This window comes from Rhinolophus sinicus, linkage group LG10, assembly GCF_036562045.2.
Source record: "Rhinolophus sinicus isolate RSC01 linkage group LG10, ASM3656204v1, whole genome shotgun sequence".
NCBI lineage: Eukaryota > Metazoa > Chordata > Mammalia > Chiroptera > Rhinolophidae > Rhinolophus > Rhinolophus sinicus.
Window position 1 is genome coordinate 35,704,793 of NC_133759.1, and position 288,358 is coordinate 35,993,150.

At 39.1% G+C, this 288,358-nt stretch overlaps 2 protein-coding genes, 1 non-coding gene and 1 pseudogene across 5 annotated transcripts; all 4 read left to right on the forward strand.

Annotated features, from left to right (window-relative positions):
- Nucleotides 1-731: 731 nt before the first annotated feature.
- NCK1 (NCK adaptor protein 1) lies at nt 732-80,979 on the forward strand. 2 transcript variants are annotated; one of them, XM_019747922.2, is made up of 4 exons: nt 732-877; nt 58,607-58,850; nt 77,325-78,037; nt 80,103-80,979. In XM_019747922.2, the coding sequence occupies exons 2-4, from the start codon at nt 58,625-58,627 to the stop codon at nt 80,295-80,297; spliced, it is 1,134 nt and encodes a 377-aa protein (XP_019603481.1). In that variant the 5' UTR covers nt 732-877; nt 58,607-58,624; the 3' UTR covers nt 80,298-80,979. The 2 variants fall into 2 exon arrangements, with proteins under 2 accessions (XP_019603481.1, XP_019603497.1); XM_019747938.2 differs by lacking the exons at nt 732-877; nt 58,607-58,850 and adding an exon at nt 61,635-61,753.
- On the forward strand, nt 54,664-57,223 carry LOC141567340 (ribosome production factor 1-like; annotated as a pseudogene).
- Nucleotides 80,980-91,117: 10,138 nt separating the features above from the next.
- Nucleotides 91,118-127,658, forward strand: IL20RB (interleukin 20 receptor subunit beta). Of its 2 annotated transcripts, none has more exons than XM_019747909.2 (7): nt 91,118-91,384; nt 110,491-110,617; nt 112,207-112,397; nt 116,230-116,354; nt 118,698-118,848; nt 122,149-122,291; nt 124,836-127,658. In XM_019747909.2, the coding sequence occupies exons 1-7, from the start codon at nt 91,312-91,314 to the stop codon at nt 124,965-124,967; spliced, it is 942 nt and encodes a 313-aa protein (XP_019603468.1). In that variant the 5' UTR covers nt 91,118-91,311; the 3' UTR covers nt 124,968-127,658. The 2 variants fall into 2 exon arrangements, with proteins under 2 accessions (XP_019603468.1, XP_074168993.1); XM_074312892.1 differs by lacking the exon at nt 91,118-91,384 and adding an exon at nt 112,023-112,118.
- An 84,022-nt stretch (nt 127,659-211,680) lies between these two features.
- TRNAN-GUU (transfer RNA asparagine (anticodon GUU)) lies at nt 211,681-211,754 on the forward strand. Its single transcript has one exon. It is a non-coding gene; the product is annotated as a tRNA-Asn (tRNA).
- Nucleotides 211,755-288,358: the final 76,604 nt, after the last annotated feature.

Genomic DNA, 288,358 nt, shown 5'->3' on the forward strand with positions numbered 1-288,358 from the left:
TTCCCTGAGGAGGCTGGCCTAAGCCGAGCCACAAAGATGGTTAGGAAGGAATGAGGCACGTTGTGGGGGGACTGGAGCCCCGGCGTCGGAGAACTAGTTTAACTGCTGTTACCTGGCTGATGGCTGGGGCTGACTGAGTTCCTAGGAGTGGGCAGACCTAGCACCGACCGTCACTGTCCTTTCTCCTCAGAGCATGACCACCATAAACGAGACTAGAAGCCAACTAGGCACTAGGGCACTTCGAAGGCCCTCAGACTCAGTTTATTTCAGTTTGTGGCTCAATTTAAGTATACGTCTTACATTTTTCTCAGGTCCCCATTTGCAGACCTTTTGGTTTTTCTTCTTTGCTCCCCGCCCCTAAGATCTTTCTCAGGCAGGACCCTCTTCTGGAGCAGAAACCAGGAGGAAGATCCCAGAGCAGTTGGAGCTGACCTCAGGAAGCAGTCATTTGCGCTGTAGGTCTCTCCGGCGGCGCTGAGGAGGAAGGCCCAAAGCAGTCAGCCAGGGAGGAAGATGCGACGCGAACAGGGTGAGGTCTGGCGACCCTCTCACCCTCTACCTCTCTCTCTGGGCTCAGCCTCCGCTTACTCCAGCACTTGATTGACAGGCTTGCCCGCCCAATCCCAGCGCTTCGCAGACCACTCTCGCGTCAGGGATAGGAGGGAAGGGGGCGGTTGAGCCTATCAAATTAGGTCAGGTGGGGACTTCCTGCCCGCGCGGATCCGACCGCGGCCTCGCGACCAGTCGGCGCTGCAGCCCCGCCCGCCTGCCTCGCGCGCTCCGCCCCTCTGCCGAGAGCTACGCGGCGGCGGAGCGGAGGCCTCGTGCCGTAACGGCCATCGCGGCGGGCGCGGCGGCGTCCGGGTGCCCTCCTCAGGTGAGCTGGGGCCGCCGGGGCTCGGCAGAGGGAAGGAGAGACGGCTCTGCCGAGAGGCAGACGCACAGAGACCTTTTCCTTGCCCCTTGCGTTCATATAACCTGTTATTAGCTGCGTCGCTTCCTCTTCCCCGGCGAAGTTGGCCCGGGGGGCGCCGTCTGCGGGCCAGGAGCTGAGCCTGAGGGGGCGGGGAGGCTGCTCGGCCCGACCTGGGCGTTTGCACTGTGGCTTGGCGCACCCTCCGGCCACTGCCCTGGGGGGCGCGGCCCCACGTCTTCCCTGTCCGTCCCCCGAGCGCCAGGTCTGGGTGAGCCCCCTAGCTGGCGGCCCCTGCGAGGTTGGGAGGTGGAGTGTACAGCGTGCGCGCTTCTCTGTTTCTTTTCCTCCCCAAAAGTCATCTTGCCTGTTAGGGCGTAATGCAAGGGCAGGAAGGTATGAACGTGGTAGGGGAAGGAAGGGGCGCGCTCACCTCCAGCCCTAGAGGAGGGGAGGGAGGGACCCGTGCCCTGTGCGGAGGGTGGACATCCACAGGATGAGCCCTCTGCCCCTCCCCCACCCCAGCCGTTTCCCTGGTTCTTGGGAAATCTGGATTATTTTAATAGTTTCGTACGTGAGTTGCTTAGGTTGTGAGCTTTTGACTTGAGTTGTAATATATCCGGTAAAAAAAATATATCTCGATAGGTTGGTTTTTAACCTTTCTTACGTGTTTCCATGAAGTTAAATTTGCCAATAGGAGCTCGAGAAGCTGAATTTTGTTCAGGGTTGAGAACTATAACATTATAGACGCTCAGTTATTGTCGAACTGATGAACTGGTCATCTGAAAATAATTCTGCCCGTTAGATTTGGTAAGAAACCTTACGAATTAGGAAAGGATGAAGTTAAGGAGAGTTTTTTAACTCCGTCTTGGGTGATGAGCAAAGAAGTTCAATGTTCGGTTAAAAAGGCTAAGTGTTGGCCGAGGTATTCATTTTTAAAATCTTACTTTGGTAGATATGTGAAAACCAACCATGCAGTTTATTAAGCACCTGGAAAGCACTGTACCTACAGTCTCAATTTTCAGCGAGGTCACAAAGTAAATGGGGAAATAATTTAAGAAGGTTTGGTTTGTTTGGTAATTATACTATTCAGTTTTTAAAATAGGTATCCCATTCAGTTTGACAGTAACTGAAGAAATATGCGTTGGTTGACTAGTAGTTTCATTCCATCTTGATCACAAATTCTGGAATTTTCTTCTTTGGGAAAATTGTGATCTATAGGAATTAGCTATAATATCTGTAAACACTATTTGCAGAGTTCAAGACTCCTCAGCGGTGCTTATTTGCGTATTACATTTTAAATTGTTTGCTTTATTTTTCTAAGCGTTATCTTTTAGTCCAGGTTTTACCACTGCTTTCAGGTCCATGTAAATAAAACTTGAAGCATACAGAGAATGTTTTATTAGATACTGAGTGATACTTTATGCTGCTGGATTTATTTCTTTTGGACCTTTGAGAACTTTCCTCCCAAAGCTCAAGGTAGATTTGATTGTTATAAATCACTTGTCAGGAAGACTTGATTTAATAAATACAGATGTACTCCATTTTTTAAATCATAGTTTAATAACTTTTACAATTTACTCACCTTTATAATACAGAAAATTATCAAATGTTTTCTACCTACACATGAAGACTAAATGACTATTTAGTTGATACATAAGATTGGAGGAAACTCTTGAAATCACTAAGCATTTAACAAATTCTTCATAAATACTTTGCTATGCTTGTTTTAGGAAGACAACTGACAGGGCCAAAAGTGACATCTGAAGATTATTTAATTAAGGCAACAATTCTATCTGGATGATCCTCATTTTAAACTATTTCAAAGATAGAATTTATAGTCCTTTGTTCAAAACTGATTCCATATGCTGTTTTGATGATCCAAACCTTGGTTTTATCTTTGACTCCCTCAATCCACATAATGTTGGCCAGTTTTTGTCAAGCTGTTTTAAAAAATTTCTTTCAGGTATCTGTTCATTTCCACTAGCTTTTAACTAGGTTTTCAATCTGCCTTTTCTTCCTACTCAGTAAATCCAGCCTTCTGCCTAATCTGAAAATAATGCGTTGAACATATCACTCACTGTTAAACCAGCAATAGCTCCCTGTTACCTATATAGTTCAGAATTCCTAGCCTTCTAACAATATGCTCAAACCCTTGTTTTTCTAATGACATCTCTGTTTCTCTATAGGAGCTGTCCACCCTAACCAAACCAATCTCGTTCTCATTTAGACTTTGTGTTTTTCTACCTTTATATCTGTTGGAATGTCTATGCGTAGTCTACCTATTTTTTAAAAGAGATTTATCTCGCTAAAGAACCCAAGTAGCAAATGAAGTCAGATTTTGTTGAAGTTTCATTTTTCATCCTTCATTGCAGCCTTCCAGATCTTTCTGTTCTCTGTTTTCCTTTGAACCCATAGCCCTTATTTTATCATTGGGTTTTAATCTGATATGGGCATGTATCGTAATATGGAACAATATTGTGGGAAAGTTGGAATCTAACCTTCCGTTTTATAGATAAGGAAAATGCAATTCATACAGAATAACTGCACTGAAATTCATACATCTTATAATGGTGGCAGAGTTAAGACTCAACCCTTGATTTCCTATATTATTTCCTAACTGAAGTTCTGTGTTTTTAGAAGTTTCCTGTGTGTCTTTTATGAAACTGTATTATTCCTCTCTTGCAATATTGTTTTGTGTTGTTTGCTTCACATTACTTTTCATTTTGTATACTTGCGCCTTCTCATAAATTCAGAATGTTTTTATGGGGACAGGGCTACCTTCATGACCTGCATTATTTAAATTATTGAAACAGTGATTTAAAAGTCTACGTACAGCTTTTTGTATCAACAGCATTAACAAAAATGTCTCTAGTTGCTTCCTATGACCCACTAAAAAGTAAACGAATCTCTTACAAATTTTACTGCTGGAGTTTAGTTTGTTTCAGTTTCTTGATAAAGAGACTGAATCTTTGGGGGCCTTGAAAGTAAATGGAAACAATATAATAGTTTGGAGGAAACCCCGGAGGGCTTATCAGGTAACTAAATTGAATGATCTAGCTAAATGTTCTTTTTCTCTTTTTAAAGTTAGAACAGTAACACTTTTACATTTTGCTACTTTGTCATTTTGTTCATCTGTCAAGAACCAGATTATTGAGCAATCTGTTTATTAAGCAAAACATTCTGAAAAATCATTTGTTCTATTTGGGGAGTTAGAGAACTTTTTTTTTTATATATTTGTTCTTCACATTTTTTTACCTCTTAAATCTAAAGTTCTGTTAATAGCAGCAGCGTAGGATTGCCTTGGTATTTTCCTTACATTTATATAGCAAGAGTTAAATGGTGTAAGACAGGTAGCACAGAAAACTATTAGGTAAAATATCTCTGGAAGAAATGCTGTACTCTTTTGGTCTGAAGCAGGCTATTTTTCTTTTAATTTTTGGTTGTTTACAATGGCGTGTTTTTATTCGTTTAAATAACTTATCTGCTAAAATAAATTGTTGAAACACTGAATCTCTTGTTCTTTATTCCTAAAATTGTACGTAAGGATTACTGAATTGGATGTAAGTATGGTATGAATGATTTTCTGCTTTTGTTCAAACACAGCAATTGAACAAAAACAGTAGAATATGGCTTGGGAAATCTTTAAAAAAAAATGAATGTATCTAGAAAGGGTGGTTTTTTTGTTTGTTTCTTTTCAAAGAATCAGCCTCCCGAAAATTTCAGTACATCCAAATCATGTTGCATTTAGATCAACTCAAATAATAGATACAGCAAAGAACTTAATGTGCCTGCACTTTTTAAGTATTCCAGCTATATTACAAAAATGTGTTATTAAAACAAGACATTGGAAATTTTTCCTTGGAAATGCTTGATCACGTCCAGGCACTAACATTTTTCATTTTTAGAAACATCTAGAATACTTTGTGTACAATCCCTTTCCTTCCACTTCCACCCTCCATAACTCTGCTGCTCTGGGAAATTTTTATTTTTATTTTTTATTTCCATTTCTTTATGTTCTTTAAAAGGCCTAGAAGGCCTTCCATGATTTATCTTTTGCCTACTTCTAGTTTCATGTCTTGCTATTTTCCCTTTCTTTTAGGCTGCTCTTTGGGCCATGAATAGTAAAGCTCTTTTTTGCTTTGGAACCAGTGAACATGCTCTTCCTAAGGCAGATGGCTTCCTTAGGGTAATTAGTATTAAATTTGACTGCTAGTAATGAAAGATGCCAAATAATAATTTCTCTCACACCAGAGAAGTCCAGAGTTTGCAAGGCACTCGTTTATTGTTATTTCCAGGTGTTTTTTCCCCCCATTATGAATAACTGAAAGAACTTTGTGTGTAAGGCCTTAAAATTTTTCTCCTTTTTGTTAATTCCTCTCGTGGAAGCTAACTGAAAATCTCATTAATTTCTTTAAAAAGTTGCTAGAGAAAGTATTGTTAAATTTTTTTCAATTGCAAAGTGTGCAAATTTCAATGTATGTACCTCAATAAATTTTTACATTTGTAGACATCATATGCCCATCACCCAGATCAAAGTATAGAATATTACTCATGTTCTGGAAGGCTCTCTCATGCTTCCTCTCAATCAGTATCTTCTATCCCCAAAAGTAATCACTGTTCTGACTTACATCACCAAGGTTGTTTTTGCCTGTTCTTGAACTTCATGTAAAGGGAACCATACAGTATATAACTTTTGTGGATGGCTAGTTTTAACATTGTGTTTGTGAGATTCACCCATGATGTTGGGTGCAAAAATAGTTTTTTTCACTGATGGTAGTACTCCATTGGGTGAATATACAATTTAAAAAAAATTCATTAATGGATATTTGATTTGTTTCCAGTTTTTGTGTTTTTTTTTTAGTTTTTTTTTTTTTAAGCTATTATGAACAAAGCTGATATAAACATTTACTTGGAATTCTTTTAATAGATATAGACACTCATTTCTTTTGGGTATATATACCTGGGAGTAGAATTGCTGTGTCCTTATTTACCAGTTTTTAAACCGGCTCAAACCAGCTTTCTGGCTGGTCCATAGTAGTTTTTTGGGATTTCTCCTTTTACCATAAAATTGGTGACTCCCTTTGCCTTTTTCCTCTGTTAAATCTACTCCCTGTAAATCGTGTGGTTCTTTTTTTGGTTTGACTCCTCCATTTGATGGAGTATATCCTACAGTAAATTCCTGTGAAAGGTTGAGATCTTGCATTAATGAAAACCTTTTTTTTGTCTTCCTACTTCCTGATTTGGTTAGGCAATGAATTGTCGGTTGGAAATCATTTCCCTTCAGAATTCTGAAGGCGTCTCTCCATTGTTTTCTAGCTTCTGATCTTTTGAGAATTCTGAAGACATTCTGATTCCTGGTTCTAATGTTTTTTGCCTTTCTGGAATTTTGTATCTCTTAGGTTCTGAAATTTCATGAAGGTGTTACTTGGATACATCTGTTTTTGTGTGTTTTCCTGGATATCATCGTGCTCTCCAAATCTGTAAAATTATGTTCATTAGTTCTGGGATCCACTGATTTATTTCATTCATGGTTATATTATTAATAGTTTTCTAGGCTGCCATAACAAAATATCACAGATTGGGTGGTTTAAACAACAGAATTTATTTTCTCACAGTTCTCAAGGCTAGATTCAAGATCAAGGTGGCCTCAGGGTTGGTTTCTGTTGAGATCTTTTTCTGGTTTATAGACAGCCACCTTTCCACTGTCCTTACAAGGCCCTTCTGTCCTCCTCTTACGAGGACATCAGTCCTTGTGGATTAGGGCCTTACCTTATGACTTCATTTAACCTTAATTACCTCCTAAAGCTCTTTCTCCAAATACAGGTACATTGGGGTTTAGGACTTCAACATGAATTTGGGGGGCAACACCATTCAGTCCATAACAATGGTTTCCTCTTCCCCCTTCTCTTTCTATATCTCTGAAACCTGTTATTTGTTTGGATCTCTTAGACTAGTCCTCTATTCTTTCTGCTGTTTTTCATCTGCTGATCATTTTGCTCTATTTCCTAAGCCTTCTGTTGAAAATTTCATTATTGCTGTCAAGATTTTGATTTCCCAAGAGCTCTTTTTTTTCCTTAAAAAAATGTTTTTATAGAGAATATCCTGTGCTTGTTTTATGGAAGCACTATCTCCTCTAATTTCTGAGTCTATAAATTACTTTTTTGAAAACTTTTTTTTCTTTTTGCAGACTCTTCTGTATTGGCCTCTAACTTTCACGTTGGAGGCTTACTTCAGGTGTCAGGAATCCTTGGGTGTTATCTTGTGACAGAAGGCCTGAATTGATGGGGACCTAAAGACTTTGAACTTCATTGCATGGTGGTCCAAGTGAGCCCCTTTTGAGAAAACGCTGATGTCTGGGAGGTGTTTCCTCTTGTGTGAGGTTCATGAGGGGAACACTCAATCTGCTTGAGGGCTGAAGGTTTGGCCACCAGTTTTTTGTTTGTTTGTTTGTTTGTTTGTTTTTGGTGTAAGGGGCTGGATTTCTCATTTCCCCACTTTTGGTAGGGTATGCAGATCTTTAATTACATCTGGTGACTCCTAGTCAGAGTGGAGTAGCCACCATCAGGTAGATTTGGGAAGGAAATTTCTAAGGATGTAAGGACTTCTCAGACAACTCAGCCAGTCTTCCTCACTTAACCCTTTCTTCTCTCAGATTAAGCAATAGCAGGGGCTGCCGGTTCCTGAATCTTTTGAGGATTCCAAGGTATAAGTCGGGTTTTTCAACTCCTGTTAGGAGTTAGGGTTAGACTTCACCTTTCCGGAATTCACTAATTGAGTTAGTTACCAGTTGTCCATCTGTCTTTTAGCTTCCAAAATTCTGTTGCTGTTTGCTTTCCAGTAAAAACAACAACAACTGCCAGAAAACTTTTATGTATGTAATCCACTATTTTAATTGGAACCCCTCAAAAAGTACTGCCCTTAGTTAAGAATGATTTGATTTTACATTTTTAAAGTGTTATAAACACACACACACACACACACACACACACACACGAGGTTAGACAGTTAAGTTCACAAACTCATCCTAGAAAAAGTGCTACATACCTCATTGCTGAATATCACTATGGTCACCTTCGAAGTACTCCCCTTGGGAAGCTATGCACCGAAGCCAGTGCCTAGTCCAACCTTCAAAGCAATTTTTGAACTCTTTTTCTGGAATGGCCGTCAGAGCTGTCGTCATATTACCCTTGATGTCCTGAATGTCATCAAAATGTCTTCCTTTCAGTATTTCCTTTATCTTTGGGTAAAGAAAGAAGTCATTGGGGGCCAGATCATGTGAGTAGGGAGGGTGTTCCAATACAGTTATTTGTTTACTGGCTAAAAACTCCCTCACAGACAGTGCCAGGTGAGTTGGTGCGTTGTCGTGATGCAAGAACCACGAATTGTTGGTGAAAAGTTCAGGTCGTCTAACTTTTTCATGCAGCCTTTTCAGCACTTCCAAATAGTAAACTTGGTCAACTGTCCAGTTGGTACAACTTCATAATGAATAATCCCTGTGATATCAAAAAAGATTAGCAACATCGTTGCAACAAGTTTGTGAACTTAATTGTCTGTATGATATGTATATATACACACACACATATATATGTATGTTTTATATATATATATATATATATATATACACATATATATGTAATGTGTGTATATATATATATATATACATATATATATATATATATATATATGTATATGTATATATGAAAGAGACCATGTGTGGCCCGCAAAGCCTAAAATATTTACTATCTGGCCCTTTACAGAAAAAGTTTCCCTATGCTGTCTTTGTTATAAAGTTTCTGATTTCCTTTAATATAGCTCTTTCTAGCCTACTACTATTTTTACCTACACTTAAACTTTACAGTCTTGGTACTTCCTGAAGCTATTTGTTTTAATTTAGTCTAGTGCATATCATGGAAGTTATGACTAAGAATTGGTAGGATATACTCGATTATCAGGGATGTGAGATATTTTTAATGTAAAATGTAACAGGAAAAGCAAAGTGTTGATGAAAGAAATCACAGAACACCTAATATGTGTATGTGTACATTGTTCTTTGTCTTGTCATCTAAGTATGGAACATAGGTGCATGTTCTTTGAAAAATGGGGAAAGGGGCAATTGTCATATTGAGAATGGGCCCAAGTCATATTTTAAATGAGTCATTTTCATCACCCCTTTGTGTAGTTGGTAAATCATAACTGGCAAAATAAACTGGCTCTAAGCAAGAAGCTGTTCTAGGCAGTGATATACATATATGTGTGTGTATACACACACACACACACATACACATACATATGTGTGTGGTTGTGTTTTTCTACCTGATAGCAGTCAGAAATAAAATAAGAGGGAGTATTAATGTGAACCACATATCAGAGTGGAAGAAACAGGAATTACATTCTTACAGGAAAATGTCTTAAAGTCCTGGCTGTGGACAAACTCAGTTATGTTTTATCTTAATTATGTGAGTGTTTTCATCAGTTTTCTTGAATAATTAATTCTTCTAAATTGTATCTTGTCTTTAGTATTTATCCACTTTTAATATGTATATTCCAGATTTGTTTCTATGAATATACAAATTCATGCTCACTTTTTAAAAAATACGATCACATACTATATTGTATTGTTTTCTGACTTGGCTTTTATAAACATCCTTGCATGTTAATATGTATAAATTTAAGTATTCTGGAGACAACTTAAATTTCAGTATAGGCTTCATAACTTTAGGCTTAGGCCTCTGTAAACCTCATTTTTCTCATGTAATATGGGGCTGATACCTTTTCATCGATTATTATAAAGTTTAAATGAGAATTAGTGAATCCATTTAACTTCTAAGCAGTATTTGGTGCACATAAAGAGCTGTAGAATAAATTTTTAGATATAAAATAACTGGATTCAAAGATATAGATGTTTTAAATGTTGCTGTTGCCAAACTGCTATTCAGAACAAAACATATCAATATTACATTTATCAACAAATAGTATTCCTTAACTGTGTGTTACCATTCTAATTTTTACCAACTTGGTAGGCAAAAACTGGCAGAACTAAAAAGAGAATTAGACAAATCCATAAGCAAAATATAGTATATTTTATCATACTTCTTTGATTAGTAGAACAATAAGACAAAAAAGTCAAAAGAAAAGATTTGAACAACACAATTAGCAAGTGAGTCTAATTGATGTAATAGAACATTTCACCCAGCACCTGCAGAATACAGATTTTTTTTCAAGTGCCTATGGAAATTTTCCCCATATGCTGGATCATAAAAAAGATGGAAATAATTCTAAAGTTTGTCCTCTGACATGTTGGAATTAAGCCAGAAGTTAATTATACAAAGATAACTAGAAAATTGTCAGCTATTTGAAAAATAAACAGCAATACTCCTAAGTAACCCAGTGATTAAAGAAGAAATAACATTAAACTATTTTGAACTGAATGATGAAAATGTAACTTAAGGGATACAGGTCAGCCATGCTTAAAGGGAAGTATGTATGTATGTGTGTGTGTGTGTGTATATATATATATATATATATATATATATATATATATATAGTCTTAAAAGGTATACGTTAGAAAGAATAAGGGCTAAAAATAATTCAAAGGACTTCTGGATAAAGATGGATGAGTGAAAAGATGCATTTACTTTCACTCCCCTACAAAGCCTATAAAGGTAATAGTAAAGGATATTTTTTAGAGATTTTGAACTACATGGTAAAGAGAATGGAAGAAACAATAAATTTTGGGATCTGGAAAGCAAACAGACTGATAGAAACTTCTTAGTAGACTTAAAAGTATTCAATCCTAAACTGGCAGTGGGAAAATGGAAAAGAATCCTCTGGCTCAGGAATTGGTAGCACAGGCATTTTTGTCAAAGAGCTGGTGAGAGTGGTGCTAAAAATAGGATTGCTTAAAACTGTTTAAGAAGCAGCTCAACCAATCGTAGTAGCCAAAAAGAAGAAACAACCCAAATGTCCACCAACCAAATCATGGATAAATAAAATGCATATCCACACAATGGAATATTATTTGGCAATAAAAAGGAATGAAGAACTGGTATATGTTATAACATGAGTGAACCTTGAAAATACTATGCTGAGCAAAATAGCCAATAAAAAAGACCACATATGTGAATCTTTTTGTATGAAATGTCCAGAAAATGCAAATCTGTAGAGACAGAATAAATTAGTTGCCTAGGGCTGGAGGTGGGGGAGATTAGAGGGCAATGGGAAATGACTGATCAAGGGTATGGTGTTTCTTTTTGGTACGATGAAAATGTTCTAAAATTGTGGTGATGGTTGCACAACTCTGTGAATGTACTAAGAACCATTGAATTGTATGCTTTAAATGAGTCAGTTGTATAGTATGTGAATTGTGTCTTTGTAAGCTATTACAAAAAAATAAAAAGCGGCTTGAACCTCAATCTCTGTCAATTTATGTAGCCAAGTGACTGCCCTCTTTACTGCACTAGCAGAAGACTGAAGATTTATCCTCTGCAGGAGAGAGTATCTCTGAGAGGGGTGGGCACTAGACATAACTGAAGGCCAGGTGTCCTACAGGAAAACACTTGGATTAAGTAAATGTGCTCAGTGTTGGGACCCTTATTGAGGCCTCTTCTCCTCTTTCGGTCCCAGAATTCTGGTAATCAAGTAGGACCATAAAGGATGCTTCTCTTACTATCCCAAGAAGAAAAACTAAGTTATTCATAATTAGCTTTTAGGGCCCTACTTTTAAATATGAACAGACAATTAAGGATCACCTGGTGCATGAGGAAATCTTTTAATATAAGCAAGCAAAACAAATAGAAAAAAGGAATTTGGAATAATCAGAATTAAAGAAAGCTCTTGAAAATTAGAGCATAATAGCAAGAAGAAAATACTCAATAGAAGAATGGAAGTTAAAGTAGAGGAGACCTTTCATAAAGTATAGGAAAAGTTGGAAAATATTTGAAAAAAGATAAAAGTTTAGGAGATTAACTTCCAAATAACAGAAGTCCCAGTGAGAGAGAACAGAGAAAAGAACAGAGAAGAAATATCAGTGAAATAGTTTTAAAAATCCCCAGAGTTGAGGAACATCATTTTGCAGATTGAGGGCATTCTGCTTACTCAGGAAAATGGTTGAAAATAGATATGCATTTTCAATCAGGGTCTAGTCAGGAGAATGGAGACCACATCACTTATTGTAACAGAACTTCATATAAAGGATTGTTTAACCAGATATTATGGATTGAATTATCCCCACCCCCAAAAAACAATACATTGAAGCCCTAACTCCCTACTACCTTGGTATGTGACCTTATCTGGAAATAGAACCTTTATAGAGGTAATCAAGTTAAAGCGAGGTCATTAGCATGGGCCTTAATCTAATGTGACTGGTATTCTTTAAAAATGGGGAAATTTGGATGCTGACACACAGGGAAGACGGCCACCTGCAAGCCAAGAAATGCCTGAGGCTACCGGATGCTAGGAGAGAGGCCTGGAACATCCTTCCCTGGAGCCATCAGATGCGGGTTTCTGTTCTAAGCCAACCCGCTGTGTGTGACTTCGTCCAGCAGCCCTCAGAAACCAATACAGTAGGTAGTTGGAGAACGGACAAGGCAATCAGGGAACTCTCAGGTATCATAGAGACTGTAAGTGTGGGAAGTACAGCAGGTCCTCAAAGTAATGAAGTAATTTTGTTTAACCTTGTTTTCTTATTACTATAAGGTGCCATAGGAACATAATTCTTGTTTGTATGAATTAGCTTAGGGTAAAATTGGTTTATTCATTCCACTTACAGTCACATAACCTGTAAACTATATTAAGTATTTAATTACTAGCTTCTAGGGCTGGGAGAACAAAGAGAAGAGGTGGAGATTAGAATTTAGAAGCTTGAAACGTGGCCCTGAGGAGCTGAAACTCAGACTTCTGAGGAGTTACTGCCTGTTCAGGAAGTATTTTAGAAGACTTGATGAGGCTGGTCTGGGAATGGTAGGAAAAACAAAAGCAAAAAAATTGGTGACTTAGAACCAACAACTCCTACTGGAACCATTGCTATTGCCAGAGTGAAGGTTGTTGGTTGATGGTTGTTTGATGTGGACCTGAAAAGGAGTATTATCTCCTTTATTCTTCCAGTGTCTTTCTAGTGCCCCTTATAGGCAGTCAAATAGGGAGCCAGCTATTAAAGGAGAAGTGTGATTTGCAGGGTTCCAGTCCCCCAGCAGACAAAGCAGAGTAGAAAAGAGTAGGTTTGAAGTCAGGGACAATAATAACCAGTACACACAGACACTGAGGTGTGTCATTGGGAAATTTTGGGATACGTGGGGCAAAGAAGATCCTGCAAACTTCCTGACGGGGCAGATGGGCCACATTACAAAGATTCAGTATTCTCAACTGCAACCTCACAAGCTAGAAGACTGAACAATGCTCTCAAAATTTGAGGGAAAATGATTTCCAAGCTAAAATGTTTACCCAGCCAAATTATTAAGCATTGTTATATAGAATGTATTTTAAGACTTGTAAGGTCTCCAAACATTTCTCTTGCTTCTTCCTTTCCCAGGAAGCTATTGTGTGATTTGCTCCACCCACCAAAAGGAAGGAGTAAACCCCAATGAAAGAAGAAGAGTTACAGGAAACAGGAAATCAAATTCTAAAGAGAACAAAGGAGATCCCTAAAGTGATGATAAAGAGGATTGCCTGACTGCTAACTGATGATCATGTAAAAGAATATTAAGTCCAGGTCTGAGCAGGAGAGAAGGCGCTGAAATTAATTTTGTCAATGAAATTAATAGAATACTTGATAGTTATATATCTTAATTTAGGAATTGGTCAAAGAGTTTGGAGTTGAATTAGTGATGTCTTTTCTTTGCTTAGTTTTTTATATTGGAGTTTTACAGCTTCGTTACTCTCCCTTAGGAGATCTCATTCAATCCTGTGATTTTTATATAGTATTGATAGGTGGGTGGTTCACAAATTTGTGTATTAGGCAAGATCTCTGCCCAGAACTCCAGAGACATATATTGTATCCATTATCTTTTGCTGTGTAAAAATCACTCCCAAACTGAGTGGTTTAAAACAATAACCTTGGCCAGGGGTGTGGGTTGTTTTGTTTCGGTTTTGCTCATGGATCTACGATTTGCATTTGGGCAGTACTTGGGTGGAGATGGCATGTTTCTGTTCCATGTGGTATCATCTAGGCTGGCTGGAGGGGTACATTTTTAAAATGGCTTACTTACGTTTTTGACAAGTTGCTGTTAACAGATGGCTGGCACTTCCTTGGCTGGCTGTGGGTTGGGGGCCTGCCCTGGTTCCTCTCCATGTATCTCTCCCTCGGTTGCATGGTCTTCATCATAGCATTATGGCGAGGTGCCAAGAACAAGCATCTCTAGGTGTCTCACAGAAGCTGTACCACCTTTTGTGACAGCCTTGGAAGTTGCATAGCTTCAGTTCTAAATAGTAATAAGCCTACTCAGATTCATTCACTGTCCTTCCACTAAAAGGTGGGATCTAAATCACACAGGAAGCAGCATGTAGAATGGGAGATACTGTTTCAGCCATCTTTGGAAAATACAATAGGCCATACATATCAAGCTAGTTACTTAATGTTGCCTCTTGATATTTTGAACTTAAGACAATAAAAATAAAGCCTTGATTCCCTAGCTCTTAAACTGCACACTCCACCCCCATTTGTCCATTCCTCAATCTTTCCCATTTCATTAAATTGATATTACCATCCACTCAGTAACTAAAAGCCAGGTGTCATATTTGATTCTTTTTCACCCCCTGCCCCCACTTCCAATCCATCATCAAGTCTTGTCTCTTCTGTCTCCAAATACAGCTTGAATTCTTTTATTCTGTATCTACATGGTCACTATACCATCAAGTCTAAGCTACCATCGTATCTTTACTTGGACTGTTTGTCTCTTAGCTGTTTTTTTGTTTTGTTTTGTTTTGCTTTTTTCCTTTTTGACTAGTGATTTGTAGTGTCATTTTTATTTATTGAGATATAATTGACATATAACATAGTAGTTTCAGGTGTACAACATAATGATTATATTAACTGGTGTTTTTTTTCTCCACCACTCCCCCCTCTCTATTTTTTAATTGTGGTAAAGTACACATAACATAAAATTTATCATCCTAACCATTTTTAAGTGTACAGTTAAGTATTAAGTGTATTCACATTGTTGTGCAACCAATCTCCAGAACTTTTTTATCTGGCAAGACTGAAACGTTGTACCAATTAAACAACTCCCCACTCTCCCATCTCCCTAACCCCTGGCAACCACCATTCTTTGTTTCTATGAAGTTGGTTGCTCAAGGTACCTCATGTAAGTGGAATCATATGGTGTTTGTCTTTTTTGTGACAGCTTGATTTCACTTAGCATAATGTCTTCAAGGTCCATTCATGTTGTCTCAAGTGTCAAAATTTCCTTTCTTTTTAAGGCTGGTAGTATTGCATTGATTATATACTTGTATACCGCATTTTATTTATCCATTCATCTATTGATGGACACTTGGGTTGCTTCCACCTTGTAGCTATTATGAATAATGCTGCTGTGAACATGGATGTACAAATATCTGTTCGAGTCTCTACTTTCAGGAATAGCTGGGTCATATGATAATTCTCTGTTTAATATTTTTGAGGAGCCGCCATACTGTTTTTCATAGCGGTGGCACCATTTTACATTCCTGCCAGTAGTGCACAGAAGTTCCAGTTTCTCCACATCCTCACCAAACCAATTCTTGTTATTTCCTCCCTCCCTCCCTCCCTCCCTCCCTCCCTTCCTTTCTCTCTCTCTCTCTCTCTCTCTCTCTCTCTCTCTCTCTCTCTCTGTCTCTCTCTCTGTCTCTCTGTCTCTCTTTCTCTTTTATGGTAGCCATCATAATGGGTATGAGTGATGTCACTTTGTGGTTTTGATTTGGTTTTTCCTGATGAATTGTAATGTTGAGCATCCTTTCATATGCTTGTTGGCCATTTGTATGTCTTTGGAGAAATATCTATTTAAGTCCTATGTTTTTTAATTCGTTTTTTATTGTTGAGACTTAAGTGGTCTTTTTATTTTACTGTTTCCTTTCTTTGTAACTTGTTCTTCACACAGCAATCAGAGCAATACTTTTTGAGATTTCTGTATTAGACATGATATGCTAGCAGCTCTAATAAGCAACAAATCTTAGTGGCTTAATACAATGGAAGTTTATATTTTTCACATCACGATCCAGTGTATATGTGATGGAGTAGGAGTGGGGACACCTCTACTCTATGCAGACACTCAGGGACACAGCCTCCTCTATTTTTTTTGTATCATCACCATGTTGACATTGTGTTGAAAAGGGAAGAGAATATGGAGGAAAATTTTTAGGGCCCAGGCTGGAATTGGCACATACCACTTTGCCCACATTCCATTGGTCAGAACTTGAGTCACATGATCCCACCTAACTACAGGGGTGGCTGGGAAATGTAGTAAAACAGTGCTAATGAAGGAGAGGAGAAGTAGATGTTAATGAGCACTAGCAGTCTCTGTCATAGTGAATATTTAATTAGAACTCCCCTGCTTTAAAAAAAAACCAAAATCCTTTACTGACTTATTATGCATAGAGTAAAATCCACCTCGGTCTGTTCCAACCTTACTTTGTACCACTTTCCCCATTACTGTTCTCAAGCTGCATTGGTCTAGATCATATCCCATAACATGCCAAGCTTTTCCCCTCCTACTGTGTGTTTTGTAGTTTCCTTTGCTTGGAGCACTCTACTTTAAATTTTTACATGACTTCCTCCTTTCATCTTCAAGTTTCAGCTTAAAATCCATCTCTAACTAAAATCCCTAACTAAAGTAGCCCTCCTGTTCTCTGTTCGTTGTGATAGCATTGTGTTTATAATTATCACAGTCTATAATTATTTTATTTGAGAAAATTTTTGTTTGCGTTACCTGTGTCCACTGCTGGATATCTTTCTCACTGATTATCCCTGCAGCAACCAGCCAATGCTTAGTACCCACAAGTCTTTCAGTAAATGTGTTGTACAAATGAATGACTACTATGCAAAACAGACTAAAGTAGAGAGACTGGAATGAATGATAACCAAGAGCCCTTATCATAATTTAGGTGAATTGCTGAGGGCTTGGATTTTAGTGGTGACAGTATTAATGGAACAGAAAAAGATGAACGAGACTCATTTCAAAGGAAAACCAACACAAATTGCTGTGTGATTTAGGGAGTCGGGGTGAATGGGATGATAGTGATTTATAATTAACAGAAGTAAAGAGGTTGGATGGAAGAGTTGGCTTTCTGGAGATAATGATAAACGGATTTATACATGTTGAGTTTGGGGCGATAGCAAGACATTCAGGTAGAAATGTTGAGGAATGGTAGGTGGGATTAGAGGACACAATTGGAATTACAGAATTGATATTCAACCAGGCAGAGGTGATAAGATGAAGCCTTAAAAAATGGATAATCTATTGAGAGGGTATATACTGAGGTGAGCAGATGACTTAAGGAGAGAAAAAAGAGGAGCCAGAAGTGGAAACCAGGAGTCGGTGGAGAAGGGGGAGGAGAAACAATTTTAATACAGCGTTAAGGAAACCAGCATAGAGTTTAAAGAAAGTGATGGTTAGATTGGCTGCCACTGGTGTAGCTAGCTATTCCTTGTGACATGCATTTGAAGGTTCTAAAATGTTACCTTCCATGAAGGTTATAAAATGGTGATATTAATATCTGCTTCATAAGGTTGCTATGGGGATTATTAAAATGTTGTACTAAAAGTACTTAACATACTTGCTCTGTGCACTAAGTGTCCAGTAAACATTTCTGAAGTGAAATACAATGAGATAATACAGTTAGACATCAAGGAGTCATTAAGTTAGGCATTAAGGAGTTTGTGGAGGGAGAAAAGGTTTCTGGGCTTATAGCAATTTTTCTTCAAATGTTACAGTGAGTAAGAGTTGTACTAAAAGCCTATATAGAGATAACATGTATTAATTTATTTTGTAATGTGTTTAGTAGGAATTTGCTGTTCTGAACGTGTACAAAATCGTAGCAGTACAATGGCAGTTCATCTGTTTATGCTTCTTAACCACATCCTTTCACTGAATCTTATTCCGGAAGCATTTATAATGCAGGTGTCCCTTTGAGAGGCATTGTCCTTTAAAATAGTTTGAGAATAGATTCTTATTTAACATTGAAATGAAATGAGCGTGTATTTGAAATGGAAGTATAGTTTAATATGTCAAATTGTACTAATACCAACTTCTTAGACCATCTCCCTTTTTTTGGTAGTGGAACTTGGTTATGTATAGTATGGAACAATTCCAGTTCCTTCCTGTAGATGACACAGGAGACTGTCTCCAGATAAACAAGTAAGAGGCCATCAACACAAGGGAAAGCAGGAACTTTCTTGCATTCCTTCTGATTCTCATCTTTTTAAAGTTGGTTCATCTTTTTGTTTAGGGCACTTTGAGGGGTTAGCTGGGTAGAGTTTGATAACTGCCCCGTAGCTTGCATGATCAGTCATTTTTAATCTTAACTTGTATTGTAATGGAAAAAAGTAAGTTATTGTTGCCCTTCTCATGATCAATAGCAGTCTAAGTAAGTATACTTTGGACTAAAGGGTAAGGTAAAAGGCAGGTAATTAAGGAAAGAAGTGTTTAAAAATGAAGGAGGAAGGAGAAAAAGTTCTTGAGAAATAACTGGTAAAAAGAGTCACCTAAAGCTTGTTTCCTTTGCCTCGGATTTCAACTTGCAGTAAATTAGCAGTTGAAAATTGCTTTGTCATTTGTATATAATTGGTGACTTTAGGTTATTTGCTAACTGGAATAAACATAACTTCCTTATCATGAAATTCAGATATAATTATCATTGAATTTATATTTCCATACTATTGGTGGTGGAATTTTTAGCGTTAGTTAAATGGATAGGGCAGGGAAGGACAATTATATAGCAGGCACAATACTAAGTATTTTACGTATTATTTTGTTTAATCTTCACAACAACCCTGTACATAGGTGTTACTGAAGCACAGAGAGGTTAAGTAACTTGCTCAATGTCATACACATAATAAATGACAGAACAAGAATTCAGCTGTAGTGTTTCTATTCTAATAGTTATCTTTTGTTCATCCCTTTGCTTTATTTTACAATTCCATTCAGTCACTGAGTCTTGTTGGCTTAAAAAAAAAACACCCAAAAAACCTTTATTGAGATATAATTCACATAACATAATTCTCTCATTAAAGTGCTGCACTTAAAGTTCAGTGGCTTTTAGTATTTTCACAGTTTTGCATCCATCACCACAATTTAGAACATTTACATGACACGAAAAAGAAACCCCACTCGTTTTGGTATTCACCTTCTAATATCCCCTTCCCTCTACCCTAGGCATCTATTAATCTACTTTCTGTCAATATAGATTTGTTCATTCTGGACATTTCATGTAAATAGAATCATATAATATGTGGTCCTTTGTGACTGGCTTCTTTCACAACATAATGTTTTAAGATTCATATTATAGCATGTATCAGTACTTCATTTCTTTTTATTATTGAATAATGTTCCATTGATATACCACACTGTATTTATTCATTAGTTGATGCACATTTGGATTGTTTTTCCCTTTGACTATTATGAGTAATACTGCTATGAACATTCATATACCACTTTTATTGTAAAATACATATAAAATTTACCATTTTAACCATTTTAAGCATATGGTTTTTTGGCTTTAAGTACCTACATACTGTTGTGTAACCATCACCACCATCTATTTCCAGAACTTCTTCATCTTCCTTAACTGAAACTCTGTGTCCATTAAACACTAACTTCTTATTCTGCCATCCAGCCCCCTAATCCCTGGCAACCACCGTTCTACTTTCAGTCTGTGTATTTGACTACTTAGGAACCTTGTGTAAGTGGAATCATACAATATTTGTCCTTTTGTGATTAGCTTATTTCACTTAGCATACTCTTTTCACGGTTTATCTATGTAGTAACGTGTCAAAATTTCCTTTCTAGGGCTGGTAATATTCCATTGATTGTATATTTCACATTTTATTTACCCATTCATCTTTTGATGGACACTTTGGTTGCTTCTGCTTTCTGGCTGTTGTGAATAATACTTTTATGAATTTGTCCATTCAAGATATCCTTTCAAGACCCTGTTTTCATTTCTTTTGGGTATGTACCTAGAAATAGAATTACTGAATCATATGGTAATTTTGTTTTTAATTTTTTGAGGAACGACTAACTGCTTTCCACAGTGGCTGAACCGTTTTACATTTATCTCTACCAGCAGTGCACAAGGGTTCTACTTTCCCTGTGTCTTCACTAATACTTGTTATTTTCTGGTTTTTGATAATAGCAGTCCTAATTGAGTGTGAGGTGGCATCTCACTGTGGTATTGATTTGCATTTTTCTAATGATAGTAATGTTGAGCATCTTGTGGTTCATGGCTATTTGTGTATATTTGGAGAAATGTCTATTCAGGTCCTTTGCCCATTTTTTAACTGGGTTGTTTATTTTTTGTTGTAAGGATTTTTTTTTTTTTTGATTTTTTTTTTTAATTTATTGGGGTGACAATTTTTAGTAAAATTACATAGATTTCAGGTGTACAATTCTGTATTGTAAGGATTTCTTAAAAATAATCATATTCTGGCTATGAATCTCCTTTTAGATATGTGACTTGCAAATATTATCTTCCGTTTCATGATCGTGTCCTTTGATGCACTAAAGAGTTTAATTTTGATGAAGTATAATCTGTTTTTTCCAATCTGTTGCCTTGCTTTTGGTGTCAGATCTAAAAAATTATTGCCAAATCCAATGTCATGAAACTTTTGCTCTTCTTCAAAGAATTTTATAGTTTCAGCTCTTACACTTAGGTCTTTAGTCCATTTTGAGTTATTTTTGTATATGGTGTAATGTAAGTGTTCAACTTCATTCTATGTTTTTATGTCTATATATGTTTTCATTTCTCTTGGTGTATAACTAGGAATGGAATTCCTGGGTTATATGGTAACTATGTTTAACCTGTTGAGGAATAGCTGGGCTGTTTTTCAAAGTGGCTGCAGCATTTTACATTCCCACCAGCAGTGTATAAGGGTTCTAATTTTTCCATGGCTTTTTCAATCCAGGCCACATTACCTTTCTGACTGCCTTCGTCCAGCAATTTCCTTGGTGGGCCTCTGTTGATAATCCCACTACTCTGCCTTGCTGCTGTCCCCTGTCACCAATCTATAACACTGTTGATTGTGTCATAAAGGTTTACAGGTGAAAGGAACTGTAGATAATAATGGAAGTTAAGCCATTCATTTTACAATTGATAAAACTTAAGAGAAGTTAAGAAATTTGACTTAATGTTATAAAGTAATGGTGTCAAGACTAGATACCCTACTACGCATATAGCTTTCATTTTATTAAATCATCATGTTTCCCTTTTCTGTGTCTAAAACTTTTTGTATTAACCAGATGTCCTCCCTATTCTCTAAAGTACAATCTAAAAGCAAAGAGTTGTATGCAGATAACTTACTTGGCAGATGATCCTGGGGAACAAGAGCAAGGAAGGTATCAAGGTGAATGAAAGAAGAAAAGCCAAGGGGGGTGGGAGATGAGGGTCAGGGGGATCGAATATATATATGGTGATGGAAGGAGAACTGACTCTGGGTGATGAACACACAATGGGATTTATAGATGATGTAATACAGAATTGTACACCTGAAATCTATGTAATTTTACTAACAATTGTCACCCCAATAAATTTAATTAAAAAAAAAAAAAAAGAAGAATGTGTTACCGAGTTCTTCACTGCTTCTGCAACTAGGGCTCAATCCCAGTGAGAACTTCTAAGGACCAAGCTACTTCTCAAATTGTCCACTCGTGGATGGGCAGAAATAAACCGTATCATCTCCTCTTGTTCTCCCATCAGTTGACAGTTGCCCTAGGAGGTATAAATTCTTTCTCCTTCCTCCTCCACTTTAGGGCTGCACACAAGAGCAGTCCCAGGGCAGAAAGCAAATGAATTACAGTCAAAAGCTATCTGGAACCATGAGCCTAAGCTTATGATTAGTGTGGTAGGCTAAATGATGGTCTCCCAAAGATGTCCGCATCCTCTAAACCTGTGGATATGTTACCTTGCATGGCAGAGGGACTTGACAAATTTTCCTGGATTACTCCTGGGCCCAGTGTAATCACAAGAGCCTTGTAGGAGGGAGGCAGAACGTAAGTCCAAGAAAGAAGTGGCAATGGAAGCAGCGATCATGATGTGGCCAGTAGCTAAGGAAATAAACCAGGAATGGCTTTTCCTCCCAGAGCCTGCTGAACGAATGTAGACTTTGATTTTAGTTCTATAAAACCTGTTTGGACCTTCTTATCTCCAGAACTTAAAGGTAACAAATTTGTGTTTTTTAAAATTTATTGATTTTCCAATTACAGTTAAATTAGTGTTGTTTTAAGCCCCTAAATTCCTGGCAATTTGTCACACAGCAGTATGAAACCTACAGCTAGAATCAGAGGAGAGGCCAAGAGTATGAAGTATAAGAGATTTCTGATAGAGTCTACCTCTTTCTATTGGCCTCTCCTTTGATTCTTTCTAGCTGTACTGGTTTTCTACTGCTGTGTAACAAATTACCACAAACCTGCTTCTGGCTCTGCTTAGATCTGCTTGGACCCTGCATTGTTTCTGATCCATTATTGAATCACTGTAATCTCTTCCACAGAAATTTAAGGATTTGTGGTGTAAGCTAGTGCTACCTGCTGCTGCAGCTGGTGTTGAGACAGGAATTAATATTCATCAGCTCCTTCTTTCACGAATACCCATTCTAGATTTTCTTTATGCTGGGTCAGCAGCTCAGCTCCTCTAGGTTGCTTGTGACCTCTAGACTTTCATCTTTGAGGGATTTGAGCCCTTAGTCACCTTGCCTTTTTTGGACCATGGTTGCTGCAATTTCTTGCTTATTGTAGTACCAAACATAGAAACACCCTGAGTTCCACACAGACTGCTCCCTACCCTCACTGGGAACAGCAAGTCCTAATGATAATCAGAGGCAGTTATCGCTGTTAGTATAGTTATTCATTTCTTTGCTTGCTAGTCTGTCAGTTTGAGGAGCCCTAAGGTGGTTGTAGCTTTTAGGTTCAGTGGAACCCTTATTTACTGTGTCCCCTGGTGGAAGCATTACCCTCAGGATCTCTAATACAGGTGAGGTTTTGATTTGTGGGGATGGGAAACCCACATTCCACAAGTGAGTTACTGGGATTGATGGTGAAAAGAATCAATCCAACTTTTACCCCTTGGTTTCTGTATTTATGCGTTCTAGATATTAGGGGTATATCACCATAGCCATGGGTTCCGTGCATATACATCTGGAAGACCTACAGGGTGACTTTTTAGTTGAGCCTTTAATATGCAATTCCACCATTCTGTGAGTCTGGCAGTTTCCTGGTGATGTGACCTGTGGAGGGCCTAGTGAATGCCATGGTCAAACGCTTATTATCACATGCATACTTCGTTTTATTGAACTTCTTGTTTTTTGTTTTTGTTTTGCTTTTTTATAAATCGAAGCCGTGACCCTCCACCAGCAAAAACATCATGACTTACTTTATTGCTATATTTGCTTTATTGCAGTGGTCGGAACCCGAACCCACATTGTCTCTGAGATATGCCTGTATTTCTCTTTTACCGTTAAATGGGTCCTTTGCTTATAGTGATGTTATGAAGGATCCCGTTTTGATAAAGCAAACATTTTGAAGCCACTGGATGGCGGTGCGAGGCAGAGGTACTGTAAATGTTGAGGGAAACTTGGGGTAGGAGAAGGCAGTCTCGTTTCTAGAGTAAGTGTGAATTCTGCTTCCTCTTAGAATGCAAGATTCCCAACCCCATCTTGCCACATGTTTAGCTCTATGTCTGAGAAGCTGCTATTTGTATTCTGCAGTGATCCTGATGTTGCTAGAGTTTTGTCTTTTTTAGTAAGGTTTTTTTTTTAAATTATATTTTTCAAAAGTAAGTTAATGATGTTTTTGATAAGAGGATCTGATGAACAGAAGTTTCAAATTTTAATATGGTCAACTATGTGATCCCGTTTATAAGGAATTCAAGAAAAGACAAACTATAGTGACAAGAGATGGTTGCCATGGGGTAGAGGATTGACTGTAAAGGGGCACAAGGGAACTTTTTAGGGTGATGAAATGTTTTAGATCATGATTGTGGTGCAGGTTATGCAATTTTATATAGTTGTCAAGATTCATTAAACTCTACACTTAAAATCAGTGAATTTTGTATGTGAATTATTTCACAACTGATTTTAAGGAAAGAAGAGGATTTAATGTACTCATTTGTCAATCTTTTTTATATTTATTTTTTCCTTTATAGTTTATGCTTTTTGATTCTTAAGTTTGAGAAACTCTTCCCTTCTCTGGGATATTTTTCCCCCCAATTTTTCATTTTATTAATTTCTACTCTTTATTTCCCATGTCTTAAAACGTACCTAGGATTTGTTTTAATCAGGTAGAGTAAGACACACAGAGACGGAATGACTAGATTGAAGGAAGAAGTTTTTACTCACAGTTCCCCAGAAACAGGAGGCCTAGCATATGCCATGCCATGCCACGCAGAGACACATGTGGAAGCACCAGCATTGGTCAGGAGGTAGAAGAAGCAAGGGGAAAGCATGGGCTAGAGCTTTTATTGTGGTTTCTGTGGAAAGGAATGAGTGAAGAGGGCCTACCCTTCATCAGTTTTGAGCAAGTGGAGGATTGGATAGTTTGAATAATTTATAGCTCTGAGTGATATGGGTGGTCTCTAATTGTGTAGTACCTGGCCCTGGGGTGATGTAGGGTAGGGGGAATATGGGCTCTGGATTGGTTGGTTGTATATCAAAGATATGCTCTCAGGTAAATTGTTTGCTATCTCTAGGAATTAGGTAACCCTGGGAGTGACAGTCTCTCCCTGGGTGCAAAGGGCTCTGCCATGTAAGAGCATCATAAATTCTAGGGAAAAAAATTATTAATACATTTTGCTTTCTTTGGGCTTATTCTGTTGTCTCTTTTCAGTTTCTTGATTGAAAATGTATTAGTTAAGCATATTCAGTTTTACTGTTTTGTTACAAATGCATTAAGGCTGTAATTTGAGCTGGACTCCACATTTTGATAGTATAATACTTTTATTGTCATTTTGTTCTTATTTTTAATTACTAGTGTAATTCTCTTTTTAATTTTTTTGTTTAGGAGTCCATTTTTAAGTTTCCAAACATTTGAAAAATGCTTTATTGGTGATTTCAACATTATGTTATGGTCAGAGTATGGTCTTAGATATGTAAGTTCTTTGTAATTTTTTCATGTCTTCCTTTGTGACTCTACATGATCAATTTTTGAAAATGTTCCATGTGTACTTAAAAGTAATTATATCCTCATTTTTTTGCTTGGTAAAGCATTCTCTATATAACTATTAGATTAAATTTAGTAATTTTGTGGATCAAGTATTCTATATCCTTACTTAGTTTTGGCTTTCTGATGTACCAGTTTCTAAGTAAATTAGAGGCTCATGCAGTGGTTGAAGATTGATTATTGTTTTTCTTGTCGTTTATTACTTTTTGCCTTAATTTAAGAGTGAGGTATACCGGGGCTGCCAAAAAAATGTATACAAGTAGACGCTTTGGTCAGTGTTGCTCGAGCAATAGTTTGCCGTAATCAAAAGTGTCTGGATGCTGATGGTAACCACTTTGAGTACCTCTTGTAATTGCAGAAGTCAAACGTGACTTTTACTCGTCTTTTGTTATCAGTATATATTGAGTATTACAATTTTAATATAATTTTCATGTGTATACATGTTTTTGGTACCCTCTGTATAAGGTTTTGGTATTTTTTAAGTTAATATTTTTTTACTGTATATTGTACATCTCCTATTAATGTTGCAGTATTATTGTTTTGTCTGATTAAAATTGCTGCATTGCCTTTTTTTGTGCGTTGGTGTTTGCCAAGATATTTTTTCCTTTATTTTTATCCTTTCTGTCATATTAGCAGCATTAGTTGAATTTTGTATTTATTTTTATATCTGAACTCATAACTTTTTAAAACTGAGCTAAACTCATTTATATCTAATTTATGGTATAGCTGACTCTTGAACTTCATGGAGGTTAGGGGCTCCAACTCCTGTCACAGTTGAAAATCCGCATATAACTTTTGATCCCTCAGAAACTTAGTTTTCTCTTGGTATTGCGGGGGGTTGGTTCCAGGACCCCCATGGATACCAAAATCTGTGGATTTTTAAGTCCTGTATATAAAATGGCATACATCAGTGCATACAGTTGGCCCTTTGCGTCCGCGGACTCCAAACTGTGCATTGAGAACAGTACAGGTATTTATTGAAAAACATCTGTGTACAAGTGGGCCCACACGGTTCAAACCCATGTTGTTCAAGGGGTCAGTTGTATAAATAGACTTGTTTCTTTCTTGTTTTGTTCACCACACTTTCTTCTCTCTTTTCTTGTCTTTTGATAAATTGATAATTGAATACTGCCCATAACTCAGGCTGTAACAAAGTGGAAACGTAGAATCTTAACCATTGCCGTCATTGGCACAGGTATCATATACTTATCAGCCTCAGTCCCCAGGTCCTTGTGTGCATAATATGCTAGGAACTGGCGATACAGTGATAAACAAGAGTGCTATCCTTGATCAAACATCTTGTAATTTAATTTCTTCTGGAATATTGTTTCTATCTTAATGATGGTATTCCTAAAAGAACTTGAAAGTAGAATTGGAAGTTTTTACCTTTCAAAAGTACTAAAAATAAATTATAATAAAATAGTTCGATGATAAGATTTTCAGGGAAAAAAGTATGTTTCTTTATAATAGCAAAATTGATTGTTAATTTATTTTAGTAATGTTTTGAAGTTCTTACGTTGCAAGTCTTTTGCATCTTTGGTTACATTTTTTCCTAAGTATTTTATTCTTTTTGATGCTATTGTAAATGGAATAATTTTCTTCATATTCTTTTCAGATTGTTCATTGTTAGTTTTAGAATGCAACTCATTTTTGCGTATTGATTTTATATCCTGCTATTTTTGCTGCGCATTTACACCAGTTTAACTTTGATAACAAAAATTCTCCTATACAGCTGGATTCCCACTTCCTTTCAGTTATTGATGTCACAGAAATACATCTTTAAACAATGTGTGTCCAAAAACATAAACTAATAAATTTTTTTAATGCGTTAGTCCCTTATGGTAGAAAACAAATGTGGAGTTAGAAACCAAAGTTAAAATGATACTAGCTTTTAGACTAATACTTGCTTTTTAAAAATTGTTTGTTAGTCCCTCAAATCATGTAGGACACAGAAAGTGGAGTTACAAACTGAAGTTTCAGTAATATCTTTTATAATTGCTCATGTATTTACCTTTATTGAAATCTGCATTTCTTCATATCGGCTTTGAATTACTGTCTAGTATCCTTTCATTTCAACCTGTAGGAAGTACCCTTTATATATATATTTTTTTAATTAAAGTTTATTGGGGTGATGATTGTTAGTAAAATTACATAGATTTCAGGTGCACACTTCTGTATTACATCATCTATAAACCGCATTGTGTCCACCACCCAGAGTCAGTTCTCCTTCCATCACCATATATTTGATCCCCTTTACCCTCATCTACCACCCCCCTCCCCCCTTACCCTTTGGTAACCACTAAACTATTGTCTGTGTCTATGAGTTTTTATTTCTCATTTGTTTGTCTTGTTCTTTTGTTGTTTGGTTTATATACCACATATCAGTGAAATCATATGGTTCTCTGCTTTTTCTGTCTGACTTATTTCGCTTAGCACCCTTTATGTTTCTTATTGGGCAGGTCTAGTGGTAATGAACTTCAGCTTTTGTTTATCTGGGAATGTCTTAATTTCTTCCTCACTTTTGAAGGACAGTTTTACTGATTATTGGATTTTAATTGACAGGTTTTTTTTCTTTCAGTATTTTTAATATATCACCCTAGTCTCTTCTAGCTTCCAAAGTTTCTGATGAGAAATCTGATGATATTATTGAGGATCACTTGTATGTGATGAATTGCTTCTGTCTTGCTGCTTTTAGGATGCTGTCTTTCAATGTTTTCATTATAATGTATCTCAGTATAGGTCTCTTTGAGTTTATCCTACATGGAGTTTGTTGAACTTCTTGGATGTTTATATTCACATCCTTCATCAAGTTTGGTCTGTTTTTAGCCATTGTTTCTTTAAATAAGCTGTTTCCCTCTTCTGGCACTCCCACAATACATATGTTAGTCCTTTTGCTGGTATCCTATAGGTCTCTTATTCTGTGTTTACTTTTCTTCAGCCTTTTTTCTTTGTATTTTTCAGGCTTGATCATTTCAATTACCCTATCTTCATGTTTACTGATTCTTTCTTCTGTCTGCTCAGATCTACCATTTGAATCCCTATAGTGAATTTTTAATTCTTGTTATGTGTGTTTCATCTCCAGAATTTCTTTTTAGTTTCTTTTTTAGGTTTTTCATTTCTATAGCTAGTCCTTTTTTGTTGTTGTTGTTTAAATACATTGTTTACTTTCTCCACATCTTCCTTTAGTTATTTGAACATCTTTAATGTGTTTCTTTAAAGTCTTTGTGTTGTAGGTTTGTCATCTGGTCTTTCTCTGGGATGGTTACTGTTGGTTTATTTTGCCCTTTGAATGGGCCATGTTTTCCTGTTTCTTTGTAGTCCTTGTGATTTTTTTTGTTGTTAAAAACTGAATGCTTAAATCTCATAATATGGTAAATCTGGAAATCAGATTCTCCTCTTTCCCCAGGGCTTACTGAGGGGTTTTGTTTGTTTTGTTTTTGATTGTTGCCGGCTAGCTCTGTGCCAGGAATCACTCTGAGGTACAACCTTAAACTCTCCTCAGGTCTTTGCTGAGTTTGTGCCTTCTTCTGGGTATGTGTGGTGACTTTCTAAATTCCCCTGCTCCTACTTCTTTAATGTCTGGCTCCCAAAAGGGGAAACAGACAAAAATGAAGGAAGAAAGGGAAAAAAAAGGTGCCAGCCTGATAGATCCCCTTCAGCCTGAGGGAGAAGGGTTTATACAATTGTGTGTGTGTGTGTGCACGCGCGCGCGCGCGCACTCAACAATGGCTGCCTTCCTCTGTGTCAGCACCTCAGTGATCAGAAGCAGCAATCAGCTGTCAGAACACAGATCCCTGAATACAAGATCCTTATTGCCCACCTTCGCTCCCATAGCTACTCCTGGAACTAATGTACAGCCGCATGGCACAGTGCTGGGGTGGGTGGAGGATGGGTAGTCATTGCCAGAATAAGAGCTGAAATTAACCAAAATTTACAGACCCATCCTTCCCCTGGAAATTTCAAGTCTTAGAGTCCAGAGTTCTAAAATACTTATATCAGACATATTCTGCTAGTACAATTGTTGTCTAGGTGATGAGACAGATTCTTGGTGCTTCCTACTCCACCGTCTTCCCAGAATCTTCTATAACTTTACAAAAAAATGTTTTGTTATAGTTTGAAAGAATTCTTATCTTTTTCTCCTGATTTTCAGGAACCCCAGAACAGTAAGTTCATTGTGACTCAAAGCAAATACATTTGACACTTTCCATTTAGCTTTCAAGTCTAGATAGCAAGCATTTAAAGGAGACTCAAACATGATACTTTCTTTTCCTCTTAAGAATAAACTAAATGCTTCAAACTAGAAGAGGGTGAGATTGGAAACAGACTACTTAAGGAGGCGAATACCTTCATTACTACTAAGGTAGCGGTAATGAGAATGGAGATACTGGATTCGTTTCAGTCCTCTGAAGGAGGTAAAAAGGACATGATTGAGATGTGGGGACTGACTGAATAGGGTTGATTAATGCAGATAACTGGATTAATGGTGGTACTATTTATCGAATTATAGAACACAGAAGCAGAAACTGTAGAGAAAGTTAGCGTGAGGTGCCTGTGTCGTAGACAAGCACAATGCTTTACAATTTAGAAAGCATTTTTAGACCTAGGAATTTAAGTTATTGAATAAAAATTACGTAAGCACATGGAGGGAATGAGGGGGAATTAGAATTAAGTGCAGCAATTAGGGTGAAAATACTCAAACGTTATGATTAATTGCATGTTAAATGTGTGTGGGATTTCAGGTGACCGCAAGTTTGGTGGGTGTCAGGAGAATATGATAGCTAAAAGTGATGACATAATCTAAACCTTATTTATACTGAACAGCATGGGGAAATGGTAGTTCTACCATAATGGTAGTACCCTGTGCTGTGTGTATTCTTTTGAAAATACAACTTGGAGTTACACTTTCAAAAGAGAGTAATTAGAATATAAAAGAGTAAGGGTTGGAATAGTGAAGGGTTAATATAATGAAAAAATTAGAAAACAACAATACAGTCTGGGTTTGTTTAGTCCAGAAAATTTAAGGGGGTCTTAAATCATACTTTTGGCACTCAAAAGAGACTTTGATATTATCTGATTTAGTTCCCTTATTTTGCAGATACAAGAAAATAGAGTTTCAGGGAGGTTGTCATGGCTAATAGCAGAGCAGTGTCTGGAACCCAAGTGTGTGGTTCAAAAGGAAATTGAATGTGTCATAAACATATTTTACTTACAGGGGCATTGAAGCCGGGCTGGGACTAGGGTGAGGTTAGCAAGTTGCCTAGGGTACAAAATTGAAGGAGGCAGTTACTCCTAGGTGCAGGCTCTATACTTGCATGATCCTTATTTATTAAAGTAATATATGAACATGTTTTAAAATGTCAGATAATGGTAAGAGCACCTCTCAGCCCTCCAGATTAGAGATAGCTGGATGGTAATGGTAAAAGGGAATTATACTTTTTAGACCTAGCTCTCTGCAGTAATCTAACAGTTTGCGAGAATTTATGGAGCATTGCTTCACTTCATGTAAGAACAATGTGGGGTGTTCTGTTCTCAGTCCTGACTGATTCCTACTCTCCTCTTTTCCTGGAATCAGATCTCCGAGACTAGATTTTCTTCCTTTGTGCTTTTAAAGCTGTTTAAAAAAAAAAAAAAAAAAAAGCTTTTTTTCACCTACACAGCCCCTTGGGGGTTCTCAGTCTTGGCTGAAGAGTTAAGAGAATCTAGACAATCCTCTCATTTCCTCTACCTTGCAGCTCACATAGCCAAATATGGAAGCGATTTAGAGATAACAGTAAACAGAAATGAGAGATAGCCCTAATCTTTTACTGACTTTTACTTTTACTGACATGGCTTCTGGACTTTAGTTACTGACTCCCATTTGTTTTTGAGGGTGGAGTCACCTAGTTCAGTTCCATTCCTCTTAGGTACAGGACATGTTTATTTATGAGGGTTCTTTTCCCCAGCGCTTAGGGTTAGAGGCAGTGTAGGCCCAAAAAAATCCCACTTCCATGTCTCAGAAGATAATTTGTATTTTCCAGATGGATGACACGTGGAGTAGACAAGCTCTCCTCCAAATATTAGTGATTTCCTTTTTGGCATTATCCTATGTGAGGAGAATAAATCCAGAATGCACAGCCTTTGTCTTAGAACTAATGGGTATAAACTTGTTTTGCTGCTTCTCTGGATCTGCCCTGTTTTATATCTGATATCTCGCTTGCCTCCTTAGGACCATTATGTATTTTTTGTTCTTTAGGCCTTTGAGTTCAAAACAGGCCATTTGTTTTTATATTGCATTTTAAAATAGGTGGATTCTGGGAGCTAAGATTTTATAAAGTGAAAAAATAGGTAGGTGGTTTTATTGATCCAGTCAGAGATAGTTAAATGTATAAAGAATAGCAGCACATTAAACCTAATTTGCAGATGCAGTTGGCATAGTTTGTGATGCTAATGGGAGCAGAAGAAATTTAAAATAAATCAGTATTACACTAGCCTATAAGCTCTTCCATGACAGCTTTGTGAGCTGGGTAGCTCACTGTGCCTGGACATAGTAGGACCTCAAAAAAACTAGTAAACATGTTTATAAGTGAAAGCCTGATAAAAATCAGTGATTTGGGGCAGCCTGTTGGCTCAGTTGGTTAGAGCACAAGCTCTGAACAACAGGGTTGCCGGTTCAATTCCCACATGGGCCAGTGAGCTGCGCCCTCCACAACTAGAATGAAACCAGTGACCTGACCTGGAGCTGTTGGGTCCTGGAAAAACACACTGTTCCCCAATAAAAAATCAAAAAAATCAAAAAAAAATCAGTGATTTGGTTGTTTATAAGCCCCACATAGTGTTCAGTGTTACCTTTCTTTAAATCCATCCCAAAGTGTTTATACACACACACACGCGCACGCACGCACGCACACACACACGTCAAATTGGAGAATATCTATACTTGCTAGTGTTAGAATTTCCTTAATCTCCATCTAGCTTTTTTCAATCTTTGTTTTTGTTCATTTTTTCTTCCACTTGAAGTCTTCTTTCTTATAGTGTGTTCTTTTCTCCTTTAAATTTGACAGTCTTTTTTTCAATCAGTTCAGGTGCCTATTATCTTATATATTGGCCCTATTTTTGTTTTAACAGAAAGGTAATTTTTGGTTTATGAAATGAAAAATCCAGGGATTTTTCAGCAGTTCTGTTAAATTCTAATAGTTCTGTAAACTTCATATTTGTATAAATTTTCACATGGTTATCTCTCTCAGATAATCTATCAGGTTTTTTCTTTTTTTCCTGGAATCTTGCTCTAATTTGGACTATTTATTCTACACCTACGTCAAAGCTAAATTTACTTTTGCTAGCATCTTGGAAATTTCTTTTGCCTTTCTTACTGGTTTCCCTGCTTCCTAGATCCTATGTCTTCCTTTCTCTTGCTCTACTCTATTTGGAACTAAATTTTTTGAGCATGCATGTCTCTGAAAATGACTTTATTCTTCTCTTATATTTAATTGATAGTTTGGCTCTATTTAGGGGAGTTATTGTTTAGTAGATAAGAGTTTCAGCTTTGCAAGATGAAAATTGTTCTGGAGATGGATGGTGGTAATCGTTCCTCAATTGAACTGTACACTTAAAAATGGTTTGGATGATAAATTGTATGTGTACTGTATTAGTTAGCTAGGGCTGCCAAATTAGTATCAGACTGGGTGGCTTAAACAACAGAAATTTATTGTCTCAAAATTTTGGAGGCCAAAGTCTAAGAAATCAAGTTGTCATCAGGGTTGGTTTCTCCTGAGGCCTTTCTTGTTGGCTTATAGGTGGTTGTCTTCTCTCAGTGTCTTCATAGGGTCTTCGCACTGAGTGTATCTGTGTCCTAATTGGCTCCTCCTATAATGACACCAGTCATACTGAATTAGGGCCCATCCTAGTGACCTCATTTTTACCTTAATTACCTCTTTAAAGACACTATTTCCAATACAGCCCCAGTCTGCGGTACTGGAGGTTGGGACTTCAGTGTCTGAATTTTGGGGGTAGGGCTGGAATTCAGCCCATAACAGATGTTTTTACCACAATATAAAAAAATACATATAAGGAAATTTAGTCAGTAATATTGTAATAACTATGTATGGTGTCAGATGGGTACTTAGACTTATCAGAGTGATCACTTTGTAAGGTATATAAATGTCTAAGCACTATGTTTTATACCTGAAACTAATATAATACAGTGTGTCAACTGTAATTGAAAAATATGTTAAAAAAAATTTTTTTTGGTAAAGAATGAGTAGTAGTATGAAGAACACGTATGCATCATCCAGAAACTGCAGTTAAGGATACTGTCCATTATATTGTAAATAATATATATACATATATGCATAACACACAAAGAAAATGAAAATGAAAAATAAATACCATTGCACTCTTCTCATAAGCAACCTGAGGTGACTTCTGAAAATGGTTCACTATTCACTTGACCCAGAGAATCCCACAAAATCATGCAAATTGAGAGGTTCAAATCTTCATGTTCACTTTAAGAACACTCGTGAAACGGCCCAGGCCATCAGAAGTATGCATATCCAAACAGCCACGAAGTATGTATAGGATGTCCTGTTACAGAAGCAATCTGTGCCATTCCGTCGTTATCATGGTGGAGTTGGGAGGTGTACCCAGGCCAAACAGTGGGGCGGGACGTAGGGTTGGTGGCCCAAAAAGAGTGCAGAATTTTTACTGCACTTGCTTACAAATGCAGAGAGGAATGCTGCACTGAAGGGTTTAGATGTAGACTCTCTGGTCACTGAGCACATCCAGGTGAACAAAGCTCCCAAGATGCTGAGCGGAGTTTACAGAGCTCAGGGCGGATTAACCCACACACGAGCTCTCCCTGCCACACTGACCTGGTCCTCATGAAAAGGAGCAGATTGTTGCTAAACCAGAAGAGGAGGTTGCACAGAAGAAAAAGATACCCTAGAAGAAACGGAAGAAACAAAACCTTAGGGTCTGGGAGTAAATACAGCATCAAATAAATCCTAATAAAAGTAAAAAAAAAAAAAATTACAGTCAATTATCAACCCATTTATGTTTAAGTTCCATGTAGTACAATAAAGATTAGATGAGTTAATGTGTTTACATTTGTTGTATTAATTATGACATTGAATTCATTGTTACATTTTTTTCATAGTTAGTGGTTCATACCATAATTATTTGTTCATAATTTAGCAAGATTATTATATTGCTTTTACTTTAGCTATAACACATAATGGCTTCGTCTTTAGATTATATAAAAATGTAGTAATTTTAAGATTATAGAATGGTGATATGTTCTTCATATGTTCTTGGTATATAGTTTGTTGTAATTCAGAGAGGGATAAGAAAACTTTTGTGATGCCTGACAAAGTAATCATATAGGGAGTAAAGCCTTGTATATATAAGGCATAATTAAATTAGTTGTTGAAGAAATAGATTTATAGTTGATATTTTTTCAGGGAAGTTTTGCTTGATGTGCCTTTCTTTACTCTCAGGCCTTTGCGCAGTGTACTCCTACTCTGTAATAACTACTCAGTCAATTTGTTGAAAGTGAATGAATTTTGGTATATACAGGACTTTTGTCTTTGTTGTTATTTTCTGCTTTCTCATATGGGGGGTGTTTTCAAAGTAGTATTTACAAAAGTGAATAGTATAAAGTGGCATTTTATTTGATATATATATATATATATATATATATATATATATATATTTATTTATTTATTTTTAAGGCCTTGATTTTAAGTAGACTATTTCAGATTACTCTGTAATTTTAAATTTTCCCTATGTTGGGATTTTTATCCATGTTGTTTCACTAGTAAGACTGTTTAACAATTAAAATTACTTGACAAAATAGTAAGTTTAAAATATTGAATAGAATATAATCATCTTATAAATTGCCTTGTCTTTTTGCATTACTTATAGCATATTGAAGTTAGTTATTTGGGGATTTTTTTTTCCCCCCTTAATTGTTTACTGAGAGATCTGTAGCCCAACCAAACTTCCGGAGTTAGTCACTTGGGTATTGTCACTCTGCTGATTTTCATCAGAAACAGGAAATTGTCAAGTTATGTGTTAAAGTACAGCAGATTCTAAAATTGCATTTGTACTAGCGCGAGAGATTTCCCTTTAGAATTTTTTCTATTACTAGTTGATTCCTTACTTTTTCCTCAGACTATAACAACTGGCTTGCCAAAAATGGTGATATTTATCATGACCTATATACATAGTAAACAGTGCCCTTCCTCATGGGTTACATTTCATACACAATATGATTGATAAAGTGATTTGACAAACTTAGTGTCATTAATATATAGATACACCTAATGAATTTGTAAAGGTAAGTTGGGGAAGAACATGGTTTTAGGTGTTTGGCCTGATATTAATTATTCCCATATTTTGGTTAATAGGACCTTTTAGGGAGTCCACAAGGCCAAAACTATTTTCATATACTAGGATGTTCATTTCCATTTTTACTTGGAGTTTCTAGAGACTGCATAAAATGCAATGACATTTTATAAGATGTCAACATTTGGGAGATCTGCAAAACTCAGTGAATGTATATTGCGTGATGATACAGAATCATACATGAGTAAAAAAGGTCCATTTAAAGTATAAGTCAGACCAATGAATGTTTTCTGCTATATATTTATTTTAGTTTACATGTAGTAAGAATCACACTTTTTGGAGTGTGAATGAGATTTGAGATATGCTTAGAGGTTATGTCATCACTCCCACAGTCTAAATAAAGAGTAGTTTTTTCACCCCCTCTCAAGAAAATAAAATTCCCTCATGCTTTGTAGTCAGACTCTTCCCCCTTACCATTAACCTGTGAAAACCACTGACCTCTTCCCTGTCCCTATAGATTTGCCTTTTCCAGAATGTCATACATAGCCTTTTCAGTCTGGATCAAAAAGAAGCTGCCAAACTGTTACCCATACTGACTGTACTATATTTGCATTCCCACAAGCAATGCATGAGTTCCAGTTGTTCTGCGTCCTCATCGGCATCTGGTAGTATAAGGTTTTTGTTTGTTTGTTTCCCTTTCCCTTCCCTTCCCATCCCCATCTCTCACCCTCTCTGCCTCTCTCCCTCTCTCCAACTCTCCCTCTTCGTTTCCCTCCCTCCCTGTCCCCCCTCTCTCTTCCCGTCCCCTGTCTCCCTCTCTCCCCATCTCCCCTCTCCTTCTTCCCCCCTTTCCTTTTTTCTCCACCTCCTTTTGTAAGCCATTTAATAGCTATGTAGTGATACCATTTTGTATTTATATATAATTTGCATTCTTGTAATAACTAATGATGTTGAGTATCTTTTCATGTTCTTATATGACATTCAAATATCTTGTTTGGTGAAATACCTGTTCAAATATTTTGTCCATTTAAAAATGTTAAATGTTTAAATATTTTTCCCCCGTGGCTTTGCTGAGTACAGCCAGCTTTCCCCAGGCTGGAATCACATGCCAGTAGTTTTACAGGCCTGGTTCCCCACAGCTTTGGGTTGAAACCCAGGTGATGGCCTACTCTTTTGAAACAGAAGAGGCAGCCTTAGTCATCTCTGAATTGCCTTTGGGATTCTTCTTTTCTTGTCCTGAAGAATATCTGTGGTCCCATCCTGTAAAATCTAAGAAGGCCAGCCAAAAGTCTCCTTCATTCCTTCCAGTCTCCTTCCAGTTCACATTGGCTGTTTCCTGTTAGGGTGGCTGATTGAGTCTGTGGCTCACCCCCGTACTAGTCTCTCTCTATGTGGTCCCTCAGCCACATCCTTAGTATTCTTTTCTGAACATGTTTTCTCAGTTTTTGCAATATGGATAGGTTGAGAATTTTTCAACTTTAAAAATTTAAATTTCTGCTTCCTTTTTGATTAACAATTTCATTTTTATTTCTCTTCTCACAGTTTACTATAAGCATTCAAGAGAAGCCAAGCTGCACCTTCAACACTGCTTGAAATAGCTTCAGCTAGATAATCCAATTTTATCCTTATAAGTTCTACTTTCCACAGAACACTAGGACATTAACACAATTTAGCCAAGCTCTTTGTCATTTTATAACAAGTCCCTGATAATGTGTTTCTCATTTCCTTCCATCTGAGACTTTATCAGAATGGCCTTTACTGTCCATATTTCAACCAACATTCTGTTCACGACCACTTAGGTATTCTGTAGGAAGACTGAGGCTTTCCCTACAGCTCTCTTCTTCTGAACCCTCAGGAGAAATTGCCCTTTATAGTCCTGTGGATGAAAAAGGGGTTCTGTGGAAAGTAACGTCAGAGGGTGATCTGATCATAAATTCCTAACTGGGAAGGTCATGGTGGATAGTCAGCTCTAGGCATATAACTTTCTTTAGTAAGAGATTGATTTTTGCCTTAAGCAAGCCCTCCCTGTGAATTGTTCTTGGGCATCTAAGTTAGCATACCTTTCAAATACCTGAGTAATCTTTTTCAGACCCTTCAAGGGAACACATAATCTTGTTAACAATCCTTGCTTTCTTAAATGAGTAAGTAAGGAAGTAAAGAGATTTTACTTCAAATGCATAAAAGAAACTGTCATTCAAGGAAGCATTTTTCTCAGTCTGTTGAGATCTTGCTTCCAGACATATCCTCTGGTTGGCTCAAAATTTTTTTTTTTTTAATTTAATTTTAAAAAAATACATAAAATAAGGGTCTCCCAAGCAGAGCTGGATGGGCAGTGGTGAGGGGAGTCCTGGGCACACAGTAGGGCTCCGAGAGTGCTGGGCATTCTGGTTATTAGAGCTCAGACTGTCACTGTCAGTGTCATTTTTCCCATCCTGGCTTGAGGGGGGTGGGTGGTGGTGCCTGCCAGCGTCCCAGGCACAGGATGCCTAGTCTGGTCCAGCGGGACCACAGGGCTCGGTGTTACACTGGCAGGAGGGAGCAGCTGCTGGAGCCTTCATCTGAAGGAGCTTCCAGGCTCAGGGGGAGTGCCCAGAGCGGTTGCCAGGTGTGGGTGAGGCTGGCGTGGTGCTCCCACCTGCAGCTCCCTGGGCCTGGGCAGAGAGAAGATGGGTGGGGAGGAACCTGATGGCAGACGGCCCCGGCTCTGTGGGTGATGCTCACCAAGCCACCGTCAAGTCAGTTAAACACAGAGCTTCTCAAACTGACCCTCACAGGAATCACCTCTGTACTCAGTGGCCTCTTATCCTCTCTGTTGGCGTGGGCAGATGTTGACTTCCTTTGGAGAGAGTCTCAAAAATTTTTTTATAAACATTCCTACAGGTTCGGACATTCTTATGTTGATAATTCATTCACTGTTGGAGAGGAAAAGTTTTCCTCTACCCATTTAGGTTTTTCTGGCTGGCTAATCAAAATGGCACAAGACAGATTAGCAGGAGGAAATTGAAGTTTAATAACACGTATATCTCCTGTAGACATGGTAGAGACCTAGAAAAACTGAGTAACTCTTCAATGAAAGTGGTGGAAGCCATCACCTTAAATACCGCCTTCAGCTAAAGACATATGTGGGCCATGGAGAGTCAGTTGTGGGACCTTACCAGGAAGAGCACTGTAAGCAAGAGTAAGATTGTTATGGAGATTTTAGTCCATGCCTTCTCCATTGATACCAGTTTCTGGAGTTTTAGATGTTCTCTTCCTGGAAGTCTGATTTCAGGGTACCAGCATGGTTTGGTGAAGTCCCTCCTTCATGTTGTATCCTCACATAATGGAAGGGGCTAGGGAACTCTGGGATCTCATTTATAAGAGCACTGATCCCCTTTATGAGAGCTCCACTCTTATGACTTAATCACTTCCCAAAGGCCCTACCTACTAATACCATCATCATCTTATGGAGGGTTGGGTTTCAACAGGAATTTTGGGGGGACACAAACATTCAGACCATACCAATAGTATTCTCATTTTTAATGTCTTTGGATCTTTGGTCATTCTTGCTAGAGAGTTATGTTTTCTTGATCTATTCAAAGAAACATCTTTATGTTTTGTTGGGGAGAAAGAAATTTTCCTCTGCCCTTCTGTGTTCTTCCAACTAGTCTAATTAAATCAATACGAGGCATTAACAGAAAATAACCAAATTTAATTACGTATGTCCATATGGGAAACCCACTTACATGAGAGTCATGAGACCCTACATACATCAGAGGTTCCAAGACAGAAAGTAAACTGAGGTATATATGGCATTCTGAGCTACTGATGAGGTAGCGTATCTTGGTGCTTCGGAGGTCATTTGCAGGACAATGAGAAGAGCAGATGTTCAGTAAATAGGAGTTTGTCCACCCTATAGGTGGGTCATAAAAAATTATTTCTGATAATGACTCTTTTTGCGGGCAAGGTCGCAAATTGAAATTCTTCTAGAGAGAGGTAAAAGTTTCTCGTGAGCCTGTAGGGTCTCAGTTGCCTTCAGCTCAAAATAATTCACATGCCAAAGTGGCACATCTGGGGGAGACCTATTCTGAACCCTTTCAGTTTCAATGATTTTTCTCTCATGTTCTGTTTCAGTTTCATTGATTTCTGGTCTTATCTTTCTGCCCTTCTGTTTCATTTGTGTTTAATGTGCTCCTCTTTTTCTAGTTTCTTAAGGCAGAAGCTTACATTACTGATTCGGGACCTTCTTTTCTAACATTTTTATTAGTAGTATAAACTTACAATGCTATAAATTTCCTTCTAAGCACACTCCTTTAGCTGAGTCCAACAAATTTTTATATGTTGTTTTCATTTTAATTCAGTTCAAAATATTTTCTCATTTTCCTTGAGAAAACTGACACGTGAATCATTTAGAAGTGTGTTGTTCAATTTCCAAATACTTATATTGCTGACTTCTAGTTTAACTTCATCATGGTCAGAGATCATATGCTATGTATTACGTTGGTGCAAAAGTAATTGCAGTTTAAAAGATTAAAAATGATTGCAAAAACCACAATTACTTTTGTACCAATCTAATAATATTAACCCTTTTACATTTATTAAGGTTTGTTTTAGGGTCCAGAGTATGATCTGTCTTGGTGAATATACCATGTGTACTTTAAAGGATGTGTATGTTGCTGTTGTTGAGTATAGTGTTGTCTAAAAGTCTGTTAGCTTCAGTTGGTCGATGGTGATGTTTAGATCTTCTGTAGCTTTGCTGCTTTTTGTGTTTACTTGTTCTATAGATTACTGCGAGTAGTGTTTCAGTTTCCAAGAATAATTGTGGATTTGTTTACTTCCTTCAGTTCTAGTAGTTTTTACTTTATGTACTTGAGAACTCTGTTGTTAGGTACATATATATACATTTAGGATTGTTTTGTCTTGATGAATTGACCTTTTTCTCATTATCTCATGTTTTTATAACTAGTAATTTTCCTTATTCTGAAGTCTACTTTGTCAGGTATTAATATAGAAACGCCAGCTTTCTTTTGATTAGTGTTTGCATAAGCCTTTTACTCTATAATCTATATACCATTAAATTTAAAATGGGTTTCTGATAACAGATGGGTCTTGTTTGTTAATTTAATCTGGCAATCTGCCTTTCAATTACTGTGTTTAGACCATTTATTTAATGTAATTATTGGTATGTTTGAATTTTATTATTTGTTATCTGTTTGTTTCTTGTATTTTTTGTTCCTCTGTTTTCCTTTGCCTGTCTTCTTTTTGATGATTTGAGTATTATTTTACTATCCATTTTAACGTATTTATTGTTTTTGGCTCTATCTCGTTCTATTCTTTTTAGTGATTGCTTTAAAGATTATACTATACATACTTTTCACAGTACGTTTCGAGTTTGTAATTCATCATTTCAAATAGAACATAAAGCCTTGGTCCCATTGCCCTCCCCACTTTATATGATAATTGTCAGATGAATTATACATATATATGTTGAAACCCCTATGACAATATTATAACATTCCTTTCAGGGGCTATGCATGTTTTAAAGAACTTAAAAAAATCTTTCTATATTCACCCAAATATTTACGATTTTTGTTGCTCTTTCTTCATTCATGAAGTTTTAAGTTTCCCTCCGATATCATTTTTCTTTTAGCCTTAAGACTTTCCTTTAAATATCTTTTAGAGCCAGTCTTCTAGCAACAAAGTGGCTTAATTTTTCTTCATTTGAGAATGTCTTTATTTCATTTCATTCCTGAAGGATATTTTCATAAATAAAGAATTCTGGATTGCCGGTTGTTTTCTTTCAGCATTTTTAAGATGTGGTTTATGGTTTCTGATGAGAAATCCTTAGTCGTGCAAATTGCCCCCACAGTAGGGTTTCTCAACCTTAGCACATTGGACTAGATAATACTATATTGTGGAGGGTTGTCCTGTTCATGGTGCGGTTTTTAGCAATATCCCTGGCCTCTATCCAGTAGTACCACCTTTTCCTTCGCTCCCCAGTTGTAACAATAAAAAATGCCTCCAGATAATTGTCAAATACTGCCTTGGATGCTTGTCTACTCCATAGGCACCTCACAACTAACTTTCTTCTACAGTTTCTGATTCTGTTCTATAATTCGGTAAATAGTACCACCCCATATTCTTTGTACCATCTGGTCCCTTTTTCTTCTTCCTTTATCCAGAGGTTCTTAATGTATATGCCACCTCCACTGTTGTGGGAGCAGTGCAGATACACAACTAAGGCTGGCCTTGTGACAGGGCTGGGAGAGGAATAAAAAAAAGAGAAAAAACAACTCAGGGATTTAACCCACGCGCTCTGGCTTTCAAGATCCCTGTCTTTAGGCCAAATGAGCTCCTCTTGAGTTTTTTCTTGACTGTACTTCCTATACAATTCCCTGTCTGCCTGCCTTTTGGTCAAAGCCAGGAAATAAAGCAGGGGGGAAAAACTAATAAGAAATTTATCGTCGCTGTATTGGTCTCTCTTTTTTTTTTTTTTTTTTTTTTTTAAAGATTTTATTGGGGAAGGGAACAGGACTTTATTGGGGAACAGTGTGTACTTCTAGGCCTTTTTTCCAAGTCAAGTTGTCCTTTCAATCTCAGTTGTGGAGGGTGCTGTTCAGCTTCAAGTTGTTGTTCTTTCAGTCTTAGTTGTGGAGGGCACAGCTCAGCGCCAGGTCCAGTTGCCGTTGCTAGTTGCAGGGGGCACAGCCCACCATCCCTTGAGGGAGTCGAACTGGCAACCTTGTGGTTGAGAGGATGCGCTCCAACCAACTGAGCCATCTGGGAGCTCAGCAGCAGTTCAGCTCAAGGTGCTATGTTCAACTTTAGTTGCAGGGGGCGCTGCCGCAGGGGGCGCTGCCCACCATCCCTTGTGGGAGTCGAGGAATTGAACTGGCAACCTTGAGGTTGAGAGCCCGTGCTCCAACCAACTGAGCCATCTGGGAGGCAGCTCAGCTCAAGGTGCCGTGTTCAACTTTAGTTGCAGGGGTTGGAGCCCACCATCCCTTGCGGGATTCCAGGAGTTGAACTGGCAACCTTGTGGTTGAGAGCCCACTGGCCCATGCGGGAATCGAACCGGCAGCCTTCGGAGTTAGGAGCATGGAGCTCTAACCGCCTGAACCATCGGGCCGACCCTATTGGTCTCTTTTAACATTGATTTCTCTCCCTAATCAGCTTGCTGTTTTGTACTTTTCAGATTCCTCAGGTAGCTGATTTTTTTTTCCCCCCTGGAGATTTTAGTTGTAATCTGTTAGAGAAAGTGGTTGCAATGGGCTTACACCCATCTTCCTTGGAATTAAAAATACTTAAGGCAATGAATTTTAATATAATGGTATGGAAAAGTTAATTGATAACGTTTTACATTCCACATTAGAAACTAATGTTTAAGATACTGTCACTTGTCAAGTTTTTGTGTAGTATTGAAAAAGAATATGCACAATTATCTGAAAAGACCTATTGTAAAATACTCAAACCACACATTGGAGGTGTCTTCAGATAATACAGTGAATGTTTAAATAAAATTATTACAGTAAAAGACACATTGCCATTAACCCCTTCCCCCCCCCCCCCAAATACTTCCCCTCACTTCTAACACTCTTATCCCATTGTACTTGCCACTTTCTGAAGCCACTGTTGTGGCTGCCTTGATGTCCTGAATCAACCCAAAACGTTTACCTTTCATGGTCATTTTGACTTTGAGGAAGAACCAGAAGTCACACGGTGCCAGATCCGGTGACTAAGGTGGATGAGGACACACCATAATGCTTTTATTTGACAGAAATTGCCGTACCAGAAGCGACGTGTGACATGGAGCCTTTCCGCTGTGATCACAAAATATGGTGAATTCTGCTGCTGAGTGCCATCCAAGGGAATGGCAGGGATCTTCAATACAGGAAGTGGTGCATCGAACCTTAGTATCAGTGTGTGACAAGTTTCAACTTGTTCAGTGCAGTCAGTTGGGTGTGAGCTGCGGTTGAGAGAAGGTGTGTTTTAATGTGTGCTGTAAATCTTCCTCCATCATGACTGCTCCCTGTCACACATTGCTTCTGGTATATGGCAATTTCTGTCAAATAAAATATTACGGTATGTCCTCATCAACCTTATTCACCGAATCTGGCACCATGCAACTTCTGGCTCTTCCCCAAAGTCAAAAAGATTCATGAAAAGTACATGTTTTGAATTGATTCAGGACATCGAGGCAGCCACAACAGCACAACTAAAGACACTCATGAAAGAGGACTTCCAGAACTGCTTCAGAAAATCGCAAGAACAATGGGATAAATGTGTTCGAAATGAGAGGGAGAGTATTTTGAGGGGGATTAATGGCAATGTGTCTTTTACTATAATAAATTTTTTAAATTTAAACATTCACTGTATTGTTTGATCACACCTTGTATCTGTGGAATAGGGAGTCAGTCTTACCAATCTTACTATTTGCTGAGGCTACCACTGTTTACAGTTTGTTTTCTAGTCTTCCAGAACTTTTTAATATATATACAAACATATATAATAGGATTTTTTCAAAATAGAATCATAATAAACACATTGTTCTGGAATTTTGCATTTTCACTTAAAATTTCTTAGACATTTTACCATACTAGTACTTATAATTTAGATACTCTTGGTGTAGATTTCATTCCTAATTTTTTACAATTATTAGCAGTGCTACAGTAAATATTCTTATATGTATGACTTTGGGTATTTGCAGCATTTTTTCCTCTAGTGTGTTGATTGCTGATTAAAAGAAATGTGCATTGAAAGTTTTGACGGCTATTGCTAAGTTCTTCAAAAATTTTGTGTCTAAAAAATACAATAACCAAGGTAAAAAGACAATCTGTAATATTTTGCAATTTATATCAAAGACAAAGGGCAAATTATTCCTACTACATAAAGAGCTTCTAAAAAATGAAAAAGTGAAGCCACACCTTAGGAAAATGGACAAAAGATGTGAACAAGTAGTCCACACTTGAAAACAAATGCAAATGCCCCTTAAGTTTGGGAAAAGGTGCTCAATCTCACTGTAATAGGTAAATACAAATAAAAACTCTTAAATACCATTTCTTACCATCCAACTGACAAATCCAAATGGTTTGACAACATAGTTTGTTGCCAAGGCTGTGAGGAAATAACTCATTCTCATACGTATATTGTTGAGAATAAAAAAGGATAAAGAGCCTTTGCATAGGGAATTTGGCATTATCTCACAAAATTATATAAGCTTCAATTCAGTGTTCCTACTTTTGTCACTCTAACCCAAAGGTACACTAACACAAAAACACCATGACACGTATGTGAGACTATTAAAGCACTATTTAATACCAAAAGACAGGAAACAACCCGTTGTTCATCAGTAAGGTCTAGTTGAGGAAACTGTGATACTTCTATAACGATGAAGTACTGTGCAGTAGTTAGAAATAGTAGTTATGTTAGAAAAGAACTCTCAGACACTGCTATGGAATGATCTTCAGGATATACTATTAAACTAAAAGAGCAAGGTTCCGACAGTGTACATAGTGCCCTCCCCTTTGTGTGTGTGTGTATATGTGTTTCGTTGTGAGAGGGGACATGGAAATTAAAATTCCCGACTTACCTATGTTTTATTATATTAAAAAAGAAACAATAGAAGGTAAACCAAAACAAATAAAAATGGCTATCCTATGGAGGAGAAGGAGAGGAAAGAGAATGTTAGAATGGAAACAGAATGGATATACTTTGACAATTTTACTTTTAGAAATATCTAAATGTTTTATGTAATTATGAAATCAAATTAAATTTTGAAAAGGAAAAATAAATTTGACCTCCAAAAAATGAAAACAAATGAACTTAGTGATATATTCAGTTGATGTCATAACCACACAGAAGCATATATTCTGTCCTTCCTGTAGGATCTGTTTATTAGGCTAATCAAATAGTTAATGAGACAGTGTTCTTTCTAGAACAGTTAGTTTCTAAAAGCAGGTAGAACTAGCAAGTCATCATTTTGCAAATAGTAGATCCAGGCAGTGATTATGAGTGGCTGATAAAACCGTCAGATGAAGGTTTGATGGAGAACTTAATGATGGGTGACTCATTTTGATACTACTAAATCCACCATTCAATTTTGGCATCACTGCCTCCTGTTTTGTGATAATGAAGCACACAAAAATTACCTGTGAAGTATCCTTGCAATAACAACAACAAAAGGACATGGAGAGGGGGAGAAGTAAAGCCTCTAGGTGTAATTACCAGTTTACAGGTGATGGGGAGATAAAGGGACACCACTGAGATGATGCACATCAAGTCCGCTGTGTGAAAAGTGCCGCAGGACAGGTGAAGCCAGGTTCTTCAACAGGTAAGGCGCAGGGAAAGAGTGCTAGAGAGTAAGAGCACTTAGAAACATGGTAACCCAAGTGCAACACACCTGCTTCGATCCCTGGTTCAAACAAATCAATTGTAAAATACTTGTTAAAAAATACATATACTCAGCAAAAATTGAATATTACTATCAGATAAAAGAACTACGCAGGCACACTTAACCTTAATAAAGAAGCACTTACATTTTTAGCAGCACAAGATTTTAAAAAAACATTTTGATAATTGAATTTCAATATAATTGATTTTATTTGCAATCTTATGCATTTTTTATGCACTTAAAGCCTTATATTGAGTACAGGTTATAGGTTTTACTAGCCTGCCAAAAGTGGGAGAGGGCCCATGGTATAAAGAAGGTAAAGAGCTCTTGATTTGTTAATTTTGGGGAGATACGGTTTCTTATCTGTTAGTACTTGTAGGGGAAATCATAGGATTCCATCTACCCCACCAAAAGTGGGGGGATAGATGAACCACAAAGTCATAATACTGGGCATTGAAGTTGGGTGATAGGTATGGGATTTGTTGCACTGTTCTCTACTTTTGTATGTGTTGAAATTCCCATAATTAAAAAAAATTTAAAGCTTTGTGTCAGTTTTTAGTTATAATGCCAGTAATATAGTAGATTGCCTATTTTTGTACATAGTAGAGCACGAGATTATATTGGTTTTTTTTAAAATCTTTTTTCACCTTTTGATTGTATAAAGGACATTAATACTTGAACATATGTAACAAATATTTCTCCCAGCTTATTAGTCTCTTAACTTTGTTTTTTGGTGGTGGTAGGTACAGCAATGGCTCCCCAAATCTCCAAAACCTATGAGTATTTTACCTGACATAGTTTAAGAGACTTTGCATATGTAATTAAGGATTTTGAGATGGGGAGATTATTTTGGATTATCTTTATGGCCCAATGTAAATTTTAAGTGTCCTTATGAGAGAGAGGCAGAAGGTTAAAATGAGAAAAGGAGATGTGATCATCAAACTAAAGTACAGAGTGATGCAGTCGTGAGCCAGAGATGTGGGCAGCTTCTAGAAGTTGGAAGTGTCAAGGAATGGATTTTTCCCTACAGACGTCAACAGAAAGAACACAACTCTGCCAACACTTTGATTTTAGCCCTTGACTCATTTCACACTTCTGATCTCCAGAACTGTAATTTAGTAAATTTGTGTTGCTTAAAGACACTAAGCTTGTGGTAATTTGTTATAGCATTAGTAGGCACTGATGTAATTTGCTGTACAGAAATTTAATTTTTTTTTTGTTTTATCGTTTCTAACACTGGAATCATGGCTTAAGAAAACAAACAAACAAAAAAGACTTCCTTGCATCAAGAATCTGAAAATACTATTTATATATTTTATTTTCTGTTTTGCTTTATCTTTAAACCGTCTATGTTAATTAAACTTAATTTTGAGATAAATTATAGATTTATATGCAGTTAGTTATAAGAAATCTTACAACTTACTGAGAGATCCAGTGTATCCATTACCTGGTTTCCCCCAATGGTAACATCTGGCAAAAGTATAGTACAGTGTAACAACCAGGATATTAATACTGATACAGTCAAGATACAGAATATTTTCATTACCACAAGAATCCCTCATGTTGCCCTTTTATAACCACACTCACTTCCCTCCCATCCACTCCTTAACCCCAGGCAACCATTAATCTCACCATTTCTATAATTTTGTCATTTCAAGAATGTCATATAAAGGAATTACCGTGTTTCCCCAAAAATAAGACTGGGTCTTATATAATTTTTGCTCCAAAAGACGCATTAGGGCTTATGTTCAGGGGATGTCATCCTGAAAAATCATGCTAGGGCTTATTTTCCAGTTAGGTCTTATTTTTTGGGAAACACAGTATATAGTGTGTAACCTTTGGGATTAGCATTTTTGTTTTTAACTCAGCACAATTCCCTGGAAATACATCCAGGTCATTGATCCATTGCATGGATCAATCATTTTTTTCCTTTTTATTGCTGAATAGTATTCCATAATGTGGATGTACCACAGTTTGCTTAATCATTCACCTGTTGAAGGACATCTGGGTGGTTTACAGTTTTTGGCTATTACAAATAAAGTTGCTATAAACATTCATGTAAAAGTTTGTGAGTGAACATAAATCTTCATTTCTCTGGTATTAATGCCCAAGAGTACAATTGCTGGGTTGTATGATAGCTACATGTTTAGTTTTATAAGAAACTGTCAAACTGTTTTCCAGAGTATCTGTACCATATTACATTCTCATCAGCAAATATAAGTGATCCAGTTTTAACATATCCTTATCAGCATTTGATATTGTTACTCTTTTATTTTACCCATTCCAATAGATGTGTATGACATCGCAATGTGGTTTTAATTTGCATCTTCTTAATAGTTAATGATGATGAACATCTTTTCGTGTGCTTGTTTGCTATCTGTATATATTCTTTAGTGAATGTTTCTTCATGTCTTTTGCTTGTTTTCTAATTGCATTTGTTTTTCTGCTGTTGAGATTTTCCTTTTATGGATCTTGCTTTTGGTGTCATGTTTAAGAACTTTGCCTAGCTCTGTATCCTGAAGATTTTCTCCTATATATTTTTCTAAGTTTCATAGTTTTACATTTAAGGTTGTCACCCATTTTGAGTTCGCATTTGTATAGTTTGAGATTAAAGCAATGTACCTTTTTTTTTGCCTGTTGTTGTCCACTTACTCTATCAACATTCATTGAGAAATCAGTTTTTCCTCCATTGAATTACATTTTGCACCTTTATCAAAATTCAGTTGGGCATATTTATTTGTGTGGGTCTATTTCTGGGTTCTCTTCTGTTCCTTTGATACATGTGTCAATCCCTTTGCCAATACCATACATTCTTGACTACTGTAGCTAGATAATATTTTTCCTCACTTTATTTTAACTTTAAAAAATTGTTTTAGCTATTCTAGTTATTTTGCTTTGCCATATAAATTACAGAATAATATTGTCTAAGTATACAAAATAATTTGCTGGAATTTTCATAAGAATTACATAAACCTGTATGTCAATTTGAGGAAAATTGGCATCTTTACTGTGTTCCATCTACCATTCCATAAACACTTTTATTTAGATCTTTGATTTCTTTCATCTGCATTTTATAGTTTTCAACATATAATCCCTGTTCATGTTTTGTTGGATTTTCACGTCTTTGATTTTTTTCCTTTTTTGAGTGATTACACGTTGTATTGCATTTTAAATTTTGATGTCCATGTGTTTATTGCTAGTATACAGTAAGCCAGTTGATTTTTGCAGGTTGATCTTGTGTGCCTTGTGACCTTACTGAATTCATTTAATAGTACTAGGGGAGGGGTTTTTTGGTTGTTGTTTGTTTGTTTGTAGCTTCCTTGGAATTTTCTATGTAGTCAGTCACGTCATTTACAAATTAGAGTTTTATTTCTTTCTTTCCGATCTATACACCGTTTATCCTTTTCTTGCCTTACTGAATTGGCTAAAACTTGCAACACTTTGCTGAATAAGAGTGGTGAGGGTGGACATCTTTGCCTTGTCCTTGCTTTTAGGAGGAAAGCAACTGTTTCCTTAAGTATTAAGTATGATGTTAGCTGTAGGTTTTTTTGTAGATCTTATAAGTTGAAGTTCCCCTCTGTTCTTATTTTTTTGAGAGCTTTTATAATGGTGTTTTATCATGGGTGTTGAATTTTGTCGAATGCTTTTTCTGCATCGAGTAATATGCTCTTAATGATTTTTCTTAGCTTGCGAATGTGGTGTATTATACTGATGGATTTTTAAAAAATATTAAACCAGCTTTGTATCCCTGGAAAAATCCCTAGTTGGTCAGAGTATTAATTCTTTTTACATACTGCTAAATTCTGTTTGCTAATATTTTGTTAAGGATTTCAGCATCTATATGCATGAGAGATATTGGTTGTTTTCTTTTTTTGTACAGTCTTTATCTAGTTTTGACATCAGGGTAATACAAACTTCAAAGATAAATTGGGAAGTTGTTTCCCCTTCTATTTTCTAGAACAGCTTATGTAGAATTGGTATTAATTATTTAAATAATTGGTGGGAAGACATCAGGATCTGGAGATTTCTTTTTTGGGGTGAAGTTTTTTTAACTACTAATTTAATTTTGTGAGTAGTTACAGGGTTATTCAAATGATCTATTTCATATTGGGTATATTGTGGTAATTTGCGTTTTTTGAATAAGTGGTCCATTTCTTCTAACTTGTTAAATTTATGTATATAGAGTTGTTTGTAGCGTTCTCTTATCCTTTTGATGTCCGCACAGTCTGTATATCTCCTACTTCATTTTTAAAATTGTTAATTTGTGTCTTCTCTTTTTCTTCCTAAAGGTTTGTCAGTTTTATTGATCTTTTCAAAGAACCAACTGTTTCTACAGTGATTTTTTTCCTCTGTTTTCAATTTCATTTACTTCTACTCTTTTTCAAGGTTCTTGAGGTAGGAGCTGAGGTGACTGATTTGAGACTTTTCTTCTTTTCTAATTGTATTCCTTTACTACTATAACATTCCCTCTCAGCACTACTTAGCTATGTGCCACAGATTTTGATAGGTTATATTTTCATTTTCATTTCGTGTAATATTTGATTTTCCTTGAGACTTCCTCATGGATTATTTAGATGTATGTTCCAAATATTTGGAGATTTATGTTCCTGTTAGTTTTCTATTATTGATGTCTAATTTGATTCTTTTGTAGTCAGAGAACACATTGTGTGACTTCAGTTCTTTTAAATTTGTTGAGGTTTGTTTTATGACCCAGGATATGGTCTATCTTGGTACTTGTTCCATGGGAACTTGAAAAGCATGTGTTTTCTGCTGTTGTTCAGTGCAGTGTTCTATAAATGTTGGTTAGATCCTGGTGGTTGAATGTATTATTGGTTTCTTTTATATTCTTTCTGATTTTCTATCTGGCTGATGGGTGGAAGTCCTGGCTCCTTAGTTGGCTTTTACTTGCACCACCAGGAAGAGATGTTGGATTGCCTCGTCATAGCCTAGAGGGTACTAAGTCTAGATTTCCTACTTGGCCTTTGCTATATGGGTGGGGCTGGTTTTTTCTGTAGTGTTTGAGAAGAGTAGAGTGTTTTCAGGCATCTCGTTTTATTGTGCTTCACGTTATTGTGCTTCATCATCAGATGATGCAGTTTTTATAAAATTGAAGGCAAGACCTTCCCCCAGTAAAAAGATTACGACTCACTTTATTGTGATACTTGCTCTATTGCTGTGGTCTGGAACCAAACATGCAATATGTCTGAGGTATGCCTGTATCATCTAAAAGTTTTATGTTTTGCTAGGCTATCCCTTTGCTCCATTGTTTGGAAGGCATTGGGTTTTGTTGTTTGGGGTGTTTGTTTGTGCTCATGGTGTATCTAGGTTGCCAACCTTTAGTTCTAAGTCTGGGATATAGTAGACAAAAATAAAACTTAGGGAATTTGCCATTGTGTCGTTTCTTGGGATCAAAGGTCCCTAGCTGATCTGCCTTCTTCCCTTCACCTTTCAGAGTTTTCTAATGTTTGTTATATATATATAATGTCCAGGGTTTTTAGTTGTAGGGAAAAGTATAACTACTTTGTCTTCCTGGAAATGAAAGTCCTCTGTCTACTTTACTTTTGTATGTAGTGTGAGGACACAAGTGTTTCCCCAAATAGATAGCCAATAGTCCTAGAATTACTTATTGCATAACTCATTCTTCTCCACTGATATGAAATGCCACTCCTGTTGTACATAAAATTCTCATATATTTGCATGTTTATACACACAGAATAGAAGTTAACTGACTTGTCTGATTAACTAAACCCCTCCATTTCTGTTACAAAGCATACAACCTGATACCCTTGACATATTTCTAGTCATACAACCTGATATCCTTGACATATTTCTACTCTTACAAATTGAATTGAATCTACTTACCAAGAGTTAGATGTACTGTTCCTTTAAAGTGTGCTTCTTACTATAATTTTATGTAAACAAACAAAAATAGTGCTAACAGAAAGTTGTTTTTAAGAAAACCAAGTTGATTGCTTTGGAAAAACTTTCAAAAAACATCACTTTAAAAAATTACTTGCTTTTGCATTAGGTCTGGATGAGACCACTGTAAATATTTGGGGGAAAAGGCATAAAAACCTGTTTTGTATTAAGTGCTTCAAAGTATTCTATACCTTAAAAAGACCTAAACTAGAATGCATAGCTAGTATATTAGAGAGGAGGGCTTCTAAGCCACCTGTATGTGGGTGTGTTTCTGTTTCTGAACCTCAGTCTCTATTTACTGGTCTATTTGATCTGTACCAGTATCATATTATTTTAAATTGCCTTAACATGTTAGTTCATTTGCATATATGATAGGGTATGTTTGTCTATAGTGGGAACTGTCAGCTGAAAAATAACAGAAAACCCAATTAAAACTGTCTTAACATAATAAAGAAATTTATTAGCTCAAAGAAATGGAGGTTTGAAAGGACAGTTTTTAGTGCTTATTTTAGCAGCACTCCGTTCACTTGTCATCTTCATTCTCCAGCTGGTGACAAGATGGCTGCAGTAGTTCTAGGCTTCACATCTGTCCATGACAAAATATGTCGTCTTCCCTTTTCCATGGTTTCAGTTACCCATGGTCAACTGCAGTTTGAAGAAGTTAAAAGGAAAATTCCAGAAATAATAAGTTTAAAATTGTGTGCCATTCTGAGTAATGTGATGAAATCTTGTGCCTTCCTGCACTGTCACTCCGGGTCATGAATCATTCATTCCCTTGTCCCCATATGCACTACCCTGCCTGTTAGTCACTTAGTAGCATCTCGGTAGATCAACTGTTACAGTATCATAGTGATTGTGTTCAAGTAACCTTTATTTTCTTAGTAATAGCCCCAAAGCACAAGAGTAGTTTAAACTTTATCATAAATATGTATGTATTTATGTATGTATGTGTAGGAAAAAACATAGTATATATAGGGTGCAGTACTAACCATGGTGTTCAGGCATCCTCTGGGGGTCTTGGAATGTATTCCCTGCAGATAAGAGGAGACTGTTGTGCAGAGACAGTCTTTTACTGTGTTTCTCAAGAGTCAGTCAACTTTTCCCTAAAGTTCCTCGCAGAGTTTCCCTTGCATCCAATTGGCCTTAAGTGAGTTAATGTAAATAAACCTGGCAAGGGAGAGATTGTCATTATTGGCTTAAATGGGTTCTTTATCCTGGATGTACATTAGAACACTTGGGTAGCTTTTAAAAATATAGTACCTCGGTTTTTGAACGTCTCCGTTTACGAATATTTCGGTTTACAAATGCCGTAAACCCGGAAGTAAATGCTTTGATTTTCGAACACGCCTCAGAAGTCGAACATGTCACGCGGCTTCTGTAGAGTGCAAGATCCTGAGGCCTAGCTGTCGGCTGTTTTCGAACGTTTCAGAACTCGAACGATCTTCTGGAACAGATTATGTTAGAAAACCAAGGTACCACTGTACTAATGCCTGAGTGACATTCCAGACAGATTAGAGTCTCTGAGGTAGGAATTCAAGCTCCTGTATTTTTTTAAAAGCTCCGTACCTGATTCTAATCTGCAGGGTGGGCTTTGATGAACCAAAATATACGTTTAAAGCTAGAGTCAGTCCTCCAAGTCGCATGGCTAAAATAATAATATGTGGCAACTAGAAGGATAATATTGATATTGTTAGGAAAAGAGAAAAATGAATGCTGGTATACAACTTAGTGTCATTATACCAACTCTTATTTTTTCTAAAATATTTTTTGCTAGTTTTATGTTTTCTAGGTAAATTTTAAAATTAGTTTGTCAAGTTTCAAAATAAATTCCATTGGGACCTAGGATTAAATCTCATTAAATTTATAGATTAATTATGGAGGGAGGTATCCCCATAGGAAAGAAATCAGTGTCCATATAGTCCTAAAAAAAAATCTTTGTTTACTAATGTCTCAAAAAGTCTATTACTCATTGTAATTTTTTATATCCTATACCAGTAATTGTTTAGACTTAGTTATAACTTTTTATTTGGAATTAATTTTTCTGATTTCTTTCTGTTTAGTATTGTTTCTTGATTACCACATCTTTTTGTAGCATTATGGGTTATTTTGCTATTGTACGTACTTGAGCCATTCTTTCAGAAGAATGGGAGATAATTTTTTTTAAATAGTAGTTCTTATTATTTTATTGAGCAATTACTTCTTTTTTTTTTTTTTTAAAGATTTTATTGGGGAAGGGGAACAGGACTTTATTGGGGAACAATGTGTACTTCCAGGACTTTTTTTTTCCAAGTCAAGTTGCGGTCCCCTCAATCCTAGTTGTGGAGGGCGCCATTCAGCTTCAAGTTGTTGTCCTTTCAATCCTAGTTGTGGAGGGTGCCATTCAGCTTCAAGTTGTTGTCCTTTCAGTCTTAGTTGTGGAGGGCGCAGCTCAGCTCCAGGTCCAGTTGCCGTTGCTATTGCAGGGGGCGCAGCCCACCATCCCTTGAGGGAGTCCAACCAGCAACCTTATGGTTGATAGGACGCGCTCCAACGAACTGAGCCATCTGGGATGTTCAGCGGCAGCTCAGCTCAAGGTGCCGTGTTCAATCTTAGTTGCAGGGGGCGGAGCCTACCATCCCTTGCGGGATTTAAGGAATTGAACTGGCAACCTTGTGGTTGAGAGCCCACTGGCCCATGTGGGAATTGAACCGGCAGCCTTCGGAGCTAGGCACACGGAGCTCCAACCGCCTGAGCCACCAGGCTGGCCTGGGTGATAATTTTTGAATCCTTGCAATCCCTCCAAAAAATTATCTACCTTGTAGATACACATGTATCCACACTTGAAAGGAGCAAACACCCTGAAGAAGGCTGGCGTTAAGAGTGGCAGCAACGGAAAGAAAGGCCTGAAATGCAAAGATGCTACCAAAGAACTTCAGGAGGCTGCAGTCACTGAGGATGGTGCGATGGAAAGCAGAGTCCAACGCCCGAAAGTGGCTGCCTTTCCTCTGGGCTTCAGCATTTCGGGATTAAGAACAAACAGTGGTGACACTTGATGTTCAAGTGGTGAAAACAGCAGTGGAAGGACAAGTTGGCAGCTAAGAAAAAACTGAAAAAAGAAAGAGAGAGGCTCTTTGGTGATAAGGCTCCACCAAAGCCTATACTCAAGATCATTGACAACCAGCGAGTGTATGATAAAACCGTAATAGACCCTAATAATGAAGAGGTTGCTTATGATGAACCTACAGATGAATTTGCTTATTACTTCAACAGACAAACTTCTCCCAAGATTCTCATCACACCATCAGATGGACTTTATGGGAGAACAGTACGACTCTCTGAACCGCTCTCTACGTTTACACCAAACTCACATGCTTATAACAGAGGAGGACTGGCTCTGAAAAAATTCCACAGTGCAGCTCAAGAGATTTCACAGATCTGATCGTTATTAATGAAGATCATAAAACACCAGATGTGTTAATTTTGAGTCACTTGCCAAGTTGCCCAACTGCTCATTTTAAATTGAGCAGTGTTCGTCTGCATAAAGAAAGAGAAGAGGCAAAGACCCTACAGCACACATACCTGAAATAATTCTGAATAATTTTACAGCACAGTTAGGTCATTCTGTTGGACAGATGTTCGTTTCTCTCTTTCCCCATAATCCTCAGTTTATTGGAAGGCAGATTGCCACATTTCATAACCAGTGGAATCTTCTTCAGATTCTGCAGATACATACAAGGTATGATCGAACAATACAATAAATGTTTAAATAAAAAAAAATTCATTACAGTAAAAGACATATTGCACCCCCTCATTTCAAACACACTCATCTCATTGTTCTTGCCACTTTCTGAAGCAGTTCTGAAAGTTCTCTTTTGTAAGTGTCTTTAGTTGTGCTGTCGTGGCTGCCTTGATATCCTGAATCGATTTGAAAATGCTTTCCTTTCATGGTCATTTTGAGTTTCAAGAAGAGCCAGAAGTCACACAGTGCCAGATTCGGTGATAAAGGTGGATGAGGATACACCGTAATGTTTTTATTTGACAGAAATTGCTGTACCAGAAGCGAAGTGTGACACAGAGCGTTGTCATGATGGAGGATGAAACTGTTTGCCCATTTCATATTAATGCATTGTTCGTGATCCATGATTTATGGCACACGTTAAAACATACTTTCTCTCAACTGTAGCTCATACCCAACTGACTGCACTGAACAAGTTGAAACTTGTCACACATTGTTACTAAGGTTCGATGCGCTGCTTCCTATATTGAAAATCCCTGCCTTTTCCTTGGATGGCACTCGGCAGTAGGATTCACCATATTTTGTGATCATAGCGGAAAGGCTCCATGTCACAGATCGTTTCTGGTATGGCAGTTTCTGTCAAATAAAAACATGATGGTGTTTCCTCATACACCTTATTCTCCAGATCTGGCACCTTGCGACTTCTGGTTCTTTCTCAAAGTCAAAATGACCACGAAAAGTAAATGTTTTGAATCAATTCAGGACATCGAGGCAGCGATAACAGTGCAACTAAAGACACCCATGAGAGAGGACTTCCAGAACTGTTTCAGAAAGTGGAAAAAACAATGGGATAAATGTGTTCGAAATGAGGGGTGAGGGAGGGGGAATATTATAAGGGGGATTAATGGCAGTGTGTCTTTTACTGTAATAATTTTTTTAATGTAAATATTCACCATATTGTTTGATTATACCTCGTATTCAAAAGTGAAAAGAAAGTAGGAATTCAGGAACTTGGACCGCGTTTTACCTTAAAATTAAGATCTCTTTAGAAAGGAACCTTTGACTCTATATATGGAGAACATGAATAGGTCCATAAACCCCAGAAAATGGATACAAATAGAAAAAAATTCCGTTTATAAAGAAAGTACTGAGGGAATAGTATTAGATTTTGCTGAACTGGACTATCTTGAAATTGTGACAGAAGACCCTTTTTCAAAATGGCACTTACTGATTTCATAAACCTTCTTTCATGTCTGGACAAATTACCACATGCCATGAATTGCTACTCAGTATTTTGAGTGAGAGTATAGAAGTTGCAAGAAAAATAAAAATTAAAAAATAGCAAAATGTATCTACACTTGAATGCTAGTGGATGTTGAATTCTAGATTAAAATGTATTTCCCTGAGAACATTGAAGAATTTCCTTCATTGTTGAGAAAAGAGAATCCAATATGCAAAACCAAAAGCTGAACTATTTGCTTGCTAAGCCAGGGGTAGCTATTTATGTAAAATAATCTCTTTAAAGAAAACAGCTGATTTAGGTTCAGGAGTGAGTTAGGTTTGTAACTATTTCTTTGTTTTAAAAGAGTTTATATAAATTGGAATTATTTGTACTTGAATTTTAATAGAACTATGTGGCGCTGGTGTTTTCTTTATGGGAAGATTTCTTAATGACTGACTCAATTTTATTTTGTTTTTATTTTTCTATAAATTTGTACATTTTCAGATTTATTGATAAAGTTTATAATATTGCCATGTCTTTTGAATGTCTGCAGCGTCTATAATTATGACTTCTTTCCATTTTTAGCTTTGATTTTTCTGATTAATTATTTACAACTAAGAGCCTTCCTCCAAATACTCCTTTTGCTTCATCCCGCATGTTGGCTGTATAGTCTTTATTATTTTCTAAGTATTTTTAACTTTATTATTTTTTTGACTCATGAGTTTTTAGAAGTTTCCAGATGTATTAGGTTTTTAAAAAGCTGCTTATTGTTATGGTTGTCAGAGAATGTGGTTGTAGGATACCAAGTACATGAAAATGGTCGAGACTTTCTTATGGACTAGCATTTGATAGATTTTTTGTTTATGTTCCTTTTGTATTCCTCTGTTTGGACATGTTTTTATATGTTTATTAGAGCAAACTAAATAAATGGTTGTAACATCAGTTGTTTTGTAGCTTTACTAAGTTTTTTGTCTCTTTGATTTATTACTGAGATAAATATGTTAAAAATTGTCCTCTGTGTGACAATAGATTTGTCCATTTTTCCTTGTGGTCTGTCAATCCATTTTGGAGCTGTCATAAGGTGTTATAACGTATATATAAACTTAGCTGTTATATATATTGAATAAAACCTTTTTATCATTGTGGAGTTAACTTCTTTATTACTAATGATGTGCCTTAAAGTTCTTTTGTGTGTTATTAATACAGCTAGCTCTACCAGTGGTATTTTATTTTATTATTGGGAAAGAGGAACAGGACTTTATTGGGGAACAGTGTGTACTTCCAGGACTTTTTTCCAAGTCAAGTTGTTGTCCTTTCAATCTTAGTTGTGGAGGGCACAGCTCAGCTCTAGGTCTAGTTGCCGTTGCTAGTTGCAGGGGGCGCAGCTGACCACCCCTTGCGGGAGTCGAACCGGCAACCTTGTGGTTGAGAGGATGCGCTCCAACCAACTGAGCCATCTGGGAGCTCAGCGGCAGCTCAGCTCAAGGTGCCGTGTTCAATTTTAGTTGCAGGGGGCGCTGCCCACCATCCCTTGTGGGACTGGAGGAGTTGAACCGGCACCTTGTGGTTGAGAGCTCACTGGCCCATGTGGGAATCCAACCGGCAGCCTTCGGAGTAGGAGCGCGGAGGTCCAACCGCATGAGCCACCCGGCCGGCCCTGTGATTAGTATTTACTGGGTGTTTTTTTGTTTGTTTGTTTGTATTTTTACTTTTAACTTTTCAGTGCTCTTAGGTTTTTAGGTGTATCTCTTTTGAAAAGTACATGGACTACTACTATTTAAACCTTATAAAACTATTTTCTATGTGGTTACAGTGCTGAAGCTGCTGAAAGATGGCAGAAGAAGTGGTGGTAGTAGCTAAATTTGATTATGTGGCCCAACAAGAACAAGAACTGGACATCAAGAAGAATGAGAGATTATGGCTTCTGGATGATTCTAAGTCTTGGTGGCGAGTTCGAAATTCCATGAATAAAACGGGTTTTGTGCCTTCTAACTATGTGGAAAGGAAAAACAGTGCTCGGAAAGCATCTATTGTAAAAAACCTAAAGGATACCTTAGGTAAGTTATTTTTATATTAAAACAGCAACAATACTTTCTTTTAAGTAGATGATAGAGCTTGGTTCTTTGTACAGAATTTTGGCAGCAGTAGGCAGAATTGACTAGAAAAGACCAGGAATGGAATTAAAACTAAACAAGGTAAGTTTGGCTCATAGCACGTGTTTAATTCAGGAGACCAGTAAAGGTCTCATAAGTGTTAGTGGCCAATTTCTATAAATCTAGCTGGTGGATATGGCCGGAGTTCAAGGGTCAATCCAGAATGGTGTTAAGGAGCAGAACTGAACTCTGAGCAGGGACTCCTGGGGTGCCTGTTGGAGTTTAGGCAAATTCTGCATCTAACTGAGACAGGGATAAATGAATAAGGTACAGAATTGTCTCCTTGGCATTAATGCAACTTATTTTGCATGGCACCTTGCTTTAACATCTAATTGCTTACATTTTGAACTTCACTTTTAAAAACAAACCATTTTATTCTTATATTTGATAAAAGAATTTTAAATTGTGGATCGTTACTGTAGATTGGCATCTACAAGGCTGATCTCTTTGCTGTTTTGTTTCTCTTTTTTCCCCTTTCTTCCTCTAACTGTAAAATGTGTTTTTACTGGCCTTTGTTAGGGCCAGAGATAGTGGAACCTGCTTCATACTTGCCTTGGCTGAGCTGATAGGAAGGAAATAGCACAGATGAGGACTGGCCTCTTTTTTTTTTTTTTTTTTTTAATTAAATTCTCTTTGGCTGACAGGAAGGAATTGGGAGGGACAGAATTTCATTTTTTGTATTTAGGCAAGCATGCAAGCATTCTATTACTTAGTGGTTTTTTATATTTATGTAGATGAGACAAATTTCTTCTTGTGAGCATAGTTTAGGAGTAATGTGGCATGACTGACAAAACATTATTGACTTCTTTATATTATTATTTCTTATTCAACATTATTGTTATTCTAGACTATGATGTTTTTTCAATTATCAGCAATAGAAGACAAATCTTGTGTTTTTAACCATTGTAAAACAACAAAAATTAAAACATAGTACAATTCAAAGTAAGATGCAAAGTATGGGAATGTCAGTTTCTGAGCTAAAAACATTTCCAGTATTCTAGAGGTAATTTAATAAATGGAGTTATTAATCTGAATTTTCACTGTGACATTTAACTGTTATATGTGAGGTTACCTTTTTTTTTGAGATTTTAAGGTTTTACAAATAAGACCATTATTATTAGCTTTTAAATGGAAGACAAATCAGATAGAGATTTTCCTTGAATAGCTGAAGAGACCAGAGTTAGAACCAGCAATACTTATTTTTTTCGACAAAAAAACATCCAGCCTAAGAGAAAGTTCATAAGAGTTTATTTGAGCCAAACTGACGACAATTGCTGGAAAGCAAAATCTCAACGGATTGAGAAAATGCTCTGCAAAAGGGCGCTTTGCAGCTTATTTTATACATAGAATCAAAGGAGGAGGGTTTCATGAAATTCATTAATGGTAGATTAAGGGGGTGGGAGAAAGCAAAAAGGGGGGAATCTGGGATTGGATAAAAGTAAATTGCAGAGACAGGTACTTATTTTACATAGGTGAGTACAGGATAGTTAATAGTTCCCTTTTTAGATGATGTAGAGATGGTAAACGGGACAACAATAATAATGAGGGATTCTGTAGTTTCCTGTTCTGGTCAGAAAAAAGGATTACTGACATTCCAAGGGTATGTTAATCCTAGATGCAAAAAGACAATAGACAGGCTCACTTAAGGTGGAGCTTGACCTTTGTCATGGAAAACTACAGACTAAAGATGTGACTTGCTGCCATGGCCCACCTTAGTTATGGATTTTTATGTTCAAGCCATCCTATGTAGTTATCTTCAGTCTCCTGAGCTTGTCAGGTTTAACCTATGGCCACTTTTCTGTCCACATTTTGTAAATACTGGACATTTATTTAAAGCACGTGGATTAGCGGTATTGGGGATAATTGAGATAACTTCTATCAAGAAAGTGTGCCTCACAGTGATGAAGGCACAGAAAGGACTAGGACCATACCTAGATAGACTTTTTTGTTCCTTTTTAAAAGTATCCTGGGACTAGAGCAAATGTGATAGTAATTAACAAAAGATAGTGAAAAAACTAGTAACATGGAGCAAAGAGGAAAAATATCCTAGTTTAAGATACTTACTGAATATAAATTTTAAAAGCCCAATTAATTATAATTTTTATTAATTGTTAATACTCCTGAGAAATCTTCCATACTATTTTCTGATATTACTGAGATGATTTTAATAAGACTTTATATCTAAGTCCTAGGATATCTCTGTTAACTTTATTACTATGTTACAGTTATTGCTATCTACATTTCAGGGTACTTGGAAACTTAAGTTAGTGATCCGTAGATAGACTATATAATGTAAATCCAGCTTTTAAATCAGCCAGCCTTCTCTCCTTTCTCAGAATTTCTGAACCCCTTTTTGGTAGCTTAAATGTCCCATATAATTAATGGATTTGTTTCACAATGATTGTGCTGACATTTTGGAGACATTGTTTGAAAGTTAAGAAAGAAAAGGAGAAAGAAAACAAAGGAAAAAAATGTATTTTTAACTGTTGAAAATATATGTGCTTTAAAGCTTCTTACAAAATAAGTCTGAATAATAAGGTCAGATTTGTGGCCATTATGCTATACTCGTTTTACAGGTTTTGTTATATCGGGGGTAAAAAAATTGTAGAAAGAGCGAAGCCTCAGAAAAACTTTCTATTGCCTGGGTGTGAGCCAAGTCACATGGATTGGGTGTGGGGAGTTTTAGTGTTGCGAACAGACCAGGAAGCTCCCTGAGAATTATCCTGAGCTGTGTTAACAAACTGACAGAAAAAACACGGGATTTTTATTCAAAATGGATTTGTTAAACGCCTTTAAAGATTTTTTCAGTAAGTCAATCTGTTTATTAAATCCATTATTTTCTTACAATTTTTGAATTAGATTTTTCACTTTTGTAATTTAAAAGAAAACTGAATGGAGAGAACGTGGTAGGTTTTTATAGGCTGCTGCTTTATGTTATTTATGAAACATAAGTTAAATGATTTGTGATATAGCAAATAATATTAGTTTTGACTTGATGAGTACAATAGTTTTTAAATGTTTTAGTATCGATGTTTAAATAACAAATAAGAAAAGGACATAGATAAATGATTTGAGTTTGACGCAGTTAGTTCTAATTCAGTAACTTTGAACTTAGCCATAGACATTTTAAGTGAATTAAATAAATTGTAAACGTATTAAAAACATGAGGCTAAAAGGATTAGGTAAGCAAGTCCCTTTATCCATAACGTGATTTTAACATTATCTGCAACATTTGAATTAAAATCATATTGTTTTAATACTTTTTACTTAAATTTTAGAGGAACAGTGTAGAAGATACATTTAATAAAAGCACCCATAAAGAGAATGTTTGATTGAATCAATGTAGGATTGCTAGAAATTGCTGTTTGGTAACATGAGATTTGATAGTTTGAAATGAGTTCTGAAAGTAGCAGCGTGTAAAGAAAATGAAAACACTGAAAGAAAATAGTGAATTCTTTAGATTGTTTTTGAGTTCAGGTCGTAGAGGAATACTAATACTAACTTACAAGAGCCTAATTTTTCTATCTGCAGATGGCCTTTTTATGTTCTTTTGATAATGAAGTTGATTTAGTCTCTTTGAACATTTGCTTGGTGTTTCTAGAAAAATGAACAAAGGAATTATTGTAAAAGTTTTATGTGTAAGGAATCTGAGGAAACAATAAGTAACCTGTCAATTTCCAGGGAAAGGGCAAAATTGAAAATGGAAAAGGAGCATTTTGTTGAAAAAGCATGTTGTAATTGTAATATTAAAACTCCTTTGTTCCTTTAGTTAACTTTAGTGACCAAGTGAATCCTTCTGGAATATATATCTCTTTTGTTTACTTTTTGGGGAGTTGTAAAATTTTTATTACAAGTCCACTTTTTTGGTTAGTTTTCCTTTTAAAGAGGTTATTATTTTATTTATTTTGCAGCATATTTTTTATGTTTTATATCTTAGTCTTTTTTTTTTTTTTTAGTTATAGTTTATTGGGGTGACAATGGTCAGTAAAGTTACATAGGTTTCAAGTATAAAATTCTGTCATACATCATCTATATATCATATTGTGTGTTCACCACCCAGAGTCAGTTCTCCTTCCATCACCATATGTTTGATCCTGTTTACCCTCATTTATCACCTTCCTCCCCCCTTACTCTCTGGTAACCACTAAACAAAAACTCATAGGTAGCATATTTTTATTGAGAACCTACTGCAAACCAAGCAAAATATCGTAGAATGAACAACTAATACTAACTATCACAGAACTTACATTCTGGTGGGAAGGTAGATAGTGGTAGTTATTTATTATTAGTAATACAGTGGATTTCATATCTAAGTTTCGTCATAAGTGATGTTGTAAATCAACCAGAAATGGTATAAAAATGATTCCGTCTATACCATCAATACAATGATAAAATTATTCTCACTATTGAGCCTTGGAAAGTTGGTGATTAATCCTAAATACATTTGGGTCAGGATTTGAGATTTGTAGCCAGAATATATTTATTTTGCTTGCAGCTTGTCAGAGTAGACAGACCATCCACCCGTTCCCTGAATGGACTTAAAAAGTAGATGAAAAAGTGTATGTACTCTTTGTGTGATAGCCAGAATACAAAAAGTATTTTTGAAAACAAAAAGTGCACAATATTTTAGATAAAACAGAATAATCAAAGACAATAATTTCTTATTTCATGTAGATGAAGTGAACAGATGATATAAAAATTTAAATAAAAACCTGTAATGAAAAAAATACTATATATTTGTATTTAGAATTCCTTAGTTCTGCTTCCAGATAGACCACTTATTAGCCATGTGGCCAAGGGTATATAATATAACTAAACTTTCCTGATTTCTTATTCCTTATTTGTAAATGAGAGAGTTGGGTAAGACTAAAAGACACTAGAAAGTCCCTTTGAACTCTAAAAGTCTTATAGTCCTGATAAACAACTGATCAGTCTTACATGTGTCACAGAAATTAGGGGGAAATCCATGAGGGAGAAACTGGTTTTGAAGAAATATGAACATAAGAACAGAATTATAGTTCCCCAAAGAAAGAAGAATACTTTCTTTGGCCTAATTTTATTGAACATTTATTTACTCAGTGATTTAGATGGAGGGAAAATGACATGCTTAATGTAAAGAAGAACTAATGCTGGAAGAATAACAAGTACATTAGGTTCAGAAATATATTTGAAAGCTAAAACTGTGATACAAATAAACAAGATGAGTAGGGACAAACAATATAAAATTCTACATTGTGTTTTTTAAAGGAATTGAAAAGATTTCTGCGAATCTGGCCTGGCAGCAGTTTACATAAGTAAAAAACTTAGTAAGAGCTGCTGTGATAATTAATGTAGGTGCTAAAAAAATCTCAACACAGTTCAAAATGACATTGATTAAAATTTATGGGGGGCTCAGGTGAAGGGATGCAAAAGTTTCTTTGTGTGTGTGCTGGTCAAATAAAATATGGCATAGTTTATTAATTTGGATAGACATACTTTAACCATGGTATTGAGAAACTCAGAGGCTTCTATATACTGGCAACCAGTCTATCAAAGATTTGAAAATCAGGTTACATAAGGAATAGTTATGGCTACAAAGATTTACCTTAGGAAGAGGACAACTATCATGTGAAGATGAAATATTCTTAATTAGTGCTTAACCAAATTCTTAAAAGCTTTTAAGGAGTCAATAGTACATTGTTTTGGTCAAGAAACAGTGCTGTAGGAAGAGAGAAATAAGACCAGTGGTTAGGAGTGCGGGGAAGATTGGAAGCTATACTAAATAACATTTTTGGGTTGTTTGTTTTTTGTTTTGTTTTTTAAACAAAGCTAACAATAAAAATGACTGCCGCAGAGTTGTGCACGTCCTCAGTGTGAGCGTTTCTCTCTCACGCCTGGCCAGGTCCAGCTATATAACGCTATAGCAAAGTTTATATAATTAACTTTCGGTGTTTTTTTTTTTTTAATATATTTTTCAACAACATTATTCCTTTTTTTCTTCTTCAATTTTTGGGACATATTGGGGAACTGTGTTTTTCCAGGACCCATCATCTCCAAGTCAAGTCGTCGTTTTCAGTCTAGTTGTGGAGGGTGGAGCTCACTGGCCCATGTGGGTCTCGAACTGGAACCTGGGTGTTATGAGCACTATGCTCTAATCAGCTGAGCCAACTGGCTGCCCCACGGGTTTAGGTATTTTTGAAAAAGTAAATGCCAGAAGCACCAGCAGATTGGAAAGTAGTAACTACCACTGATTGAATGCTTACTGTGTGCTATGCACTGTGCTGAACGCTTTACATACAAACTTTTAAAAATTCTATGAGGTAGGTACTTAACTACACACCGTCATTTCAGAGGCAAGGAAACTGGAGTTTAAAGATTAAATATAAGTAGATCCAATTAGCCAGTAAGTAGCAGGACTAAAATTTAAATTGAGGATCTCTTTTGTTAGAGTGTTCTGGTGTACCCATTATGACTAAAGAGTAGCAAAAAGATTAGAGTCAGACAAGCAAAGAATTAGAGAGATTTGATACAAAAGGGACTAAACTGGGATTAGGAGAATTGTGGTAAACTGAAGTTGGGAAGAATTTAGAAAAAAATACACTGACTTGAAGGAGTCACCTTGTTGTAGAATGATCTAATTGCTGCTGATTATAACATAATTGAGAAATTAAGAGATACTAATACTGTCATTTGTATAATTTTGGAAAGTACTTTTGCATCTACTCTCTCACTGATAGGAGATTGAAAGGACCATTTTTTAGCAATAGAAACAAAGGGCAATAAACAGGCCCTTCCCAGGGAATTGTAAGCAGGGTGAAAAAGCAAGTTACCAATTTTTTATGCATGCATATGTCAGTCATGAACATGATAAACAGTAATAATATTTAATATGGTCACTGGGAATAGAGAGGTGGATAGATGATTAAAAACATGGTGTTTGATCTTAAGGAAGCAAATATTGGTATATAATGTTGGCATTACAGTAAAAATATTTACAAAGACTAGTAGTGGCATAAAGGAGGAATACATCAACTGTTTTGGGGAGAGATAGGGAAATCTCTAGTAAGAAGATACCATGACTGATTCTTGAAGAATGAGGATGGCGATATTTTTTAGGGCAGAAAACCATCACGTGCAAAGGCTTAGAGCCTTCAAAGAGCATAGATTTTTTTTGTAACCAAGGAGCTTGTATGGCTGTAGCATTAGTTGAACAGGTCAGGTATGAGGTTGAAGACATGCTCACAAGAGAAATCACAGAAGCCTTTGCTTTGCATAGAAAACAAATATTCTAAGCTTATGTTCTTTTACTAAAATATTTCTGCCCTCTAAGATTAAAATAGGTTTTTTGGTGTTTTCCCACCTGGGACTTTAATTATTGGGTCTGTCCAAAAATTCTTCATTCTTTTTTTGACAATGTATATATACATATATTTTTTTTAAAGATTGTATTGGGGAAGGGGAACAGGACTTTATTGGGGAACAGTGTGTACTTCCAGGCCTTTTTTTCCCAAGTCAAGTTGTTGTCCTTTCAATCTTAGTTGTGGAGGGTGCCATTCAGCTTCCAGTTGTTGTCCTTTCAGTCTTAGTTGTGGAGGGCGCAGCTCAGCTCCAGGTCCAGTTGCCATTGCTAGTTGCAGGGGACACAGCCCACCATCCCTTGCAGGACTTAAGGAATTGAACTGACAACCTTGTGGTTGAGAGCCCACTGGCCCATGTGGGAATTGAACCGGCAGCCTTCGGAGTTAGGAGCATGGAGTTCTAACTGCCTGACCCACCGGCCGGCCCTGACAATGTATAATTAGTCTTAGAGATTATCTTTTACAGAATTTAAAAAATATCATTTTGAAACTATCCTTTATTTTCAGGTTTAAATTTTTATTTGCTCTTATTAGTATTCAGTTTTACTCAATTTAACAGTTATTGAGCATCTGCTGTGTACACAGTTCTAAATTATAGGAAATGCAAAAGACCAGTGAGACAGAGTGCTCTTCTCCCGAAGCTTATGTTCTAGTAGAGGGTCTTAAAAGATAAAGAAAGGAAATGCTATGATACTAGGAGCTCAGAAGTACAAAGTGAGCTTAAAAACGGAGAGCATACATATATCATTGGGGTTGAGGGTGGGAAATGAAGGATGTTGAAAAACATGGAGCAGGAAGATGAATAAAATAATAAAGTTGTTATTTGAAATGGCACTTCTTGAATGGATAGATTTTTGAGAGGTAGAAGTTTTAATAAGGTTTTGGAGAAAAACTAGCGAACAAGGTAAATTAAGTCATGAAGGTGGAAGTATCTATTTAGGGGATTTAAGTGGCCCACTTTTATTAAAAATTTAGAATAGTTTCAGTGCAGGACATATAGAAAGATGCTTTTTGTTTAACATTTACTGTATTTACTGTGATATTACTTTACATTATTCAGTTTTCGCAACACTGCCATGGTGAGTGGTGTTTTCTCCATTTATAAGCTTAGAGAAGTGAAATAGCTCAAGATTCCAGTTAATTAAGTGTTATAGCTGGAATCTGAACCCAAAAGGTGATTCAAGGTCTGTACTGTTTTCAAGTCTATACCACAAGCCTGGAATGGAAGGCTAAAGACATTCTAGAGAGGGCTATAGATTCTAAGCAGAATATTTCTCTTGATTTAATAGGCAGTGAAGAGCCACTACTGGCTCTTGAGCAATAGCATCATTGATTGCAGCTGTATATGTAAGAATAGACTGGGTGATATGGAAGATGGGTTGAAATAGGACATTTTGGATTAGTCAGGAAACTAGTAGAGGGTAGTGAAGGCTCAAACACAATATAATAGACCTGAACTAGCATGTGAATAGTGGGAATGGAAAGTGAAGACACGATGATTCTTAAGGATTTGATGTGGGAATCTTTTAAGAAAAAAATTTTTATCAGGTAAAATTCATATAATATACAATTAACCATTTTAAAGTATATAATTCAGTGGCATTTGGTACATTAACAATGATATGCAACCATCACATCCAATTCCAATCCATTTTCAAAAGGAAACCCATTCCTGTTAAGCAGGCAATCCCTATCACCCGCTTCCTGCAGCCTGATCTTTCTGTCTATATAGATTTACCTATTCTGGCTATTTCATATAAATGGAATTATACAATATGTGATGTTTTGTGTCTGGTTTCTTTCACTTAGCATACTCTTTTTAATGTTCATCCACGTTGTAGCATGTATCATTACGTCATCGCTTGTATGGCTGAATAATGTTACATTATATATATCACTGTTTATCCATTCATCGATGGACATTTGGGTTGTTTCTACCTTTTGTTTGTTGTGAGTACTGAAGTCATGAACATTTGTGTAACAAGTATTTGTTTGAATACCTTTTTTAGTTCTTTTTGGGTATATAGGAGTAGAATTTGGGTAGATAGGAGTAGAATTTCTGAATCATAAAGTAATTCTGTGTTTAACATTTTGAGGAACCATCAGATTGTTTTCCACAGCAATTTCACCGTTTTACATTTTGACCAGCAATGTAGGAAGGGTTCCAGTTTCTCCATATCCTCACCAACACATTATTTTCCTTTTCTTTCTTTCTTTTTCTTTTTTTTGGTTGTCATTTGGTTTTATTGTAGCCATCGTACTGTGTTTCTCCGAAAATAAGACCTAGCCAGACCATCAGCTTTAATGTGTCTTTTGGAGCAAATTAATATAAGACCGGTATATAATATAATATGATATAATATGATACAATATGATAGAATATATAATATACTGGGTCTTATATTAATTTTTGCTCCAAAAGATGCATTAGAGCTGATGGTCCGGCTAGGTCTTATTTTCAGGGAAACATTGTGGTAGGTGTGAAGTAGTATAGTATTTCATTGTGGTTTTGATGTTGAGCAGCTTTCCCGTGCTTTGTGGGCATTTGTATATCTTCATTAGAGAAATGTTTATTCAGGTTCTTTGCTCATTTTTGAAAGAGGATTTTTTTTATATCTTCATCAGAGAAATGTTTATTCAAGTCCTTTGCCCATTTTTGAAATAGGATGTTTTTCTTTCTGTTGTGTTCTGAGAGTTCTTTGTATGTTCTGGATATGTACCCTTATCAGAATTACGATTTGCAAGTAATTCTTTTCTAGTTCTGTGGGTTATCCTAATTCTGTAGTTTGTCTTTTCACTTTCTTGATAGTGTCCTTTGCACAAACGTTTTTTATTTTAGTAAAGTATAATTTATCTTTTTTTTTCTTTCTTTTGCTGTCAAATCTTAAGAATTCTTTGCTATATATCCAAAGTCATGAAGACTTTACCCAATATTTTCTCTGAGAGTTTTAAAGTTTTAACTTTTTTTTTTTTTTTTTTTTTAAGTTTTAACTCTTATATTTGGGTCGTTGATCCATTTTGAGTTAATTTTTACACGTGTTGTGAAGTAGGAGTCCCAACTTCATTCTTCTGCATGTGGATATCCATTTGTCCCCACCCCATTTGTGCAGAAACTATTCTTTCTCCTATTAAACGGTCTTTGCATCCATGTTGAAAATCATTTGTCCATGGATATATGGGTGTATTTCAGGACTCTCAGTTCTATTCCACTGGTCTATGTCTGTCCTTTTATGCCAGTACCACACTGTTTTGATTACTGTGACTTTGTAGTAAGCTTTGAAGTTGGGAAGTGTGAGTCCATCAACTTCATTTTCCTTTTTCAAGATTGTTTTGGCCATTTGGGGTCCCTTGCAATTCCATATGAATTTTAGGATCACCTTTTCCATTTCTGCAAAAAAGAGGTATTGGAACTTTGCTAAAGATTGCATTCAATCTGTGGATCACTTTGGATAGCATTGCTATCTAAATTCTTGTCTTTAAATCTATAGACACAGAATGTCTTTCCACTTATTTAGGTCTTTAATTTCTTTCAGTAATAGTTTGTAGTGTGCAGTGTATAAGTCTTGTACCTCCTTGATTAAATTTCTTCCTGTGTATTCTTGTTATTTATAAATGGATTTGTTTTCTTAATTTCCTCTCAGATTGTTCATTGCTAGTGCATAGAAATACAGCTGATTTTTGTGTGTTGATTTTGTATCTTGCAACTTTGCTGAATTCATTTATTCTAACTTTTTGTGGATTCTTTAGGATTTTCTCTATATAAGATCGTGTCATCTGTGAATAAAAATTATTTTATTTCTTTCCAGTTTGAATTATTTCTTTTTCTTGCCTAATTACTCTGGCTGTTATTTCCAGTGTTGAATAGAAATGGTGAAGGAGGGCATCCATGTGTTGTTCCTGATTTTAGGGGGAAAACTTCCAGTCTTTTCACTATGGAGTGTGATGTTAACTGGGTTTTTCATAAATACCCTTTATTATGTTGAGGAAATTCCTTTCTGTTCCTACTTTGCTGACTCTTTTTGTCATGAAAAGGTGTTAGATTTTGTCCAGTGCTTTTTCTGCATCAGTTGCAATGATCATGTGTTTTTTCTTTCCCCTTTAGTCTATTAATATGGTGTATAACATTGATTTTCGTATGTTGAACCACCCTTACATTGCTGGGACAAACCTTACTTGGTCATGATGTACAATTTTGTTAATATGCTGCTGTATTTATTTAATTTGCTAGTATAGATGATCCTTATTTTCTGCAGACTCCATATTGTGAATTTGCCTACTTGCTAAAATTTATTTGTAAGCCCCAAATTGATACTTGCTGTGCTTTTGCAGACATGTGCAGAGTGGCAAAAAATTTGAGTTGCCTGATGCACATGTTGCCAGCTGAGTTTGAACAAGGTAATGCTCTGCCTCTTGTTTCAGCTCTCATACTGTAAATAGGTGTCCTTTTCACAGTCTGTTTATTTAGCACCATGGTTTTTGGGGGGGTTTTTATGTGTGTGATTTTGGGGATGATTTTGCTGTTTAAAGTGGTCCCAAGCATAGGACTAAAGTGTTCTCTAGTGTTACTAAGTTAAAAAAACACACTGTGATTTGCCTTACAGAAAAAATACACGTATTAGGTAAGCTTCACTCCAGGCATGAGTTATAGTGTTGGTGGTTGTGAATTCAATGATAATGAATCAACAGTTTATATTAAAGTGTCTTTAAAGAGAAACACACATAAAACAAGGTTATATATTGATTGGTTGACAAAAATATTGTAAACAGAAGCTTGGAAAATCTAGCACTGTATTTCCCCTAGGTGCAGTGGTTCAGTATTTGCTAATTCAGTTATTCATGGTGACTTTATAGAACATAACTACCATTAATAATGAGAATCTTCTATTTTGCTGAGGATTTTTGCATCTCTATTTATCAGGGACACTGGTCAGCAGTTTTCTTGTGATGTCTATATCTGGCTTTAGTTTCTGGCCTCACAGAATGAGTTAGGAAATATTCCCTCTTTTTTGTAGAAGTTTGAGAAGGAAATGTTTGGTAGAATTCACAAGTCGAGTTATCTGGTCCTGGGCTTTTCCTTGTTGAGAAGTTTTTTGCTTAGTGATTTAATCTTTTACTTGTTACAGGTCTGTCCAAATTTTCTATTTCTTCTGTCAGTTTTGGTAGTTTGTGTTTCTAGCAGTTTATCCTTTTCATCTAAGTGATCTAATTTCTTGACATACAGTTGTTCGTAGTGTTGTCTTATTTTTTTTATTTCTGTAAAGTTTCTAGTAATGTCCCCACTTCATTTCTGATTTTACTAATTTGAGTTTTTTCTCTGTTTTTTTCTTGGTCAGTCTAGCTAAAGATTTGTCAGTTTTGCTGATATTTTCAAGTACCAACTTTTGGATTCATTGATTCTTTGTTGTTTTTATAGTCTCTTTGTGTTTACCTCTGCTCTAATCTTTATTTTCTTCCTTCTGCTAGCTTCCTTTCTGTTAGCTTGATCTTTTTCTAGTTCCTTAAGGAGTAAAGTTAGGTTTTTGATTGAGATCAATATTCTTTTTTAATGTAAGCCTTTAGAGCTATAAATTTTGCTCTCAGCGCTGCTTTGCTGCAGCCTGTAGGTTTTGGTATGTTGTGTTTTCATTTTAATTTGTCTCAAAGTATTTTCCAATCTCATCTGTATTTCTTTTTGACCCATAAGTTTGAGAGTGTTAATTAATTTCTATATATTTGTGAATTTTTCATTTTTTCTTTTGTTATTGATTTCTAGTTTCATTCCATGTGGTTAGAGAAGATATTTTATGTGATTTCAATCTCTTGAGATTTATTGAGATTTGTCTTGTGGCCTAACATATGGTTTATCTTGAAAAGTGTTGCATGTGCAGCACTGAAGAAAAATACGTATTCTGCTGTTGTTTACCTGTGTTCTGTATATGCCTGTTAGCTCTAGTTGGCTTATAGTATTTTTCAAGTCCTCTATTTCTTTAATGATCTTTTGTCTAGTTCTACCCATTACTGAGAGTGAGCCATTGAAGTCTCTATGTTGTAGAACTGTCAGTTTCTCCCCTTAATTCTGTCAGTTTTGCTTTATATGTGTTTCGGCTCTGCTGTTGATGTGTCTGTATTTATAATTGTTACATATTCTTGGTGGACTGACTCTTTTAACAATAAATAATAAAGTTCTTCTTTGTCTCCTATAACAACTTTTGTCTTAAAGTCTATGTTGTCTGATATCAGTAGAGCCACCTGAGATCTCTTTTGGTTGCCATTTTCATGGAATATCTTTTTCCATCCTCTCACTTTCAAACCTGTTTGAATCTTTGGATCTAAAGTGAGTGTCTTGTGGATAGCATAGAGTTGAATCACATTTTTAAATCCATTCTGCCATTCTCTGCCTTTTAATCCAACATTTTAATCTATCTATGTATAAAGTAATTACTGTTAAGGAAGGCCTTCAGCTATTTTGCTACTTGTTTTCTTTGTGCCTTATACCATTTTCCCCTCAATTCCTCTATTACTCCCTTCTTTTGTAATTGATTTTTTTTTTTTCTGATTTAAAATTTTGTTTCCCTTCTCATTTTATTTTCTATATATTTTTTAGTTTTTCCTCAGTGATCACCTGGGGATTATAATTAACATCTTAACTTTTTAACAATCAAGTAATACAAACTTCGCTTCAGTAGTATATAAAACTCTGCTTCTTTACAGTTCCATCTTTATACATTGTGTACCCATTAATCTAGGTTTGAAATTATTGTTTCATACATTAGAATCTTAAATCATAAAGGAAAGAAAAGAAGACTTACAAGCCAAAAATGTAATAGTAGTGGCTTTTATATTTATGAATGTGGCTACCTTTACCATTGTGGGAGTGGGGAAAACAGGAGTACACACACACACACAAGTTTAAAAGGCTTTTATATATATAAATATATTACTGACCAATATTACTATTGACCACAAATCACTTGGCTAAATATACAAAGAAAGTTAATAAGGAATAACCAAAAGTAGTAATAAATTCTATAGGATAGCAACAATTACAGTGGGCGTGATACTGCAAGTTACAAGCTGTATACAAGTTCCCAATAAAGGCAGCTAAGACTACACTATACACATTAATAACAATGTTATGCTGAAGAAGCTCACCAAACTGTGGGGAAACAACACTGGAGAGGTCAGGAACCAGCCAGACCTCACAAGGTCCGCGGCTGGAAAACTGAGGAATCTCCCATTGTTGCATGCAAGTTCCCAAGAATGCTAGAATGATGAAGAATCACCAATGATGAATGACGAATGCACTGCCAACTGAGGTCTGTCTTATGTATCTCTTCAGATGTACTTTTGAGCCAAGTTTCTTGTTCCTGCCTCTGTCACCCCTGCCCCTCCCCCGCCAATGGTCAGTTCCGGGAGGGTTCGGCAGTTACTGTGATAAAAATATTGCTTATCCGGCTGAGGGCCAGTTTATTCGGACAAACAATACCTACTGTTCTCGCCTGGGACCATTGGCTCAAGGCCTTCCATAGCCTGGCAACGTTCCTGTCAGGTCATTCTGATATAACTTAGTTACTTCTTCACCTCATCTGCTGATGCGGGGTAAACAGAAAGCAACATCATCCCATATTTCTCCTGTTGGGGCTGAGATGAGGGAGAATTTTTCTTAACCCTAAGCTAACCATCACCTCACATGAGGGGAAAAACAACAGTACTTCCTGTGAGGGAACAAAAAGCTAACCATCACCTCACGTGAGGGAAAAACAACAGCACCTCATGTGAGGGAACAAAAAGCTAACAGACAGACTTAAGCATCACCTCATGAGGGAGAAACCTAACAAGCCTCATGAGGGAACTATCATCACCGCATAAGGGAGAAACAGACAGCATAAAACAATGATACAGCCCTGGAAGCTGTATCAGCCAATGAAGGCAAATTTTCCTAACATCTTCCCCACAGTTCTTTATTTCTTCATGTGACTTCAAGTTACTGTTTAGTGTCTTTTCATTTCAGCCTGGAAGACTCTTTAGCATTTCTTATAGTGCAGGTCTAGTGTGACAGACACTCCTTCAGTTTTTGTTTATCTGATAGTGTCTTAATTTCTTCTTCAGTTTTGAAGAACAGTTTTGATGGATATAGAATTTTTGATTGATAGTTTTTTCCCCTCCAGATTCTGCCCCCTCTCTAGGGTTTGTTGTTGCTTCTTATTGTAGGTTGTTATTTTGCTTCTTTAGTGACTTTTCCAAACTATTTTTGTAAAATCGGTATTCTTTGTCATGTGTGGCCACTGAAATCTGTTTGCTTATTGGTCAGCTAGTGTTTTGACAGTTTGCTTAAGTACCTGGAACCACAAAGAAAAATGATATTCTTTTCATCACTTAACCAGGCTATTTATAACTCTCCCTTAGATTTCACTTACTGCTTCTTCAGAATCCTAAGGTCAGCCATAGATGAAATCTTAGGGGCTTCTCGGGCCTTTCCTGAACATGTGTGTATGGCATTCTTGATTCTCTGGTATACACAGGAGTTTTTTTTAAAGCCCTTATTACCCCACATATATCCTATCCCAAACTCTTCCTTCCCAGGGTTTTCAGTATGTGTACTCCTTGTCCCAATTATTGTCCCTTGCCCCAAGCCATTGCATCAATTAAATGATTTTAGCAAAAGGCACTCTAGCCTGGGAATGCTCCGAGTTGGGCGAAACCAAGGCAAGCCATTGTGCTGGTCCTTTAGGTTGCTGCCAGATAGGTTGAAACCCACAGTCCAATTCTTTGTCAATAAGATTTGTGTTACTTCTTCTAGCATTAGGAGTACAGGTTGCCATCCTCACAGCCACTGCTGATTTGGGACGTAAGAGATGCTAGGCAGGTAACTTAAAATGCTACAATGTTCTCTTACTACAAAGTGGCAGCTTCTTCACTAAGTCTTGCCCTAGTTTTTATAAGTTTTTAAATAGATTCCAGAGTTCTGCAAAAAGTTAATTCTGACAATATTTGCCAGCTCATTAATTACTTTTTTGGAGAGATGGAGGCCTAGAGTTCTCTATTCTGCAGAAATCCTTAATGTGGGGATTTTTTTTAGGATGGTGATACCGTTAACCAGAATTAAGGAAATTAGGAGGGAGGGAGTTGATTTATGGAATTTTGATGTAGGTGTTTGTATTTGAGGTGCTGATGGTACATTATGTAGATTTCTAGTGACGATTGGAATTGTAGTGCTTGATTTCCAGAAAGAGCTTAGAGCTGCATAGGGACCTTAGAACCCTCTGTATGGAAGTTATAGAAAATTAAAGTGTATGATTTCTTTGAAATAGAGGGGAAATCCAAGTATGGCATCTTGGGAAACACTTTCAACTGAGGAATCATTCATTTATTCATTCAGCATTCATTCATTTTGTTCCTACTACTAGTGTATGTACTGCTAAGCATATACAAGGTAATAAGATCCAGTTTTTCCCCCCAAGGAAGCTCATTCTCTTATTAAGGAGATAGACAAGTAAACAGATACAATGCAATTTTACAACAAGGTTTAGAAGAGCCCAGACGAGACCCCAAGAATATTTAAACAGGTCAGTAGGGAAAACAAGAGACTCTCAGGGAAGGTAAAGGAGAAAATGATGGAGAAAGTAATCTGTGATCTTGGTTGCTGCATGGAGTTTAAAAAGACTGAGTACTCTAAAAGGTACTGATTTAGCAGTAAAGAGATGACAGTTTCATAAGAATGGTTTTAATTGAGTAGTTTTAGTACAATAGTAGACATAGGTGACCCGATTATATAAGGAGTTAGGAGTGAGTGAGTGAGTGGTGAACAGGTTGAAGGATAAAAGGAAGACAACTTTATAAATAATAGCATAGTTGAAAAGGAGTAGCAATGAACACACAATGGGATATATAGATGATGTAATACAGAATTGTACACCTGAAATCTATGTAATTTTACTAACAATTGTCACCCCAATAAATTTAATAAAAAAAAAAAAAAGAAAGAAAGAAAGAAAAGGAGTAGCAGAGTTGAAGTAACTGTATTTTGGAATAGAAGCAATCTGAGTATGTTTTTAAAAATAATAGAAGGGACTGAATAGGAAGGAAAAAAAGGATGGCCAAGAATCCTAAAAGAGGCAGGAAAGGTGGTATCTAGAACCCAGAAGGATCAGTGCTTAGAAACTTGGGTGAAGAAAAAGAGTGAAGGTAATGAGAAAGTTTTGAGAGAGTGAGAAGGTATTTGAGAAATTTTACCAAGGAATGCCTCAGTTTTCTCGGTAAAAGTAGAACACCGTCATGTGCTAAGAAATGAGCTGCAGTGAAAATGCCTGAGTGAAGTTGATGTAGCATACATTTGTGACAATAGTACCATTTGGTGACTTTCTCATTTCTTTCAATAAATATATATTAGGCATCTACTATGTGAGATCTTTGGGATTATATCCATGAACAAAGTAAACAAAATCTCTGCCCTTTTGGAGTTTACATGTGAATGGAGTGAGGGGAGGCAAACAAGTAAATAATATTTTAAAGTAAACATAAGAGGTAAATAGAGCAACCTGGGTCTTGGAACTAAGAAAGCAAATGGTAGACATAACTACAATTTATATTGCATATCAAGTTGTAATTTAAGTTAGTGTTTTATTTCTGCACAGCGAATTGTAGACTCTAGGTTAAAAAGTAAGACAAAAAGAATATGGGTTTAGTGGAGCCTTTATGTACTTATTGTAGACATGAGAAATAATCTACATTTACATTTAAGAGAAAATTTATTAATTCACAACAACTTTTTAATTACGTTATGCAGTTATTTCAGGGCCTTTGACAAAAAAAAGATGAGAAGGTAAACTTTCATATAATAACTACAGTTAAGTGTTTGGTTATGGAAAGAGAATTTGTGAAGGGGGTGGTCAAAAGTGCAAATTGTTAAAATAAGTCATAGAGATGTAAAAAAGAAAGACATTTATTATCTAAATTTAAAAGATTAAACGAGAGTTGAAGATCTTTTTTGAATAATGAATAGATTGATGGTTTTTTGGATATCATTGTTTTGTCTTCTCATTAACCCTTTTTATTTAAACAGGCATTGGAAAAGTGAAAAGAAAACATAGTGTGCCAGATTCTGCATCTCCTGCTGATGATAGCTTTGTTGACCCAGGAGAACGTCTCTATGACCTCAACATGCCTGCGCATGTGAAATTTAACTACATGGCAGAGAGAGAGGATGAATTATCGTTGATAAAAGGGACGAAGGTGATCGTCATGGAGAAATGCAGTGATGGGTGGTGGCGGGGTAGCTACAATGGACAAGTTGGATGGTTCCCATCAAACTATGTAACTGAGGAAGGTGACAGTCCTTTGGGTGACCATGTGGGTTCTCTGTCAGAGAAATTAGCAGCAGTCGTCAATAACCTAAATACTGGACAAGTGTTGCATGTGGTTCAGGCTCTTTACCCATTCAGCTCATCCAATGATGAAGAACTTAATTTTGAGAAAGGAGATGTAATGGATGTTATTGAAAAACCTGAAAATGACCCTGAGTGGTGGAAATGCAGGAAGATCAATGGAATGGTTGGTCTGGTGCCAAAAAACTATGTTACCATTATGCAGAATAATCCATTAACCTCAGGTTTGGAACCATCACCTCCACAGTGTGATTACATTAGGCCTTCACTCACTGGAAAGTTCGCTGGCAATCCTTGGTATTATGGGAAAGTCACCAGGCATCAAGCAGAAATGGCATTAAATGAAAGAGGGCACGAAGGTGATTTCCTCATTCGTGATAGTGAGTCTTCGGTAAGTTGGTTTTCAAAGGTAAATGAAAATAGTGCTCTGGGTATTAAAAAAAATAAAATAGAGGATTGGAAAGGTTAAGTAGCTTCCCTGAAATTAACCAGGTAGTAAGCTGGAACATAAGCATAAATGTTCTGAAGCTAAATTCAATGTTCATTCCAACTGTATTTATTTTGAATAAAATATAGTCCTAGCAGATATACTACACTGGATTGTTTGGCTTTGTCTAGTTCTGTTGGTTTTGCATTCCTGAAATATTTTTTACATTCAGCTGAAAAAATGGAGAACATTTAACACTGGCTTCTTCATTGAAAGTAGAACAATATAGTAGACAAAACTGGGAAAACATTTCTTAAATTGCATATTAGATGCACTGTGGTCCTTATGATAAAGAAAATCTCTAAATTTTAAAAAGTGGTATTTAAGTTTCTTCATAAATTTGTTGTTTGGAAGTTGGAATTCACTTTTACTATGTACCTCAAATTTAACAATCATGATATTTAAAATGCATTTGCAATAAAAAATTTTATTCTAATACTAGTAAAACAAAACTATAAAACCATAAAAATTGAATAAGAAAATAGTTATGTGGGCTTCTTTGGGGTATTGTCTAGGATATTAGAATTTGATACTCATTTCCCTTACAGATGGCCTTTATTTTTCCTTAATAAAGGAAAGATACCACTATGTTTCCACTTTCCGGATCATGATTAGTATTGCTTTGTGTGTATGTAGTTGTACGAAAGTGAATATGTGATTGTACAAAAGGTCAAAAGAGATAAAAACCTAAAGTGGTACACGTTGGGGTGTGTATTATGTGTAAAGGAAAGAGGAGAGACTGAGATTAATTGAACTGCCAATATGAATTTCAGGAAATGGAGCCTGTACCTAACCCTTCAGGAAGAGCAGATGGTTAGTGACAGGGAAGAGTGATTGGATTGGTTTTCTGTTAGATGCCTGACCTGGCCCTGCTTTCAAAGACAAGCAGTGAGCAGAGGGGTTAGGAAGGGAGTGACCTTGGAGTGGGTGGTGAAGTAACCGTAAGTATGGGATGTTTCCAAGAAGTCCACTGTTTGAAACTTTGGCAATAACTATATAAAAGGAAGCTTCTGATTGAAACAGATTGCTCAAAAAAAAATTAGGTTAGAAAAAGCCTAATTAATGAAGTAACTTAATTGCAGAACACTATGTATTTTCTTGTAGATATTGAGTGTATTAGCCAAATGTATTAATTTTAGCAGTAGAATTTTTAAAGTAAAAATCTCAGGCATATTTTGTTTGACCTGTACAATGTTTTTTAAACATGAATTTACTGTCAGTATTTAAATATTGGGAGATATATTATATAAAAATTCAGGAATCAGATTCCCTTTTAAAATAGAAAATCCTGTCATCATTGAGCCCTTATTCCTGCAATCACCGCTAAGTGGCCACCTCCTTTAGCCTGGCGCCTGTACATAATCCCTCAGGAAGAGTGGGTAGTTGATGATAGGGAAGAGTGACTGTAGTATCTTTTGTCCATCTACTCTGTCACTTGTTTCATTTTCATTTTGCCCCTTGTAGGCATTTGAGTTTATGACCTCTCCTAAATTTACGTTAATTCTCATTTTTGTGTCCTTCATCTTTGAGAATTCAGAATATTATCTCAGCTACTCTGTAAGACAGCTGCTGTTAGCTACTAATTGAAAAAGGATGGATGTCTTGGATTTTCTCATGTGTTTCTCCAGTAATCTGACTGGACAGAAGATAGCTCTTGTGCTTCAGATGTTAAACTAAAGGATTTGTTATGGGTATTAGGTAGAACATATTAGTTAAGTGACTTTGGAGTCTGACTGCTTGGGTTTGAATCCTGGATCTGTTAACTAGATGGATCTTGGACAACTTAGCTTCCTTCAGCCTCAATTTTCTTATCTGTAAAATGGGTTTTGAGGCGTAAAGGAGGTAATCTATGTAAATAGTTTAGCATAGTGCCTAGTACTTAGTGAGTGCTCATATTTTAGCTGTTTAATATTAAAATGCTAATAGATGTCTTTCAAAATGTTTACACTACATGTTTTTTCTCTTTTAGCCAAATGATTTCTCAGTGTCACTAAAAGCACAAGGGAAAAACAAGCATTTTAAAGTCCAACTAAAAGAGACTGTCTACTGCATTGGGCAGCGTAAATTCAGCACCATGGAAGAACTTGTAGAACATTACAAAAAGGCACCAATTTTTACAAGTGAACAAGGAGAAAAATTATATCTTATCAAGCATTTATCATGATACTGCTGACCAGAAATGACTGCTGCATAGCTCTTATTCATCATGTAATTGAAGACTGAGAAAATGTCAGTCCAGTCATGCTAGATTGGATATTGCTATTTCTAACTCTATATGAGAAGTGACTATAATAAGTATTTTTATTGTAACTCAGTCCATACATATATACTACATATGCAAAACATCTGCATAGAGCAATTCCTTATCCTTGGTCTTCTGTTTTATTGTTTCTTTTGTTGTTTTTCTCTTTGCTTCTAATATTAAGGTTTTATATTTTGGAAAAAATGATGCAGATCAAAAGTCTTTTTATGGAAGAATTTCTTTATTGCCTTTCCTTTGTTTCCTTGTAAGAACACCATATTAGTTACTTCCTCGGTGGTTTCTCTACATATAAAATTATTATATCAATATATGGCATATGCTAAAATAAATTTCTTGGAGACTGTTAATCTTTTCTGTGACTAAATAGCAATAATAAATGGAAAATTAGAAATTGTTTTCAGGTATTGTATTTGTTACAAGCTATTGTAAATATCAAGTATGTTGTGTCTGCCATTATTTTTAAAAATTCATTGTATTTACTGTAAAGCAAAACAAATGAGACACAGGCCAGAAAAACATCTTGTACAATTTTAATTTACAACTGTTGGAAACAAAAATCTCTAAATTTCTAAGAATTTTTTTAGTGCTTCTCATTTGTTTATTCAAGAGATCAAAGCAGCCTCAGATATTTAGCTTTTAAACTGTAAATGGATGCTCTATTGTTATTTTTTTCACCTAGTGTGATTTTACCAAAGCATCTTGTATTAGGATATATTATATTTGTGCCAATGTGAAAAGAGCTATGGCCCAATTGTGGGGAAATAGGAGGCAGTGAGAGATACTTGGTTTCCCCCTCACGCCATCCCTCAAAATCAATAATTATCAGGCATAGTATTTCTACTATTTTCATGTCTTCCTTTCAGCTTTCAGTTTTGTTGACTGGGACGCTAAAATTGATATATACCCAAGGAAAAGGTGGAATGTGCTCCTGGTTAGAAAAAAGTATTTTTTAAATCTTACTGTTACAGGTGCTTCTATTATGTTTTTATTTACCAAGCAGAAGTTTGAGTGTATGGATGAGAGGCTACTGTAGAGTATTGAATCTATTTCTGTAGGTCACAGAAGAAAACCAGTTGTATTTTATGGTAACAGCTTTCCCCTCCATTATTAATTCTGGAGATTTAAGTTTAAGCAAAGTAACCTTTAGTGTTTTAATTGAAAACACTAAAACTTACTCGATAGTAGGAAGTCATATATTTTCAAAAATTTCCACAATGCATCTTTTTTCCCCCCACAATGCATCTTAAGCAAATGAATGTTTCCATTCTTAATGTTATGAACAGATATTTAATATAGTAGAATTACTGATGTTAAAATTTAATTCATCTAATTCATGAGGTTTTTGTTTTATTGGTTTTTAAAATTTAATTGTTTGAAGGTTTTTTTTTTGTTTGTTTTGTTTTGTTTTAATCTTAAAATCATTTTAAAAGACGTTGCCACTGGGTGGCACCCCTGGCTTCTCCCACTAAGCAACAGGAGTTAGCAAATGTAATTAAGACATTGATACACAGTTTTTTCACTTTCATCACATCTGCTTTTAAAGCCTTTTTTATATTTCATTATCTATCTCTGTTCCTTTTTGTTTATTAAGTTGATTATAAATAGATAAGTTTAATGGGAATAAACATCAAGTATGCTTATCTTTTTTGCTATAAAATCACTTGAATATAAATTGAAGAAAACAGTTTTAAAGTGGTTGTAAAATGACTAGGTGGTCAACATCTTTTTATTTAATTTTAAACAAACATTTAATGATGCTTTTCTCCGTCTGTTGTTTTCCTCAATTCTTAATTTTAAAAATGGATGTTCATGGTTTTTTTTTCTAAAGGAGCAATAATACTTTGTATCACAGACATGGACTGTTTATAACAAACCTCACTGAGCTGATGTTAAAGATTTTGAGGATGTAGCTAGGAATGGAGTAGTACTGGAAACAGAATGCATATTTTGGTGCTATAATTAGATTTATAATAACGAGAGAGTTTCCAGATAGCCCATGTGTGCCAGTAATATCTATTGTATGCTCTTCTTACTAGGGGATGAAAATCTCACTGGGAACTACTTAATTTTGTACATCAACATTTTATCAATTTTTAAAAGCCTTAAACCAATCCTTATACCAATGGCTGTTTTTATAAGCATGAATTTTACTTGAAGCACTTTTCATAAGAATTAGAACAGCTTTAGAAAATATCCACATAGCTCGCCAGTCACAGGATTTATATTAGAAACTAGGTTTCCTTATTTGCAGCCTGGTATACTCTTTATAATGACACTTTGCCCTCTGTGTGCCTGTTTTTAGAGCAGAGTCCTGGGAAGGGCAGTATTACAGAAATTTTCTTCTACAAGTGAGGAGATGCTTAGCTATCAATTTAAATACATACAACACATTACCCTGCCCAACCCACTTCTACAAAGAACTCCAAAATCTTGGAAGGTTTTTCCTTAGAAGGTTATCCTTAAGGTTCAGCTGAATGTGTATATAGTTATAGATATAGATATATCATATATATATGTGTGTTTGTATATATATATCATATATATATGTATATCTCACATCTTTCACTATACGCAGTAACACAGGAACCCGGGACTATTGAAGAGAGTGTGTCACAGATATATCACTAAACAGAATAGGAAGGCTAAATGCAATCCATTGCCATTGTTGGAAGAATAAAAAAGCATAGCAGACAAGCAACTGGAGTTGTTAGAATAAGGTCATCTTATATGGCACATAATTATCTCTAACTTTAATGCTCTAATTCTATCATCTAATACAGAGATTGCAAAGAAGCAGGACCACCTTTGTGAGAATAAGGAAAGGGCACCTCTTGCTCCTGCCTCCCCACCCGCAAGCCCAGCTCCTTCAGTTTAGAAGTCTGAATTTCACCATCACCATTCACAGCCATTCCAGCTCCCCCGATCTTGGCCAGGGTGCTCTGTTCAGGGTACAATGAAATAGTTCTACTCACACAGTGCTTTAAAAAGTAATTGTTAACATATTAGAGTTCTGGTTTCCACTGAAAAATGAGAAGCTGACAATACTGGAGATGAATACCTACAAGGCAACTATATGGAACCCAGTATGAATGGTCCCCTTATTTTTACTAATGTATATGGTAAAAAAAAAACACCATAGAACGTTTTCCCAACCCTTATTCTCCTAGTTCACCTCTCCAAATGCAGTTACTGTTGCTCCCTATTTTAGCTGTAACATGGAGTTTTCAATTTGGAATCTGCAAACTGTCATTTATCAGAAACACTTCAAATGCAATATCCAAATCAATAAATGAGGAATGTAGCATTACAGCCTGCTCTAACTTTTCCACTTTAATATTTTGCTAGAAGATAAGGGGATACTTTGTAATCTTGTATTCATGTACAGTGGTACCTCAGTTTTTTAACATAATCCGTTCCGGAAGATCATTCGAGTTCTGAAACGTTCGAAAACAGCTGACAGCTAGGCCTCACGATCTTGCACTCAGTGGAAACAGCGTGATATGTTTGACTTGCGAGGCGTGTTAGAAAACCGAAGCATTTACTTCCGGGTTTACGGCATTCTTAAACTGAAATATTCGTCAATGGAGATGTTCGAAAACAGGTACTACTGTAGATCTTTTAACTATTTCCAGATGGCTTCACAACTGTTCTCACTTATTCCTCAAAGAACATTTGATATAAGATAGATGACATCCTAATTTTATGTTTTGAACAGCATGCAGTGGATTCTTTAAAAAATGCCACATTACCACTTCTGGGGGAAACCATTATTTGATTCTATTGCAAGGCAAGCTAGGAAACTCTTCTGATGAGCTGCTTCTCTTGGTTTAGCAAGTTTATACCCGTATGATTCAACTCTGTCATCTTCTAAACACAGATATGTATATGACACACCCTTATTGCTTGCTGCTACATGATATAAACCAAATGACCAAGGAACCAAAATAACATTTTTCTAGTTTACTAACAAGATGTTCTTTTGATCTTAAAGCATATAGTTTGTTGAGACTTGTTTAATGAGTAGCACCTAAATTGGGCTTGGTGAGATTTTGAAGAGCAGGAGTTTTTCAGTTATCATTGGCCACGTTCACAGAGGTAAATGTTTCAAACCAAAGTGGGTTTTTGAGAATGTGTTTGCCAGCTGGAGCACTTTCATTATCTCAAATATTTCAGAATTGGCCTGATACCTACAATGACTTAACACAAACATTTCATTTACCTACTGAACTGGCTGATTTTTAAATGTTTCTACTCAAATTACTTTTAAAACTCACAGGGAAAGCTGGTCTCAGTATATTGATTATAATGTTCCAAATTTTATTTGTAGTTATAACTACAGAAGACAAAAAGACACAGTACTCAGTTTTCTCTTTCCCTGTTTTCTTGTACCTCATGGAATGATAATGATTCAAACGGAAACAAACACACATAAACAAAAATAGATATCTAAGGTAGTTAAGATATGTAGTTGCTTTAAATAAATCTCTGGTCTTAGATAATTTATTCCTTAGACCATGTAGAAAATTTGCAGATAACCTTTGGGAAATTAGGGAGACAAGTAGATTCTAGAATGAGACTGAAGTGTTGTCAATTTTAGGCGAAACACAGGAATGGTTATTAAATAATTTTGAACCCTTAGGGAAGAAGTTAGTAATCCTTGAATAAGCATGTCTTTTCTAGGAGCAAATAATGCCAAGCAAACACTTGTTTTGATACTTTTTCTATTACAGATTATAAATTAGAGGGATGTTATAGAAAACAAATAATTGATTTCATTGGGGCATATGCTAATCACTTGGTGTCAAGATGAAAAAGTATTTTTGAACTGTTCTATCTGTGTGTATGATTGTGTGTCTATTTAAATAGCTTTTAGAAATATTTGTCCATTATCCAACCATCCAGCCAACTTACCTCAGATATTTGATTGCTCCAGGTACCAGACTGTTCTAACCTAGCAATATAATAGTGAACAAATGGACAAAGTTGTCCAAAAGCTGTCATGAAACATTTCTAGTAATGTAATGCCTAATGGAGAAGTGCTCTGAAGCAACAATAGTGTGGGTTGGGGGATTTGGAGAGAGAGTGGGGCTGTGAATTTATATAAAATGATCAAAGGAGGCCTCTGCTAAAGTTGACCTTTGAGCATATTGTGTGCTACACTGAATAGCCCACTGATGACTAGGATTAAAGCAGTGGTTGAGTGAAAATACAGCAACCAAAATCATGAAAATTATGTTAAGATCTTCACTATTACAGAGCATTATTTCGGATTTTCAAATTGTAAAATTGAATAAAATGGTATTTGTTGTATTTAAATGTGGAACTTTTAACTACAAAGGGCTATTCTGAATAAATCCTGATTCTCCATCTTAAGAAGAGTTGTTAGGGAATGTCACATAGGAAAAAATCAGTTATAACTACAGGAAGGAGGACAGTTTGGCAGACTTAATTAAGGATTTTAATGGATCACACCCTAAGGAAAGAATTGAGATTAAGGGAGGTTAAATTCCTGGTGCTCTGCACTGGTGGCCAGACAATAAACGAGGGAGGAAATTGAGAAACTGAAGTATGTTCAGAGGAGGTAAAAAAGGGCTGCAAGAACCTGGAAAATCGGAGCTGGAAAGTGTGTGGAAATTACATCTAGAGCACAATCTGTAGAAGCAGGAGTTAGAAGGCCCTAAGACAAGGGGAATTCCACTGCTTAAATATCCTGTGTTAAAAAAATATATAATTGAGACAGTGGGTTACACCTAAATGTCACATGTGCTAAAACATAGGACAGATACTTAGGAATCTTTGTAAAAGGCAGGGAACTATTCTGTGTTACGTAGGGCAAGGAAGGGTTGTTGGAATGGACTGTGGATCACGTAGTCTGCGCCAGGGCACCAGGACCACCTGTCCTACACATGCGCAGCTCTTAGAGTGAGTACCTCAAATTTTGCGCCCTCATGCTTCCCTTGCTTCATTCTAGTCCTGGCCTATGGGCTCAGAGGGCTCTTCCTTGACCATCAACCTCCTTATCCATCCCCACTGCTTCTACCTTTATGTAAAAATCTTCTATTACCTTGCTTTTCCTTCCAATTAAATATATTTAAGTGGCAAATAGTGTAGTAGGAAAAAATGCCTCTCTCTAGACTGTACCTGCTTATGATAAATAGGTTCATTTTTCCAGCAGTTTATCTTCAGACACAGATGATCTTTCAACTCTGAAAGGCAGTGGAAATTAACCTGAGACGTGCAGGCAACAGGTTCAAGGGTAGTTTGTTTTTGGCGTGTAGCACAGACAACCAGGGATCACAACCAGTTGATAAGATATAGAAAGAAGTACCTCAAAGCCAGAAGAGAAACACAAGATCAGAGTTGAGGATTCCAGGTGAGAGTAGAGGCTAGTAAGTGAGGCACAGCCTCCAGAGGCCCTCACCCAATGGCATGGCCCGTGCGGAGGTGGATGGTCTGAATTCCTTGTTGAGTCATGAACCAGTCCTGAGAAGGACTCATGCAAAAGCTGTGGCAGGCAGGTAGCATTACCCCCTCTCCCCCCAGTGCCCCTTGAGGTGTGTTGACCCCAGGACAGAGACTCTGCTTGCACTGGCTTGTGAAGGATCGGTAGGCAGTACTGCCTTGTCAGCATAGCAGCGCTGGGGAGGGACATCTTGACAGGGACCCAGGCCCAGGAAGAGCTAACTATCAAGACTTCACGGTTTGGTGAACAACTCTCCTTACTCCCCTACAACATAGCTAAATGAGTCTTGTTTATTCTCCCATTTCCTGTTACTTTTCCTTTTCCTCCTCAGTTAATATTCCCCTCAACTTTTCTATCCTTGGGCCTTGTCATGCCATTCTCCCAAATGGAATGCTGAACTGTGAGTGCATCTCTCCTACCCAAACACATGGGTACATCCTTGGAGCTCCATATTGAGGTCTATCCTCTAAAGCCTTTGCTAATCCCTTGGATCACTCACCCCTTTGTGCCCCTCAGCCACATTGTGAGCCCTTCTTTGGTGCTAATCGGGAGGCAGTAAAGTGAGTGAAAAGAACTTGGAATTCTAGACCTCGATTCGAATTCCTGTCTCCATCCCTGACTAGCTCTGCAATATACAGTAAATCAATTTCTCTGAGCCCTGTGTCCTCCTCTGAAAAGTTGGGAATCAAATCTTAACTTGCATGTCTGTTGTATAATACATGAAAATGTACATAATCATGGAAATCCTTTAGGACAATTCCTGGCACTTAGTAGATAGCCAGTACACATTGGCTTTTTTAACGTTTGGAAACTGGGGACAAACATGCATTTAGGAGAAAGGAATTGGGAAGCCAGGACTGGAAGGACAAAAGTAAGATTAGGGACAGATGTGGAGGCCAGCATGTATGAAGCACAAGTTGGGGTGTGTCCACACTCAAAGGCCAGGGGAGATAGAATCAGACGCCAGGGATGCCGTGAGAGACTATACAAGCAACTGGTGACCAGAGGTCAGGCCATAGACGTGGTCACTGACTCACAGTACAAGAATCAAGGAGCGCATGCACCAAGTATTCTGGCCTATGGTGTAATAAAGAGAGACACAGCTAACATGTGCTGTATACTTGGCCAGATCCTATTCTAAGTGTAGCATGTCATTTAGTCCTCACAACAGCCGTGTGAATTAAGTACTGTTCTGTAACTGTCTTTGATTTATAGATGAGTTCACTAAAGCATTGTTTAAATGACTTGCCTAAAAAGATACAGCTAGTAAGTGGCACAGCCTGGATACCAACCCAGATACCAACTCCAGAGCCCAGGCTTTTAACTATTACTCTCCAGTAGGTATCTCCAACTGGAAGCCTTTCTTTGCTTATCCAGGGGCCAAACCGAAAGATGGGCAGCCCACAAAGGGCCAGCCAGTCAAAGCAAATTATCCCTAACATACTTATTGTTAATACTATTGACAGAACACATGATTAATACAGCATTTGTGAAAACCTACTGTGTGTTCCTGGCACTGTGCTAATGTGCTTTGTCTGCAATCTTTAATTCCCATGACTATTATGCAAGACATACCTACTTTATAAATGAAAAAACGAGGCTCTTGGTGTTGCAAAAATGCACTGCTTTTCCTACCTGCTCCTCATTCTACAGCTAGCTTATGATTTAAGTTCTCCACTGAAACGCCTCTTACTGAGATTACAAATGATCTTCCAGGTGCTAAATCCAAGGGACATTTTTCAATGATTAACTCAATGACTCACTCTTCTGCACTCCTGCTTAATGACCACTCCATCTTTCATCATTTACAGGACCATAGTTTGTTCCAGAACCACTTCTCTGACCTATTTCCCCTCTCTGTATCCCCCTATTTATTTTTTCTTGTGCTGGTCCTTAAATGTGGGTCTCCTCCAGGAGCATATCCCCACACCTCCTTAATCTCTCATTGAATGTTCTCACCCACTTCCTGGTCTCAGCTACCACTGAAATGCTAAAGGTGGGGGAGATGGTACCATACCCTTGACACCCATAAACTTGAGACAAAGATCCTTTACATACTGGAGACCCCCTGCCTCTATAAGCATCCTGAATTCAAGTGTATCAAGCTGAATACGTGCAACCTCTTTTTGTACCACTTCCAACTGTGCTTGTCTTGACCCCACCCCATCCTCCGCTTTTCCATTATTTCAGCCAAGGTGCTGCCAGCCACCCAATTGCTCAAACCCAGAACCTGAAAGTCATGTTTGCCTCCTCCTCCACCCTCCCAATCTATTCAATATCTAGGAGCTGTCAATTCTACCTCCATCCTTTGGTTTTAGTCACTTCTCTCTACAGACATGGGAAAAACTAGTAGAAGCCAACATCTCTCACTAGATAACTGACATAGTAGCTCCCTCTGGACCCTCCTTCCTCCAGTCTGGCCCCTTCTATGTTTTCTCCATCCTAGTCATTAACTTTTTAAAGCTCAAATGCAGGGAAAGGCATGATCAGATTTGAGCTTTTAACCCCTCCTTGGATCTTCATTCCTCTCAGGATAAACTCAAAGCTCCTCAACAGGGCATTCAGAGTTCTCTGGAATCCTGTTTATATCTCCCTTTGGACCCCATTTCTTGCCATTCCAACCTTGCACTCCAGTTGCACCAAACTTCTTGTGGTTTCCTAAACTAAACATACCATGCCTGGCTAATTTTTTACAGCATTTAATACTCAGCTCAGAAGTCACCTCCTCCAGGAAGCCTTCTCTTATCGCCCAGCCAGGGTTGGTATTTCTCCTTAATGCTCCCTTATTCCTTTGTGGATATTTCTGTCACTCTTTTTTCAATATTGATTTATGATTATTCCTACGTTCATCTCCTCCACTAGTTGGGAAGTTCTTCAGTGAGGGCAGAAACTACTGAATTCCCAGGATCTAACACATAGTCAGATCTTAGTGAATGTTTGTTGAATGAATAAATAAGTGATTAACTTTCTCAAGGTTACACTGCAAATAAGTTCTTAAACTGGAACCAAAATCTGTTGTACTCTAAAACCCATGTTCTTTCCACTAATGCATCTGCACATGTAGTGTTTAGATTTTTCAAAAGGCTGGCATTTTAAGGGGCCAAATACTATCATAAGGTTTTCCTTCCATTTTTAAAAATTGTTTTTAATTTTTCAATACTACATTTGATTCGGTAATCAAATAGTATAAAAACATACACAGCACCCAAAAGAATTGAAAGCAGTGTCTTGAAGAGATATTTGTACATCCATGTTCATAGCAGCATTATTCACCACAGCTGAAATGTGGAAGCAACTCAAGTGTTCATTGATGGATGAACGGATGAGCAAAATGTGGTATATACATCAATGGAATATTATTTAGCCTTAAAAAAAAAAAGGAAATTCTGTAATGTGCTACAACATGGTTAAATCCTTGAGGACATTATGAGCCAGTCACAGAAAGACAAATACTGTATAATTCCACTTATATGAGGTACTTAGAGTAGTCAAGTTCATAGCAACAGGAAGTATAATTGTGGTTGCCAGGGGTAGGGGGGAGTGGAGAATGGGGAGTTATTGTTTAATGGGCATTGAGTTTCAGTTTTACAAAATGAAGAGAGTTATGAGGACGGATGGTGGTGATGGTTGCACAACAATGTGAATGCATTTAATATCACTGACCTGTATGCTTAAAAATGGTTAAGATGGTAAATTTTATGTTATGTGTATTTTACCACAATAAAAAAAAATTTTTTTTAAACCCCAAAACAAACAAAAAAGGTACCACAAAGAGTCTCATTCACATTTTTCTCTTTCATCTTCCCTGTTCCCACTCCCTCTGCCCCAAGGTAAATAAACTTGTTAGTTTCTGTATCACCTTCCAGGTTTTCTTTTTGCAAATGCAAGCGAATATGAAGCTACATATTCTTCTTCGCCTCCTGACTTTTTAAAAGGTATTAAAACTTTTTTTTAACGTCTCTACTTTTTTTCTGAGGTGGATATGTATTAGCAAAAAGAGCTAATCAGTACCCAGCTTGAATGAACTCTCAAGGTGGAGACGTGGAAGGGGACAGCTGTTTGATGAGAGGGTAAGATAATCCTGCCTGCTCACTGCCAATGAGGAGTCTAGGGACATCCAGGGTCCCCCAGGCCAGAGCCTATGGTCCAGGTATCTACCCCAGGCTGATTCTCAAGCTTCCCAGGGTTAATCTTTTCTCTGGAACTTGCCCAGGCCACACCCCCTGATGCAATATCTGGGTTTGGGCAGAAAGGAGGGTGCTGCACAGCCCGCCCCCTCTGAGCTGTCTGGGCTGGCTCCTCTTTCAGGAACAATTCAGGCTTCACAACAACTCAGACCTCAGTTCCAACATCTGCAGTTCAGAAGAAAGAATGGCTGGGATGGACAGAATGTTTCATTGTGGAAGGAAACAATGTTCCAGGTTAAGCTGAGTCAGCCAAACACAGACATTCATGATGATTCTAGAAGAAATCTCATCAAGTCTTATGTGGCTTTTCTGCGCCTTGATTCCATGTTTGCTCACAGGTAAGTATGAATTAGAATAAAGCCAATAGTCTGGTACTTGAATATAGGTTAAGCAGGTGAAAAATACTTTCCCAGGGTTTGGGGTTGCAATATATATGCATAGAACATCTTATGTCTGTTTTTAAAAATGTTTCCTCACCTCCTAAACTTCCATCCTCACATCCTGAAGAAAGGAAAAGCCTGCATTGTTTGGAAATATCTTTCCTAATGTCCACAGAATAATCTAGAAAGATAAAGCATCAAAATGAATAGTCTAAAGGTCAGCAAAACTCTATGCATTTTGCTATTTATCTCATTATCTGGTTTTAAAAGGTGCAACATAGTTATTTCAGTCTTTCTATGTGTGAGTCAGGGTGTTAACTCTAAGGACAAGAAATAAAGATTCTAACAAAATACACATGAATAAAAAGACATAATTTTTAACCTTAATATTGGGTACAAGGCTTATACAAATTGGATTTCTCTCCTTGTCATTGCAGAAAAGGTAGCAGTCAGATACTCCATAGCATTTGAAACAACATTTGGTTTGGGGCATTTTCCCTGCCAGTAAGATTATATAATTTTCTCTGCTCCACTCTTGGATGCTTGTCCCTACATGTTTTACTTTTCCAAAATCACAGTTCTGTAGCCTTTGATGTTTCATCATGTCAAATCACATTTAATAGAAGTTTCTATTTTTAATACTCCTAGGTGCTGGGCACTTCGTAGTGTCACTGGGAGCCTTGACTACTTTCTGCCTTTTTTATTATTATTTTTTAACATTAAGAACTGGTTAGTTTAAATCAGGCAACAAATCAGTGCTAAGGCAATTTGGCAAATGTTTACACTTGGCTTAAACATCAAATTTATGGTGTCCCGTCCTAGTTCACAAACCTTCACAGCTCCCGATTGCTCAGCATGTGGTGTTCCTATCTGCTGTTTGTTTCATGATCCAACATATTCAGGGCCCGACTCTATTTCTCACTATTGGAAAACAAATATGGACCCCAGGCGGCTGCTGTCTTCACAGTTGGCATATTACACACTCATTTCCTCCTCTTGGACTTTATTGTTATAATTTCCCACCAGAAGTGCCATCTCCAATTCCTTTCCCCATCCCAAGCCCATCTTCCCATCATCGTTCCAGTTGGCTCCTCCTCCTACAGATCCTTCCCAGACTTCTCTCTTCTTTGACACTTGACCCCATGTTTCTGCTTTGGTGGGTTCTGATTCCTGCACTGGTCTGAGGGCAGGGTCTGGGCATCTTTCCTGGTGTCCTCACAGCCCCAAGTCTAGGCCAAGCATGTTAGCTGATTGGTTAGTTAGTAGACTGATTAGTTGGTGGGACAAACAAGATACCAGGGAAACATTCCTCCATGGAGCCAAAGGGAGAAGATGACGAGGCCAAATTAGAGGGGAAAAGCCAGAATTTGTTAATTTGTCATTTTCTTCAACAAGGAAGTCCAGTTTTTTTAAGCCTTTTCCTGAAAACTTGTGTTTCAAATAGACCTGGAGGGGAGTGTGTTCTTCTGATACCTATAAACTTACACAGAACAAAAAACCAATGATAGAAACCACAAGGATGTCAGAGACAGAAAGGTCTGTGCGCATGTTTTGACTCTATCACTTGCTAGCTCTATAGCATATAATTTCAGTTTCTGCCTCTGTGAAATGGTCAAAACAGCCACAGTGAGGTTGGAAGGGGTTAAATGATGTGATGCCAACAAAAGCACTTTGACGGTGTCAGTGTGCCCTTCCCATGTTAGTTATTATATGTTGGTTATGTAAACATGATGCTGTCAGCAAATAATTGCTTTGTGCAGTTCTGACCATTGCCTCTGGATTGTGTAGATGAATTCTCCAAATTCTAAATGAATTTCTGTTAATTACTGTAGATCCCTGGACAGATGGGTAGAGTTCTTGCTCTCTTTTATAGAATTCATTTGACTTGCTCTGTCCCTTCCAAATGATAGAGTGTGATTCAGAAAACTGATCCCCATTACCAATAATAATGATAATAATAACAATAACAACGACACAATCACAATGCCATTTCTGAGCACACACTGTGTTCATAGGTCAGCAAAATATTCTCTTGATTTCTCACATCAATCCCTATTTTATACACTATGAAACAGAGACTCAGGTTCAGTTATTTGCCCAAGTATATACATCTAGTAAGTGTGAGAATTGGGATCTATCTGACTCAGGTTTGGCTGGTTCCAGAGCCTGTTCTCTTTGTATTTCTCTGCAGAAGAAGCTGAGACATTGAAGTAGCCAGAGAAAGGGAAGAGAGACAAAGTAAAGGGAATAAAGAAGACGGTGCTATCTTTTCTGATTCATTTGCTCTAAGGGCTGTTGGAAGTAAAGGTGGCAGAAGAAGACCCAAATGAGGGCAGTGGACAGCAGACCCAGAGAGGGGAAGCCAGCATGGCCTCTCATTCCATGGAGGAGATTTCTGCCCAGAGAGTTTGCCCAAAGGCTTTGTGGTGGGCAGCCTTTATGTGGTTCTTTATCACTGACTCAAGATTTTAGGAAGTCGTGAGGTGTTCAGCATGAACGTCAAGGCAGCAAAAATATAGTCTAATTTAAGATGGATAAGGATTAGAAAAATAGAAGTCAGGCCAAGGCTAATTTCACTAAGAGAAGAAAAACTTAATTTACTTGTTTAGTTTTCATTTATTTTGCATTTCTGAGCACCTCCTATATGCTGGGTTCTGGGCTAGGTGCAGGTTAGAAATGAACAAAACAGAGTCCTTTGTCTTCAGGAAACATAAGAGCCTGCTGGGAAATACACCTGACATTTGAGGATTTACCATTCAGTTTTAACTATTCTTTGGCCACCAGAAGTAAGGTCTAGATCAATGGTTCTCAGTCTCAAATGCACATTGGAATCACCTGGGAGCTTTTAAAACTACAAATGCCAGGATTTCATAGCCAGAGATTCTGACTTAATTAATCTCGGGTGCTGCCTGGTCATTGGGATTTTTCAAAAACTCCCTGGATGGAGTTCCTTAGAGATGTGGTTTATTCCCGGACTGGACAGAAAAAATACAAGACAAGTCGGGAGCACATTGTGGTAAGTAAGGGACTGTTTAAAAAAGGATGGTGGTCTAAATGCAACAAGTATCCTGTATTGAATCCTGGAATGGAAAAAGGACATTAGTGAAAAAATTGGCAAAATCCAAATAAAGTTTAGAGTAATGTACCAGTGTTGGCTTCTTAGTTTTGACAAATATGTCATGGCTATATAAGATGCTGGCGTTAGGGGAAGCTGGGTGAGGGGTATACAAGAACTCTATGTACGGTCTGCAATTTTATTCTGTAAATGTAGAATTATTACAAAAATAAAGTATTAGTTTTTGTAGACTTATGAGAGTAAGTCAAAAGGACACAGGAGGCAATCTAAAAGAGCTTCCAATTGCCAAAGCTGGAAAAATTTGAGTAACAAAATAAGTAACAATAGACTAAAATAAATTGTCATGAGTCCATACTGATGTAAATGAATAATTCAATAAATAAATGGTAGAAAAGGAACAGTTCTTCCTTACAGAATTCCAATTAATAAATATATATCATTATTAGAACAGCACAGAAATAATTATTGCAAGTAATATCCACCAATAGATTCTAAAAGTAACGGATGAAAGTTTGAGGAGAAACAGAATATTAGTATAGTGTCAAAGTATCTCCCTAAGTAATTTATTAATTACAAAGGGAAAATGGTAGCTTAACAGTGGAGACACTGCCTTAACCAAGTGATCAATGCTAAGATTGCCAGTGATGAGACATAGTAACATCATACATTCCCTGTGAATACATGCCAAAAATGTATGACCTCAATCAAATCATGCAAAAACATCAGACAACCCCAAACTGAGGAATATTCTACAAAACAACTGACCAGTACTTTTCAAAAATGTCAAGGTCATAAAAGATAAAGAAACACTGAGAACGGGCTGGAGGAGACCTACTAGATATGACAACTGACTGTGGGATCCTGGATTGATTCCTGGAAAATAAAAAAGACACTAGGGGTAAAACCGATGAAATTCAAATAAACCTAAGCTTAATTAATGATAATGTTAATATCTTAATTTTCAAAACTATACTATGGTTATATACATATGGAAGGCTGAGTGAAGGGTATATGTGTTATTGAACCCCAATATGTGGTCAGTCCGCCTGTGAGTACTGGCGGAAAGAAATGGACGAGCAGGGATTTGCAGGGGAGAAAGGAAGTAATTTATTATTATAGGATTGGCCAATCCAGAGTACACGCAAACTTGTGCTCCGAAAGACCTGACTCCTCAGTGGTGTGTAAGTTAAAGATGACATAGGGCAAAATCATAAGACACTGTGGGTTAGGGGTTGGGGATTGTGTTAGGAGCTGACTGGTTGGAGGTGAGGTAATGGTAATAAATAATTTCTTCAGGTCCTGAGGACAGCTCTGAGGTCTGCTCCAGCGACCCTCGGTCTGATTTCATGGAAAAGCAGCCAGGGGGTCATTGCACCTTAGGGCTCAGGAGCTGTAACACAACTTAGGTCAAGATGTTCTCTTTAGCCTGCTGGAGGTCCAGACCTTGTGACCATTAGTCAGGTTCGGGGCCATTGTCTTCTGCTGCCTCAGAGGTTAATGATTATCAGGGGAAAATGCTAAGTCTATGAGGTGTGTAGAGAGAGGGGAAAAACATGATTTCTAAAGCTATAGTTACAAATCAAATCAAAATCACGAGGATCCTCAGTTTCATATGGGAGCTGTCTGTACTACCGTGTTTCCCTGAAAATAAGACCTAATCGGAAAATAAGACCTAGCATGATTTTTCAGGATGACATCCCCTGAACATAAGCCCTAATGCATCTTTTGGAGCAAAAAATTAATACAAGATCCATTCTTATTTTCGGAGAAACACGGTATTTTTGCAACTCTTCTGTAAGTCTGAAACAATTTTAAAATGTAACAGCAGCAAACAACTCCTCTCTCCCCGCCCAGTGATTGTAATGGGCAGCCAAGGATGGTGAGCCCCACCATTGTAGTCTCTAGACCAGTGCTTCTCACGTTTTAATATGCTTATGAATTACCTGGGAAATCTTGTTAAAATGCATATTCTGGTTCAGTAGGGAATAGGGTGCAGCCAGAGAGTCTGCATTTCCAATAAACTCCTGGGATTTGTGATGCTGCTGATCCTAAGACTATACTTTAAAATCATGAAGTAATCTATCACTTTTCTGAGGCATGAATTTGCATACCTTTTGAAGCTGGGATGTGGACGCTAGGTCCTTAGGCAGTGAGTGATGCCAGCAGCCTGCTTACTAGTAGCCAAGTTCTAAGTCAGCCTTGCTCTTTTCTTCTTCTGGTCATATTCAAGGTAATCCTCTTGAAATAATGTACCGTATTTGAAGGAGAAATTGTAGGGCATAGTGTCAGTTCATAGAGCCAATGTCCCCTGCAGTGCAAGCCCCATGTGGTGGGCAAAATAATGGCCCCCTAAGATGTGCACACTCTAATTCCTGAAACCTGTGAATCTGCTACCTTCCATGGAAAAGGGGATTTTACAGCTGTGATTAATATTATGGAACCTACACCTGAAACTAATTAAAAAAAATAAATTAATTAAAAAAAATATTATGGAACCTAGAGTTTGGGAGATTATCCTGGATTATCAAGGTGGGCCCAATCTAGTCGTGAGTCCTTAAACTGAGAACCTTTCCTGGATGCAGTGAGAGAGAGATGGGAGGACAAAAGAAGAAGCAGGAGAAATTTGAAGCATGAGATGAATTTGACTAGCCATTGTTGGCTTTGAAGATGGAGGAAGGGGCCATGAACAAAGAATGAAGGTGGCCGCTGGAAGCTGAGAATGGCCAGGAAGCAGTCTTTCCGAGAGCCTCCAGACGGAACACATCAATACCTATCAATGCCTTGATTTCAGCCCACTGAGACTGGTGTCAGACTTGTGACCTACAGAACTGTAAGATAATAAATCTGTGTTGTTTTAAGATGTTAAGTTTGTAGTAATTTGTGACACCAGCAATAGGAAACTAAGAGGCCTCGAGAGAGAGATCAGTATTGTGAATGCAGCTCTATGCAAAAGTATTGCTTAGCAAGTTTTGCCCACACTGAGCACCAGAATCTTAAGTCATGGCACAGTCACCCAGCTCATCTCTATTGGAAACACCACCAAAGAGACTCCATCCAGTTGCATGGACTCCAACTCCATCCAGACTAGATACCTCCTAGAATGAGAATAACACAATTCTCTATAGCAGCAAAAGCATAAATATTCACAAGGAACCAAAAGATTACACAGGGGATTCCTGTCTTTCTCCAGCTCTATGTTCATCCCATGTGGCTGAGGAAAAGCTTCTTCCAGATTTTGCACCCTCCTCACTGTGACCAATACATCTTTCTCGTCTGTACTTACTCTCCCTTTTTCCTTGAGTATAGTCTTGGTTTTTGCATTTGACGTTTACATTTGGTAGAGTCTTTATTAACTGGTTTCTTCAGAGACTTGTCCTGGCTGATTGGTGACATTTCTTGTTAATGAGAATGCTGTGTGGATAACAGTTTTTCTCCCTTTAATTGTGTTTTCAAGACCACAGTCAGCCTTCCCTGACAATTGAAGAAGATTTTGAAACTTTCTGTAGGTGGTAAGAGTCACTTTCAGCTGGGAGTCTGAGCTGGAATATAGTTCCCATCTTGTAGAGTCATTTCCCATTTACTGTCCTAGCATAAAATGTGTCTCTTCTGATGCAGTGTCATGACACTTTCTGCATAACCCTATTTAATGTCTCCTGGCATCAGTAAGTAGTTCATGGGCATGACAGTTTTTCCATCTCACACCCATTGTGTGTGTGCTACTTAAACATGGGCAAAACAACATCGAAGTTTGGAATACATTATACAAATAGCATAAGGATATTCAATATGTTGCCTGTAGGGCTCAGAAAGAAGCAGCAGTTTTCATTTTAAAGGGATGAGACAGTATTTTACCCATGATGGCGTTAGATTTGGAACTTCACAGGTAGGAAAAGAGGATCATACATACAAATTATTGCATTAACACAATGGAGCCATGTAAATGTTCGGACATCCCTTGCTATTTTCCTGCCTGTGTGTCCCCTCATGAAGAAAAACATACCCAGCAATTCAATCTCAGAGTGTGTTGCATAACGCCTTGATGAGTGCCCTTCCCAAACAGGTCTTCTTCACTGATTTAATTGACTGGACCTAATTGTAGACTTTACATTTTTCCTAGGTACATTTCATTCTGTTTGAGTTTATCCCATCGTGATCTTTTAAAAGTTATCCTGTCAATCAGAATTAATGCTATTTTTGTAGGTGTGATGACATTGTGGCTGTATTTTGTAATTGAAATTTTATTGAAGTAATTCTATCTAGATTTACATGCAGTTATAAGATATATACTGAGAGCCCAGGTTTCCCCCCAGTGGTATTTTGCCAAACAATAGTAGAGTATCACACCTAAGATATGGACACCATTGATACAATCCATCCATTTTATTAAGATTTCCCCGGTTTTACTCATGTGTGTATAGGTTTGTGTATTCACCGCTGTCAAGATACTGAACAGTTTCAACATCACAACAATACTTTCTGTTGTCTTTTTATAACCATGCCTAACTCCCTCCTACTCCTTTCCCCACCATTCCTGACCCCTGGCAAACACTAATCTGTTCTTAATTTCTACAACTTTGTCATTTCAAAAATGTTATGTAAATATCATACACTATGTAACTTTTGGGGATTGGCCTTTTTCACTCAGCATAATTCCCTGTAGAGTCATCCAAGTTGTTTTGTGTATCAAGAGTTTGTTCCTTTTTATTGTTCCTTTTTATTGTAATGCCCATGAACTACTTACTGATGCCAGGAGACATTTAATAGGGTTATCCATTTATTCCATGGATATAACTAACAAAATTTGTTTAACCATTCACTGTTGAAGGACATACAAATAGCATAAGGATATTGAATATGTTGCCTGTAGGGCTCAGAAAGAAGCAACAGTATTCATTTTAAAGGAATGAGACTATTTTGCCAGATGATTCCTGTTTGGCTATGGATATACGTGCGCAGATCTTGAGTGATACAAATTTTCATTCTTGGGGATAAAGACTGTCTTGACTGATTTTATTTTACTTATATTTCATTTTTATGTTTGCTCATGAGTGAGAGCTTATAAAATTGTGTATCTAAATAATTCTAAATATTAAAGAATCATAAGCAATAAGGTAACTTTGTGTTGTAGTTTAATTGGCAGCATGGTTATTACCATACCATCTGTGTGGTAGTATGAAAAATAACAATGCATCTTACTCGTATATACCACCTATTCTTTATCCATTCATCCACTGATGAACACCTAGATTGCCACCATATCTTGGCTATTATAAATACTATGTAATGAATATATGGATAGACGTGTTGCTTTGAAGTAGTGTTTTGCGTTTCTTCAGATAAATACTCAGAAGTGGAATTACTGGGTCCTTCTTTGTCTCTGGTTATATAGCCTTTGTTTTAAAGTCTGTTTTGTCTGATTTAAGTATTGCTGCCCCAGCTTTTTTGTTTTTTTTTCATTTTCATGAAATATCTTTTTCCATCCCTTTACGTTTAGTCTGTGTGTGTCTTTCAATCTGAAGTGAGTCAGTGAGTCTCTTGAAGGCAGCATATGTAAGGGTCTTATTTTCTTATCCATTTGCCACCCTATGTTTTTTTATTGGAGAGTTTAATCCATTTAAATTTAAAGAAATTGTTGACAGATATGTAGTTATTGACATTTTATTACTTATATTTTTGGCTATATTTTATTTATTTTTTAATTAAATTGCTGGGTGACTTTGGTTAGTAAAATTATATGGGTTTCAAGTGTACATTTCTATAGTACATCATCTATATATCACATTGTGTATTCACCACCCAGAGTCAGTTCTCCTTCCATCACCATGTATTTGACCCCCTTTTCCATCTCCTATCACCCCCCATCTGTGTCTATGAGTTTTTATTTGTTTGTTTGTCTTATGTGTTGCTTTCAGTTTTCTATCACATGTGAGTGAAATAATGCAGTACTCGACTTTTTCTGTCTGACTTATTTTGCTTAGTGTGATAATCTCAGGATCCATCTATGTTGTAGCAAATGGCAGTATTTCATCTTTTCTTATGGCTGAGTAATATGCCATTGAATATATGTGCCACATCTTCTTTATTCAATCATCTATCAAAGGACACTATGGTTGTTTCCATGTCTTGACCACTGTGAATAATGATGCAATGAACATGGGGGTACATATATCTTTCTAAATGCTGTCAGATTTTTGGGGTAGGTACCCAGAAGAGGGATTGCTGGGCTATATGGTAATCCCATTCTTAATATTTTGAGAAACCTCCATACTGTTATCCATAGTGGCTGTATCAACTTAGATTTCCACCAGCAGTGTATAAGGGTTCCTTTTTCTCTACAGCGTCTCCAACACTTGTTATTCCTTATCTTGTTGCCAATAGCCATTCTAATAGATGGTTTTTCACTGTGGTTTTGATTTGCATTTCCCTAATAGCTAGTAAGTTGAGCATCTTTTCATATATCTGTTGGCCATTTGTACGTCTTCTTGGGAGGAGTGCAAGATTGTTTGTTTTTTTGTTGTTGAGTTGTAGCAGTTCTGTATATATTTTGGATATTCGTCCCTTATCGGAGATGTTGTTTGCAAATATCTTCTCCCATTTGGTTGATTGTCTGTTTTGTTGACAGTTTCTTTTGCTGTGCAGAAGCTTTTTAGTTTGCTATAGTCCCATTCATTTATTTTTGCATTTATTTCCCTTGCCTTTGAAGTCAAATTAATAAAATCCTCTCTGAACCCAAGGTCCGTAGTTTAGTACCTATGCTTTCTTCTATGTACTTTATTGTTTCAGGTCTTATATTTAGGTCTTTGATTCATTTTGAGTTAATTTGGTGTATGGTGACCAAAAGCTGTCTAGTTTCATTATTTTGCATGTGGCTTTCCAATTTTCCCAGCACTATTTGTTTAAGAGGCTTTCTTTTCTCCATTGTATGTTTTTGGCTCCATTGTTGAAAATTGTTTGCCCACATATATGTGAATTTATTTCTGGGATCTCAATACTATTCCATTGGTTTTTGTGTTTGTTTTTCTGCCAATACCATGCTGTTTTGATTATTGTCACCTTGTAGTATAAACTGAAGTCAGATCTTGCTCTTTTTTTCCCGGATTGCTTTGACTATTCAGGGTCTTTTGTGATTCCACACAAATCTGATGATTTTTTTGTTCTATTTCTTTAAAAAATGCCATTGGGATTTTTATGGGGATTGCATTAAATCTGTATATTACTTTGGGTAATATGGCCATTTTAACTATGTTGGTTCTTCCAATCCATGAAAATGGAATATTTTTCCAGTTCTTTATGTCTTCTTCAATTTATTTTAATAATGTCTTATAGTTTTCAGTGTACAGATCCTTCATATCCTTTGTTAAGTTTATTCCTAGGTATTTTACTCTTTTTTTTTTTGGAAGTTGCGAAAGGAATTTTTTTTTATTTCTTTTTCGGAAATTTCATTGTTAGAATATAGAAACACAATGGATTTTTGTGCTGTGATTTTGTAGCCTGCAACTTTACTGTATTTCTTTATAGTTTCTAATAGTTTTTTGTTGGAGTCTTTAGGGTTTTCTATATAAAGAATTACGTCATTTGCAAAAAGTGACAGTTTAACTTTTTCACTCCCAATTTGGATGCCTTTTATTGTTTTCTCTTGCCTGATTGTTCTGGCGAGGACTTCCAACACTATATTGAATAATAAAGATGAGAGTGGACATCTCTGTCTTGTTCCTGATCTTAAAGGAAAAACTTTCAGTTTTTCACCATAAAGTATGATATTAGCTTAGGGTTTTTCATGTGTGGGCTTTATTATGTTGAGGTACTTTCCTTCTATACTCATTTTATTATGTGTTTTAATTATAAATGGATGATGTATCTTGTCAAATTCTCTTTCTGCATCTATTGATATAATTATATGATTTTTATCCTTTATTTTGTTTCTATGGTGTATCACATTGTTCGATTTGCCTATGTTGAGGCATCCTTGTGCCCCTAGAGTGAACCTCAGTTGATCGTGGTGTATAGTCCTTTTAATATATTATTGTATTAGGTTTGCTGGTATTTTGTTTAGGATTTTGCCTTTGTATTCATCAGAGATATTGATCTGTAATTTTCTTTTGTGTGTGTTATCCTTACCAGGTTTTGGTATTAGGGTAGTGTTGGCCTCATAAAACGACTTATGAAGTATTGCTTCTTCTTCTATTTTTTGGAAGAGTTTGAGGAGGACAGTTGTTATATCATCTTTGACTCTTTGGTAAAATTAATTAGTGAAGCCATCTGGTACTGGACTTTTGCTTTTGGGGAGGTTTTGGATGATTGTTTTAATTTCCTTACTGTTGATCCATCTGTTTAGATTTTCCAGTTCTTCATGATTCAGTCTAGGAAGGTTATATATTTCTAAGAACTTGTCCATTTTTTCTAGGTTATTGAATTTGGTGGCATATAGTCCTTTATAGTATTCTTGTATGATTCTTTCTATTTCTGTTGTATCCATTGTAACTTCTCCTCTTTCTTTTCTGATTTTGTTTATTTGTGTCTTTCCTTTTTTCCTTAGTGAGTCTAGCTAGGGGGTTGTCCATTTTATTAATCTTTTCAAAGAACCAGCTCTTTGTTGCATTATTGTTTTCTTTATTTCATTTAATTCTGCTCTAAGTTTTATTATTTCCTTCCTTGTTCTGACTTTGGGTTTCATGTGTGCTTTTTCTAATTCTTTAAGATGTAATGTTAAGTTGTTTATTTGGGATATTTATTGTTTCTTGAGATAGGCCTGTAACGATATAAATTTCCCTCTTAATACTGCTTTTGCATTATCCCAATAATTTTGATTTGATGTATAGTCATTATAATTTGTTTCTATGTAATTTTTGATCTCTCATTTTATTTTTTCTTTGACCCAGTCATTCTTTAGTAGCATGTTGTTTAATCTTCACATATTTGTGGTTTTTTCCTTTTTCTTTTTGCAATTGATCTCCAATTTCAAAGCATTTTGGTTGGAGAATATGCTTGGTATGATTTCAATCTTCTTAAATTTGTTGATTAGTTTTGTGTCCTAACATATGGTCTATCCTTGAGAATGTTTCATGGGCACTAGAAAAGAATGTATATTCTGGTGTTCTAGGATGAAAGGCTAGTTAAATGTCTATTTTGTCCATTTGGTCTAATGTGTGATTTAAGGCTATTTCCTTACTGATTTTATATTTGGATGATCTATCCATATCTGGCAATGGTGTATTTAGATCCCCTACTATAATTATGTTTTTGTCAGTTTCTCCCTTTAGTTCTGCTAGTAGTTGCTTTATATATTTTGGTGCTCCCTGATTGGGATTACATATATTGATAAGTATGCCCATCTTTGTCTCTTGTTACCTTTATTATCCTGTGGTCTGTTTTGTCAGATATATGTATAACTACACCTGATTTTCTCTGGATGCCATTTGCTTGGAGTATTGTTTTCCACCCTTTCACTTTGAGTCTATATTTGTCCTTGCAGCTGGGATGTGTCTCTTGAAGACAGTATACGGTTGGGTTTTGTTTTTTGATCCAATCTGCTACTCTGACTTTTTATTGGTGTGTTTAGTCCATTTACATTTAGGGTGATTGTTGATATATGAGGATTTCCTATAGCCATTTTATCTTTTGTTTTCTTGTTGCATGGTGTTTCCATTGTTTCTTTGCCTTTGTGTTTCTGTCTGTTATTTTAGTTTGGTGATATTCTGATTTTTTCCCTCTGTTCCCTCTTTTTTATGTTATGTATCTCAGTTCTGAATTTTTTTTTTTTTAGTAATTACCACTAAGTTTATGTAAAAGAAAGTTTCATATATATAGTAGTCTTCTTTCTTCAGCATGCATCTTATCTCCATTCCACTTTGCAAATTCAGACCTTTACTCCCTCCCATTTTATGTTTTTGTTGTCACAAATTATCCCTATTTATGCTGTGAGTTCATTTCTGAGTTGCAGATTGACTTCTTCTTCTCTTTTTCTTTTTTTATGTTTTTATCTCCTTTGCCCTTTATACTATGTTTAAGTGTACAGTGCCCTATTCTGTGAAGGGTTTGTTATTTTCCGCTTCTGTCTGTCTGTTAGTCATCTTACTCATAGTTTTGTATCCTTCTGTCTTTTTGTTTCAGGTAGAATAACGTCTTTCAGTATTTCCTGTAATGCAGGTCTTGTGGTGGAAAATTACCTCAACTTCTGTATATGTGGAAAGGTCTTTATTTTTCATTCATATCAAAGGATAACTTTGCTGGATATATTATTCTTGGCTGGTAATTTCTTTCTTTCAATAGTTTCAATGTTTGATTCCACTCCATCCTGGCTTGTAGAGTTTCTCTTAAAAATTCTGATGGTAATCTAATGGGCTTTTCTCTGTGGTTACCATCTTCTTTTCCCTGGCTGCTTTGAGAATTCTTTCTTTGTCATTAATTTTTTTTAAAACAATGGCTTCCCTTTCTTTTTTTCTTTCTCTCTCTGTCTCTGTCTCTCTGTCTCTCTGTCTCTCTGTCTCTCTGTCTCTCTGTCTCTCTCTCTCTCTCTCTCTCTCTCTCTCTCTCTCTCTCTCTTTCTCACAGCTCATAGTAGCCCATGTGGGGATTGAACTGGCAACCCTGGTGTTACCAGCACCATGTTCTAACCAACTGGGCCAACAAGCCACCCCTCTTTGTCATTAATTTTTGACAGCTTCCATATAATGTGCCATGGAGAAGGGCTATTAGGATTGAAACAGAACTATCCTAAAGTTCTGTTTGCTTCTTAGATTCGAGGATCTATTTCTTTCCATAGGTTTTGGAAGTTCTTGTTGACGATTTGTTTGACTAGGTTCTCTGTGCCCTTCTCCCTCTCTTCTCCTTCTGGTATACCCTTTATTCTTATAGTGCTATTTCTGATGGAGTCAGATAGTTCTTGTAGAGTTCTTCATTTTTTAAAACTCTCAAGTGTCTCTTTTCTCCCATCTGTGTCATTTCCAGATTTCTGTCTTCAATCTCACTAATTCTTTCTTCCCTCTGATCAACTCTATTTCCTAAGCTTACTATTTCAATTTTCATCTCTTTTATTGAGTTCTTCATCTCCAGAATTTCTATTTGGTTCTTTTAAAAAATTTCAATCTCTTTGGTAAAATATTCATTTTGTTTATTGATTTTATTTCGGAGTTCATTAACTACCTATCTGAGTTTTCTTGGCATTTCATTGAGTTTTTTTCAGAATTGCAATCTTGAATTCTCTGTCATTTAAGTCACATATTTCCATGTCTTTAAGTGTACTTTCTGGAGCTATTTCATTTTCTTTCTGCTGCTTTGTTACCTTGGTTATTCCTGGTAGTTAATGAGTTATTTCTCTTCCTGGGCATCTATGGGAGTGAATTCTGCAGCAGGTTGATATGAAGAGGTCTTTCTTTAGTTTTCCAGTAGGTAGCGCTGTTCCAGCTTCTCGTGGTGGTAGATTTCCTGGGGAAGGTCGGCATCTCCTCTGTGATCAGGTTGCCTTGGTCTCAGGGCACCACCCCTGTGAGAGGATGTGGTGGGAGATGGGGTTCTGAGTCCCTGAAATCCCAGTGCTTCCCCTGCAACCATAGCTATATGCCTCAGCAGCCCCGGGTACCCCTGCTGAGATCAGTTGGGAAAGGTGGGGGTGGGGTGGGCTGGGAGAGGTGGCTGGTGTGTTTGTGGCTTTCTTCTCCTCTGAGTAATGGCGACTGCCATAATCCAGCTACCTTGCCTCTATAGCTCCTCCCTTGTCACTGGAATTAGCCGCAGTATGTGTCTGCCGTTCAGGAACTGTCTCCCCAGTTCTCAGGGCTGTAGATATTCTGCTCTTTAATCCAACGCTTCTACCGTTTCTTTCTGGAGCCTGCTGCTAACACTGAGAAGGCATGGGGGAGAGGTGGCCAGGCTCTGAGGCTTTGTTTTCTGCCTGGCAGTGAGGCCTGTTAGACTGTAGTCATTGCATTGTATTCACCGTTCTGTATTTGGTTTTTGTCCCAGGTCTCTGTCTGATCTGTGGGTGGATCTGAACTATATGCTGATCCTTCAGGCAGGATTGCTGGGGCCACAAAGAGAACACATGCAGTCTCAATTCTCCTCTCTCCTGGGACCAGTGAGCTCCGGGCTGCATCCCATGGCCCCATCTCTGCACTTCTCCCTTCCCTCCTCTCCTGTTCACCCTGATTCACCCACCTTTAGATATCTCAATGCGCACATGTCTCAGATGTATTTGTATGTTGCATAGGCAATCCTTTGTTGAATTATAGCTGTTCAACCTGTACCTTCAAGGTGAGAGATCAAGGGGTAACCCTCATAACACCATGTGTCTGATGTCCTGTCTTCTCATCTTCTTTACCTGATCTTTTGCAGAGCAAAAGATTTTAATTTTGATGATGTCCAATTATAAAAGTTTCCTTTTATAGATCTTACTTTCAGTGTCAAGTCTAAGAACTCTTTGCCTAACCCTGAAGCTTTTCTGTTATGTTTTAGAGTTTACATGAAGTCTCTGATCCATTTTGAGTTAATTTTTGCATAATGTAATGTGTGAGGTTAAGCTTGAGGTTCATGTTTTGTTTTTTGTTTTTTGGCTACAGATGTCCAATTGCGGTAGTATTATTTGTTGAAAAGGCTATCCTTCCTCCATTGAATTGCTTTAATACCTTTACCAAAAATCAGTGGAGCATATTTGTATGGTTCTATTTCTGAGATCTCTATTATATTCTATCAGTCTATGTGTCTATTGTTTTGCCAGTACTATACAATCTTAATTACTGAAGTAATTATGTAATCACTTCAAATTGGCTAGATTGATTCCTCCCACTTTATTTTTTTTAATTGTTTTAGTTTTTCTAGTTCTGTTGCCTTTTCTTATAAATTTTAGAAAAAGTTTGTCTATGTCTACAAAAAACCTTGCTGAACTTTTGATAGAAATTGTGTTAAGCCTGTATATCAATTTTAGGAGAATTACCCTTTTAACTATGTTCAATCTTCCAATTCACGAATGCAGTATGTCTCTTCATTTATTTAGATTTTCTTTGATATCTTTCACCAGCATTGTGGAGTTTCCCCCATACAAATCCTATATATGTTTTGTTAGATTTACACCTATTTCTTTTTTCTTGGAGTGGTTGTAAATAGTGCAGTCAGCCCTTTGTATCCACAGTTTCCTCATCTTTGGATTCAATAAGCTGCCAATCAAAAATATTCAAAAAAACTGTTACATTGTTGCTGATGTGCACTATGTAGTTAGGTCTATGATGGTTGTGCCTCTACTGAACATGTATGTACAGGCTTATTTTTCTTGTCATTTTTACCTAAACAATACAGTATAACAATTATTTATATACATGTACATTGTAATAGATATTATAAATAATGTAGACACAATTTAAAATTTATGGGAGGATGAGCGTAGGTTGTATGCAGATAGTATGCCATTTTATATAAGGGACTTGAGCATCCGAGGAATTTGGTATCTGGGGGAGGGCGAAAAAGGGGCTATTGGAACCAATTCTCCACAGATACCAACAGACGATTGTATTATTATTTTTAGTGTATAAGTGTTCATTGCTAGTATATAGAAATACAATTAATTTTTTATGTTTATCTTGTCTCCTGTGAACTTGCTGAACTCACTTATTAGTTTTTGGAGTTTTCTTTTATAGGTTCTTTGGGCTTTTTTACATAGCCATATCATGTCATCTGCAAATAGGGGAAGTTTTATTAATTCCATTCCAATCTGTGTGCTTTTGCTTATTTTGTTTGCCTTATTGCAATTGCTAGAACTTCCAGCACTATGTTGATGAAAAGTGGTGAGAGTGGAAGTCCTTGACTTTTTCCTGATTTTAAGGTGGAAAGCACTCAGTCTTTCACCATTAAGTAAGCTGTAGATTTTTTGTAGATGGTCTTTATCGAGTTGAGATAATTCCCTGCTGTTCCTAAATTGAAGAAAAAAAACACCTTTTTTATTATGAATGGGTATTGAATTTTATAAATGCATTTTATGTGTCAATTGATATTATTGTATGATTTTTCTTCTTCAATTTGTTGATGTGGTGGATTCGATTATTGATTTTCAAATGTTGAACCAGCTTTGCATACTTGGAATAAATCTCTCTTGGTCATGGTGTACAATTCTTTTTATGCATTATTGGATATGGATTGCTGAAATTTTGTTGACAATTTTTGCATCTAAGTGCTTGAGATATATTGGTCTATAGTTTTTTGTTTTTAAAAATATATACTACTGCCTTTGTCTGATTTTGGTATCAGAGTAATACTGGCCTCATAACATAAGTTGGAAAATGTTCTTTCCTCTTTTATTTTTTGGAAAAGATTGTGTAAAATTCCTGTTAATTAAAAAAATATATATATTTGGTAGCATTCTCCAGTGAAGCCATCTGGGCCTGGAGATTTCATTTTCAGAGCTATTAAATTATGAATGATAGCTTTATATAGCTGACTAGAGAAATGTTTTGTATACTTTAGCAGAGGATGGATGTCAGAGAGGACCATGCCCAACCCTCCTGTGCCACTCCACTGCAGCTGGCTCTTTTCTTTTCATCCTTTTGGTGATTGCAAGTTTAGGGGTGGGGAGGACAGGAAGCTCCCCTTGTGGGTACCACAGGTGTTTCCTCACGGGGCAGGCCATGGATCCTGGGGGTAGGATGGCGGTATATCACCAGGGTTCTACATTAAAGAAGCAGGGGAAGCAGGTGCGGTGTCCCCAGCAACCCCCATCCCCTCGTGGTCACAGAGCATGATAACGAACAAAGGTGCCAGTCTGGAGACAGGCACAGAGATGAAAAGCCCTGGGCGAAGGGCTTAGACCCCCCCAACCCCTCCCACTGTGCTCTCAGATATTATCACTGCAATTATAACAGCAAAGGGAGGCAGGTGTTGGGCATTAAAAGAAGAGCGTTTAGGAAGAGAAGGACCATAGCAGAGGGTCCAGATTGCACCCTGGGTTACATACAAGGATGAGCTCCAGGGCTGTCCAAAGTCCCTACGAGTGCAGGTTCATTTTTTTTTTTTTAATTTTTTATTGGGGAACAGTGTGTTTTTCCAGGACCCATCAGCGCCAAGTCAAGTTATTGTTTTTAATCTAGTTGTGGAGGGCACAGCTCAGCTCCAAGTCATTGTTTTCAATCTAGTTGTAGACGGCGCAGCTCACTGGCCCATGTGGGAATCAAACTGGCCACCTTGGTGTTATGAGCTCTGTGCTCTAACCAACTGAGCCAATCGGCTGCTCCCGCAGGTTCATTTTTCCAGGCCTCTTCTCTGTGTGAACTGTAGACCCACTATGTACATGCTCACGGCACACCACATACACCTGTATGAGTAGACACTTGTGTCCCAGGCTGGCTTAGGGGCCTGCAGTCTGCCTTGGGCAGAGTCTCCCAGCTATCTCGGTGTTTTTTTGTATTGGACACCCTCCACAGCCTGAACCTCCCAACTGTCAGCTGTTGCCCCATTTGGCCTTGTTGGGGGATGCGAAGGGATGTGCTTTAGATGACAGTTGCAGGAGAGGGAGGTGATGAGAGGCTGGCAGGAGCCTGTACGGGTGTGTCAAGTAGGGATGGGAGGCTCAAGTTTATGAAACTTGCATAAGATCACATAGTAAGTGGCAGAGACAAGGCATCTAGGTTGATCTGACATAAGAGTTGTAAACAATGTGCCTCAGTTTTGTCATTTACACAGTGGACAAGCTAATAGTCCTTACCTCCCAGTATGGTCATGGGGATTAAATGAGATAATCATGTACCAACCTAACATGTGGTCTAGATAGAACATGGTAAGTGCTCAACAATATTAGCCATTATTAATATTAATATTAATATGCCATTTTATCACCAAAGGTAGAATTAAAATGATGATAGGAAAAATTTAGCATTATCACAAGTATAATAAATTAGAGGTGTTTCTGGTTCATAAACATGTGAAGCCTTTCATTACAAACTAATTTAAAGCTGTGGCATTCCCCCAACATGAGCCCACCTGTCAGCCTGTCTATCTGCCTTGATTCCAGATGGAGTTGCTGTTCTGCCTGCCCCTCAGAACCTCTCTGTACAATCAACCAACATGAAGCATCTCTTGATGTGGAGCCCAGTGATTGTGCCTGGAGAAGTAATACACTATTCTGTTGAGTACCAGGGGTGAGTTTGTTTGGTTGTAGTTTTTCTGCCTTAGTCAGTAGTTGATTGCTGGAGGGACAGCCCTTATTTCAGAGCTGAAGGAGGCTTTTTGAGCCCAGGGGTAGATTAGCTCTAGTGACCTGCCGCCTCTGTCTGAATGAACATTGGGAGAATTGAAGAAGCAAGAGACATTGTCCTGAGGATTTTACAGAGAACTCTCTGGGGACCCTAATGTGTACAAACATATTATGGTCGAGCTTCTTTTCAACAGTGAGTCCACTTCCTAATGCTGAAGAAAATCTTAAGAAATGAGTTTGACTCTGACTTGAGGTAGATAAGTCGTTGGAGACTCAGATTGTTGGAGGGTGGAGGAGGCCTCAGTTTTCCTGTTTATGAGCTTGTCCCTAGGAGCCAAAATTTTGACCCTAATGGTCAGCTGGCCCTGGCACCAAGCAGGCTCTTACTCCTCTGCATGTGTTTAGGCCTCTGATCCACTGAAGAGCAGTAGGGACAGAGAAGGTGCTCAATATATTTCATTAACAATGAATAGAAACTGAGCACCTACATATGTAGACATTCTTCTAGGTGCAGGGTACAGTTGACAAGGTTTCTGGATACAGGGAGCTTACATTTAGAGGAGGAGACAGACAGTAAAAAAGTAAAGGAAACAAAAACCTAGGTTTGCATTGTCCAGTGTGGTAGCCATTAGAAATAGATAGCTATTCAAATGTAAATTAATTAAAATTAAATGAAAATGTCTGTTGCCCAGCCACACTAGTCACATTTCAAGTTCCCAATTAGCCACATGTGGCTCTGGCTAGCATATGAACACCAAACACCAATACAGAACATTTCCATCATTACAGGAAGTTTTATGGGGCAGCACTGCTCTAATGTCAGGTAGTAATCAGTGCTAGGAGGAAGCTAAAAGGCTGATGCAATAGAGAGTTGACTCCATGGCTCCCTTTCATTAGGTGGTCAGGGAAGGCCTCTCTGAGGAGGTGATATTTAAGCTCATATCTGAGGGACAGGAGGAGCCAGCCAATGTGAACAGCAGGGGCAGAGCATTTGAGACACAGTGAACAGCTAGTCAGAGGTCCTAAGGTAAAAAGAGCTCAACAAGGACAGTGTGGCAAAAACAGCATGTGTGGGGGTGGAGTGAGAGAGAGGCCCGAGAGTCTTGTAAGCCATAGGGAAGAGTTTGGATTCCATTCTAAGTGGTTTGGAAGCCATTAAGGATAGAAATGTCATGATTTGTTCAGTGATGAATGGTTTGAAGAATTGCAGGAGTGGAAGCTGGACAATCAGTCAGGAGATCATAGCGATGCAAGGGATGACAGTAGCTGAGACTGGGGTGGTGAACATGGAGATGGAGAGATCTGGATACATTGGGGTTCACGCCTCGGTTTCCCTTGCCTGGTCACAGAAGGAGTAAGGAAGAATGAATGGCTGGTCATGGAGCAGAGTGGAGGAACTGGAGTGTGGAACAAATGCTTACTTGTATTTTGCTGACTCATAAAATGTGAGTGAATGAGGCAGTTACTTGCAACCATCATTGAGCCTGTGTAGCAGGGGCTGTTGTGAGGCTGTGCTTTCCTTTCCTTGGCCAGAGAGTATGAGAGCCTGTACCTGAGCCACATCTGGATCCCTAGCAGCTGGTGCTCATCCACCAAAGATCCTGAGTGTGACATCACTGATGACATCACTGCCACTGTGCCATACAACCTTCGTGTCAGGGCCATCCTGGGTTCACAGACCTCAGCCTGGAGCACCCCGAAGCACCCTTTTAATCGAAACTCAAGTAAGATACTTCTCTCTTTACTCCCCCACTGCCACCAGCCTCCCCTTCAGGAAATAGCTTCTCTGAGACTTTCAGGATTCTTTTCAGCATCAAATTAGTCTTGCAAACCCAGAGAGTACTGTGAACACAAACAACACGAACCGGTCAAATGAAAAAATTGCCAACTGCTTCCTACATGCCCTATTTCTCGTTTTGCAAGAGGCTTTGAAGTCATTCCTTATCTCGGTCAGGGTCTGCAGGTAGTGGAGACACTGCTATTGAGAACCTGGAAGGAAAGCTGCTCTGGAAGTGGGGAGATGGGGTTAGAACTGCTTCTTTCCACCCTGATAATGCCTCAGTAAATCTTATACTGACTCTCATCTAGTGCCTAGCTAACCCATGTTTGTTGCCTGTAGGAGCAGCTTCTATGGGCAATAGAATCTATACATTTAACAGAGCCACCAGAACAATTGCCCTTCCAAGGTCACTGGGAAATAACTTTTCTATAGTAATAGCACCTAAAAAATGATTGAGAAAGACCTAAGGGAAGAATACAGCGAGGCGGCCTAATATGGCAGAGCACAAGCAATGGCCAATGTAAAAAGGATGTGTTTATTTGGGAACAGCAGGAGCATGGAATGAATGGCCAGGGGGTCAGGAAGCAGCTGGTCACATGTAAAGTGCTTTCACATGAAGCTTGATCAACTCAGTAGAGGAAAGACATGGAAGAAGAGAGGCTCTAGGCCAGGTGTGTCTTACAGAACAATCACTCTGGCTGCTGTGTGGAAAGGAACAAGCCTACAGGACAGGGGAAGAGTGAGGAGGTGGTTGTGACATGCCAGCTAAGCCAAGATGGGTCCTGCTCCCAGGAGTGGGGCAGGAGATAGGGAGGAGATGACGAATTTGAGACATGGCTGAATTGGGACAGAGCTTAAGGATGAGTTATTGAGAGATGGAGTTGGGAGAGACAACGAAGGTGTCCAGCTTCCAACTGTGGTTGTGAGAGTGTCATTCAAGGCAGAGAACCCAGGAGGGATGACAGTTCTTGAGGAATACTAGAGAGTCCTGGCTTTGGGCTCTTTGAGATTGAGATTCCTACAAGATATCATGCCAAGACGTCTGATTGGCAGCTGGAAATCAGGCCCTGGGTTCAGACAGGTCAAGGCCAGGCACACAACATAAAGTTAGTAGCTAAAGGCTTGGGAGCAGATGCGATTGTCCAGGTACAAGATAGGAGGACAAGGAGAACAGGATCCTGGGAAACCTCAGGGTTTAAAAAGCAGATGGAAGGAAGGGCACTAGTAGGTGGCTCGGCAGGTAGAGGGTCATGGATAGGCACACAGAAGAGCTGCTGTAGGCCTGAAGGAGGTCCCTAAATGGGTTCTTGAGAAAGTGGCTTCATGGAACAATGGGGATGGTGGTTAGGCTGCCAGGTGGAGGGTTGAGTGGAGGTGGGAAGGAGCAAGGCAGCTCCTGCCCTGAGACAGGTGTGGGTGACAATCTGACCTGTTTTCTTGATGTGGCAGAAGATCCTCTGCTGTGAATGAGGACAACGGAAGGTTAGGCGCAGCATCAACAGTAATGGGATGAGTCAAAGGTTACGGAGGAGTGTGTGAACCCAAGCTAGAAGGGCTGAGGCAGGTGAAGGTAAATTTGAAGGGGAAGCTGGCCCTCTAGAGTCAGACAGATATGGTTCAAATTCCAGCTCAGCCATCGATAGCTGGGTCCCTGACTCCTCATTTGTAAGAAGGGCAACAGTTTGCCTCACGCTGTAGTTGCGGGGACCATATAATATGAAATGTTTAAGTGCTCAGTGCTGTGCTATCCTATCATAGCATTCCGCTATTGAGAAGAGGTGGGACCATTGGAGTGTGAAACCAATGGGAATTTTAGTGCAGAATGTGGGCTATTTTGCCCAGGCACTGGGAGGTTACATGGAAGCAGTGGGATCCCAGTGCCAGGCAGGCTGAAGGGCACTGGAAGGTGGTGCAGCTCTGCCTCTGCCTGCAGTGCCCAGGGAGCACCCAGCACCACCTTCCTCTGGCTTCTGGGAGCACAAGGCTCCAACCAAAACTATGGGTGGGGGCTGGCAGCTGTTGTTGGAAAGGAAGGCATGGGTCAGAGGGAGACAAGGAAGCGCCTACAAAACTGTGCGAGTGAGGTGTACAGTAGCAACCTGTGCTGGAGACAGCCGATATAAACAGGAAAATGTCTCGCAGTAGGAGGAGCTGAGGAACAGGAGTGTCTGTACCTACACTGGAAAGTGGAAGATGCCGGCCGGTGTGACCCCTGTACAGGTGGAGTTAGCTACAGAGCTGGGATGGAATCGTGACTGTTAAGGGCATTAAGACTGTTCTTGGAAAAAGGCTACCTTGACTTCTCCCCAAATATTCGAAAAGTCTAGTTTTAAGGCTATCCTGAAAAAGATCTCCTACTCTTACACGGAAGACTTTTTGAGAGCAGAGCTTAACTTTGATTGTACATTCAAGTCACAGGGGAATCTTTAGAACTACTTATGTCTGGGGCCCATCCCCAGAGTCTGATTTAAATGATATATGAGGATTCTATTCATGGGGAGTTTAAAATTCTCTCCAGGTTATTCTCATGCAGAGCCAGAATTGAAATCCACTAGTACAGAAGCTAAACACCCCACACAGCAGTCTAGAAGCTTGGAAAAGACATGGGCTCAAATTCTGGCCATTAACTGTGTAACTTTGGGCAAGTCACTTAACCTCTCTGAGGCTCAGTTCCGTCATCTGCACAACAGGAATAGTATTTAATTCCTTAAACTAGTCGGCTGGATTACATGAGTATGTAGAGTGCATAGCACAGAGGTTCCTGCCCCAACACTGTCAAAATATTCTCTGAATTGAAATGACTTTAGGCCATTTTTTCTAATTCTATTCTCAATAAAGATGGAGATCAGAGGATCCAATTCTAATAATGTTTGACCTAAAACTGGGAGTCAAACATCTCCCTTCCTTCTGGAGGTGTTTCAGAGGTAGTTCTAGTGGTGCTCTGTGCTTACATGAAGACTCTGAAGTGGGTATGTTTTGCACAGTTGGTCCCTGACTTTCCAAGTCCTCCTGTCCTCTCTAGGCAGCTCCTCAGAATGCCAAGAAATGCTTTGCTCTCAGCAAACTCCCTACAGGAACCGACTTTCTTTGAATGTCCACTGACCCTAATGCAGGTAGGGGAGGGATTTAGCCCAGAACACACTCCATTCTACTTCCCAAGCCACGGCCAACAATCAGGGTGGCCCTTCTGGTCCTGCAGTGTCTGGATCTGAGAGGCAAGCATGGATCTATCACCACTAGCCAGGGACTAGGGACTGCCTGTGTGGGCCCTTCTGCTCTTGGTCTGCTGATGGGAAAGTGTCCATGAGGCTGCTGGCCAACCTATCTGGGATCCAGCAATGTGAAAGATAGTGTTTGTGCTTATGCTGTCATTTCCAGAGTTGATTATTGGAATTTGTAAAACCCTCTGATTTTCCAACATCCCCCATTAAGGATATGAGATGAAGAATTGGGCAGAGAATAGAATGGCTAAACCATCCACAGGCTGTTGATTTGCTAATGTTTGAAAATTATCAGCAGATAGTACATATCACTAATCCATATGAATTGTACTTAAGTCTTTGTAGTTTTTTAAACATTTTATTTGTTTACCATTCAAAAAGCATTTACTGAGCACCTGCTGAGTACAGGACAGTATTAGTATCCATGCTTCTGCTGTGAAGCTACATCCACCCCCTCCCTGGCATATTTCCACTGATGCCTTGGTCATGGTCTTCTAGGAGAGAAATTAGTCCTTTCTGGGGCTGGCTTTGATTTTCCTCTTGTCTTGCCAACAGCCATCCTAACCCCACCTGGAATGGAGGTCATCAAAGATGGATTCCACCTGGTTATTAATCTGGAAGACCTGGGGCCCCAGTTAGAGTTCCTTGTGGTTTACTGGAGGAGGGAGCCCGGTGCCAAGGTGAGATTTCTGAACATGGTGTTTGAGTCAGGCTTTGGGGGAGGTGTCACAGACCTCTGAGAAGTGGGTGTGAAAAGCTAGCCCCTGCAGTGCTCACTGACTGGGGTGGCCCGAGGATGAGCAGGCCTTAGTGAAGTGTGGGAAAGGCTGACAATCCCAATAGCCTCCTCTTCAAAGAACTACCTTGGTCCAACCCAAGCCTTGGCTGGGAACCTTCTCAGGCCAGATTTGCTGAAGCATGGGGGCTGACTCCTTGCTCTAAACTCTAACATAGTTGGATCCACAATACTTTTTCAATGCATTTCTTCTTCTTCATCAGCTTGTCTTCTCAGCCATTCTCCCTGGTATGTTGAGGGGCAGCAGACCAGGGTGTTCCAGATCAACTGGATGATTTCAAAATCATCTGAGGCTGGCTGGCACAGGCCTCTTGAGGGTGTGTATCTGGGCAGGGTGCAGAAGTCAGGGCAGAGAGCCAGCAGCTGGCTTATGGATAAACCTGTTTAATTATAAGCCGGTGGGTCACCCAGAATGCCTAGATGGAGCACTGCCCCGCCCTGTGGGATGGCTGCTGTAGGCTTGGGGGTGGGGGACTCAGGTCTCCCAGAGGGAATAGTCAAAGAGCAGCAGTCATAGCAGAACAAGGAGTGGAGCTTGAGCAGGAACTAGGGGACAGTCAGACTGTGCAAGCCCTACGCAAGCTGCTATGGTGACAATGCCCACTCCATTCAGCACACAAAAAATATAGACTTTATCATGAGGATTTATATGGTACGATAAGGGGGGCTCACAGAACTATGACCAGAGCTGACCCAGAGCCAGGCTGTAGCCTTGCTTCCCTCTGGTGGGTCCTTCCTATTGTACTCTTTCTGTGACCTTCTCCCCAGCTTACTCCCACGCTCCGATTCCTCATCGCTTCTTGCTACACATTCCTGTGGCTGTGCCTCACCAACTCCTCAAGCTCCCCTCACTGTGTCCTCTTCCCTTTGTCCCTACTTCTAGCTCCAGGTATTCAGGTATCCAAGACCAATTCCCAGGAGAGGAAATCTGATTGGTCCTGCTTATCTTATCAGGCCAAGTTTAGGGGTCACATGTTGCTAGCTAGCCTCTGATGGACCCTTTGCAGGTTAGGGGCACCCCTGACCTCACAGCGATGTCTGGGGGGCAGGGCACATGCCCCGGTACCCACGCAAAAGTGGCTGTAGGTTGGGTAGCTTCCCCTGAAAGGTGATATGGGTAGATGGAACAGACATTAACAATAGTTTCCAGTATTTATTCCTGCTGGGTCAGGGCTCAGTGGTAGGACATGGCATTGCCAGCCAAGCAGATGGAGTGGTATGGGGAACAGATCAGGGCCTGGGCAGGAGGGAGCATGCAGCTCCCTCAGATTCTTTGGGATGGAGCCCACTCCCCACCCTTGGAAACTGGGAGGGCCAGTGCTGCTAGAGGAGGATATACCGAGTCATCTGGGCTTGGCCCAGACAAGCCTCCACAGGTTCAGATGTGGAGCATGGGCTTCAGGGGGTGGGTATGCTGCATTTCCCCGAAAGTAAGACCTAGCTGGACCATCAACTCTAATGCATCTTTTGGAGCAAAAATTAATATAAGACCCAGTCTTATTTTACTATAAGACCGGGTCTTACTATAATATAATATAATATAATATAATATAATATAATATAATATAATATAATATAATATACTATAATATAATAATATAATATAATACCAGGTCTTATATTAATTTTTGCTCTGAAAGACGCATTAGAGCTGATTGTCTGGGTAGGTCTTATTTTTGGGAAACACAGTAGGTGGAGGGATGCATAAATGGATAAACGGATGGGTGGATGGATGGCTGTTTGAAGAGGCACTCTCACTAGTTCCATTGTTCCTGGGTACTGCCTCCTGCCCCCGCTAGCAGCAGTGGCCATGCGAGGCCCCTGGCTCAGTCATATTTCCGACCTTCAGGTTTTTGCCCACATGTTATCCTATAAGAGAAATCTTCCCAAGCCATTCTGTTTAGTACCTCCTCATTGCTCTACCTTCTTGCCCTGCTTCATTTTTCTTATTTCCCCCTGACAAATATTATATACTGTTTCTCTTCCCCCATGTAAGTTCCATGAGAGCAGGAACTTTGTTTTGTTCAATGCTATGTTCCAGTGCTTACCACACTGCTTGGCACATAATAGATGCTTATTAAATACACAAATATAAATGAATTAACAAGAAAGAACATTCTGTATGCATCCTGGAAAGGAAATATCTGCAGCTTTCCTTCCCTGGCTCTTCTCTTCCTTTCCTGTCTTGTTTTCTTCAATGTGTTAACTGTTTTCGGGTCTCCTAAAGGAGCACGTCCAAACTGTAAGGAGCGGCGGCGTTCCAGTGCACCTGGTAACCATGGAGTCAGGCGCTGTGTACTGTGTGAAAGCCCAGACGTTCGTGAAGGTCATTGGGAGGCAGAGTGCCTTCAGCCAGGCAGAATGTGTCAAGGTGCAAGGTAAGGATGGCCTGTCTGTTCCCTGGAGTCCTGCACAGGTGACAGTCCCTCCTGGTGGACACTCAGCTGCCTGTTGGGTCCTTCAGTTCTGAGTCTCCCCTTGGTTTCACTGATCTGCCTCCCCCAGTCCCCAGGCTTGATGAGTTCCCGTAGTGAAAGTGTGCTTCACTCTAATTCCCCTAGACGTGGGAGAGCCCCCCTGGGGTCCGGGTGAGGGTCACTTGAGCAGTTACTGGGACACTTTCCCCCTGAAAGCTCCCTAGGCCTGAGGCCAGATGTCACAAGGCTGGTTTACCAGGTGGATCTGCCTGTGAATCAGCTGGGTTGCAGGAGAAGCAGCTGGGGGCTTGAGATTCAGACCTTATGAGGAGGCAGCCCATTGAGTATCACAGCTGCTTTCAGCTAGAAGGGACTTTATGGGAAGCCTATAGACTCCTCTTGTTTGACTTAATTTTTTTCCCTTGAATTTTTTATGGTCTAAAACCCACAATGTTTAAAAAACCTTTAAAGAGAAACAAAACAAAGCACACATCCCATAATTCTGTCACTCAAATACTACTAGTGACATTTTTAGCCTTCTAAAAAAGTAATTACTATTTTGAATATTTAGTATATTCATAAGGTTCAAAAAATGATAAAATACATGTGGAAACTCTCCTTTCTTCTCATCTTTTCCATCCTTATAATTCCTACCCCCCTATAGGTAATATATCCTAAAGACGTTTAAACGCATATAAAGTAAATGCGATTATATATATATATAATCCCTTCTTTTTCGCACAAATAATAGCATACTCTATGCACTGTTCTGAACCTTGTCTTTTTTCCTTTATATATCTTGTAGATTTTTCCATATCTATAAAGGACTTCCTCATTCTTTTTACAGTTACATAGTATTCCATTGTTTGCATATATAACTACTTTAGCCCCTATTTATGGGCATTTAGTTTTTTCCCCAGTATTTTGCTATTACAGACAATACTTTAATTAGTTACTTTGTACATAGATCATTTTGCTAGTATAGTTGAAGGTTACATTGCTGGAAGTAGAGTTGCTTGGTCAGAGGTACACACATTTGAATTTTGACTGCTGATCCCCGATTGCCCTCCAAAGGGGTATGATCCTTCTGTCATCGCCCATGTGTAGACACATATTGTAGTCATATTGCACATATGCTTTGCACCTGCTTTTTCACAAGTGTCCATAACATTTCCCATGTAGATTTTCTGATTACCATTTTATACTACTTGTTAAAACCATAGAAGTCAAGCTTGTTAAAAAATTCAAACAGAGAAGTATATTAAGATATACATGTTGTGCCCTCAGGAGGTTTGTTTTGGTGAGCTTGGCATTACTCTACCAGCCAGTACTCACAGGCCCAAAGTTCTGTAGCTTGCTTGCCTTCACTTACTAGTACACTGGCACCATTTTTCCTGTCAGTGCACATGGATCTACCTCATTTTTTTTATTAGTTTCAGGTATACAAAATAATGTGATAGTTAGACATTTATACCCCTCTCAAAGTGATAACCCCCTCGCCCAGTCTACTACCCCTCTGACATCATATATAGCTGTTACAATTCCATTGACTCTATTCCCTATGCTGTACTCCACATCCCGTGACTACGGTATATGTATATTTAATTATAGTTGACACTCAATATTATTCAACTTCAGCTTCAGGTGTACAGACACTAATTAGAAAAAATATATGCACCCCTGTGTTTATTGCAGTGCTATTCACAATAGCGAAGACACAGAAACAACCGAAATGCCCACCGGTAGATGACTGGATTAAAAAACTGTAGATCTACCTCATTTTTAAAGAAGATGCATAATAAACCAATATATAGATGTGCCAAAATATATGTAATTATACCCTATTAATAGGTATAACCTGTGCTTTCCAGTCCTTTGTCACTACAAACCATGCTGCAGTGAACAAGCTTGCATATATCCTAATTCTCATTTTAATAGCTAAATTCCTAACCTACCAGGCTGACGTCCCAAAATATATTAAATCATCCCCTATTGGGGGTATTTAGGTCATTTCCATTTGCTTTTGAAGATGATGTTCTCTGATGGATTCATTCATTCAATGAGTATTTATTGAGCATTGGCTATGTGCCAAGTTCTGGTTCAGTACCTGGGATACAGCAGGGAAGTCCCTGCTTTCATGGAGCTTACCTTCTAGCTGGAGAGACAGGCTCCAGACGAATAAATGAAGGAGACAGTTTCCCTTGATGGTACGTGCTATGAAGACAAGGCACAGAGCATGCCCGGATATGGTGGGAGGTGTAGATATGCCACTTTGGGCAGAGAGGATCACTGATTGTGAAGCTGTTCCTCTAGGTCCAGATGTTGCTATAAATTGCTTTTGGCATATAATTGTTTCCTTTCTTGGAGCTATTTTTTTTTTTTTGGAATCCACTCATAGGAGGAGATGAAAGGGTATGAACATTTGTATATCTCCTGATATGTACTGCCAAAATATCTTCCAAAAGCATGAAAACAAAGTGTGGTGTCCCCAGCCACATATGTGAGACCACCTGCTTCTCTGCCGCCTCACTGGCTGTGCCACCCTTCATGTCTCGGGTAAGCCCAGAGGGGCTAACTGAGTTGCTGAAAGGTTACATCGAACAGAGTGATGGGAAAAATAACCCATCCTCTCTCTGCACCTTCAGATGCTCCTAGTTGGTACTTCCTCAGCCATTTACTTAGTAGAATGACCATAGGCTTTGGAGCCAGCCCAACCGGTGTGACCTGGGCCAAGTCACTTAACCATAGTAGGGGCTTGATATATCGTAGTTATTATGTGGCTGTTTTCTCAACGCAGTATTTTTCTCCATAATGTGAATCTGTGCCAAAAGCAAATTGTGAAACACACTTTGTTTTCAGTCACCGCCCAGCTCCCTTCTGTGCTGTTCTCTTTTGGCACCTCCCCCTCATCCTGCCCGGGGCCTGGCACTCGCCTTCCTCCTGGCAGTGGCGCCGAGGTACGCGCTGACACAGCCACAGCTAGTGGTGTAAACATTGATGCTCCTCCCTTTCCCTTCCCAAGAAAAAGATTTTAACCTTCCCTGGGCCTTTCTGGAAACCAAGTCTTAATCTGGATTGTGGAAAAAATGGTTTTACTGGTGGTGATTTTAGTCACTAGGGCATACATCAAATCTCAGGATGTTGGCATCTGCCGTCTTGGCGAATGTGCTGAGCCAACTCCAGGAGAGTGAGGGAGGCCCAGGATTGGAGATTTCTTCTTCACTGCATCTCCTAAGCCTGTTCCTGTCTTTCCATTCCCAGGAGAGACCCTCCCTCTGGCGCTGGCCCTGTTTGCATTCGTTGGCTTCATGCTGATACTGGTGGTTGTGCCGCTCTCCATCTGGAAGATGGGCCAGCTGCTCCGCTACTCCTGCTGCCCTGGGGTGGTACTCCCCAACACTTTGGTAAGATTTCTTTCCTTTCAGCATGACACTGACCAGATGTAGTCTGGGCTTTAGTTGGACATGGGCACACATTTCCTGGGTTGACAGCATTTACGCAAAGAGGGAAAGAGGGGAGAAGAGCACGGCAAGATTTCTCTTCTAATGAGAGGGGCTGAGAGACCTCCCTTTTCCAAGGAGTGGGGACCTTCCTTAGTCCCATTAGGCCACTGTTGCCTGTCCCCAGGACCTGGCAGGCCAAGAGAGCAGTTGTATTGCACAGACCAAGGTATTCGGCATTTCAGGAGTCATGCAGAGTCTTACTCTTCTGGACTGGCCTGCCAAGCATTCGTGGCCCCTTCCCATGATTATAACAGCATCTACATCCAGTAACTTGCTCCAACACAACATATTCAATTCACATGCCCAGGAGCCTCACTGGTTCTCAGGGAGAAGTGCATGTGTGTGAATGTGGGCAGGGGACAATCTGAACCTGCCCACAGGCTACCCAAGGTTAGGTTACCCCCTGTTTTCTCAGCTCCCTGCAAGCCTAGGGCTTGTATCTTATTTCTGAGGACACTGGACCACAGTTCTGAAGCTTTCCAGTGGGGATAGGCCCTATGTATTCATGCCAGGGTGGAAGAGAAGGAATGTCTTTCTATTCAAGTGAATATCATCAAGTCTAAATATAGTCTAAAGCAGAAATATATATGCAACAAAAATTATAGTAAGACTGCTCAGTGTATATTCTCTATTTTTAAAATATAATTTCTTTTTCTTGTCTTCCATCCATAATTGCTTCATGGAGATGGAGACTTTGGTGCTAAAGAGTCTTCCTTTCCTTCGCATGACTCACTTTATTCTTTCTCGCTGTCACATTCCACTGTAATGTGGGTAGCCAGCATGGAGAGGGCCCCAAGTCAGTCATTCCTCAATGGACCATCCCAAGTATGACTTTGTGTGCTTCATAGAAAGTGGAGTTTGTGAGCTCAGATGTCTCTGGGGTCCAGAATAGAACAACAACACCAAAAATTGTGCAGTGCCGTGAATGTAATTCGGTGGGAATAGATGGTGGGGACCAGGGCAAACATATTCTAGTTAAAGAAGGCATGTGCCTGTCAGTTCCAGCAGGTTGCTGCCAAGAGGGAATGCATGTGAGCCTGTGTTACCAGATCTTCAACTTTTAAATGAGAAACCAAAAAATCCAGGCTTCCATGAGAAATCTCCTGATTTTTAAATGTTGAAAACAAATTCAAGCTAAAAAATATATATATTAGCTGAACCTTGCTGGAAAGTTTGTCCTAACCTATGGGACAACAGTTTTGCACCTTCTGAAATTCTGAGATTATGCTGTTTTGCATTAATCTTCTAGGACTGTATTGTCCAATATAGTAGTCATTAACCATTGGTGACTGTTGGGAACTTGAAATGTGGCTAGTGCCAATTCAGATGTGCTGTAAATATAAAATACACAATGGATTTGGAAGACTCAGTACCAAAAAAGAAAGTAAAATATTTTATTAATATTTTATATTGATTACATGTTGAAATATTTATTTTTTAATAAAATATATTATTAAAATTAATTTTACCTGTTTCTTTTTACTTTTTAGAATGTGCTACTAGAGAATTTTAAATCGTATATGTAGCTCATATTATATTTCTATTGGACAGCACTGCTCCAGAATTAAAAAAATAATCAAGCATCACCATTGCAGATTTAGGTAGCCAGTGTCCTGGGAATCTGACTGGACTAGTAACAGTGAATTGGTGGTGGATTCCACAGACACCCCCACTCAGTGAGCCCCACTTGTACAGTGTCCTTTCCCATTATTTGCCCAAGAACACTAAGGGTGAGACCCCGAAGCTCCCTCTTTACAAACAAGGATCAAGGGCAACTGATTCAATGAAGCTGATGTCTCCTGGGGACTGAGGTGGAGGAAACCATTATACCTATTTATCTGTGCATATTACGTGTCACTCTTCAGAGTGATGATGGGAAGGGCCGTGGGAGATAACTGAAGAAGAGCCTATTGGTGGAGGTGTGCAGGCTAGCAATGGTTGGAGGGGGGTATCCCTCTAAAAAGTTGGTACGTGCATTTTTACAACCAGTTATGATTAGGTATTGGTGTCACTGGGAGAAGATGTCAAGAACATAAAATATGAGTAGGGAAGGGACTTGTGTTTCTGAAGCACCATCTCTGGACTGGGCACCCTGCTAGGAGCTGTACGTAGAGCATCTCAGACCAGGTCATTATTTTCAGAGCTCTCTGGTAGAAGAATGTTACATTTTTTGACCAGAATTACATTCTGGGCTTTTGTGGGGCAGAGTCCCACAGAGAGGAGCATTGACAAAGCAGAGTCCCAACAGATCAACTACTCAGTGAACTGGGAGTTGACAGTAAGTATTGGAAGCCTCTGATCTAGGAGTTACAATTGCCTTTGGGCTTTTTTGCTGCTTGAAAGTTAATTAATCAAGTAATTGAGACTTTTGTGATAATCTCTACAACTACTACTACTTTACTACTACTATTCATCTAATAAATATTAATGAAAATTATTTTTCAGAAAATCACCAATTCACCCCAAAAGTTAACCAGCTGCAGAAAGGAAGAAATGGAAGTCTGTACCATGAGCATGCTGTCTTCTGAGGAACTCTTCAGGCCTGGATCTAGCAGATGTAAGGAAGGGCCCAGCTGAAGCTGAGAAACCTGGTCTGCATGACACAGGAGTCATGAGGTGAAAGGCTGTGTTCTGCTCTCCTCCATGGACAAAGGACAAGAGAAGTCAGAAGAGCCTGCTGTGCCCATGTGTAGAAGTAACTGTCAGAGGCAGAGTGGTTTGGCAGGCAAAGCACTGAGTAGGGTCAAGAGATGTGCCTCTAGAACTGGGTCTATCTGTTATCCACTAGCTGAATGATGCCAGGGAAAATGATTCTGTCTCTTTGGCCCTCAGTATTCTCATCTATAAAATGGGATTAACAATACAACATCACATATATCTATCTATCTCTAACTCGATACATCTATCTATCATCTATCTATCTATCTATCTATCTATCTATCTATCTATCTATCTATCTATCTATCTATCTATCTATCTATCTATCTATCTATCTATCTATCTATCTATCTATCTATCTCCTATCTCCAGTACTGGCAGAGCTGTAGAGAAATTGGTGACACTGTACACTGCGATTGGTTCAGCTTTTCTGAAGAGCAGTATATAAATATATAACAGGAATGATCAGAGACTCTATATACCAGCTGGCTTGGAGATTCCATTTTCCTAGAAGAAAACTTGAAGAGGAAAGGAAGGATGGGTACATTGGTGTTGATTTCACTTCAAGCCAAATGCCTGCACAGGGGTGAATGGCTTAGCCTGCTCTACAATGACCTGGATGGAGGCCACAGCCCCACTGAAAATGGGACGTGCATGAACGCTGTGGATACATGAAATATTATAAAGGGTAAATAGTGTGTGCACACTGAGGACAGCAGCGAAAATGTATGTGTATGATGAGATGACAGTGCGGAAGGATGTCAATAATAAGTGTGATTTTGCTGTATTCCTTTTCATGTAGAGTTGTTAAAGTGTAGAATTAAGAATAAAAGGGGCAATCTTGGGTAATCTTTTTGGTTTCTTCCAAAAAAAAGGTCTTTGGGGTTCTCGTTATATCAAAAACTATGAGTCCAAGGGGCACCTGAAGACAACCTTTGGTCAGGAGGTGTGGGATGGGGCAGGGGAAGAGTGGGGGACAGGCTCTGGCCACATGACAACCCCAACTGAAGCAGCAGGCCAAAGCCTCACCTGGTCTTCCTGGGGGCCTCACGCCACAGGAAATCCCTGTAGGGACTTCTGTTCTTTAAGACCGCTTACCCAGGGCATCCTTAGCCGCTGCCAGGGCCTAGCTCTGGAAGCCTCTTCAGGCCCCTCTTCTCCATGAAGATAAGAACAAAGGGTCAGAGAGGAATGGAGGTGCTAAGTTTCTTGAGGGGTAAAAGGACTGATGGGCTAGGCCCGTGCCCCGCTTCTTAGCTCCCACCCCTCCCAGCTCTGGAGCCTCTGAGCTGGTTTGTCTCCACGGCCACTTCCTGGGCCTCTTCCAGTCAGCCCAGTGATGGGGACAATCTAAGTGCCTTAGCCAGGTGTTTTCCTCTATACATAAGATAGAGGTTTACAACCCTCTCTCTACCTGGTGGGGTTTCCAGCAGTCAAAGGATGGGCTCTGTCTAGGAAGAGGAGATTGCTGAGGATCTTTTCCTTTTTACCATTTTGTCCATCCTTCTGTGTTTGACTCTGTCACGAAGAGTATTTATTAATTTTATAGTTGACCTAAACTGGAAACATATTTTCAGTTTTTTAAAAACGAAAGACTGTACTACTACACTGATCATCACTCTCCCTCTTCTGTCTTCCTGGCCCGTCCTCCTGGGGGCACTGTCCCTCTGTCACCTGTCCAAGTCTAGCACCCAGAAATGACCAATGACTTCGCTCTGCCTGAGTCTCTCACAGTTAGTCCCAGTGTCCATCCATTCTTGCTGGGATAGAGAAAGTTCTCTTGATTATTCCATTATCTTCTCATGTCCTCATGCGTTCACTGAGGCCCAACCACCTACCAGACATGAAGCCAGTCCCCAGTAGGAGAGGGGCTGCCACCTCCGTAGTGGTTATGTCCTCCTCTCTCCTGGAGCACTTATGTCCTGACTCCCCAGGCCTCCTCTCCTCTCCTCTGGGATACTTTAACAGTAAAAAGAGGTGTGGTTAATAACTGCAACAGGGCAACAATGAAGACTGACCATGTCTTGCAGTTCTTGCTCTTGCTCAACCCAATAGAGTGCGCCTGACTCCATAATGAAGCCTAGCTTTCTTAGTCCAGCCTTCAGGGAACAACTGCCAGGGTCCAATGAACAGAAACTGCTGCTCCAGGAGGCTTGCATTCCAATCAGGGAAAAGAGGAAATAATAAAACTACAAAATATGGGGACAGGGTGAAAAAGGTGAAAGCATTAAGAAATACAAATTGATAGTTAATACAGTATGGGGAATATAATCAACAATGTTGTAAAGATCATGTAAGGTGCCAGATGGGCACTGGACTTATCAGGGGGATCACGTCAGAGACTGTGTAGATGCCTGACCAATGTGCTATACACCTGAAGAGCTGAAGTAGAATAATACTGAATGTCAACTATAACTAAATATATAGGTATATGTAGTTACGGGATGTGGAGTACATTATAGGGAAGGCAGTTGATGGTATTGTAACAACTATATAAGATGTCAGAGGGGTAGTGGCTTGGGGGTGAATTATCACTTTATGAGGGGTTTAAATGTCTAACTATTATGTTGCTTTGTACACCTGAAACTAATTAAAAAATACAAACTAAAATAGTAACAGTAGTTGTTATTATTAAGTAAATTATCGAGTATATTGGGAATTTGTAAGTCATGAAAAACGAAAAGGAAGAGCAGAAAATGGAGGTGGGGGTGGGGGCAGGTTGCAGCCTCCTCAAAATGAAAATGAATGGAAACAAGTAAACCACAACTGTCTGTCAGATAAGTCCTTACATACGCGTATCTACACAGTTTAGGCGATTTTGAGTGACTCTGGAACAAAGTAATTTCACAACAAGTCCTTAGGAATAGAAAGTTTAAAAGAAAAACTTATTCAGTATTAATACTCTTTGAATTGATGGTGTATATATTTTTGGAGCTATTCTCTTAAGCTTTCAGAACAACTAAATAATTATGTTTATTTCGATAGGAGCCTAAATTTCAAGATTAATGAAAGGGAATGCCAAAATAGTGAAAAATTTGGGTAGGAGCAGAGTACTGTTAGAACGGACTTGAACATATCAATATGAAGTTGTGTCTTTATAAAATGTTAAATTAAAAGGTTTATTTTTGGCCTTCCCCCCCAAAATGGCCCAGTAGCAATGTTACCTCATAATGTACTTAATGCCCAGATTTTGGTTTCTAATGCTATTTTTCTCCCAAAAGGAGTTAAGGTTTCTTGGAGCGATACCTGATTCCATGTCTGCTCTGGGGCTAAAGAGTACAAGGCAATCTCAGAACATACACACCTGTTGGGCCAGAAGCAAAGCTTTAAATAATTGGTCATTCAAAATTACACAATGATCAATCTAAAAGGGCTCCCACTGGCCAAAGTTGGGACAACGTGAGCATCCAAAAGGACAATCTTGGCTGACATCAGTTGACACAATAAATTTGAAGTCATGAGCCCATTACGATACATACAAAGAGCAAATGCTAATACAACGAGTTCTCCAAGAAGATAAATAGAATTCATTTCTACTGAGTCTTGTTATACGATGCTGTTGGGCTTATTGACTCCCGATATCAATGAAGAATACTAGTAAGTGTAAGTTAGTTACTGTCAATACACTAGTCAAAAAGCCTTTTTCCCCACCAACACCATTCCTTGGCCTAGGCCACGACCCCGTTCCCTCTGAAGGCCTGCAGAGTCTCCTCATGGGCTTCTCCACTTGCAATCTTTCCGCACTTGCCTAGCTTCTGTCCTGCCAAGGATTTGGCAGCAAAGTTCTTTTAAGATCCTTCTACAGAGAGATTGAAGCCTCTGTCTGTCTAGTCTCTGTGCTTCTCCTCCCATTTCTTACATTTTCCCCCCTCTTATTTTCTGTGTGCCCTATTTTCCCTTAGGCTAACTTTCTGTGGATGCAGATCTCAGTTTCCTTTGAATCTGGCCTGACTCACTCCTTTCAGGAAACTTTCGCCAGCTTCTGGAGCCACCTGGAGGGGCGGATCTCATTACGTCCACGGGTGTCTGGCGCCACCTTGTGTTGAGTACTGGAAAATTCCTTCTGTTTCCACTCTCAGAGAACCCCCTGGGGGTTCCTGGATAAAGATAGGACAGCTCAGACAAGTTTCCTAGAATAAGAACTCCATTACCACGGGCTTGGCCCTTCACAAACCTTCGCTGTCATTAGTGGATTTAGAGTTTAGTGACCACCATCTCCTCACTCGTGCTCTATCGGTCCCAGCACATAGTCGGGGGCTTCACTCTGCGCACATGGCTCTCTCTGTTGGGCCCTTGGCCTCTGCCTCAGTCTCCTGTCTGTTCCCCTCCCCGCCTCTCGACCCCGCCCCCCCATGTGTCCTATGTATAGCCTATCCCTGGGCTAGACTGACTTTCTGGGTGTGCTCCTCAGGATACGGATCAGGATGGTGATTCATGTTAAAACACTGTGGTGCCCAGTGTGTGAAATTTGGAACTGGAATACAAGAGTGACCCCACATTGCAGTTTTCTCTTGCTGGCTCCTGGGACCCTCAGGTCCTCAACTACCTAACACAAAAACCTACAAGTGGGAGCAGGACGCTCGCAAAAAGACAGGCATTCCTTCCTCCCTCAGTGAGAGGCTGAAAGCCCAGCAGAGGCTGTAAAACCCCATTAAGGACCTTGGAGGAAAAACTGAGCAGGAGTCTGCTCAGGTACCTGCAAAATGGCCCAAGAGCAAAAGCACAAACCTTCTTACTGTGGCGGAGGTACATGTCCCTGGTCCCTCGTCACCTTAAACCAGCTTTACAAAAAGTGTGAAGGGGTCTTCTTTAAGCAGAAACTACTTTAAAAAACCTGGTTGTTGGAAAAATGAGTGCCTCTACAAACCACAGTAACTTCTACATTTCCCCCCGCACTTAAAACCACTATCTACAACGTGGCCACACACCTCCAAATTTCCTGGAGGTGCCAGTAAGTCTTCTACCAAATTGCTGCAGTATAAGATGAAGCCTACAAATATCAACTTGGGTTTCTAGCCTCAAGAGATCATACCCCAGAATTAGGGTGCTCTGACGTCATCCCACCTATCTTAACCACATTGAAGGGCTTTCTCAGGTGAGGCCTTTTCATTGAATTTGAGTCTTGCAATTGAAAATAGTTAAAAATGTAATAGCCCCCTCTCCTCAGATTAAACCAAGATTATGGAGGGCCAGTGGGGTGGAAGAAGTGCTGTATTTTAAATAAAGAGTTTTTATTTAGCAGATGGTAGCAAATAGATGCTGGAATTTAAATATGTACAACTGTAAGCAGCTCAGTTTTAATTTGTGAGATACTTGATTTGTCAGATAAAAGGATTTGTCTCCTTCCTTCCTTCCTTCCATCCTTCCTTCCTTCCTTCCTTCCTTCCTTCCTTCCTTCCTTCCTTCCTTCCTTCCTTCCCTTCCTCCCTCTCCTCCTCCTCCTTCTCTCTCTCTTTCTGTCTCCCTCCTTTCCTTTATTATAATTTATAACTCTTTGTTGAAGTTCTCCCTAAGTTCCTCTATTCCACTCTCAAGGTTGGTGAGCATCCTATGGCCTTTCCTTTGAAGTCTTTATCAGGCAAATCACTTATCTCCATTTCCTTAGGGTTCTGTTTTTTTTGTGTTTTTGTTTTTTGTGTGTGGAGATTTTTCTTGTTCATTCATTTGAGACATATTCTCCTGTCTTTTCATTTTGTTTGACTTTCTATGCTTGTTTGTATGAATTGGGCAAAATAGTTATCTCTCCCAGTCTTAGAAAAGTAGCCTTATATTGAAGTGGCCTCTATGTAGTGTGGATGAAAAAAGGGGTTCTATGGAAAGTAACCTCACAGGGTGATCTGATTATAAATTCCTAACTGGACAGGTCGAGGGGTAGTCACGCCCCAGGCATGAAACTTTACTAAAAGGCTTATCTTTTCCTTGAGCGAGCTCTGTCATGGTTTGTGTGCATCTAGGTTAACACACTAGTCTTGAAATGCCTTATTTAAGACTACTCCTTCCTATATATGACCACCCTTTCATATCCCTCTTTCTAAAGGGTGATCACCCTCAAGAGAACACTTAGTTTTAACTACGCTGTAATCCCATCTCTGACTTGCTTTCTCTCACCTTCATGTAATCTTTCCTACATTCCCTCCATAATCTCAAATGCATAAAAGAAACTGCAAATTGTTGTTCTCTAGAGCAGAGGTGTCCAAACTGTGGCCCGCGGGCCAACTGCAGCCCGCAATCCATTGTTAATTGGCCTGCAGCAAATTCCAAAAATATATTTAGTGTACTTAAATAAACCAGGTGAGGCAATACATACTTCACCTCGAGTGAGTGGCCTGGCTGTTTGTGTATTTTACCGCATATGGCCCTTGGTAAAAAACGTTGAAAAAAGTTTGGACACCCCTGCTCTAGAGCATTTGAAATCTTGCTCTCTGGCATATGCCATCAATTTTGGCTCAAATACACTCCTATAAAAATTCTCTACAGGTGTGGACATTTCTTATATTGACAGTAGGCTGTGAGTGCTGGTAGTTTTGGTAGTCAGGCAGGAGTGGGGTGGGTGCCTAAGGCATCTGGGGCACTGGCCTACCAAGCTGGAGAAGCCTCAGGTGGAGAGGCAGGTGCATATAGCAATGCCTTGTTGAGCCTGCTTGCAGTCTTTGTTCGGTGCTGAAACGGTTTTGGGCGATGTGTCTGGGAATGCGTGCTGCAGTGACCTTGCAGGTAGGTCATAGCACCTAGATCAGAGCTCCTTCTCAACCTGTGGAGGTAGAGGGGGTTGTAAATGGTGCTCACTGCCACCTCTGACCCTGGAGAATCCCTGCAGTCCCCAAAGAGCTCCCACAGCACCCCAGCCGTCTCTCCACAGTGTCTATTTTGTTTATTGTTCAGAAAGTGGTCTTGTGAAGAAATGACCTCTGTGTAGGCTTTATGCGCCCGGTAGTTTTGGGAAGCTGGGTGGAGCTGCACAAGTGCTTCTGGCACCTGTGGCACTGGCTTGCTGGGCTGGAGCAGCTCCCAGCAGGGAGGCCAGGTGGGTGTGGTGATGCCTTGTTGTGCTTGCTTGCTCCCTGTGTTGAAGGCAAAAGGCTCCAGGCAATGTAGCTACGCACATGCTCTGGTGGTCTTGCATGTAGGCCAAAGCACCTGAATTGAGCTCCCACCTGCCCTATAGAAGTGGAGGGGGATGTGAGCAATGGTATCTGACAGCTCCTCTGCCTGGAGAGTTCCTACAGCTTCTGGAGGGCTCCTGCAGCTTCCCAGCATTCTCTCTTCCGTTTGTTTCTCTTGTTTGTTCAGAAGCTGTTAATTTAGCCCTCAGTTGTCTCACAGGAGTAATTGCTCTCTCTATATGTGTATATTTGAGTTTGCTCATGAGGGAGTTAGTTCAGCATCCTATGCTGCAGCCATTTTAGACCTCTAAATGTTGTCACTTTGGCAATGAGCTTGTCCGCTCTATTGGAAGACTGAGTAAAATGACCTGGGGCTAGGGTGTGCTTCTTGCTTGTCTAGCTCAATAGTCTCCAAGAAATGACTAGAAGACATCTGATCAGGATGGTAGAATGAGCACACATGAAACCCTCTTTGTAACCTCCTCCAAATACAGAGGAATGATAGATGAAACACACATACACAATCTTTTGTGGATCAATAATGAACACTAAGCCTACAGAGTAAGCTGATGGAGTGTAGCCCAGGCATGGAAGGAGCTGCATATACCCTGGTTGGGCTTCAAAGCTCATTTGGGAATGGACATGAACATACCCCATGCCTGGCACGAGAGTGGACTCATTCTCACTACATGAAGCTGCGGTTGGGGCTGGTTGTCTTGTGAATGGGGCTGAAAACACTCTAGAAATGTGCTGTTTGCCAACGGTGCAAAAAGAAAAAGGGACATCTTTGTAAAAAATGGAAACTAGGCTGGTCCTACGCAGGGGTGCAGCATCAGGAGTTTTGTTGTCTGAATGCAAACACTTCAAACTCCATAATGTAAGACGTGGTCCAGGATGTGCAAACCAGCAAGAATATTCTAAGGCAGGTGCAAAAGTTCCTACCGTGGAAGGACTTGTTCATGGAAAACACTCACATGCAGAATGAGTTGTAAAACAAAAGTGACAAACAACATGACAAAATTCACCGTGAGGCCTATTTCACAGACTTAACAAACTGAAAAATTCATAACAGAAGAGATGGAAAGAATAGATAATTTGAAAATCTACTGACTGATAAAATATCTCTCACCTTCCCTTAAAATTTACCTCGTAGGGGCAATTTTTTTTTTTTTATCTCTACCAATTGATGACTTTTCTTTCGCCATGTCTGGGTAGTAGAAAGCTCTATAGTCACTTTAACTCAAGGTTTCAATTCATAATTAAAATTGCCTACTCCAAGATAGTAATAAAAACTTTGAACTCTTATAAGAGAAAAAGCTTTTTTTTTTCTTTAGCAGGTGGGCTTCCTTACTTCAAGGAAGGGTGCGATCAGCTTCCACTCTCGCTCTCTCTCTTTTTCTAACTTCTCCCACTTCACTTGCTGCCACTGTATACACATCTGAGATTGGAGTTCAAGAAAGGAAGAGGGAAAGAGGGTGTCAGGAAAGGTCTTACTTGATGGGAACAGGTGAAAGCTGGTTTCAGGCCCCCTGGGATGGGATGAGGTTTAAAGCTGATCCTTTTTCCTATGCGCACTCCTGTGAGTTCTCTGTAAGTTTTCCTGCTGAAACTCTCAGACGGTACCTCCCACGTAGGCAACAAATTTTATTTTTCCAGCTTGTGATGGTTAACTTTGTGTGTCTACTTGACTGGGCCATGAGTGCCCAGATATTTGGATAAACATTATTCTGGGTGTGCCTAAGAGGGTGTTTCTAAATGAGATTAATATTTGAGTTGGTAGACTGAGTAAAGCAGATTGCCCTCCCCGGTATGAGTGGACCTCATCCAATTCCATAAAGACCTGAATAGAGTAAAAAGGCTGAGTAAAAAACAATTCTTTCTCTCTGCGCGATTATCTTCGAGCTGGGACATCAGTCTTCTCCTGCCTTCAGACTGGCCTTGGACTAGACTTACACTATTAACTCTTCTGATTCTCAGGCCTTTAGGCTCAGACTGGAACTATATCATTAACTCTCCTGTTTCCAGTTTGCCAACTGCAAGTCTTGGGACTAAAAACACTCCAGAAATGTCTCCGTAATCACGTGAGCCAATTCCTTATAATAAATCTTGCTTTCTGTTCATTCTGTTTCTCCAGAGAAACAGAATATACTGGGGGTGCCAAAAAAATGTATTGAGATGGATACTTTGGTCAACGTTGCTCAAGCAGTAGTTTGCTGTAATCGAAAGTGTCTGGATGCTGATGGTAACCACTCTGAGCACCTCTTGTAATTGCAGAAGTCAAATGTGACTTGTACTCATCTTTTGTTATCGGTATATGTTGAGTGTTACAATTTTAATACAGTTTTCCTTTCTTAAAATGTTTATACATTTTTTTGGCACCCTCTGTATATATATACATATCCTACCTAAATCAGACTAATACAGATTTTAGTATTGAGAGTGGTTCTAGAGGAACAGGATTTTAAGAATGAAGTTTCTGAATTGGTTCTGGGGTTTCTGGAATTGGTTCTCTAATCTGATTAGATTTAAAGATGCTGATGACTCTATTTCCTGCAGTAAAAAGAGCACTAATAGTCCATGGCATGATTTGGCAATAGAGATATGCAAAATATCTCCATTATATACTCCTTTTTTTGAATTTTTATAAGAGTTTATTTGAGCCAAACTGATGTTAGATACTCCTAATCAATCTCCTTACTTATAAGAAGCAAGGAGCTGGCTGGGTGACTGTGTATATGATACTTTCAAACATTTTTGGAAAACTAATGAATATAACGTTGGCTGGTTGCTACTAATGTTGCTGGATAAAGTGTCAAAAGGAAAGGATGGGCTCAGGATTTAAATTCTCAGCTCAAATACTGCCTAAATGACCTGAAAACTTGTATGTGTCCTGGTGAGAACTTTCATCTTCTATAGCTTGCAGGGCTGAGATTGCTGAAAATCAGATGCAGAATCTCATCCTGTGATTACTGAAATACAATACAGATTGAACTACCCGTCTTGTGGGGTATCTACTGTTAAAGAGAGGGCACTGATTGGAAAAGAATGGGATCTTGTAAGTTGGAGTGGGGTTGTGTGGGAGGACCCTAATGAAGCTGGGGTCATTGAGGCCCTAAATTCTGATGAGTCCTTTTTGTTAGTGTAAGACCTCCCCATTCTCCTTGGATGCAATCTTCCCACCCTCAGTGGTAGCAATTCCCAGTGAAGGAATTAACACTGCATTGACTGAGGAAACTGTAATAGCTTCCTCTGAGGCTGTTGTTATGCAAGACAATGCTGATTCTCTTCAGGACCCACCCCTAATGCCCCTCTTGGCTTCTAGACCTGTAATTAGACTCAAGTACCAGGAGGCCCCTAAAGCTGAACTACAAAGTGTTGCCCATGAGGCACTATGCTATACTCCAAAATAACTACTTGAATTTTCTAATTTATACAGAGAGAAATCTGGGGAACATGTGTGGGAACGGATATTGAGGGTGTGAGATAATGGTAGAAGAAACATAAAGTTAGATCGAGTCAAATTTATTGATGTTGATACCAAGCAGAGATTCTGCATTTATGTTGCAGCTCAAGAGTTAGGAAGGGTTCTAAAAGTTTGTTTGGTTGACTTAAACATGGACAAAAAGGAAGCCCACAGTGAGCAAATTAAAAATGACCTGCCTTGGTTTAATATATAGGAAGGGATTCAAAGGCTTAGGGAGATTGGAATGTCAGAGTGGATGTGTCATTTAAGACCTACTCATCCACACTGGGAGGGTCCAGAAGGCATACCTTTCACCAATACTGTGAAAAATAAATTTGTGAGAGGAGTCCCAACATCCCTGAAGAACTCTGTGATCACTCTTCTCTGCAGCCCAGATCTTATAGTGGGAGATGCTGTCATTGAATTGAGAAATCCAAATGCAATGGGAGTAATTGACTCTGGAGTGACAGGGGTCAAGTGGTGGTATTCAACCTCCAAAGGCAAGGTAGACATGGGTAGCGTAATGGAAAGCCAAGTCAAAGCAGTTGTCAGAATAGTCTGTCTCATGCAGACACATGGCATTGGCTAGTAGGTTGTGGTGTTCCTAGAAGCCTGCTAAATTTTTACTCTGTGTAGGCAGAGAAGTTCTAGATCAAGTGAACAAAAGTCTAACTTTAATCATAAAAACAGCCAGTCAGGGCCCTTCAATCAATTCCCAGACTTGAGCTAGTTTACAGACCCAGAACCTCTTGAATGAAAGGAAGCTAGGTCCCCTTCAGGAAGGACGCTTGTGTGTGTGTTACATGCCATTGATTCAGCTCCAACTCCTGGTGACCCTATGAATGAGTGACGTCCACAATGTCCTGTCCTCAGCAGCCCTGCTCAGCTCTTGTAGACTCATGCCTATGGCTTATTTTATAGAGTCAGTCCATCTCATATTTGGTCTTCCTCTTTTCCTGCTGCCTTCTGTTTCCCCCAGCATTATTGTTTTTTTTCCAAAGAACCCTGCCTTCATCATGATGTCCCTGAAATAGGACAGCTTCAGTTTTGTCATTTTTACCTCTAGAAATGTTTCAGGCTTAATTTGCTCTAGAACTGACTTGTTCATCTTCCTGCGTCTCCAGTCTGATGACTGCAGTTTTGGGAATTCTTAGTCTGCAAAATCATGTGAACCGATTCCTTATAACCCCTCCACCTGCCCTCCTTCCGATATATATATCTGGTTCTATTTTTCTGGAGAACCCAGATGAGTACACAACTGTAGTTTTCCTTCTTAGTGTCTGGGTTTCTCAGACACTGCTGTCTACTCTGCATTCACAGTCATTTTGGCCTCTGGGAAGTGAGCCAGGCACCTACCCTCTTTGTTTCCCAACAGTAAGGAACACACATCAAGCTCTCTGCATGGAATCCTAAGGTTGGGACTTAGAGATAAATTGCCCCCCTTCCATCCTTTTCCTGGGGGCAAAGAAACTCAAAGCATTCCAACAGCTCTCTCCAAATACATCCTCTTCACAAATCCTTTGAACTGTTCAACAACTCAATCCTTTCTATACCCTGTCAATGAGTGACAAGTACAATATTTGGATATTAGTTTTAGGTTTAACATGTTAAATGTTGAAGAGGTAAGGAGGAAATAGCATTATTGCAACAAGACCAGGAAATTATTAAGCACGAACAGGTAGTTACGGAAAATATTGCTATTGGAAATATAAAGACTACAATAACTAGGAGAAATAGGCTAGAATAGCTGATGAGAGATGAGTGAATTAAAAAGAAAAAAAGAAATTACATATGATACAGCACCAAAGGGTGAAGAAATGAAAAATATGAATAAGAAGTTGAGAGTCATGGAAGTTAGATTGAGAAATTCCAACTACATCCAAGAGGAATTCCTGAATGAGAAAACTAGTGAGAACAGGAGAGGGCATAGTTGAAAATTTTCTATAATTGAATAAAATTCCATTTTAGAAAAGTGCACTGATTGTGATGAGGGTAAAATAATAAAAAATCAAAAAATCCCTTCTGAACACCACCATGCGTCACTGGAAACAGAAGAAGGAGCTGCAGCATCAGTGAAGTTGTGAGCCCATGTCACACCCGATCACATTCCTATAAAGCAAACACCTGGGTCATGAATATCTCCTGCCTTCCCCTGGTCCAGGGTAGGAGACTAAAGGACATGTCTGGAGTCTCCACAATTTTAATTACTTCTTTCCCCATAAACTGATTAAACAGACTCCTTATTCATAACGAAAAACAAAACACTTTCTGCTGCTTCTGGTCCACATGCAGCTCGAGGCACGTGTTATTTAGGGCTCAGAAACATGGTGCAGCAACAGTAGGGACTTACTCCAGGAGTTTTTCTAAGTGTTGAAAGTTGGCTCTGAGATTGGGTCCCCACTGACTCAGGTCTTCTAGAAGAGGCGATGATGGGAACAGGGTTGGCAAGCGTGAAAACAGCAGTGCCTCATCTCCTGTGACACATTCTAATTGTTATTCCACAGGAAATGTTTTCAAAGGCTGTACCGAAGAGAAAGGGAAATAACAAGATCTCACTAGCCTCTCAACCCTTAATTTTTAGACTAATTAGGAATACATACTTAATATAAAATGTTCAAGCGATATGGAAGGATATAAAACAAAAATCTCCTGCCTTCCTTCCATTCCTCCTTCACCCCAAGTGTGAACTCTGTTAATATTTGGCATGTCGCCTTCCTGATCCTTCTCTCTCTCTCTCTGGGATGGGATAATATGTGAATTATCACCAGTAATAGTTCTCCCATCCTGCACTCCCTTTACCATGGGTCACTCCTCTGCTCTAGATTTTGGAAGGTAGACGGGAGATACTCATTGCTGTAAGGAAGCTGACACAGTGGAATCAGAGAAAAAATATGCCAAATTATTGACTTTTCATCCTAGATATAAGATAGAAAAGATTGAGTAGATTATATACTGGCAGTTTTTTCCTCTTTTCCCAACCCCAGTCTAGAACAAACTGAAAAGATGGAAGAGGGCAGATAGGGATGAAGTAATTGAGAAACAGTCAGGCCTCCCAAAGGGAGGCTCCTTGCCCTCCCCGGGGGATTAGATATAACATATGAGGGTGTTATAGACCTCTCCATACAAAGTTTGGGGACTCAGGAGCAGAGGGGTCAATAATAAACATCCATTTGGAGATTTGGGGAGCAGATAACTTCCCCTTAAAATGTGATCCAAGGTACGGTGCTAAACTTAAGGGCCAAGGTAAGGAGAGAAAAATTCGGCATTGGCTAAGTTTAAATATAAAAATGCCTGACTTTATTTAGGAATGACCACGATTACATTTTCTGCCATCAGGAGGAATGGAGACTAATAAAGTAAAATTGAATTATGCGACAATAGCCAATATGTATAGGACATATTCTTAAGTCAGAGGGCGTGTATGCTGTAAAGTTGGATTCCACTTAGGCTTTTGATTCTATCCCCCCATTTTCCTTTCTCCATGACCTGGCTTTATCCTGAAATGGGATGAAAGAGTTATGGCTTCAATTTATCCATTTTCCTGCCAAATTAGGATATTAAACATGAGGTGTGGGTTTGTCTATCACCAACGGTGTTGAAAAGTGAAGATTTGTTTCCCACTCTGTCTTCTTCCGGACATTTGTAAATGATTCCATCACTGGCATTGTTTTACACGTGCTTTTCCGAGTGTGGCTTCCCAAGGAATCCGCCTAGCTAGTTGTAGTTCCTAGAGACACCACTAGGTGTCAATGTAGGTCTTGGTTGGTGCCAACTCGGAGATGCCTTTGATTTGGTTCAGTCCCTGTGGAGCCTTAGCGTCCTCTCCTGCAAAATAACAAATGTCCGTCGTGCAGGGCACTTTCTTCAGGAAGGACTCCAGGGAGCTCAGGAGTTTGCATATGAAGCCGAGGGAGCCAGGGGCTTCTGATAATGATATTCAACGTCTAACGGTGTCGCTCACAGGCAGAGCAGAGGTCCCTCCCAGCTTTGATATATGAGATTATTATGGAGAGGTAATGCAGGCCAAGTGACGCTGTACAGTGGGCTGTGTATGTGGATTCCTGTGTGAATTGTGAGGCTCGGTGCAGCAGAGATGGTCACTTCACAGCGACAATGGAGGGGAAAGGAGAGGTGCAATGTGGACCGCCACAGAGGGCCAGGCACTCTCTGTTCTCAGCCGCAGCTGGTTGCGCCTCTTTCTCAGGGTGCAAGAGGAGGCCAGACGTGGATGAGCATTTCCCCTCAGTCCTGTGGTGGAAGGCACAGGGCACCCCGAGGCAGTCAGTGCCTTGGGGAGATAGCCAGAGGGGCTGCCACAGTGGTTGTTCCTCTGGACTCCAGAATCTACTGAATCAGTGTTAAACTCATGTAGAGGAGCTCATCAATCCAGGACCTTATGAAGGTGACAAAAGAATAAATAAATGAAAAACTGGGCTGGTGCTCTGAAGTGAGGTCTCAGTAGACGTCCTCCACAGTTACCTCGATGGACAATGGGGGTGGGGCTGGTAGGAGGTTCCCTAGGGAGCTAGTAGCCCCCTAGATATGGTTGACAATAGTCTTTTTTCTCATCTTACAACTTATGCCAAGCGCCATCCAGGGACCACTCTATTTAGACCAGAACGTTGTTTTTTCTTTTGTTTTAAAATTCTTGTGTTTGAGACACATCATCAGCTTGAAATAGAAATTCTATGTGCTTGCTAAAATGTTTCTACTTACCCTGGGGAGTCCCCATAGCGTCTTATTAAGGGTGATGAGAATCCCCTCTTAAGGCCTCCACATCGCACCTCCATGCTGTTCCAGGACCACAGATGGGCACCAAACTATGGTCACTGCCACAGGGCTTCCCTGCCAAAGTCTAGTCCTAGACAGATGGGTGCCTGTCCTCAGCAGAGTGAGTTCTCACCTGGCTTCACAGTTATTTACTCAGTTTTTGCTCATATGCTCAGTTGTCGCCCAGCTAAGTACTCTGCCAGATCTAGCTCTCCCCTCACAAACCCTCAGACCCCAGACCTCAGACCTTTGATTAGAGCTTGAGTCCCCACTCCAGATCCCGCTTCCCTTTCCATAGACCTGTTGGCTTCTTTTAGGCTCAGGTTTGGATCTCAGATCCCTTATTCCCAGAAGATCCTGGTTCCCACTGCAGACTATGCACCTTTCTTCTGAGCTCTGCAGATCTAAGAGTCTCAGGCAGGGGCATGCCTTCATAGCACCACACAAACCTGTTACATTCTTCCAAGGCATCAACATTAAGGTATTAGATACATTATATCCTCATAGGGCCTTAGCCTCTCTGGAAATATAAATATAGTATATACATTACGTAGTAAATATAACGTATATAAGATAAGGCCTTAATTTGTATAACTAAGCAGGATTCCCCAAGGGTGCCAAGATGACTTGCTATCCTTATCCGATGGACCAAGAGGCAGCCAGCATAATTTGTTCAATTTTAGACTCACTTTGGACCTACTGGTATTGTAGACAGAAAGCTCTTCATCTTTGTATCTGCATATACTCAAAGTAAATCTGTAAATATTGACTCTTTGTTCCTTGATTTCTATGGATAAACATATAGGCAATTATTCTCTATTTTTGGATGAGTGAATACAGACAGGGTTCTTGCTTCTGGACTCTGTGGAATGACTGCCTGTTAGCTTGACGGGACAGGTGGGTGGAGGGGCTGTGTGTGCTATGCTTGCTCTCTCTCATTCCCTGGTCTCTCCTCCCTCCTTAAACCTGAGCACTCAGCCTGTCTCTGGGGTCTAGATGTTGAGTTTCCTGCCTTGCTTAGTGTTCTTGACTACTGCAGTCTATACTGCAGTCTAAATGTCTTGACTACATTTTAAACTACGTTGAGTAGAAGAGTCTTCCTCTTGGGTTTGGAACAAAACACAGGCACCCTGGCACTTCCTGTGTGATACCTGCCTCTAGGCTCTAGCAGCTGAGGATATGAAAGAGGGTGTGTATTGGGGGGGGGGGTCAGAGGTGGAGAATAGTATTGGGGTTCCTGATTTGACCATTTGCTGTTCAGGGTCATGTAGAAGGCAATATAAATATGGTTTGCTGATTGGCAGGCGGTCACATGGGGCATGGGATCAGCAAAAAGTGAGAGGGATTAAGGAGTGATGATGGGAATACATAAGTTACAGGTGGGAGAGAATTTTGGTGGTCTGGATCAAGCTCTAGAAGTATCTAAGACTCTTTCTTAACATCTAGTCCTGTTCAGGATTCATAAACCGACTTCCCTTTGAAGGGGCTGAATTCCAGAAGTGGGCAAAGCACAGAGAAGCCAGGAGAAGAGCACAAAGAAATGATGAGAGAGATCCAAGGGGGTCTGGTAGAATATTGAGAGTGACTTCGCCACATGTCTTCCCTCAGCCCTTACACATGTTTGAATTTGGAGCTGTCAGCACACGTCCTCTCCGGGCAGATGAACAAAACTCTCTCTGGCTTTGACTGTGGATTCACATTCCATTTGGAGTCTCCATCTATGTGCTCAGACCGACCTTTCTATGCCTCATGGATGATCCCTTCCTAGTACCATCGCCAGCCTGGGATCTGGGCTTTTCTCAGTGAGGGGGCTCAGCCAGGGCTCAAGTGGGATCCCTAGTGAGTGTCTCAGTTGCTCCCTGATGAGGAAGGGAGGCTGGAAATGTACAGAGAGGATAGACTAGCATGATGGTGAAACTTGTCCACTAGATGTGTATACATATAGTCAGCATGGAGGATATTATTGGTCATTTAGTTTACTCCAGGTCTCTCACAGATGGGGACACAAGGACAAGAGACAGACACCTGGGTTTCTTCAACCCCATGGACTCCTGAGCCTGGACCTGGCTGCCCTGGGTAGTTTCATCGCTGGTCATTTAAGTTTCTGCCTTCCTGGTTCCAGGAAAATGGGGAAATATATTCTTGTCCTATTACTGCCTAAACACCCCAGGTAGTTTCCCACAACTCTGGACCTCCCAGGCAGGTGAGTATCTTCAAAGGCAGGACAGGAGTTCCCCAGTAATGTAACTGGAGCTCACTCTGTTACATAGTCGGCTTTTATTGGGACAAACATCAAGTTGAGCAGCCTCAGTTTTCCTAGACTGATCAGTTCCTGGATATTAAAGAAGAAATGGCCCAGGTTCACACTGGGCCCCCACTTTTCATCCATTACCTCAGCTAAAAGCGTTCATTACCATATCCTCTTCTTTTTGGGGAGTGGGAGAGAATATTCAATATATTTTATATGCTGAAGCAGAATCATAGCAGGCAGTATTTAACAAGTTCATTCAGCTCAGGCATAATGCCCGAGAAGTGCTGCTGAGTCACTCTAAACTATGGAAAAGTCCATTTGGAAAACCCACAAATTTGACTAATGCAAGTTTGATATTCTGGTTTTATTCTTTGGAGATAATATGTGGTATGGATTGAATCTGTAGCAAAAAATGTATTTTTCATTTTAAAAAAAATAACAAATGACATCCAGTAGTCTCTTTTCCTTTTTAATTTTTCTTTTTTTTTCACCACAAGTACAATGCACACCGATAAAAAAGATGTACGTCGCATGTGTCTGTGATAATAGCCATGGCAAAGGCAGTCCGAAGCATGTTAACAACAGACTTATCTATGGAGCAGCACCTTATGTAAGATGCATTTTCCTCTAGAGCCAAGCAGCAAAGAATCCACCTACACAAGCAGATAAGTGGCCCCTGGGCCCACGTTCAGCCCAGCGTGGACCCATGGCAGGGGGAGTTTTCTCACCTACATAATTGACACAATAAAGGTAGGATTTCCATTTAGCCCAACAGAAGCTAGCATGTAAATGGGCACTTGATACTTTGCAGTCTGGCTGTATTAATGTCACCTATGGAACCCAGGATAATTTCAGCGACATCTTTGTTTTCTCTGGGGGAGAAATGTTCTTTCTTCCAGTATCCATCTGACAAGCCTGGAGAAACATTTGAATGGCAAGTGAATACAGTGTATTTAAGGTTTACTTGAGTATAGCCATTCAAGATGTCTTTTATAACCTCCCTCCCCACAGAAAAAAAGCAACAATAAGTTATAGGGCTAAACAATGATAGAAAACTTGGTTGAAGCTTATATAATAACCTTGAGGCCTTTCCTTCCCGATGGCCACAGGCTCACTAGACTGTGGTAACCAGATGGATCATCCAAGGAAGCTGGTAACTTTCATCTCTGCAGCTCTGTGAGCTGTAGGCGTGTGGCATGATTCGTGATGTGACACTTCATCTCCAGCCTCCTCCATCTGATCACAACTGCCTCCTCTTCAGCCCCACACCCTGTGTCACACTCAGCAGGCCAGCAGCACTGTGACCACGGGCTAGCTGTCCATTCTCCGTGCTTCTATGTCCCCCTGCCTCACCCGCTTCAATTCTCTGTTCCCGGTGTTCCCTGGCTTGTCTGCCTGCTCAACCTTGTTCCTCTCACTAGCAGCCTGGCTTCGCCCACTTCCCAGAGCCTCCATGAAACCAGGCTGAACCTGCAACCCAACTGACTCCACTGTTTGTCTTCTTGCTCCTTATGCAGTCCTCGGGGCCTGCTCAGGAGAGTCAGGGAAGTGCAGGTAACATCTAACCTCACTTACGAATAAACACTGAGGCTCAGGGGGTCTTCACTTCCAATGTTCATACTTCAATGACTCTGTCATTCCTTATTTTTCATTAGCCTGATTCCCCTTCAGGCCATAGTCTTCTCCTCATCTTCCATTGCTAGGCGTTTGCAAAGAATGATCAACATTTCTGCTTCCTTTTCTTTATCACCTGCACACTTCTGATTTCTTGACGCTCAATTTCCACTCCTTCCCCTTTGTGAAAATGGTTATTTTGAAGGACACAGGTGAGTCTGGGTCTAGACTGAGTGGTTTTTCCTCAGATTGGTGGCAGGTTTGTCCTGTGATGACCCCTCACGTCCTTCTTATTGTAGACAGAATAATGACCCTCCAAATATTCATGTCCTGATCTTGGGAACCTGTGAATATATTAGGTTGGTGCAAAAGTAGTTGTGGTTTTTGCAATTATTTTTAACCTTTTCAACCACAATTACATTTGCACCAACTTAATATTACCCTACATGGAAAAAAACATCAACTTTGCAGATGTAATTAAGTTAAGAATCTTGATATGGGAAGATTATCCTGGATTATCTGGGCCCAATGTAATAAAAAAAAACCTCTTTTCAAGGTAAAGAGGGTGACAGGAGAGTCTAATTCAGGGAAGGAGCTGTGATGACAGAAACAGAGGTCAGAGAGGCGTGGGGCCAGGACCCAAGGAATGCTGGCAGCCTCTAAGCCTGGAAAAGGCAAGTCTTGGATTTTCCTGTAGAGACGTCACAAGGAATACAGCTCTGCAAAACCTTAATTTTAGCCCCATAAGACCTATTTCAGACTTCTGACCTCTAGGACAGAGAATAAATTCACATTTTCGCTTTAAGCCACTAGGCTTGTGATAATTTGTGACCAAAGCAATAGGAAACTAATACACTTCTCAAAACTCTCTTCTTCCCATATTGTCACTTCCAAAGTCATGGCAACTTCTTCTGCTGGTCCTATTCATTCTGTGTCCTTCAAAATGGGGTAGCTTTAAGCCTCAACCTCTGATTTTTTTTTTTTTAACTTTTATTTATTTTAAGTGTTATTTTCCAGGACCCATCAGCTCCAAGTCAAGTAGTTGTTTCAATCTAATTGTGGAGGGTACAGCTCACAGTGGCCCATGTGGGGATCAAAACGGCAACCTTGTTGCTGAAAGTACTGTGCTCTAACCAGCTGAGCTAACCGGCCGCCCCAAGCCTCAACCTCTCTTTCCATGTATTCACCATTTTTGCAATGAATGTTTGTAGGATTAGTCTCTGTTTAATAATATCAATATATGTGGCACATTTGGGGATACCTGCCTCACCCACACTCTCTCCTTACAGAATCTTCCTCCATCCACAGCCCCTGTTGCATAGACAGCAGGCCATCTGATCCCAACCCGGTCATAGCTGATTGGCACAAGGGTGTGTACCTCATCTGAGGGGAGCTCACTGATAAGCTGGCTTGGTACAGAAAAGGTGAGCTGGGCTGATTAGAGGCCCGCTCCAGGGAATCTAAGTGATACCAAGGAAAGTTTAAGTTCACAGTAGGCACTAGAGTGGAAAGACTGTGGTAGAGTTGTGTCTGGATGGCCGTTAAGGGCTAGGTGAAGTTCAGGAAGAGTGGAAACTCAGAAGTAGCTGATTAGAGGATGGGAAGGGAGCAAAGGTAACCAGAGAAGCTGAGGAGCCCCTGGGGAGGAGGGGAGACTGTCTGTGTCTTGGAGTGGCCTTGGTTTTGCCTTCCCTAGGTCTGGGAGTTTTCTGCATTTCTCTGAGGTACTTTGTGTCCTCACAAAGTTCCTTTTTGACTGGAGCTAGTTTGAGTGGACTTCTGTTCCTTGCAAACAGACGCCAAACTGGAATGATCTATTTTTGTCCAGTTGCTTAAGCCAGTAACCTGGGGGTCAGCTTTGACTCGCCTTGCCTTCTCTGCTGTTCTGGAACCTGAATATGCAAGAAGGAGGGGAACCTGGGACAGACCTTGAGGAATACCAATATTTAAGGAGAAGATCAAAGGAAAATGAGGAGAAGTTGGAGGAGTAGGAGGAGAACTAGGAAAATATCCTGAAGCATCCCTAAAACAAAGGGAGGAATGGTTAGAAGCATGAAATGTCATCAGATCCTAAACCGAATTGCTTTTGTTTTTACCTCTGGAGCAGTTCTGGGTGAAGAGAAAGTAAATATCTTTTTGAAAATCTAGCAAGTCAAGACTGGGAGCTTGAGGAAGGGCATTTGGGTGAGGGAACATGTAAGCCACTCTCCTGTGGAAGCCAAGGAGACTTGTCAGTTAACACTAACTACAAAATACATTCAGGGACAAGAAATGAGTGATGGGTGATTTCAATTAGGTCTGACCTTGAGCTCCTCAAGGTCAATGTGTGTGTCTTATTCACCAAGCTATTTGTAGTACCTAGTGTAGCTCCTGGCATTCATTTATTCTTTCCACAAATCTTTGTTGCACATTTAAATGCCAGGAACATAGCAGGCATTCAGTTGTATGATTAAACTATTTTTACATCATGTTTCAAAAATTGTGCATCTAAAAAATTCCAGATTTGCTTTGTTGACCAATTTTAGCTCCCAGAATGCATGGGAAGAAGAAACAGTTTGTTTAGAAGTAAAGATATTTTCCACTTGCCAATGAAGGAATCCAAATTTTGAGCATTGTGTGATCATGAAAATATTTAATGAAAAAAAATTTGTTGTTGGCTGGATCCATGCAACTGAAATTGTTAATACAGCGATATCCCTCGCTAAAAGTTTTAAGGATAAGGGCCTCTCTGACGTTGAGTTGGAGTGTCTCTGAATGAAGGAGATGCCCTGAATTTTCCAGGGCAGCACTTTGAAGTCACAGTGACCCATATGGATTCCTTTGTCCCACCAAATGAGATTCAACATGGACCCTGGACCTTTGACAGTGGAAAATAAACTCCCTACTTCTGTGACTCATTTTGGAAAAAAAAAAACAAAACAAAAAAACAGAGGGGAATTACATAATAAAATGTGCTGGAGATTCTGGGAGCAGCAGGATAGAAGCCTTATGCGTAGCACGCGTAGGTTGGGTTGAAAACACACTGGAGTGTTTCTGTGTCCATAGGAAGCCCTCCAGGTTGGCCGCAGCCAGTCTTTGTGAAAGCTGATTAGGATGCAAAGCAGTGATGCAGGCTTGTTCGTGGCGCTCGTCTCACCTCTGTCCCCTCAACTCTGGCTAGGCCCATTCCTAAGTGTGAAAGTTCGGATTATTATCTTGGTTACAGAATCCCATTCCTTGTCTGTTTTCTTTTGCCCTTATCCTCACATTTCTTTGAATGTCCTTTCATGGGACGCCTTGATCTGCTCCCAAAGAAATGCAATTATCAGAAATCAACCTCTCTCACCCGTTTCTGCCCTAAGCAGCTTTTGCCCACTGGTGAATTTCACATTGTACTGAGAAAGTCAGCAACTAATACTAATAACAATAAAATATGTTTGTATTTTTTAGATGACTTTTTCCGCTGGGGACTCCCTGGTGAGAGCCAGGCGCTGAGCAGAGTGAGTGTGGATATGAGCTGGAAATAGAGAGCGAGAAAGAGACCTGGCTGGCTGAAGCCTTTCCTTGACAGCTAATTTCCATTTTTTGGTATCAAGGGGTCTGTGCCAGTAATTGGCATGCAGATTGTGTCTGATGGGCCTGTTATACAGAATAAAGGAATCTGCTAGTTAGAATAAGCCAACCCCAGGCTGATGGATGGGGCATAAGGAGGTCATTGCAAAAGAGAAATTGTGTGGGTGTGTGTCCCTGTGCGTGTGTGTGTTTCACAAGAATTCCTACCCCCCTCCTTTCTCCCTCTTTATCCAGGAAACTCTAATCTTTCATATTGCATTGAGACAAATGTTGCTCCATTTCTCTGCCTCTCTCTGTTTTTCCCTTGAAGGGATATTTGATGGAACCCACTCCAGGTTTTAATAAAGTGTGGGGGCAAAGGAGAAATTAAAGCAGTGTCATGGTTTGTTAGCAGCCCAGGATCTTCTAGGATGGGCCCAGGCTACAAATTATACTCTGGAATTAATTGGCAGAAGGTAGTTCTCCTGTCCATCATTCTTAATCCAAAGGCATGTTGGAAACAGCTATGGGATATCTATCAATGGGAAAATGTGCGGTGTTTTCCACTTCCCCTTTTCTTTGTCTAAGTCAGTGGTCTGATTAGATAGCTATTTTCTTGACCCCTACCCCATTCCTTGATTAGATAGGAATTGTGCTATCTGATGTTACCTCTTCTTGGGTTAGCTGACTTATCTCTAGGTGTCCCCCTAAGCAGAGAGTTTGCAGTTCAGGTATGTTAGGGGTCGCAGGGGTTCGCAACTCGGCTTCCCATAACCATGGGAAGCTGAAAGAGAATCTAGCTTCCTTTTCCAAAGCTCTATTAAAATCCCAAGCACTACAGAGTTGACTCTTATTATCATATATGGTAGATAGACTACTGTGTTTGGGTAAGATTTAAAGAACCATGAAAAACATAGGAAGAACCAACTAGTTTCTGCTTACCCACCACTAGTTCCTCCTCCCAGATTGAAATAGATGATACTGACTCTTACTTGCCCTGTCTGGAATGTGCCAGAATATCGGTCGCCATAGCACTTAGACATCGTGGGAAGTTTCGTGCTCTCAGACAGCAGTTACCTTTCCCTAAGAGTCTCTTTGTACAAGGGAGAAAATGACGAAGCTCCACAGGCCCGAGTCTGCCTTTCCTGGCACAAAAGGGAAACATTCCTGTATGTCAACCCCAGAAACCCTTAGGATGGACTTTTCCCAGTTAGAAAGGAGTAATTCCCTTCTGTCTCACTCCCTTCTATCTGAATACAAACATTGAGTTGATCACATTTGTTGGATGAATTTTTAAACTCCTAGTTATAGTATTTATGGTTCTCCTTACAGTTTCCTGGCCTCGTATCTGGTAGGATTTTTCACAATAAGGTGTGTGAGGCTTTTAAAAAGACTTTTCTTTAAAAACAGAGTCAAACAGAACATAATATTTAAAAAAAGAAATAGGTGAATTCTTCATAGAAAATTCCTTGCTTTTTATTTTTCATTAGATAAATTCAGTTGTATTACTAAGCAGACATCATCAAGGGTTCCAAAACCTTTCCTTTATCTTCTGAACAGATCCAGATGGTTCCCATGGGGTTATCTCTTTGGGCCACGTCTTCCCCCAAGGCTGCCTTAACAGGTGAATGTAGAAGAAACATTTCGGAGGGTCAAAGCCATCTTTGACTCAGCCTTACCCTTCTGCTTGTCTCTGCAAACAAGTATTTTTTTTTTATCCCACTAAACTTTAAGGATGGGGCCAGTGTCTCCCATTTCTTTTTCACCTCTGATAGCATGTGAAAAAGTGCTCTATCTACAAGTGGTAGTGGAGAGAAAGAGGAACAAGGGGAGAGGTAGAGGAGAAATAAGGAATTAAAAGCTAAGGAGCAGGAGGGAGAGGCAGGTGAAAATGAAGAGAAGGGAATGGAGAAGGGAGAAGGAAAGGTGAGATGAGAGCAGAGAGGGGACAGTACTGATGGCCCAAACCCCTGTCTCCACATAAAGGCTGTCTGCCTCTCCAGGACCAGCAAGGGTTCCCACGGTTCCAGGAAATTGCTGCTGTGCCACCTGCAGGCCTGGAGGCCAAACAGGAGGCAGTAAAGGTGTCTGCCAACTCCACCAATATTTCCTTTAACTCTGCACAACCCCTTCATGTGCTGTCCCCTGATGAGGAGAGACTTTTTTCCCCTCTGCCAAGCATCTCTTAGGGTCTTCTGTTGGGTACTGATGTAGACAGCACTTGGTTTTTCTCTCTCAGACACATCAGTATGTGGGAGTTCTTGCTTTGCAAATGGAAGAGCATCGAGGATTTTTTGGTTGTAGAAGAGGGTAAAGAAGAAGAGGAGGAACTTGGGTAGGTGATATGGTATTGGCTCAAGGTTCAGCTTAGTGGACTGGGTGTGAGGCCCTGTGGGCTGCGTGGTAGGGAACCCTGCAGGACACAGAGATACTGGCACCCAAGTTTCTGCAGGTTGGCCAGCCCTGGGGTGGGCAGTGTTCTAGAACTTGATGGGGACACTTGATGAGACTCTGAGTACTGGCCGAGCTGCTTTGGGACCTAGGTGATGAGGTGAAGCACAGATCTGGGGAGGAGACCACTTCCCACTTCTGCATGGGACCCAGCACTGTGATGACACCTGAGGGTGGTTTTTTGAGCACACCCTTCAGAGCACCCCTGGCATCGATGGAGCCATTCATCCATGGGCTGCAGTTGAGGCTCCTGCAAGCGGCTTTAGGAGCAGAGGATATGGACAAATGAGATGTGGGTTTGAGAGGAAGGGAGGGCTGATGCTTGGTGGCAATTGCATAGACCAATTTATGAATACATGGCAGGCTCTCCTTTGAGGACCCCCAGGAATAACTGGGTGTACTTTAGGTATGTATAGACGTCTAGACTCTTGTTGTTTTCTAGGGGGTGTGATTAGGCTCATCAACGGTCAAAGTTGACTTTTTAAGTTCCTAGACCATGCTCTTAAATGACAGGCAGAAGAAAAGAAGGCTGCAGCTATGGGGAGTAGGCCACTTGTCAAAGTGTGGGGTCCCCTTCTAATGAAGCATGTCCCAGCAGGGCTCCCTCAGGCACTGCCTCTCTCTGCTCCTCCAGAAGATGGTTCTCCACACTTTATACCCCAGCCTTGCCTCTGGATAGGGAGCCTCTTTCTTAAAAGTCTCTTTCCCTTGTGTTCTTGGAACATTAAAAACCTTAAGCAGAGCTCTTTCGCATTTAAGTGGGCCTCATTTTATGCTCTGTTGGTATTTTTCTGGTCATTGTTATTCCTCTTCATTCTCCTGTCAGCCATAAATTTTGGCAACTCTGACATGGCTGAGGCTAGCCAAAGGGTATTAGAGAAACCTTTGTGTAAACTTTGTGCACGTTATAAAAAAATTGCCCTTTCCTTGGGAGAATAGCCCCATGTGAGGTGCATCGTGTGGTGAGTGAAGAACAGGCTGAATTTGAACTCCCACTCACCCTCTTGTCCAGGTGTCTTGTACAGAACAAACTAGAAGGGGTGCTGGGCTCTTCCACATTCTAACTTGTCCAAGGTACTACTATCATCGTATGATCATTTTCCTTTCACCTACTTTGAATAATAAGTAATTGCAAAGATTATCTTCATGTTCTCTTTAAGTATGTGTTTTTAAAATAATACTCTCTAAGGATATGAGTTTATTACTGTGTTAGACACGTGACCAGTCAAATTTTAACTGAGAAAACAAAATCACTTTGTTTCCGCAACAGAAGGAATTTAATGCAGAAAATTGTTTAACCAGATGATAGAGTTGCTGAGAAGACACAGAGTGGGTAGATAAAACAACCCAGAAATCAGCAATAGCAGGAAGCTGCTCCCACACTTAGGGAGGAGGTGGTGTTACCAAGGATAGTCATCTTGCACCTGCGAAGATGCAAGCGTGAGGATCAAAGATGGCATTTCCAAAGATGGAAATGCAGACACTCTTGGTTCCTCGATGGTACCATTAGGCTACCAAACCAACCCTAGGGTCACCTTTTTTCCTTTTTTCTTGTTAGCAAATAATAAATGCTTCTCTTTGTTTGAATCTGCTAGTTAGATTTTGTTCCTTATAGCTGAATAGATCTGATGTAATATTTATCTAGGTCCTAAATAAGCCATTTCTATTAATAACTGCATCAGATTAAATAAGTGCATTTACGTTCACCCAACCCTTTGAAGCAATCCCTGGCTGCCTGAGGCCACAATGCCTGCCACACCTGGCCTGTCGGTGCCGATACCACCCCAGGCCTGCAGGAGCAAATTGGTGGTGCTGGTCAGTGATCAGAAGTGGGGTTCGGGAGGAAGCACACTGGAATTTAGTGCCAGGGTCTCCCACTGGACGCCACCATTGTGTCAGCAAGCCCAGCCTCTAGATCTCCTGCCTGGTCCTGGAAGAAGTAATTTCTATTTCCTTCTGGCCAGCCATGGACACAGGGCTTTCTGATTGGCTCATGTAATATAATATAAACACACAATTATAGTATTTATTCTGGAAGCTCCCCTGAGCCTGAAACTCAACAATGCAAAGTTCTCTCCTTTCTCTTGGGTTCGGTGATCTCAGGGCTGTGAGTTAATGAAAAAAGAGATGCCTAAAGGCAAGGCCCCATTTTTTGTCTCTTTAGTGATGATTTTCAGTCCGGGGTGGGTTTTGCTTGCTTATTATAAATGGCAGTGGGAAAGTGTACCTTGTAGTTGTGATAGTACAAACATTTGTTTTAACAGTTGTTTAACAGTGGGTTCCTTTTGCCCACCTGGTATGCTCAATTTTGCCGCATACAAACTAGGTTCAAATACTTCATAAACTGGTGGAAATTGGTCTCACAACAACCAGAGAGTAAATGCTTTTAGATGGATTTCATCTTTTCTTTCATCCTTTGTGTTTTATTGTAAAGGCTTTTGTATTTTGCCTTACAATGATTTTTATAACCACTTTGATGTCTTATTGTTGTAGGACACAAAAGTTCTGAAATTGATATAATTTCTTCTCCTCCTCCTCCTCTTCTTCCATCATCATCATCATCATCATTATCATCATAGCAAAATGTATATAGGGCTTACTATATGTCAGGCACTGATATAACTAAGTACTTTCTAAAACTAACACATTTCAATCTTCATAACAATCTTATGGGTAAACGTTAGCATTTCGATTGGGTCCCCAGGGCTAACCCCCAGTACCTCAGAATGTGACCTTATTTGGAGATAGGGTCTTTACAGAGATAATCAAGTTAAAGTGAGGTCATTAGGATGGGCCCTAATCCAATATGACCGGTGTCCTGATTAAAAGAGAAAATTTGGTCACACAGATATACACACAGGGTAGATGATGTGACGAGACATAGGGAGAAGACAGCCATCTGTAAGCCAAGGAGAGAGGCCTCAGAAGAAACCAACCCTGCTAACACCTTGATTTCAGACTTCTCATGGCTTCCAGAACTATGAGACAAAAAGTTTCTGTTGTTTAAGCCACCTAATTTGTGGTTTGTTTTTCTGGTAGCCTTAGCAAACTAATATAGTAAGTATACTATCATTACCTAGTGATGCTGTTAGCATCCTCATTTTCAGATGAGTGAGCTGAGGTACAGAGAGGATGAGCAACTTGCCTAAGTTTATGAAACTAAGTGGAGGATTGTATGTCAAGCCCTATGGGTGGGAGTAGAATTGATTCTAGCTTGAAAGGCCCTCAAATGTGCTGAATGTAGCCAGATGGAGTGGGTGTCTTCAGTCCTGGTGGACCAAGTTTCATTTACCACAGGATTTCCCTCTTCCCCAAGTCTTTCATTTATGTGTCAGTGGGCTTTGTGTGGAAGTGGATCCGATGTTTGCTTAACTGACAAATGAGGCTGTTTATGGACATTTCACAGTGGCCCAGGACCCAGTTGTTTTCTGGCCTGTCATAAGCACACGGCCGCTGCTAGCTGTAGAGATAGATGTTCAGATGCGTCAAACTACTTCTGCTCTTAACCCGCCAGTAAGAGGGCTAGACACAAGTGTGTGTGCATGTGTACACATACCCACCGCTTCCTGCTTGCACACATATTAGTATACATACGTTCCTAACCTACACCCACATTTATAAACAGAAACACACACATATGTCTGGACACATGTACAAATACAGGTAACACATTTGTACTCCAGAAGATGCATATAGTCATTCTCAAGTAGCACACCTGTACACTTACATACATATACACCCACATGCCTGTTCAATGTGCACGGGTGTGTGCATCCACACACCTGAGAATACACACATGGTTAAGTTGGCTCAGATCAGTGGCCCTGTGTCTCATCAGAGTGTGTGACAATATCCTAGGTCAGCGTGCCCAGAAACAGAGTCTAAGATGAGAGGGAGTGTGCAAGTGATTTATTAAGGAGATGCTCCCAGGGGAGGCCAGTTGGACAAGCCAGACAGGGAAGAGGAGGAAGCTAGACAAGAATGTGACTATAGTTGAAGGTGCAGCCTCAGCCTGATCCTTTGGGGGCTCTCTGGAGCACAAAGTACCCCTCTTTTTGCCTCTCATCAAGGCCAGGGAGCTGGCTTTTATATTCCTGTATCAGTTATACCCTGGCTGTGGGCAGCCCGGGGGCATGGATTCCCACATACTTCTGTCTATCGCTGTGGCCAGCAGCCCAGGGTGCATCCCCTGAAGACCCCAGAGTGAGAGCTCTCAGAAGCAAAGCACATGGGAAGGCACGTGGGGAATGACACATGGGACTAGTAAAGAGGACTGAGAGGCTCTGGGCAGGGGACTGTGGGTGTGGGTGTTGAGGGCGCTCTGGGTGCGGGGAGGTTTCTTTCAAGGAATTTCTTTCAAAAGTGATTATTCAGGGATGTGTGGGGGGGGAGGGGAGCAGAGCCTGGGGTGTCGTCCCTGCCCAGGAAGGCCAATGGAGCAGGGGTGGAACAGGTTGCTCAGTGAGGGTGACCCCTTGGGCAGAGCCTGTTTGCCCTCTTGTCTTCATGATTCCTCGGCCAGGATGTGAGGAAGAACAAGGTCGCCTGGGCACCAGATGCAATTCTGTGCACCTGGCAGCAACGGGAGTTCACAGGGTCGATCTCCCATATCATTGGCAGGAAGGCAGACAAGCTGAGTTTCCGGGCACACAGCAATATCCCATGGCACAGTCCCAGGCCCTACCCCTACTGAGTAGCTTCTAGATGGCTGCTGCACAGAACTGGTTTTGCTGGTGCATCACTGGGGCTGCAGGGGCGGGTAGGGCAGGATTGTCTCTATTGTTCATCAGCCCCTTTGGCCCACTGGAGGCTGCTTTATGTGTACAGGATGGTAAAGCCCTTCCAACTTAGGGTGGAACAGCGGGAGGAAAGGACATTTTCTTAGCATCCCTCTAGTAAGTATTGCTGTCCCCATTTTGTAAATGAGGAAAACGAGTCAGGAGAGGTAAAGTGAGTTTCCCGGGGTCACACAGGGATACAGTAGTGGAACTGAGCTTCACACTCACGCCTGTGCCCCTAACAAGTGCATTGTTTCAGGGCCTGGGGGCTGCTGGGCTAGAGGCAGCAGGGACAGAGCCCCAGGTGTGGGGTCCCAGCTGACCAGGCCAGCCCAGGCTCTCCCGCCTCACCGTGAGAAAACTGTCAGGCCTGTGTTCCTCCTGGCATGGGCTGGACAGCCCATCTACTGGGAATAAACACTGGGGACAGATAAAAAGGAAATATCTCTTAATAGCAAGCAATAATTTTCAGGGACTGGGCAGTTTGAATTCATATTTTAAAATAATTTATTTGCAAGGGCACAGTCCTGCTAAAATATAAACCAAATTTTCATTAGTGAACAGAATATTTAACATCCAAAGCCCTGACTGGTTCAGGGCTGTCCACAGAAAAAAGAAATTGCTTTATCTTTGTCTGCATGACTAAAAAGGTCACCACAGAGGCCCTTCCAGAAGAAAGGGAAGACCTGTCCAAGGACAAATTTCAGCTTAAACTCTAGAATGTAAAATCTACTTGGTTACCAAAGTGACAATTTCCCAGCTTCAAAAATTAAACTGTAGTATGGGAAGAAGCTGTTGGCAGCTTTAAAATATTAATTTTCTCTGCTACAAGTTGTTTACATGACAGCTGGTGCCCCACTTTCAAGCAAGATTGCTTGTGGCCCTTATTAAATATTTGGCAGTTGGGTTCAGGACGCGCTCTTCTAAACCTGCCTTTGGCCTTAACACTGTCATTGTTGGAAAGCTGGTTCCTCAAATAATGGAAGGCGGAGGATAAAGACATTACCACCTGGTGGCCCTTATCCTGAGTATCAGAACTGATGATAAAGAACAGCCATGCTCCAAGGTTCTAGACTTTTTTTTGAGAATCAGGCTGTGAATTTGGAAATTTATGTATTTTAAAAAAATATCTTACAAAATTTCCATGTATTTAAAAAGTTTTTTTTCAATTGAACTTTTCGTTTTGAGGTAATTGTAGATTCACACGCAATTGTAAGAAATAATGCAGAAAGACATGCATTAAAATGTGTGTGTGTGTGTGTGTGTGTGTGTGTGTATTTTCATCTCATGATGCTTATGAACGTCCTTCTGCTTAGTCTTTCTGGTTAGTAAGGAACCTGCAGGAGGGTGAAACATATGGAGCATGGCTATTTTTTGTCATCAATTCTGATACTCAGGGCAAGGGCTACCAGGTCTTTATCCTCAACCTTCCATACATAGAACTAAATGACTGTGTGTTCTTATCCTCAGTTAATGTTGTAAGGGGAGAATTTAGCTACATATGGCAGAAGTCCAGGCAGTAATGAAATTTACCTCAGGTTTTGCATGTTACAAATGCCCATGAAACAGCCATTAAAAAAAAAAAAATCAGAAGAGGATGAAACAGCACATTTATTTCTATAATGGAAGAGAAATATATTTGTGATATTTAAAGCAATAGAAGATATCATCAGAAACAAGGTGAATCAAATCAAGTATGAAAGAGTTTTAACTTTTGGTAACAAAAAAATACTAAACTAAATGAAAAAATTAGAAAATTATTTTGATGATTATGAATAAGGCTTATGGTCCAGCATAGATACAGAATTATGCACATTTGTGGTTAAGGCTTTGACTCTACTTGACAATTTATCAAAAGATATGAGGATGTTATTTACATATAAAGAATGACTGGTAACATCTTTCATTAATACCATCTTTACAATTTATAATGTTGCCATATCATCATAGTGGGAGATTTGCTCTATCAAAATGTCTTTTTTTTTTTTTTAAAGATTTTATTGGGGAAGGGGAACAGGACTTTATTGGGGAACAGTGTATACTTCCAGGACTTTTTTTTTCCAAGTCAAGTTGTCCTTTCAATCTTAGTTGTGGAGGGTGCCATTCAGCTTCAAGTTATTGTCCTTTCAGTCTTAGTTGTGGACGGCGCAGCTCAGCTCCAAGCCCAGTTGCCATTGCTAGTTGCAGGGGTCACAGCCCACCATTCCTTGTGGGAGTTGAACTGACAACCTTGTGGTTGAGAGCCCACTGGCCCATGTGGGACTCGAACCGGCAGCCTTTGGAATTTGAAGCATGGAGCTCCAACTGCCTGAGCCACCGGGCTGGCCCTTTTTTTTTTTTAAACAAATAGTAAACTAACATGAAAATATGTTCAGCCTGAATAATAATTAAAGAAATACAGATTAGAACAGGTATGGAGTGCCAACATTAAATTAATACAAATGAATAAAATCAATAAAACCTCTTAGGTTCTGTGTATAAAACCCACACACATTGCCGGCCACTCTGTAATTTGTTCTTATTTGTCTGAAGTGCAAGTTGGCAATTTGCAGTAGAAACTATGAAAGCATTCCTACCCTTTGACTTGGTAACCCCACTTTTGGGAATATACCCTACAGTAATAATCTAAACAAAAAAAATTATTTATACAAAGATGTTTATGGAAGTGTGTTCATAATGGGGGATGATGGAAAGTGACCAAAATGCCCAGAGAGTGGGGATGGTTAAGAAAACCATGGTGTATCAGAATTCTCTGTGACAACTAAAATTGAAAAGTATGTGAATCGTGTTCTTATGTGAACATGTGTTTATGTCACAACGCTAAATGCAAGCAGAGCAGAATTCAGAATAGAACTGCCATTTTCACAACTTCGTAGAAATGGTGTCTGTGCTCTGATGAGTTTGGAGAAAATGGAGATTGATAGAAATAGCTGGGAGTTTTAAATTCATTATTTAAATTTAAATGAATAAAATTATTTGTTGAAACATTTGTCAAACATCTCCTATTTGACAAAACAACAAAATAGTGGCTAAAACTTCATGATATGTGTAATCGATATAGTGAATTCTTTTCTAACATGTAGGGTGTTTCTAGCTTCCCTTGGAAAGCTGACCTCAGTATTTCTGTACTGTGACTGTTACTGTAGTTGGGTTATCACCTGTGGCAGGGCCTCCTGCCTGCCCAGGACGCGATTATAAGGATGCTGCAGGGACCTGTGGATGGGCAAGTATCCCTGAAAGAGTGAGAGATCCCTTTTCCTCCCCCTTCCAGACACAGTCTTCTTACTTTTCCCTGAAGTTAATACATCCTCTGAATACTGAGGAAGACTTAAGTAATGCTCCACCCCAGCGTTCAGAGACCGGACCTAAAACAATGCAGAATGAGGGCAGGGTTGGGTGGGTGAGGATCTGCCCTCGTGCCCATGGTCTAGCAATCTTTTTGACTTGTATGTACCTTATAAACTGTTATTATTTTTCTTAGGTAATTGGACTGCAGAGAATCCTGCCTCAATTCACTTAAAAAGCAGGAAAAATTATCCCTTATAACAAAAAGCCCAGGGGTAGGGCAGCTCCAGACTGGTTAATTCCACAGCTCCAGGTTCTTTCCACGTTTTCATTCTGCCAATCTCAGAACGTCAGCATTGTCCTCTGCCAGCTCTGATCATGTTTCCAGCACAGCTGCTGTGGCTCTTGTCCACAGATGTGACGACTAATATCAGGACTGTCTTTTTCTCTCTCCTTTGAAGAGCAAAGACATCTTTATCCAAATCTGCCTTTTGCCTCTGTCCTTCCGTTTCTCAATGGCCAGAATTGCATCCCACGCCATACCTAAACCAATGACTGTCAAAGGCAATGAGGCCCCAGTGATTTACTAAGGTTAGACCTAGCAGGACCTGTCCGTGGCACTGGAGATTGGCTCTCCCTTCCCTGACACTTTCTGGCCCCCCAAGGTCCTCCCCTCCTGGTCCTCTGTCTAGAAAGCTGGGCCTTTAGTCTCCCCACTACCATGCACTTCCTGTCACTGTGTCTGCCTCCAGAGCCATGAGATGAATGACTACGCGTATGTAGAGACAAAAAGCAATAGGGATTCTCCCCACGCTACGGAGAACTCAGTTGTTTTGGGCAGAGACAAGGGTCCCCCTCTCTTGGAGTTTTAGGCGCCTATGTGGCTGTCGTGGCTCCCGCCGCCATCATGCAACATTGCCATGGGCCTGGGGGCTAGGAAGTGGGAGCATGGAAAGAACAACCAACCAAGCCACCAACGCAGGGGATGTCTCTCACTCTGTAGGGGCTTTCTTTCTAATGCCTCAGACCAGAAATAGATGGTTTCTCCTGGAGTATTTCTGTCCTCATCTGGTGCACAGTTTCAGGTTTTGGGCTGCCTTTAAATCTAGGCACAGAAAAATGGAAGCATAAAACCTGAAAACGCATCTTTTTTTTTTTTTTTTTTTGTGGTTCTTTGAGTTCTGCTTTCCTTCCCTCATCTCATCTACCTACCACCATTTAATTTTCAGTCCTTAGGAAGCCGTTCCATGCTTTCTGTCCAGGATTTTTAATAGCATTCAGTTGGAGAGAGAGGATGGCATGTGCTTACTCCATCTCAACTGCAACTGGAAATTCATCCTTTTTTGACTTGCAATATGTGGAAGACAGGGGATGGGTCCCAGCTGATGAGAAGAAACATTCTTTCAAAACTTGTAGAGTGTGGAAGTGATGATATTTTCGACATGATGTCAAGGAAGAGGAAATAAATAGTATCTCTCTAAGGTTTGACCTGGTGGTGAAGAGACCAAAGTGGGAATTAATGGGAAGGAAGGGTGGTCTGAAATTGGGACCATGGACTTTTACAAAAAGGATTTTTTTATGTTAAATTTCCCGAGTCACTGATAACAAACACAGGAGAGTAACATCCTCCTCCTAGACCTGCTTTAATGATTTGGCAAGATTAGATATATTTTGCATATATATAAATGTTTCTAAGTATGTGAACAGTATATTCTTTTATCACAGCCATTTTTTAACATTTGTCTTCTTAGCTAGGACCATTTGGTTGCGAGTGACAGGAACTTATCTTAAGCAGAATTTCACAAAATAAAGAATTTATTGGCTCATGGACATGAATTAAGATTGAACTATCGTACTGTGAAAAGAGGAGGGGACAACGAGTCTTTAGCAACAATTTGATCCATGGTCTTGGTCATGGCCAGTTCTCTTTCCCTGCTTCTTTCTACAGAGGGGCCTTCTCCACGTGGTGAGAAACAGTTTCTGAGAGCACCTGTATTTATTTCTTTAAGTATACACTAATTAAAAAATTTGGAAGAAGTGCTCTGATTGGCCTGGACCATGTTGGATGCCCACCATTCGCTCAATCAGCTGTGGCAAAGATAGGCAGATAGAGTCATGGAAGAAAATGGCAGCAATTGAAAACCCACATGGATAGTGTGGGGGTCGTAGCAGTTACCTGATAGAGAGAATTTGGGGCAAAATCAGTACAACATTCAGCATAAAGGGTAACTTTACTCTTACCCACTCTAAGATGGTATAGACTTTTAATTACATAGTTATATTATTAAGTTCTATTTTTCTTACCTGTATCCTCTGGTCCTTTTTCCCAATCTTCCTTCATTTTTTTTTTTTTATTAGTTTCAGGCATACATAATTTTTATAAAAAAATCAATACTCCATTTTAAAAAAAAAAGTGCTGTAATTTTTTTCCTTCTGTTCTCAAGTTTCTTCCATTTGGTTGACTCTTCCTCTCAGTCCATCACTTCCTCTCCCTCTTTCTTTTTGTTTCTCCCCCTGTGCTCTGTGGACATTATTTATTTATGAGCAAACTGCAAATATCAAGTCTTCTAAAGAGATTCTGGTCCTTAGTCATAGGGCACATGAGAGGGAAGAGAAAAAAACAACAACACTAGTCCAATATTCACTGAGTCCCAGGTCCTGGACTGCCTAGGTAGCTCAGTGATACATGACCCAGCTGCTGTCATCCAGGAGCTAATGGTCAGGAATGGGTGAGAAGCAAGTAAGCAGGCAGTTATGGTGCAGCTTAGGGTAATGGCAGAGGAAGTCCAGAATCCTGGGGCAATTGGATTGACTACCAATCTAGATTTCCAAAGGAAAAATTAATGCTTGGAAAAGCTAAGTTATTATCCTAGCTCACATGTCTGAGAAGTGGCAGAAACAGAAATCATCTTTGGTCAGTGGAGTCAAAGCCCTTACTTCCCCTCACTACACCATGCTGCCCCTGGAGGGGGAGCATGAGTGAACTAGAGTTCAAATCAGGCTTGATTCTTCCTCACAGCTGCCTTGGAGGCTCCACCTTTCCTTTTTCTAGGCTCATGTTGTTGCCATGTTATTTGACCCTACAAAGATGAGATGCAGCTTTTATGCCCCTCATCACCTCTAGTATTTGCCATTGATTGAATAACTTATTCTTAGATACATAGGATGGAGAGAGCATCACAGGGCATTAATCTCAGCCCTCTCTGTTCAGTCAGGGCTGTCTCAAATAGGGTATCTATAAAACAGTGTGTTAGGAATACACAAAGTCTCAGGTTGTAAGCTTGGCAGGCTAAGAGGAAAGACTTAAAGACATTGACACCAGTGATTCCCTGACAAACAGCCCAGCTAGATCACCCAATTGTTAAGATGATGGTTCATGAATTCTACCACACATTTGGGGCTTCCAGTTACTTTTTAAAAGTCATAGTTTTAGGAGCAGATAGTTAGGGTAACCACACTATTAAGAAATCTTACATGTAAGAGATACAGATTGAAACAAATAGATACAAGCATTTTTGAGTAAAATACACTGCAAAATAAGAATGAAGAGAGCTAAAAGAAGATATTTCATCCATGAAATAAGAAAAGATTAGTATTAAACAAAAAACTATTAGAATTAAAAATGAGAGGTAAAATTATAAATTCCATAGAAGGGTTAGAATAAAAATTGGATGTCATCTCTCAAAAGGTAGAAGAAAAAAATCTAGTGATGGAGAAATAGGAGGGATAATGTAAGAAAGATTGAGGACCAGTATAGGAGGTCCAACATCCAAATAATAGAAGTCTCTAAACAAGGGAGTAGAGACAACAAAGAAGAATACGTCATTAAAGAAACAAACGAGAATTTCAAAGAATTAAAAACTCAAGTATCAAAATTGAGAGGCCCCACTGAGTGTTAAAAGCACAATGAGGGAAAATAAACGGACTCTAAGACACATCATAAAATTTCAGGACACTGGGGAAGAAGAAAGATTCTAAAAATGTTCAGAGAGAAAAACCACGTTATATAGGAGGATCAGGACTTGAATAGTAATAGTATTGGACTTTTAAACAACTTTTGAAGTACAGGATGATGGAGTAATACCACCAAAATATTTGGATGACATGACTCTGATGCCCAACTGTATCAGTCAGAATTCTCTAGAGAAGCAGGACCAATTGGATATCATATTTATCTATACATATATATACCCATATTTGTATGTGTATGTGGTGGGCTTGGAGAGAGTGTCAAAAAGTGTCATCTTCCATACTGAGAGGCCAATGGCTAGTGCAACTGAAAAATCCAGAAGTAGCAATATCAGCATGTCACTTACAGATAGGGAGGAAAAAGTCTAGAACAATCTTCTAAAAGTTGAAAGTGGTTTCCTCTGGTTGGTGAGAAATGAGGGTGGGATGGGGCAGTGTGAGCTACTGCTATTTTTCATACAAGTGTTATAAAATGATTTGACTCTTGAAACTCTGTGCATGTGAAACTTTTATTAAAATAAAAGAGTAAATTAAAAATGGAGGAAAGCCCTACAGGCAGAGATGACAGAGATGTGAGAAATTAGGAGGAATAGGAGTCTGATTCAGATATATTTCAGATATATTAATATGTGGCCTCTCACCCCAAAATAGATAACAGAGCCAGCAGAGAGCCTTTGATTTTCAGACTTAAGAAAAAAAGAATCTTAGAAACCTGGAAACTTAAACTCATAGGACCATAAAAGTTTGGAATTTTGTATTCATAGAACTCATTTTAATTCACCCTCTAAAACTCAACTTAGGTGTCACTTCCTCCAGAAAGCCTTTATGGACCCCTCTCACGCATCCCCAAGACCCTGCATTTCCTGCATCACAGCGCACATCAGCCTGTAGTATGGGTGGTTTACTTGTCCTCCTCCTTTACTGATGGTAAAACATGCACGCTTCATCACTTGCAGGTTGAACACAGTTGTTGAAGACTCTCACCCCAGCTCCTACCCTGTCCCTGGAGTGGCATCAAGTTCAGAGGGTGGGAGAAGCCTCTGCTTCATGGAGAGCTCCTGGTCTCTAGTCACGGCAAGGGTCCCTGCTGGCATCTTAAATGTGTACCTGTACCCCTCTGGTTTGGTTTCTGGCATCCTGATCTACTGACACCTGCTCAGATATCTGTGTCTTCCTGACCACAAGGTCCCTCCTTATCTGTTCTCCCTCCTTAGCCATGTCCTTGAGCCCTTGGATGAACTCCTGAGTCTCTCTGGAAGTGAAGAAGATGCAGGGGGAAGCTATGACAAGCCCCATTTGCTCATACACACCCTCCACTATTCTATCCCCTTGCATCGTACCATATTGGGGCTGTGGAATTCTCAAGGACATCTCTTACCCTGCTGGGCTTTACCTGGGTATGACACACATCCCTTCTCCTGCAGATCCCTGAACTAATTTGTGTGAGTTTTCTGTTGCCACACAGCAATATTATCATAAACTTAGAGGCTTCTAAAAATTCCCATGTATTATCTCATGGTTTTTGTGGGTCAGGATTCTGGCCATGGCTTGGATGGCCGTTTGCAAGGCTGCAATCAGAACGCTGTCAAGGCTGAGTTCTCATCTGAGTTGAACTGGGAAAAGCTCTGCTCCCAAGCTCACATGGTAGTCAACAGCATTCAGTTCCTTGTGGGCTGTCAGACTGAGGGCCTCAGTTTCTTGTTGGCTGTTGGTTGGAGGGTGCCTTTAGTTCCTTGTCATGTGGTTCTCTCCACAAGGAAGCTCATAGCACGGCAGCTAGCTTTACACAGTCAGCAAGGGCAAGTGTCTCCTTGCAAGCTGATCACCAAAATTACATGTAGAGTAATCACATACACATAATCATGTACACCCTGTTGCCTTTGCCATATTCTATTGGTTGGAAGCCAGTCACAGGTCCTGCCCACACTCAAAGGGAGGGAGGGGTTTATACAAGGGCGTGAGTACCAAGAGGTGGAGATCATAGAGGGCTGCCTCAGAGTTTGTCCACTGCAGGGTCTAACTCCTGGACCTAGAATACCCTCCTGGGGGTGCAAGGCCCCCACTTCTGCATTAATCTCTGACTCTTCCTCTACCTCTCTTGTCTCCTTCTGGCTTGTGGAGTCTTGGGTGGGGGAACTGGCTTGCTTTTCTTCAGTCATGTCTTCTTAGTTCTACTGTTTATAAAATGTTGCCTTTTTGTACTCAGAAGCCAGGATTTTGAGATCTTACACTATTTTCTCTGCCAGCAGTTCTAAAATTCTATTTGAAACTCAAAACCTGTAAACTCACTTTTTTGTTCTTTGGTTTTTATGCCTTTCCTCACTAATGCACTAAATCCAGACCGCTCCAATTGCTGCCTGAAAAGTGGAGAAAGTTCATGGGCAAAAGCCAATGACTAAGAATAGGATTGCTGTGTCCTGACACAATACATGAGGGTCTACTGGAATGCATCTGGATAGAACATCAGGGATCTGGGTGCAAATTCTGGCTTTACCACTTAACAGCTTTGTAACCTTGGGCAAGTCACTTATTTTCTATGAGCCTCAGTTTCCTCCCCTATAATACCTATTCTTATGGCATTGTGAGGATTAACTAAAATAAAGTTGGTGAAAACTCCTTTATAAATTATAAAGTACCATATACATATGAATGGCTACTATAGTCATGGTATGAGAACCCCCCTAACTGATTGTAGACAACTCTCAATTTTGACGTGGCTTCTTTGTAGTTCTGGAGATAGGGCCAAAGCCTTCAATATAGGTTAAATGTGTAATGCAAATGCTTACTGCAGGCTTGTCACTGCATCTTGGGCAAGGCCTGGTGTGACTTGCAATTTTACCAAATCAGTGTCACAGTAACCAGATGGTAATATTATGTGTGCGGATGCTTCTGGTAAATTATAGAGGTGGAGTGAATGAACAATCAGATTCTTAAACCCAGGCCTATCCAGCACTGGGAGTTTTATTCCAAAATGCCATTTGGACAGAGTTTATTCATTCCGTGCACAATGTTCTTTCCATCACAACAGCATTATAAGCCATCGTGTATGGACCCTGGCTCTGTGCAGGGGAGAGTTATGTTATGCATAGACTTGCAGAAGTGTTTTCTTCTCTTTTTACTTGCTCAAACAATATTAATTTTAATAAGTATTTATGGAGGCTAGCTGTCATTGGGTGGTATGGACGACATAAACAGGCTATAAAATTCCTTTAACTTTCTCCTGAAAATCTCATCTTCTGCTGCCTAGTAGCTCATCTTTTCCTAGGAGAAAGAAATTGATATGTCAAATTGCAGACACTCCTGAAGGCCTATAAAATGAGGAAAGCAACCTGTTACATGGATACAAAGTTAGGGTCCTCCTGATGGTGGAAGGAACTTTTCAATAGGAATTTCTCATTCTGGACACAAATGTTTTGAATTTCTCCTTCTGTAGTTGATCTAAAAATGTTTATCTCTTTGGTGGGGTCTTTCTACATCATCTCTCTTTAAATCAAGCTGAATTGAACATGTAGTGTCTGAGCAAACTGCATTATTTACCTAACATTCTTAGCACAGTGACTGTTGGTGTATCTCAGGCTTCATATTGACATGGGAAAAAGACAGGGTGATTCAGTGCTCCTGAAGGGTGGTGTTTTGGGCAAAGTGAGAACTCAGAGTGTGGTTGGCAAAGGGAAAGCATCAGTCTATAGATGCCAGAGCCAGAAGCCCAACTTTGCCTGCTCTGCAGAAAAGAGATTTGGGAACAGGGACAGAGGTGCCAATGTCTGGGAGGCTTCACCTTATTGGGAGATACCAGTGAGCTGGGTTAAGCTCTGCTTTCAGGCTGAGAGTGTTTGCTCCCTGCATTATTTTACATTTCTTTGCTCTAGGCCTAAAGGGGTTGTCTTTGGAAGGGGTAGACAAAGGCAGATGGGTGTTGCTGATATTTTTGAGTTCTTAATAGGTGTCAAGTCCAGTGTCAGAGACTTTATAGATAGAGCCTCATTTAATCACAATAACAACTGTATAAAGCAAGTACAATGGCCATGACTTTTACAGTCACAATAGTTTCTAAGACTCAGATGAGAAGAAACGAAACTTCAAATTTCTCTCACATTGAACTCAGTTTGGAAATACCTATTCCTGTTGCTAGAAGAAAATGTCTTTAGCAATATTTTAAGCCTTTCCAATGCAACTTATTAATTTTTGGTTACTTCTGGTTTAAACCTTAGTCCTCTCCCCCTGCCCCCCCCCATACTCATGCATTTTGTTCAAGGGAGACTTCAGCATCACTGGCATTGGGTTGGTGGATGTCTGGCCTGTGGTTGCCTGACTGATGAGACGTCTGCTGCAGATGCTCCTCTTTATCTCTTTTCCCATCTCAGTTTGTGCTTCATTCAGAAGCAGGGGCATCTTCCTCTGTTGACTTGACCCCACTTCTGCCCTTGCCTTGCTGCTGACACACTGAGCTCAGTTGCAGAGAGCTTCCGCTGATCTGGCTGGGCCATCCAGCGATGACTACGGGGTCCACTTGCGTTGTGCTATGGTTAATTCTAGGTTGGCTAATGAGTGCTCATTCTCAGCAAACTTCTGGTTTCCAATCACACCCACAGAAACTCCTGGGGCTCCTCCAGTCAGGTCCATAACCTCTCACCATTATCTCTGCAAGGCTGCTGGCTGACTCTCAGAGCTGTAGGATGGGCAGGGTACAGGTCCTCTCTGCTCAGCTTGGGCCTGGCCCAAGGATGAGAGGCAGGGAGTTGGGTTCCTGTAGGGTTTTCCCATTTCCTTCTTTCAAAACTCTTCCTTCTTCTTCATCTTGGAGCTCTTTCGTTTGTTGCGGAGTATGAAGCAAACCTGCTTTCTCTGTTGGCATCTCCATTTCAAGAATTTTCTGTCTCACACCCAGAAAGTGTCCTTTGATCTTAAGAGCTAAAGAATATAGTTCATTCGTTCCCAAAGGTAACTTGCTACATCAATGGATGGCCTTCCCTTTAGTTGCAGAGCATAGATAGAACAGCAGCTATGCAGCTGTGCGTTAGCTAATGCTTCTAAATATGATTTCACGATACTCATGTTATTTCCATTTTACACATGAAGAAATTAAGTCTCAGAGAGATTGAATATTTGATCGAGCTGGTGTCCAAGCTGGAGCAAAACCCAGAATTATCTTAAAGCTGATGCTTTGCCCACTCTTCAAATCATGCTACTTCCCAGAGGAGGTCCATGCTCCTGCCAGGTTCTGGGTGCAAGGAAAAACCCTACAGGGTATGACAGACCCAATCATACTGCAATTGTTGGTCTTGGGGTGCAAGAGAGACAGGAGTCATCATTGGAATACTGGCTCTGCTAGGTCGGGCTGTGAGAAACATGGTAAGTATACAGGTAATAGGCATGTTCTGGCAAACAGGCCCCTGCTGCTTCTGCTAAAGCAGGAAGAAGGAAGAGATGGTGAGTGAATTCCTGAGTATGCTGACTGTTCTCTGGATTCAAAGAATCAGAGAAAGCAATGAGAACCCCCAAGTGTGTTTATCCAGTGAGATGGCTGGAGAGACAAAGGGAGTAAAAATAAGGGGCCATTCTTGAGGCTTGATTCACTAGCAGGCATAAACACAGTATTGGGGGGCCATAGGAAGCATATGAACCCCCAGTTTCCCAGGAAGAAACATTAATTGTCAGAAATGTAATAGAGCACTTCCAGCTCAAGGTGGTGGATTGAATACATTCACTTATTTCTTTTCCCTAGTCAAATCTCACTGAGACGACAGAAGAAATAAAAAGATAAATACACAAAGACAAAGAATACAAGAGAAAATGACCTCAAGATATTAATATTTGGAAGCCCCCACACAAAACGGCTACATCACCATCTGAACCCTGTTCTAAAGCCCACAAGCCAACAAGCTCCATCCAAGCACACAGAGTTTCCAATCAGCTTTATAAGACTTCACTTTTAGAAGAAAACCCAAAGATCATCAGACTTTTGTTAAAAAAAAATCTTATCAAAAAGATAGTGACCAAAACAATCAAACAGGAAAAAGTAACTTGGAGGAAATACTAATGAGAAAGTGGAAGAAAGCTTTTTAAAAATCCCTATAATTAAATATTTTCAGAGAGATAAGAGCTAATATTATATGAGGTATCCTCAGAGAGATAAGTGATATAACATGGAAGTGCTCCTGGAAATTTAAAATGTGATAAAAATACATATTAAATAAATGAGTTGGAAGATAACATTGAGGAAGATAATGTAGAATTAAAAACTCGTAGAGATGGGAAATAGGAAAGAAAAGATAAGAAAACTGGAGAATCAGTTCAAGATGTCAGCATTTGACTAATGAGAGCCCCCAAAGACAGAACAGAGAAAACGGAGGAGAGGAAACTATCCAAGAAATAATACAAGATAAATTTCCGGAACTAATGCAAGATAATTTACAAGATAGGAACTTCTGGATTTAAAGTCCTTGCACAAGGAGCAGAGTTTGACTACAAAGTACATCTTTATGTAGTTTCAGAACACCAGGGCTATAGAGAAAGGTGTAAAAGCTTCTCAGAGGAATAAGCAGGTTACATATAACGTATCAGAAATCAGAATGGCATGGAATTTATCAATAGAAACCCTGGAAGATGGAAGACAACGAATGAGTAATGCTTTCACAATAATTCTAGGAAAAATACATTTCAATATAGAAATCCATATTCTGCCAAATTGTCAATCAACACTGAATGTAGAATGACATTTGCAGACATACAAATTCTTACAAATGTATCTCCTTTTCATGATATTCAGACAGCTCCTAGGTGTGTGCTCCGAAACAAGGGATTGCAAACAAAAAAAGGGGAGAACATCAAGTCAATGTGAGAAGAGGCAACACAGAAGAGAGGCAAAGGAAATTCCCAGAATGATTAGGAAGAAAAATTCCAAAATTGCAATTAGTTTGTAGATCTAGAACACCAGTTGTGATTTGAGCAGAAGGATGGAAGGCTCCAGTCGGAATGTCTTCAAGAAAACTACTGGAACTAGTAGGTTATCTGATGCATTTGATGGCATTGAAATGGTTCATGTCTTCCATAGGAGGAAGTTGACATATAAAGTATAAAAGAAAAAAATCAAGAAATAAGAATATATTCATATTATTTAGAAATAAACAATCAGAAAAAACTGTTCTAAAATGCTAAAAATGGGTCCTTCTGGGGAGTGGGAATCAGGGGAGCAGTGGGAGTAGTCCCGAGACTGATGTTTTCATTTTAAGTCTGTAGTTCTATTTAAAAGGATGCATATGTATTATTTTGAAAACTATTATTTTGAAATTGCTAATATTTGACAGTTTTAGCCTATAAAATTGGCAATTTCACACAGTTCAGCTTAATAAAATTAAAATAGAAGTGTGAAAGAATCATTAAAAGTAATGTTATACATATCACGATTTATTAATTCTATAGCATTATAAAGATCAAGGATTTTTCATTATGATAGAGAAACAAAGTAAATTATAAGCACTTTGGTATAACTCAGCTGGGGATGAGAACACCTCAGCTATATCACTCTGCCCTTGTAGTGTTCTGCAAAACTGGGTGTGAATTGTTTTTCATGGCAATGTTGCAGCTTGCTTTATTAGCTGTCTAAAATTTCAGCCATGGTTGTAGTTTCCTTCTTTATAAATGATTCTTTGAAAACCATGCCAAACACTTGTATTCCTTTTTTCATTCCTTGGCAATCTCTTGGGGCCTATGTTTCTTATCTATCTAGCTATCTATTTCTATTTCTATGTCTTGAATCCTTTTCCCTTTACACTTTCTCTTACCTCACTTTGTTCAGATTTCCTGGGAGAGATTAGACAGGACTCGCGTTGTGCTAAGGTTAGGAGACGTCGTGGTCCACCCTACAGTGTTGGTTCAGGACCTCGGACAGCACACAAATACCTATACCTTGTGTATTGCTCTCAGATGCTCTGGGTGAGCCCAAGGCAACTTGTATGCACTGCCTGTATCCCTTTAGCCACAACCGATTGGGACAGAAATGATACCTTACCCAAGCTGGGTCAATCAGATTTTCTTTTCCAGGCATTTGGAATTGAACTTGAGGAACAGCCAGTTATTTGTTTACATTCTTTGCGGAGCTGCAACATGGTGCCTCAGGAGCTGAGGATTCTTGAGGATCCGGAAATGCCAGTTGTCAGAAACAGGACAGTAAAGCAGATGTGCAGAGTGAATCAGAGATGAGGGATAGAATTGAAATGATGATGACTTTTCAATTCCACCTTCCACTTCTTTCCTGAGAAAGGCTGCATTCTTTCTCTTCGGTTCTGTAAGACAGCTTAGTGGCCTTAAAATACATAAACGTTTCTCACCTGTCTTTGTTTAAGCTAGATTGAGCGGTCTTCAGTTACTTGCACCCATAATAATATTAATGGGGACATGCTAATCTGTGGAATTTTATAATTCAGTGACATATAGGATTGCTTATGTTTTCAGGGGTTGGGGAATGTGAGAACCAGAAATCCTGGGCAATAGGGCAGCTAGGGTGGAGGGGTTCTGTGTGAGTGAATCATACTGGGCTTAGTGAATATGATAAGGAACCCCCTGCTTCACAGGTACAAATATACTTGGGAGGGAGTCTGACTATACTAGCTAAATACTATTTTTCTTCAAGTTTCGATGTTAGTATTTGAAGTCAGCAGATAGTTTGAAACCTGAATAAGTCCAGCTGGTATTAAACTGTGGTAAGTGGGAGACACCTTTTTTGATGAAGATTTTTCTCTCTGGTCTTCAGTGTGTGCAGTGTGGGATCCATTTTAGGAAGTTCCTGTCTGTATTAATTTCTTCTCATGCTCAGTATTTTTCTTCCTTCCTTCTGCTCTGTCTGACCTGATATGATGTCATTTGGGCTGTATTAAACATTTTTTTAAAGAGTGAACATTATACATTTCATCCCAAAAAAATGCTATTTCTGGGTCTACAATTCATCTCTGCCACGGCATTTTCCTGGTTCCTAAAGGACTCTGGTATAGACATACCCTCTCCCCCTCCTCCCTTTCACCTTGGATTCAGTACTAAAAAATGTAAAAGACGTTAATAAGGCAGGAGGTGCTTTATGCCACAGGGTACAGATGATACTACGGGAAATGAGGAATCTTCTTTCTGAATGTTGTCAATTTGTTACTTTTCTGAGTCCGCTGGTGGCAGCTCAGCATGGGGCCCTGTTATCTCACAGCCCAAGCAGCTGGCTTTGGGCGCAAGTCTGGACTCGGAGAGATTGCTTCATGGCCCCAGTGGGGGCACCTCACAATTTTCTTTTCCTTGAAAAACCTTAAAAAGGCATCTAGGCCTTACTACCCATAGACTTCATATAGAGCTTCTACCATGTGACTCAGTTCAGGAAAGGCAGCAGCCAGATTCCCTACCATGGAGAGGTGAAACATGTCACCCTGCTGTGGGCTGGTACCTGGGACACAAGGTGAAGTGGGTCAGGGAATCAAGCCAGTTTCACTCAATAAACACTTATTTAACACCTGCTGTGTGTGAGCAATTATGCTAGACCTGGGGGTCCAGAGATCAAGAACAGGTGGTCTGTGTCCTCAAAGAGCTCACTGTTCAGTAATGAAGATGGAAAAATAAACCAATAATGAATATATAGTGGGTAAAGTACAGAGAGAGAAGGAAATACAGGAGTGGGAGGAGGGGGCATCCAGAGCTGCTAGGTGTGGAAGGGTGAGGGATGGAATATGGAGGTAGGTGGTCATCCGGTCTGAGTCACAAAGAACAAATTAGAGTAGCCAGGAGTAAAAGTGGAGGAAAAGCACTTAAGGCAGAGGGAACATCATGAACAAAGCATGGAAACTGAGTGGCCTATTTGGGAGACAAGTAGCTAGATAGCTGGTGTTTAAGAGAGGAGCAGGTATATAAAAGACCAGACTGTAGAGGTAAGCAGACCCAGGTAGTTGTGTACCCATATTGTAGGGAGGGGATTGGCCTTTCTCCTGCAGGTGTTGGGGAACCATCAAAGTAAGGGTGTGCCTTGCATGGGTGGAGGAGCTGAGCCTGAGGTGCAGCACGAGGAGGGAGGATCAGGCCCAGAAGCCCCAGAAAGGATCTGGTGGTAGAGATAGAACGGAAGGACTAGCAGCCAGGGCACTGGACACCTTCAAGGGCTGAGGATCTGTACAGATCTAGGACAGTAGGAGAAAGCCATGTGGGTAGATGAACAAGGAAGAACTGATGGGTGCACGGGTCTTGAGAGCCCTGGCTGTGAAGCCTGCACTGTAAGGTCAAGCTCAAAGAATGTAGCAGGTATTGGGAGTCAGAACAAGCCTGAATAGGTCAGAATTAGTCAGAAGACAGATGACAATTCAACACCTGGTACAGGACCTGTCAGGATTTGTTAGGACCTGATTCTTCACCACCAGCTCCTAACCACTCCTATCCTGTTTAGCTAGTTTTAAGCAAATTACAAATTGCCACTCAAAAATTCATACCAGCTATGCTGGAGGTGATTGAAGAGAACCATGTCTAGCCATCAGGCTGTGATATGATTCCTGTCAATAGATATGGTGGCTTGGGCCAGGAGGCGGCAACAAGCTGGAGAGAAGTGGACAAACTGAGATGAATTTTGTAGGTTGACACAACAGGACTTGGCTCTCGGTTGCATGGAGGGGTGAGCAAGAAGGCATTTGAGGACTGACTCCCAAATTTCTGGCTTTTAGCCTAGTAGAGGTTGGTGGTACTGAATATATATATAACCTCTACTAGGCTAAAAGCCTAGTATAATATATAGTATATTAGTTTTCTAGGGCTGTGACAACAAAATACCACACACTGAGTGGCTTAAACAATGGAAATTTATTTTCTACAGTTCTAGTTTGGAAATATAAGATTAAGGTGTTGGCAGGGTTGGTTCTTTCTGAGGCAAGAATCTGTTCCAGGGCTCTCTTTGTTTTGTAGATGACCATTTTCTCCCTGTGTCTTCACATAATCTTCCCTTTGTATGTATTGCTGTCCAAATTTCCTCTTCTTATAAGGATACCAGTCATATTGGATTGAGGCCCACCCCAACGACTTCACGTTAACTTAATACCTCTTTAAAGATCCTATCTCCAAGTATGGTTCCATTCAGAGGTACTGGGGAATAGGATTTCATCATAAGAATATTTTTTCAGTGTGTGTGGGACACAGTTCAGCTCATATCAATGGATATGATCAAGAGAGGAACAGTTTTGTGAAGAAATTCAAGAGTTTAGTATTGACTATATTAACTTTGAGATGACTAGGATATATACAAGTAAAAATATCAAGCAAGCAGTTGAAATACAGAATTTGGAACTATGAGGTGAGGTCTGGATTGCAGATAGAAATTTAGGAATTGTTGGCAAATTTGAATTTTATTTAAAGCCATGGGAATTGACCTTGTGTGTGAGTGGGGAAGGGCACTTAAATACAAGGAACAAAGAATCCAAGTTAAATCCCATGGAAAACCATAGAAGTTCTTCCCTCCTACAAGGCTAAGGCCCATGTCTTCAGGCCTGCCACACAGTTGGTCCTCAAGGTAAGTTACAATGTAGAAATTAGCTCAAAAGGAATTGTGGAGTACCTGGCAAATGACTCCTCCATTGCAAATAGAAATATATAAAAAAATCCTAATATATCATCATTATAAACATATCACATGCATATTATTTAAAAGATTCCTGCACTGGAGGTATCACACTTCCTAACTTCAAATGAAACTACAAAGAGACAATTATCAAAACAACATGGTATTGGCAGGAAAACAGACACACAGACCAATGAAACAGAATTTAAAATCCAGAAATAAACCCATATATATATATATACAGATAATTTTTGACAAAGGAGCCAAAAACATACAATGAAGAAAAGAAAGCTTCTAATAAATGGTGCTGGGAAAATTGGAAAGCCACATGCAAAGGAATGAAACTAGACAGCTATCTGTCACCATGTACCAAAATTAACTCAAAATGGATCAAAGACCTAAATATAAAACCTGAAACAATAAATTGCACAGAAGAAAACATAGGTACTAAACTTATGAACTTTGGTCTTAGAGAGGATTTTATGAATTTGACCTCAAAGCCAAGGGAAGTAAAAGCAAAAATAAGTGAATGGGACTATATCAAACTAAAAAGCTTCTGCACAGCAAAAGAAACCATCAACAAAACAGAGGCAACCAACCAAATGGGAAAGATATTTGCAAACAGCACCTCCGATAAGAAGCTAATATCCAAAATATATAAAGAGCTCATACAACTCAACAACAAAAAACAAACAATTCAACTAACAAATAAGCAGAGGACCTGAACAGACACTTCTCCAAGGAAGACACACAAACAGCCAACATATGCATGAAAAAATGCTCAACTTCACTAGCCATTAGAGAACTGCAAATCAAAACCACACTAAGCTACCACCTCACACCTGTTAGAATGGCTATTATCCACAAGTAATAACAAGCGTTGGAGAAGCTGTGGAGAAAAAGGAACACTCATACACTGCTGGTGGGAATGTAAATTGGTACTGCCACTATGGAAAACAGTATGGCGGTTCCTCAAAACATTAAGAATAGAATTACCATGTGATCCAATAATCCCTTTTCTGGATATCTACCCCAGCATTTTAAAAATATTTATCCATAAAGACATATGTATCCCGATGTTCATTGCAGCATTATTTACAGTGACCAAGACATGGAAACAACTGAAGTGTCCTTTGATAGATGATTGAAAGAAGATGTGGTACATATATACAATGGAATATTACTTAGCCATAAGAAAAGATGAAATACTACCATTTGCAACAATGTGGATGGATCTTGAGATTATCATGTTAAGCTAAATAAATCAGACAGAAAAAGGCGAGAACCATATTTTTTCACTCACATTTGGAATATAAAACTGAAAGCAACAAAGGAACAAGACAAACAAAGAATCAAGAACTCATTGACACAGACAACAGTTTAGTGATTACCAGAAAATAAGGGGGAAGGTAGAAGAGGGTAAAAGGGGTCAAATATATGGTGATAGAAGATTTGACTTTGGGTGGTGAACATACAATGCAATATACAGATGATGTATTATAGAATTGTACATTTGAAACTTATATAATTTTAGGTTACCCCAACCAATTTAATTAAAGATGGAAAAAACAACACGATTCCCACAAATGTAAAGGTATGATATAGAAAAGGGAAAAAAAATCACTCCGTATTGGGCACTTCATATTCTCTTAGACTCAGTCTTTATTGCAGGATCGGCTATGGCAAATGGCTTCTCACAGGATTTGACCTCCTTCCATTGACAGCACCTTGGCTCAAGCATGTGATGAGTATCTCTTGCTACTTACCTGGGCCTTCTGTGACACTATGATGGGGGATGTCAATGGAAGCCTGCTTGGCAGTCATCCATGCATAGCCTTGAAGTGTGGCAACCCTCAACTGATGGGGATGGAAGCCAGTGGATAAATACTTCTCCATGTTAATCCTCGGGGAGGGGGGAAATTCTGAGATATTTTTTATGTATTTCCTCCGGAGAACTTGGTCGGATGGATCACCAGTTGCCCATGGTGATGCCCAACTCAATAGCATCCTTATATCAGCATTCCCTCCTTTCCTGTTTCACTCTCTTTGGTTTTCATAAATCACTTCCCAAGTAAATTATCTGTTCATCACCCTTGTCTCAAGGGACCTTGGCTAAGATACAACTCAAACACTCAACCTCGGCATAACCATCCTCAATATAAATCTGTTCCAGAGTCTCTATTCACATACACAAGACTGGTAGAAAGCAGAAATAAGTTTTTAGAAACCAGGTAATTTTTTTTACAGCTTTATTGAAGTATAGTTGACATATAACATTGTGTAAGTTTAAAGCATACAACATGATGATTTGATCTTTTTAATTTTTAAGGAAACTACATGCTGTTTCCAGAGTATACCAATTTACATTCCTACCACCAATGCACAAAGATTCCCTTTCCTCCACATTCTCCCGAACATTTGTTATCTCTTCTGTATCTCTTGTCTTTTTGATGACAGCCATTCTAACAGGTGTAAGTTGATATTTTATTGTGGTTTTGATTTCCATTTCCCTGATGACTGGAGATACTGAGCATCTTTTAATGTACCTGTTGGCCATTTGTATATCTTTTTTGAAAAAGCGTCTTTTCAGAACCTATGCCTATTTTTAAATTGGATTATTACTATTTTTTTTTGTTATGAGTTATATTAGTTCTTCATTTATTTTTGATATTAATCCCTTATCAGTGATATGATTTGCAAAATATATTCTCCCGGTCCATAGACTGCCTTTTCATTTTGTTGATTGTTTCTTTTGCTGTGCAGAGGCTTTTTGTTTGAGGAAGTCTCACTTATTTACTTTTGCTTTTGTTGCTTGCGCTTTTGGTGTCATATCAAAAAAATTATTGCCAAGACCAATGTGAGGGAGCTTTTTTCCTTATGTTTTCTTCCAGGAGTTTTATAGTTTCAGGATAAATCTTTAGTCCATTTTGAATTAATTTTTGTGAGTGGTGTTAAGATAGGGGTTCAATTTCATTCTTCTGTAAGTGATTATCCAGTTTCCCAAGTTCATTTATAGAATAGACCATTCTTTCCCCTTTGAAAATTGTTTTCCTGATTTCATTGAATTGCCTTTGAGTGTTTTCTTGTAGCTTACTGAGCTTCCTTAAAACAGTTATTTTGAAATTTTTGTAGGGTAAATTGCAGATTTCTGTCTTTGGGGTCTATTACAGGAAGATTGTTATGGCTTTTTGGTGGTATCACATTTACTTGATTTTTCAAGTTCCTTGAAGTCTTGAGTTGCTGTCTTCATATATAAAGTAGCAGTCACCTCCTCCCGTCTTTACTCACTGACTTCAGGAGGGGAATAACTTTATTAGCCCCGCTGGGGATTTTGAGGCTTTCGGAGACCGCTGTAGAGGCACCTGCTCCACGCTTCTTGCTCCCTCTTGTGGCAGAATTCTTACATTTTCATGCCTTCTCTGGACCCTGCAGCACACAGATCAAGTACTGACAGCCTCCCTTTTGTTTTCCAAAGGTGGCACTGAAGATCAAGTTCGTGGGCTAACCCAGGCCGCGGATTTGGGCTGCTCATTAGCGATTTGCCAAAACAAAGCTTGTTCTTTCTGTCATCAGTAGCAGGCCTTGAGAGCCAGCCCCTGGGCGGGGGTGTGTGTGGGTGAGTTGCACAGAGCACTGGGGATGTCTGTGGGCCGTTTGGGGGGATCTGTGGGCCAGGCATCCCCAGAGGTCTTGGGTAGGCTTGATGGAATCCTTGACAGTTAGTAGGGTTGCATCCCTTTAATGCCCTCCAAGATTCCTATCTGCTACTCTCCCACCCTCTTCCTGCCCCACAGTCAGGAAGCTCAGGATTCAATACTCTGGATGCAGTGAGAAATGGACCTCTGGTAGCATCCCGCACAGCTGGGGAAGTCAGGTGCTCACTCAAATGCTCTCACTCCCCTTCTCCCACCCCACCCCCAAGGAGAAATCACAGGCAGAGGATACCTTCCTTAGCCCTGAGCTGTGCTGCCTTGGGGGAAGGGTGATGTGGGTAAAATGTTCCTCTTACTCCCTCCAATGTGTTCAAATTTGTGTTTTTATTTTCCAATGGTGTACTGGAACATCTCCCCTGGAAATCTGGACTTACATAAAGTCTCTTTTGTGTTCTCTGGTGGCTCCTGGACCATGGCTGACAGGGGCTGAAGACAGTTCATGGGCCACTGCAGGTTACACAGCCACAGGTCTCAGGCCTATTACCTGATGCACAGGTGGACATAATTAGTCCTGGGTCCCTTGGCGAATAATGCTAGACCCAATAGATCCCACAAAGACACTTTTGTCTGTGGATGGTTGCCAAATTATTGTTGTTGGTTGGAGGTAAACAAATGAAGGACATCTTAGTTATGTTGGTGATGTCACTCCAGAAGTAAGATAATTTTATATATCTTCAAATAGTATTATTATTATTTTTAGGATATCAAAAGGAGATCCTTAAGAGAATCCAGGGCGAGAACTAGGGTGAGGTGACTGAGGCACCTAGGGCGTAAATTTTAAGGGGGCACTCACTCTCAGCGTCATGTACATGCAAGCAGGGTAAGCCTCACTTGTCTTAGCCTGGACCCAGGCCTGAGAGAATCAGTGGGGTCTCTTGATGACAATAATCCCAAAGTTGTGGTCAGGGACAGGGGGTAATGCCTGGTGAATGGGAGAGAATCTGGGGGCAGGACATTTCCCTTCTCCTACCACATCATGTGGATGAATGAAGACAGCATAGTCTGGAAGTCTTGGAGAACACAGGGTTTGGGACCAGATGGCTGGGCTCGAATCCTGACTTTGCCATGTATTAGCTGGGTCGCCTTGGGCACCTACATGAGAGTTCATCTGAGAGTGGTGGGCAAAGCGTGCCACTTTGTTGGGAGGGCAGTCTGCTCCACTGGAGTTCTAGCTATGAGATGGCTGCTCCGGGACAGGGAGAATCACTTCTGTCCTGGGGAATTGGAGGAAAATACAGTAAAGGGGAGGACTACTAAGTGCATTTCAATTCACTAAATAGTTGTCAACGACCTGTACATATAAGACATTGTGCTGAGCTCTAGGGGTCATAAGGATAGCGGTGTAGTTAAGGTAACATTAGATCATTAACTTCTCCTGATGGAGGCTGTGCCTGGTCTGGCTGGTGGTGTGTTCTGTGAAAGTGGCAGACCAGGCAGTTTATCTCTTATCTGGAGCTGGTTGCTGAACTTACAAATGTGTTCAAAACTGGAGGTACAGTGGATGTAGGAGTGAGATAGGTGAACTAAACAACGGAGTCTGAATGGTTCAACAAAAATGAGAAAAGTGAGAGGCAGATACTGGAGCCAGGGAGACAGATTGCTGGTGGATGAGAATGCGAGATGGGTCAAGAGAATAATGCGAAGAGGGTCATAGGTGAATACTTGGGAGAGAAGCTGCTCTCCAGAGCTGGCTTTTACCTTCATGGCATGCCTTGTGGCAAAGAAATGGGGCAGACGCCTGTCACCTAATATGGAAGTCATCTTCTTACTCTCCCCCGCCGCCCCACACACACACTTATTGAGGAGGCATGACTGCATTTTCTGGAGATACAGAAACCCTGAGTTTGGAGGCAGTAGCATGAAAATGAACAGTATCTTCATTTTCATACAAGTCAGCACAGTCTGGGTATCAATCAAAGCTCTGTCCTCCATTGCTTGAAATTATCTTATTATTCTTGACTTCGTGACTTTACTGTGACTGATGTCTGTCAGTTAAAAAATTTCAACCATAAACAAGTATGTGAGTGTGCATGAGCCCCACAGTAGATTACGCTTACCATTTTCTGATATTAAAAATATTCTTCCTTCACTCATTGTAGCTATACATCTCTCCATTCCTTCCAAGCTCTTTGATGATAGTACTTTGTCTTTACTTTCTCATTTCCCTCTTTTCCTCCCATGAGCTCAACCAGTAGTTTTCACCACATTCACTTCACAGACACTTTCTCACCAAGATCCTCTCTGGATTGCCACATCTAATGGGCCTTTTTAAATATTTACCTGAAGACCTCACTCTGTGGCACTGGATGCTGTTGACAATACCCTGCTTCTTGGTTTTCTCTTCTGGCTTCTGTACTGTTGCCCTCTGGTGTCTTCTTCCACCTCTCTGGCGGTCCCTGGGAGACTCCTTTTGGCTCATCTACCCCTCAGATGTTGCTGTTCCTTGAAGTTGCGTTCCGGTCCTCTTCCTTCTGCTCTCGCCCTGGGAGTACTTTTTTATTCCTACAATTATGGAATTATTATCCTGTACTTATATTTCCTATCATTACTCCTATAATCACTGCAATATGTAAGTCATTGAGTACACATCTATAAGTAGCTCGGTTCAGATCTTATTCCCGAGATTTCAGACTTCTGTATTCAACTGCCTACAGGATGTCCCTAGACAGTTAACGTGCCCAAAATTCCACTGATTATTTCCTAGAAAACCTGATACTCTTCAAGTATCACCTTTATCTTTAAATGTTAACCCTTTATTCAGCCTCCAGGCCTTGGACATCATCCTAGACACCTCCGTCTCTTGCATTCTTCACACACAACAGAAGACCAAGTCCTGTTTTTTCAACCCTCTTGACATTTCTCTTGTTTATTTCCTCTTCTCTATAATCTTCTAGTCTCCTTGGCTTTAGTCTCTCCACATCCAGTGAATTCTTCACACACTTGTCAGTGTGATCTTTATGAAATATAAATCTGACCATTTTACCCTCCGGCTTAAAACGATTCAAGGGCTTTCTACCACCCAAGAATGATGCCTAGACCACTTAGCCTGGCCTGAGCCTTCCTAATCCAGCTTCTGTCCATTTTGCCAGCCTCATCATTGGCAGAGCTCCCCGCACATACTCTGCTTGGTGAGAGAATGAATAAGTGAATGAATCTATCATTGAAGTCACTAATAAACACAGCAAAGTGTACTGAGCAGTTCAAGATTTATCCCTATGGAAGCCCACCTTACAGTGTTGATAAACCTATAGGATGTCCCGAATTAAAAGCTTGCAACTTAGAGGGAAGGCAGTAACATGTCATTCCAGCGAGATAGGTTTCAACTCAGCATTACTTTCTACTGATGAGAGCTGGCCACAAACGGATGGATTTCCCCGAAGTGCTGAGCACCCACATTTGGAGGTGACCAGATAGGAGCTGAATGAATGACTAAGGAAGGCAGGTTGGAGGCGGTACTCCTATGTTGTGTGGAGTATTGGACCATAGAACTTCTCATCTCCTTTCCATGAGAAGGAGACGAGGAAGAGAAAAGAACTAATATTTGTTGAGCATCTACTATGTGCCTGTCAGTGTGCCTGGTGCTTTATATTTTTTGGTTCATGTTCCCTAACAATTACTCCAAGGAGAAATATTATTATTATCTTTATTTTATTGATGAGGACTCTAAACCGCAGAGGTGAAGTAACTTTCCCAAGGCCACTCGGAAGATAAATGATAGAGCTGGGGTTGTAATCCACCCTGGAGTGGTTCTCTGAGTTTGCCCATCAGTGTATTCCCTGACCAGTAGCCTCAGCATTACCTGGAATCTTGTTAGAAATGCAAATTCTCAGACCTTATCCCAAACCTACTGAATCAGAAGCACTTGGTGTAGGGCCCAGCCATCTGTGTGTTAGCAAGCCCTCCAGGCCACTGAAGCGTCTGAAAGTTTGAGAATCAGTGCACCAAAGAATGTTTCTTTGTATCTGATTATGCACTTAGAAAAATATTAGGAAGAAAGTTCACTTCAAATTTTTGGAAAATTTTGAAAAATATGCCTGCTCTCAGTCTAGATGGCATTCACATTTAGTCTGCTGCCTTTGAGTGTGGGGTAAATCAGGGGAGTTCACGGTAGGTCTGAGAATCCAGTATCTTCCAGCAGTTTATAAGGTGATTCAGAGCGACATCTTTTCCCTGAGACTAGCTTCTCATATTGCTTCACGTAAGAATCTGAATCTGAATCTAGGTAAAAGAAAAACAAAGGGGGAAAAACCCTAAAACAACTTAAAACATAAAACATCTTCCAATTTAAAATATGAAGAAGATGCCACAAATTCTCCAATCCCCCTTTTATAGAATGAGTTCAATAAAAGCATGAGAAATTTTGAGTTTTTTTTTTAAAGCCAGATGCTGCTGGTAGTATGCTATCATTTATTTTGTTAATTCAGCAACATTTCGAGTGAGACCCAGACACTATAGCATTTAAAAATAATGCAACCTTGCTCCCAATGCAAGTGGCAAAAGCAAGAGGTCTCCATGGAGCTTTGCTAAAGGGAAAAAAAAAAAGAAATTAAAAACCGTCCACTAATGTGCCGGCGAGTAATGAAATAAGAATCTGACACTTGGTGCATTGAAATGCAAACAAGATGTCCCTGTGTTACCCTGGCAATTCATCATAAAGGCTGGTGCATTCCTGCTTATTATACATGAGGTGCAGTGAATTATTACCAGGCTGGTTCTTCTAACAAACTTTTCAAAGTATGTACACGATAGGGTCAAAAGAGATTTATATATGTGTTTGTATGTGTGTGCACTCATGCTAGCATGCGCAAATATGAGTGCATATTTCTCTGTCTGTGAATACATGGAGCCAATATATCTGGATTACAAATGAGAAATTTAGATGATGACCAGGTGTTTGAAAGCTCTCTCTCTCTCTCTCTCTCTCTCTCTCTCTCTCTCTCTCTTTCTCTCGTTTCTAAATGTATAAGCACTGTACAGATATAGCCATAGATAAAATAGAATTTAGTGTCAGGGAAAACCATCTCAAACAGGTTTGGGGAAATATGTTGCCAGCAGAGTTTTGATAGGTCAAGACCATCTTGGAAACCTATTGTTGGAGATACTGCATCATCATACCTAAGGAAAGAGTTGGTAAAGAAAGGGATGAAATGAGATTAACAACAAAACAAAGCAAAACAAAAATCAGAGAGGTAATCAGCGAGGTACTTAGGATTTTACAGACAATGTTGGGGACATATGTATACCTGCATCATCACATGTCCACCCATTTGATTCCCCGAGCGGAAAGACATCTTTTTGTTGAAAGGAGGCTGAAGAAAATAGTAAATGCTTTGATTCTTCTAATTATCTTATATTCTAGGGAAACAAAACTTGAAACTCTAACATATTTGTGGGATGTGTGTGTAAGGGTAGAGATGGGGTTTGGGCATGAGTTTGGCAAAAACTCACAATTTAGCCAGAACATATGTTAATGAGATTCTAGGAAGGGGGCAGAAATTAAACTTTTACAGGTGTTACAAATCACAACAACCCTGAAAAGTTGACACTACTGTTAGCATCATGCACAGATTATAAAACGGAGGCTCAGGGAGATTAAGTACCCAACTAGAAAGTGGTGGGGCTGGGATTTGAACTCAGAGTCTGGCTGCCTTCAAAGCCTTCATAAGTTGCAATGAGGGAGAATTAGAGGAGACACAATCTTGTCTGTGGAGAAAATGCAGTAATGGCTCCCAGGCAAATGAATTGGGGTTTAAGGCACCCCCTTCCGCTTGCAGTGGGAGTGAACCAGGAGATGGTTGGAGTAAGGGAAACAGGAAGAAGGTTGGTGAGGGGATTGTAGTGATTTCCCTGTGAAACATTTCTAGGTACATCTCCTAAACCAATTTCATTACAGGGTCTGGCACAAGGTTGGAACATAAATGGAATAAAAAAAAGGAGATTCATATAGAATACACAGGAAAATATCTGGAAGGATATACAACCAACTTCTAATACTAGTTATTACTGGGGGAATGAGATTATGAGAGGGAAGAAGCAGGGGCTTTACTTATTCTCATTCTCAGTTTCATTTTTCAAAACATTTGGTCAGGAAGCTTCAACATATACAAAAGTAGAAAGAATAAAAAAATGGAAACAGAATACTTGTACTTGGTCCCAGGTTCAATAATTATCAACTCATAGCCAATCCTGTTTCATTTTACCCTACTCTCCCAGCCTCAACTCTCTAGCTTATTTTCCTCAACTCTCTAGTTTATTTTGAAGCAACTCTCAGACAGCATAGCATTCACTAGTAATATACTGATTTAAAAAAGAAAAAAAATCATGTTTTGATATAAAATTAAAAAGAGAAATGAGCTTGGAATCAGTGATAAATCAAATAGGGTTGGAGTTTCCATCGTCTAGTTAATTTTTTTCTAAAGCAGTGATTCTCATACCTGGCTGATGACTGGAATTTCCTGGGAAGCTTTTTAAACAGGTAGATTCCAGAGCCCACCATGGCCAATGGAATCAGAATCCCATGGTGGGCCCAGGGATCTCTGCAGTTAAAAAGTTCCACAAACGACTCTGATGACGCACCCGGTTTGGGAGCAGTTGGTCTACTTACGATAAACTGTTTCAAGCACCTTCAAGCACTTTGGAAAGACTTAATTCCATATAAGCGGTTGATACGCTAATTACAAATTTGCCTTATCTAGTCATTAAATTAGGTTCCCTAAGGACGTCTCTGAATTCCTTGGATTAAAGGAGTAGTTGAATCTAGTTAACCTAGTTCTGATTAGTATATAGCTATAAAATAGAAAAATACGTTTTGTTAAAATATTCTACAATTCATACTTGTTACCAATAGTCTTTGCTACAATTTGTGAAAAAGTGTTTTTGCCAGTAGAGCCACTGATTTTAATGTGAGGAAATGAAATCTCAAAGCAATTAAGCAACTTGCCTAAGGATATACAACTGGTTAATGGCTGATTCAGGACAAATGTAAAACCGGCACTGTGACAGGCACTGGCGGGTCAATAACAAATAACATGGCGCTCCAATGTTCCATGAACTCGGAATATAGTGAGGGAGACAGACAGATGTTGTGGACATGGCTCTGTGGACGCAAAACACTTGTAGCTTAGAGAGGTGATAGTAAAAGCACTGGGTTGATCTTATGGAACAAATTAAGGTGCCCAGAAGTTTTTCCAGAACAGAACTTAATTTCTATTTTGAGGCTTTGATCTGACTTCAAATGGACACTTAATTTCAATCAACGCAAGTAATCTTGGTCAGTTCAGGATTTCTTGTCCCCTCTCCTTCCATAAGAGTGGCTGGGAGGCAACAGAGTGCCAAAGTATTGGGGGATAGGGAGATCTTAGTGGCATCTTCCACTTTGGCATCTGCTGAGCATCTTATTCCATCTGGTCCATAATGGCTGGTCCATGTAGATTATAGCTGTGTCTCTTTATCCCAACCACAAGGCTTCTTCAGTTCTGGGTCTTAGCTGCTCCCACAACCTTCTTGGTTGTCCCTAGACAGAGAGCCCTGATAATGGGCTTTGAAAAATTCCATGAGTTTTGCCAAGTACCGAGCTCTCCTTGGAACCTGAGCACAGATCCTCAATCTTGGACCCACAAATCTACCTGGGAATTCTATTATGCATATTGTCTCCAAGAGGCTTGGCTTGGTGTGTGTGGGGGTTGGTAAGGATAGATGGGGGAGAGGGGAGAGTAAGTGGCATGGGTACCCCTCTCAGGGTCCCACCAGAGTCCAGGTTTCTTCATTCCCAGTTAGTGACTGCAATACTGGTTTTTTGATGTCCTAATATTCCTGTAGAGTGTATTTATTTTCCAGTAGCATAATGCCAGTGTATTTCTCTTTGATCTTCTCTCCCCTTTGTTTCAGCTCCTCGGGTTATGGAATATTATGAAATCTACTATGGGTGGGGATTGGGATAAAACTGTCTTTGAATGACCATACATATTCTTTCAAATATTTTTATTTATAGCATAAACTGTGTCTTCTTCAGAGTTCAGAAGGTCATTACCCTCCAGCCAAGCCCATAAGGAACCTGCAGTTGAACAAATTTGGTTTATTGCTTTGTACAGTGAGGGAGACTACATGCCATATAAAGAATTGAGGTGGTTTTTTTTGTAGGGTATCCAATGGACACTTGTCTCATTAGGGAGACCGTCTCAGGGATGATGTAGATGCCTGATCACTGCACTGTACACCTGAAGCTTAAACTGAACAATAATTAATGTCAACTACAATTTTATATATACATATAGTTACAAGAAATGGAATACAGCATTAGGAATAGAGACAGAGGAAATGTAATGGCTGTGTGCGATGTCAGAGGCGTAGTGGATGGGGGGAGGGGGGTTTTCACTGTGTGAGGGATATAAACAATAAATGTCTAACTATTACATTGTTTTGTTCACCTAAAACTAATAAAAAAAAATGTTAACAAAAATATCCCCCCACCCCCCGCAGAAAAAAAGAATTGAGGTGTTTTCAGTAAGAGGGTGTTAGAAAGGACTTGTTATAGAATTTGGACTTGTGTTAAAAGATTTTGAAGGGGTTTAAAGAATGGAGTTTTTCTCTGGCTTGGATACTGTCAAAAAGTAGGGTAAGTAAGATTGGAGAGGGGGTTGGGTGTCTTAATGGGTGACTGGGTGTCTTAATACATCTTATCTAAAATGAGAGAAGACTAGACAGAAGCTAAAGCTGTAATTGGTAAAGAAGCTGCAGTCACTCACATTATCTAGGCACAGGAGATGTTGGGTTTATTTGTGGCTTGGAAAATGTTCATGTTTTGTCTGTATTCAGACATGAATATGGAGACATGAAGTGGTCTTTTTTTTTGGTCTTGATTTTCATCGTAGCCTTGTTTGACATTGATGTTTTGGGAAATTATTTGTGTTTAACAGGAGAACACCTAGGCCTATCTGAGGTGCCAGGCCAGCTCCTAGCAAAACCAAGGCCAGGCTGACTGTATTAAGCCAGCCTTAATACAGGGGTTGTTTTTTTCTTTCTTAGAATATGAAATCCAGGTTTATGTCCCCGTGGATTTTTGAAGCACAAAAGCCAAGAATACATCACTTATGTTTTCCTGTGTTCCTGAAGTCTAGCACCTCAAAGAAGGGAGAACCTCAAGATATCAGAAAATCCAGGAAAAAATGACATCAATTAAAATATTAATTGATGTGTTATTAATATGTGTTACCTGCACGGTGATATTACCCAATGGTTGGTGTTATGATGGAAGTAGCACTGTGAAGGGGAAACCTAACAGCTTCTTCCTGGAAGAAGTGACCTCTGAGATGGCTTTTTCACCAGGAACATAGAGAGTAGAGAAAGGGTATTCTAGGCAGAAAGAAAAGCATGCATTGACCATGGTGGGCATGCACTAGAGAAGTCAGTCATGGTGCTTGCCTTGCTCACAGTCCCTTCTAAGTTACAGCAAGAGACTCCACTCCTGTCTGCAGCTGATTGGATTGGAAGTGCTCACTCATGCAAAGAGAAAGCCACTTCGTAGGCTGTTCAGCAACCTATGAGGTTGCTCTGCACATAAAGAGGAGCTGGGCCAATCAGATTTTCTCTCTTTCAGGACCATGGACTAGGAAATACCTAGAGAAAGAGACTGTGAGGAGCCAGGGTTGAAAAGGAGCCTTGAGGACGAATGGGAGCCAAGAGGGATTGTGGAGAGTATAATTTCTTCTTAGTTTCTCTCTTAATACGTGACTTGCCATCTTCTCAGACATAGCAATTTAATTTACATCCAGTAAATGCAGTAGAAATTTCTAATTCCCCACAACATACATTTATATGTGTTTTCTCTCTTGAAACCAGCACAGTCATCCATGGGGATATTTGCAGAGTAACTAGCTTTTCCCTTTCTATGGGATTTCATGCTGTTTATATTTTTTCTTTAAGCAAACTTAATGAACAATTGTAATAAGAGCAAATGAAAAATTCAGATAGTTTCCCTTCAGTTTCAAAGACAAATGAGAGACTGGATGTTTTCATTTTTATTCAGGTATATCAAGTTATATAGACTCACGCAACATATGTTGAAACATTTCCATGGATTCTGCATTTATAGCATTTCATACTGTTGGCTAAAGTCAAGTAGAATATCACGTGTGTGATCTTTCTTCTTTGGTCCACCGTATCTGGGCCAAATGCCACTTAGAGTTTCTCTGTGTTAGAGCACACAGTCTTAATTACTGTAGCCCATATAATAAGTCTTGAAACTGGCTATACTGATTCTTCCCAATTTCTTCTTTTTTGCAAAATAGTTTTAATTCCTTGAGTTCATTTGCCTTTCTCTACACATTAGAACAATCTTGTCTATATCTGCAAAAAGTCTTACTGGACTTTGATAGGAATTGCATTAAACTGTGTATCAATTTGGAGAGAGCTGACATCTTTACCATGCTAAATCTTCCAATCCATGAATGTGATATGTATCTCCATTTATTTAGATCTTCTTTGATTTCTTTCAATGGAGTGTAGTTTTCTGTACATAAGTCCTGTACATGTGTCATTAGATTTATGCCTATGTATTTCAGTTTTTTGAGAGATAGCAAATTGTGTTTTTAAATTTGGTGTCTACATGTTCATTGCTAGTATATAGAACTACAATTGTAATTTTTATGTTTATCTTATATCACATGACCTTGCTGAATTCACCTATTAGTTTTTGGCCTTAGCTCCCTCCTTTCCTCTTGTTTGGCTACCCCAAGCCTGTCTAAACTCAATTACCTGCTTACACAAGAGCAGCAGAAGATTGCTGGAGAAAACACACACACACACACACACACACACACACACACACACACATACACACATACACACAGACTAGTTGCACTTAATTTTGTGACCACAGATTTCAAATAGGCAGTGGATATTGTCTGAAATCTTGCTCTCCTTCCTAGTGGGTGTACTTTTACTTACCAAGATTACTTTTATTTCTTTCTCAAGCCTCCTGTAACATCTCCCTTCCTCCTCTGTTGGTTAGTGATTTCATTGCCTCCTCCAGGACCAAACATTCAAGACTTTCTGTCCCTGTACTGACATCCTCTGTCTTCTGTCATAGTGGGAAAAACACCCTTAAACATGTGATAGAGTCCTTTCCCCCTCTCATTTTTCTAAGGACTGTCTGTTCTTGCAACTACCTTTTCCATATTCCCTATATCTTCAGTCTCTCTCTTACTATTGGATCATTCCTGAAGGCCTTCAAACACATGCTCAAATACATCCTGTCTCAAAATGAAACAAAGCGAAACAAAAACCACACGTTCCTTGATAGTAATTCTCTCTGCAGTCAACCCTATCTGTGCTTATTTTCTGGGCAAAATTTCCTGAGTTGTCTGCTCTTGTTGTCTTTATTTTCTTATTTCCCATATAAAAGTTAATAGTAAAGTAAAATTAAAATTAAATTTTATTAGGAAACATTTCAAATAAACTCATCAGTCTACTAGCTTTTGCTTCCACCACGCCGCATATACTATTCTTATCAAAGTCACCAATGACTATGTGGCCAAATCTAATTGATCTTTATTTTCATTTCACTTGTTCTTCTATTGGTTTCTGTGATACCATCCCCTCCTGGTTTTACGTCTATCTCTCCTGCTTTTCCTTCACTAACTCCTTCAGGTCTATTAGAGTAATGTAGTAGGGCCCTGGGCTTGGTCTTTCCTTCTTTTCTTTCCACATTTTGTGTCTTCATGACTTCTCTCAGTCTTATGACGTAGATACCACTATATACTGATAACCTCCTAGTCTATATCCCATCCCTGACCTCTCACTTGAGCAGCAGGCTCAGTTGTTCAGATCCATGCTTGACATCTCCACTTACAGGTCTAATTTGCCTCTCAGACTCAATAGGCACAGTTTAGTCAAACTCTGGATTTTTAACATCTTTCCTCACCACCCCTTTCTCCATAGTCCTTCCTCCTTATGTGTTCTGAATTTCTACAAATGTCATCCTCTCAGTTGTTTAAGCTCCAACCCTAGGAAGTTACTTCAATTCTTATGTTGTCCTCACACCCATCCAAAGCATTAGCAAATTCTCTAAAATACATCTGAAGTGTGTTGACTTCTTTCTACCTTCAATGCCTCTACCCTAACCCAAAGCACCATTGCTCTCTCCTGGACCACTGTTAACTGTGATCTCTGCTTCTACTTTTGCTCCTCCACGAAACCAGTCTTAGGTTTAATATGGAAAAATACTAAAACTACGGAAAAGTACAATAATAACAACCTGATATTTACTACCCTGAATGTACAAATGTTAATATTTGGGCATTTTTTTAACTTCAGATTTTATTTTTTTAAAGCGATAAAATAATATTGATTAAGTTAAACTCTTTCATGTACTCCTCTCCTTAATGCCATTCCTCTTTTCCTTTTTTAAAAAAGTGTATTTATTCTTTCTAGCTTTATTGAGATATCATTGACATATAACACAGTTTAAGTTGTGCCATGTGATGATTTGATACATGTACATGTTGCAAAATGATTAGCACAATAAAGTTAGTTTATAATTATAATTGTTTTTGGTGAGAACATTTAAGATCTACTTTCTTAGCAACTTTCAAATATATAATATAGTATTTTTAATAAAGCTGCCATGCTGAATATAAGATCCCCAGAACTTATTAATCTTATAACTGGAAGTCTGTGCCCTTTCACCAACACTTCCCCATTTCTCCCACCACAATCCAGCTCCTAGCAACCACTATTCTACTCTCTGTTTCTATGACTTTGTCTTTTTTAGGTTTCACATATAAGTGAAATCATACAGTATTTGTCATCCTCTGTCTGACTTATTTCATTTAGCTTAATGCCCTCAAAGCTTCATCCATATTGCTACAAATGGCAAGAATTTTTTTATAGCTGAATACTATTTTATCATATATTTTATTATATATGTATATATAATATTTTCTTTATCCATTCATCTGTCAATGAACACTTAGATTCAATAGCCCAATGAAAACATCTGGGCTACTGTGAATAATACTGTAATAAATATGGGAGTTCAGATTCTGTTTGAGATAATTATTTCATTTCCTTTGGGTATGTACTGAGAAGTGGGATTTAGTTCTATTTTTAATTTTTTGAGGAACTTCCATACTGTTTCCATAATGGATGTGCCAATTTATACTACCACAAACAGTGCACAAGGGTTCTCTGTTCTCCACATTCTCACCAACACCTGCTTTCTTTATCTTTTTGATAATAACTCTTCTAACAGGTGTGAGGTGATGTATCACGTCAGGTGGTTTTGATTTCCATTTCCTTGGTGGTAAGTGATGTTGAGCATCTTTTGGTCATTTGTATGTCTTCTTTGAAAAAATGTTTATTAAGTTCTATTTGTACGCCTTCTTTGAAAAAAATCTCTGTTAGGTTTTCTGTCCATTTTTTAATCAAATTATTTTTTGCTATTGAGTTGTATGAGTTCCTTATATATTTTTGATATTAAGACTATTACATGATATATGGTTTGCAAAAATTTTCTTCCATTCTGTAGATTGCCTTTTCATTTTATTTCTTTTTCTTTGTAGAAGCTTTGTAGTGTGATATTAATTTTTGCTTTTGTTGCTTGTGCTTTTGGTGTCATAGCCAAAAAGTCATTGCTAAGACCAATGTCAGGGAGGTTTTTCCTTACGTTTTCTTCTGAGGGTTTTATGGTTTCAGGTCTTACATTTAAGTCTTTAATCCATTTCAAGTTAATTTTTGTGAGTGGTGTAAGACACGGGTCCAATTTCATTCTTCTGCATGTGATTATTCAGTTTTCCCAACACTGAAAATTTATTGAAAATACACTGAGGATTTATTGAAAATACTGTCCTCTCCCCATTGAGTATTTTTGGATCTCTTGTAAAATATTAGTTGGCTATATGTGTATGAGCTTATTTCTAGACTCTTGATTCTATTCTATTGGTCTGTGTTGGTTTTTATGCCAGTACCATACTGTTTTGATTACTATAGGTTTTTAGTATAGTTTAAAATCAGAACGTGTGATGCCTCCAGCTTTGTTCTTTCTCAAAGTTGCTTTGGCTACTTGGACTCTTTTGTGGTTCCATATGAATTTAAGAATGTTTATTCTATTCTGTGAAAAATGCCATTGGACTTTTGATAGTGATTGCATTAAATTTATAGATAGATCTGGGTAATATGGACATTTTAATTTTAAAGACATTTATGTTTTTTTGTCCAATTTTAATACTTTTATTTCCAATATTTGTATCCAGAGTCTAGCACAATCTGTTTATTTATATTTACTTGTTTATTGAGTACAGCAATATAGCTGCTGCTTCCCTTCTATCTTCCAAATCTCTAGCAAAATATCTTTTGAGTTCCATGCTAATTTAGGGTTATGCAGGGAGGGAAGAGAATTTTGGGAAATGTAATTCTAGCTCAGTTAGGTGGACCCAATACAAATCTACCACAAATGTTGCATTCTTTTATGGATTGGGAAGGAACAGATATTTTCTGGATACCTTTTATGGGCCAGCGACCATGCTAGGTGATTTATAGATATTCTCACTTAATCCTCAGAACAGCTCTGTGAAGCAGATGGTATTATTCTCATTTTAGAGAAGAATGAGGCTTTAAGAAATTAAACAGCTTGTTGAGGGTCATATAATTATTAAATGATATCACTGGTATTCAAATCCAAGTTTCTCCAATTCCCAAACTCATTCATTTCAATGACATAGTTTCAGTTTTTAAATTATTAGATAATTTTATTGATATTTATACCATTTTGGTAGATTAATTTTATCTTAGAAAGGTAAAGCTGTCAGTGACCATTAGCTTTTTATCTGTAAAAGTGTCCAGTGGGGACATGATTGCTTGGATTGCCCAGATCACTGTCTGGGGCAGAGGGTCTCAATTTGTAAAATTAATTAATTAAAAATTTTTTCTCTTTGAAAATTATTTAATTAATCTACCATTCACTCTTTAACATTCAGTGCAATTGTTGCCTCTCTTTTTGTTTCCTCCAGTTTTATTGACGTATAGCACTGTATAAACTTAAGGTCTACAATACGACTTGATTTACATGTTATGAAATGATTATCACAAAAAATTTAGTTAACATCAGGTCTCAATTATTAATGGGCAGAGGAATCATAGAATAGGTGGTCCTCACAACGGTTTCTCAAGCTTGCCTGAAGGTTAGCGTCACCGGGAGTGTTTGTCAAAAGTACAGATTTCTAAGCCACTCCCTAGGAGTTTTGAGTTATCAAGTTTAGGGAGGAGAATTGTTTTTAAATAAGGGCCCAAAGCCATTTATATCATAAAACAAAATTGGGTAACTCCGCCTTACTCTCTACTTCAAGAACTTTTGACAGAGTGGCAGCTAACTTGAATTTGAAAAAGAAGGTCCCTGGAATTTCAGTAAGAAAGGCAGGGGTACAAGGTATTCCTTGCAGATGCAACTAACTTTCCTGACCAAATGTCTTTTATATAACTTAATATATGCAGAAATGTGTGAGTATTTGCATAATCAGGTTCTGGGGTGGGGGAAAACTAGACATTTTAAGAGAAAATTTATCCAGGAATTGGTAATAAATTTTAAAGCTCTATGACTTACCAACATTAGGAGGAGAGATGGACAATTACAGGGTGTGCTTGGCTTAGGCAGTGGACTTCAGGGACTGTCCCCACCCATCACTCTCACTTACTGGTACCTCTTTTGCAGTGATTAAAGGCTTGAAAGTTTTAGCTCATGCTGGGAATCTGAAGTGGACAAAGGGAGAAGGGGCTCCTAGGTACAGATCAGCCTTCCTAATTACTTCCCTCCCCTTATCTGAAAAAAACAGTTGTTTTAATGGATGAGAAACAGCATTTTATTAGAATGCATTTATATTAGGGAAACACGAAGCATTTACTTATTATAAAGTTAATGAAAACAATGAGTTAGTTTTCACAAACACATTTGAAATCAGGTTCTGGATGTTCATCATGTCTTTACCACCTCAGAATCTGTTTCATTTATGAATTTTCTTTTGGCTGAAAATATTGAGGAAATTCCAATCCATACAAATAGGTACTTGCAAATGGTAAGATTTTCAACAGCCATTTTGGCAACTTAAATGTGTTTCAGTGAAATGGAGGTGAGAGATTATTCTGAATTTTGCACACAAATAAATTAACAGAGTAGCATAGTCTGTGTCAGCAACCTCCAAAATGTGTTAAACTTTGAGATATTTAAAAGTTAAACCTTTAAGAGTGGCCAGTTAGCTCAGATGGTTAGAGCATGGTGCTGATAACACCAAGATTGCTTGTTCAATCCCTGCATGGGCCACTGTGAGCTGCGTCCTCCTTAAAAACAAAAAACAAAAAACCCTAAAGTTAAACCTTTAAAAATTATTTTTAATCACAGTCATATCTTCACAATTAAACATTAAATAGTACAAAAAGCTTATAAAATTTAGTAGTTCCTTTCTCCAGCCCTCCTCACTCCTGATTCCTTCTCACCAAATTCAACTACTTTCAACCACTTCAGTTGTTTGAGTGTTTACCTCCATATCTCTAAATAATCTTGTTCTACTCTTTCTTGACTAACATGTTTGGAATATTATCTATTATCTTTCCTTTATAGTGGCTGAGGATTTTACCCTCTTTGTCGTTGCTCTCTCCCATCTCCCACATTATCATCACCCTTCATTCTCTTAATAGTACAAACTTTGGTTAAAACTCAGTGTTTACATTATAATGACAATGTAAATATTGTTTGCTGCTGACCAGATAGTCTACCATGATCACTTCTGCTACAACTTTTATTTTTCCTTGGGCTAATAATTGCTTTACATTTCCTTTCATTTGTTTAGTTTACTAGTAACCGTTATGCGCTGAATTATATCCCCGAAATCCCCAAATTTGTATGTTAAAATCCTAATCTTCAGTACCTCAGAATGTGAACACATTTGGAAATCGGGCCTCTAAAGAGGTGATTAAGTTAAAATGAGGCCATTAAGGTGGTCCCTAATCCAATATGACTGGTCATATAAAACGAAATCAGGACACAGAACACATACAGGGGGACGATCATGCAAAGACACAGTCAGAAGGCGGCCATGTGTAAGCCAAGCGGGGGAGGCCTCAGGAAAAAAACCAGCCCTGCTGATACCTTGATCTTAGACTTCTAGCCTCTAGAACTGTGAGAAAATAAATTTCTGTTTAAGCCACCCAGTCTGTAGTATTTGTTACGGCAGCCCTAGCAAACTTACACATGTGACACATTTTTTTCCAAATGGTTCAACGAGTTTATCAATAATTTTGCCAAACTCTTAAAGAGTTCTAAACATTTTGTCAGTTCCACTCCTCCCACCCTGTTCTCCCATAGCCTTCTTTCAGGGATGCCACAAACGAATATAGAACCTTAGGGTACTCAGCTCTCCATCAGAATACTTGACTTGGTGAGCCACACATGGACTGGATTTCAGCTGCGCGGATCTCTGGGTGGGTTCTGGTGGGCAAGATACAATCTTTATAACTGCATTTTGTGTCCTACTTACTATCCTCCTGCTCTGATCTGCACTACTTGTTCTCCAGTCCCTAAATGAAATCCTTGGACTACCCTTCCCCACTCTCCTTTTTTAAGAATATACTTATTTCCTGTATCCTATGTTTCCTGGATCCTTTTTGTTTTGTTTTGTTTTTGTTTACCCCCTCCTTTTGCCAAATAAAACTTTCCAGTAATTTTCCATAGGGGAAGTCAAATCTTAAATCCTTAAATATCTGAAATGTCTTTATTGTATCCTCACATTTAATCAATAATTTGGTCAAGTATAAATAATTCAAGATTGAGAATAAAACTTCCCTTAAAACTTTGAAGTTATGGGTCTACCACATTCTGTCACCCAGTGTAGAAAATCCCAGGGTCTTTCTGATAGTCTGATTACCTATGTTGGTATAAATGAGGAGTAATCTTGAGATCCCAAGGAAAATCCATTAAAAAACAGTAGTCTACAATTACACATACAAAATAATGCAAGAATAATGGGATTTTACATTGTACAATAATACAGTAAAAGCATTTAGGAAACTCTAAAGTGTTAGATATGAAATATATTCTTACCACAATTTTGACCTCAGTTGTAAATGTGTTTGATACAATATGGAAAAGAAATACCCCTCTGGTGATATAGAATTCAGTTCGCTTTAGGCTTGATTCAAATTTGGGACAGGGAAAGCAGTTATTTTCAGGAAACAGAGAAATGTCTTTCTTTGCATGATATTTAAAGAACCTTCATTCTGAAACAGGCCATACAATTATTGTAGGGGGAAAAGTGTGTGTTCTGTGGTTACAAGGAAATTGCATGATCCAAAATTCATTCAATAAATTTTCACTAAATGCCACCATGTGCCAGCCTGGTGCTGGGTGCTGGGGATGGAGGAGTGAGCCATATAGACCTGGCCTCTGCTGCCCAGTGTCTGCCCTGAGTGGGGGAGATGGATCTTAACAAATTAGAAACACCAAGCAGTTACTTAAAGTGAGATGATTTTTGTAACAATTGGAATGCAGGACGTAATGGGAGCCTCTGGGGGGGAAGGGGTCAGGCCCTAATCTAGGGGGTCATGTGAATCAGGCCTCTGGCGGAGGTGATGTTTAGATGAGAGTAAAGAATGGGTGGGATGAACCATGTGGAGTGCGGGAAGGGAAGAGAGCTCCAGGCAGAGGGAATGGTGTCTGCTGGGCATGGGAGAAAAGTGATGTTTTAATAATCTAAACAACTTCTATGTGGCTGTACCATGTGGGGCGAGGGATGGTGAGGCAGAGCTGGAGAGTTTGGCAGAGGACTAACTATGGAAGGGTTTGGTCTTGATTCAAACAGTAACAACAAGTCACTGCAACTTTTTGTAAAGGGGAGTGATGTGATCAGATCTGCCTTTTAGAAATGATTCTTTGAATGGATGGGGAGAAGAACAGAGGCAAGAGACAAGCTGTAGTCATCCAGGGAAGAGATGAGTGGCCCGAATATGTGTTGGTGGGGTCAGAAAGAAGTGGGAAGATTCTGGAGATACTGGGAGACAGAATTGACTAAGATGCCATTTTGTTCTCCCGGAAAGAAGAGTGTATTCTGCAAGGGGGTTGAACTGCTGCGGTGTGTAGAGGAGAGTAGGACAGGGATGGTGGGACAGTGAGCAGGCAGAAGGAGTTCCTAGAGTCACAGTTTCTGTAGGTTTCCACCCAGGCAAACGGCAGAATCAGGAAATCCTGAGGCAAAGATCCAGGGTTGAGCAAGTTTCTGATATCTGGGTATACGATAGCAAGGGGATGAGGGTCAGAGTGTCAAGAAGCCAGTGTCAGCAGTTGGAATAAAGTCAGCTTTTGGTCACCTAGAGACATGAGGTGGCCTTGATGCTGATTCATTATTCTGCCTTAGCAGGGTTCTCTGTGAGCGTAGGAGTGTCCCTGAGTGCTGGCCTCCCACAGAGGACAGGTGACAGCCAATAAGTAAAGACTTGCATCACTTCTGCCATTTCTATTCTCAGCATGCAGAGGTGGGTCAGATATGGCTTCTCAGAGGCGACTCGGGTGCCCAGCACAACACTAAAAGCAATGTTTCCCAAAGTAGAGTTCTGTGCATTCTATCCAAGAAGGGGATATAGTATGTTCCATGGCCCTACTGTATTTGTTCACAGAACTCTTTTCCCATGAAGCATCTCATGGAATGGGAAGTGAGTTCTGTAGAACTCACACTGGGCAATGTGCAGTTGGTTAATTACCATTGTAGAGATGTGTATAAATTATGGAGGGACTGTGACATGCCCATCCTGGGAGGTCAGAGAGGATGGTATTTCAGCTGCAACTTAATGGTGTGTCGGAGTCTCCTGGGTGGTTAAGCCGCAGCTGGGGGAAGTCTGGGGAAGGGGGAGGTATATGGCAGGTACAGTGCTAGGCTCAGAGGCATAGCACACTCACACATTACATAGGATTTACATGTTTCACTGTGAGAGTCACTGCTGTGGATGAAAAGGCTTTGAGCTCTTGTGGAAGAAAATCTCTGATGCAGGACTGAGTGAGAAATACGGAAGGGTGAAGCTAGGATTAGTCTATGGGACTTGGACAATACCTAACCACATGGAATTCTCACATCATCTGCACAGCAGGCAGAGAAGGAGCATCACCTAAGGTAGAAGGAGATCCCTTGGGCCTGGTTGGGATGGGGATTTGTCCTTGACTAGTTGGACAAATGGTTTATTGGTAATCTGTAGAAACAGACTGAAGTGAATTTATTTATAGCTTTTCGGTCTTAAAATAGCCAAGTTCCTTACTGAGAATTTACTCCTCACTAAAATGCTACAACGTATTGTTATAATAATAAAGTGACCATAAGAGGGCGCCAAAGACAAAAATATGTTGCTGTTTTCTGGAGGAATGACTTCAACAGAACTCTGAAAATAGGGCATAAAAGGGAAGGAGAGATCTGAAGAGGGCAAGGAGGGAAAGAAGAAAGGATGAACTCACTGACGGAGGGTTACAGATCATTTATAGTGTTGGTAGAAAAGTATGAAAATTACAGAACAAAACCAAATCTACCAACTATTCAACTAGAGCTGCTTTAAAAGATTTTAGGAAGGGACTTGAAAATTTAATTCTGAAGTACAGTTTGTGTTTTGCCTGCAGACCCTCAAAGCATTTGTGGGCGAATAGTCCCCTTGTCTTTGAAGACAATGTTTGTCCTTCTCCAGGCATTAAGTGAAGATGATCCCTTCAGTTTTCACTCCTTAGTCAGGAAGGGCTGAAATCTACAGACAGGACATTTCTTCTTACTATCTCATCCTGCGCTGCTTTTAAGGGAAAGATGAAATTCTATTTCAATATATTTAAATTGTCCAAGAGCCACTTAAATGGTAATGTTTTTTTGTGTTTTTTTTTCAAATTAATGAAGCAGTTTTTATTTCTGTGATGCTGACATAATACCCAGGAGTTGAATGAGCTTTAATAGAATCACATGATTTTAAGATTTTTCAAATTGTTTAAAAATGCTTGTTTGGACAGGGAAAATTAAATATTTTTGTTCCTCCCTTCCTAATAGTTCATATTTATGAACAGCTAAACTGCTAACCTTTATTAAAAATAATGAATTTCAAAGAACTTTGTGATCTATGACAGACCATTTGACATTTTTATTAAATAACACAGGGATTTATCTTGAAAATTTTTTAACCCAGGAAGATAAAGTAAGAATTGTTCTTTTAAGGAAATGGAGTCTTTCTCTGAGGTGCCAAACCTCCAAATGAAAGCAGAGGAATTCAGCCTATAAATAACCATCCATTAGAAAGTCCAAAAGGCCCTGAAAACCTTAGGCTGGCTGGTCTTTCTTGGCCACCTAGAAACTTGAAATAGATTCACCAGAGAACATAAAACAATTTGTCAGATTGGAGATTGGTTTCTAGAATGAGAGCTTGTGTCTCAATAATTATATATACAGAAGGTATCAAAAAAATGTATACACATTTTAAGAAAGGAAAAATCTGTATTAAAAGTACGCTAATGGTAACCACTTTGAGCACCTCTTGTAATTGCAGAAGTCAACCGTGACTAGTATTCATCTTTTGTTATTGGTATATATTGAGTATTACAATTTTAATACATTTTTTCCTTTCTTAAGATGTGTATACATTTTTTTGAACACCCTCTGTATATATGTTTTCTTTTTTCTTCCCTTTTGGTGAGGGTGTAAAAAAAAGTTGTGTGGGTATGATACAGGCCATTGCTTAAGCTTAAAAAAGCTCCTCTAAACAATAAATCTCTAATCGTTTATATAGAAAACTGTTTCCATGGAACTGAGGAAGCCATTTTTATCCAAAAGAAGAACAGGCACAGAGACAATAAACAAGTTTAGGGATAAATGGGTACCTCGTGGATAGAGAAGTGCTAAAAGCGGGGACCTCATGAGATCAGTGTTTGGTTGCATCTGTAATAAATGACCAGAAAGAGACAAAGGACAATCAATTCTTCAGGTTTTTGGAGAATACCAAATTCACGTGCTTAGAAAGGAGGAAAGGAATCAAATGGGGAGAGAGAGGGAGATTACAGATCTGTATGGAAAGGTAGGAGATTGTGGCTCAGGAGTAGAAGTACCGAGTTCAAAGTTACGAATGAGAAAGTGCAGGGTGTGATAAAGCCAGGGCTTGGCTGTAGGGGCTGTGAGAAAACCTAACACCTCAGTTACCCATTATCGTCTGAAGGTCAACCCCTTTATGTGCTAACAGTTCTTTTATGTGCTAACAGTTTTGTGTAAACCTTTTAAAGTAGATTCTTTTAAATAAAAACAAATGCTCTTTTGCCTTGATAGAATGTATGGAAAACAAGAGAGTATTTTCTTTTTCACTAGGTTCACAGCTATGGGCATCTCTGAATGCCCTGCTACATTTGCATTTGGAAGGGGTGTAGCAAATACTTGCATCACTAGTGAGTGTCAGATGCGTCCCACTGTAGGCAGGAGGCAGGAAGAATGAAATCCCAGTCCCATGCTGGGTTGTTCCATCTATTTTATCTCTTATTTTTTTCTATTGTGATCATGTGTCATCTTTTCTCCTTCTTTCATGAAATATATCAAACATACAGAAAAGAACTGAGAGTAATTTAGTGAGCATTTATGTACCCACCACTGAGGTTTAACAATATTATCATTTTGTTGTTTTTGCCAGATTATTTTTTAAATACATAAAAATTTACTTATTCAATGGAGGACTCCTTGTAGCTTTTTAAAAAAACCCTTTTCTCTTTCTCCCTCTTTCCTTCCTTTCTTTTTCCCCAGTACTAACCACTTTTTCAAAGTTAGTGCCTCTTCCTTCTGTCTGAAATTATATTTTTACTGTTTTACATATGTTTGTTTCAAAAAGCAACATATGGCTTTTTTGGGGGTGTATTTCTAAAACTTTACCTAAATGGTACGCTGTATGCATGATTCTGCAGATTGCATTTTGTCATTCATTATTATGTTTTGGATTAATAGCATGGTGATATATTTAGATTCAGTTTATTCATTTAATTGCTGTTTTGTGTTTCGTTATTTAATATAATAAAATTAAATAATTTAGTTACCTTTTGATGGATATTGATTGTTTAAAAATATTCACTACTTACAAGAATGTTACAGTAAATGTCTTTATATTACTCCTTGTGATTCCCTTCAGCATATGGCTAAGAATTTTCTATCAATACATTAACCACTAGCTTCATTTGGCTATCAAGCACTTGAGGTGTGGCTAGTCCAAATAGGGCTGTGCTCTAAGTGTAAAATACATACTGGATTTTGGAGACTTAGTGTAAAAAAAATGCAAAAATCTCAAGCAAAATAAATCATTAAAATTAATTTTACCTATTGTTTTCATTTTTAGTGTGGCTATTAGGAGATTTAAAATTACACATGTGGCTTGCATGTGTGACTCACATGTATCTATCTGTTGGACAGTGCTACTATTACTGTGATTCTCTAGGATTTGGATTTTGTATTTTCTCATTTTTCCGCACCATTCCTTCTTTTTGCTTTTAATGGCACTTGATTTTTAGAGCCAGTGCTTACCTATGAAGGAGCTCCTTTCATTGCAAACCCACCAATCATGTCCTGCTTTCTGTAACCTTCCCTCTTAAGCTCTTCCTGGCTTTTTAATTTCTGCCTGTGCAGGGTGACTGCTAAGGACACTTACGTGTTTTCAGATGCTCTGGATGGCTGAGGGTGTTTGATGCTTGACTATCACATAAGAGGGGTGTGACTTCATTATTTATGGAGTTTTGGGGGTTATCACAACACTCATTATGCCTCCTCAAAATTATTGGTTTGAGATTCTGCTTAAGGACACAGATTTTGCTTTAAACCATCACGCCCAAACTTATAGTATCTGTGAGTCAGCTTCTCTATCCAAGAAACTGAATAAATCTCTGAAATGCTAATCCATCTTTAAGGAGCCCAATAGTCAGAGTTTCAAGGGAGAGGTTCCCCTCCCTTTCTCCCCCACGAACCCTGCCATTATTCTGTCTAAGAAGGCAGGGATTTGAGACACTCTCAATCCTGCTTGAGACAGGGATTGGGTACTCACCATTCTCGCTGCTATCACAGCAGCCTAAAAGATGGCAGCTAAGCCAAGCTGGAAGGAGCTTCTGTTCCCTATAGTGGTGGCTCCCCCATGTGTGACAGGGCTCTGCTCTCTGGGCATCACCATTTCCAATGAGAAAATAAATTGCTTCTGTGCAGTCGCATGCAAAGTAGAGAGCCCTCTTAGCAGGCTGGAGCTGGGAGGTTGATAGGGAGCAGGAGTCCTGTGCACCAATTGTTAGTGGGCAGAGTGAGGGATGATTTTTCATTGTCTGTTGAACTCTGAGCACACCCTCTTGGAGTGGGTCTCAAATTCGAAAACAAATCTTCACAGTGGCTTTTCTAACCTGCTCAGTTTTAGAAGGATGGAGCTGTTGTCCACATTTTTCAAAAACCCACAAAGTTGAGTGACACAGCTTATATTTCAGAGGAAATATTTTGACTTGACATTTAACACTCCTACCTACCAAGGCTTTGTCTATACAAAGGGAGAGACTGTGCAGTGGTGGAAACGTGGGCTTTGTGGTTAGGCAGAGATAGATCTGAATTGCAACTTCGCTGCTCTCATTAACCCTATGGGCTTGGAGAAGGTATGACCACCATAAGCCTCATTTTCCACAGCTGTAAAATGGGGACAATAGTAGCACTTACATCTAGGTTGCTGGAATAATGGTATCTTTTATTACAACTATTAGTAAAATGTAAACCAATTTGGAAAGGTTCAGTCAAATCAAGCAAGTGGATGCTTTGGGAACCATTGATTGTGTAGATGATTTTAACAAGTTGTTTTCAAGCTAACTCTGAGATGTTTGCCTTATGATTGTTAAGTCGATTTTTCCAGAAAATTATTTCAAGTGGGTGTTCTGCCCCTACCTCTAGGATGCTGTATCAGTATTTTGAGACAATATGGCTGGAAAAAAAATCACTTTAAAATTTATATTATGGTTTGAATTTGGAAAATTTTATAAAAATTAAACTTGTTTTTATTCCACACTACTAACTGTAGGTCAGAAAGTATGACAAAATCTTGGCTGGTAGGACTATGCAGATTTTAAGAGTGATCTTCAAGGTGGGGAGAGACATGTATGTGTGAAATTTTTGTGATAAACACAACACCGCTTTACAGCTGATTGATTCTCCATTTCACCTGTTTATCCCTGAAATTTACTTACCTGTCACTAGGGGTGTGTGTGTGTGTGTGTGTGTGTGTGTATGTGTGTGTGCCATTAAGAACTACAACCACTAGATCAGGATAATAAATCCATTCCTGGCTAATTTGCTTGTTGTATTTTTTATAAAATGTAATTTAATCAATTGACTGTGGTTATAAGAAATACCATCTGAGGCAAGATGGAGGAAAAGAGTTAATGGGGCTAGGCCACACATTCTCAAAGAACAATGATATCACTCCCAAGGGGTGAAAATTGGTTCTCAGGAGGCAAAAAGCACAAACAAACAAACAAAATACTTCTTTTTATGTATGCGGCACAGATCTGCATGCATTAGATAAACAGATACACAGCATGTCTGTGGTATTAAAGTCTAATGGGGGAGCAATTAGAGGAAAATACCTAGAATGGTTCCTTAGGGAGATGGTCACGGAAAAAGGCTGAGAAACATTGCCTCTCTTCATGTGGTTCATCTGGGCTAGTTGTGGGTTTTGGTGAAGTGATTTGGACTCATGAGGCCCAAATGATTACTCTCAGCCCTCTTCAGGGTCTGTCACCCCCAGAATGTGCTCAGCACCACCCCTCTCCCCATCAGGCCTTCTGCTTGGAGAGGCATGGAGTGAAAATCTTCCAGCAGCTTTTATACTCCTATGAACACGTTACTTTAATGAGCTTGCTCGCAATAGAGGCCTTACCTTATTTCATTCCTGCTCTTCAACTTGGTGTTCAAAACCCATCCTTTTTGTATTTTTCCTGCTGTTGCTAGTTACTTCTAAAATAAGGGTGAGAGAGAGTCCCACTGACAGTGAATCGCAGGTTTGCCCCTGACCCTATAACCCTTAACTTTCAGACAAGATATGATTAGTCAAATAGGTTAGTTACTATGTTAATCCACATTGTAGGCTGTTTTTTTCCATTCATACAACCAACTCCACACAGGACTTGGGCTCTGAATGTGAGGGAGCCCGTTACCAGCTATGGAGGTGGTGCTGGGTTTTCCTTCCCTCTCCACAGCCAAGCATAACCAATCCTGCTGTCCTTCCTTCCACCTCAGGGTTTTATTTAGAACTCTAATGTTTTTGTGCTTATCTTACTATATGTAAGTGATGCCAAAAATCACACATGGCCCCAAATCTCCATGTCTTGGGCCAAACATTTCCATTTACATGATTACCTGCACTTCTTTTTTCAACTAGTAAAATTTCAATGTCATTTAGAAAACATGTAATTACCAAATAGAGACAATAGTATAATATAATAATGAAAAAGTAGACAATGGAAGGATTTTTTTATTTGGGAACATACTGGGTCTGTGATGATTTTACTTTCCCCTCGGTGCTTTCTACTTTCTTTACAAGTTACTTTTGTCTGTGCTCAGAACTTCCAAGGTAATACAGCCTCAGTTCTGTTATGCCAGAGAAGGTCATCATTTAGGACAGGGCACAAGGATCCTCCAAAGGTCAGATGTTCCTGGAACTAGGCCAGGAAGGGGAGCCTTGACAGAGAAAGGCAGGAAGTAATCTGGTCTGCTGGTTTTGTGATTCTGGCACAACCAATGGAGTCCTTTCATTCTACAGGATAATTGGATGAATGGCTTGGAACTCACTTGTTAATTTAGAAGAGGAAACCACACCCCAAAGAAAGAGAGATCCCCAGAATCTTAGGAGTGCCTGAGACTGTGGAGCCTCTATTTGCTGAGCCACTGGACTTTCATATGGCTTTGTGCTACAGAGTGCAGAGAAAAGCATGTTTTTGTCCAGATTTGATGTTTACTTGCAGTAAAACTTTTGTTGCTGTCTTCAGACAAAAACACAAACAGGGGTATAAATGTATTTGCATAGCTTATGCATTATAAAACATATAATATTTTATATAAAATATATAGTAATTTTATATATTACATATAATATTATTATATTAGTTATTATATATAGCAATATATAGTATGGGATATAATATATATTACAAAATATATATTATAAGTACATAAATATATTTTGTATATTATAAATATATAATGATCATAAACAATATATAATGATCCTATGATATAATCATATGTCATATATTTTGCACATGCTGTTCCTTCTGCCTGGAATGGCCTATCTCTACTTTTCTGGCTGACAGTTTGATAATTTGGTGAAGTTTGTTGTTTTAATTTACATTTTCCTAATAGTGAAGGTGACTTTATTTCATGTTTATTGGCCGTTTAAATTTCCACTTTAGAGAAATGACTGTTTGTCTGTTTCTATTGAACTATTCTTATATTTTTCTTTGTCCTACAAATCAATATGTATTCTTTACATATTCTGATAATAATCATTTGTTGATTTTTTTGATATATAAATATTCAGTTTATTGCAGCTGCCATGACAAACAGTCTGGGTGGCTTAATTAACAAATTTATTTTCTCATAATTCTGGAGGACGGAAGTTCAAGATCAAGGTGTCAGCTGGTTTGATTTCATCTGAGGTCTCTCTTTTTGACTTGTAGATGGTCACCTTCTCACTGTGTCATCCATCATCTGTCTATCCATTTGTTGATTTTAAGTAGCACAAACATATTCTGTCATATATGGTATGCTAGAAAATTAATATTAATTATTTTATAATAATAATTAATTATATTAATTACATAATTGTGACATGGGACACAATTCTGGCCAATGAAATATTGACATATATTTAATTCTATAAGAAATTATCAAACAGCCCTCCAAAGTGGTGTTACTATTTTTCACTTTCATCAGGAATATATGGGAATTCCAGTTACTCCACATCCTTGTCAACTCTTGGTATTGTTTGTCTTTAATTTTAGTCTTTTTGTTGAGTATGAAATGGTATCACTCTGTGGTTTCAATTTGCATTTCTCTGATGACTAATGATATTAAGCATCTCTTTATATGATTATTGGCCATTTGGATAATTTATTTTGTGAAATAGTTAACAGATTTTTAACTCAGAACATCGTTGTGTCCCCGAGCCCCCAATCTTGGAGTGTCAGAAACAGCAGTTAGGAAATGAGAGAGAATGTGAGTAAGAAAGGTGAAAGTCAACTATGTTCTCTTCCCAGGTAGCAAGCCATTGCTGGGGAGAGAAAGAACAGCTGTAACTTTGAATGAATTTAAATGCTTTGACTATTATATGGGACTGGACATTCCAACTGCCCTTTTTAAATTGTGCCTGTAGGACTTTTTTACCCCCTATAAATCCTTAGAAAAGTCATGGAAATAGTCTGAGTTTTATACAGGGGCAGAAACACTTACTTTACTGAATAAATTTTAAAAGGATACAGAAAGACAAAACACAAATACTTTGTGATCATCACATTCCATGAATTGAGCTTATTCAGGGTATTGCTTTTATCCAATATAAAGTGGAATTTTTCAGCCCCAAAATGTTTGCCTTATAGGGCTTTGGTGTGAAGAGGCTGATGACCAAAGAGGATAATGGGGCAGGAGGTAATAGTATAAGCCTCAGCACATTTTCTTTCCTGCTCGTCCTTAAGAGGTGAACGTTTGGACATCTCTAACAGTCTTTCTGCATGGTATTTGCCTTGGGCCACATGAGGACCCATGCTTGACCATGGCTGGTTGTTGAAACTGCCCAATACCCTCGAATCTTTGCCTCTAAATATAGGTAGAGCCCTGCCTGTGAGTTCTGTATCAGGCCACAGGATCAGGGTGACCAGTGGTTATGGTGAAATACCATTGTCATGCTAATCACTGATGGGGCCTCTTTCCTTGTGTGCCCATATATATATATATCTGTCATTGTACTTACTACATCACATTATAATTACCTATGTATGTACTGTGTTAGTCTGCTTGGCTGTCATAACAGAATACCACAGACTAGGTAGCTTAAACAACAGAAATTTATTTTCTCACAGTTCTGGAGGCTGGAAGTCCACCAGGTTTATGGGAAGCTATCTCTCCTTGGTTTGCAGAGAGCTGCCTTCTTGCTGGGTCCTCACGTGGTGTTTTCTGTCTGTGCATGCCTTGGAGCAAGAGAGCCCTGGTGTTTGCTCCTTTTTTCATAAGGACACCAGGTCTATCGTGTTAGCATCTCTACCTTTATGAACTAATTTAATTTTAATTACTTCTTAAAAGGCCCTATCTGAAAATACAGTCAAATTGGGAGTTATGGCTTTAATATATGAATTTGGGGGGAACGCAATTCATTCCATTACAGGCATCATTCACTACCATCAGACTGTGAGCTCTTTGAAGACAGAGACACTGTATTATTCATCTTTGAGTCCCCAGTGTTTAGCACAATACTTAACACATAGTAGGTGCTTAATCAATGTTTGCTAGTCTGATTACTGGACAATCTGTTTTGCTGTCCATATGGCTGTCTTCTCTTCATGCCCCTGCCTTGTGTGAACCCTGTCATGGACAAGTCTACTAGTATAGTAGTAGTCATTGCTGCTGTTTACTAAATAGCTCTGACTCTCTGCTTTCTGGACCTGTTAGGATTGCGTTTCTTGGCCCCCTTGTGATTGGATAGAGCCTTAGATTAGTACTGGACAGTGAGTTGTGAGTAGAAGTTATAGAAGTCACTTCAAAGCTGGAGCATTTAATTGATAGTGTGAGACCCTCCAGAGATCTCTTGTCCTCTCCCACGGGGGCCAGCAAAGTTCCTGATACCTAGAGGCTGCTCCACAGCCTGCATCCTAGAGTGAAAGAGACGTTAAGCAGAATCTCCAGCCAACCATGGTGAACATGTAATTGACCAAGATATATGCTATTGTTTTCAATTACTGAGATGTGGGGATTGTTTGCTGCTATAGCATAACCTAGCCTGTTCTCATCAATACATTGTCTCATCCCCTTCAGTCCCTTGCATCATCCAGATAATACAAGGGTACACTTAGCCAACTTCATCTGATGTTCTAGTCAAAGGAGAAGGCCTCCTTATCGCTCTCTTATGGCTTATTAACATCCCAGTCACCTTTCAGTTCAGGTTAAATTCCTCTTCCACAAAGCATTCCTTTGCCATCCCCAGTTGGAGTCTATCTTTCCTTTTCAGGACCCCACATTACTGTACACTGAAATCTCATTCATACTTGAAGTGCAGTGGTTCGTGTCAATCTTTTTTTTTCTTTAATTAAAAATATTTATTTTCTTTCTTTTCTTCCTCTCCTCCTCCTCCTCCTCCTCCTCCTCCTTCTTCTTCTTTTACAATATTATAGTCTCTAAGGAAGTAGTGATCCTGATGTGTGTGTCTTTCCTCACAACTGGTAAACCTGATAAATGATGGTTGAACGGAATTAGAGCTTTCCCTCTATATCCATCATCATGCTTATTGTCTCCTCCAAGAAATGGTAGTGGTGGTGGGTATTCCAGCTTCTTGAACTGGAAAGAAGATGGGATTTGGGTTCATATAAATATAGGTTTTAATTTTTTGCTCTGCCATGTACTAACTGTAGCCTTGGGCAAGTCAGTGAACCTTTCTGAATTTTGGTTTCCTCATTTGTAAAATGGGGATAATTCTTATCTTATAGGCTTGCTATGAAAATTAGATGCGTCAAACACCCAGCAGTGTCTGGCATAGTGCAGTTGCCAGTGAGCCCTCACTTTTTTACTTCTTTATTTAGTCCACTTGGGAAAACAGGATTGGGAGCTGAGTGACAGTGGTCTCTTTTTTTGACAGGTTGTAGAGAAGACATTTTATTAGGTTGGTGCAAAAGTAATCCTGTTTAAAAGGTTAAAAATAACTGTGAAAACCGCAATGACTTTTGCACCAACCTAATAGACTACCCAACTCTTGCTGTTTCTCTCTAGAAAAACATTTGGGGATCCTGTAGAACTCTTTTTAAATTTTTTTCTGTAATTTTACATATCCTAAACCTCACACCTGAGCATATCAGCGAAGAGTAATGTATGACAATAAGATACTTAGGTGGATTCCTTTGGATATCTGTAAAATGTGGTTTGTTGCTATTTTAATAGGACATTTCATCCAGAAAATTCCTGGATGTGGGGTCTTTCTTATCCTGATAAGTTAATCTTTCCATAGCAGCAGAAAGACGCTTGTATTAGTCAGCAGTCTTTTAGTTATAAGTGGAGGAAACCACAATCAAATTGCCTTATGCAGAAAGGAGAACTCATTGGCCCATTGTACTGGGAAGTCCAGGGTTAGCCCTGGATTCAGGCTCCGTTTGATCCACTCGATCAATAGCTGTCAACAGAACTTTCTCTGATGTGAGTTTTTAGCTTTGCTTCTTTTCTCTCTTGACCTCATTCTTTTCTTTCCCATAATAAACAAGCTTTCCTCTTTACACCTCTCAAGCAAGGAAGATGGGTGCTGAAAGTTCCTATCTTGCTTCCTCCCAGCACTATGACCCTCAAAGGAAGAAACTTTCTTTCTTACCCGTTCTACCAGAAAAGTCCTGGTGAAGAATCTAATTGGTCTGATCTGTGTCACATGCCCATCCCTGAACAAATCACTGTTGTGGGTTGAGGGGTGGGTGGGAATTCTGACTAACCAGACTGTGTTTCAATCCCATGCCTGTGCAGGTGGAGTAGGAAGATTTACAGCCCCTCAGGCCCATGTAAACTAGGGAAGGAGTGTCTCCAGAGGAAGAGGCTGGCCAGGCAAATGAATATGGTGATTTATTATAGAGAACCTCTCAGTTTCTGCAGTCCTTGCCATTTTCATTGTTTTTTTTTTTCTCTAGAAGACTCCTTTCATTAAGTGTCTTCCTTACATGTAATACAGTTTCTTCCACTGTTTTTTTTCTACTCAGAGTTTAATGATTATTTAATTAGAATTAAAAGACCCTTTAACTTTTCTCCAGTATGTAAGTTCAAGTGGTGAACACTCAATGGAGTCCTTGGGAATGTTTCTATAAGGAAATAATGAATACGATAATATTATCTGAATTGTAAGAAAAGATGATATAGGAACATTTGTGACAACATGGATGGATCTTGAGAGTGTAATGCTGAGCGAAATAAGTCAGACAGAAAAAGCAGAGAACCATGTGATTTCACTGATATGTGATATATAAACCAAAAGCAACAAAAGAACAAGACAAACAAATGAGAAACAGAAACTCATAGACACAGACAATGGTTTGGTGGTTGCCAGAGGGTAAGGGGGGCGGGGGGTGGGGTGTGGGAGATGAGGGTAAGGGGGATCGAATATATGGTGATGGAAGGAGAACTGACTCTGGGTGATGAACACACAATGGGATTTATAGATGATGTAATACAGAATTGTACACCTGAAATCTATGTAATTTTACTAACAATTGTCACCCCAATAAATTTAATAAAAAAAAAATATTATCTGAATTGTTAGGATGATTAGTTGCTTATTTCCTAAGCATTTTCTCCAGGGTGAAAAAGTATTTTGGGTAAAGCCTCAGCCATCACACAGGTAATGAGGGAGACAAACATTGCTGCTTCTTTAAAAACATGATATTATGCTTTGATAACCCAGTGGGAGGGCCAATTATATCTATATATCTATATCTATATCTATATCTATATCTATATCTATATCTATATCTATATCTATATCTATATCTATATCTATCTATATCATCTATACCTCTATCTATCTATCTATCTATCTATCTATCTATCTATCTATCTATCTATCTATCTATCTATCTATCATCTTTATCTATCTATCATCTATCTATGCCCATAATGTAAAACTGGTGAGGCTCCAGACTTATATGTGTTGTTATGGATCAGATTTTGTGATGTATATTTGTATTATGACTAGAGACTCAGATGTGCCCAAATCTTGCCCTGCCAACCACTCCCTCTGACGGTTAATTTTGTGCATCAATCTGACTGAGTAAAAGTTACTCAAATTAAATATTATTTCTGGGTCTGTATGTGAGGGTGTTTCTGGATGAGATTAGCATTTGAATCAGTGAATTCAGTAAAGTAGATTGCTCTCCCCCATATGGGTGAGCATCATCCAATCCATTGAGGACTTGAATAGAACAAAAATGCAGAGGAAGGAGGAATTCATCCCTTTTTGCTTCCTGCCTCATTGCTTGGGACATCTTATCTCAAGTTCTTCAGCTTTCAGACTTGGATTTAAACCCATCAGCTCCTTCAGTTCTCAGGCCTTTGGACTCAAACTGAATTATATTATATCACCAGTTTTCCTAGTTCTCCACCTTGCAAAGGGCAGACTATGGGACTTCTCAGCCTCCATAATTATGTGAACTAATTCCTCATAATCAATCAATTTTTCTATTTATCTCTCTCTGTATAGATATAGATATCCTTTCTGTTGCTTCTGTTTCTCCAGAGAACCTTGACTAATAACCCCCTCGGTCCCCCTCCAACCCATATCCGTTTCTCAAGACAGCACAAGAGGCTGATATTTCCATGCAGCGTTCTCTGGAAAAGACTAGGTTGAAGCATATTTCATTGGTTTGAGATCTCAGTGGGTTCTCTCATCTCTTCTAAGAATGAGAATTTTGGAATTCTTACTACCCTCTGGTTGGCTACATGGAGGAATGAAGTGGAAGAGGTGTTAAGGGATGAATATGGTCAGATCTGCAGAGCAGGTGGGGACTTACCTTTCTCCTCCAGCTGTGTGTGTGAGGATAGAAGAGGCAAGAGAATCAACTCCTTCGTGGCCCTGACAAGATTTCTGATTCTTCTGCATCAAGAGGAGGAGGACTCAGGAAAGTGAGTGCAGCTCAATGTCTTCAGCCATGGTAATGAAGGCCTAATCAATATCTGAACTCATGATGACTCAGATCACTATCCCCTTCTTTGAGGAGCAGAAACTGAGATGGCACAAAGGCAGAATTAGATCTGGCAGGGGAAAGGGATCAGCCTTTCATTTTGATCTATTTTCTGGCCTAATTAAAGAATCTGAACATTGCTTTGTTGGCCATCTCATCAGTAAAAACTGAACCACAGGGGGTGGCTGGTTAGCTCAGTTGGTTAGAGTGTGGTGCTGTTAACACCAAGGTTGCTGGTTTGATCCCTGCATGGGTCACTGTGAGCTGCGCCCTCACAAAAAACAAACAAACAAACAAAAAGGCACTGAACCACAGAATTTATGTACTACTATTGTTGATTAGAATACAACATATATACAAAATATAATGGTGCATCAATTCAAGCACTTTGTCTTATACAGGCATTTCTGCAATGATGTTATATGAATATTTCTGAAAAACTCCACATTTTACAAACTCACACACCAGAAGTAACAGGGATTGTGGGAAAATAGGGTGAGAAACAGATCACTCAAAACATTGCCACCAGAACACTGAAAACCAGTTGCAATCCTAGTAAAAATATTAGCCCAGTAAAAAAGACATGTTAAATCCCTGACAGTTGAAAAATATTGCAGTAAATCTGGACCTTCCCTTTAAAAAATGCATAATGGTAAGGAAGTATTGAGGCCAATGAGTTTCAGAGACAAAGGGAAAATAAAGGCTGGGTAGAATTGTGTAATAGCACATCTGAGACAGAGCGAGTAGCCTAACTGACCTAGAAAGAACTTTGGATGGATAATGAGCATTGTATAGAGTACCATATTTCTTCCCAGCTTGCTACATTAGGTGCAAAATGTTAAAATGTTGGCAAAAATTATACATGAACTAACGTGATTTCTGATTTAAATTAACATTGTTCATCTATTTTCCAGTCTTGCATTACAGAAACATGAATTGTAGAAGAACATACTGTATTTTTCCAAGATACATGCTAACAAATATTTCATAGTTATTTTGAGTTTCATCTGTAACATAGGAATAAGAACATTTGCTTCAGATTTGTTAAATGAGGTAATGCATGTGAAAGCTTAAGTAAGTGACAAATTGTCACACAGATATTTGGTAATGAGATCTTATAACTTGCTTACCAGCCTTGGGAAAGTTACTTACATGCTCTGTGCCCCAGTTGCCTCATCTGGAAAATGGGAATGATATTAATATCTACCTCGCAGAGTTGTTATAAGATCAAATGAGATTACACTAGAAAGTATTTAGAACAACTTTGATATAAATGAGTGTTTCTTCTCATTACCAGGTTATTATCATGCCATTGCTGAAAAATGAACTTTTAAAGTGGAATTAAGCAACTTTCACCACTTCTAAAGAAAAACAAAACCCTCAGCCAGGTGCCCCTCCAGATCTTCTGAATTCTGTCAGTGGCGTGTGTCATCTTTTGGGGAGGTGCCAATCCCATTCCATCCTCCCTCCATTCTGTAATCTGCAACTCTCAGGCTCTCTTTTCCTTCCTCAAAAATAGTAACCATCTTTTATTGTTGGCAGTTGTTTTTCCTCAATATTTATTTATTTAATCTACCAAATACTTATATAATACTTACTGGGTGCTGGGCATTGTTCTAAGCACAACTATTAACTCATTTAATTCTCTGAGGCAGGTCTATTGCTATCTCCATTTTATAAATGAGGAGGAGACTGAAGCACAGAGAGGTTAGAAAAACTTGCTGAAGGCACCAGTTTGTGAGTGGCATGGCTGAGATTGAGTGTAGTTCTGTCTGCTGCCAAAATGGTGGTCCTCACCTGACTCCATGTTGTGGGGTGGGTTTGGTCAGCACTGCTGATTGGTTGAAGTCATCTCTTTGCCCCTGGTGTTGTTCTTGAGGTTCTTGGGTAAATGTACCTGGTTGGCTTCAGTCTTCCAGAAACTTCCTCAGGGGACTCTGGGAAATGGAGTCTGACCTTGCAGGAGAGAAGCACAGAGGCAGCCTCTGAATATTTCTCTTCACAAAACAACTCTTACTTGAGCCAATGAAATCATTTTTAAGAAACATGTTATCTATTAAGAAGTTATAGGTACAATCATTTAATTCATATCCTACGTTCTGTGAAAGAATGATTCCCAATCCTAGTTTTCTTTTCTTCCCTCCTATCTTCAAAAGTTGGTTTCTTTACTTCCAAAGAAAAAATTTATTATGCATTTCCCTTCATTTAAAAAATATTTAACAACTGATTTGTGTGTTGCATGAAAGTTACACATTTCCTAAGATGCATTTGCTATTTTATTTTCTTTCATTCAAAAATGTGTCAGTAATCTTTTTGTTAACATGAAGATAAAGGATTAGTAATGCAAGATGCAGTTTTCTTGTAACCTTCTTGAAAGCAGACTATAGTTTCTTATCTGGCTCTAACATTCATTTTCCTGAATTGAAAAAAAGCGACTTAAAATGAAATAAACCACATTTGATTCCTAAGAGCATCGCTAGCAGGGAAATGTACTGAGAAAGGCAGACTTGGTCGGATTCCAGAAACCCCCCTTGCTCCCCAAGTGAGAGAGTTGACTAATTTTGCATTTTAAAGTACAATTTTAATGCAGGAAAGAATTGTGAATCGTCTCTCATTAACCACTAATCAGAAGCTATGTATGATTTTATTCCTTGAAAATTCAGACTGTTAGGAAAAAAACACCAATGAGGTTTAAATTTTTATGATTTTTATTTAAAATTTTATTTTATTTATGAGTGCCTCTTCCGAGCAAGGAGCAAACAACGTGCTGAGAGCATTTAGAGAGAGAAAAAAGCCCCTGCCCTGGATTGCTTATGTCCCCTTGACCCTTGATGGTGGAGGAGGCATACGTGGTGGAGGAAAATACAACACATGGTTTTCACTCTCAAACGTCAGGCACAAGCAGAGGGAATTGATGGGTCTATTATGCTCTTTTACATATGGTCTAAAGGAGCTTGCCCCAAACTTCCTTGCCTACACACACACACACACACACACACACACACACACCCCTTTGGTGAGTGTGTATGTGGAGGTGGGGTCTCAAGCTGTTTGCAGTGTCACCTGCATACAGATGGGGACTTGACTCATTTTCCCCAAAGTCTCTTAGGTCAGTTGATCAGGTTGAGGGGACTCCTGAAGCCTGAAGGGACATCTCTCATGTGCCAGTTCCACAGTGTGAATATTCAGTTTTGACAGAAACTTGTGACTGTCACCACAAAGTGTCCAGAGCAAGTCCGGGCATTTGGGGGTATGTTGCCTTAGACATTCCGCTCAGCCCAGCAAACACCTGACTTATCTTGTGTCAGACCCTGGGCTGGCCCCTGGAGGAACATGGGCCAATGAGACCTGGTCTCTGCCTTCCAGGGAATATTTTAAAAACACATATAGTAAATGTTAAGATGAGGGGTGAGTGCCAGTTTTGTGAGAGCCAGAGGAGGGGCACATAGAGAACCTGGGGGTTCAGGGAAAGCTTTTAAAAGGAAGGAGAGTAAGAGGGCGGCAGGTGAGGAAATGTGGGGCACTGCAAGAAAACAGCTTGAAGCTTGGCAGGCAGCTCCCCTGTCTTCAGTCAGGCCTGGAAATCACCTGTGGGATTTGGCTGTTGAGGCCATTGGTGTGCTCTGTGAGAGCAGTTCTGTGATGTGATGGCGGCAGAAAGCAGGCTTAAGTGTAAATGGGAAGCAAAGGGGTGAAGACAAATGGAGAGTCTGACTGACTGAAGAGAGAGGGAAGAGATGAGGGGAGCCCAAGGGAGAAGCAGGGCATGAGAGGAGCCTGGAAAAGGGCACAGAGAGAATAGAACCTTCAAGTGCAGCTGGAGATGTGAAAGATGAACAGGAGGAAGGGTCCTGGAGGTGAGGGTCAGACCCAGGTCTGAGGAGGGGGCGAACTTTCCACAGAAGGAAGGGCACCTCATGTCTGCCTGGATGTGTAGGTACTGGAGCTGGGCATTGAGCTAATTCACTCCCAGTTAGCTCCATTTTCTCATCTAGGAAGGTGATGCTTTCTGCTAAAAGGAGTAGGTGAGGGAAGCTGCTGATGGAATAGGTCAAGGAGGGGACCAGTCCTAGGAGTGCAGACCAGAAAGGGGGAGACCATTGACTTGGAGGGGGTCAGGCTTCAGGCAAGTGGTAGGACTAATTAGGGGCTGAGGTTTGCAGGGCGGGCACCATTGAAGGGCAGGAAGCAAGACTAAAAGGCTTGGTGAGATGGGTTCTGATAACCATGTGCTCTGCCCTGGGGAAAAAAGAAAGTGAGGCCACGGGTCTACTAAACTGGAGAAGCTGGAGGCATCAAGGAACTTTCTGTCTCTTCCAAAATGCCCTGTCCCTGAGAGGGCAACTGAAGAAGACCCGAGTATCATTAAAGCTGAGTCTACTAAGAGTTTTTCCTCCAGGCCTGGAGAGTATAGGGCCATTGTAAAGCCCATGGGAAGAGAAGCCTCTGGGCAAGGAAGGTGAGCAGAGAGAGGGCCAGACGGAGAGGCTTTCCTCCAGACTATGCTCTTTGCGCTTTTTTAAACCAAGTTTATCCAGTTTTTCAAATGTTACTTTGAAATGGACCAGATAGTCTGGAAGCCAGCTGTATTAGGCTAGAGACAGTTTACAGTGTTGATCTGTCTGGAGTACATGTTCAAAAACAAATAACAAAACTGAGATGGATTAGAGAGATGAAACCAGGGAAAGTTAAAACTGGTGGCTCTTGGGAAGACTATTTCAGAAAAGGCGGTGCCTCATTAGGGTAGGTATTCAGAAAATAGTCACTGAATTAAACGGAATTCAATTTTAGCCCCTGGAAGAGGTTGAGCAGGTCGCAGAGCCTAGAGGAAGCTCCTGGCAAGGGTTGCTCTGCAGAAGCTTCAGCACCTTACTAGACAGTGTTTCTGCCTTTGTCCCAATCACTGGTTGCTCTTTTGCTTCACCTCGTCCTGACTAGGCTGGTGTTTCCAGAGGTAAATGTCATCTAGCTTGTTCTCTACCCCCTCCAGCATGCAGCCTGGCACCCAGGACATGCTCATATATGAATGCCACACATAGAGTAGTTCCTATCTTTGAGAAACTGAATTAGAAACAAGTGGAAGGGAAGAGAAACTTGGGGCTAGAAGGAGGTCTGGTTGGGAGCGGTGGCAGAGGCTGACCCTTTGTGACTTGTCAATAATGCTGCTAGTCTGAAATACTTCATACTGGTGAAGTTGCTGCTGTCTGCAGGAGAGTTCTTTTGAGATGCTGAAAGTAGTATAGTGGGACAATTGATATTTACTAAGTTTCCTGTCACACCCTACATTGTTCCCAGTCCCTTCTATCCCCACTATCCCTACCCTTCTCTAAGTGAACGTTCTGCCCCATCATGCACAGTCTGCTGTGTTCATTGAAGGGAAGACACAAAAGAACATAAACAAAAGGAGTTAATTCTTTTTTTAACTTAAACATATTAACCCTAAAGGAAACTGGACATACAATTCACCATTAATTAACCAGTGGTTTTCAACCTCATTGGAAGGAGCAGGCTCCCTTTTCCTTTAATTCAACCTCTCTAGTACAGAAAATGTCCACCAGCTGAGAGAATAGTAAAATGAGCCTGATGTAGCGATCATCCAGCTTCAGTCATTGTTAGTACACGATGCATTATTTTCATCTCTAACTGACCTACTCTACCACCTTGGTTATTTCAAAGAAAATCATAGCATTTTATCTGCAAATATTTCTGTAAACAATCTGTCACCATATACTAAAATTAACTCAAAATGGATGAAAGACATAAACATAAGACCTGAAACAGTAAACTATATAGAAGAAAGCATAGGTACTAAACTTATGGACCTCGGGTTCAAAGAGGATTTTGTGAATTTGACCTCAAAGGCAAGGGAAGTAAAAGTAAAATAAATGAATGGGACTATATCAAACTAAAAATCTTCTGCACAGCAAACCAACCAACCAACGAACGAACCCCCCCACCAAAAAAAACCAACAACAGCAAAAAACAACCCCCTATCAATAAAACAAAGAGGCAACCAACTGAATGGGAGAAGATGTTTACAAAGAATGCCTCCAATAAGGGGCTAATATCCAAAGCATATAAAGAACTCATACAACTCAAGAACAAAAAAATAAACAATCAAATTAAAAAATGGGCAAAGGATCTGAAAAGACACTTCTCTAAGAAGACATACAAATAGCCAGCAGATATATGAAAAAATGCTCAACTTCACTAGCTATTAGGGAAATGCAAATAAAAACCACAATGAGATACCACCTCACACCTGTTAGAATGGCTATCATCAACAAGACAAATAATAACAAGTGTTAAAGAGGCTGTGGAGGAAAACACTCACACATGTTAGTGGGAATGTAAATTGGTACAGCCACTGTGGAAAACAGTATAGAGGTTCCTCAAAAAATTAAGAATTGAATTACCATATGACCCAGCAATCCCTCTCCTAGGTATCTACCCCCAAAATCTGAAACATTTATCTGTAAAGATATATGTACTTCAATGTTCTTGCAGCATTGTTTATGGTGGCCAAGACATGGAAACAACAAAAGTGTCCTTCAATAGATGATTGGATAAAGAAGATGTATATATACACAAAAGAATACTACTTGGCCATAAGAAAAGATGAAATATTGCCATTTGTGACAACTTGGATGGATCTTGAAATTATTATGCTAAGAAAAATTAGTCAGACAGAAAAAGTCAAGAACTATATGGCTTCACTCATATGCGGGACATAAAACTGAAAACAACAAAGGAACAAGACAAACAAACAAAGAAATAAAAACTCATAAACACAGGCAACAGTTTAGTGTATACCAGAAGGTAAGGGGGGAGGGGGTGGTGGAAGAAGAGGGAAAAGGAGATCAAATATATGGTGATGGAAGGAGAACTGACTCTGAATGGTGAACACACAATGGGACTTATAGATGATGTAATACAGAATTGTACACCTGATATCTATGTAATTTTACTAACAATTGTCACCCCAATAAATTTAAACAATAATTTTAAAAAAAATTAAAATTTTCACCCTGCCCCAATTCCCTCCCATCTATCACTCCAACAAATCTAGTATCAAATGACAACATACATAATTATTACAATATTATTGACTATAATCCTTATGCTATATTCTACATCCCCATGACTACTTTGTAAAAACCAATTTGTACTTCTTAATCCCTTCCCCTTTTCCACTCATCCCCAAATCCCCTCCCATCTGGCAATCATCAATATGTTCCCTGTATCTATGAGTTTGTATCTGTTTTGTTTGTTTATTTTGTTCTTTAGATTCTACATATCAAAAAGAATCACAATTGCATCTGTCTTTCTGTCATACACTCCACTCAGCACAGTACATTCCAGGTCCATCTATGCAGCTGCAGATGGCGAGAATGCATTTCCTTCTCTGGCTGAGCAATATTTCATTATATATGCACCACTTCCTTTTTATCCATTCTTCTATCTCCAGACACCCAAGCTGTGTCCACATCTTGGTCATTGTAAACAATGCTGCAATGAACATATGGATGCATATGTCCCCTCAAAGTGGTACTTGGGTTTCTGCAGATAAATACACTGAAGTGGGATTACTGGGTCCTTCTTTGTCTCTTGTTATAGTCTTTGTTTTAAAGCCTATTTTGTCTGGTATAAGTTTTGGGTGTTTTCTGTTACTGGTGTTCCAAATCTAGTCTGCTGGTAATTCCTTCTAGAGTATTCTTCATTTCAATTAATGTATTCTTCACTTCTGACTAGTTCCTTTTAATCGTTTCTACGTCCTTTTTTATGCTTGCTATCTCTTTGTTGAAGATCTCACTAAATTCCTTGAGTATCCTTATAACCGTTGTTTTAAACTCTGTCTCTGGTAGGTTGCTTGCCTCCATTTTGTTTAGTTCTTTTTCTGGAATTTTCTCCTGTTCTTTCGTTTGGGATGTATTTTTCTTTTCTCTTCATTTTGGCTGCCTCTCTCTTTGTTCTATGTATTACGTAGATCTACTATGTCTCCTAGTCTTGGCCAAGTGACCTTATGTAGTAGGTGCCCTGTGGGACCCTGTGGCAAGGTAGCGGAAAACATCCAATTGGAACAGCAAAAAGAAAAAAGACTCCAAACAAATGAGGATAGTTTAAGAGACCTCTGGGACAACATCAAGTGTAACAACATTCACATTACAGAGGTACCAGAAGGAGAACAGAGAAAGTAAGGGATTGAGAATGTATTTGAAGAAATAATGACTGAAAACTTTCCTAACCTGATGAAGGAAAGGAAGTGCAGAGCATCCCAAACAAGAAGAACCCAAACAGGCCCACACCAAGACATATTATAATTAGAATGGCAAAGCTCACATGCACCAGGTGCTCCAGGAGTGTCCCTTGTGTGGATTGTATGTGCCCTCCTGTGATAGTTGAGCCTTGATTGCTATTGGCATGTCGTTGTGTGGGATTGACTCTCAGGCTGATTCGCTGTGGGGTTTTGCCATGTCCACAGCTTACAGGCTGCTGTGAAGGAGGGCTTACCCCACTGAATGGGACTCACCCCAGGGGGCTCTGGTGCCTGTTGAGACCATCCTTTGGTTGTGCCGCTTGTGGGGCTAATTGGGCAGTGCTCTGTTGTGGTCTGAAGCCAACCTCCAAGTATGTTGGTTCTGGGTCCTCTTGTGAGGAGTTCCGGAGCAGGCCTACGTCTTCCACTGCCTGTGACCACCCCGGACCACCTGGTAAGAGCTACAAAGTGATCCATGGTTGTTCACTGCCTGTGCTAACCCTGGAGGTGCGTGGGAGAGGCCACGCTGTGAACCGAGGGCATCTGCCACCAGCACCAGGCCTGGGGTAGCTCTGCAAAATGCCGGGACACCCCGAGGTCTGTTGCCACCTGCCAGCTCCCTTAAGTTTCAGCCACTGATAAAGCCTCATGGGGTATGCAAGTTGGGTGAGGCAGGGTCTCAGGGAGTCATTAAAGTGGGAAGAGCTGTGGTCACCAGGTTAATGTAAATTCTGGTTTGGTGCCAGTGCTGAGCTTGAAGCTACTCAGCAAAAGTCTCAGAGCACACTGAGGCCAGTCACCGCCCACCTGGGGTCTGTAGGACTCTGATAGTTTTTCAACAAAGAGTGCAGTGAGGGTGTGGCTGGCTGCTCTTGGAGAAAGTGCCTTTGATATTGGGAGTGTTGGGTGGGGTGGAGTCCCAGTGAGTCAGCAGGGTGGAGCTATGGCACTCATCACACCAATCAGATTCAGATTTGGCCGTAAGCGTAGGGGGAGGGCTCAACATAGGAAAGATGGCACCAGTCTGCCAGCTGCAAGGGAGGAGGACTCCCCCCACAAGGAAAATGCTGACTGTCCTCTAACCCCTGTCCTGAAGCTACACAACTCAGTCTGCCCCTCACATGTCTTTGACATCTCCTGAGCAACTGCCCTCCATTGGAGCCCAAGGTGAGTGCCTAGGAGTAAGAGAGTCTGTGCTCCGGCCCTTTAAGAGGACACCTGGGTTTGCTGCTGCCTTCCATCCCACCTGAATGGTAAGAATCCCTACTGTTATTTACAGCCAGGTGTTATGAGGGCTCCTTTCCCCAGCACCAGTACTCTGTGCTGGTGAAACTGGTGTGGTGCTGGGTTCCCTTACTCCTCTGGGAAGAACCTCCATGGCCAAGATATCCCTCCCAGTTCTCAACTACCACATGGAGGTTTGGAGTTAGCCAGTTCCACGTCTCTGCCTCTCCTACCAGTCTCGAAGTGGCTTTTTCTTTATATCTTTAATTATAAAACTTCTGTGAAGCCAGACTCAGATGGTTCTCTAGGTTGATTGTTCTATAATTTAGTTGTAATTTTAATTTGTTTATGGAAGGAAGCAGGTACCATGTTAAACTACTCTGCCATTTTGGATCTCCCTCTATAAATAAATTTTTAAACTGCTAAAATATTCAAAAGTCATGTGGGATGTAGAAAAATTCTTTATTGGTAGGACCATCCCATGCATTGTGAGATGAGTATTGTTTTTGCCTCTTGCCCACTAAGTACTAGAGCTATTATAGATTAAGTGAGATTAAAGGAACTTGACAGATCAATTCATGTATGATCCTTAATTGAATCCTGGTTGGAATTAAAAACCAGCTATGAAAAAATGTTATTGAAATAACTGGGACATTTGAATAACAAATTGTATAATAGATAATAATGTTATTCGTGCTAAAATTCTTGATCATCTGGCTAATTATTTTTCTATTCTTGCAACTCTTACATAGATTTCAAAACTTTCAAAATAAAATGTTTTGGGGGAAATGCCTTCACAAATTTTCAAAATTGCCAAGGGGTTAGTACCACTCCCATTGAGAACTGATGCCCTAAGTGATAGGTCCAGAGGAAGAAGCAAGAGAGTTAGAGATAAGAGTGAGGTTCCTTCCCTGTGCACTGCCTTGGGGTGAGTCCAGGAAGGGTAACTAGAAACTTTTTCAAATTTGGGTTTCCAAGAGTAGTGTTAAGTTGTAACCTACTTATCTTCTGGAACTTAGGTGTGGCAGCCTTGTCAATAGTCCCATGGCCACAATGGCATGGGAATAAATTCCCACTGGGAGATATAAAAAAATCTCCATGTTCCTAGGAGGAGTACATAAACAGCCAATAAAGGGCGAAGAGCTCATGCCAGTAGATTCTAGCAGATGAGTGAGGGTGGCTATGGCCCAGAGGCCCCCTCCATGCTCATTCCCACATCCTGGACTCATGCTGTCTCTGAAATTTAGCTGCTACCATGAGTTAAAAGGGGATTAAAAATGGGGTGGGATGGGATATGGGATGGGGTGGAGGACAAGGGACACACGCAATATGACGGAGTTAAACTTAAAATGTCTGAGTGATCACTAATATGAATTTACCTGGGTATGACTAAATTGTTTGCTGCTGTCAAATGGAAATGGGTGCTCAGATTGAGTGGAGTTAAAGAAGATGAAGTTATATTTGTTTTGGTAAACCTGATTTTGTGTCTTGTGAAAACTTGAATCTTCTGAAGTAGTTAGATCAGATGTGTCCATGGAATAGAGTAGTATTCACTTCCTAAATTCGACAGGATGCTTTTATTTATTTTATTTCATGTCTTTCTGTGTTATTTTTTCAATTCTCAGAGAAGTGGAAAGATCAGGGGCATCACTGTATCTATAGAATGTATCAGAAAGATGACACGGAAGTGTACAGAGGATTGTGCAAACATGAAATACCATTTTGAAAGAGGCAGGGAGCTGCTGGGGAGAAGTCATGTCTGAAATTGTGGGTATGGAAAAGTACCAGAAGTCTTGCGAGTCTATTAGTTCTCTAATTAAGAAGAGATGAGGAAGACAATTTGTTAATTTAGTTAAAAAATTATTTTGAAAAAAATTTTATATTCCTAAATGAGGCCTGTAGAGAATGTATGGGCCCCCTGTGAAATAAAACCCCTGTGCCTTCAGCTGGCTCCCTTTGTTTAATCAGAGAATGCTGTAGAAACCAGCAGGGGCAGATGGCTGAGATCCTATCGTGACAGCCCCAGGAATTAGGAACATTAATTTTAAAGGGGATTAAAGCACAGAAGAACATTTTTAAAACATCATGCATTTTCATAAGCATCTAGGCACACTCCCTGGCTAGATGTTTATGTGATGGGTCTTTGAAACAGAAACTGTAGCAGAAGCAAGGGAGCTCTACGTGGGGAAAAAATATCAATATTTGTCTTGCTGAAGTACCAGACGGGGTCCTACAGTTGTCCTAGTTTTGGTGGCTTGGCTCATGAGATGGAGAGAGAATCTGGCATCATTCCGGCTCGGTGGATGATAGTGGATCTGGGAATTGAGGCCTCTTTTTAGACATCGTATCTTCCACGAGGGAGTCCTAGGCATGTAGGAGCAGGGAGGCAGTCCATCCATTCTGGACCAGATCTCTAAAATATAGACATCAAGTCACTTTAGACATCAAGTCACTCTGGTGTTGTGATCAGTGAATGCAGACCCCTGGGGATCCCTAAAGACTTTCCATGTGGCATGAGGGCAGAAAGCTGGTTTAGATACACAGATTCCACATGTATTCTTTCCTAATATTTATATATCTGGGAACGTGCCTCATCACTTCTTGTACTCTCACTTTAAGAAACATCGGCATACCTCTCTCCTGACCATGGTGCTTTGTCTCAGGATAGATATACCTTTGGGGCAACCAACAAAAGATGTTGGATTGAGAAAGTGACTGGCTCTGATTACTGGGTCACAAATCCTCTCACTACTCAGCTGGTTTCTGACCCTTCACTTTCATCAAAATCGATGTGTGTCCCTTATTCCTGACCTGCACCTCCCTTTTTACCGACATAATTTTTACAGACATAATTATTATGTCTATGAGAGCACGAATTATGTCTGAAATGAGGACGTGTCTCATAGTCAATGGCATCTTACAATTCCTTTGGTTAGGTCTTAGTCGTGAAACGGTTTTCTTACCAGTCAGAAAGCTCCAGCATCAAAACTTGCAGAATGGTGTCCACGGCTTGGAAGAAAATCCCAGAGACAATAGTGGAATACTCCTATAAGAAATGTCACTTCGCCAATGTTTTTGATGGAACAGAGGATGATATTGGGAGCAAATTGTGGTCATTAATGTCTCAGTTGAAAAGGGATTTGGAAGAGCTGGACTCAGAATGTGAAGATGTTGTAAGCATACCATAGTCAATTTATTCACATATATGGCCCTTTTTATGAATGCACAAAAATGACATATAATTAAAATCTATGTCTAAAGTCTAAAAGAGCTCTTCTAATAAATTTAAAAGAAAATATTGCATAATGGTTTAATTGGCAGGAACTTTTTCTCCAAAGATGCCTAAAACAATATGTATTTCAATCAATGATGTATTAGATTCAGTGAAATACAGTATGTTTAATAATTATATATCAAAATAAATAATATATTTATGTTGCTTCAATTAATTGTGTTATAATAACTGTAATAATAATGTAGTTCAGAAGAAAAATAAAACAGAACTATAAGGTATAGGAAATTTAAAAAATCTTGCTTTCTGTATATACACACAACTTAGTAGTAGTAGTTCGCAGTGTCTGACATATGTCTCTGTGTTTCCCTTGAAAATTTGAAATATCCATCTTGTTTATTGTAGCACCCTGGGGTGCCCCAGCATGCAATTTGGGAACTGCAAGTATAGGATGTATTTATAATCTTCTCTGTTGCCTTAATGAAGTTTAGGCTCTCTGTTTTCCCTGAGGTGGTTAAGACACTGGCAGCAGCTTAGGATAAAAACTTCCTAAAGCTGGACAAAGAAGGGGCTGAAAATGGTCCAGTGGAGGAAACCTGGGCTGAGTGAGAGCCTTTCACTGGGACAAACAGCCATTTGTGTATCCAATTTTGAGGGGCTTCCTATCCAGAGTGGCTGCTAAGGGTTTTAACATTGTCACTGCAACATTCTCTCTCCTCATATGGTTTATGAAATCATAAGCTCCAAGAGGGCAAAGACCATGTCTTCTTCATAATTATATGTGACACCTAAAATTATATACAATTTTATATTACGTCCAACACAGTGTCTGGACTTGAGAAAGTATTTAATAAATATTGATCTAAAAAAACCCTCAATAAATTAATCAATGAAAGAAAGAAAAATATATTGTTATCTATTACTAAACGTGATTCTTTGAACTCCCTTAATTGAAGAAAAGTAGTTAAGCAAAGCGTACGAGTGTTTTCATAAGATGGTGCTCTTCTACATCAATAGGTATCAAATTTGGTACCCAGATCTGGTTTAAGAAGAGGAGGGAATAAGGCCAGCTCACGTTCCCTTCTGCCATGGACACAAATGGTGGGTGATCCTGGTCACCAAGCCTAACAATTCTAGCTTTTGAATTCTACTTCTTTCCCCCCTTTCATCTACAAAGTAAGGAAACACTTATTTGGTGTGAGGAGAGAATAAAACACTGTTTTTAATATGTACAAAATTTCTCTCTCTTAATTAAGAATTTTTTTTTTTATATGCCAAGCTACATCACCCCACACACTTTCTTTAAAAATATCATTAAAAGTTTGAAGTTGGGAATTCTTGAAGGCTATTTGAAGTTCTGAGTTCCTAGAATTTTCTGTGTTCCTGTGAACCCTTGAATCTCTGGCTTGAGCTTTACCCATCTGTGTCTTCAACCCCGGTTGTTCAGTCCAGCATCAGACCTTCTCTGCTGGGCTTTCCAGTGGTCACGCCTCCTGCTGTTTGCCCCTGGATCCTGCAGTTCAAGGTGGGGAAGGGGTGGCTGCAGGCACCAGAGATGAAAAATGGAAGCCTTGGACAAATGCTAGAACATAAAACAAGGAGACTTCTTTAAAGGGAAAGGCCGTAGTGAAGTAAAAATGATGAAGAGGTGTTTTTAGCAACAATTGGTGACCCTGATGATTATTTCAAAGTCACTTATTTTGAATAGCTTAATGTGTTAACCTTGGCCCAGACCCGCTGGCTTTAGCCACTGAGGCTAAAAGTGTCCAAAGTGAATTATGCAGAAGGCCATTTAGGTTGAAACTCTTGGCATTCTGAATCGGATGCCATTTTTAATTTTTATTTTCTCATGGTTGCTCTGTGTATGTTTGTGTTTGCAAAAGCAGTTTAGGCCCTGGAATTGCAAGCTGTTCTGTTAAGACCAGGGCCGCTTTGCTATCTCCTATCTTTGTTCCTCACCTCATTTTGAAGGATTGTTACACATTTGTAAGTACAATGGGATTATTTATTCATTGTGTCTGTCCACTCTTTTCTGGGCCACAAAAGGAGAAATAGCCTGCACTGCGACTTAAGAGCTTTCTGACTGCTCCAAAGTCATGACATTTCCTTTGCTTTTTGATGGCTGGCTTTGAAAAGCCAGGGAAGCTGGGTGACAAACTCTGTTGGCTCCAGGAGGGAGATGACTTGTCGTTGTTGTAAAAAAGCATATTTAGTCACTTTTAAAAAGCAAATTGCGGACTTAATAAAACCACACAGTCTTCTTTGGAGATTGCTACAAGGTGGATTGTCTTGATAAAACATTTGAAGCCAGAAATCCATCAGGCGTCAGTGAATATAAGCACTGACCTGCACCCAAGCACACAACATTCTCACCGAACTTCAGAGTTATTTTTTTTAATAGAGAAAGGATAACTGTCCGGTACCTTTCATTTTGTCTTCTTTGCAATTCTTCCAGTTCCAAATCAAATGAAAGAGTATGATGAGGAACTATTTCGAGTCTATCTGAGACCGTATGCACTGGTATCTGTAGGCTCAGCTTTTTGGCTTTCTGCAGAAGCTGTAAACAGTGCACTTGGAGCTGAGTATTTAACAGGCCCTTTCATGGCCAAGGGCAAATCTCTACAACAAACAGAACAAATGCCTTCTCAGCATCACCCACCCTCAAGTCCCTTGATCATTATGAGGTTTACTATCACCTTTTAGGTGATGTTGACAGAGCAACCCCAAGTCATGTTGATTTCCTTCTAGACACTCACCTGTCTTTGAGGTAGTTGCCATCGGAGGAGGGTAGGGTCTTTAGGCACAATGACACTTTGCCAGATGTAGATGAGATGGAGCGAGAGTCAATTGTTACTTAAATTTTTCTATTAAAGTAATAGCTATATTAAGTAATAATATGAATGGTTAACTGTGTTTTAACTGCTAAGCCCTCCCTCAAACCATCATTTCAGTCTCAGTTTTATGTGGTTAAAGGGAGGTAGCACACTCTTCCTACTCATGAGCTGTTGATGAAGTCCAATTTGATGGACTACGTTGAGAAAGCAAAAAAGCTGTATTTAAAAGGGGATTTTATTTAAAAACGAAAAGATACATCTTGCAGAATGGTTATGTTCTATTGTAAACAATGGACTGAACAAGATGAAGAGACAGCTTAGGTTAGGAGGGGGTCCCTAGAATGGGCTCATCTTGTCCTAGCTCTTGCTTTTCCTGACCCTTCAGCCTAGGTCTCCTTGGAAAGGCTGTGACTGCCGCGTTTGTCTTTCTATTTTCTTCTTTCCTTCCCGGAAAAGAAAAATAAAGAAAAATAGAAAGATCAATGTAAGATCATTAATTGTATACTCACTACCTAGAATTAACTAATATTAACACTTAGTTATATTTGCTTTAGGTTTATAAAATTTAAAAGCAAAAGAGCCTTATAGATACAATTAAACATACCATTCATGTTCCTCTTTCCATAGAAAAGGGAACTTTATTATCTTGGTTCTCTTCTCTCCGCACAACAAAAGCCTACATTATTGCTAGTACCATTAAGTAAAAAAAAAAAGCAAGTGTTACCATAATGTTTATAGTGCTTTCATTGCTTTTTCACTCAACATTTTATCTTCCAAATCTTTCCATGTTGAGATACATGTATGTGTTGATTCATTTAAATTTCTGCTTAGTATTCAATCGTATGAGTATACAAAACTCTCCTCTTGATATGTTCAAACACAACAGGTATTCTGTCAAAGTCATCTTGAAGAAATGTGCCCAGGGGCTCTCTAATCTCTTCCAATCAGAACTGGATGCCTTCTGTATTGGCAGTACATCTGTTATCCTAAGAAGTTTTCTTTTGCCTTTCCTGTATTGGGTTTCCTTTTTCCTATGTTTTCTATTTTCCTCTTTCTGGGTTTACTCCTTCATTTTGGCAAAGACCATATTACAGTAGCTTCCTGAAAAGTAGCGCATGGCAGAGAAACTTTTTGAGAACTTGAATGTCTAAAAATGCCTTATTTTACCCTTACACTTATAATAGTTTTTTTTTTTTTTGGATGTGTAATTTTAGGTTGAAAATAATTTTTTTCCAGAAAAAATTTAAAGGTATTGCTCTATCTTCTACCTAAAGTGTTCTTATTTAGGGCTGTAAAGCTATTTTAATAATTATTTTTTGTTTGACATCTCTTGTCTGTGTTTTTCCTCTTTGGAAGCTCGAAGATTCTTCTAGTGCTCTGAAATTTCATGAGGATATGTCCTCATGTGTGTTAGTTGTTTTCCATTGTGCTGGGTAGTTACTGGACTACCTGAAAAATGTAGTCTGAAAATGGAGGTTCTTTAGTTCTGGGAAATTTCTTGAATTATTTCTCTAATGATTTCTAGTTTTTATAGTTTCTCTTTTATTTTCCATCTCTTTAGCTTTTTGTCCTACTTTAAGGGACAATCTTACAACTTTATATTTTAACACTCCAAGTGAGGTTTTTCATTTTTGCTATCATCTTTTTAATTTCCAATGGTCTTTAAAAAATATCTCTTTCCTTTTTCTTCTTGTTTTTAAAATGGTATCTTGTTATTAGTTCATGGATATACAGTATCTTCTCTTATGTTTGTAATGATACTAATACTAGTTTTAAAAGATTTATTCTTCTCACATGGAGTCTGTTTCCTTCAAATTACCTTTTTAGCTTTCAATTAGAGGAATTCTTCAAATGCCTGGCGATCCTTGGTTATCCTCTCATATTTCAGTGAGGTACTAAACCTGATTGGAACTCTCTAACTGTAGGTTTCATTGAAGGAAGATCTGGTTGGGCATAGAAACTCCCAGTGTAAGTTTCTTTAGATCTTTTTCTTGGGCTTTTTTCCTAGGAAAGCTTTTCATGCTCTTGATTGGAACATGTGTAAGCCTGGCTGTCAGAATTCTGGGACCCAAATGGAGAATAAAAGTTTCAGAATTAACACTTGATCTTTAATCCCCCTATAAGGTACCCTTGCCCTCAACGAGGCTGGTATGCCCCAATCCATACAACTTCTATTTTACCCTCTCCAGAGAATAAACTGCAGGGTCAGGGAGGGACAGTTTTCCTAATGAGCAAAGTGAGAATGGAGATTTGGGGGTCTAAATTCTTAAGCAGACTTTAACCAAATTTTTGTTTTGTTTTGTTCTTAGCTCACTTTCACTCTTATGTCCAGTGGTACTAGTAAGGTCAGACATTTTTTGGAGATTCTTTCCAGTAAATCAGGTTGCTTCTTGATTTCTTCACTGCCATTTTAGAATTTGGCTTTCTGGGGTCTCCTAAGCAAGTTGCTTCTCACCCATCTGCTGGTCAGATCGCAAATTTTGCTGCTGCTACTTATTTTTCCATTCTTTTTGTTTTTGTGGTTTTATGTTTTAGAAATCCATTGATTGTTATACTGGGGTTTAAGGGAGGAAGTAAAGACTAACATATGTATTTGATTTTCTACCTTTAATTGGAAACCAATTTTGCTTTATTTTCCTTTGTAGTTCATTGGTTTGATTTTCACATACATGCTTTAATTCATCTGGAATTTATTCTTATGTGTAGCATAAGCTTAGTGGTTTTTGTTTTCTAGATAGAAAGTCAAATTTTCCAACGTTATAAATTGAATATTGTGTCCTTTCCCTTTTATCATGTAAACTAACCTCTATCATACGCTGTATTTCCAGGCTTCCTATTGTTTCATCGATTTCTTTCTCTATCTTTTCACTAATACCATACTGTTTCAATTGCTTTAAAGTTTATGATAACTTGATGTCTGCCAGAGCTGCTATCCTTGTTCTTTTTAGAATTGTATTGGCTCTTCTTGGAACTTTACTCTTCCATACGAACTTCAGAATCAATTTGCTAAGTTCCACTCTGTCATTGGGATTAGAATCCTATTGATCTTATTGGAAAAGCTGTCCATCTTTTTTCAGTTTTCCATCCATGAACAAGGTATGTCTTATTTATCTAAAATTTTTTTTAAGTCCTCTTATAACATTTTATAATTCTTTCAGAAACCTTTTGTTAGATTTATTTCTAGTTTCTTTAAAATTATGCTGCTATTGTCAATTACATGTGCACATACACCCTATTACACCCTATTGCATTAAAAAATTGTTGTTGTTGGTGTATAGAAATGTTACTAGTTTTAGTATATTGATTTTGTATCCAGCAAAAATTCTCTTGTTGTTTCTAATAGTTGGTCTGTAGATTATCCTGCATTTACATGTGGAAAATTATAATTGCAAATAGTAGCAATTTAGTGTCTGTCTTTCCAAACTTCTTGTTTTTCTCCCCCTTTTCTTTTTTTTTTTTTAATTAAAGTTTATTGGAGTGACAATTGTCAGTAAAGTTACATAGATTTCAGGTGTACAATTCTGTATTAATCATCTATAAATCCCATTGTGTGATCACCACCCAGAGTCAGTTCTCCTTCCATCACCATATATTTGTTCCTTCTCCCCCTTTTCTTACTGCATTGCCTGGCACCTCCACAACAGTGTTGAACAGTAGTGGGGAGAGCAGGCATTTTTATTTTATTTCTGACTTTAATGAAAATGTTTCTAAATTTCCATCATTATGCGTTATGTTTGCTCTAGGTTTTTGTGTATACTTAAAAAAAAATCACATTAAGAAAATTTCCTCCTATTCATTGTTCACAAAGATCATTTAAAAACTCATAAATTAGTGTTTACTTTGAACAAATGGTTTATCAGCACCCAAGAGATTTCCCCCCTTTACTTCAATAATGGGAGTTACATCTTAATAGATTTTCTGATGTTGAACTTTATTTGCATCTTGGCCTAAATGCCAAATGATTATGATGTAATTTCAAAAGTAGCTTATTGAATTTGATTTATTCTTATTTCAGAACTCTTCCATCAATGTTAATAATTAAGATTGATCTATAATTGTCTTTTACTGCATTGTACTTCTCTAGTTTTGGTGTTAAGTTTGTTATTAGTAAAATAAGTTGATGGATTTCTTTTTTTCCCTTCTTGAACATTTTCTGTACGATGAGGAGTAGCCTTTCCTTAAAGTTTTGGTAAAAATAATGTATAAAACAAAATGGATCCTGATGGCTCTGATAGGTCAAAAATTTTGACTTCTGATTTAATTTCTCATTTCCAGTTTCTGGCAAGACTCTGAAAGGACTGCTTTGTGACCTACCAAGGCTTGTTTACCATCTGAGTGAAGTAAAGTAACTAGAAACAAGTCTGCAGCTAGGTACCAAGGGGAAGATGCTCTTTACCAGGTAGTCCTGGAGGTAGGTCATCACGTACACTTTCTTTTTTAAATATGTTGCCTTTAATGTACTGAAAAGTAAGTATTACCATAAAAAAGGGAAGGAAAAAAGACACTAATTAATATCAATGGGTTACAATGGATCCCAAATGATGATAGGTTTGTTCTCTAATTGAAATGTGGATTATTTGCACAACTGTGGTTCTACAACCTTTACATTAAAAAAAAAAAAAAAAAAAAAGGAACACTTTCCAATGTCTTTTGCAGTCTTGCAAGATTATTCTGTTGTCTTGCGAACAGAGTTGATTCCAGAACTGTGATTATGCAAGGGCATAGTCAGCACATTGGGTCAAAGTGTTGTTTTTGGAATCAATCTAAGGAGAAGCCACATTTTTCTGGGATCACTTTTTCTTTTTTAATTTGCAAAGCAAAATTTAAAAGATTTCAAAGAACATTCAATTATACTCATGTGGCTCCCTCTGTTTAAGTAAAATTTTCACTTGAAATGAATATAGGCCTATCTGGAGAATTCTTTTCCAAATCTTAAAGAATTTAGATAAGCTTCCTTCTTAAATTCAATTCTCTTTTGAAGAGAAACAAGTAATGACTTTCAAAGTGCTTAACATAGCATAAAGGAGTGGCAATGGGAAATACATTTCCTTTAATATAACCTCTTATTTTAAAAACAGAAGTACAGATCTGACTGAAGAAAAGTCTTGTTGAGTGTATCAATTGTCTTATGTCAAAACAAGGGTATGCACTGAAAATTGGGTCATAAAAACACAAACTTTATCTCCTGTTGTTAATTCAGTATGCTAGAAACACCTGCTGGATGAAGGGCATCCATTCAAGTCCCATTAGTTAATTGCCAAATAAAGCTGGATTTTTGTCTTAGTTTGTAATGTTAACCCAGGGAGAACTAATTCTTATAAGCAAATAAGTTAATTCTCGGTCTTTTTTTTCTTACTGCTCTCAATGTAAAGTGACATGATTGAGTTTCTTGGATCCTGTTTCAGAAGAAATGGAAGAATCTGACCCTCTGTGAGATAGGCACCACAGTAACAAAGCAGGGAAAAATGACACTGCTATGAGCTAAGCTTTGTCCCCAGACCCTAACATGGATTCCCAGGAAATGAGGCTAATCCAATGGGGAATTACATTAGTGTATACTGGGTAGGCCTATGTGGCCTCAAACCAAAACACTTTTTTTCAGAATGATAATGATGTCCGTCTGTTCAGATAAACAGATATTCCTACCTTGATGGGCTCATTCACAGACCACCATAAATCTTATGCAGAGTGAAGAGAAACAGAGATATTTTCACAGTTCATTGCAAGAGGTTCCAGTTAGCTTTCACTGCTAATGTTAGTATAATTTGTGTCCATGCGCTTTCATGTTTGGCTCTAGGCACATTATTCTGCATCCTTTCTATTTGGTATGTTTAGTATTCAATTGTCTTGACAGTCTTCCAGTTATTTAACTCTCTGTCCAGTCTCTGGCTTTTTTCCCCCCACTTTTTCACTTTTCAAAATTGTGTGTGTGTGTGTGTGTGTGTGTGTGTAAGAGAGAGAAGGTCATAGTATCAGATAAACCATGGGTTTAGAGGTGTGATATGATGAAGGATCTCATATTTGGAGCTTTGGAGCTGAGCGTCTGGGACACTGATGTAAGCAAGACCGTAATTACTGAAGACCATTCTATGGCTTGCCCATCATGGAAGCTATAAACCAGACCAATTCTGCAAAATGCAGCTCAGCGCTATACCCTTGAGAGCAAGCCCTAATCTTCCTTTCTCAATAGTATGATTATAGTGCTTGTACCTATTTGGTGATCAGTACAAATTTGTTTATTAGTTGATTGGCTCTGTATTAAAGATGTCCCAAAAGAAATGTAAAAACCCTAGGTTTCTACATCTTAGTACAGGCCACAGGGAGAGGCCCTCTTCAATGTTTTTGTATGTGGAGTTTTGTATGTGGGCTGCACAGAAGAACGCTTTGTGAAGATGGAAGGATGCTTATTATTCTGATGCTGTAAGATGTGTCTACCTGCTTAATAAGCTGTTACTGCCTCTTTCTCTGATTTTTTGAAATGCTCCACAATGGTGCCAAAGTAGCCATCCATAAAGGAATACATGCTGTCAATCTTGCAGGTTTTTGGTTTACATTATTCCAACATTATTTTTGTGAGTTCTCTTGTTCCCCCCTCAGTGGATTGCACAATATTTGAAAAATAAAATTAATGGATGCTTTACCTTGTTGGAGCCACAGCAATAGGAGCAGGGAAAGGAGAATGAGTTTACCTAGAATAGAGGAGTTGTTTTAAATTTAATTTTCTAGTGTCTAGGTGCTATGGCTAGTCTGGGTAAATGGATGAACAGTGAATAAAGAGAATGAACAGATAAATCAATATTAATGTTTTCCTTTCTGTGCCTCAGAATCAATCATAAGACCATGGCTGGGTCCCAATTTTTGGTACCAATCAAACTGACAACCTTGGTTGCTGGGACCATTCCTTGATACATTTATTTTTGGAGGGCAGAGATAAACTATGGAAAGATGGAATGCTGTATTTTTCCACCAGAGATATTGTGTTCTTTTCATTTTTTCTTTTAAAGAGGCCAGCGAGGCCCTTTGGTCCAGGGCTGTGTGCTAATGTTCCCAGATTTATCCTGCTTAGTATATGCTGTGCTTCCTAATTCTGAAGACTAATGTTTTTCATCAGTTCTAGAAAATTCTTAACCATTTTCTCTTCAATATTTCTTCCCCTCCAGTCTCTTTATTCTTCCCTTCTGGTACTCTGGATACATGTTACTCTCTTGACCACATCTCTTAACCTCTTATGTTTTCATCTTCTCATTTTTCTGTGCTGTAACTGAGATAACTTCTTCAGCTCCATGTTTCCATTCATGGTTTCTTTTTCTCTTTTTTTCAGCTGTGACTAACCTACTTGACGCTACCGTGAAATGGCTGTTTAACCCTACCATTAAATTTTAATTTCAGCCATTTTATTTTTAGTTCTAAAAGTTCTTTGGCCCTTTAAAAAAACTGTTAGGTCATTTTTGACACTTTTTAGTTACTTGTTCACTTTTAAAATTCTATTTCTTATTTCTTTAAATATTCCATAATAGTTATTTTAAATTCTGCTTTTGAGAACATTTACAAGTACTTGAGTGTCAACTATGTTTCTGCTGATTCTTACTCACACTTGTTTCCTTGTGTGAATTTTGTAATTTTTTTATTATGAGCTCATATTTTATTGTCTTTAATCTGTGGGATTTTTGAGGGTCCAATATATGGGAAGTGTTTTCCATAGAGGATTTTTTCTTTGTATCAGCTGGGAGCCAGGGAGAATTATTGAACTGGAAACACTTTAACCCCCTTTGAATGTCCTGGGATAATACTTTAATACAGGTTCAGCTTTTAATGAGGGCCAAGGTTCAATTTTCCAATAGATCTGATGTTAGTAATGTTAACATTTTCAATCCAGGAAAACTTTTTGTATTTTCTTACTGTCCAAGTTCCTACCACTGGGTTCAACTGCTGTCTTTTTTACCTTTCCTTTAAGATTTTCCTAAGTTTCTACAAAGCCTAGTCATTAACTAAAAATTATATTTGCTATAGATTATCCAGGATCTAGTTGTATTTTAGAATGTGAGCCCTTTGGAGTATCTTCTCTGCCATATTTCTGGAAATTGAGTCATATATCTCTGTCATACGTTGCAGTTTATAATGCACTTTCACATATAATATCTATTTTGATCCTTACAACTTTTAAAATAAAAACACTCAATTTCATCCATATTAAAGATATGTGTTGAAAAATTCTGGCTGTAAAAACAATTCTTTCATGCTCAGAATTTTTTTAAACCAAATTATTCAAAAGGAAGTATTCACATTCCTTAAAGCCACATTTTTATGGGGCATAGTTAGTTAAAAATGATTTTGAGCTGTCTGTATGAATAATTTTATTTTCATAAAGGAATCATCAAGGAGGTGAAATAGCCAAATGAGTGAGAGGAGGTCATAGTATAAAAATAGTGTTGCCAACTATTACCTTAGACTTAATTGAGAGCGAGACAAACATGGGTTTTAAGAAGTCAGGAAGAATGGCAGAGATTATTTTTCTGTGCTTCTTTCATCTTCTAATCTCCAAAACCAAAGAAAGGAAAAAAATGGTTGCCCTTAGCCAGAAGAGTCTTGAGAGAGACTGAAAGACACGTGGCTTGGATTTCTGATTTACAGAGGGAGTTCGAATGAGAGGTTATTGAGTCTGAGAGTGGCAGTTGAAATTTACTGAGAAAAAGCATCTGTAGAAAAACAACAACAACAACAACTGTATTCTTCTGAAGTTTTAAAAGTCATCTACCATTTTTAATTTTTACAATAATGTCTTTGATAAGTAAATTAAAACATTTTGATGAGGTATAATATATCAACTTTTTATAATCAATGCTTCTTGTATCTTGTCCAAGTTGTAAAGATTTTTTCCTATGTTTTCGTTTAAAACTTTTATAGTTCAAACTTTTATTTTTAGAGCTATTATCCATCTCTAATTTTTATATATGGTGTGAGGTAGGAGTTGGGTTCATTCCCCGCCCCACCCCCCATATTCCAGTTATTTCAATATCATTTTTTGAACAGATTTTCTTTCCTTGTTGAATTTCCTTGGCACCTTTGTCAAAAATCAATTGACTATATATATATACATATATATATATATATATATATATATATATATATATATGTATATATATATATATACACACACATATTTATACATATATATGTACATGTGTGTATATATATATATATATATATATATATATATATATATATATATATACCTATTTCTGGACCTTTTATTCTGTTCCATTGATCTATTTGTTGATATTCATTGAACTATAAAGTTAAAATCTGTGCATTTTTTGTACATAAACTATGCTCAATAACAAATTATATGATAACAAAACATCTTATTCTATATCTGAGTCATGTTTGCCAAAGTTAGTAATTAGAGAATGAGCAAACACGCAAACACTCTATTCCATTTTTATATACAAATCCATCTACCCATGCATTCATTAAATTTATCAAGAGCTCTTACCTCCTAGGCACTGTGGTGGGCTTTGGGCACACAGAGAAATTACCCATGATTCCTGTTCTTAAGGAGCTCATAGTTAAATGAGAGGAGATGGATATAAAAATGAAACTGATGTGAGGTAGATAAATGTAGGGCATAGTGGGAACCAGAGAGGGCCATCTAGCTCAGTTTAGAGTGGTTAGATCAGGGAGGGATTTGTCAAAGAGCTTGTAAACTGGTTGAGTTTTCAAAGTAAGTGGGAGCTGTCTGGCGTAGAGGATGTGCCTACTGGTGGTCATAGTGATGCTGGAGAAGGGTGCAGAGAGGGCAGTTGGGAAATGCAATGCTCTATGACCAGTGATTTTTAAATGCTTCAAATAGGAGGGACACATAGCCACTTAACTAGTTGAAACAGTGGCATCTTAATAAAACTGTAAATTTATATTCTTTATGGGAGAAGCAGTGAGCAGGCTTGTTGGGGGAAATGGCGTGTATTACTATTATTAACTGAATGCCACTGTTGCAAGTGCTGTGACCTGTGCTTTTATGTACATTAAGTATGATTATATCCATTTATGTCAGCATCACCTGTTTACAGGTGAGGGCACTGAAATCAGGCACTTAAGTCGTTAGCTTGACAAGTTCACTCAACTGGTAAGTATGGAGTCATGATTTGAACATGAGTCATTCTAAAGACTGGGTTCCTATCACTATGTAATGAACCTTATCTCTATAATTATTTACCTGAATTTCAGATACAATTAAACTTTATCCCCAGAAAATTTTTCTGCTATTTTAAAAAATTTGTTCATTTATTTTGTTCTTTAGATTCCACATATAATTGAAATCAAAAGGTATTTGTCTTTCTCTGACTTATTTCACTTAGTACAATACCTTCTAGGTCCATCCATGTTGTCATAAATGGTAAGATTTCATTATTTTTATGGCAGAGTAATATTACATTGTATATGTGTACCACCTCTTCTTTATCCAGTCATCTATTGAGGGGCATTTCAGGTTTTTCCATATATTGGCTATTGTAAATAACGTTGCACCTAACATAAGGTGCATATATCTTTTCGAATTAATGTTTTGGATTTCTTTGGATAAATACCCAGGAGTGGAATTGCTGGATCATAAGGTAGTTCTATTTTTTTATTTTTTGAGGAACCTCCATACTGTTTTCTATAGTGGCTGCATCAATTTGCAATCCCACCAACAGTGTACGAGGGTTCCCTTTTCTCACCAAAACTTGTTTGTTGGTTTATTGATGATAGCCATCCTGACAGGTGTGAGGTAATATCTCATTGTGGTTTTATTTGGTGGGTGCAAAAATAATTACAGTTTAAAAGGTCAAAAATAATTGCTAAAACTACAATTGCATTTGCACCAACCTAATAATTTGCATTTCTTTGATGATTGTTGACGCTGAGCATCTTTTTATATGTCTGTTAGCCATGTGTATGTCTTTTTTGGGAAAATATCTATTCAGGTGCTCGTCCATTTCTTAATTGGATTGTTTGTTTTTTTGGTGTTGAGTTATATGAGTTCTTTATAAATTTTGGATATAAAACCCTCCTCAGATCTATCATTGGCAAATATCTTCTCCCATTCAGTAGGATGCCTTTTTGTTTTGTTGATGGTTTCCATTGCTGTGCAAAAACTTTTTAGTTTGATGTAGTCCCATTTGTTCATTTTTTCCTTTTGTTTCCCTTGCCCAATAAGATATATCAGTAAAAATATTACTAAGGGTAATATCTGAGAGTTTACTACCTACGTTTTCTTCTAGGAATTTGATGGTTTCAGGGTCTTATATTTAAGTCTTTAATACTTCTTGAGTTTATTCTTGTATATGCCATAAGAAGGCAGTCCAGTTTTATTTTTTTACATGTATCTGTCCAGTTTTCCTAGCGTCATTTAGTGAATAGACTGCCTTTACCCCAATGTATATTCTTGCTTCCCTTGTCATAGATTAAATGATGAAATAGGCAAGGGTTTATATCTAGCTATCTATTCTGTTCGATTGATCTATGTGTCTGTTTTTATGCCAATACCATGCATGCTTTTGTGATTACTATAGCCTTGTAGAATAGTTTGATATCAGGTAGTGTGACACCTTCAGCTTTGCTTTTCTTTCTCAAGATTGCCGAGGCTATTTGAGGTCGTTTATGGTTCCATATAAATTTTAGGATTATTTGTTCTAGTTCTGTGAAAAATGCCATTGGTATTTTGATAGGGATTGCACTGAATCTATAGATTGCTTTGGGTAGTATGGACATATTAATTCTTCCTATCTGCGAGCATGACATATACTTCCATTTATTTGTATCCTCTTTAATTTCTCCCTTCAATGTCTTATAATTTTCTGAACACAGGTCTTATACTTTCTTGGTTAAATTTATTCCTAGGGTTGTTTTTTTTTGATGCAATTGTAAATGGAATAGTTTTCTTAATTTCTCTTTCTGATAGTTTGTTATTGGTGTAGAAAAATAAAACCAATTTCTGAATATTAATTTTGTATCCTGCTACTTTACTAAATTCATCTATCAGTTCTGTTAGTTTTTTGGTGGAGTGTTTGGGGTTCTCTCTATATAGTATCATGGCATCTACACATAATGACATTTTTACTTCTTCCTTTCCAATTTGGGTGCTGTTTATTTCTTTTTCTTGTCTGATTGTTGTGGCTAGGACTTCCAGCACCATGTTGAATAAAAATGGTGAAAGTAGATATCATTTTCTTGTTTCTGATCTTAAAGAGAGTTGGTTTAGCTTTTCCCCATTAAGTATGATTTTAGCTGTGGGTTTTTCATATGTGGCCTTTATTATTTTGAGATATATTCCCTCTATTCCCACTTTGCGGAGAGTTTTTATCATAAATAGATGCTGGATTTTGTCAAATGCTTTTTTTGCATCTATTAATATAATCATATGATTTTTATTTTTCATTTTGTTTAGGTGGTGTATCATGTTATTTGATTTGCAGATATTGAACCAACCTCGCATACCAGGAATAAATCCCACTTAATCTTGGTGTATGATCTTTTTAATGTATTGCTGAATTCAGTTTGCTAATATTTTGTTGAGGATTTTTGCATCTATGTTCATCAGGGGTATCAGCCTATAGTTTTCTTATTTTTTGTAATGTGTTTGTCTGGTTTTGTAATCAGGGTAATTGTGGCATCATAGAATGAGCTTGGGAACCTTCACTCTTCTTGAATTTTTTGGAAATGTTTGAAAAGAATAGGCATTAATACTTCTTTGGATGTTTGGTAAAATTCACCTGTGAAGCCATCTCATCCAGAATTTTTGTTTGTTGGAAGCTTGTTGCTTACTGATTTGATTTCATTAGTGGTAATCAGTTCAGATTTTGTTTCTTCTTGATTCAGATTTGGAAGATTGTATGCTTCTAGAATTTATATATTTCTTCCAGATTGTCCAATTTGTTGGCATATAATTGCTTGTATTTTCTTAAAAGTTTTTGTATTTCTGTGGTGTCTGTTGTCACTTCTTTTTCAGTTCTGATTTTATTAGCATTTTCAACATAGTGTTCAAAACATAAGGTGCAATTTGAGCAAAATGGTCAATGAATATTATTTTTCATTATTGAATAAAGTATTTATTGAAAGTTTAATCAAATACATATAATCTCAGTGATATTACATTCTGATAGCTGCTTTCAAGAAAGACCTTTTCTTTTGTTATAACTGATGCCATCTTGTAAAATATACGATATATTAATAGTATTATTTATCAGACAGATTTTCTCATTTATCTTTTGATTTTATGCATACTCTTCTCATTTTAAGTATTACATTTGCAAGACTTTGATTTTCAAAAAATTACAACCTTTCATAATGCCAGATGTTCTACAAATATTTGTCCAGGTCCTCACACTGAGTTGGAATTCCCAGAAATTAGAATAGCATGAGTTATCTTCATTTTCTTTTATCTTGACATGTGGATGTCCTATGAGCAGGGCTTAAACAACTAGGAAGGGCTGGAAGTTAAAGGGAGACCTGTCTACTGAGGGAGAGCAAGTGCTGAGAGAAGACTCACCTGTGTTGGCTAAGAAAGGTCAGTCCAACAGAGAACATTGGATGCAGTGGGATATTGGCCTGATTAGAAGGCCAGGTCAGTATCAGGGACTGGAGGGGTAAAGGATGCGTCCATCTAAAGGAATAAGTGTTCTGAGAGGCAGGTGGAAGATTGTGCATCAGCCAGGAAACTCCAACACAATAGACAGAAACAGAAAGGAAATTCATTCAGTCATATAACTGGAACTCGAGAGGCAGGACTGACTGCAGAGTTGATTTTAGTCTAGTGGTTTTGGCTGCATTTCAGTTTTTTTTTTCTTCATTCTGCTTCTCCTGTATGCCACCATCATCCTGAGATGGGTGATGAGATGACAAACAACTCTGAAGCATCATATGTAGATATATGATAATGTCCATAGGAAGTGTAATAGTGTCGTCCCTTCAGGACAGTCTCCTAGAAAAGCAAGAAATCACTTTCCCAGAAGCCTCTAGCAAGTCAATCCTCATTGGACTGTTCTTTAGCCAATCACTAGCAAGGAGGATGAGATTTCCTTTGGATTCTTAGGCCTATTACTGGAGTTGGAAGACCCATCTATTTCCCCTGAGGTATATAGGCTATGAGGAAGAGGGGTGTTTTTTTGGGGAGGTGGGGAATGGATGCCGGGTAGGCTATCTTGTGTCCATAACAATAAGGAATTTAGATATGTTGTGAGCACCAGGGTAGTGTGAGAGCAGCTAGTAGAGTCTTAGGCATCAGAAAAAATCTGGCATTACTGAGCAAACAGGAACTAGGTAAGATACAAAAACCATGGCCCATGGACAGGGTGATTAGCCAGAGAGCTGATGGGGCAATGGAGATTGGGAACATCATTGCATGAATTAGACAAGAGTAAATAAGAGGAGGAAATTGAGCTGATTCAGCAAGGGTAGCTGTTACCCAAATGTCAGACCAAAGGTAGAAACATTCCCTTGACTGGGATAGAATCACACAATAAGAAGAGTAGGCCAGGTGGGGAGGGGTGGTTGGGATGAAGGAAATGGTGGTTAAGTGCTAGAGGGCAGGGAGCCAAGACAGAGCTACTGAGGGGCAGGGAAGGGTGTCGTTACTACCTACTGCAGCCTCTTTGGTTGTGTGCTGGCCATAAAGTAACAGTACTTATTGATTGCTGTTGTTAGCCAAGTGACCTCAGTTGAGTGGTGAGGAAGAAAGCAGATGCTGGGGAACAAGTTCTTTGTGTGAAAACTGAGAAATTTGATGGTGGTGATGCATTCTTGTGTGTAATTGCTACTCAGGTTTCTTAATGAAGTAAAAAAAAATCTTCAAGCTGAAAATCTGTCCTCAGGTCAATGAGAAAGGTGACAGATAATTTGTTACTAGCTTTTCTGTCGATTATCCATTGTGTTATGAGGATTGTATGTTGAAACACTGCAGATAAAGAGTCTCAATTAAGACTTTAATTTGGATTTAATAAGAGTTATTATATGTTAATAAAAGATCAATTAGCAGTGAAATAGCCATTGATCCAGCTACAATAAGTATGTCAGAAAGACATCAAATTGTCATTGAAATAACTGGAGATTGCATGAGCAACATGTGAGCAATTAGATTCTCAATATATTCAGGCTATAATGAATGTCAATGCATTTAATTACCATTTAACAAGAAAGCTTAATGTAAAGTCTCATGCCTATTAACTCACATACCTGTTCATGGTTCTTCAATAGGTTCATTAATTCATTGCTTCATTCAATAAATATTTAATTAGGCACACACCAGGTAAAATGAGAGAAACATGAGCATTGGGCACATTTGAGTACCTGCCTTCAAAGAACTTAAAATCTAGTATTGAAATAAGACTCACCTCCATGGAAGAATAAAGGGACAAGGGAGACTGGTATATTTTTCACATGTTTTGTGATTAAGTTCCAACTATCACCACCATCAATTGAAATATCTCAGCAGGTGTGGGAGCTGCTGAGTTTAGGAGCTGTTTGTTGCTACAACATGACGTAGCAAAGCTGACAAATATAGTGAATAGAAGAGAGGATGATTGAGTCCAGCCAGAGATGTGTGTTCTGCTATAGTGTTGTCATAAGAGAAGCTAAAGCTTTATTATCCTGGTTATTTGGAGAGAGACACTTGAAAATGCATTAGTTCTCACTAGGGCAAGTGGTATTGATAAGTGAAAATTACTCTCATTGTTTTCACGCACCGTCTCCAAGAATCTCAATTTCTCTGAGACTGTATAGAAGAATCTGGGAGGGAAGCAGCCACCAATGTCTGATAAAAATGGTGAAATGATGAATTTCATATTATATGAATTTTATCTCAATTAAAAAGGGACACACACACACACATAACTGGAGTTAGCACATTTTAGAGTACTTATGTATATAGCTCAAGCTCTTATTTCACTGAGAATTATATATCTTCTAAGGGGACCCCTGTGGCCATGTTCCCATCAACTAACTTGGCTCCCCTGGTCATGCTAAAGACATTTGGATGCAGGACCTCTCTATGCTGCTGGTACTCTCTCCCAGGCCCTGCTCCGGAAAGTAAGGCACTGGTCCCTTTTTCTTAGTGAGTTCCTTCTTTCTCCAGTCTCTTTTCCTCATGACTAGGAAGATTTTTATTTTTTAAAAACATCTCACTGTCAAGCAGGAAAATGGCTCTAATTTCATCACTGCATTCTCCGTCACTCTTGAATTTATTTCACAAATAGTGTTCAAGTGCTCTAGGCTCTGGGTTTTGGAAATCACAATTCCTTTTCCTTCCCAGAATGCTCAATTCTTTCTAGGAACTTCAAGATCTTCTTCAGTTGCTCTAAAGAGTATCTGTCTCTCTCTTCAGCCCTCCTTGAATGCATACTGTGGGCTGGAGCAGCCTCAGTGCTCGATGGTGAGGCAGGTATTTGGTCCTGGGAAGCAAAGTAGTGAAAAGTATTTGTTGTACATGCTGTGACCTAACAGACTCCAAGGCCAAACCTTTGTAAGTCTCCTGTATACACCAGTCTTGGTTAGTGCTTGGCTTGGGGAAGTAAAGATAAAGGGCCTGTATTTTACCTTTAAATCAACTGGAAGCTTAGATAAGAGATGTACCACAGGAGAAGAGAAAGAGAGAGAGAGAGAGAGAGAGAGAGAGAGAGAGAGAGAGAGAGAGAGTCATCAGGTCAGAGGGAGTTATCTAGAAGACACTGCTGGACATCCTTCCCATGTGGGAAAGGAAACCCCAGAAGGTTGGAAATCTGGGGACACCTATGTAGCTGACACCTGAATTACAATTGTAAAGTAAACAAATGAATAACCTAAGTAACAATCTGCCTGAAAAGTGAAAAATTTAGACAAGATATTTCGAAGATGGGTTAAAAATTGTTTTTAAATCCAATATTCTTTCTCCATCTCAATTTAGATTTAGTTAGGTGAGTTTGTATTGACAGAGCTAAACTTTAGCTTTGAAAACGACCTTTGATTAATTGTATCTTAAGAAATGGCTTTCTAGGGTCTGCTGTTCATATTCATTTACTTCAGCAACAGGACGAGTTCTCTGTTTCACAATCACTATGAGAGGGGGCAAGATAAAATTGTAGTGGGCAAAGATAGAAAAGACAGATGTTAGACCTCAAGGGGAGCACAGCATAGGAGCTGCGGGGGAGGGAGGGAGCATAGACAAGTAAACAAAGGATTGTTTTAGTATGTACAACAGCTCAGTGTGGAGCTAGGCCAATGTAGGTTTTGTTTATGTCTAAATCTTATTTTATCTGATAACCAAATAGATGAAGGGACTGTACAAAGTAATTATTTTGCAGTTAAGCTGCCTCCCCACTTTGGGCAAAGGGATGAAAGAGAAAATAAAGGAACCGGGGTGATAGGTACTTTGTATGCTTCTTGTCCTCGGACCTTCCCTTCCCCTAGTGGAGTCTGGTCTGGAACATGCATGACATCACTAAGTAAATCCAGACCATAGGCAGCAGGGAAGCTTCCACCAGTGCCCTACCAGTACAAATGATGGGCTTAAAGGAAGTGAAAAAGGCAATTTCAATAGCAAACACTTAAAAAGACTCCCTTGTTCTTCACCTTCAGGACTAATAGACCTCCCCAGGGCAGATACAGAGTGTTCTAAGAGAAATGAAAAAAATCCCTACTAAACCCACGCAAGCATATAACAAAAGCCAAGTTAAGAAGTTTAGCGACTTAGTTGTCTCAGCAACATGTCATCAAGTTGAGATGAGCAGGAAATGCAGATAACACAAGGAAGACGGAAAACATCATAAGCCCACAAAGAGCGGAAAGCAGGGATGCTGAGAGAAGAAAAGCAAAGCCCTTTTTCTTGCTGTTTCATTAAGGGGAACTTAACTTTTAAACAGCCTCTCAAAAAAGCTAAAATAGAATCTGCTTTTGTGTAACCTGTGTACTTGGTGTGTAAGAAATTGTGTTATCAGCATTTCCTGTGTGGCACCACATTCAAAAGCAAAATTGTTACGGATGTTTGTATAGTTCCACAGGGAAACAAAATGGTGTCATGTTAAAACGGGATTTGATTTTTTATTAGAAATTAGTGGTATAGGATAAACACACAGACATGGCCAAATGCAGATTGCTTTGCTTACCTGAGCCAAAACTCATCATAATATTACAGCACTAAATGGAACAAATGGACATTTTAGAGCCAGATTCTTTCTCTCCTCTCATAAGATTATATTCAGAAAATTGCTGACATTTGGTTCCTAGGAGAAGGACATTACTGATTGTGGAAATGCGAGATCTATACTCTCAGCCAGGGCTGTAAACCTGTTATTGGAACAGGAGCATGGGGGTAGAAGTGAAGTTTCACAACTCTAGTTATTAAAAAATGTGTTTCAATGTTGAGTCAACATCTATCTCTAGGTAACTTTCCAAATACTCTACACTGGAGCCACACAGAACAACTCAGCTTTCCCTGAACCACTGTAGCTCTTTAGATATTTGAATGATAGCATGTCTTCCCTTAATCTCTTATCTGGACCAGGCGTTCTTAAAGTGTGGTCCCCAATCTGCACCATCAGTATCACCTGGGAACTTGTTAGAAATGCAAATTCTCAGTCTCTATGCCCCACCTAGGGCATGGGTCCCAGTAATCTGTGGTTCAACAAATCCTCCAGGTGATTATGATGAATGCTCAAATTTGAGAACCCCTGCTCTAGGTTCATTCAACTCTCCCACCGCAATTCATTCACTCACTCACACATTCATATATTCATTCATTCATCCATCTATTCACTCATACATGAAATATTTCCACTCTACAGCCTAACACATTGTAGACTGGGACTAGGGATAAAGACATGAAATACACAGTTCCTGCCCTCAGACAAGAGATGGTTTTGAGATCCCTCCCCATCCTGACTGTACTCTGGCTCACTGACTGGTTATAATTCTCAGATGTGATCAATCAGTGGCATGTATGTAGCAAAGCAGAACTGCTTCCTCCCTAAATGTAACAATTATTCCACATTTTATCCACAAGGCGGGTATGAAATAAATTATTCAATATTCATTGAATCCAAGAAATGGTTAAGCAAAGATTTGGGATAATGGAATAGGTGTTTGGGGAAGATAAATCTGGGAAGAGTGATTAGGATTGAATAAGGAGGCTCCTCCTAATTCACCCCCAGTGTATCACCCTCCCACTATCTGTGATCTTGTGTGATTCCCTCCCACATTTACTCAGGGCTTGGTTATGTGACTTGCTCTGGCTAGTGGGTCATCAGCAGCAAGCAGAAGCTTGATAAATGCTTATGCATTGAAGCTTGCCTTCTTAGAATACTGCCTCCACTATGTGTGGAAGCCCAGCTTGGTATAGTCTCCTTGAGGATGAAAAAACACATCGAGAGAGGCTGAGAAATCCCAGCTGTCCTTGCTGCCCCAGCTGAGTTGAGCTTCAAGCAGACCCTCCAGCTAGATGCTGGTGCATTAGTTAATCCAGGTGAGACCAGCAAAGAACTGCCAGCTAACCCACAGAAATGTGAAAAATAATACATAATGGTGTTTTTAGCCATTACATTCTGGGGTGGTTTGTTACACATCAATAGAGAACTGATACTGGAGATACTTCTGGAAAAAAGGCTTTGGGGATAGGGTAATCAGTATAGTTAGCCCTCTGTATCTACAGGCTCAAGCAATTGCAGATCAAAAGTCTGAAAAAAAGTACCTTATTTGTGCCTGTACTGAACATGCACAGACTTTTTTCCTTATTGTTACTCCCTAGACAATATAGTATAACAACTATTTACACAGCATTTACATTGTATTAGGTATTATAGGCAATCTAGAGATAATTTAAAGGATACAAGAAGATGTGCATAAGTTATATGCAAATACTATGCTATTTTATGTAAGAAACTTGAGCATCCATAGATTTTGGTATCCATGGGGGTTCTGGAACCAATCTACCACCGATACCAATAGACAGTGTATTCCAGAGGAGCAGAACCTCGGAGATGGGAAAAGGAGGAGACCTTGTATGAGAGGCAGTTTCCCTATGGAAGGAAGTCATCTTTGGATGATAAGTAAAAATGGTTTAAGATTTCAGAAACATAGGAGCATGACAGAGCCTAAACAAAATACATTTCTATTCCTAGAAAGTATCTCTATTATGTGTTCTTGAGAGAGAACAAATGGTATTTTAGAGATTATTTTTAATAGTCGTGGCTGTCATCAGGGAGTACAGTGAAACCCTTTGTCAAGATGCTTTGTTAGGTCCTGTCAGAACTGTGATACCAGGTATATTTATTGGCCATAGCAACACTAAAGATTCCCCCCAAATTTAGAAACTTAAAACCACAAATATTTGTTTTCTCACAGTTTATATGGGTCATCCAGATGTGGACTTCCTGAGTTCAGGTTCTCTTACAAGGCTGCAATTACAGCATTGACTAGGGCTGCAGTAATTTCAAAGCTCAACTGGGGAAGAATTCCCTTCTAAATTCACACTTAAGACTTTTGGCAGGATTAAGTTCCTCAGGGATTTTTGGACTGAAGGATTCCCATTGCTCATTTGCTGTTGGCTGGAACCTTCTCTTAGTTCCTTGCCATATGTACCCCGCTAGAGGGCAGATCACAACATGGCAGCTGGCTTCATCAGAGCAAGTAAGAGGACAAACTTAACAGGAAGCCAAAGTCTTTTGTGACCTAATCTTGGAAATGACATCCCACGACTTTTGTCATATTTTATGGCAAGAATTGAGTCAGTAAGTTAGACCATACTCAAGGGGAGAACATTAGGCAAGGGCATGCACACCAGGAAGGGCAGATCACTGGGGCCATTTTAGATATTGTCTCCTACTCTGAATCATAGGGTAAGTAGTACCTCTGATTACACAACACACAGATTGCCACAACCTTGTTAGCCTGACTCAGATTTTCCATCTGCTTGGATGAGGAAGGTTGAAAATTATCCTAGAACAACCTTCTAGGCTTTAGATCCTCTGAATTGGTCACATAGAGGAATCTTCTGAAATAAGCTCATTCCTCCTTTGCTGAGAGAAGATTAGACCATCTAAAGCAGGGGTGTCAAGACTGTGGCCCACGGGTCAACTGCGGTCCACAATCCAGTGTTAATCGGCCCACAGCAAATTCCAAAAATATATTTAGTTTACTTAAATAAACCAGGTGAAGCAATATGTACTTCACCTCGAGTGAGTGACCCGGCTGTTTGTGTATTTTACCGCCTATGGCCCTTGGTAAAAAACGTTGAAAAAATGTCTTATAGTTTTCAACATATAGGTCTTTCAGAAAAGATGATATAGGAACATTTGTGACAACATGGATGGATCTTGAGAGTGTAATGCTGAGCGAAATAAGTCAGACAGAAAAAGCAGAGAACCACGTGATTTCACTGATATGTGGTATATAAATCAAAAACAACAAAAGAACAAGACAAACAAATGAGAAACAGCAACTCATAGACACAGACAATAGTTTAGTGGTTACCAGAGGGTAAGGGGGGTGGGGGCTGGGAGATGAGGGCAAGGGGGATCAAATATATGGTGATGGAAGGAGAACTGACTCTGGGTGGTGAACACACAATGGGATTTATAGATGATGTAATACAGAACTGTACACCTGAAATCTATGTAATTTTACTAACAATTGTCACCCCAATAAATTTTAAAAAAGATAAATAAAAATAAAAAAAATAAAAAAATAAAAACTACTGAAAAAAAAATGTTGAAAAAAGTTTGGACACCCCTGATCTAATGGAATGGTCCATTTGACCTCAGGATATCAAGTCTTTATATACGTCTGCTTCTCTTTCCTCCTTTCAATCCCAAGTTCTCTCTTCAAGAAATCTACTACCTTAATAAAGCCTTATTCAGCTGCTCTTGCTATCGCTATCCTATTCCTTACCTTCCTATCACGCCCAAACTTCCTAAGTAAGTGGTCTTGCAATCCCTGTATTCACTTTCTCCCTATTAACCAATCTACAACTTGTACCAACTGCATCCTCCTCCAGTTCTCTACTAAAATTGCACTCTCCAGAATAATGAATGAATCCCTTCCTTCATTGTACCCACTGGCCTTTTGTCAAATCTCATTGCCTTTTTTCACAGCGTTTGATAATATCAACCTCTTTTTCTTGCAGTGCTTTCCTTTGGTTTCTTGTGTGTATATAGTGTCCTACACAGAGTAGACACTCAATAAATATTTGTGGCTGAATGAATATACTGCTCATGTCTTCTGTTTTTATGATTATTCCCTACCTGTCTCCTTTATTGGCTCATTTTCCTCTATAAATATAGATTTGCTATTTGATTCTATGTGAAGTATTTATCTCATTTCTCAGGATTCAGCTATTGCTTTGAAAAAGGTTTGCTGGGATATGTTTTTCATAATATTGATTGGCAGATATGAGTGATCCTCATTTATCCTTTGTGGAAGACCTCTTATTTTGGGTACTTAGCATCTGCTAGGCACTGTCCTCAGGGAAGGTGTTCCCCTCTCAGATTGGGAGGTTGAATCATGATGTATGAGCCAGTCAATATGTTCTCATCCTCTTTGCCAGTGATTGGTTTAGACATGAGCTTATGACTGAGTCTTCGCCATTGCAATTTGTTGTTATGACTTTATTCCTTTTGTATTTCTTCATTATCAGTTCAATGGACTTTAGAAGGAAAGGTGGACAAATATATGTGATCAGTCTTCCATTTAAATTGATAGTCTGACTATGTTTTAATACACTGAGCCTATGTTAATATAGATGAGTTATCTATCACTGTATAACAAATCACCCCAAAATTAGCAACTTAAAACAATAGCTGTTTTATTTGCTCACAAATTGGTGGGGCAGCAATTCAAGTTGGACTCAGCTGGGCAGCTTTTCTGCTAGCCTCATTGAGGATCACTCAGTGGCTGTAGTCATCTGGCAGCTTTACTGGGGCTATATGGTCTAAGACATCCTCATTCATATATGTGATGGTCGTCAGCTGGCTAGTCTACCGGGCTTTGACTGCTCAGCTTTTTTCCATATGGCCTTTCCTCCTTCAGTAAGTTAGCGGAGGTTTCATCACATGGCCCTTTCAGGGAAGTGTTCCAATAAGATGAGAGAAGAAGCTGCAAGGCCTTCTAAAGCCTACTCGTATGCTCAGAAGTCATGTGTTATTTCTGCCACATTCCACTGAACAGAACAAGTCAAGTCATAAGGCCAAGTCATAAGTGAGATTCAAGGGATGGGGATGTAGATTCTACCCCTTAATGATGGAGCTGCAAAGTCATATTGCAAAGGGGCATGCACAGAGAGAAGGGAGGGTTTTGTGACCATATTTTGCAGTCTGGTATTTGAATACTTATGACTAAATGACTTTATTGTTCTTATATAAGTAATATATATTTAATATAAAATGTATAAGCAAAAAAAAGAACAAAAATATTGCCTCAAATTCTGTCAAGAAGTAACATAATAACTTCAGGTGAACATAATTTCAGGTAGCTCTTTAAATGTGTAAATGGAATGAAAATGCAGAATAATTTTGTAAAAATTGGGCCTTATGTATATTTTTAGAACAATTTAAAAAAAACATTAGATTGAATTTTTTTTTGAATCTAACACAAGAAAAAGAAACCAAAGAGAAACCAAAGAATTATGGAACTTCACATAATGTTTTTTCATCACAGAGATATTAGATCCTAAAAGTTGTCCCTAGGGTTACAAAAAAAGATTATTAAAAAAATTAAGAAAGGTAGAGTTTTTAAAAAAGAGCCATGTTTAATTTTACACATATTGATTGACTCTCTGCTACGCAAGATAAGGAAATTAAAACTTTTAATCTTGCTCTCACCTCATTTCCCACTCCCCTCATCTTATGAGCTTTTAGTAGCACTATTTTTTTAAAAAAATCAGAGTATAAAGCATTTATAGTCTACATGTATAATTCTATAATTTCATAACTCTCATGGTTTAGTCTTACATCTATAACTAAATGAATTTGCTGTCCCCCCTTCTTGTCCCCATACCACAGTTTCTACTTTCCTGACTTGTTTATAGATTTTCTTTAAAAAAAAATTAAATTTATTGGGGTGACTTTGGTTAGTAAAATTATATGGGTTTCAAGTGTACCTATCTATAATACATCATCTATATATTGCATTGTGTGTCCACCATCCAGAATCAGTTCTCCTTCCATCACCATATATTGACCCCCTTTTCCCTCTTCTGCCATCCACTTACCCTCTGGTAACAACTAAACTGTTGTCTGTGTCTATGAGTTTTTGTTTCTTTGTCTTGTTCCTTTGTTGCTTTCAATTTTTATCCCACATATGAGTGAAGTCATACGGTTCTTGACTTTTTCAGTCGGACTGAATTATTTGTTTTTAAAAATTATTATTCATTTTGGTTTATTGGATTTTCTTGTCAAGTTTTTTTCAAGATGAACTCATAGCACTTACTCTCTGAGTTCTTGCATAATTGAAATTTTCTGTTGGTAGCCTTCATTGACCTGGCTGTGTATAAAAGTCTCAGGTCCCAATTTCTTTCCCATAAGACTGTGGGTGTTGTTCCATGGTCATTGGGTACTGAATTTTGCACTGTTCCCTTTATCACTGTTCTTTTATTCATTCTTGATTAACTGGATTCATTGTTAGTTAGGATTTTCAAGGGGGATTTTTAAGTGCTTTGTTTTCCAAATTCTTCCATGTTGAGAATACTTCCCTGTCACCTTTATATGTCTAGTATTTGTCTCTTTACAGGTGTTTTCGTGTTTTTATTGTTTATAGCCCAAATCGGTTGCAGACATTTTTTTCTTCTGAAATGGATATTTTGTTATTAGCATGCTATATTCCTTTAGATGTGGTATATTTGTTTAATTGCCATACTTTTCCTTTCTTATCTTGTTCGTGTTAAGGTGGGCAGCTCTCTTCACCCTTCTATTTTCTCTGATTGAGTATAGATGAATCTTCTTGGCTCCTTTCCCTGTGTAACTGAGATCTGCTTTTCTCCTCAGCTACAGTTTAAAGGCCAGGCTATTACGGTTTTATTCACTTTTCAGTCTCCTCAAGGGCATGGGGCAGGAGCTGGGGAAATGGAAAAGTCTTCTGGAGGTATAGGCTGACTTTGCTGCATGACCTGGCCTCTGGGCTGTCTTCTGGGATTTTGTTAAATGGCCCATTCTGATTTTATACCTACTAGTCAGGGGGTGTGTGTTTCCTAGGGAGGATACCTGCAGGCTTCAGATCATCCGCACAATTCAGTGTGGCACCTTGGAAGGCCGTGTTACAACTTATATGGAAACCCCAAGATTCCACTGTGAGTGGTAAGGAGTTGTTACTCGAGGGTTTGAACCAAGGTGTTTACTTGTCTCAGTCCCTAGTCTTCTCTTCAGACTAGAGGCTGTTGGAGGAAGTCTCAGGATTCTGTTGACTTACCTTTTGTTACTAGTTTGGTTTCTGGAAGCTGAGACCAATGTTAGGACCTTACAGAGAGATACTATAAACCCAGCTCACTTCTGGGCCACCACTTTTTGAAATTTGTAGATGTTTGGATTGTTGTTGATGATTTTTTTGCTGATATTTTTATTATTTACTAATTTTTGATTATTTCATCAGCTATGAAAGACGGAGACTATATTTGGTTTCTTTTTGCCCTCTTTACCCTGAAGCCCTGACGTACTTTATTTTTTTTAATAGTCATATGTGTTGATTTCTCACTTTGAGATTTTGAAGTGGTAATCCAAGGCATTTATTTTTTTCAATCTAAGCTTTTTTTTTCCAAAACACAATTTTCTATTTTAGAAAACATAGGAAGGTCTCCTTGTATTTGTTTTGTTCTGACAGTTCTCCAGAGACAGTAAAGAATCGTGAAAAGCTAAGAGTGGAAAGCAAAAAAACACAAATTAACAACAGCTATAAAACAATATTAAACAAAGCAAAAAACACTCTATAACTTTTATTGAATCCCACAATTGAACCCAAAGTCAAGATTTTCACGGATAATATTATTTAGTTTGAGATGAGTAGTAGTCTCATTTCTCAGCTGAGTAAAATGAGATTCAGAGACTAAATCACCTTAAAGCTCATGGTCACACAGATAATGAACATAAGTTTCATGCTTTAAACACAGGCCTATGTTTCTCTAAACCCAAGTTCCCCCCAGTACTTATCCAAGAAGGAGCCTAGAAGAATTCTGTGCTATTAGATTGGAGGGAGTACTGAAAGGAGCTGAGAAAACAGTTTCATCACACAATGGGAAGAGAGAGAACAGCTCAGTTTGTTAGTAAAAAAATCCTATTTGTGATAGTTCCCCATGGTACAGAATCCCCTCAAAAACTGAAAGCATGGCTGTATTTTATTTATTTATAATTAAAAAAAAATTCAATTACAGTTGACATACAATATTATATTAGTTTCAGGTGTACAGTGATTAGACATTTCTATAACTTATAAGGTGACTACCCGATAAATTCAGTACCCATCTGACACCATATATAGTTATTACAATATTATTGACTGTTTTCCTTATGCTGTACTTTACATCTCATGACTATTTTGCATCTACCAATTTGTACTTCTTAATCCATCCTCTTTTTCACTATCCTGCCCCAACTCCCTCCCATCTGGCAGCCAACAAAATGTTCTCTGTATCTATGAGTTTGTTTCTGTTTTGTTTATTCATTTATTTTGTTCTTTAGAGTCCACATATAAGTGAGATCACATGGTATTTGTCTTTTTCTGTCTGACTTGCTCCACTGAGCATAATATTATCTAGGTCTATCCATGTTATTGCAGATAGCAAAATTTCATTTTTTTTATGACTGAATAATATTTCACTGTATATATGTACCACTTTTTCTTTATCCATTTATCTATTGATGGACACTTTGGTTGCTTCCATATCTTGGCTATTGTAAATAATATAGCAATGAACATATGAATGCTTATTTTTTTTGAACTAGTGTTTTGGGTTTCTTTGGAAAAATACCCAGAAGTGGGATTACTGGGTCCTTCTTTGTCTCTTATCACAGCCTTTGTTTTGAAGTCTATTTTGTGTTGTGCATGTATTGCTACCCCAGCTTTTTTTTTTTTTCAATTTTCATGAAATACCTTTTTCTCATCCTTTTACTTTCAGTCTATGTGTGTTTTTCGATCTGAAGTGAGTCTCTTGTAGGCAGCATATGTAAGGGTCTTGTTTTGTATCTATTCAGCTACCCTATGTCTTTTGATTGGCACAATTAATCTATTTACGTTGAAAGTAATTGTTGATAGCTATGTAGTTATTGTCATTTTATTATTCACATTTTTGACCTTTTTTTTTCTTCTTCTTAAAGAAGTCCCTTTAACAATTTTTTGATTTCCCAGTCAAGACGGTAGAGTAGGTAATGTTGTACTTCTATCCTCTCAAATTTTGATGACCATATCAAAATTACAGATAAACTATGCAACAACCATCATTGAGAATCACCTGAAGTCTAGCTGAACAGAAGTCCTATAACTAAAGATACACAGAAGAAGATAAAGAACTTCCCAGACAAGAAAAAACTAAAGGAGTTCATCACCACCAAAGCAGTATTACAAGCATGGTCATATTTTAGTTTGGGTTTCTAGAATTATAGGGGGGAGGGACTTAGGGATGCTTGCACTAGGTGTAGGAGACTGTATCAATCATCTATTACTGTGTAACAAACCACTCCAAACTCAGTGCCTCAAATAACAATCATTTATACCTGTGAGTTGGTAGGTTGGGCTAATCCAGGCTGAGCTCTCCGGGGCCTGACTCCAAATTATAGGTTAGGTTCAGGTTTCCTCTATGTGTCTTTCATCTTTCTTGCATCAGTGACTGTCTGGAGTATGTTCTTATCATTATAATTGTAGAAGTTCGAGAGAGCACACCCATGCAAGCAAGCACATTGTTTTTGCTTGTGTCACATTTGTTAATATCCATTGGCCAAATCAAATTACATGGCTGAGTTCAAGGTCAAGGTCCTCCAATGGGAGGAACCACAATGTCCCTTTTGGCAAAGGGATGAATACAAGGAAGGGTGAAGAATTGGGATCAATAATTTAATGTACAACAGGGACTGGGAAGATTTCTTTTTAAAAGCAAACAAGAAAAACAGCCAAAAAGTCCCAACATAAAAGGTATTAAATTAAGAAGATTTGATCTTGTTTGGGAAGGTTTTCTCTGGGAAAGCATAGTACAGGCCCTGAGGGTGACTGAAGAATCCTTCTAGATGAGACCTGAAATGAAATAATAAAGACTGAAATGTAGCCTTGATGTCGTGCGGGGTGGCCTGTGGGGTCTCTGGTCCCACTGCCCACATAAGAACGCAGGACATGGTGAGGCCAAAAAGGAACACCCACGGAGCCATAGATAGGGCAGTCATACCACTATATTCTCTCTGGCAGCTGGGTTGGAGACATAGGAGGCAGGAACCAAACTTTCCGCAACCCACCATCCACTTGTCTCTGCCAAACAATCTCACTTGCTAGCAATCCGCTTCTCTGCAATTTGCAATCCACACTCCGCTGCTTGCCAGCTCAGCCACCATCTTCTTGGTAGCCCCCATTTTCTGCTAGCATAGCCACAGTAGTTATATTAGTGGCCAATGGCTCACTGGTTACAGCTGACGGCCAACTAGCCACAGCTGATGGCCATCTGATCACAGTTGATGGCCATTTGCTACCGGAGCCAGCACCTTTCCACATGAGGCCGAGAGCCTGGAAACTGCACTCCTGGCTCTGTCCCTACACTTGAATAAAAGTCAGAAATGACTGTGGGGACAGAGTCCCAGAGAGCAGTTTCCAAGCTCTCGGCCTCATGTGGAAAGGTTCTGGCTCCGGTAGTAGATGGCCATCGACTGTGACTAGTTAGCCATTAGCCACTGATACAACTGTCATGACTACGCTGGGGGGGATATGTTGGTTGGCAGAGAAGCAGACGGCGGGTTGCACATTGTGTGGAGGCTGCTCCCTGTATCTCCAACCCAGCCGCCAGCGAGACTATAGTGGTATGAAACCCCTATCCATGGCTCCATTGGTGTTCCTTTTTGGCGTCACCATATCCTGCATTCTTATGTGGGGAGCAGGGCCAGAGACCATGCATGACAATGATCCATTGTCTTGGGGCCCTATTCACCTCATACATTATTTTTCGAGGCTGCAGTCCTCAGGAGACCAGGGTTTGTTTCTGTCTTTTTCTTTGCCATTTTCCTGTTACTTTACTCAGTGGTTGGCACATGATAGGTATCCCACAGTTCTTTATAGAATGAATGAATGAATGAATGAATGAATGAATGAATGAAATATGGGAGTTGTATTTGGGGAAAATTTAAAGCTGTTGCTTTTTTCTGTGGCTTGCCTAAGAATATATCTGAACAATTAGGCAGTAGCAGGTTGGGGCTGAACCAGATTTCAGTGTAAACCTGGGTTCAAAATGTGACTCCACTCTTAGATCGGAGACCTCACAATTTCCTGAACATTAATCAAGAATTAACCTTGGAGAAAATGTGAGGGGAAGGTGTAGCCTCAAATTGATCCAGAGAATAGTTAAAAAGAGGAAATGGACAGCAAACACTTTTCCAGATTGAAGAACCATCTAGGGACTTCTCTTAACAAACCAGATGGCAGCCTCCAGCTGGCTGCCCTGCAGATACTGAAATTGGAAGTGCTCAGTAGCCAAACATACCTGCCCTCTTTCAGGTCTGTGGGAGGCCCAGGATTCTGCCGTTTGTAATTACCTCCCAACTGAGCCTTTTTGTGGTAACATAGCTAGCAGAGCTAAAGTTAGTACAGCATTTTCTGTATTAATTTGAAATTGCTTCAAGTCATATTATTTTATGGATACAAAGACATAATGCTGGTTAAATCAACATTTAGTCCCTGAGAGTTTTTTGGTACAGAATGGTGGTGCTGGTGGTGGTGGGGAGGAAGTGGGGGAGTTTTAGAAAACATCTCTTTCTCACTCTCACTTTCAAATACCATTGGAGGTGATATAAGCTTGCTTACCTTTTTGAAGAGCAGATTGACAATGATTATCAACATTTTAAATGTGCATGACCTTTTGCTTTAGCAGGGGCCTCCTCATGATTGCCTTGTGGGCCATGTTAAGGCATCTTGTCCATATCTGAAGAGCAAAGGGAAGCTGTCACAATCCTTTTAAAGCAAGAGGGGCTGGGTGTTGGGGTTGATGATATGATCAGATTTATAATTTGATAAGGTACCTATTGAGAGACAATTGCAGAAGTTTAGGCGAGAGAAGATGGTGGCTTGGAAGCAAGTAGTGATGATAGAGATGAAAGGAGGGGTACACTTTAGTGAATTTAAGAAGCGAATTCACCAGGGCTTGGTAAATGATTGGATTTGGGAGTGCTATCAAGAGGGAAAGGTGTGTTAAGGAAGACAGTTTTTATCTGGATGTATGGTGATTCTCTTCACTGAGGTGGATTTGCTTTTGGACTGTGAAATATTATGCAGCCATTAAAAAGGATAAGGTAGACCAATCTTTCAAATTTTCCAGACATAGACCAATATCCATAGCATATTATTCAGTAATAAAATTAGATTATAAAATAGTAGAAATAATAGCTTATAATTTGTTAACATCTATCATCTATCTATTTATCCATCTATCATCTATTATCTACCTACCTACCTACTTACCTACCTACCTATCTATCAATTTGTAGATGCTTTGAAAGGGTTTATGAATATAAGCACCAAGTTAATAACAGTGGTCATCTCTATAGTGTGGGTGGAATGATTGGGGACTTTCATTTTCTTTTTAATATACTTTTATGTCACTTGATGTTTCTGTAATAAACATGTTTTAATTTGATAATATTCCAGTAGCTGACAAGCAGAGAGGTCAGAAAGACTGCAGGCTGAGCATCAGTATTTCTAGGGCCCTAATGGAGGTGCCTATAGCCTGAGAGGAGAATGCAGACCACCAGCCTCAGCTCAGAAGCCATTGCATAGAAAGGAGCCAGTGAAAGAAAGGGCAGCTTTGCAAGAGATCCCCGATGCTTTCACCTATGCCAACAGACCTGAGGGTGTGAATGACAGTGTCCCTAGACTGTGCAGTGCAGTAAGAGTTGTGTAGCTGTTGTGCTGCAGCCATTTTGCCAGGTGGCAGAGGAAGGGAGGATGGCCATGTATCTGTGGTGCATGAAATGTTCAGAAAAGGGAATAAAATCTGAGCAGGCAGAAATGAAAACTTGAAAAGTTTCTGCAATTTATTCTCCTGTTCTATTTTTCTGAAGTTCTATCCATCTCCACATGGAGCCACAAACCACAGAGACATCCGTACCCATCAGTAAGACTGATGCTTGTCAAGGATGCCCTCAGTCAGTCCAAATGTGAGATGACTTAATCCTCTAATTATAGATGACTCCAGCTCTAAGCCCCCAGCCAGGATCACAAGAGACACCATCCTGGCTCCTCCAGGTAAATCCTGCGATTACCCAGCATAGATAAAATGTGGGATCCGCAAGGTTCTTTATTGGAAGCCCACATGAGCACTGACTCTCTGAGGCCTGGCTTCACAGGCCCCACGTGGTGCCCATCAGCTCAGTCTTCTCTTTACTACACAACCCAGGCCATGCTGTTCAACCTGCCAACCAATTTGTGGTGTGAGCTGCGTTAATAATACTCTCAGTTTCAACTCTGAATATTTGATGCAGCATAGCACAGTGTGGCCTAGTGGTTTTGACTCCCACTCCACCACTTACCCAGCTGTATGAGTTTTGAAAAGTTACTGTGCCTCAGTTTTCCCATCTGCAAAATGGTAATAACACTAATACTTACCCCAGATGATTGCTGTGAATATTGAGACTCTTAGGGTTGCACCTGCAAATACTAAGCATTCTATAAGTGCTAATAATTTTATTTGCTATATTTTGACTGGTGTTAGATGTCCAATGTCCTCAGAGTAAATCGATTCCCCATCAACCATTGCCTATGTTATCAGTATTAGGGCATATAGTGAGGGTACTCCAGGATTTTGGAAATGAGGAAAATAAGGTTTTCCTCTAAGGTTGAAACAAAAAGATAAATACATAATAGATCAAAACAAAGTCACCTCAAAGTGACAGAATGGTTCCTAGGCAATCAGGGCTCAATTGTAACCCCTCATCATTCATTCATTCATGCATTCATGCATGCATGCATTCATGCATTCATGCAATGACTTCTGAGTGCCTACCATGTCTCAGGAACCAGGCTGGGTGCTAAATGTAAATTGGGTCTTGATGCTTGCCTTTGCAATCAGTGGGGCAAATGGGCAATAAAGGAGAGTAAGCAAATGTACACTAATATCGTAACAAATTGTATTAGGTGTTATAAAGAAAAGAAACAGGGTTCTGTTAGGGGAGAGAGGTCGGCTGTATGACTGTACCACACATTTGGCAATTATGAACAATGCTGCTGTGAACATTCTAATATGTGTGTTCTGGTGACAAAGAGTTTTAATAAGTTGTAATTGTCTAGGAATTTGTCCGTTTAGTATCAAGATCAGGGTGGCGGGAGCAGTGCACCCTAGATGTATGCAATAAGGGAGTGCACTGTCTGTAGAGAATTTAAAAACAATAATAAAATCAGTGAAAACCTCCTCCCTATCTTTTGTTGGTTGTTATAAAAAAATAGCTGAGATTTCTGATATATGCCAGTTTGAACTGGCTAGCTTTTATTGAGAACTACTATGTGCCAGGCAATGCTCTTAAAGGTACTGTTATTATCTCTGGATTTTTGGTCATTAAAAACAATTTTTTTTATTAGTTTCAGGCATACAGAGCAACACAGCAATCAGACATTTACATAACTCACAAAGTGATAACCCCAACAAGTCTGCTACCCACCCGACAAGCTGCATAGTTATTAGAACACTATTGACTATATTCCTCATGCTGTGTTACTCATCCCTGTGACTATTTTTTAAAAATTATAGTTGACATTCAATATTATTTTATATTAGTTTCAGGTGTACAGTGTAGTGGCTAGACATTTATGTAATTTATGAAGTGATCCCCTGATAAGTCTAGTACCCATCTGACACTACACATAGTTTTTGTAATACTGTTGACTCTATTTCCCATACTGTACATTGCATCCAGGTAGCTCTCCCGTAACTATCAATTAGTACTTATTAATCACTTCAACTTTCTCTCCCAACCTCTTAACCCCCCTCCCATCTAGTCGCCATCCGTTTGTTCTCTGTATCTGTGGATCTGTTTCTGTTTTGTTTGTTTGTTTATTTAAAAAAAATTATTCTTTATAAAGCACTATATTCTATGTGAGAGTTAATTTGAAGAATTCTCAATTACAGCACTGGCTCTGGACACACTTGGACTCAGCTGCACACCTTTGTTTTGAGAGTGTGTTTGTAACCATTCAGAATAATTTGAGCTTGCCTGCTTTGGATGCAGGTTGTTTCTCCAACCCCTGTGGTGTACTATATGTTCCTGGGTTTGAATAGTAGATTAGAAATGAACAATGATAGCACAGTGATTGGAAAGACAAAGAAACAGAACTTGAGTTACATAAATTCTAGCATTCTATGTGACCACTTGGAGTTGATAAACATCCATACGTAGGGATGTTTGGAAGCAAGTAGAATGGATCTCAGAGAGCAAAGGCATGGATGTATTGTGATTTCTGGAATTTATTGTGCACTGATATTTTAATGAATTGTGGTCAAACTTAACACTGTGTTTAAGACTTTTCCTAACTACTCGTATATCTGTCCTTTCATACGAAAGATACTTTTCAAAATTAAAATTATTAAAAAGTGCTTTTTGCTCAACCTTGAGTGAAGATAGATTGATAAATCAGGCAAGACACTCTATGCGTGTGAATATGTGAAGATCAGTTTTGATGACGTCATTGACTAACTTGCAGAAGTTTAGATTCAGAAACAGAAATTATAATATACATATTTATTACTGTGAGAGAGCACTACATAAGTATTTTCTCTTTTAAAATATATTAAAGCAATTAAAAATTATTACCCCATTACTTTTTCATCCCTTTTTATGTAATATTTAAATTAATAATGTATTTTGGTATGTGTCTCTGTGTGTTTACTAGCATACAAAATTCTATAAAAGAAAATTTCACTGTATGTGTTTCTTTTGTGGCCATTATTTGTTTGATTATATGATTATTCCTGAAAACAGTTTTGTTGAGTAGAAGTTGGCAGTGTTAAAAATGATCTGCTCTGGGTATCAAATATGCCAGGTATGTTATTGTGTCCATTTACATTTTCACATTTACAGGACTTAGGTGGCTCATAATTTTCTCTTACCTGTTTGAGGTCTTTAACACCTGAACTAATTTTCTTTTCATTCCTGCTGTTATCTGTGCCATCTCTTTTTTCAGAAATCACCTTTGGCTTTATTTTCTCTTTTCTGTTTTCTGTTTGCTTGTTTTATTGATTTCTGTTATTCCCTCTTTTTAGGATTTCTACTCCCTGCCCACCCTTACCCCTAACTTTTAAGATGGATGCTTAACTCATCAATTTTTTTCTTAACTAATGCATGCATCTTAAGGCTAATATTTTCTATAGGTTTCAGCGTATAGTATTTTCATGATTATTTAGCTATAAGTGTTTTAAATTCCCAATATTATTTCTTCTGTGACCTGTTTATCAATATACTTTAATTTCCTAATATTTGAGAATTTAAAATTGTTGTTTTAATATTGTTTCTTGTCTAATTGCATTGTGGTCAAAGAAGATACTCAGTTTCAGCAATTTGTTGAGACTTGACTTATGGTCCATTGCATGGTCTATTTTTATAAATATTCATGCAAGTTTGTAAAAAATAGTACATTCTGCAGTTGTTGGGTATAGTATTCTTTTATGTCTGTTTGCTTGTTCGTTCATCTTGTTTTTAAAATCTATATCCTCCCTGATTTTTAGCAGTATATTCTATCAAGTACTGTTGAAATCTTCATAATTTGTGGATATTTACTATTCTCTTATTTTAATTTTTGTATGACATATTTTAGACCATATTATAAATGCACATAAATTTAAAATTGTTTTGTTATTCTCATGAATCGAACCCTTTTATTATTATAAAGTGACTGTCCTTATCTCTAGAAATAATTTTTGCCTGAAATTCTATTATGTTTGTTATTAATATAGCTATACCATTTTCTCTTTATTAGTGTTTTCAAGCTAATGTTTACTTTCAATTTTTCTATATTCTTATATTTTGTGTGTCTTTTGAAAACAGTATACAGTTAGTTGGATTTTATATTTTTTTAATCTCATTTTTTTCTTTAATTGAAGCATTGTTGATTTATATTCATCAGATTACTAATATATTTGGAATTTTATGCTATTTTTTTTATACCAGTTCTGTTTGTTCCTCCATTTTAATTTTTTACTGTTTTTTATTCCACCTCTCCTAATTTTGGGGAGTATTACATGCTTTGTTTATATTCTTTTAGAAGTTACTCTGGAAATTATAAGATGCATATTTAAATTATAAAAGAAAAAAGTGAATAACTTTTCTCCATATTCCTAGTAACACCTTAGGTTATAACAGTATAATTTCATTTATCATATGCATTTGACTTACATATTATTACTATCTAGTAATAATGCCTTTAAAATTTTTAATCCTATAAACATTATTATTATTGATTTATTCTATCAATGTTTATCTGCAATTCCCCATATATTTCCACTTGGTTTTCACTTTCTACCTCCTTGTGTCTCACACCTTCAATCTGGGAATACTGCTCACAGCATGTCCTTTAGAATTTTTTTTCAGTGAGGGTCTGCTGCTGAAAATTTTCTGAAATATCTTTATTTTCTCTCTTAAAATATATTTTTGTTGAATATAGAATTCTAGGTTGCAATTTCTTTTTCCCTTGGGACTTTGAAAAGACATTCAATTGTCCTTTGGTTTACATTGTTGTTCAGAAGTCAGTTGTCACACCAAGTGCCATTTCTTTGAATCTATTTTTAACAGCTGCATTTACAATTTTTTACCTTTCTTTGTTTTTCTTCACATTTTCTATGATTTGTCTAAGGGATGAATTTCTTTTTATTTATTCTGCTTGAGATTCTCTGGAACTCTTGAATCTGTGTCTTAAAATCTTCAATCAGTTTTGAAAATTCTTAGCCATTCTCTTTTCACAAATTACCTCTATCTCTTTTGCTTTTTCTCTTCTGAGTTTTAATTTTGATGATTAATGGTTTTCATTTCTATAAGTTCTATTTAGTTCTTTCCTAAATAAGCTATGATACTTTTTATGATCTTCTGTTCCCTGCAGATATTTTCAAGTTCGTAATTTGTATTTTAAACATGATAAATAACTATTAAGTATTTCAGTTTTAAAATTGTGTCTGATAGTTGCAATGTTTGAAGTCTGTGTGGATCTGTTTCTTCTTTCTGTGGTTTACTTTGGTTCTTGTATATATTTACATTATCTTGTATTCTTATATGGCTGTGATTGCTTGCTCATCATTGCTTTTCAAACATAATTTATGGGGTTCCTCAATAGCTCAAATGAATATCCTCTCCTCCAAAGAGACTTTGTGTTAGCTTCTGCCAGGGACCTAGGTACTGTAGCCTTTGGGACCACCATAAAATAAATTCAAACATTGAGGGGTTTCTGACTTACTCAGAAAATGGAGAATTGAGGTCCAAATGTGCATGAAGACCTGTGGTCAACACCAATGATGCCCCAGTTAAATTCCTTCTAATCTCCCGTACTGGTTTTGTGTGTCTATTGCCTAGCATTTTTATGCTTTACTGTTAATAGCTGATACCTGTAACATTCTTCAGGGGGTTGCCCTTAGACTATTAGATCCACCTTGCCCATTGAGATAGCTGGAATTTTCTGGGAGTACATTTCCTCAGGCCTACCTTTAATCAATGACTGATTGGTACAGAAATACCTGAGAGTTTACATCTACTCAAAAGCCTGTAGCTCATGACTGATTGGTGCAGGAATACAAAAGCCCACCTCTCTTGCCTGGAGAAAGAAAATCTTTGATGTGTGATTTACACTTTAGAGCTCCCTATGGAATCAGGCTGAAACTGGGACTCATCTGACTTTTCTCCCTAGATTGGCTTTCTCTTTGTATCCTGCTTCCCTTAGTCACGTTTTTCTTAAAAGTACTTTCTTAACAAATCACCTTCACTGAATCCTTGGCTCAGGGTCTGCTTCTTGAAGAGCCTCACTGCAGATAAGGGCCTGTCTACAGCTAAGACGTAACATGGATAGCTGCTTTGATTTTTCTTCTTCTGATCTGCAGATCCTTTCCACCATTCCCAGCAGGCAGGTCTAACTAGATCCGATTTTCTTTCCCCAAGTGTATATCTCTCTGGCATCCCAAATTAACATGAGGAAGATCTCAAACAAGACTCTCCACCTTGGATGAATTCTTGACTTTAACTCCTCCCTCTCCATCTTTTTGGACAGACCCAGACATTGACCTACAGAACAAGTATTTCTGGTATCTTCAGTTGCCTCTTTGATACTCTGGCTTGTTGTTTACCTTGTTGGTTAGAGCCAGAGTAGATTTTTTTAGTGTCTCTTGCAGTTAAGTGGTACCTGACAGAGTCCTCACCAATGCAATATGAGTTGAAATAGATGCCTTTTCCAAACCTGATTCCTATAAAATGTCCAGGTGATCCTCCATGTAGTTGCTTTTCTGTTGTCACCAGCTCACTAGGAGTAATAGAGTCAATAGATAAAAGAAGCTTTGTTCTCTGAATGGCTAAATAGAGCAGAGTTGTCTCCACCAATTCTCATCACCAGATTATGAAGGGAGTAAGAAATAAATCTTCATTGGTTAAATCACTAAAAATTTGGAATTTATTTATTTATATATATATTTTACAGTAGTTGAATCATGCACCTTCTCTTTGTGTGGTCACTGCCAATTTTCTTTGTAACACCTTGTTTCTATCTCACAGTAATCTGCTCAACTCTTTTGATTTATGGTATCATTTATTTGTTTAACAAACATGTATTGGGTACTGGCCACTATTCTATGCACTGGTGATACAACAGTAAATGAAAAACAATCCCTCTTCTTCATGGAACTTCCATTCTATATGGCCATTTCTTTGCTATGGTAGCATCTTATTAGTCTACGAATAGTGAACAGACTTATCAGCCAATGAGATGAGATCCTCCTATTTCTTTTCTCATATGGTTACTTGTTTCTAGTACATTTTCCCCTTTCAATTTTAACTACTTTTAAAATTGCACAGTAAGGCTAATTACAGAATAGTCAGACTGTTTCCTCCATTTTACTTCACTAAAGAGGAATCCACTTCAAATGTACCCCCCACATACTTATTTCCTATCCCTCTGAATGTAATCTCTTTCTCTCTCTCTCTGTTTTCTTTCTTTCTTTCTTTCTCTTTCTTTCTTTCTCTTTCTTTCTTTCTTTCTTTCTTTCTTTCTTTCTTTCTTTCTTTCTTTCTTTCTTTCTTTCTCTTTCTTTTCTTTCTTTTTTCTTCTTTCTTTCCTTCCTTCCTTCTTTTTTTCTGTCTCTGCAGTGGTCTTAACACAGTTCCATAGACTTTGACATTAGAAAGTACTACCTGCCCTGTACAGCTCATTCACCTTATTTTTTCCTTTTAAATAGACTTTATTTTTTAGAGCCATTTTAGATTCACAGAAATATTGAGCAGAAAGTACAGAAAGTTTTCACATACTCCCTGCCCCACACATGCCTAGTGGTCTCCACTGATAGCTGATAATATCCTGAACAAGTGTTATACTTTTTGCAATTAATGAACCTACACTGACACATCATTTTCCCCCAAAGTCCACAGTTTACATTAGGGTATACTCTTGGTGTTATATATTCTATTGGTTTTAACCATGTAATGACATTTGTATCATTTGTAGTACACAAAGTAGTTTTACTGTTCTAAAAATTCTCTGTGCACTGCCTGTTTGTCCCTCCTTTCTTTCCCCTTCCCTGACAACCACTGAGTATTTTACTCTCTCCATAGTTTTGCCTTGTCCAGAGTGTCATATAGTTGGAATACAGTATGTAGCCTTTTCAGAATGGATTCTGTCACTTAGTTATATGCATTGACATTTCCTCCATGCATTTTCATGGCTTGGTAGCTTTTCTTTTCTTTTTTTTCATATCCTCAACAGCTTTTTTTTTTTTTTTTAAAGAGTTTATTGTGGGAAAGGGAACAGGACTTTATTGGGGAACAGTGTGTACTTCCAGGACTTGTTTTCCAAGTCAAGTTGTTATCCTTTCAGTCTTAGTTGTGGAGGGCGCAGCTCAGCTCCAGGTCCAGTTGCCATTGCTAGTTGCAGGGGGCGCAGCCCACCATCCCTTGTGGGACTTGAGGAATTGAACTGGCAACCTTGTGGTTGAGAGCCCACTGGCCCATGTGGAAATCGAACCGGCAGCCTTCGGAGTTAGGAGCATGGAGCTCCAACCACCTGAGCCACTGGGCCGGCCCTGTAGCTTTTCTTTTTAGCACTGAATAATATTCCATTGTCTGGATGTACCATAGCTTATTTGTCCATTCATCTACTGAAAGACATCTTGATTTTGCTGCCAAGTTTTGGCAATTATGAATAAAGCTGGTATAAACATATGTGCACAGGTTTTTGTGTGGAAATAAGTTTTCAACTCATGTGGTAAATACCAAGGAGTGGAAGTGCCGAATATTATGGTATAAGCATGTTTAGTTTTATAAGAAGCTGCCAGACTATCTTTCAAAGTGGCTATATCATATTCCATTCCAACCAGCAATTAATGAAATTTCCTGTTACTCCACATCCTTACCAGCATTTGCTGTTAGTGTGCTGGATTTTGGCCACTCTAATAGGTGTGTAGTGGCATCTCATTTTTGTTTTTATTTGCATTTTTCTAATGACTTATGATGTGGAACATCTTTTTATATGCATATTTGCCATCTGTATATCTTCTTTGGTAAAGTATTCAAGTCTTTTGCTCATTTAAAAAATGAAGTTGTTCATTTTATTATTCATTTCCTTATTATTGAGTTTTAGGAGTTCTTCCTATATTTTGGATAACAGTCCTTTATCAAATATGTCTTTTGTAAATATTTTCTCTCATTCTGTGACCTGTATTCTCATTCTCTTGATGGCATCTTTTACAGATCTGATTTGTTTTTTACTCACAGCACTTCTGACACCAAATGTGTGTGTTTTCCACATCGAACAATTCTCTGCAGACATCAACTATCTTACAGACTAATTCAGTTCTGACACTAATTACCTGGTATAAGCACAGACTCCACAGGTTAATGGCTCAGTCCCACAAGACTAACCCCATATTCAGATGCCAAGCACAAGTCCAAACCGCCTGTATTTCTGGACAAGTGGCTATAAAGTTGGAGTATTCCCCCAACCCCTTCTTCAAGTTTGATAATTTTCTAGAACAGCTCACAGAATTCAGGAAAGTGCTTTATGAATATGTACTTTTATTAGTTTATTATAATGGATGTAACTCAGAAACAGCCCAATGGATGAGATGAATAGGGCTAAGTCTGGGTGGGATGGTGCATAGAGCTACCAAGTCCTCTCTGTGAATGCCACCTTCCCAGGACCTCAGTGTGTTCACCAGCTGGGAAGCTCTCTAAGCCCTGTTGTTTTGCTTTTTTATGGTGGTTCCATTTTGTAGGCATGATTGGTTGTATCATTGGCCATTGGTGATTAACTCAATCTCCAGCCCTTTTTCCTTCCCAGAGGTCAGAGTGTGGGGACAAAAGTTCCAGCACTCTAATTACATAATTTATCCTCTGGCAACTAGCCTTCATCTTGAAGTTATTTGGGGGGAGGCGGTGAAAGGGTGGGGGGTGGGGAGGTAGGGTGGAGGTGGGCAATAAGAGTCATTTTATTAGCATAATAAACTCAGGTACCTTTGAAAAGGGGCTTATTATAAATAACAAAAGATGCTTCTCTCACTTCTATCACTCAGGAAATTCCAAGGGTTTCAGAAGCTCTTGTGCCAGGTACTGAGGATAAAGACCAAATATATATTTCTTATTATATCACATATCACAGCAGAGTGGACATTTTTAATTTTAACAAAGTCCAGTTTATCAATTATTTCTTTTATGGGTAATGCCTTTGATATATGGTGTACCTGAAATATATGGTGATGGAAGGAGATCTGACTCTGGTTGGTAAACATAATGCAATATATAGATGATGTATTATAGAATTGTACACTTGAAACCTATGTAGTTTTGTTGACCATTGTCACCCCAATACATTTTAATTAACAAAGAATTACCATACACGAGGGCATCTAGCTTTTCTCTTATGTTATTTTCTAGGAGTTTTATAGTTTTGCATTTTATACTTAGCTCTATGATCGATTTAGAGTTAATTTTTGTTAAGGTTGGAAGGTCTGTGCCTATATTTATTTATTTTTTTTTACATATGGATGTCCAGTTGTACCACCACCATTTGTAGAAAAGACAGTCTTTTCTCCATTGTATTGTCAACTCATTTATTTTTAATTTCCATGCAGCTATCTCTTTGGCTAAGGGATATAGATAGTATGAGAGTAATGACTCTGTAAGGATTATTTGGGGAAGCAGATATGAATGACCAGCCCGATGATTTTCCTTTAAACAACACTGCATCCACATTCTAGCCAAGCTCGCCCTTCTCACAACTTGAGCATTGGGGAGACATTGAGTCCCGTTGACATCCTGTTATCTCCAAATCACACCAACTTGAAGACTTCTTTAAGTTGACCCATTAAGTCCTCTTGCTAAAGCTGATGTGGGAAGGTAATGAGATTCCGTTTCTAACTATGCCCTACTGTGTTACTTCTCTTTGGTTAGGAGAACACAGGGAATGTTCAGGAGAAATAACCTTTGGGGGAAACTGTGTGGTTGTAAAGCCCTCAGTCACCCAAATGCATTATCTATAAACTGTCAGGCAGTTATATATTTGGAAATATATGAACCAGTAACCAAATCTGACCAGGTCCTTGTTCAGCTGCACCAGCTGTGCAGGTGAAGTCAGTTCTTTTCCTTCAAAAGTCCTCAGTTTCTTCACCTGCAAAGTGGGTGGCAGGGGGCTGGGTTCTTAACCATTGTAGGTCCATGTTCATAACCTCTCTTAAATTGCAAAATTTTTCTAAATAGCTACACTGTAAACTTTTCTTGAGAGAATTCATAGCTTTCATATGATTCTCAAATTTGGGTTTGTGACTTCCTACCTAAACTCTAGATTGTGGACTTTTAATTCTTTCAATACATCAACAAATGTTTTGGCAATTTATAGACAATATCAGAGTCCTCCTCCCTCTGCCCCATAATGTTGAATATGTCCTTTAAAGAAAAATTAATTATTTTAAAGTTTTGTTAGTGCTTTGCCTTTTTGGGTAAGTTTTCTGGGGGAGGGTGTCCTAGGGAAAACCAGAGTGCTTGGGCATCAGGGAAAGCCCAGTTCTGCCCGTGTGGGAGTGGCATCTGATTTCCAGCACACAAAAAATGTGAAGTGGAAATCACAGTTAATCAGGAGAGCTCCAAATTTCCATAATATTTGGGAAAGGGTGGGTTTGTTTCAAAGTGCAAAAACCTTAGCAGAGCTTAGATGGATGCTGAGCTCCTCTTCACCCCTCTGGTACTAGGCAGCCCAGGGTGAGCTCTTCTGCACAAATGCAATCCAATGTCTTAAGAGAACATGCTCGATATAATGCAAAGCCTGCCCTAATCACAGCCTCTGCTCCTGAGCTGACAGATTACCATTGAGTTGGGTCAGGGTTTTGCTGCTGAAATCTTCACCTCGATATCATTGATCCAGCCAACTCTATGAAAGTGGATATCTTTTACTTAGAATTCTATAACCTTCCAAAAGTGGGTAAAAATTTGAAGAATCATTCTAAATTTTCCTTTTCTACAGAAGCTCCTTATTACTGGCTATAAGACTGGGGGTTGGGGTGGAGAAGGAGGGGAGAGAGGAGAGAGAGAGAAAGAGAGAGAGAGAGAGAGAGAGAGAGAGAGAGAGAGAGAGAGAGCATACTCACTTATCGAGAGGTTTGGACCATGGCCGATTTGAAATATTACTAACCTTGCATTTTCAAATTTGATGCACAACAACCAAGATGCTAATACTTTCCTTAGTTTAGAAAAAAAATCCTTTCACCCATCTCTTCTAGCTGAAGATTAGGAAAGAGGCTTTAAGAAGATTTAAAAAAAAAAAAAAAACCCAACTTCTGAGCAGCGGAAAAAATGGTTTGTGATTCAGGGGCTTCGGGCAATTCATCATGGAAATTGGGTTTCTTAGCAGACATCGTGTGAATCCTTTCGTCCCTGTCAACTTTTTAATACATTACATTGAGAATGTAAATCGTATTGGTGAGGGGGAGCGGAGAAAAAAAGGGAGCCAGAGAAAAGAGAAAGCTTCCTCATTTTGGATTTAGAAGGGAGGAAGCATGAGGCCTGTAATTCATATTAACTAAATAATAAAAAAAAAACCTGTATAAATATATAGATATGCAGGTATATCTGGGGAGAAAGTGGGGAGAAGTGAGTGAGACAGAGTAAAATTGAAATCATTTTATCCTTTTGAAGGGCCTTTCATGGGTGTTCCTGATAATTTATTTTTATTTCCTTTAGTTTTTATTCCTTTACATTTGTTTCTTTGGCTACATGAACTAACTTATCCTCCCAGCCCCACCCCATCCTCCCAGAAGCAGAGGACAAAGGCTTGAGATCAGGGGTCTCATGATTGAGGAAAAGAGAAAAAGGGAATATATCTTATACCTCAGGGAATATTATTGAGAGAGTTGGAGCTTTCCCTATCTCTGTCACCATCAGGATTGAGCAGAGCCCTTGGCTGGCCTCCTTACTATATAGGGTGGTCAATTTCATTCGTTGTTTATTCTAAATGTGTTTCATTCTCTCTATCTCAATAGTTCACATCCACGCAGGGCTACTGGGGATTCGTAGGTACATGCTGGCTGACTCTGTAGAATGTTCTTCTGCCTGTCTTTCCCTCCTCATAATTTGCTGTCATTTTGGCCCCCATATGGGTTTACTACCAAAATTCTTTGCAGAGGTCCTTTTGTGTTCTCCTTTCTAGTTTTCCTGGGCAATGGCATGTCTCTCCAGCCTTCTGGAGCCTGAAGAAGTTTCAGTCCAACAAATTTCGTTTGTGGATGTGAGGGTTCAGCAACATTCGGCACTGCCAGAGGACGGGGATGGGGCTTCTAGGGCCATTTTCCTGTTGGGGTTTCTGACAAGGGGAAAGATAAGAGGGAGAAAATGAACTTCGATTTTGTGCCTTCTTTCTTCCTGCGCTCCGAGCACTCAGTATAGTCTCATACAAACAGGTATTGTTTAACCAGCAGACTAGCCTACTCTTGAAATGAGGTTGGAGACGGGCTTCACACTGATTTCAATTAGGTAGGAAGGTGGGGCAGCCGTCTAGCATCTCTTTTGCTTTAGGTCTCACATAGTTTCAACTAATATTCCTTTTCCTCTTTCCACTGAAGAAAAGGCAATAAATAAATAAGCAAACAAACAGTCTTCCTGGAAACTGACAAAAATCTTGTGGAGCAACCCAACAAAAACTTGTGGAAAAGAAGAGCTATCACTTCCTTTGTGATGTTCAGGGATCATAATGAAATTAAATGAAGACATTGACTCAGTCTTGTGCATGTGGAAAATAAACTGTTTGAATTTACTTTAAAATTTAATTTAAATTTCATTTTTTATCAATGTAGTATAGTTACTTATTACTACATATGGAAAAACAGAAGTCTCGTACACGTCTCCCAATCTCCCTCCACTGTTGAAAATGCTTCTTCAGATATTTTCCTCCAAATATCTAAACGCAGTGATTATTCTCCTCTTTCTTCATTGATCCATTTTGCGCAGTATCTTCTCACTCCTGTTTTTAAAGCTGAAGACTTAGCTTTCTTTACTTCCTCCTGCATCATCACCCCTCACTCTTCCAAACTAGTTGTAACAGTCAATGTTTGTAGTTTGGTGTATGTGCAGATATCATATGTAGCTGAGCAAAGTGGGGCACCATCACTGTTTGTCGGTCCTCTAACAAGCTCCATTAGGGCTCACTACTCACAAGGCTGCTGAAGGAGATTGTTCTGGGATTTCCCTGCTCCTTACTTCTGGGCCAGGTCTCCTCTCTGGATCCCCATGTCTTCATTTTTTGGTTTTACTTTTTGCTTTCTTTCTGTTATTAGCCAAAACACATCCTCCAGTAGCTTCCTAGGAGGGTGTAAATGAAAAGAAAATTGAGGTCTGTATCTGACATTTTTATTTTACCCTTATGATTCATTGATAGGTTAGCTATTTATAGAATTCCAGGTTGAAAACCTTTCCTCTCAGACTTGTGCATTGCCCCCCTGTTCTTTAGCACCCAATTTTGTTATTGGGAAATAGATTCTTTTGGATTTTTATTTCTTTGAGTGTGATAAATTTCATTTTCTTAGGATGTTCTATTTAACCCAGTCTTCTAAAATGTCATAATGAGGTATGCTTTTAATTCCCTTATTGTGCTGGGTACTCAGTGGATTTTTTAATCTGGATACTCAAGTCCTTCTGTTCTTATATACTTTCTCTGAGAGTATATTCTATTCTTTTTATTTTGTTCTGTCTGTACGTCCTGTTTGTACATTCTCTAGTTTTCTCATTAGTTCTCTCTTAAGTTCTTTACCTTTTGCTGTATTTTCTGGGTTTCTTCCTTTTACTGATTTAAAAAATTTTGGTTGATATATATTTCCACCCCCCAAAAAGCCTCTGATAGTTCCTTGTTCCTTTATAGCTGTATATCTGCAGATTACTTTTTTCGAATTTTCTTTTGTGCCAGTGCTGTTATTGTTTTTTCTTTTTTCTCTTCCTTTCTACCCTTCCCTTCCCTTCCCCACCCTTTCCTTCCTCCCTCTCTACCTCCCTCCCTCCTTCCCTTTTCTCCTTCTTTCTTCCTTTATTGCTTTCCTTCTCCTTTTTTCTTTCTTGTTTTGGATTGGAACTAACAACTAAAACCATTTAGAAGCTCCCTGCGGGTGGTGGACAAAAGTCTTCTCCACTGTTGTGCTTACTGTGGTGTAATCAGAGGGTGAGCCAGCCACCTTATGGAGGAGTCCCCAAACGTCAATACTGAAATTGTTTCTTGGGAGTGTTTAATTTCCTCTAAGGAATAATCTTTTCATTTCTTTCCAGGACACATGTATTCCTGGCTGCCTGCTCTTGAGAGTGAGGTAGAAGAAGAGACTTGAGGCCCTACAGTTCAGTATATAGGTTTCCACCTAATCCTCTGTTTTCAGCCTTGCACCTATTCCCTAACCTTTGAACTGAAGCCTCTTCCCTGGAGACTAAACCTTCTGTCTCCTGCAGAGGGCGGGGGAGTATGGTGGTGCCTGGTCACCTCTGATGGCTGTGGGGGCTTGGAAGATCCAACTGATCTTTCTATATATTTTCAACAACTTTCGTGATTTTCAGCCCCACATCTCACTCCAGCTTCCAAAGTACTTGGTGCTACGTCTCTTCATCTGACTGAAGGACAAAGTGTTTGCTTTCCATGTGTGTATCTCCTCTGCTCCTCTAGGGCAGTTACCACCCACCCATCTACTTCTGGCCTCCAAAACCTGTTGAAACTGATCTTCCGCTATCCTCTACCTTCCCATTCTTATGGTCTTTGTTGTTTGGTACTTTTTTTATTCCTTTCCTTTCATTTGAACAGTTTGGGGAAGGGAGGAGTTCAATGTGTATGGTTAATCCACATGTTTGACTGGATCAGAGTCAGCTCAGTCTCTGTTAGATTTGTGCTGTGGGTCGTTTCTGACCAGGCTGTTGGGCAAAGACCCTGGTGGCTAGAATTAGGTGGGCCTCAGTTTCAGGGATTCTCCCAATGCTCTGATCCCAGAGACCATCCAGGAGGGAAGCCTCGGAGCTGGTCAGGCTCCACCATGAGCCAGCTTCTTCTCACACCTGTGACGCCTGTGTCCAGCTCTAAGGCCACGACACCTGGTAGAATATTTGCAGGTGAACCGAAGAGCTTTGTGGAGACGAGCTTTCTCGGACTTGTCTTTGTTCTCACTGGTGGGATTTCTCCACACCCCAGATTCTGCCCAGAATTGTGATTAAAAACAAACAAAAACAGCAATAACAAACCCTAACATTGGAGACATTTGTTAGGAACAATTCCATAAAAATTGTTGAAGCGTCACATGAAAAACTTAACAATAATCTCAGGAAGTTTTGAAGCTAAAAACATCCTAAACATTCCTTTCCCTGCCACTTTAACTAGAAAAATGAATAGGGAAGGGAAGGAGCTCACGAAGGAGAAAAATAAGGGAAGAAGGGACTGTGACAGCTCCCAGCAGCAGCCATCCAGAGTAGCATCTTGATTTTATAAACACCACTTTAGCATAAATGATCTGTTTTAGCTTGTCAATTTGGATAATCTTGGTCCTAGAATGGATTCAGGGGTTCTTAAATGATCTGGTTTGGCTCTTCACAGAGTCTGAATTTGCAGATAATTGCCAGAGCTCTTTTGGCTGGGTAAAATTGTTATCAGTTGCCTTTTAAAAAGTCAGCACTAAAATAATCATCCCCATGAGCAAAACCCATTACAAACCTTAACTTCGGGAGCATAAACACATTTCAGTGCTGGGGAACAAATGTGTAAGATTTCATCATCACTACATGTGGAAGAAGTTGGAGATGCATTAGGAGCTGTGTGACTAAGCCTCAGGCCTGAGAGGGAAATCAGACATCTTCAGGTGTCTGAGTGATCTTTATATAATCTGGAAGTAACTGAACGTCTTTGAATCACTCCTGAGGAAGCCCTACCTGAGTAGTGAAACTCATCTTTGCACATTGTCACATTGACTCCCCAAACACAATCTTACTCTGAAAGTTTTGATGAATAACATAATTTCTACAGGAGGTTTAATGGGGAGGGGAAGAGAAGATTACATCACACCCCAATTGAGCAAATCTTCACAAAATCTCCTGTAAACACATAGCTCTCTCTCTCTATCCCTCTCCCCACCTGTAGCAGGCAGCTTCAAATCCCCTCTAAGCTGTTAGTAAACAAAAGCTAACTTGGAAACCAGAGTTCAAGAGTAACTCCTTTCCCACCTCAGTCTCCGCACCCAACCTGCAGAGGGGGCATATTGCCATGCATCACAAATCTAATCAGGTTAAAGAAACAAAAACAAAATGCTTTGATTTTTTTCCCCCTGCTTTCCAGATAAAGAGCAAGTTTAACCTGGCCCAGAAGTTTCTGTCTACCCTGCCCTGCCCTGTACTTTCCTCTTGCTCCCTATGCACCAGAAGTACTGAGTGAAACCCTTAAATCTCCAGGAACAAGTCAAGTTCTCCAAATCTACACCTTACATCCTGCTGATGTTTTCCCAGAACACCCTTTCCCTTGGTTGGTTCTTCAAAAATTCTGCTCAGTTGTTCATCATCCAAGATGTCTTCTCCCACCTCCTAGCTGGGGAGGGGCTTGTACTAATGTCTTGAACCTATGTATTTGTGGGTTGTTCTAGCTTATTCATGATCTCTGTGAGAACAGAAATAGTGTTGCCTTCACCTCTGGTTTCCCTGTGTCTTTCACAGGGTGGGCACAGGATAGGTTGAGTGGATGAATGTTATGGAGGCTCAGACAGTAGATGATAGTTCATCCGATCCTAGACACATTCGAACAAAGGAGTTGTTCTAAAGGGGCATAAATAGTTCTGCTTTTTTTTTTTTAAATCCATGTCATTGTAAATAGTAAATATGGTCCAGTAGCATCTTGTAAGACAGTGTGACGTGCAGAATTGTGAAGCTGGAAGTGACTGGTTTGTAATCTTGCAGCTACTGACATCAGCAGGGACTGGACTGAAGCACTGAAGCACCCAGTCCCCGTGTCACCACAGAATGCTGCCTGGTAACGCACGAGCTGCGAACATTTGGGGTCATTGGCTTTGACAGCAAAAATCGTCTTAAAACATTGACTTGTGATTGTGAAATTACATACATTACGCTTTTCATTTTCTCATCCACATGATAGAAAGCAAAACCAAGAACCAGCATCCAGAAAATGTTGGGACTGAATTGGCTTTTCTTCCTATATTTGATCTCTTATAATTATAATTAAGACTTGTAAACTCTGGAAATATTGTTGACCAAGATCAGGTTAGTTCCCAGACATATTTGGGTAAATGTTCCTCCAATATATTTTCAAATGAGGGAACGGTCGAAAACTCAGGATGTGAACAATTGCTGGTTCCTCTGAAGACCTTTGTATTCCGGAGAAGAAATACGAGGTAGGATAAAAGAAATACAGTGAATACTGCTGCTGAGTGCCATCCAACGGAAAGGCAGGGATCTTCAATACGGGAAGGGGTGCGTCGAAACTTAGTAACAGTGTGTGACAAGTTTCAACTTGTTCGGTGCAGTTAAGGACTTACTAGAGCATTTAAGAAATCAGGTGTGTAGAAAACAGCCTGAAAAATGGGCAAATGGTTTCATCCTTCATCATGACAATCACAAAAGAGGACTTCCAGAACTGTTTCAGAAAGTGGCAAGAATGAAGAAATAAGTGTGTTCGAAGAAAGGGGGAGTATTTTGAGGAGGATTAATGGCAATGTGTCTTTTACTGTAATAAATTTTAAAAAATTTAAACATTCACTTTATTGCTTGATCACACCTTGGTACACCATAATTCTTAATAGCCTCTCTGCAGGTTTCTTGTCTTTCCAAATTACTCATGATTTAGTTTCTTCCTTACATCCTTATCCTCACTTAGGATCAGCTACAAAATTAGTGGGGCTCTGTGCAAGTGAAAATATGGAACCCCTTGCTCAAAAATTAAGAACTTCAAGACAGCCATAGCAGAGCATTAAACCAAGTATGGTTCCCATCTACAGGGCCCAGTGCAGCACCCCAGGTTTCATGGCCATGAAGCCAACCCTGCCCTCAATCATTTCACACATTTACTGAAAGAATCCTATATGCCAGCCTCTGGGCTCGGTACTGGAGATTGAATGGGAATGAGACATTGTCCTACTCTCTAATAATAATAACAATAAATATAGTGATGATAATGACAATGGGCACAAAACTAGTGAACATTTATTCAGCACTTATGTGCCAGGTACTATGCTAAGTGCTTTATGTAAACTACCTTCATTAATCTTTTCACTGTTTTACAGATATGGAAACTGGCTCCGACAGGCTAAGTAAACTATTCATTGTTATCCACATGGTGGTAGAGTTGGGTCTTCAATTCAGGTTTGTCTCTCTTCTAAGCTTTTGGCCTTTTCTTTTATTACCTCCTGCCTTTGCCCAAACTATTATCCTCACTCTGACGATCTGGGTTTTTCTGGAGGATTTTGGATATTTTCCTTTAAGTCTGCCCACTGTCTTTTATAGCCCTGAGAGCCCCTTTTGAGTCTCTCGAATACACCTTGTCTGGGCCCATGGCTCCCCTTGCTCAGCCTAGACAACTCCCACTCCAGAGAACATCTGGCCCAGTCGACATTCGCACACTGCTGTATCCACTCTGCGTCCCACACTTTGCCTTTTTCCACATCCTGGATGCCCTGTAAGCGGTGGTTTTACCAGGTTGAGCCTGAGAAGAGCTGCTGCGTCATCCACACCATTCCCTTCATACCTGCTACCTTATCAAACCATGCTCAAAATTCGTAATGATCTCTCTATCTGCCTTCAGGGAGAGCTGGAGCCCAGGGGGTGCATGCTCCCAAACCTGTGCCTTCTGATTCTTAGGATACCTCCCAGCTCTTTCTTGCACGCTCTAAGAATGCATCCCTGTGAGGGGATCAATTTATGTTTATACTGGAAAATCCGTGTTTCAATATTGGGATAAAATATTCCATGGCAAGAGATACAGATGCTTTATAAAAGTCTTTCTGGAACAGTTTATTTCAGAAACAGCTTAAAACGTGGAGGTTGTGGGAGTGGTAAAGGATGTAAATTTCAAATGATACTTAGCCAGCAGCTACTGCTGGAAACACCTAACTAGAGGGAAGATGTCTCTAGGAGTTGAGAAGAAAGCTACTTTCATCCAAGAATAGTATGAGTCATGAAATTTTCACACTTCAGTGGCAAGATTTTCCTTCTTTCTGTGGTTCTGCCAAATGAAAGAAAGAAGAATGAGAGGGAACTAGAGAGGAGACACTTCTCCATCTTTCTGATGGTTCCTTCTCACGGCTGAGAAAGAAGCCTGGAATGCAGAGAAATCACCAGCAACTGTAGGACGTGGCTCAGAGGGGCTTTTGATGTCATGTTGTCCTGAACCCTCAGAGATGTTTCCCAGGTCTTGATGGGGCTTGATCCCATGGTAAAATAGAGGGTGAAATAGAAAGGGGCTGTATAATATATCTTCTGCTGCCATGACTGTACTACCCCTTCCTCGAGTGTAGCCACTTACCAGGTTTTACCCGAGGACCCTGTACTGCTCGTACCCTGGGCTTGGTCCACACTCAATGGGAAGTACATAAGAATCCTCAGGTTACGTCAGAAATTCTCTTCTTGATCTTGTTGGCCCGTGCTTTATATTGCTGCTTCTGCCTCACCACCCATGGTTCCGACTTGCTGCCTGTTCTGATTTCTGGGTCGTGCTTGTTTGTCAATCTGTTGGGCACATCTGGCTGTCTGCCTGCTCTGACCTCCAATTCTCATCTAAGTGCCAAGGGCCAGGCTCTGCTGTAGTCAATGGCAAAGGTGACTCAGAAATGTGTTAGAAAACATTAGAATTGATTTCTTAAGTATCTTAATCAATGATTATGCCATTAATGTGTGCTATATTTAGCTTTTTAATATATAATTAAATAAAAGAGAAGAATGGCATATTTGTAGTCCAGTTCTTGATCTCAGTAAGCCTTGTTATTAAGGCCCCCTATTGGGCGATGTTAGGCCAAAGTCCAGCCTTTTGAATGTTTGGAGAAATGGTTGACATCACTCTCACCTCCTGTCCAAGCCACTTACTCCACATATCCCCTCCACCCAGTGCTTTCCTCCCTGTTCTTCATGTCTGCAGTCTCTCCTCTCTTGTTTATTCATTGATGAGACTTCCTAAAATACCACCGCCATTACCCCTCATCAACATCGGCTTCTGCAGACATTCCTGCCTAAGACATGGAGCTGAGCTGTTCAGGCTATGGCCAGACCTTGTTGTGTGTCTAGAACAATGATCTCTATTTCCAGGATAGAAGCCCGGCCCCCAAGAGCTTCAAGGAACCTCAGGATTTCAACAGGCCCTGCTGTTGGTCCTTTGGCATCTATGGGCTTCAAGGTTGTTTTTTTTTTTTTTTTTTTTTTTTCAGAGTTGAACAAAGCCCAGGAGGTTGAGCCACTTGTTTGGTTGAGAGGGACAAAGTGTGGTGTGACTGACTGGAGATTCTCTCCAGAGGGAGCTCAGCGCTCACACATCACATGTTCATAGTTACTCTGGTGGCTGTGGTTTCCCACAGTCAGTGCCCTGGGGCTTCCCACCAGGATTCTGCCTCTGGCACAGGTGATTAGCAGGTGGCAGGGGTCCTGTTTGTCCTGACATCAATCTCAAAGCATTGAGAATACCCTGCAGGTGCCAACTGTCTTCATCAGATTTCCTTCATCAGATCTATTGAACACTTTTGAATCACTGTTGTTCTGACCAGTTGTCATTAGCTACCATAACCTGTAAAACCCATTACTCCTGCCTTCCTGCCTTGGTTATGCAATTACCCTTTGTGGTCTGAGTCCCCAAGTCAGCAAATTCAGATATGACAGGTCTGGGTCAGGCTCTCCCTGGGAATATATCCCCAACTAGTTTAGACTACACTGCTTACTCCAGGCTCCAAATTCCTTTAGCAAATCTGTTCCATAAGATTAGTGTTGGATGAGAGGTCTCTGTGGAGCAAAGGAAAGGGCCATTATCTTCCTAATGCTGCTGTAACAAATTACCACAAATGTAGTGGCTTAAAACACAAATTTGTTCTCTTATAGTTCTGGAGCTCAGAAGTCTAAAATCAAGGTATTGGCAGGGCCACGTTCATTCTGGAGGCTTCAGGGGAGAGTCTATTTTCAGTTTATAGAGGCCACCTATAGAGGGAATCCTGCATTTGGTAAATTGTCCCCCCAAAGAGTTGAGTTTTAAATCAGAAGTTCCCAAGACCTTAAATTGACAGGTGTAATTTTCCCCTACTGAGTGGAAGTAGGGGATCAGACACTAAGTTAAAATATAGATAAATGAAGAAGGTTACAGTATTATACACCTGATTTCCTTTACTGTTCTGACTTTTAAAAAATCTGTTACATGCATATTTCCAAACTTCCCTTCAGAAAGATTGTACTGATTGGTGCTTTCTGCAGTTGTAAGTGCCTCTTTCCTTTAAACTCTTGCCAACAATAACCACTATTATTTTTCTTTTTCTTTTTTTGGCAATTTAATAGAAAAATAAATGATACTTCATTGTTGCCATAATTAGCATTTATTGAATTGCATGTAAAGTTAACTATTTCTTTCATAGATGATTGGAATACTTTTGAATATGACAGGTTTCTTAGTTTCTCTTCTCTGTTTGTAGAAAACAATGTACAACTCTTTGTTATTGTCAAAGATGGCTAGTTTTTCTCCAAATTCTGCTCTCTCCCTCTCCATTGGCACAACATATGGGTGCCCAGGTGCACTACATTTCCCAGATTCCTTATGGGGTTAGGCATGGACATGTGATTAAATTCTCGCCAATGGATGTGAATGGAAGTAATTTGTGTCGTTTCCAGGTCTGGCTCATGAAACCTCCCATGGAATCACAATGAGAGTGTCATGGCAGCCATGGCAGCCAGTATTGAAGATGGTGGACTCTCGTCAGTATAGTGGAGGGCCATGTATCTTGGACTGTTGCATGAGCAAGATTTAACATCTATTTTGTTGGAGCCATTGCAGTTTACTTTACCTATACAGTTCTAACACATTCAAGTCTTTATTTATTTATTTTTAATCAAGTTCTTCTCCCTCATTGAACTGTGAGCAGAGTCCTTGCTTAGTCAACTCTGTAACCCTGTGGCACAGAGTAGGTTTTCGATAAACATAAATTAAATGAATGAATGAATTGCATGTTTACTTGAAAGGGCTCTTGCTGTTTCTCCTAGTTCAGTTGTCAGAGACACTGTTCTCATTACCAGGGAAAAAGAGGAAATCATGCACGTGAATTACATGTTAACACTCAAGCCAATTCTAAGACATATTTCCATTTATAAAATGTGATCTATTTTTCTTTACCTGATAAGTCAGAGATCAGAAGGTACTGATTGTACAGTCTCCTGACCTCCCAGGTGATGAGAAATAAAATGGCTCTGGATGATTTTTTTATTGTGGTGTGACCATTACCACTTCAAACTTAATTCATGTGAAACTTCAGGCCTCCTGCCTGGAGAAGAGTAATTTTTTATCCCACACTAGAAGTTAAATGGGCCCAGTGAGATCCAAAGAGCTTAACAAATCCTCTGCTTTGTCACAGTGAAGACCTTTGCCTAATGCAAGGTCTTATCCTGTAGATTGCTTGGGGCCAGAAGATAGCCTGGTTAATCTAAGCTGCTCCTACTTCCCTACAGTGTTCACTGAACTGGGTTTTTTGTCTGTGAATAAAATGGACGAGATTTGGGTTGGTTGCCATGGTGACTGTATCAGGAGCCTCTGGGCTCTCCATCTTCCTCTGCTGAAGCTCCTGTGCAATGAACCCCCTGTGGGATATGGGTGCCTCCATCCACAAGCTTATGGAATCACCTTCCCAAGACAGTAAAGTTTGTTATGAAAAGATAAGCCAGTTTGTCAGGGAAATGGACTCCTGGTTACCACTTCTTGGACATGACTCTTGGATCGCATGCAGTTTACCTAGATTATGATCTTAGGAACCCTCATTAATTAGCCTTTCAACCAAAATCCCTCTGGCACCAGGATGGTGGACTCTAACTTTCTCATCAACTTCAGCCAGGACCAGTCAAAGCTTTCCGAGTTTGGATGTTATTCCTTAGGTTTGGAATTATAAGTCCAGCTGCATGGAGGCAAATTCCTTTCTTCTAAGCTTGAGGACAACATCTCAGCAGCTGTCCCAGGGTAAGATATGTGGCTTCTTCCCAGGGGTCAATCTGCTGCTTACCAAGGACACTTTGATGGGGCCTCCAGGGCTCTTGGCTCAACCTTCTTGCACTGATGAATGGCCTTGCCCCAAAGGATGGTTCTAGGAAGGTAGAATTGGTACTGCTCATTTAGGTTAAAGTATCATAAGAGATCCATTTAGTCTTCCCCTTTCCAGATAGTAGCTTTGTTTCTAGAAACCTGAATATAAATGCAGCATCAATTAAATAGTAATATTTTTGTGCCATGTGCTATCTCAGCTTCAGTTCTCTTTTATATTTAGCACCTCAAATTCTTTATGTTCAAAAGCAAACTTGGTCACATCTGGTCTGGATGACTATAGTAACAACCTAGCTGATCCATCCATATCCACTCTTATCCCTCCAATCCATTCTCCACACAACAGCCAGAGGGGGCTTCTTAAAATTCATGTCAGATAATGTCCTCCCAGGAACCTCTCCCTGCTCTTGGGATAAGGACGTGGCCTGCAGAGCCCCACTCGCTTTGCAGTTTGTGTTGCATACTCTCCCACCTGTGCTCTGTGCTCCAGCCAAACGGGCCTGCTTTTGGTTAATCTATATACAGGGTTCACTTCTGCCACAGGGCCCTTGCTCAGGCTCCACTCCCCCACCTGGCTTCCCTTGCAGCTTTCTTCATCTAGTTGCTCTCAGGCACCTTTCTGTTCTCAACCTTAGTTACTTTTTCAGGGATACCTTTCCTGACTCCCTAGACTAGTCTAGGTTCCCCTATTAGATGCCCTCATGGTATTTAAGGATACATGTTTCCTATACAGGATAACTTTGTAGTTAATTACACATGGATTTGTGTGATTATTTCCTCAACATCCATTTCCCTTCAGAGACCATGAGGTCCATAAGAACAGGGTCTGGGTCTGTGATTGGTTTTTGTGTTATCTCTATATCTAGCACCATGCCTGGAAGACTGGAGTTCAATAAGTGTTTTTTGAATCTTCACAATCACTGTCAAAACATAAATTATTGTTTATTTTACAGATGAACAAATTTAAGGTAAAATCTCTCAATGTCCGTTGATTGATGATTTCAAGTTCTAGAAAGCTTTAAATCTGATGTTAAATCTGAAGGACAAAAGTTGAATAATTGCTGTTTCTATTATTTTTATGAGATTCAAAGGGCTTTGGAGGGATTTGGGAGCCTCTGAGAGGCAGTCACAACTGCCACCAGAGACTGGGGGCATTTGAGAATGTGCAGAAGGTTACAGAGGTCTAACCTTCTGCTTCAGGAAAGCATAAGGTTTCAACCTGCCCCTTCTGCCTGATCCAGTACCTCATTATGTAAAACACACCTCCCTCACTCATCTGCATCTTGCTCTCCCGCCTCACAACAATTTCCAGTGAGGGTATGTACCCCTCCTCTGAGCTCCCAGGATGCCTTGTTGTTATTGCTATCTGAGCACTTCATGGTGTATTTATTACAACTACCTTTTCATGATGTTTTTATTATAATTGCTTTTGCAGCTCTCTTACTTGTCTGCAAACTTCCCTTTTCACACCCACATCTCTGTGACCCAGCTCCTGGCACACAGTGCCTGGCATGGATTTTAGTGGTTCTTTACCCCCAAATATACATTCGCTTCACACGGGTGATTGTTAAACATGTCCCAGTGTCTGGGCTCTGAGTCAGTTGGTTTGGGGTAGGGCCCAGACTTGGGCAATTTTTCAAATCTCTCAGATGATTGTGATGTGCAGCCAAGTTTGTGAATCTCTGGGCTAGAGATACTTAGTAAACATTTACTGAAGTGAACTAACTGGGCGCATCTTTCTCTCTGTGTGTGTATGTATGCACATGTGGGCAGTGTTGGGTCTAGGAAAGAACTGGCCTTGGCAATGGTAAACTCCTGTGCTGCTCCCCTCTCTCCCAGTGAACCTTGTGAATGCTGAGGATAAGGACAGACTTGGGGGGTTGAAGAGCTGTCAGGGACAAAATTAAGGGATGTCACAGTGGTTCACAGAGACCTATTCCCCAGCTCCAACTCTAGGCTGAGCACAAGGGCAGCAAGTCAGCAATTTATCTGCTTTCTCCTGCCAAATGCAGCAACAGAAACATTTTTCCTGATTCTGCATGCTATTTGGAGGTCCAAATCAATTAATTTTTCTTGGGCTTTGCAGATGGTGCATTTTATTTGCTTATTAATTCATTTACTTCCTCAATAAGTATTGATTGATTATGAGGATCGCATAATGCCAACTCTGAGGGTAACATGAAGGAAATGTTATACAGGTGCCCTGAAGAGCATAAAATCTAGCTGGGCAGACAGTACATGCACATCAGACATCAGCTGCTGTGCATTTTGCCATTAAGAGGGTGGGTGTTTGAGCCAGACAACCTGGTTGATTGACTGGTCCACTATTTATTAGTCGTGTACTCTGGGAAAGTTACTTTACCTCTGCCTTAGTTTCCTCATATGAACATTTCTGTGAATGATAATAAAAATGACATCATAGGGCTGCTGTGAGGATTAAATAAGGTCATTCCTGTAAAGCATTTAGCATGGTGCCTGGTACATAGTAAAACGTCAAGTGTTAGCTGTTATTATAAGAAAGATAGCAACCTGGGTTAGCAAGTGAGCGGGACTGAGAGTGAAGGATATAGAAGAATTTAGAGAAGGTAGAGATTGATGTGGTTATGGGAAAGAAAGCCTTACAAAGGTAGAAATTAAGCTGGGTTTGAGGATGGGTAAATCTGGAAAAGAGGTGAGAAGCAAAGACTGGGTGTGTGGGGTTGTGAGGATGGGCGGGTGGCCTGGTTAGGAGCAAGTACACTTGCTATTTGAAATGTGGCAAAACAGTTCTTTATCAGCCTGCACCCTCACCTCTGCTCCCAGGCTGCTCCAGGGCCAATACATTAATCGTTTATGTCTGCTGGTCCCCTCCTAACCCTGTATTCAGCAAGTGTGATGATTTATCGTTATGGACCAAATGTTCCAAAATGCCAGTTGCAGAGCTGGGAAGGCTAAATTTAGCATAAGAGTCCTGGGTATTTAGAACTTCAAGTGAAATTCTAGATTCTGAGGTCAGGTTAAGACCACTTTGGCCCCTTTAACTGCAGTTAACATTTTCCTTGAAAAATTCCAACCTTTAAAAGCCTGTATTTGACACCCAGCTTGCCAATATTTATGTTCCACTCCATTAACATCATCAGGGCTGACTCTCCACTTTCAAAGATGTGCACTTGGCTGGAAGAAATCACTGCTGTTTCCTTATTACACATGCTCAAACACACACACACACACACACACACACACACACAAAGTACACCCATGTCCCCAGTCTATGAGGTCTGACAATTAAGTTTGTGAACTCATCCTAGAAAAAGGGCTACATACCTCATTGCTGAATATCACTACGGTCACCTTCAAAGTACTCCCTTTGGGAAGCTATACACCGATGCCAGCACCTAGTCCACCCTTCAAAGCAATTTTGGAACTCTTTTTTCTGGAATGGCCGTTAAAGCTGTCATCGTATTACCCTTGATGTCCTGAATGTCATCAAAATGTCTTCCTTTCAATATTTCCTTTATCTTCGGGTAAAGAAAGAAGTCATTGAGGGCCATATCAGGTGAGTAGGGAGGGTGTTCCAATACAGTTATTTGTTTACTGGCTAAAAACTCCCTCAAAGACAGTGCCATGCGAGCTGGTGCATTGTCGTGATGTAAGAGCCCCTTCAGGACCATTTTTGCACATACCATTCTCATGCCAAGATTTTCAGTTAAGATTTTTCTAACTGTTTCTCTATCAATGTTTACTTGGTCTTCTATACTTCTCACAGTCAGGCGACGATTTTAACGCACAATTTGACGAATTTTTGCAATGTTTTCATCACTTCTGCTTGTATTACCTGCCCTGACCTCTCTTCATCAGTGATGCATTCTCTCCCCTCAGAAAAATGTTGAATTCATTTGTACACTGTTGTTTTCTTCATATTAGACCCCATAAACTTGGACTAGTATGTCCCTGATTTTACTTCCACTCTTGCCAAGTTTAACAAGAAATTTAATGTTTGTTCGTTGCTCTAATTCAAGCTCAGATATTCTCGCGACAGCACACAAAACCATGCAGCAACAATAATGAACGCCTCTTAGCAAGACACCGCCACACGTTGACACGAACACAGCTGTGAGACACTGATATACCAGGGTTATGAAACCTCACCGAGCTGTTTGTGCAGTGCTGCTGATGTAAGCACACGGTGGCAAATTCGAGAACTTAATTGTCAGACCTCGTATGTGTACATGTACTTGATCCCTGGTAAAGTTTCCTGAGTGATATCTTCTCTGTGGTTGACTTCATCTCTCTATTTTTTTCAAGTCTTTCATTTTTTTCTCATTCAAGTATGAGCCTTCTTGAGAACTGAAAGGCAATATATTATCATGCTCTAATGTTTGGTTCCAGGGTTAATTATTTTAACTACATTTTGCTATGATAAGATCCCTAATAAGCACCCGTGGATGTTAGGGTTAGGGCTGCTCGTATTGCCTTGCACCTCAAAGATACAGACATGGGCTTTGAGAACCCTGAGGGGAAAGAAAAGAACAAGAACTTCATTTAAAAAAAAAGTTAATTTATTTAAACTAAAGATAAAAAGACCTTTATTTTAACTCAGGTTCATGGACAGACTATTGATTTAAAAATGTCCACTTTATTATGACAATCCATCAAACATGAATTTGGGTCTGCTCCTTCTACTAATTCAGAACCCATCAGAAAATATACATTTTCCTAGGTCAGTGATTCTTAATGCTTTTTAGGGGTAGGTGGGAATGGGTGGGTAGTGTTTAAGAATCTGATGAAAGCTACAGATGCCTTCTCCAGAAAAATGCATATGAACAAATTATACACATTTTTTGTATACAATTTTTTACTGTATTTTTTCACATAGTTAGAATGTTAAAACAATATGTAAAAGAAGACTTATGATCCTTTTAATTTCATTTTTTGCATGTAAAAATTAATAGCCACTTCCTAAAAAAACCTTAGTAACTAAAAATGTAAACAAAATTTAGTTCAAAAATAACTTTCATAAGAATATTGCTATTGTTTGGTTAGAACAAGAGATTGAAATTATAAAGTGTTTTTTTTTTCCTTTTTACATAATAATGCAAATATCTTTCACATCCAATTAGGTTAGACTTTTCATTTTGGTGGAAACAAGAATAGCAAATTCCGACAATGGTATTTGCTAGCAAAAGAGTCAGTTTTCACAGGTTTTTCTGATAGATGAGAGTAGGCTTTGTCAAGCAACATAGAATTCTCTAAAATACTTTGAGTTGAATTTATGTAACATTATTTTCTTTGTCTTCAATTCAATGAGGTCAACTTTGTCAATGTCAGAATCATAAATGTTGTCTTTTCCATTAAAGAATCAGGACCATATATTTTAATTTTAAGGTCGCCCAACAGAAGTATTCTTCAAGGGTTTCTTTGCCCATTTGTACCTGCTCAAGAGCCAGCAAAACTTTTTCACTCTTGCTCTGGCCTCCAGATACCCTTTTTCCAACAATAGAAGGAGCACATAAGTCATCTTTCTCCAAACACCTCTTCCACAATGATAGCTTGGTCAGGAGACTTCACTTTTTTTTTTTTTTTCAGCAGCATCCATAATGGGATCTGCTGGATCTTGAGTCAAGAGTTATAGTTCATTCAGATGGCCAAAGACGTCAGTCAAGTCACTCAAGTCATGAATGAACTCTTCTTTGTCAAATCTATCCAAGAATGGGCTTTACTAGTCACTTAAGAAAGGTAAAGCTTTCTTCCTGAAGTTAATCAATTGCTTCAAAACTTGTACTGTAGAAAGCCAGTGAACTTCAGCATTTATTTCTTGACAAATCCTATTGATAAAGCATGATTCAAGGTCCTGACTCTAAGTTAAAGTGGACATGACTTTTTAGAATTACTGTCTATACTACGTGGCTGTAGAAAACAAGAAGTCAATCTGATGTGTGGAGTTTCTTTTTCAACAACATGGTAAAGCTGGAGGCTTTGTGGAACAGCATTGTGCTCCATCTGTACCCATAGCACAAACATTTTTCTTCCAAGATTTTGCTTGGCAAAGAATTTTTCCATTATGTCAAAACTGTCCTAAGCATCTGACGCTTCCAAAGGGGGCTCTCAAATGGGCATCTGCATGTATGTAATAGAGCAACCAGGAATTGGATATACTGAGAACCATCAATGCATTTATTCAATTGCATGCTGAAGGGTACTCATCTGGCTCAGATTCCCTTAAGACGTCTT

Coding starts and splice junctions, on each gene's coding strand:
- NCK1 (XM_019747922.2), top strand. CDS start 58,625: ATGGCAGAAGAAGTGGTGGTAGTAGCTAAATTTGATTATGTGGCCCAA. Junction 58,851..77,324: donor AAACCTAAAGGATACCTTAG/GTAAGTTATTTT, acceptor TTATTTAAACAG/GCATTGGAAAAGTGAAAAGA. Junction 78,038..80,102: donor TTCGTGATAGTGAGTCTTCG/GTAAGTTGGTTT, acceptor TTTCTCTTTTAG/CCAAATGATTTCTCAGTGTC.
- IL20RB (XM_019747909.2), top strand. CDS start 91,312: ATGATGATTCTAGAAGAAATCTCATCAAGTCTTATGTGGCTTTTCTGC. Junction 91,385..110,490: donor GATTCCATGTTTGCTCACAG/GTAAGTATGAAT, acceptor CCTTGATTCCAG/ATGGAGTTGCTGTTCTGCCT. Junction 122,292..124,835: donor TGGTACTCCCCAACACTTTG/GTAAGATTTCTT, acceptor ATTATTTTTCAG/AAAATCACCAATTCACCCCA.